The sequence below is a fragment of the Microcebus murinus genome, chromosome 3 (genome assembly GCF_040939455.1).
Source record: "Microcebus murinus isolate Inina chromosome 3, M.murinus_Inina_mat1.0, whole genome shotgun sequence".
NCBI classification, from domain to species: domain Eukaryota; kingdom Metazoa; phylum Chordata; class Mammalia; order Primates; family Cheirogaleidae; genus Microcebus; species Microcebus murinus.
Genome location: NC_134106.1, coordinates 4,692,106 through 4,980,463, shown reverse-complemented (window position 1 = coordinate 4,980,463; position 288,358 = coordinate 4,692,106). Strand labels below are relative to the sequence as shown.

At 47.1% G+C, this 288,358-nt stretch overlaps 3 protein-coding genes, 1 long non-coding RNA gene and 1 other non-coding gene across 8 annotated transcripts; 3 read left to right on the top strand and 2 right to left on the bottom strand.

Moving 5' to 3' along the window:
- The first annotated feature begins 65,377 nt into the window (after positions 1 to 65,377).
- Positions 65,378 to 65,519, top strand: LOC142870351 (small nucleolar RNA SNORA67). Its single transcript, XR_012918762.1, has one exon. It is a non-coding gene; the product is annotated as a small nucleolar RNA SNORA67 (small nucleolar RNA).
- A 38,830-nt stretch (positions 65,520 to 104,349) lies between these two features.
- Positions 104,350 to 214,439, bottom strand: RNF144A (ring finger protein 144A). 4 transcript variants are annotated; one of them, XM_076000528.1, is made up of 10 exons: positions 214,297 to 214,419; positions 212,104 to 212,168; positions 191,956 to 192,154; positions 143,724 to 143,869; positions 132,088 to 132,192; positions 131,876 to 131,936; positions 125,846 to 126,053; positions 122,053 to 122,200; positions 116,486 to 116,575; positions 104,350 to 108,476 (listed from the first exon to the last, which is right to left on the bottom strand). In XM_076000528.1, exons 4-10 carry the CDS (start codon positions 143,856 to 143,858, stop codon positions 108,345 to 108,347), a joined length of 879 nt encoding a protein of 292 aa, XP_075856643.1. In that variant the 5' UTR covers positions 143,859 to 143,869; positions 191,956 to 192,154; positions 212,104 to 212,168; positions 214,297 to 214,419; the 3' UTR covers positions 104,350 to 108,344. The 4 variants fall into 4 exon arrangements, with proteins under 4 accessions (XP_075856643.1, XP_075856642.1, XP_020144261.1 ...); XM_076000527.1 differs by lacking the exon at positions 212,104 to 212,168 and having other exon boundaries at positions 214,297 to 214,439; XM_020288672.2 differs by lacking the exons at positions 212,104 to 212,168; positions 214,297 to 214,419 and adding an exon at positions 199,819 to 201,457.
- An 11,216-nt stretch (positions 214,440 to 225,655) lies between these two features.
- RSAD2 (radical S-adenosyl methionine domain containing 2) lies at positions 225,656 to 243,737 on the bottom strand. Its single transcript, XM_012763351.3, has 6 exons — positions 243,274 to 243,737; positions 240,388 to 240,549; positions 236,850 to 237,079; positions 233,724 to 233,873; positions 230,020 to 230,052; positions 225,656 to 228,294 (listed from the first exon to the last, which is right to left on the bottom strand). Exons 1-6 carry the CDS (start codon positions 243,647 to 243,649, stop codon positions 228,130 to 228,132), a joined length of 1,116 nt encoding a protein of 371 aa, XP_012618805.2. The 5' UTR covers positions 243,650 to 243,737; the 3' UTR covers positions 225,656 to 228,129.
- On the top strand, positions 235,095 to 240,661 carry LOC105870633 (uncharacterized). Its single transcript, XR_001153696.2, has 3 exons — positions 235,095 to 235,200; positions 235,731 to 235,949; positions 240,293 to 240,661. It is a non-coding gene; the product is annotated as an uncharacterized LOC105870633 (long non-coding RNA).
- Positions 243,738 to 251,104: 7,367 nt separating the features above from the next.
- Positions 251,105 to 268,588, top strand: CMPK2 (cytidine/uridine monophosphate kinase 2). The gene is made up of 5 exons (XM_012763350.3): positions 251,105 to 251,881; positions 253,268 to 253,382; positions 256,090 to 256,291; positions 262,855 to 263,088; positions 264,544 to 268,588. Exons 1-5 carry the CDS (start codon positions 251,186 to 251,188, stop codon positions 264,683 to 264,685), a joined length of 1,389 nt encoding a protein of 462 aa, XP_012618804.2. The 5' UTR covers positions 251,105 to 251,185; the 3' UTR covers positions 264,686 to 268,588.
- The last annotated feature ends 19,770 nt before the right edge of the window (positions 268,589 to 288,358 follow it).

Here is a 288,358-nt window from a genome sequence, read left to right as displayed (position 1 = left end):
TGCCCAGGAAACTATGGCTTAAGTGCCACCTAAATGCAAGAGGAATCCAGAAAGGGCAGGAGGAGAAACCAACCAGTGTAGGCTATGGCCTCAGGACTAAGAGTAGGATCAAGAACTATGGCCTCTACCTGGGTTTCTGTACTCTATAATATGATTTTTAAAAATTTGACTTTATGCTCTTTTCTCATGTTCTACTTTTGTGTATTGAACATGTTGGAACCAAGGAGAAGGTAAGATGATAAAATTAAAACAGAGGCTTCCAGGTGCTGGGACAGCCACAGGGAGACAGGAATAAGGGTCTTGTCCAACAACCCCACAGCCTGGTAATGAAAATTAATATACATCAAAATGTCACTACCATCATAATTTTAAAGGAAATGGAAGTAGTTGTTCCTGCAGATTTGGGTTTGTTTGTTTTTACCCAAACCACAAAAGGCATTTTAAAGTCCTTGTTCTCTGCATCCATGATGTGGCCTACAATCCTAGGCCCTGTTGTTTGTTTGCTTTTCCAACTTGTGCTGAAAAGTATCTAAGAAAACCTTCAGTATCTAAGAAAACTCAGTATCTAAGAAAACCTTCCATCTCTGAAAGGGCTCCAGGGAGAAGGAAAAAGAAACTAATTCCAACTGAGGTCCAACCACACTACAGCTATGGTGTTTCATCTTTTGTTTTAGGATTTGTTCCTTTAAGATTTTAGGGGAAAATATTCAGAATTCCTCGGGTGCATGTACAAAAATGTACATGATTTGTAAATGAGTATGAAATGCCCAACACCTTATGCATAAGAATATTCCAAGTAAGTAAGTTCATTTTGTATTCTGATCCTAAGTTTAGACAGATTCTTCAGACTATAAGAAAAAAAATTTTCCAATAAGAGAACTTATTATAATCCAAATGAATGCAACTAAGGCAACTTAGCAAATTTATTTCTATATCTAACAGCCCCACTCCTTTAAATTGAAGGGCATAGTGAATAACATAAATCACGCAGAAAGATACAAATTAACAAGAGTAAGGTTTTATATTCCATAATACCCAAAACTGTACAGTGCTTAGTTATGCCTATATGATGTTGCCCTTAAGATGTGTATAGCACACAACCTACATAATTAAAGTGGGAGAGAAGGCATTGCCATATTCTGCCTCAATATTGAGCAAGAATTAAAAAAAATTTTTTTTTTACATTCCCCAAATAGATGCTGAAAGGCACTGTAGTATAGTAAAAGGAAAACAAGCTCTGCAAGTAGCCAGATCTGATTCAAATCCTGGCAATAAACTCTTGGATACATTCGCTCATCTCTCTGGGTATTTGTCTTAATCTATAAAATGGGGACAATAAAACCAACCCCATAGAAACATGGTGATAATTAAATAACTTATAATGTGTGTTACTCATCTATTAACAAATGTGCAATATAGTATCCATTCGAATGATATTGTTAATAACCTGTGTTTAGCTCATCATGACAATTCTTCTTTCACTTTATTTGAATTCTTTGAAATTGTGTTGTGAATGAAGTGGCTTCCATTTCAACTTCTATCTGGTATACTCTCTCTGTTGTGCTAGGGCTAGAAAGTAAAAAAAATTCATTTCCGAGCCTCCCTTGCAGCTAGGATATGAGTTGCAAATCAATTTCTGCCAATCAGATGCTCTCATGAAAGAATTGGAAGTTGGAGGTGGTGGGCAGTCAACTCCAGCTGTTGCTACTGGTAACCACTGCCATGGAAACCTGAAGATTCTCCATGGGATGGTTTTGGTATCCATTTACTAGCTCACAGGTGTTGAGAGTGTGATGGTAAAGAGGGTGTTGCCATTGTGATCCCTGCATTGTATCTATGTGTTTTAACTCACTAGTCCCAGAAGTCACTGGCCTTAGAAAATGATGACAAGACTTATAGATGACTCAGTTATTACAACAACTGAGGATGAGGTGTTTGCTAAAAAAGGAATGACATGCTTTGAATTAGGTATCAATATATGGTGCTGTATTTCCCATTGTCAGAATAAATGTATCTGGAATTTCAGAGGTTGAAGTAGGAGTTGTATTTTCACCAATTCAACTAATGATTTGTTCAGTTATAAAACATTTGCTGCTATTCTCATGACATTGGGCTCTGCCGGCTACAGTCCTTATTGCCCAATATGTGAGGTTCCCACAAAGGTTGCACCATTGAACTGGACCAGGAGGGGACATGGGCCCAGCAGGCCAAAAGGGAGGGTCACTGGACTGGCCCAGGTAATTGTTCCTGATTCCTGAGGGGAAACAGCATTGCTGCTGCAGGATTCCATCAGGGAGGGATAGCCTTGAAATCCAAGAGAGTCTCTGAGAGTCCCCCACGAACCCCAAATACAGCCATAAAAGCTAATGGAGAATTCCAGCAGCCCATTACGGGCAGGATGTCAGTGCTCAGCTTGGGAGGAAGGTGATGGACCTCCACTCACCAAGCATAACACCCTGGACAACTGGGGAACAGAATAGGTGGTGAAGGAAGTTTAAACACCAACTATGGCTCTACAAGTAGCTGCAGGAACAAAGACTTCAGCAGCCACCAGTGAGTTCTGTTCTTTGTTGTATATACTTATAATTGTTAAACAATTTCCTTTTCCTTCATCGATTCCCCTGCTGTTTTGTTATAAGTCATGTTATGCTGGTAAAATTGATTTAAGCTGCAGGTTATAAGCTCTCAAGGCAGTATCAGAACCACCCCATGTCACAGGGCAAGGCAGTAATTGATGGGACCGTGGGCCTTCCCTTTTGGGGAGAGGTAAGAACATTTTACCTTGAGCAAGGGATGGTTGCATTACGGTAGGTGGGACATGCTCTCGGTGATATCAGTATTGCGTGGCCACTTATAGATTAGCGCAGCGAGAAGCATCAGACTTGAAGTGGTCAGCGTGGTTAAGGTGAGGAAGAACACCATACTGAACGGCTACTCGGCATTCTTCCCAATGGCCAGCTCCCGTGCCATCCTGCATTTCACAAATCAGAAAGATAAAAACCGCGTTTGCAAGACTGCCTTGCAGCTAGAGCTCTGGGCATCAATTAGGCTGCATACATAAAATGCATGTGGGCAAGGCGCAGTTGCCGGACGCCTTGCCACAGCTGCTTTGCTGGTGCCCGTAGCAAGAGACGTCACAGAGAGCTGCGGGTCGCAGCAGCAGCAAAGTTTCCTTGGAGCCCAGGCGCCCAGCCGCCTCCTGCTCCCCATAGTCCTGACTGCGCTGGTGGCATGTTCTGGGAGTTATTCTTAGCCTGGAACTTGTTTCTTTAGATCCTCCCACCATTTCGACAGAGCCCAGTGCCTGCTGTCAACTCCTTTCTGTTTAAAAAAGCTCCGGTGGTCCCTTCCCCACAGCCAAGCCCTGAGTATTACCGGTGGCCCGTCAGCCAGAGGAGGGGGCGGGGGCGTCGGCGCGGAGGAGTGCCCGTCTTATCCCTGACGGCTATTAACATTCTTGGTACATGGGGATAACTCACACAGGCTGACTTTTAATTGGTTTTGTGACTGTTTTAAGATTATCCACACACAATGCACCCTATGGCCTGCACCTGGCCTGGGCCGTTCCCGCCACTCCATGTGAGCACCCCCCTCTCACTTGCAGACTCCAGACGTTTAATGCTCGTCTGTTACTAACAGGAGCCGATCCCGGAATCATCTGCTCACATGTAGGTCCTGTGTACCCTTGATTTTCACGCAACCTGAACAAAATGCATTATCTGGTTCTCCAATTCCCAGTAAATAAGCCACAGCAACTTAGAAGGGCGGACAGGGAAGAGATAGCAGTCTAGTGCCTTGGCCCAGAGTAAGAGTTAATATCCAAGTTGGAAGGAAAGATACACTGGAGCTTAGGTCGTTTGCATTATAAGCTCACTTCTAGTTCCAAATAGCTGGATATACTAGAGCAAATTAGATCCATTTATTCCATAAAAATATATTGAGTGCCTGTTTAAACAGACTACTATACCAGACCACAAATGACTACCCTGACCATGCCCCAAAAAACTATTGCTCAAACTCTTGAACCTATGTTTTTCTTTAAGACAATTGTAACTATCTGACATATTTAATTGTTGTTGCATTATGTGTACCTCCCACTAGAATATTAACCTCTTGTGGTTAGAGAAGGCTTTTTTGTTTTTGTTGTTTTTTTTTTCGGTATATCTTATACCTAGGCAGTAAGCAGCACATTATATATGCACAATATTTTTTGAATGAATTTACCTAAGGGTGAATAAGACACAGTTCATTTTCTCAAAGAACTGACCATCTAGAAAAGGAATTTTTTTTTTTTTTTTTTTGAGACAGAGTCTCACTTTGTTGCCCAGGCTAGAGTGAGTGCCGTGGCGTCAGCCTGGCTCACAGCAACCTCAATCTCCTGGGCTCGAGTGATCCTTCTGCCTCAGCCTCCCAGGTAGCTGGGACTACAGGCATGCGCCACCATGCCCGGCTAATTTTTTATATATATATCAGTTGGCCAATTAATTTCTTTCTATTTATAGTAGAGACGGGGTCTTGCTCTTGCTCAGGCTGGTTTTGAACTCCTGATCTTGAGCAATCCGCCCGCCTCGGCCTCCCAAGAGCTAGGATTACAGGCGTGAGCCACAGCACCCGGCCATAGAAAAGGAAATTTGACAGGTATGATAATGATCTCTAAGTCAGTATGGGCCAAGAGCTATCTGCATGACACAAAGATAAGGGAGTGAGAGATCAGGTTAACTAGGTATGGGATTATCTGCTTACCAGGAATGAAGTTGCTGTGAGTAAAACAAGAGAGAAGCATTTCTCTCTCACATGGCAATCTGAACTTGGAGCTGTCCTAAGGTGTCCCACAAGGTGATCTGAAAACTCAGATTGCTGCACCATCTACCCGTGCATTCATTTGACTTTGGAAGCATAGAATTACGTGGGCTAGAGAAGTGAGGGGAAGAAAGCAAAGGGAGGGAAAACAAAATTATCAGAGTCCCAGCCCCAGAGATGCTGAAGGAGGGTGGCCCGGACACTGTCTTATTTGTTTACAGAGATCCTCACTGGAGTCTCATGTGCAAGCAAGATTAGAAACCATCGCCCCCCGGGGTGTCCTTGTTCCCGTATTCAGATAGGCGGCAGGGGAACCTAGTGGGCAGCAGTGTGCCCCGCACACATTCTTGGTGCTTGCACCCCACTTGCTAGAAGCAGGGGTGTGGTCTCCCTCTGGAAGATGGGGCAATCCACAGAGCCCTGAATGTGCAGCACTGGCTTTAACAAGGGGTGGGGGTCTGTCCTCCATCATCAGATAAAGGAGACCATGTGACAGAGGGCTTGGGCTATTTGTTCAAGCTGCATTGCTCCCTAGCACTCTACCTACCTCTGCATCAAACTAAAGAACTAGTGGCCAAGGTGCTCAGTGCCTTCCACTGGCTTTAGGTGCGCCTGACCAGTGTCAGAGCCCAGCTGACACGCTGGAGTGAGAGCCCGGGCAGGAGGATAATTTGCTGGGATTGTAGAAAAATAATATTTGCACCAACAATGACTAAGGCTGAGACAATTCAGCCTAATTCAGACCATGGCTCTGTGCAAAAACTTGGCAGAAAATACAAAGTAAAGATCAAGCGAGAACCTCATTACCTATGGGTAGGATTCTAGAAGTTATCACATGTTAACATTCTTGTTCCACTTTTGTAAGAAGGGACTCACCATAGAACGAACAAACAAACAAACAAACAAACAAAATCGCTTTGTTTTAGAACCAATTCTCCTGCCTAACCAGTATACACAAGGAACTTGAACAATTCCAGGTGTGAGCTTATTTACCACTAATAGAAGAATATTTATTCTGGAGCTATAAAAAGCAACACCTGTATTGTTATCCTTTGACAAAAGGAGAGGAAAGGCAGCCAGAGGAGAACTAGCACTCGATATCTCTCATTCCCTGGACTCTAACACTTTTTTGTTTGATTGGCAGGGAATTTGAGAAAAGTGCCTGATAGTTGTTTTAATATTAAAATTGTTTTGACATATCTTGGAGAGCATTAGTGAAAGAAGGGATCCTCTTTGACATGCAAATATTTAAATGCAAACCCTACACCTTTCCAATACACAACAAGCAAAAGTTGCCCAGAGGTGAAGCGTACAACAAAAGTCTTAGAAATCCTTTGGTCTTTGTTTTCCTTTTCATGAGTGTTTCTCTCCCAAAAAAGCCTTAATAAGCAAAGGAAAGCTATAAATCTAGCTGCATAATGCATTAACGATGAGCTTCCCCTTCAAACATGACCAGTGTTTGCACAAAAAACATCATTTACCCATCGACAGCTGTCCTGACTACAGATTGAATCTCAGAAAGATCACAAAGAAGTCTAAAAATTTTGTTTTCAGATTTTATTGTTTTTTAATAAACTGTATTGGATGCTCGTTTTAGCAAAACAAACACGTCCAAATGCTCTGAAAGGAACCTTGGCCCAAAGGTGATTTGGGTTCAAGCATCATTCTTTTCTAATTGTAGGGAACAAGAAGGGATAAATGGCAAGTTGTAATAAGTTAAGGAGCCCTGGGGAAGCCAGGACGAGAACAGAGAACACACGACAGGCTTTGGATGACAAACAAGTCTACCTAGGATCTACTATTGCTGTTCCTGGGTCCTCAAAATAGCTACAGATTTTTTTTCCAATTTCCTCAGACTGTCAATGTTTTGGCTCAGTCTTGACTAGTCCAGTAAGTCCACTTAATTTGATAATAAAAGGTCTTATCAATGATTAAAACTGGTTTTTTTTTGTGGTTTTCTTGGCCTCAGGTATATACATAGGCTATGAGCTGAAATAACATCTCCACCAGCCAGCACATGTGTTTACACCCTTACATCTAGAGCAAACCCTCATCTCAGCATCACTTCTAAATCTGCATTGTTAGTCAATGTTCTCCAGAGAAACAGAACCAATAGGAGATAGATAGATAGATAGATAGATAGATAGATAGATAGATAGATAGACAGATAGATAGATAGATATAGATAGATACAAAAGAAGACTTATGAACTTTGGCTCACGTGATTATAGAGGTGGAGAATTCCACTGCATCTCACCCTCTGCAAACTGGAGACCCATAAAGATGGTGGTGAAATTCAGTCCACTCCAAAGTACCAAGAAACAGAAGCTCCAATGCCCAAGTGTGGGAGAAAACACATGTACCAGCTCAAGGAGACAGAGAGGAGAATTCACCTTGCTCTACTTTTTTTTACTTTTTGGGGGGCCATCAATGGATCAGGGGATGCCACCCACACTGGTGAGGGCTGACCTTCTTTTTCAGAGGGTCTACTGAATCAAAAGCTCGTCTCTTCCAGAAATGCCCTTACAGACACAGCCAGGGGTAGTGTTTGCCATCTATCTGCACATCTCCCAGCCCAGTCACATGGACACACAAAACAGACCTTGCACGTATTTATGAATCTTGTTTCTTTGAACTTGGGGGCAGCACGAATCTGGCTGGCTTTAATCTTCTAAGTGTCTAGGACCTCAGCCCAGTCTCAGAATGTCAGCCCCACCCTTCGGGAGTTGAGTTTTCCTGATTATTAAGGAACATGCGTTCATTTTCCTGACATGGCTAGGAGACGACTGTTGTTTAGTGCTGCGTCTGACATCACGATATTGTGGCTACTAAGTGAAGATATAATGCTTTGTCGTAAGTATGAATCTGACTTTCTTTACAACATAACATCATTTTGAAAACTTTCACATGTCCATAGTTCCCACCTTGTCCATCTGGGCACCAGGTATGACCTTGTGTGTAAGAAGTAACGGAAACAGGAAGAAGAGGGAAGACAGGACCTAGGATCCCTGCAAGACTGTTTATTTTAAACTTAAAGAGGTTTCTCAGGACAGAAGGCAGGGTGGCATTCCAGGACAAAAGAATATGCCTGCCATTTCTTTATGAGTCTCTACTTGAAATTTCACATTCTGCAAATAGGCACAGAATGAAGAGGGTTTTGTGGCACACAGAGCATCAGCTCACCCAATTGACAGCATCCTCACTATATATTCACTTTCAGAAAGATGATGAAGAAGCCTAAAGAGCCTACCTCTGCCCCTGGAAGCTATCAGAACTTTAGCTAGTTATTTATTAGCCTTTGGAATTCTTGGTTTCCTCAGAAGAGACATGGGGATAAGTAACCAGTTTATTTGGCAGCATTGGATGACACAACACAGTGAAGCCTGCAGCCTGATCAGGGTAGAATCTCAACGTACCTTGGCCCTGCTCACTCCGCTCCCCACGATTGAGTTTTGGGAATGCAGGGAGGGCTTCCTATAGGAGGTGATATGACAGATTATTGACTCAGCTTCTTAGTTGTTTTCTTGTTTGAATTAACTTGGGAACACAACTTAATGGTGAAAGAAATAATATTTAATTAAACAGACACTCACTGAGACCCACTAGTTAAAATTTACCAGCTCAATAAGAGATCTATCATGCAGCATGGTGACCATAGTGAATAACAATGAGTTGTATACTTGGAAATTGCTCAGAGAGTAGATGCTAAGTGTTCTCTTCACAAATAAATGACATATATGTGAGGCAGTGCACTCATTAATTAGCTTGATTTAGCCATTCCACGATGTATGCATATTTCAAAGCGTCATGTTGTACACCATAAGTATACATAATTTTTGTCAATTAAAAATAAATAACAATAATACAAAATGTTAAATTACCAGCTAAAGAACAGGATGAGAAATTACGATATTATATTCCCTCCTCAAGAAACCTACAGTAGAGGAGATAAGTTCCTGGTAAAATATAAGGTTAAAAAAATTAATAATAAGCATTGAGAAATGATGCCAGTGAGAATAGAGCCCGAGTGAAAAATAGATACATTTGAAAAATATCAGGGTAAAGAGGATATGGATTTTGAACTGGGTCTTAATATCCTGGAACATAAACATTTAGAGTAACTTCGGTGTTCAAAGGGCTTACGGCTTCACACGTAACTCAGTAGTGAAACTTTCAGTTCCATTTTGCCTCCCAAGAAGCTGCTGCAGTTGTTCCAATCAAGATATTAAACGAGGGGAAAAGACAGGATGATTCTTAGATTATTGTCAAAGTTAAGTTCTACAAAGTCCTGGCCATTCCTCTGCTGTGGGTCCCGCTCCCCAGCCCAGATTTCACGCAGGTGGAAAGAGCGAAAGGGCCCAATTTCTTGCTGAGCTACTTCTTCCAAGCCAGACGGATTGGCATGGAGAAGAATGAGGACAAAGAAGGAAATAACTAACAGACACAATACATCTGAAGACTGGCCAAAGCCATCCACTCATTCATTTAGCAAATGCTTGCAGAGCTCCTGTACTCCAGACACGGATCTGCCTGCTGAGGATATAGCAATGAAACAGACCAAAATCTGCACTTTCGTAGAGCTGATATTCCTGTGCAGGGGGGGCAGAAAAGAAAAAAGCAAACAGGTGAACTATGTCATGTATGTCTTCCTGATATTTGCCACAGAGGAAAATAAGCAGGGTGAGCATGAGCACAGTGAGAGAGGGGAGAGGCGGCGTCAGTCACCCTGGCTGGGAATCTTCGTGAAAAGGTGGCATTTGCAGAAAGACCTGAACCCGGTTGGGGCCACAAGCCCAGCACAGCCCCTGCTGCTGGCGAATGCGCTGCTGAGTGGGGGAGACCAGGATGAGAAAGGAGACCAAGCCAGAGTTACTAAAATAATCCAGATGAGTGACAAGGTGGTGACTCCAAGATCTTTGGCCAGAAGAACAAGAACAATGGAATTGTCATTGCTCATAAATTGAAGACTCCACAAAGAAAAGGCTAGGGAAGAAAATCAGAAGTTTGGTTTTGAACACTGTGTTTGTTTTCTAGGACTGTCATAACAAAATGCCATAACAAACCGGGTGACTTAAAACTTCTAAATTTTATTGTCCCTTGGCTCTGGAAGCTAAAAGTCTGAAATCACAGTGTCAGCCAGGCTGTGCTCTCTTTGAAGTCTCTAGAAGAAAATCCTCCCTTGCTTCTTCCAACAGCTGGTGGTTGCCAGCAATGCTTGGCATTCCTTAGCTTGTGGATACACCAATCTCTGCCTCCATCCCCACCTGGCACTCTCCCTGCGTCTGCATCTCTTCCCCTCTCCTAAGGTCACCAGTCATAGCGGGGCGGGGCCCACCCTAATCCAGCATGACCTCATTTGAACTTGATTACATCTGCAAAGATTACATTTTATAAGATATTCACAGGATTGGTACATGTTGTTTTGGGGGAACATAATTCAACCCACAGCAGACACAATGTTAAGTAGGCAACTGAACATACAAATGTGGAGATTAGGGAGAAATCTCAGTAGGAGACTTTAATTTGGAGGTCATCGCTACATAGGTGAGAATTGCAGCCATGGGACTGTGCAAGAGCACAAAGGCAGAGAGGGTGGTCAGGGAGAAGAGCAGTCCAAGGGCAGGGCCTGAGCACTCTAGCATTTGGAAATTGAAAGAAGAGGAGGATCCATAGGAAATGTAGTTTCCATCAGTCAGAGCAATGAAAGCCAGGAGAGATAGTGTTAGGGGAGCTCAGTGAAGAAAGTGCCTCTGGAGGAAGGAGTAGCAGAACAATTAATAAGGCATTCGGGAAAGAGCAAGAAATAAGAAGGTAGAAAACCAAGAACTAGGAGTCATGTCCTGGCAAGCCAGTGCTTAGCAAATTCAGTGTTTAGTAAACTCTGGGTAGTAAATGAACTAGGCGTGAGCAAAGGAGTCGCTCTGAGGGACAGAGTCTATTCCTCGTCCCAGCAACAGACACGGGCCAGGTGTCTGGACATCACACAGCAGCTCCAGCCCGGCTTGCACCTGCAACCTCCTCCTCCGCTCTCCGGCCTCCCTCTTCACTCACAAGGACCCTTGAGATCCCCTTAGGCCCACTCATGCAAAGACCAGTCACACTCACCCCTTTCCACCAACCAAAGGGGAAACGAGAAGATCCCGTCCACATATAGCAGGCGTTGCTCCCAGAGGACAGGGTACAATGCGGGAAGTAGCCCGGTCACCAGTCCTCAGCATGTGGATTAGAGCACGGCACACACTCCCCTAGGAGAATAAACTCAAAGGCATCAGAAAGCAAGAGCAGCTGAGTTGGAGAAGGCAGACGGCTGAAGAGGCACTGAGCATCTCACTTGAGATGCCTGGAGTTCCGCAGTGAATAGTGACAAAAGAACTGGGCTTCTGTGATTCGGGGCATTCGCGCCAGCAGCAGTTGAGAAGCAAAATCAAAACCACCTTTTAAACCAGAATGCTGCTAGCTAGCCACAGAGCAAATCACAAACAGAATTGGGATTTTGCCGTTATTCCAATGTTTGCTTTTTTAAGGGTAGAACCAGAAACCGTGAAATACTAAATCAGGATAATGATGCTCTAGTAACTTAAACAGAAATATTCTCATGCTACAAAAAATAATCTTTTTTTTTCAGTACTTGTCAAAGTAAAGTTGCATTACATATTTTTTTCTTTAAAAAGATAGCATGTTAAAACACTGTGCTTGTGGGAACCACCCATTTGTGGTAAAGTGTGTGAAAATAGGCAGGTATGGTTCTTCCCGGCAATTATAGCAGCATTCTAACGCCTGTGATAATGACCACTATAGCAAATATTTGCCAAGGAGCTGATGATAAACCTTCGTTTTCAATAACTGAGGAATGAGCCTAGAGTTTTCTAGAGTTTTCTCTGCCTCATTTCGGTGCAAAGCGGGTCACAGCTTTTTAGACGTCACTTGCAAGTGTGCCTCCCCGAGGGGCGGGCGCTGGAGCAAGGACGCCTGCTGCTCTGCCTGAATCCTTGCAGTCTGTAGTTCAGAGGTGGCTACGGGGGAAGCGCGCGTTGCACGTGGCCTGCACGCAGAGGCGGGAGCCGTCTCCTGAGCACAGGGCGAGCCTTGATTCACAGCCGCTTCTCAGCTGCCACCTGGCAGCCACGGACTTTTCTGAAAGCTGCCTTTGGATAAAAAATTGAACTCTGCCCCATTTCTGCTCCAGTCCCAAGCCATCCATGCCCAGGGAGAAGATAACTGTCTCCCCAGCTATACTCCCGGCTGCTCAGGGCTGAGTTCAGGGTTACTTCTTAACTTCTCTTCCGGTGTGCCTTAGAAAACGCTAGGGTCCTCCGGCATGCATCCGTGAGACTCCATCCAGCCCCTCCTCCTACCCCTCCGGGGACCCAGTGTGCTGGTGACACAACCCATCAAGCTGTGGAGCGTGTTGTGTTGTCCCATTGTGTTGCCTTCTGCAAGGCGGGCAAATTCGACGTCCTATTTTGCCCCAAACTGTGTTATTCTTCAAAATGAGCTCACTATCTGAAAGACATCTTTCTCTTGCTAATAACAAGGAACACCTCTGGTGGCATAACACTACTACCTCATTCGAAAGAAAATGACCCATCGGTGTAAAGACAGAGAGGGAAACAGCAAATGAAACGGGTACAGAACCCTATACTGACACTCACTGTTTTGAGGTTCTCTCCCTGACAAAAACCGTCCACATGGCTGGCCATGAATTGCTCATCAAGTGAGCGATTTCGGTTAGAACGACCCCCCTCCAGCCCTAGAGTCTTGGGTTCAGTGGCTGATGGTCCGTGGGTCTCAGCCCCAGCCAGGTGTCTAAATGTGCCACCTGTGCCTCTCTCGTCCCCTCGAGTTTCACCACGTGAACCCCAGCAACCCTCTGAGTCTGAGCACGCAGGACAAAACCACACAGCACAAGAACACACTGAATACTAAAAAATAAGTCCAAAATGTTATAAAGACAACACAAATACCCCCATAATATGCTGAAATTAAAAAAAAAAAAAGACAACACACATAAAGGAAAAAAGGCTCAAAAAAAAAAATCAATACACTCCAGGTTTTTTCCCAGAAGTAACTAAGGTATCCAAGCTGACCTCAGAGTCCCTTCTGGAAAATGCTGAGGTTCGCAACCTTGACCTTGAGATTTCAGCCTCCGTATCCTGCAAGTTGAGTAGGACAGTCCCTCCTCTTCTTTCCATATCACCCTCTGCTTCACGCTCTCAGTGGTTTTTTTGAAACCAGCATCGAATGCTCCTATAGACTTTCAACCCTCAACAGAGAACTTAAACTTTTTTCGTTTATAACCACCAGCCCTAGGCACCTCGTTAGAACCAAGAACTTCCCTTTTTACCCTTCACAGGCAAAACTCATAGAAATGTCAGACGGAAACAAGAATGGGTGTCTTCAACCAACGAACAAATGCGTTTCGGCAGACGCCCCTGCCTAACAGCTCGGGGCGAGCCGAGCCGCGTGGCCGGGGCGGTGGCCGGGGCGGTGGCCGGTGGTAAACTCTCCCCTGCAGAGAGCCGCGGGAAGGAAGGGCCGGCAGCGGGCTCGGAGTCACCTTAGCCTGTACACTGTCACCCTCTCTCTGCAATAAGTCGAATCCTGCCTCTGCCGTGTTTCCGTTTCAGGCACAGCAAACATGTGTAAATACTTTATTAAATTTTTTTTTTTAAAAGCCCAACACATGAAGTGAAAGCTGTTCCTCTCTGATTGATTTTTCAAAAGCTCCCCAGACTGCTTCTGCTACAGATGTTTGCAAAATGATTGGATGCAAAGTGGGCTTAATTCATAAAAGCAATAAAACGTTGCTTATTGACTGAACAGATGAACTAGCTGAGGGAAGATAATTTGGAGTGTTCTTATTGGAAATGCTTTGAAGAAATGTAATGATAGTGGAGAGACAGAGCCTTATTAGCTGTGGTAAATATATTTTCCCCCGGAATGCTTAGGAGATTTTGAAATAACTGGAAAACAACCCGCAGATTTCCTGTTATATTGATATTTTTTTTTTGGACTGAACGTATGGTGTCACTTTTGGCTTCAGAAATCCATGTCATCTTTGATATGTAAAATTTAGAATCCATACATCAGTTTCTTGGGTAATGGAGAAAAGTCTGGGGCTGGAAGTTAGGACAGTGGGTTCTAGCTTTGGTCCTGCTTACCTGGTAGGGTAGGGTGATCATCGGTCCCCTTCTACAAATACCTGCTAGAGGGACAAAGATGGGCACAGTCTCTCTTCCCTCCCTAGAGAAGCACAGAGGCTACTACAGCAAGGACCTCCAGAGAGCCCCCGCCACCCCAAGAAGCTATGTTGGGAACAGCTAAGGAGGAAAAACGTGAGCCCCCAACCCTGTTTCAGAAAATCAACTCTGGCTTAACCAATCATACCCCAGAGTAAGACTCCACCTTCTGAAAGAATGTATCGCTTTAAAAAAAAAACTTCTGAGAAACAGTAGTTTTATGAGTAGTACCTGTTCTACCTATCAGGCAAAAATACACCTTGGAAAGAAGCTGGTGGTCCGTATGCAACTGCTTATATTACCATTTGAATCACAAAGAAGTAGATGTTGTTTCCTCTGTTGCCACCCCCTGCTTCCCAGTTGACTGGTCTTCTTGGATTAAATCAACTTCATTCGATTATTTTTAACTCTTTGTTTTTATATCAGTTAATGACATGAACACGTGCAGTGAATTTTACTCAGCAAAGACATGTATGTAATCAGTATTGGTAAAATGCCTGGTGAGACAAGCCGGGCCTGCCAGCCCGAGGCGAGTTCTGATGACAATGGCGTGAGGCCGTAGTTGGAGGCCCTGGGGCCTGGGACACCTAGTGTGTCCTCCCAGTGACACACTTCCTCCTGGATTCCAGAGACCCGGTCCAGAAATCCTGCATCTGTTCTGTCTTTGGTGTAAGATATGGGGCACAGAGTAGCACGTGCCCTGTGGGCATCTTTAAAGAACACATCACCTGCTGGTGGCTACACGCCCTCTGCCCACCGTGCTCGTTCTTCCTCTCCAGCTGCTCATTCGCTGTCCTTGTCTCTGACCCCTCATGCCCAGGAGTCATCATGCCAGGGGGATTTGGCCAAGATCCAATCCAAAACCCCCAAGTGCTGTGTCCTAGAGTTGTGTTTTTCTTAGTTTTGATGGTTACTGTATAGCTTTGGCATCAAACGGAAGTAATGCAAATATTTAAACAAATTGTTAATCACTTTAAATGCCAGTGACATGAGCACTTACATAGTCATCATGGATAATATCCTGTATTTTATTGCACATTTTTTATATTAGCTCCGAGTTCCTAGTACTTGACACATGTTAGGTATTTAAAACATATCTGCAATGAATAACATATTGTATGTACATAACCGAGCCTTTTATTCCAAGCTCCAATATGATGGGCTCACAGGAAAACCACTTGTAGTCATTTCTGTGGATTTCCTCCCATCTCCCCTACCAGGGATGGACCACAGTCCCCAGCTTCTGACGATGGCTGACCTCAGGTGGTTGTTTTCTTGTCCACCCAGGTGCTGCTGAGATGGCCGTTGTCCCTGTCTGTGTGGTCCACCAGGTCAGCAGCTCCCTGGGAATCTTTTGGAAGCCTCAGATCTCTGTAGATCTGGTCCCACCTCTTTATACTTTTATATCCTGAGAACCATTCCTTCCTGGGCTCTCACAGCTGCTTTAGAAATGTCACCAGGAAACAGCATTGGAGCCAACTCTAAGAGGCTGAGGCATCACTCTTTGCTCCAACCGGGGAAATCATTATCTATCTATCTATCTATCTATCTATCTATCTATCTATCTATCCATCTACCTCTCATCTGTCTACCCATCCTCTGTCTAGTCCAGGGAAACACTTCCCTCCTCTTCTGCTCCAAGTCTATTGGCCTATTTCTGCACACTCAACCTTCCTCAGTGACCTTAAGTAAAGCCAAGAGATCTTGCAGGTTATTTCTGTTTTCTTCCATGCAGCGCAAAACCCCACTACTTCCAAATGGAGGATCATAAAGTGCAAAATAAATGGAGAGAAATATTCTCCATATGCATCTATATTTCCATTTAACAAACAAATGAACTAACAGTCAAACTAATTTAGAAATACAGCTTGGTCCCATGTAGCTAGCTTCAGTTTGGAGCTGAACTTCAAACCCACACGTTGCTTGCCTATTTGGGTTTCTTATTTCGTCTCATTTTGCCACAACTGTGGTCAATGTTGCACAATGTGTATGAAGCACAGTTTTGGAATTCAAATTCCAGTGGGGCCATTCATGAGTAGCATGACTTTGGGTAAGTCACACAGATCCTCCGTGACTCTGTTTCCTGTAAATGGGGATAAGATTGCCTACCTAAAAGAGACTCAGATAACACTAAAAGCTCTGACTGCAGAGTTCCTACCATATATTAAGCTCTGTGCATAAGCATTAGCTATTGTCATTACATCACATCTTCTAAATAAAACAAAACATTTCCTACCTTGTAAGGTGTTTTTACATGAACTTAGTTGGAAAGTGCCAGGTCTGAACTAGAAATGAAAGAGCAGGTGTGGACCAAGTATATTCAAGGTCTTGGGCATTGCAAGGAGCATGAAAGGGCACAGTCTTTCTGTGCCACCTTCAGAATACGCCCCACATGAATGCTACTCTACATGCAAGTCTACTGTCTACTAAGCCAAGGGCAGATGTGGGTTGTGCGGCAGGACGTCACTTGATAAATAAAGGAGAGAATGGTATTGGCATCCGGTCTGTGGATATGCCACATAGATGTGAGTGCCATCAGAAGAGAAAAAAGGTTAATAAAAAATCAGACCACATATCAAGGTGCATGGATAAAAGAATGAAAACAATTATATTTTTTTAAAAAATAGGAAAAAAATAAGATTTCTTTTTTTTTTTGAATAACCATATTAAATTTTCTGAGGTGCTGATCACCCAATAACTTACATTAAAAAGGAATGACTCTTGACATATAAAGTACAGGCCCACATGGCAAGGCACAGGATGACAGCCCTCCAGGAGGTAAAGTGACCCTACACACTTGGTTTTTGCCAAAGATTTTACAGTGAACTTTTTATTAGGATGTCAGGGCAGGTTACTACACAGAAAGGAGTCTCGGGGCAGCTTATCCCATCACATGCAGGCCTCTATCTGTTTGCTTGGTCTGTGAGGAAAATGTATACCCTATAAGAAAAATAACTACTTCCCGTATATGGCGTTTCATCTTAATAGATCCAAGTTATCTGTGATGCTGAGTGCACGATAAGTCCAACAATCAAAATGGAAAATGGAAATTGCATCGGGTTGAGTTCGGATAGTTTATTCCTAGCTCTTTCTCTCCCACCAACCAGCTAGGCAGTGTTGACAAAGCAGTGAGTAACTTAAAGCCTAAGTTTTCTCATCTGTGAATTGAAAGGGTTGGACTACACTAAGTTGCTTCCCGATGTCTTCTCTTAGGGATAATTCAGCAATCTGCTCGATACTGGTTCACCCTGGCTTCATGGCTCCTCCAGACCGTCCACATCCGCGAGCCGTGCGTGAAAGAGCCGGTATTTAGGTGTAAAGGAGAGGCAGGGAGTGTGGTGATTCATATCCAAAGAGAGCCCTTTATTTGCCTCCAGACTCCTTTGAAGTTGAACAAAGATAGGAGGGGAGGCACAGCTCTGAAACTGGGCATTAGTCACAGCCCAGGGTGTAAATGACAGCTCTCTCAAGTCTCTGCACCAATTTTAAATAAGTAAAATGAAGAAAGTTGAGTGTATTTAAGTCTCTTTTGAAAGTGTGGTGCTGCATTTCATATTGTACAGAAGTTTCCCTCAGGTCAAGCACCCTTCTGTTAGATTTTACATGGTTATGCTTGTTAAACTGTGAATATTCATCTGATTAATATTTCTAGAATGAAGAGTTAAAAAAATCTACTCAAACATAATAGCCTAAGAACATTATGCGACGGACATATTATTGGCCCTGAATGGTCTACCAACAGGGCTCCTCTATTATCCGCTCTCTTGGAAGAGGCAGGAAAAAGAAAGAGAAAATCAGAGGATCAGAGGTCAGCTTTTCAAATCACGGTTAGCAGCGTTTTCAACACTGCAGCTAGCAGAACAAAGCAGAAAGAATAATACACCTTCTTTGAACAAAAGTGTATGGAAAGTGAACTTAAGAATGAGTATCCTTGACTCTGGAAAAGTACGCGTTTTTTTAACATGTGCAATGAGACGACTTACCTCAATTGTAACTACTGGGGGTATAATGCTAGGTAACCTTTCTAAGTGCTGTTAGAACAGCAGATATGGAGAAAAGGGAGGGTGGAGAGGCATGTATAGGCACTAGAAGGAGAGATGGGGAGAGAGAGTACATTTGTCAAAAGTACAAAAGAAGCGTTTATCATTTGCTGCAGCAAAAATTTCCTTTTTCTAGAAATACCTTTTAAAACTTAATGCTTAGATATGTACGTATAAATATCACACATATATATAAGTATGCATATATGTATCATATAGGGGTGTAAATATTTGTGTGTATATACATTGTCATATATGTATTAATATATACTGTATATGGAATACAAAGATTTCCTTCAAATATCATTATATGATACATGTGCACACACATGTATAATAGATACTTGAGTGTGTGTGTGTGTATTTCACATAATCAATTATCCTAACAGGATAGAAAACTTAAATTGTAATTGTGAGATTGCTAGACTTTCCATAACGTGGACTAACTTGAAGGTTCAAAGTTCTAGCATGGCCTAGTCTTAGATGAGGTGCCCATAGTCACAAATTTTACCTCCAGGACCTTACCAGGCTGTTAGGGTATAAATTACCTGAGGGGAGAAAAATCCTCTCATGATCCTAACAGGGAGAGAGGGGAATAAATATTTTGAAAGACACACAGAGCCTTCTTTTCTCTTGACAAAGGGCTGCATTCAAGAGAAACTGTTTTATCAGAGCTTACCCGCTGTGGGTTTTATCACAACCTAACTGACCTGTGCAAGGTGCAGCTCAGAAGCACAAGCTCACGAAAGGCCTGAGACCTAATCACAGGATTATAAAATAGTCCCCTCCCTTCATCCCTTAGCACCTCCTGGGAAATAACAGCGGATCAAAGCTCAGAGGCTTGAAAGGCTAGACCCTATTTAAGAAGGAGTCTCTACAGAAACCCACACCCCAGGGAAGGCAGAAACAAAGACACTAGAGGCAAGTTTAGCCTCTGACACCTATAGCCACCACGAATAACAGACACGGGCTAATTCCTAGCCAGATAAACGTGAAGCCTCACAACTAAATCGTATCCACCGCAGTGCCTTTTACTCAATACATCACACTGAACTTTCAACAAAAAAGTCAAAAAGCAAAATCAAAAAACAGCCAGAAAATGTAAAAGGCATACTAAAAGGCAAAAAAAACACAGTTGGAAGCAACAAAGCAAGCATCAGAATCAGACTCAGCTACGGCAGAGTTTTAGAATCACCAGACTGAGGATTTAAAATAGCAGCGATGAATACACAACGGACGCTCGCTCATGGGGCAAAGGGGCAGCCGCAAGAGCAGGCGGGTTGTGGCGGCAGATAGACGGGAACTCTGAGAAAGGACCAGGGCAAATGCTGGAAATGGAAAACGCTGCGACAGAGATGAAGAACGTCCTCGACAGGCTCATCAAGAGGCTGGACACAACTGAGGGAAGAATCGGAAAGCCAGAAAATATGTCAACGGAAACTTCCCAACCCTAAAAGCAAAGAGAAAAAGATTGGCCAAAAGAAAAGTCTGGTACACAGTGAAGTAATCAGTACTATGCGAGTTTAAAGTAACAACGAAAAAGGCAATGAATGGTGAGCTGTCTTTGATTTGGGAATCACACCGAGGTCTTCATCGTAAACGCTTCCAAGGTAAAAAGCCAGTACTGATTTCAGGGGGCTTTTCCGTTTTCAGCATATACATAGGTTTCTTTCTACACAAGTTTTCCCTTGGCTATTAAGATCAGCTCTAATGTCTCTAACAAAGAATAACACAGCAATGAAATTCAAGGGCCCTTTTATAAAAAAATAACATACTGATCCTTAGATTTCTAGGTGCAAAGAGAAACCTAACACTCATCGCACTCCTCTTTTCCTTTTGTGCCAACGTGAGTTTTTGGTGTTTAATGCTTATTTTCTGAGCTGTCATTTTTTTGGATGTTGACATGGAAAGTTCAAAAAAAATTGTTTATTTTTCCTAGTATTCCTAGTATTTCCTAGGACAAACACAAGTTAAGATTCAGGATGATTCATTAATTAAAGTTCTAGATATCCTTCCATGTTAAGCAGAAGGAACACAAGGCTAAATTAAAATTCCAGTGTTACAGCATATCTGAAACCCACGTTTATGAAAGGACTGTGAAAGTCTGATAGAATTTTAAAATGCATTTTTTTTCTTTTCAACTTTGTGCTTCAGATGAAGCCTCTGTACACATCCTGTTGGAGTGAAGGATATCTGGTTTCTTAGCTGCAATACAATTTCACAGAACGTGGAAATGAGAGGCAGAAAAGAACTATTAAATCATCGCGTCCGCTCCCTGCAGGCACAGCATTGCTCCCTGCAGTACATTTTCCGTTGCTTTGTCGATTTTGAAATGACTCAAGCAAGGAGGTTTCCATCACTTCCCTCGGGAGACTTTTCAATGGTTTAATAGCCCTCACTGTTCAGATTGCTTTAATTTTCCTTTGCTCAATTTTCTTTTGCTTAATTTCATTCTGTCTTTCCCAGTTACACTCCCTTGGATGTGCTCCCCCACACACCCTGCTACTTAGAGGGAGTTATCATCTGGTAGTCATCTAAGGCATGAATTTAGGTCTTTTTTTATTTTTAATCTCCACTCCGAAATCCAATACTGAGCATCTCCCTTAATTGTTCTAATTGACTTCCTTTGGAGACAATTCGATTTGTAGTCAGTTAACACCAGCTCACAATTTAAGCAAAATATAACAAAATTATTAGCACTCTGTTTATCCCAGAACTTTATACCATGTGTTTAATATATTCTTGGATCAAAAGCAACCTCTTCTGTAATCATTCTTAACACTTCCTTAGTTCCAGAAATGTGCTAAACATTGTGCAAAGGAGAATTACACACTGCTTTTCCATAAGCTTAAACCCGAAATCCAGTCTGTCCCACTATGGCAGAAGAGAAATAAACCACTTCCAGACAACAAATTGGCCTGATTGGAGGGAGACCAACTTGTTAACTATGCATACGATTGCATGTTTTTCTAAGAGATTTATAAAATTATAATGAAATAGATTATGATTCTTTTTGAGACAGGGTCTTGCTCTGTCCCCCAAGCTGGAGTGCAGTGGCGTCATTGTGGCTCATTGCAGCCTAAACTCCTGGGCTCAAGGGAGCCTCCTGCCTCATCCTCCAGAGTAGCTGAGACTACAGGTGTGCACCACAATGCCCAGCTAAGTTTCCTATTTTTGTAGAGACAGGGTCTCACTCTGTTGACCAGGCTAGTTATGATTTATTTTAAATGAAGTACATGTTGGCAACTGTTACAAATTTTAAAAGCTTATCTTGTCATATTAGAAACTTCGCAGTGATACTTATATTTGTAATACAGGAATTAGAGTCCTGAGTTTTCTGGGAAGGAGAGTGAGACCAGAGGCATCCACCAGGGAGCATTTAGCCTGAAGCAATTGAATTCTGATGGCCCCTCGATCTCTCAGCACCCCTCTTCCCATTAGTGTCCAGAGTTGCTGGAAATACTCTCAGTTGTGTGTGCGTGTGAGGATGGAATTTGCAACAAAAGGGTATTTCTATGTGAGCATATCTTGTCAATTGCCTAAAAACAGCTCAGAAAAAGATTAGGACCTAAATCTCTGATGTTCTAGAAATTTGTTGTTGCTTATATTTTCTTTCTAAATAAATGTTCCATTTCTTACACAGTCTCATATTTATAACTTTGTGGATTTTGTTGTCGAGCAAGGTCACTCAGATTGCCTGAGCTTTAGGTCACTTCAGTGTAGAACCCACCTTTGTTGAGCTGATCAAAATGAGGGACTCTCCAAACCACAGCATCAGCCAAGGTGAGGTTCCCAGCCACGGACCAGAGATGAAGGGAAGTGGCTGGTGTGCTACATGCCTCCCTCCCTCAATTCATCAAACACAGAAGCCCAAAAATGTATTATGGAATTCTAGTAGCAAAATCAATGCATCCAGGATTGGAGAGTCACTCATTTTATTCACTAAATTGTTACAACTTCTGATAAGTTCTGCAATTTTAACTCAAAAAAAAAAAATCAAAATACAAGTGACCTTCTTTATCCAATATGTCCTGAGCTACAAACCCACTTTTTTGTCTTTCTTAACACATTACCCACCATTCAGTGATAAAATTAGTTTTCTGTGGAACAAATTCTGGGAAATATTCCACCATTTCATCCCCTACAAATCTAACATATTGCTCTTACACAGTAGAATTTAAAGCATGTATTTAATTTATTTGCTCATTATATCATACGAAGAGGCTGAAAAATTGCATAGAAATCTGCAAGAAACTTAATGAAGAAGAGCCTCTATTCCTTAGTTACTAAACATGCTGACAAGCAGAGGAGATAGAGCTGCAGTCTGTTTTGCTCCTGGGTGATCCATGGGGTTCACAGGCTCTACCTGGCCTCACCTCTACATCCTCGAATGTATTTTGCCACCTGAAGTGGATGTGGCCAATCATCCTATACCCCTACCTGGGTGATAAATCATGCAGAATTACTGTCTGCCCCAAGCCTTACCAGAGGTTTCTTGAAATGCCATCTGGGCTAATGTTACTGAACCAGCTGTATTTCTTAAATTTTTAATTAGCAACAGGTTTTTTTGTACATGGACAGAATGCAACCCCTGGGCTACTTCATGTGCCAGTGAACCTCACATGCTATGGGAAGGTTGGATCCAAATATATTCTCTTCACATTCTCCCTCCATAAATGCTCTCGGTTGGAGTCAAGAAAGAAGCATTATTCTGAAGCACAGTGAAGCTTCCACAGTGAAAGATAAGACTAGCTTATCTATAAAATCCCAATATCCACATGATTTCTTCCACAAAATCAGATATTCAGGAAGATGAATATAGTCTTGCTGAGTTTATGTCTATTTCTTTCAATTTTTAAAGGAGGGGGGAATTGAAATTTACAACTATAATTGTTAATTACCCTCTTCTTGCAGTTCCTTTCATTTTTCTACACATTTTTTGAAGTTTTGTTATTAGATAAATTAACCATCATGACTATTATGTCCTCTTGATGGATTCACACCCTTATTGCTATTAAAAGATCCTATTTATCCCTGGTAATGTTTATTTCCTCCGGAATATAATTTGAATAATAACATAAGTCACTCCAGTTTTCTTTTATAACTGCTTTGGTGTTTTAATCTATTTGCATTTTCATATTTCAAGTGCATTGAAGGACTGAAAGCACTATAGTATATACTTGCATCTTGTTTGTTAATTAAATCTGACAATCCCCTGTTTTTTAATTGGGTTGTTTGGACCATTTACACTTAATGGGATTTTTTAAGTCTGTTGTTTCACTATTTGTTTTCTGTTTATTTCATACGTTCTTTGTTCCCATCATCTTCTGCATTGTTTTGGATTAATTGAAATTTTTAATGGATTCCTTCAATCTACTTTATTAGTTATAGTTTTTAGTTTAGTCATTTATTGGTTTCTTTAAGGCTTATCATATACATCTTTTACAAATCCCAGTCTATCTGTAAGTAATTTATGCCAATTCAAGCACAGTGTACAAACCATACAATAGCACACATCTGTTTCTCCTTCTAACCTCTGTTTGTCCTGCTGTATGTTTCCTTCATATATGACACATTACTTTTTTTTTTTTTTTAATTTTTTAATTATTTTTTTTTATTTTGGCATATTATGGGGGTACAGATTTTAAGGTTTCAATAAATGCCCATTTCCCCCCCTCCCCCCAAAAGTCTGAGTCTCCATCATGACCATCCCCCAGATGGTGCACATCTCACTCACTATGTATGTATATACCCGCCCCCCTCCCCCCTCCCACCTGCCCAATACCCTATTACTGTAGCACCTATGTGTCCACTTAGGTGCTACTCAGTTAATACCAGTTTGCTGGAGAATATATCTGGTGCTTGTTTTTCCATTCTTGGGATACTTCACTTAGTAGTATGGGTTCCAGCTCTAACCAGGAAAATATAAGGTGTGCTATATCACCATTGTTTCTTAGAGCTGAATAGTACTCCCTGGTATACATATACCACATTTTATTAATCCATTCTTGGATTGATGGGCACTTGGGCTGTTTCCACAGCCTTGCAATTATGAATTGTGCTGCTATAAACATTCGAGTGCAGGTGTCTTTTTTGTAGAGTGTCACTGGATCATTTGGGTAGATGCCCAGCAATGGGATTGCTGGATCAAATGGTAGATTCACTTGTATCGCTTTAAGGTATCTCCATATTGCTTTCCACAGAGGTTGAACTAGTTTGCAGTCCCACCAGCAGTGTAGGAGTGTTCCTCTCTCTCCGCAACCACGCCAGCATTTATTGTTTGGAGATTTTTTGATAAAGGCCATTCTCACTGGGGTTAAGTGATATCTCATTGTGGTTTTGATTTGCATTTCCCTGATGATTAGAGATGTTGAGCATTTCTTCATATGTTTGTTGGCCATTCTTCTGTCTTCTTTAGAAAAATTTCTGTTCAAGTCCTTTGCCCACTTTTTAATGGGGTTATTTGATTTTTTCTTCCTAATTTTCGTGAGTTCTAAGTATATTCTAGTTATCAGTCCCTTATCGGATGCATAGGATGCAAAAATTTTCTCCCATTCTGTAGGTTGTCTGTTTACTTTCGTGACTATTTCTTTGGCTGTGCAGAAGCTTTGTAGTTTGATCATGTCCCATTTATTTATTTTTGTTGCTGCTGTGATTGCCTTTGGGGACTTCTTCATAAACTCTTTGCCCAGGCTGATGTCTAGGAGAGTGTTTCCAACTTTTTCCTCTAGAGTTCTAATAGTTTCATATCTTAGGTTTAAGTCTGTTATCCAGCGTGAGTTGGTTTTTGTGAGAGGTGAAAGGTGTGGGTCCTGTTTTAGCCTTCTACAGGTGGCTATCCAGTTTTCCCAGCACCATTTATTGAAGAGGGATTCTTTTCCCCAGCATATGTTTTTGTCTGCTTTGTCAAAGATGAGATGGCTATATGAGGATGGTTTTATATCAGGATTCTCACATCTGTTCCACTGGTCAATATTCCTGTTTTTGTGCCAATACCATATTGTTTTAATTACTACAGCTTTGTAGTATAGTTTAATATCTGGCATATTAATGCCTCCCATTTTGTTTTTGTTGCCTAGAATTGCTCTTGATATTCGGGGTCTTCTTTGGTTCCATACGAAGCGTAAAATTATTTTTTCTATATCTGTGAAGAATGCTGATGGGATTTTAATAGGTATTGCATTGAATCTGTAGATCAGTTTGGGTAGTATAGACATTTTGACGATATTGAGTCTGCCGATCCACGAGCATGGTATGGATTTCCATCTGTTTACATCCTCTGCTATTTCCTTCCTCAGTGTTTCATAGTTCTCCCTGTAGAGGTCTTTTACCTCTTTGGTTAAATATATTCCTAGGTACTTTAATTTCTTTGTTGCTATTGTGAAGGGAATTGAGTCTTTGATTTGGTTCTCAATTAGATTGTTGTTGGCGTATATGAATGCCTCTGATTTCTGTGTATTAATTTTGTATCCTGAGACTTTACTAAATTCATTGATCAGTTCCAGGAGTTTCTTGGTTGAATCCTTGGGGTTTTCTAGATACAATATCATAACATCAGCAAACAGTGAAAGTTTGATCTCTTCTGCCCCTATTTGGATACCTTTGATTCCATTTTCCTGTCTGATTGCTGTAGCCAAGACTTCCAGCACTATGTTGAATAGAAGTGGAGATAGTGGGCAGCCTTGTCTGGTTCCAGTTCTAAGTGGGAATGATTTCAGTCTTTCCCCATTCAGTATGATGTTGGCTACGGGTCTGTCATATATGGCTTGTATCATTTTTAGGTATGTCCCTTCTATGCCTATTTTCTTAAGTGTTCGTATCATGAAAGGGTGTTGAATTTTGTCAAAAGCTTTTTCTGCATCTATTGAAAGAATCATGTGGTCTTTGTTTTTGCTTCTGTTGATGTGGTGAATTGCATTTATAGATTTACGTATGTTGAACCATCCCTGCATCCCTGGGATGAAGCCCACTTGGTCGTGGTGGATTATTTTTTTGATAAGTGTCTGGATTCGGTTAGCTAAGATTTTGTTGAAAATTTTTGCATCTATAGTCATTAGGGATATTGGTCTGTTTTTATTTAAACATTCAGGAATATTTAGATATATATATAAGTAATAAAGAGCCTCAGATTTTTATCTATGCAGTTATCATTCTCAGTGTTCCTCATTTCTTTGGGAAGATTCATATTTCCTCCAGTGTCATTTCTCTTCTGCCTGGTGAGGAAAGCAATGCAGGTCTTCTGGTGACAGATTCTGTCAAATTTTTTATTTCTAAAAAAATTCTTACTTCACCTTCACTTTTGAAAGCTATTTTTATTGCATGCATAATTCTAGATTGACAGATTATTTTCTTCGATACGCAAATGGTGCTTGGCGCTCTTCTGTGGGGGTTCAATATCAAGCCACTTTAAACATGGTTAACAGTACTCTGAGCATGCAAGTGAGAAGCACACGGGTGGCTCCCGGTACTTCACCAAATCTCCGTGTGTGCCGGAGGAACTGGACTGCGAGGATTTGGTCCTAACTCAACTCGTAATCCAGCACTTATTCTTACTCAGACAAAGATGGAAAAGTGATGTTTCCATCGAGCTCATAGACAGGGCAAAATGACACCAACCTTCAGAAAAACACTTTCCTTTGCCGTCTGCACACAGTAACCTCTCATGGGTCGGCCCCTCAAGTGTGCTTGCAGAGAGATCAGGAAAGTCACCCTGGAAGCTTGGTCTCCAGATGTTTTTCAACTACAGACTTTGTAAAATAGCCAGAAAATTGTAAAATCAAATCCAAGGATGGAGGCCAAACTTGTCTGGCATCCATAGATGTGCGGAAAAAAAAAAAATCCCTGCCACGAGCAGAATGGGTGTGAAATCCCTATTTAATAAAAATAACCGGGATGCAGTGCCAGCTTTCCTCTTCATTGTAATAAAACTGAAATGTTGATGGATAGAGGGAGGGAGTCAACGTTTTGATTTTGCACATGTTTTTAACATCCGTGACAGGTTTGGACCTACAGACATAGCCCTCTAGTTTTATTACAGGACTTACCAAAAAACGGAAAGCTAACGACAGTACAAGGTATATAGGGTCTGTGCCTATTTACAGGTGCCCACGCAGTACCGGAAAGACCGTCTCTTCACTGTCGTCCCCATTTTGGTAGATGACACCGTTTCTCACCACTGTCCAGCTTCCATTCTTACTGGAGAATTGTATTTCCCCACGATACAGAGCGCAGGTGTGGCCACGCGGCTTTTTTTAGCTAACAAAGTGTGAGAAATGAGCGGATCACTGTCAGAAGTGTGAGAGCCAATGTGCTCTTTTGCATGTTTTCTTCTGCCACCACTGCCAACAGTGTGACAGGCGGCGGGGGCTGACCAGACAGCCTGACAATACAGCCGAGTCCTCGGCTGACCTGAGAGGAACACCAACGTGAGAAGGAAACAGATAAGCCTTTGGTGTGTTGCGCCCTGGAATTCTCTCTGTCGTTGTTGCCCCGGCATTCCCCCGCCTGTCCTGACCGCCGTCCTTTATTGCCGACCTTTGGCCCCACCAGCCTGGAAGACTGCAACAGCCGTCTACTGTCTGCCCCACCTCTCCTCTTCCTTTGTCAAAGTCACCGTGCACACTGCTGCCGGAGTCGACCTCACGGAATACAAGCTGCGTGCGTCTTATCTAAATGCCCCTGTGAAATACGGGGTAAAGCCAAACCCACAGCGTAGGAAACGTCCACCCCGGTCTGCTGCCCGACCACCAGATTGCCTTCCCCTTGTCTCCCAGCGCCGTCGACTCTCACTGGAGCTCCGTGCAGGACATGCATCTCCGCCCTTTCAGGTTCTCTCGATTTGCTCGTGAAGTGTCCTCTGCCTGGAGAACAGATCTCGCCCGTCCCCCTGTAAGCCTCACCCCTTCTCAAAATTCAGCTCTGAAATCTTTGATTCTATGAAGCCCTTCCTTGTATCAACCCTGTGACCCCCGAGGGCACTATCAAACCATCCTATGTATAAGTCTGGTGTTGCATTCGGTGTTGGGTTTTGCAGTTGTCTGTGTGCTTGTCCACCTCCTTATGGAGACAATGTGAGTTCTTGCAAGGCATTTTTCCCAGTTAGGACAGTGTAACCCAAAGGTTAAGTACCTTGCTTCAGATTGAGCAGTTAGCAAATGCTAGCACTACATCGCAAACCTGGGTCGATTAGTATATGTACTTCCTTATAATACATGGTGCCTCCTTTCAACCGAAGTCAGAAGACCTGTGTCCCAGTCCTTGCTGTGCAGGCTGTGACACAGCAGCGGCTCAGAGGCTCAGAGTCGTGTTGGACGTGGTTGAGGCATACAGGGCTGAGCACTGTGCCTCTTTCTCAATGTCTCTTCACTTACTACCGGATGCTTCTGCAAACATAATCCTGGTCATCTACAGCGTCAGGAGGAAATGGGACAGAGGTTTGGGACATTCAGCCCATCTCTGTAGTTGCGAATCAGTAAGGTTTTTGTCAATTTATGGTCTAATTTTGTCATGAATTAAGTATTGATTGGGAGTGTCATCAGGGTATGCAAACCCTATTGGATGTCGTAGAGTGAACATTGCTCCTTTTTCTGAAGATCTCTAAACAATATTCTAGTTCCCTAGTAGGTCACTAACCAGTTTTGGGCCCAAGGTCAGACATTACGTCCCTGGATGAAAAACAACCTTCACCTAAATGTTCCCTCTGGTCTCTTGTGGCAGTGACGTTCCATAAGCATCACGACGTGGCTCATCCTACAATTAGCAGTAAACACATCTTGAGGACGTCGGGATCAAATACAGGGAGCTGTTCATGAAGATTTTAACCTAGAGTTCGTACACAAAGGCTTGAAGGTACTGTTGATGAAATGCCCTTTTTCTCTCCTGCAACTCCCCCTCTGCCTTCCAGCTTGGTAATTCCAAAGCCGTGCAGCCAGCCTCTTCTTGTTTACTGCCGACGGCCCCCTTCGTGGGTCCCCGCGGAGTGGCTGTGGGAAATTAAACGCTTCCACGCTGGGTACAATCCTTCCAAGAAAGTTCTTGCCTGAGATGAATTTTCTCCAAAGGTTGTAGTTAGTAATTTGCTTCCTGTTAATAATTCCACACGCATTGATCTCACAGCAGCTGGTGATTATTTGGCACGAAACCCGCTGGGTTTATTTTAAATTTAGAAAAAAATGTTGCTCCGGTACCTGCTTCCTGCTTGGGCATTTCTTTGGGAGACCAGAATATTCTGAACAACTTGATGAAAATGGCCAGTGTTCTTCACAACAACAAAGCCTCAAACTTTTCATCCAGCTGCCATCCAGGGACAAGAAAAAAAAAATTTTTTTTTCTATTCAATTGAGTTCCTTGAGGCGATTTCAAAAATAAAGACATTTATAGCTTCGTCCCAGTGCACTGAGGCAGAAACTGCTAAAACAAAGCATTTGCCTCTCTTTTTTGTCCTTCATAGCATCTCTCCCCCCCACCAAAATGAGTTTTGTCCCCAAGTGCCTACTGTGCACCTTGGGAGCATACTGAATGCTAGAATAGCAGCTCCATTCAACTCGGATTGTTCACTTGGCATCAGCAGCAGCTGGAACAATGCTGAGTATACAGTGGGTGCTCAAATATTATTTGTTGTGATTTATCAAGCAGACCAAACCTCACTTTCTACTGAGTCAATATTATAATTTCTTGTCAAGTATCAAAGGTAGATTAAGATTTCTCTGGATATAAAATAATGGCTGTCTGTCTAAATAAACTATCACCAGGCACTCTATGGGGGACATTTGGGGTTTGTCAGAGTCTGCAGGTTTCCTGTCTGGTCATCTTGCCTTCAGGAAAAGTCAACAGGTCATTCCATAACAGTTCATCTGTTCTGACCTCAGAATTCATAGATCTAAGCTAAGGTTGCATATTTCAGCTTTTTATGGTTTCCCCCAACTGATGTCAAAATATCACTAACCAGGTAATTTTCAACAAGTTGAGCCTATTCAATATGATCTTTATAAGAAAATGCAGCTTACCATAGGGGTAACAGTTCAACAGACTGAGTCGCTAGTCATTTGTTCTGCCTCCCAACAAAAACTTCATTGCTCTATGAGACTCAGTGGTGCCAGGTTAGAAACCACAACTCTGGGACCAGAATTCCAAGTAAAACTCTGAAATGATAAACACAAACTTCTGTGCCCTGGGAAACCTTCAGAGGGAATGGCCTGGATTTCTGGGGAATCTTTAGAACAGAAAAATTGAATCAGGTTTTCAATGGGCTTTATTCTAGAACCTCTCTAGACAGACTTCAGTCAGCAGGACTATGTTCCTGCAGCTATTAAGTTGCAACTGCTCACTGATTGATCTGTTCATTCAAGTGGTATTTCCCATGGACTCTTCTGGTGAACATGGAACAAGGACAATGACAGTAAGTAGAATGAGAGACATACCCACTCCCACCCCCAATCTGAGTCCCTTTTCCTATTATATTCTAGATACTCACATGAAATACATGTAAACCTTCTTTTGTGGTAAACTCATCATGAGATGATGTCTAATGAGCCATGCCCTTGTAGAATCCCCTTCCCTTGAGTGTAGACATGACCCATGACTTGCCTCCTACCAATGGAAATGGCAAAGGGGATGCGACATCTCACTGTTGATTAGGTCATGTTACATGACAGAGGTGGAGGATCTCACCCCTTGACTACATTACATTATATAAGACTATGTCTCTGTTCTTGTGCCAGTACTATGCTGTTTTAGTTATTGTAGCCTTATAGTACAGCTTTAGAGGGAAGGGCATGCCTCTAACCCTCACTAGAGAGAGGCAAAGACATAAAATGTAACCAAAATGTTTGTATCCTCATAATACCCTGAAGTAAACAAAAATTACTATGTCTCCCCAGACTGGAGGGAGATTGTCGTGTAGACTGGAAGAAGCAAACAGCTGTGATGTGAATCACCCATGGAAAGGGCTAAGTGGCTGGGAACTGCAGTGCCCTCTAAGATCAGAGGGTGGCCAGTGAGAAGCCGAGGGCCTCTGTCATACAACCTTGAGGTAACAAACTCTGCCAACAACCTGAATGAGCATGGAAATGGATTCCCCCTTTATAAGCCTCCAGATAAGCACACAGCCCAGCTAATACTCGATCACAGCTTGTGAGACCCTGAGCAGAAACCCAAGCCATGCCTGACCCACTGGCCCACGGGAACTGAGACAGTGCATTCTAAGACTCTGTGCTGGTACCAATTTGTTATATAGCAATAGGGAAGTAATACATCTGGATTCTAAGATTCCACCTTATGAGATGTAAAATCAATGTTGTAATAACCTCGATGGAAAATGAGGAATCCTGCCTTGAAAGTATACTGAAAAAGAGAATTTCACAATTGACAAAATACATGTTTATGTACCAGATGTTTTGCTAATCATGCAGGATGAACTGATAAGGGAAAGTGAAGCTTTCTGACCTCAGTGAACTCACAGTATAGAGGAGGAGAACATCAACCCCAGCAAGACAATTCACAGACTTCCACTGCCGGCCAAGACAGAGTGAGCTCGCCACAGCCTCTCTCCCAGGGATTACAACTGAAAACTCTGGACAGAGTAAGAAATAAGACAAATAACTTTTGAGGACTCTGAAAACTGAGCAACATCAGGTGGATTAGGAATTAAAATTAAAACTTGAATAACAGCTTATAGCCAGAATGAGTTTCATAGATTTTTTTTTTTTACTCCTTTCTTTTCCCAAGGGTGAACAAAATCGCAGAACTGTGCAGCACTCACTGACTGAATAAACAAAGGAAAAAAGTCGATAAAATCAGAAGCTCATTCTCTAAAAAGTTCAATAAAATTTATAAAGCACTATGCAGACTGCCCATGAAAAACAAGAGAAGACTCAAGCTGCCTAATTTAAGAATGAAAGTGAGACTGTTACTAGAGACTTCAAAGGATAGTAAGGGAATTTTACAAGCAACTCTATGCCCATGAACTCAACAATTTAGACAAAATGGAACAATTCCTTGAAAGTCACAAATTAACAAACCTCACTGAAAAAGTAAGTAATATGATTTTTCCCTTTATCAGATAAATTAAATCTGTATTTTATAAAACCTTCCAGCAAAGAAAACTACAGGCCCAGAGGGTTTCACTAGAAAATTCTAACAATTATGTAAAAACGAAGTTCTACCAATTCTATACAATTTCTTCCAAAAGTAAATCAGGAACTGCTTCCCAACTTTTTTCATGAGACCAATGTTACCTTAACAATCAGACAAATTTCCAGACAAAGAAAGTACAAGTTACCAACTTATATCTTTCACAAGTGTAGATATAAAAATCTTAACTAAATATTAGCAAATTGAAGCCAGAAACATATAAAAATACATAATATAATTTCTCAGGGTACAAAATTTCACACCACTGTCTTCTGCTTATGTAGTTTCTAAGTAGAAGTCAGATGTAATTCTTTTCTTGAACAGTTTTATGTTTTATTTTATTTATTTTTTAACTTTTAAAAAAATTCCAGAACATTATGGGATTAGAAATGTTTTGGTTACAGGCATTGGTTTTTTACTGCTTGAGTCAAAGTTCTAAGTGTGCCCATCACCCAGATGGTGTACATTGTATGTGTTAGGTATGATTTCATCCATCCCCTCCCCCTCTCACCTGCATGATTTCCACCGAATTTTCCTTCCACTTGTGCACATGAGTGCTAACCACTTAGTTCTAATGTAACAGTGAGTACACTTGGTGTTTTTTTTTTTTTTCAATCTTTGATTTTCTGTAGTTTCAAAATGATATGCCTAGGTGTACTGTTTCTGGCATTTATCCTGCAGGGTGTTCTTTGAGCTTCATAGATCTGTTGTTTGGTGTCTGGTATTAATTTGGAGAAATGCTCCATCATTATTGTTTCTAAAATTTCTTATCCTCCTTTCTTTCTTCTCCTTCTGGTATTCCAATTACATATATGTTACTGCTTTTGTAGTTGTCTTACAGTTTTTGATATTCTGTTCTGAGTTTCTTTTTCAGTCTTTTTTGTCTTTGCTTTTTAGTTTTGTAGGTTTCTCCTGAAATAGCCTTCAATATTCAAAGAGATTCTATCCTCAGCCATGTCCAGTCCTTCCAAGGCTGTCTTTCTTTCTTTCTTTCTTTCTTTCTTTCTTTCTTTCTTTCTTTCTTTCTTTCTTTCTTTCTTTCTTTCTTCTTTCTTTCTTTCTTTCTTTCTTTCTTTCTTTCTTTCTTTCTTTCTTTCTTTCTTATTTCATAATATTATGGGAGTACAAATGTTTCAGTTGCATAAATTGCTTTTGTACAATTTAAGTCAAAGTTTTAAGTGTGCCCATCCCCCAGATAGTGTGCATTGTACCCGTTAGGTGTGAATTTACCTATCCCCTCCTCCCCCTCCCACCTGCTTGATTTCTGATGAATGGTATTTTCATACGAGCACGTAAGAGTTGATCGATTAGTTCCAATTTAATGGTGAGTACATGTGGTGTTTGCTTTTTCATCTTGTGATGCTTCACTTAGAATAATGGTCTCCAGTTCCATCTAGGATAATACAAGAGATATTAGTTCACCATTTTGTGGCTAAGCAATACTTCATGGTACACACATGCCACATTTTATTAATCCACTCATATATTGATGGGCACTTGGGTTATTCCCACATCTTTGCAATTGTGAATTGTGCTGCCATAAACATTCTAGTGCAGATGTCTTTTTTTTTTATATAGAATGCCTTTTTTTTTCCTTTGGGTAAATATCAAGTAGTGGGATTGCTGGATCAAATGATAACTTTGCTTTCAGTTCTTTGAGTTATCTCCATACTATTTTACATAGAGGTTGTACTAGTTCACAGTCCTACCAACAGTATATGAGTGTTCCTCTATCCACATTCACACCAGCATCTGTTGTTTTGGGACTTTGGACACTCCATAGGGACCCACCAAGGGTGCCATTGGCAATAAATGAGAAGACACTGGCTACAAAGCTTTGGAATTACCAAACTGAAACACAGAGAGAGAAGTTGTAGGAAAGACAAACGGCATTTCATCAATAACACCTTCAAGCCTCTGTATAAAAACTCTAGACCTTTGATACATTGGTCTAGATCTCTGTTCTTGTGCCAGTACCAGAGCAATCAGACAACAGAAGGAAATCAAGCTTATCCAGATGGGGGCAGAAGAGGTCAAACTATTGCTCTTTGCTAACGATACGATCTTATACCTAGAAAAACCCAAAGACTCTGCCAACAGACTATGGGAATGGATAAATAAATTCAGCAAAGTCTAAGGTTACAAAATCAATGTACACAAATAATAGCATTCATATTTGCCAACAAAGTCAAGCTAATAACCAAATGAAAGACTCAATACCTTTCACAATAGCAATAAAGAAAATAAAATACCCAGGAATATATTTGCCTAAGGAGATGAAAGACTTCTACTGGGAGAACTATGAAATACTGAGGAAGGAAATAGCAAAGGACTTAAACAGATGGAAAAATATACCATGTTCATGGATTGGCAGAATCAACATTTTTAAATGTTCATACTACTCAAAGTGATCTACAGAGTCAATGCAATCCCTATTAAAATATCAACATCATTTTTTGCAGATGTAGGACAAATAATTCTATGCTTCATATGGAACCAGAGAAGACCTTGTATAGCCAAAGCAATCTTAAGTGAAAAGAACAAATTGGGAGACATCAATTTACCAGACTTCAAGCTATACTGCAAGGCTATAGTACCCATTCATTATTTCTGTTACAGAATTTTTGATACTGTAGTATTTCTTTTCATTTCTTTCTTAGAATTTCTATCTCTCTGTCTACATTGCACATCTGTTCTGGCATGTTGCCTACTTTAACCATTAGGGACTTTAGCATATTAATCATAGTTACTTTAAATTAATGGTATGATAATTCCAACATCCCTGTCATATCTGAATCAGGTTTTGATGCTTGCTGCTTCTGTTCAAACTAAGTTTTTGCCTTTTAATGTGCCCCGAAATTTTTCTTGCTAGCCAGACCAATGTGCTGGGCAAAAGGAGCTGCTGTAAACAAGTCTTGAGTAATGTAGTGGTAAGATACGGAGGAAAAGGAAGGATTCTATAGTCCCGTTTAGGTCTCAGTCTTTAAATTTCACAAATACTTCTTGGTCCCCCTTCTTTAGGTGGGACATGGTGGCTAGAGATGACAGGAGTTGGGTATTTCCCTTCGCCTGGGTCAGTTAGTCTCTGACAAAGCCCCAGCGGGTTGGGCTGTGGCTAAGTAACTCCTGCTGAGGGCAGGCCTTCTTAGAAAGAACTGGATGCTCTGGCATCTTTCCAAATGAGTCCTTTTTTCCCTGCCCCTGCCAGAGCACAAAGGGCATTTTTCTCTGATATTCACTGTAGAGACCTGGTAGAGCTTTTGCAGATAAAACTCACGAAAGTGTGAGGGTTTCCCTGTGTCTGGGTCTCTTGGAGTTTTAACTCCGAGACTTGTCCACACTGAGCCTCCCACAGTTCATCAATTATAATTCAGAACTGGTTCTTACGGAGGTTTCTGCCCTGGTAAGTTGCAGGGCTCTATATTTGCCCATTGGTCTCTAATATGGGGGCAACAGTTTGCACTGTGGCCTCACTTCTTTTACAGATCTAAGAAGAATGTTTGACTTCTCAGTTTATTTAGATTTTTACTTGTTGGGATGAAGATAAGCAATTGATTGGGAGGAAATGTTTATGTTTGAAATATCTGACAAAGACTTTTCCCACAATATATAAACAGCTTATAAAATTCAACAATAAAAAAAAACAAACATGGCAATTTAAAGAATGACTGAAAAAAAATTAACAGATATTTTACTAAAGATTTTTGGAAGGCAAATAAGCACACCAACAGCTGCTCAACATTGGTAGACATTAGAGAAATGCATATTAAAACCACAATGTGATACCACTGTACAACTTTTAGAATGGCTAAAAAGTTAATAATAATAAATTACAATATTAAGTACTGGTCAGGATGTGCTGCAACAGGAACTCTCATGCATTGCTTGGGGCAAGGCAAAATAGTTAACCACTTGGGAAAACAGTTTGTCAGTTTCTTATAAGTTTAAATATACACTTACTCTATGACCAAATAATCTAACTGACAGATATTTACTCAAAATAAATGAAAAATTGAGTTCCCATGAGGGTCCATGTGCAAAAGTTTATAGAAGCTTTATTAATAATCACCCAAAATGGAAATAATCCAAATGACCTTAATGGCGAGAAGATAAATACAACATGGTACATCAACACTACTCAGCAATAAAAGGAGCAAACTACTGGCACATGCAATAATAAGGGTAAATTTCAAAGGCATTAAGATAAGTGGAAGAAACCACACTCAAAATAGCATGTTCTATGTTTTTCTACATTTAAGTGACATTCTGGAAAAGGCAAAAGTTTAGCGTTGAGGAACAGATCAGTGGCTCTCGGGGTTGAAGAGCAGTGGAAAGGTAGAATCTGTGCTTATGTGACAGAACCTCTCCCTAACTTGATCTTGCTGGTGCTTACATAGTTCTACGCATTTGCCAAAACTCATAGAGCTGTACATCAAAAAGTGAATTCAGGCCGGGCGCGGTGGCTCACGCCTGTAATCCTAGCACTCTGGGAGGCCGAGGCGGGCGGATTGCTCAAGGTCAGGAGTTCGAAACCAGCCTGAGCAAGAGCGAGACCCCGTCTCTACTATAAATAGAAAGAAATTAATTGGCCAACTGATATATATAGAAAAAATTAGCCAGGCATGGTGGTGCATGCCTGTAGTCCCAGCTACTCGGGAGGCTGAGGCAGGAGGATCACTTGAGCCCAGGAGTTTGAGGTTGCTGTGAGCTAGGCTGACGTCACGGCACTCACTCTAGCCTGGACAATAAAGCGAGACTCTGTCTCAAAAAAAAAAAAAGTGAATTCAACTATATTAAATTAAAAATCAAAGCTAAAAATAAGGTAAGAAATCATAAATAAATATGTAATTATATCTGTTATATAAGTATTACAAAAGAGAATATATAATAAGAATGGTCAGAGAGGATAAATAATGACTGTTGAATGGAAATGAGATTTAAAGGAACAGTAGCAATTTGTGGGGGAGGAGTGAGGGATGCAGGATGTTCCAGACGCAGAAAGAGCATGTGTGCAAAGGTCCTGTGGTGGAAAGAAGTGGGGCATGTTTTGGTGACTGAAATAAGGCCAATGTGGCTGAAGTGAAGACCTTTGTGCACTTTGTACACTATGCTAAGGAGTTGGGTTGGTCTTTGTTTAAGGATCGATGTGAAACCAGTGAGTGATTCTCGGCAGGACGAAAATGACCTCCTCTCAGAGTGGACTCCAGGAGGCAAACCATAATTAGCAGGCTACCACCATAGTTAAGGTGAAAGACGATCAGATTCTCACCTCTTATGCAGTGGTGATAAATGAAACTGAAAAGATTTCTAGAACATTCATAGGCAAAGCTGATACCATTTGTGATGGATTGGATATGGCAGATAAACAAGCAGCAAGTGTCAAAGGTCAGTCTTAGTCAGGAGTTGGTCAACTTTTGCGTCAAGGTCCATACAGTCAACATTTTAGTCTTCACAGGCCACACGTGGACTTCGCTGCATATTCTCTGTAAACATGGTATCCTGGTTTCCTGTCTTTTATAGCAACCATTTCAACAAGGTTCAGACCACTCTTCGTTCCTGGACCATGTGAAGACAGGCCACAGGCTGGGTTTGACTCCGGATGGAGCGTGCTCCGGCTTTCATAGGACAGGAGACACCAGCACCTTTCCCTGGAGCGGTTGACACAGCTTGAAGTAAGCACATCATGAGATCAAATTTGGAAAGGCTGAGCCCGAGTTGCTTTGAAATACCAGATGGAGATGCCGGGCTGTCGCGTGGAGATGCGGAGCCGAGTCTCAGAGGAGACAGAGAAGTGTAACGCAGGATTCAGCATTTCCCGCGGCTGGGGGTAATAAAGCTGGAGACATAGGTGACAGTGGCAAAAAATTAAAGACTGAGAAGATGAAGGGGGTTGGACTGAGTCTTAAGAAACCACATGATTATGTGGAATCAAGATGCACAGACACAGGGGCAGGGAGGCTGAAGGGGGGTCCCTCAGGTTGTATGACAAAACCAAGGAATTCCATTGACTCACTAATTTCGTCTTCATAATTGCAACCAAAATGGCAGTTTAAACCTTGCAAAGGTTCTATACAAAGAGTCTTCCAAATTCTTAATGGTTGTGGGTTGTTTTATAGTCTAGGAAGATGATGCTGTGCATTTTTATTAAGCAGTGTGGGAGATACTAATCCTTTAACCTGTTCGACATCCATAAGATAATTTGATGATTTAGAAGAATAGCGGAGTCTTGCTTGAGTTTACATTTTGGTTAAAATAATCATCTTATTTTTTGAAATCAAGCTACTTCTCTTCAAATTCAGCTGGAAGGTGTGAAAGGTCAAATATTACCTATCTGCGTGATATTCTCATGGAAAGCGTATTAGTCACTCCTGGCTTCAAATTGTATGTGTGCTTTTCCATTATATTTACAAATATTTATTGTCTCTTACTGCCTTGCCTGCCATTGCCATATAGCTTGTAAACCCTTGTGCACAAAATACCTTCTTCCTTTTCAATGATGCGCCATCATGTCATTTTTTAAACAATACTTTATTAGACAAGTAGGGATTCAAGTTTACATTAAAATTCAACTACATGGTTTTTGCATGTGATTTTCAAGATGACAGCCAACTGTCCCAGTACTGTTTGCACATGGTTCAGTCTGCCTGTGTAAGGCAATTTCAAACATATGACAACCTACTTCTCTGAAAGGCAGTCTGATACATCAGTATCAGACACAAGTCAATTTCATAAATATTCCTAAAGTATTCAGGACAGAAATGTAGAGCTTTAGCATCAATTTTACACAGCACTTTTGAGAGGAGTAAAACCTCAAAGCAACAGAGACAGTAAAAAAAAAAATAATGCAAATAAGAGAAGAGAGCATGGGGGAGTACAACACAGGTAAATGGTCTAATTTATGCATAATTGGAGTTCAAAAAGAAGAAGAGAAAAAGAATGGGACAAAAAATATTTGAACAGATAATGACTTCTTTTCCAAACCCATTGAAAGGTATATACTCACACAATCAATAAGCTCAACAAAGTCAAATCAGCGAAAATGTAAAGAAAATCATAGCTAATAAAATTAAGCATATATTGTCAAACTGTCAAAAACCAAAAGCAAAGAGAAATTCTTAGAACAGCTAGAAAAAAAAAATGATCCACTACATTCAAGGAATCAGCAATAAGACTTAACAGCTGGAAACCAAAAGAGTATAGAATTTCATCTTAAAGGTGCAGAAAATATTGACAAAAAAATTCTCAAACTATTATGCTGCACCCTACAAAAATATGCCTCAAGGAAACAAGTGGCAAAATAAAAATCAGAAATAAAGTCATTTTCAGAGAAACAGACCCTGAGAGAATCTGTGGTCTGCAGAATGATACCACAAGAATCGCTCAAGGAAATTCTTTCCAATGAAGAAAGGGAATTGCCAAGTGCAGCGCGGAATTACATGAAGGGGCATAAGCAACTGGAAAGAGAAGTGTAGGGCCAAACGTTTCATGTGTCTCTTTGCAGTTTTGCCGTGTTCATTTTTCCTAAAAAAATCATGGTTTTGGACTTCATATGAGTAAAATTATATTGCATGTGTTCCTCAGCAACTTGATTTTTAAACTTTTGGTCCTAAGATTTACTAATTCTTTGAATGTAGCTGCAACTCATTTCCACTATTTCCTAATAGCCAGCTTCATGACTCTACCAAACTGTATTTATCTGTTCTTCCATGAGACATGCGGGTTGTTTTTAATGTGTTGCCATGCTCTTGTACATTTCGCAAGGGGCACCAGTGTGTCTCTTGTGTAGAGGTGCACATCTAGGTGTACAACTGATGAATCATAGTTTGGTTTCATCTTCCACTAGGATGGATAATGCTGTTTATTTCCCAAAATGCTTTTATCAATTTAGGCTGTCACAACCAATATGCAAGTGATTCAGTTATTTCACATTCTTGTCAACACTTGCTGTTATTCGCCTTTACAATTACAGCCAATCTTGTGAGCCCAATGTCATTGCATGTTTATTTCCGTTACCCTGATTACTAATAAAATTGAGAATTTAAAAATATATTTATTGGACAATTGAATTTCTTTTTCTGTGAAGTATGAATTCAAGGTTCGTATCATCTTTTTATTAGGTTTGTTCACTTTTTCTGGTGAGTATTTAGCAACTTTTATATATTGTGCACATTGATACCTTTTCAATTGTATGTTTGGACAACAATTTCCTCCAATTAATTACACTCATTGTCTTTCTTTGAGGTCTATGTGTTAATTTTAAAGAAATTTTGTTTTGCATCTTTTTGTGCCCTTAAGGGGACTTTTAATGTTTCGTTAAAAATTATGCCTTAATTATAACTTAATGTGAGAAAGATATTATCCTATATTTTCTTTAAAATTTTAGAGTTATTCCCTCCTCCCCTTATCTATTAATATCTGCAATGCCAGTGCTGCCATAAGTCAGGTTTCTATTATCACGTGCTGATTATAGGTTCTCCGTCCTGATTCATTGATCGATTGGTCTATCATTGAAGCAATGCCCTACTCCTCTGTCCTCTCAATTACTATAGCATCACAGGTCTCAATATCTCATAAGAAAGCCACCCTTCACCCCACTGTCCTAATCATTGCTATGTTGTTCTTCAATGTCTCAGCTTTTGGGCCACTTGCTAGTTCATACAAATATAAGAATTTTTATATTCTTATATTTTGCATATTTTGTAATTTTATTTTTATGTTCATTTTGAGTGGATTTTGCCTCTTTCTCATGTACTGCTGTCTGCCTTCCAGTCTAATGTCTCTGGCATGAGCGTGGGTATCACTGCGTTCTGGGGTTAGTGTCTGCCTTCTCTGTAAACCTTTCTGCAGAGCTTTGCTTCAGCTGTGTTTCTTGTAAACAGCACACATCTCTCTATAGGAAAACAATTTCAACCGAGTCTGATGATCTTTGTCTTTTAACTACATATTTTAGTTCATGTAAGACTATGTCATCATTTACATACGTATACATGCAAATACATGTATGTTCTTATTCCTACCCCTGCTTTTGTGGTTTAGATTTCTGAAACCTGGAGCAGAGAACTCAAAACTCAGCTGCACCAAGTGGGATTTCTAATCTACAAGGCTGCGAAATAATACATTTTTATTCTTTCAAGACCCAATATTGTGGTGACCTTTTACTGCGGCAATAGAAAACGAAGGTAACATGTTAAACATAATATCAAAACCTCACTACTTCATGCATAGCCCACAGGTCAGCAGCAGGGGCAACACTTTGGAGTTTATTAGAAATGCAGATTGGACCCAACCATCAGACCAACTGAGTTAGAATTTCATTGTCATAAAATCAAAATATTACCAGGTGATTCATAAATTTTCAGAAGCCATGTTATGCAATGTTTAGTGTCTGATAAGGTCAATGTTTGCAGCTTTGCGGTATGAGTATATTGTTTCTTGTTTCTGCTCACTCTTGCCTTGTGCATTTTATGATATTTTACTGTGACTTCCTATTTATTGAAACTGTGTCTTTGGCATTTCTGTACGTGCCTGTGTTTATAGAGTTTGAGCAGATCTGGGTGGGTCCTGAGAACCTATATTTCTATCTAACAAGGCGAATTCCTTCTGTCTCGAATTACATTTGCTTTTACCAGGCGCTGGTAATTCTCAGGGAAGATTTCTTTGCATCTTCATCTTAGAACCAATTCGGAGACAGGTGACTTTCCAGTAGATCAGTGGGAAGTGAGTGTATCCTGGTTGACTCTTACACTAAACATATCATTGAAATCGCAGGCTTAGGTGGGCGGATGCATTGGCCCTCCAACATAGATGGGCTTTGGGTTGGACTGTTTCACCTTCTCAGTGTGGCCATGAACACTGAATGTCATGTTTACCCCTTTAACAAAAGCCCTTAAGGTGATCGCTTGTTTTATTGCTCTGTTTGCCTCTCTTAGCTTCTATTGCTCAATGTATTTAGCCTCTGAGTGTTCCTTCTTTTCTTAAGCAATCACTGATGCAATTAAAAAGGTGATTTTTGTACATTTCTAGGAAGGTATTTCTGGAAAAGGGAAAATGATGGCATTTTGTTCTCATCACTGAGGTTAATCAGGGGCTGTGGTTCCATGTGCTGCAGTAGCAAGCCGTGGACAAGGGCTAGGGAGGGGCAAAGCACTGGCTCTTCCACAGTCCTGTGCCAGACGCTAGGCTCATGTGACACCTTGTGTTGTATTTCCAAACTTGTCAAGTTAAGGCTATGCCTATGGTGCGTGCACCTTTTGTTTGGAAATTAGGTGGTACCTGGCTTCTATGCGGTTTTGAAAATTAAACTATTGCTAACCCAAATGAGCTATTCCAGTACGGATATTGACGTCACTCACTGAAATAAACCAGGCTTGATAAGATGGCATTTTGATTTTGAAGTTTGAAATGGTTTCCCATGAGATACTCAAGTGGGGATGTCAACTAGGCTGTTGGTCTGGGCTCAGAATAGGAATCGGGACTAGAAACATAAATGCGCAACAATTTGGGGCAACAATAGGAAAAACAAATATTTCACATTGTCAGCTAGAGAGAGCTGTTCTCCGTTAGAAGAAGAGAGTCAATGTTAGATGAAATTCACAAAAAAACATCTTCTTGGATGAGATGGGCCATAGGACCCAGGGAGATGTATGGAAACTCTCTGCACATGGAAAATGCACGTGTGCTCAGGAGTTGCGTGGTTGTGGCAGGAGCGCTCTGACAGCCGGCACACCTGAGAGAGGTGGGCAGGAGACAAAGGTGTTTGTTTATCTCATTATCTCTTTGCAAAAAAAACACAAAAAACAAAAACACCTCTAGATTCATTTTATTTTTCAAGTGGCATGATGTTGTGTGAGGTTATTTAATCTTCCTTTAAACAAACAAACAAACCAAGAGGAACAGAAGGCAAACACCAAAAACAGAAGCTGGAGAAGCCCGTCACGGTGATCTCACTGCGCGGTGGTTCTCTCGGCTACAGGTGCTGCCTTTTGGCACCTGCTGAGCTTCAGCGCCCGCGGGAAGAACTCACGGGATGACATTCCCCTACGAGTGGCAGCGTCTGGACTTAGTAGGGGACGTTTGTTTGCCCAGACCCAGAACTTATCATGTGGGTTCAGTCCTGCCTGCCATGATCCTGTGACCCCAGAATTCTCCCCGTGCCCCCAACAAGTGCTGGGGTTCCCTCTCAGTCCCTGAGGCCCTGCTGGGGACTAGCGTTGGGCCCTGACTTCTGCCAGCTCTTTTTGCTTTCTATGCCCCGGCCGCACACTTCCTTCTGCTCCAAACAGACCGGGCATGTTCTTCAATATCGTTGCTGTGTATCTTACCTCTTGCACCCTACCTTTCAGACTAGGTCAGGCTGGATGTGGACACTGGCATGGACCAAACCAAAGCTGCCACCGCCGCAGCCCCCCACGCCACCTTGGGTCAATGCTATTTAGCAGCCTGGATCTTAGGACCTGCCGTGGACCCAGGACCCAGCGGCCAGGTCTGATCCCGTCCCAGTGTCCCTCCCTGGCACCCGGCTCATGCCGCTGCCATACCTGTGTCCCTGCTGCAAGCCCAGGTGGTTTGTAGCTGTTTATAGAACTGCGTTCCATAAAACCTGGAGGTATCTAGGAGAGTCACTCATTTTATTCAACAAATATTTGATGGCCTGAGTACTACAAGTGCTATAGGTTTTGCAATAACGTGCAAAAATAAATAAAGTCCCTGTCCTGCCCTCGTGGGCTAAGATTCCATTAGGGTTGGCGTGGGAGAAAGTAGACAATAAGCAATCACAACGATGGCATCTGTTGGATGGTGTTCAAGGTTAGGAAGAGCAAATAGCAAGGTTAGGGCAGAGGAGTTTCCAGGAGGGCTGGGGAGGGTGGCACTCTAGAAAGTGTCCAAGGACAGGCCTCTGTATTGCAGTGTTGTTTAAGTGGAGAGCTGGGGGAATGAGGATGGCAGGTGGCAGAGTGTCCCTACAGGAGGACGCACGGGGAGAGGCCCTGGGGTAGGCACAGCTGCAGGCTACATTGAAGGAACAGAGAGGACACCAGGAACTCGGGAAAGAGAGGTGTGAAGAGCCAGCAGGAGCCCTGGCCAGCACAGCAGCAGGGAGTCAGGGCAGGGTCATGCAGGGGGAGGTGGAAACCGCCACAAGGCTATGAGCAGAGGGACAGCATGGCTGCATCTCCCTATGAAGGGATCACTCTGCATTCCAGGTCAAAATTAGACCACGTTGGGAGGAGAAGCCCAGGCTAATTAATGTGCAGGCAGCTGTAGCAATCCAGGTAAGAGGCGAGAGTGGTTTGGGTCAGAGACAGCCCGAGGAAATGGTGAGGGTAGCGGATTCTGGATTTATTCTGAAGATAGGTCTGGTAGGATTCTCCCACGAGCTGTGAGAGAAGGAAATCCAATCCAATCACTCCCGGCTGTTTGGCAAGGAGGGGCCATCAGTCATGCATTGTGCTGCAGACGGAAGCTCTGTGTAGGAACAGTGACTGAGCAGCTAGTTTGGGGCGTGCAATGCACGGAAGCCTATTAATATCCAACAAAAGCTATCAAGTCAACGTGTAGAGTCGAGTTCAGTGTGGGCATCCCCATAGATATCTGGGAGCCTAGATGTTATTTACAGCAATGAGACTGGGGAAAACTCCAAAGGAGCAGTGTGTCTAGGGAAAAAGGAAGGCTAAGGGAGAGACCAGGCTACACTGACATTGAGAACTGCTCCCAGAAGGGCTGCTTCAGGGGAGGATGAAGAGCCCGAGGCTCTGGCTCCCAACCCTGTTTTAACCAAATTAACTCTACTCTGCAGAAAGCCTCACAGTGTAATGGTTCTACACACCTTGGGTTCAATTGCATCTTCTATCACTGACAAACTTCATGGTCTTGCACAAGACCATAATCTCTTTAAGACCTTTAAGGTCTCTTTAAGAGACCATTTAATCTCTTAAGTCCTCAATTTTTCCATCTATAAATTGGGGATGAGAATACTATCCCAAGCTTGTATATTTGTCATGAGAATTAAATAAAATATCTTAGCATAGGGCCAGGCACAACGTGTTTACTATCAAAATTTTGAATGTTAACATACATTTTACACCTTGGGGTTATAAATAAAATCCCATCAGAAAAAGAGGTTGACTGATGAATATAACTTTACTCATTAAAAAGACTGGTAGACCTCTATAACCACAAGTTTGTAAGCATTAAGTATATGTGATTATACATTAACATTTGAAGGTTAAAGAGAGTATCTTAATATTAATTATGGCAAAAGAACACAAAAAATGTTAGAGACCATAAATGTCTCAATTGAAGAATGTTCTTATTTGCTAAAAATGGGGGAAATGTAAATTGTTTGTAAATGTACGCAGCACAAGACCCTCCCTCTGGCAGTACTCGCAGCTGAGTTTCTTTTGTATAAACTCGAATAAGCATGTGAAGGAATCCAGTTAGACTGTGTTGATTCTAACTACTGAAAGCTTCTCTACAGTAGTGTCTGCAAGCTAGTTACTTCTTTGCTAGTCCTTTGTTGAACAAGCAATTTTCCAGTTCAAACCCAAACTTGGGCAGATGTAGATACATCCTAAACCGCAGGATGGGGGAGCAGAGTGGCAACCTCTTGAGACGGCTTGCAGAAGAGGAAATTCACCACGGAGAGGAAGCACGTCCTGTTCCAGGCAGCAGGTGGGGTTGAGAAAGAACTTAGGTCTCAGCTTCTCACACTTAAACAGCACGGCGTGGCCCCCACGGGCCGGGCCTGCCTCCTGCCTGGGATTCTGTTTGTGAGAATTGGATCTTCTATTAACAGCAGAAGCAACGTGGTATGAGATCCTGTGCAGCCCTCCAGGGCTTTAACTGTGGATTGGCACGTGCACAGGGAGTGGCCAAACACCGAACAAAACTTCAATTCAGAACCCTCGCTGCCGAGAGCATATCCATCATGAGACACACACTCCAGGCGACTTGGAAGGGTCACCCCACACATACTGGCAAGTCGAATTCCCACCAAGTTGCTGCTTTTGAAAATGAGTACCCCTCTGTCAAGCACATGCCTTTGCAGGGAACATTGGATCACTTTAAGTTTCTCTAATTATGTGTGACGGGTAAGAGTTGGGATCAAGAAAAGAATTGATTCTTGACCCTTTTATTTTCTTTCCAATGATACCTTCTTAACATACATATGTAAGAAAAATTGTGCCTTTTTTGGGTTAGGACATCACATATTTCTGTCAACCCTATCTATGAGTTGCTCCTTTTTTTTTTTTACCTATTTGGCCCCAGATCAGATAGTCAGAAATTAGACATCAAACCCAGAATTATCTGAATCCAAAACGTTGGCTCTTACTACGCATAAAACCTACTCCTGAAATGGATCTTGCAATCTTTCTCATTAGGTTTCATCTGTCAAACTTCCCTATTCTCATAGGCAATACCAAAGAGTCTTAACATTCTTCCGATAATGCAACGTAATGGGCTTATTTTGAAGATAGAGCCGGTTGCAAAATGTCTAGATAGCTGAACTAAAATTCAGAAAGAAACTTATGTTTGGGCAAGCCTCTAGTTTCAAGTTCACAGTGAATAGATTTTTGCCATTTCAGATGGAAAAACACAGATCTGCCAATTTTAACTTGAAGAAGTGAATGTTCACCTGTAGCAGGACACTGTCAATTATACGAATATCATTAAAAACTTCGAAGCGAAGCTAACAAAAGTAGCACATTTTTTCAAAACTGCAGAAGTTTGATTTAGTCAGTGAGAATTTCTTCTTCACACAGATTTTTGTCATCTCTCTCAGCGGCCGGGGCACCTTAATGACAAATTAGCAAGGTGCGACTGTCTTGAAGCTAGGAGACATTTCGGCACATTGACATTCAGCACTGTGACCTGCTTCTTGCTAGACTGCTAATTAATATTTGCACTGCCTACAGAATTAGCTTGTTCTTCAGACTATTTCACATTCGAAGACTGCCTCCAAGTGAAGCAGGTTGTTATTAAAAAGCCAACTTTAACTTTGTATTATTAATATTTATAAGAGGAGCCACTACAAAGTATTTTTGCTAGACCATGCAGGCATCTTGCATGCTTCATATTATATCACCTGCACTCCCATTGGGCAAGATAAATAATATGGCTGCATTTTGTGGTTTAGGAGACTAAGCCTCCGCAGTTTAAATAATTTGCCCAAGATTGCGTAGTTGGTTGAATACAGCTGCAACTGTATTCAAATCTTCTGTCCGAATCCAAAGGTACTCTTAAATGGACTGGACTGTCATCACTGAGCTAAAGAAGGCCCGTTGTTAAGGAGAGTAGAAATCGATTCAGAATTTGAAGTTAGGCATCGACGCTATGAACTGAGTGTGTGTGACTCCATCTCAAATTTGTCCCTGGAAGCCTAAATCCCGAATGTGCCGGGACCCGGATGCAGGCCTCCGAGAGGTAATCAGGTCACAAGAGCGGAGCGCTGTGGATGGGATTAGCACCTTCATGAGCAGAAACAAGAGGGAGCTTTCTTGCCTCTTCTCTCTCTGCCTTCTGAGGACACCAAGGGGAGACAGCCGTCTGCAAACCAAGAAGACGAATGCCTTTCCCAGACCCCAGGTCTCCCGGTTTGCCTTGATCTTGGACTTCCAGCCCCCTGAGCGGTGAGAAATAGACTTCTGATATTTAAGCCACCCAGGCCGTAGTGTTCTGTTATAGCTGCCCAAACTAAGGCAATCACCTCAGCAGATGTCCTGCATATTACTCTAGCTTTCCCACTCCAAATTAGAAAAAATGTTCTTCGAAACCAAATGGTTTCAGTGGAAGTTATGTTAATATATCAGGGCTCCCCTGGTTTCCCACCAGCATGCAAACATGATCATAAATAGCTGACAGAACAACCCAGGATTCATTCTGACTGGTTGGTGCTCAGGGCTGAACTGCTGCTGAGTATTTTGAACAGTGTTGGGAAAGAATATCAAGGGCATCTTCACAGGTTTCTTCGTGAAGGCAACTTAGTTTTCTTAATATCAAGACGATGTAGTTGAAGATGTATTGAATATATATTCTCACCTGTATCTTGGTTGAAAGAGTTACAAAAGTAAAATAGAATGGATGCATACATTTTTATCAACCCTAGGAAGTCCATCTCATAGCTACCATAATGTTAGAAAATTTTCAGAACATAAGTTAGTCCACTCTAAAATATTCTGACTATAAAAATAAAATAAAATTTCTTATGCTGTCTTAAAACTTCAGTTCACCCATGGAGTGTCCAAGATCTTCTCCCAGCTGAGGGCTCTCTGCCCTTCGCTTGTCTAGTTTTTGTCATAGGATGCACCAGGCAGAGGACGGTTTTGTCTAGCTGAAGATGGGAGGTCAGAGGGCACAAGGTAAGAGTGCCTCCTACCTGTGGGTGTGTACACAAAGCCAGGAGGAAAAGAGCAAGCGTCATAAACTCCAAATTTCATAAAGTCAAAGACCACATCTGTTTTATCCACTAAAACATATTGAGAACCTAACACAGTGCCTGGCACAGAGAGGAGCTCAATAGACTTGTGTTTAATGGATGTTAACGAAGAACCAAAGTGAAACTCAAGATAAGGGCTGCAAAACCTTATGGTCAATTAAAGTAGCATAAGAGAGCCGCTAGCAGGAGTAACAACGGCAACGAGCTGAAAAGCAGTAAGCAAGGCGCCTCGGGGGTGCGTGAGCCGCAGGTGATGGTGGCAGCAGCCATCCGAGCACGAGACACTTCGTTTCTTCCCAGCGGGGATAAGCCGTGGCATCCTCTTCCAAAAGGAGAGTACTACCCAAGATGAGAGAGAGAAAGACAGAGAGAGAGAAATATATCTCTATAGCTATAGACGTTCTTTTCTGCCCTATGTGAAAAGCACACAGTTCACATAGACATATGTCTCTGGAGTTAAAACACAATAGTACAGTATTCCTGTGATTTGGCAATATTTGAGCCTCATACATGTTCATTATCTTTGAAATAGTTATTGGAAATTTCTCAACTCAAAATATCAGTGTCCTGACCTGACCCCAGTGGATTTTGCACCTGGACAGAGTCCAGTGTGGACACCCTTGGTCAGAGGATGGCCCTGGCAGCTCTCGTCCCAGGCTGCTTCTAGTGAACGGATCAGGCATGTTTGGAGCATCTCCTGGGTCTCCCGGGTGCTCTACATCCACCCAGCAGCGAGGGAAGACAGGGCGCGGAGAACATCGCGGCAAGTTCTCAGGGCCACCCCTCCCTCCCACATTCTGCTCGCCAAAACAAGGCCCGTGGTCCTGCCGTGCTTCAGGAGGGCTGGGCAACGTGAGCATCCAGCCCCGGCTGCCACGGTGCCCACACTTACCCGTCAGTTTCCGTCGCAATAGGCCAAAACTTAGAAAATGGCTAACAATAGAAAACGTTTGGATAAATTTCCTATTGGGCAAGTAAAATGGAGATTTCCTTAAGTTATTAAATGGAAATAAAATATTAATAACATGCATACATATCTATGAAACAACTATGTTGAGAAAGTAGAACACGGATTGAATGGGTGCTGTAATGGGTTGTTTGAAGCATGATTCTGCAAGGTGGGCAAGGACTCGAATGGGACCTGAAGACGTCCCTCGGGGGTTGACCTCAGGACTTGGAGGGAAACAGGGACCAGACACTGGAACCCCTCCAGCTCTCAAGGGTTTCTCTCAGGAAGAGTCACTGGCTTTGTACTTTGTCTTTTAAGTCTCAGAATTCTCTTCTGTGTTTCTTTACTAAGCACAATTTTACTTCTAGGTCAATTTATGATTTAGGTCAATACTTGAACAGATGGCAGCTGGCATTTCCAAACTGTAGCTTGGAAATGAATTGAGAGAAAGACTCAAAAGGTCCTAAACTGAGAAACCTTAAATTTATACAGAAATCACTTTAAAAACAGAGGTCGATCAAATAACTGTTGATTTCTGGTTCTAAGGAAAAGATGTTCAAATTCAAGTGGGCATGTTACTCATTTTTAGTTTAACTGCCATTACTCTCAGTATACAACTAATGCATGCTTAATTGGGGAAAAGGAAAACACAGAGAAGAAAACAAAATGAAAGGAAAAGAATGGAAAACGGAAACATTGTGCTTAATCCCTTCAGAAATAATGAGGAATACCGACATCAACTTGCTTTGACTTATGTTAACGTAATTGGGGGAGTGTTTTATTTCCTTATTGCATTTTTTTGAGTCCGTCTTTTAAAATTTCTGGTGAATTCTCAATATACCTGGTACATTATACAATAAAATCACACTGTGCATATTATCTGTAATATTTTGTTACATTTTCATGTTAGTAGGAAAATCTTCATTATTATTTCAGTGGCTGGGCCATTCCATTACGTGGGCTCAGTACCATTATTTGCTGCACAGCTGCAAATGACTAAGATTACAGTATTATTATTTAAAAAAAACCACTTTGATGAACATCTTTGGACATCCATATTTTGGCACTTGATTAATAATTCCCTTACAATAAATCCTTAGAAGCAGGCCAAAACAATGAACATTTTTAAAGCTTTTGATGTGTTCTGCAGAGGTAACAGCAATTTTCTTTCTTGCAAGCTGTGCACGAGTGTGCCAACCCTTGCAACCTCTTCGACACTGTATATTTTCATTCTGTTTAATCCTGATCCTTCTCTATGGTAAAAGAAAATGGTAACATTGTTGCCTGACTAATAAGCCCACTCATTTCAAGCTGTTTGATATATACAAAATACAGCACAAAACTTTAATATATTTGGATTTTATGCTAGACTTTTTTCTTAGACTATTTTCTGAGGTTTTTTTCCTTACCATGTTTCTTCCCACTTTCCGTCACTCTCTCCCCTCCAAATGCCCAATATCTACTCCAAAGAGAACCCAAAGAACACAGCTCACAAACTGCGAGTTTCCTGGCTACCTCCTGCCTCAGAAGCACAGGGCAGATTGTGCTGGGAAACTCACAGCTCTAGCAATTGCTGAGAGAAGATACCCAGCTTTCTTGGCACTTGGGGCTCCCTGAACTGAACGCACTGGCAGATGCAGCGACTGCAGCCACCAGCTCCCTGGGGGGCCTTCTATTAGGGATGATTGTCTATTTTTATTTTCTGTTAGTGATAGCCCATTCAAAATTTACTGTTGGTGGTCTTGAAAAACTTCACTTATTTTCCACAGGGCAAAGCACTGGGGGCTGCAGGAGAGACATGTCCCCCCCACTTTGACGGGACAGAGCTTCTCCTTGGCAGGGTGTTCCTATATAAGGACATTTGGAAAGACCAGGGGACACCTCAGCAGCCTGTGGTTGCTAGAAGCTTCTATCAGTGAGTCTCTCGAGATGAGGTGGGAACCTGTAACTTCAGCCTCAGCCTCTCCACGAGCAGCAAACTGGGTGGGTGACGAAGCCGTGAGCTGCGGGACGTGCAGTGTCCCCAGTGTCACCTTCCATCCCCAATGTGCCACCCGAACCTGCTCTGTTCACACCCAGGTGCTCTGTCAACAGGTATGAACCGGCGAGACAATAAAACCCTGAGCTGCCTCAACCAGGGAGGTAGTTAAGGTCCACAGACGGGAGGATGTGGAGCTCCTGTCATTTCAGAACTGAATCTAGAAGTGATTCTTCAAACAGCAATGCAAAGAAATCAAAACCCACTGGAGTTAAAGAGCTCTTGAAATATTTATAATACGGGGAGCACAGAATGTGTATAATGGTACAGGTGGAGGCCGTCGGTGGAAGACACAGGGACATAAACCGAGCTAGGGTTCCCCCAAACAGAGAGAGAAGAAACAAGCCCCCCTGCACGCCATCTGCCCCCACCTTGGGCACTGGCTGAGCTGAGTTAAGCAGAGGGAGGAAAATAAATCCTTACAGCAGAGCCCTTGATAAGAATGAGGTGTTTACGGTGATGTTTTAGCAACTGAAATTAAAAATCAAAGACTTTCTGAAAATTATTAAAAGAACATAATAAATTCGCCTTCTAGCACATATTGACGTGAGACCAGGAGACATGGCACCTACGGACACTGACCGGCAGGGTCAGGGTAAGAGAATAAGAGAAATCTAGAAGAAATTACCTTAGAGATGATTATCTAGTCTCGCCTGGCTGTGGGAATTAATTTTAGAATCCTACGCTATAGACAGAACTTGTAGTTGTGCATGAAAAGGCTTAATAAAATGTGTAGATTTTCTTCCCCTCATCCCAGTGGGTAGGCTTGGTCCTTCTTAACTACTTTTTTTTTTTTTTTTTGCCATCTTTAGAGAGCTTTCGGTGAAAGAAGCCCTTGGATATTGTTCAAAATGGATAATTGATCTGCAAGAAACTGAATGTTGGAGCAGTATAGTCAAAATCCTGGCAGGAAGAGGAGGCCTGCAGATTACACAAGCAGACCCCAAGGGGGGCGCCGCCTAGACGAGGTTGGGGGCCGTGAGAGTTGCCTGTCGGGCCACGTGCCCGGTGCCACGCCCAACTGTGTGCTCACTTTGCTGCCTTGCGTGGCTGTTCCGTCCCAGGACGACGCACCTTCTCAGACAACAGGAAGCCCGAGGGTCACTCCGAAGTAAGTCCACCCTCTGGCTGCGCCCTGCCAAGCAGGTGGGCCCGTCAAACAGAGCACACTTGTCTGAAATCAGAAGTGGAGACGGGAAGCTCTTCTACCCCGACATTAGCACTGACCCCATTCTCTCGAAACCATCTCCAGTTTGAGTGCAGGAAACCAAGAGAAGGGAAACATGGAGACGGGGGAGAAGGACCTAAAAAAGAACATAAGACAGAATAAAGGTGCCCCCAAAGCATAAAGTGTCACCACCAGCTCTTTCTAGACTGCTTTTAACATCTATACCCTGTGACGGTCACTTTAAACTACGGTTGTTTGGCCCAGGGAAAGGCTGGGCCTTGGCCTGCCGCCTGGGGTCTCCTGCCAGGAGAGCTGTGGGTCCCGTTTGCAGGGCACGCAGGCCCGAGCAGTCACCTGGGCAGGTCAGGGTGGGGTCTCTGCAGGGATTCTCTTGCCCCTTCCTGAGGGGCACCCAGCGAAGTTCATACGTCTTGGCCTGTCCTGGGAGTGCAGATGAGACACGGTGATCGCGGAACTGGACTCTGGAGTTGAAGAAGGTATTCCCTGATCCCAGCCCAACACTTGAGCAAATGACTTGAAGTCGATCGCCAACACCAGGTTCTCCTACATGGCGCTTTCCATTTCCGACGGAGGGGACTGGCCTTAGCTGCGTTGAAGAGCAGGCTAGCAGCAGCGTAGTTTAATGGGAAACGGCCTCGGGAAAACCTAGACGCTGAGCCCTGGACCTCATCTGCCACCAAGCTACCCGCATCCCCAAGGAGGCTGCGCCCACTCTGGGCTCGTCTGAGCACGAGGCTGTTGAACTACTTTGGGAACGGGATTGGGAACGAGCAGCCCAGTGATGTGGCTTCCCCCTCCCATCCCATTCGCAGGCATCGATAATGAGATGGACGTTCCTTCCTGCTTCAGTGGGACGGGGCTCCAGGATCCCTCACGATACAGCCCCCCAGACAGTGCCCACCCCCGGCCGCAGGGCCTCATGGGATAGGACATCCTTACACCTCTGCCACCCGGGGTCCTTCTAGCCATGAGGTGGTGTCTGTCTGAAAGCAGTGTTGAGTATCAATCTACCTCGTCTATTATTAATAAATACTTAGTAAACTTGCATTAGGCGTTTACTATATAAAGGATACATATTCATTCTCTTCTTTAATCCTTATAACAGCCCCATCAAATAGATTGTGTTATAAATTCTATTTCACAGATTTGGACATTGAGGCTTGGAAAGACCGGATGGCTAACTTAAGGTCACACAGTTGGCTAGCTCCAGATCAAGTATTTAAGCCCAGCGTTTGGGAATGTAGCGTGTGAGCTATTCGCACGATGTGGCCTCCATCTTCTAGGGAAAATGTCCCTCTGAGGTCTCCCCAGCACCTAGTGTCCATTAGTTAACAAATATTCTGATTTCTCTTCCCCCTGATAAAAATAACCCTTCTATCTGGGTGTGTCACAGATGTCATAGCATGGCAGTCCCCAACTTCGGGGCCAAGGACTGGTACCAGTCCGTGGCCTGTTAGGAGCCAGGCCACACAGCTCACCAGGAGCTGCTGGTGAGCAAGCGAAGCTTCATCTGTGTTTACAGCCGCTCCCTGTCGCTCACATCACTGCCTGAGCTCCGCCTCCTGTCGGACCAGCGGCGGCATTAGATCCTGCATTATGGTGAGGTGTGTCATTATTTCATTATGTATTGCAATGTAATAATAATAGAAATAAAGTGCACAATAATTGTAATGCACTTCAATCATCCTAAAAGCATCCCTCCCCCCTGCCCCCCAGTCCATGGAAAATTTGTCTTCCATGAAACCAGTTCCCGGAACCAAAAAGGTTGGGGACCCCTGTCATAGCACATCCTTAGGAAGCCTGGCTCTGCTAAACAGCAACTGCAGGTCCCCACCCAGCCTCTGCACTGGCCTGTCGGGCTGATAGATGCCGCTTGAGAATATGACGGATCTCACTTTATGCCCATCTGGTCCCCAGCCCCAGTATCTCCCAGTTTTTCTTGATTTCTTTTGTTTTCTCTCTTTACGACGTGTACACAATGAACTTGAATTCTACCGCCACGTGCTCAGCTGCACGTCAGCATTGCAAAGCCCTCTTTACTGACGTGGGCAGTTTTCATGTGTGTCTCAGGGCACGTCAATTCTGACTTCTTATGTGTATTTCATGACGTTTGAACATGAAATGGACAACCACATCAGCAAAGAAGAAAGCACATTTTAGAGTGCAGGTATGGTTTTGAATGCCATAACCATTACCACCCTTGCAAGGGGGCTTGGCCTGGCCGCGCCGAATGCCCCAGCCATGAAAGTGTGTGAGTTGGATGCCCTTAACGATTCAGGCTTGTGCACGGAGACCTGGGAGGCGTCATGTTGTGCTTTTACTTCCATCTCTACCAGACTGAGCTGTGAAGGCACGGTGGGTCCTAGCAAAAGATGGCTCTGCTTCTTTGCTCCACTGATAACGAGCCGAGTGTCCCTGGGCAAATCACGTAACGCTGTGGGTTCCAGGGCACTAAGTGTCCTCAGGAGATCTGACCCTGGAGCTCCAGAAGAAACTAGCACATGCACAGCAAAAGCCCCTGTCCCCTCTGAGGTTTGCGGTCTAGGGGACAAGGAGGGGACTGGGGTGCTGCTCCTGTGTGGCCCTCCTAGGCCAAGACATGGGGACAGAACTGCAGCTGCCCATCGCGGTGACAGCATTAGCCATTACCAGTTGGGACCAGCCCCTCGGTCTCCCTTCCAAAGTCTCGGGGATGCTCAGAGCCCTCCCAAGGCTCAGCGTTCAAAGACACGCTGATAAATTTACAGCCCTTTTATGAGGTTTCACATTCATTTTGGAATTTCTTTTACCAAGTTTGTGTCTCATGTTGGGCCTTTTCTCCTCTGGGTAAAAATATCTCCGGGCTGGCCCAGGCCCTGAAAGCAGTGGGGTTTTTTCTGCGGCAACAGTGACACCTGCTGTCGAGGACAAAGCCGGTGATTTCTCAAAGGGAATGCTCTGTGTGGCCAAGATTGCTTTCACACTTCCCACATCTGGGAGGATAAGTGGATTCATTTTGCAGGGAGTAAGCACTGCTGCGCTGAACAAGCAAAATCAAACGAGAGGCCGGGGTTAGGAAGAAAGAAAAAAAAAAAAAACTAAGGAAAGAAAATGTTCTCTGGGTTGAAAAACAAAGAAATCAAAGACCCCTCTGGCAAGGCAAAAAGCAGCCTGGCGTGGGTCTGCTTTGCCAGAAAAGGCAAAACAAGAGGTGACCCTTTCTACCCAAAAGCCTGAGACGCCCAAGCTGTCAGCGGGCGCCTCCTCTGTTTCCGTCTCTGCAGCCGAGGCTGGGCTTCCTCAGGGCAGACGCTGCCCACAAAGCGGCCAGGGCCTGCAGAAGGGCCTTTCCCAAGCAGAGGACTGCTGAGGCCCCTCCTCAGCACGGGAGGGGACGAGGCCGGTTCTCACCCTTCCGTCTTCCCGTGCAGATGAGCCCTGGCTGCTCCCGGCCCCCAGAGCTCACCTTCCACGGCCAGTGTGTTCAAAGACACGGCCCCTGGACTTCTTCAAAACCCTAGAGATTAAAACACAAAACCTTTGGCATTCATTTGCCTTTTCTTTTTTTTGAGACAGAGTCTCACTCTGTTGTCCAGGCTAGAGTGCCGTGGCGTCAGCCTAGCTCATAGCAACCTCAAACTCCTGGGCTCAAGCAATCCTCCTGCCTCAGCCTCCCGAGTAGCTGGGACTACAGGCATGCGCCACCATGCCCGGCTAATTTTTTCTGTATGTTTTTAGTTGGTCAATTAATTTCTTTCTAATTTTTAGCAGAGACAGGGTCTCGCTCTTGCTCAGGCTGGTTTCGAACTCCTGACCTTGAACGATCGGCCCGCCTCGGCCTCCCAGAGTGCTAGGATTACAGGTGTGAGCCACCACACCCGGCCCCATTTGCCTTTTATCTTAGGAAATAATTCTATTATTGCTACTTTAATTTGCCTTAACTTTTAATTAATTCAGAATTTCAAGTCTCTATAATTTATCAAATTCTTACCTTATAGGTAAAAAATAAGACAAACTTTAAAATGGCCTATTTTTCAGCTATTTAGATACTTTCAAAATATTATTTTTATGTCCAAAAATATTTTCTTATCTATATGGGTACAAAGCTCAGCTTTTATTTTGACCCCCATAATGGACCCATCAAATAAATGCCACTAACACCCAAAAGGGGAGAGTCGTAGTTTGGTGCAGGAATGGCAGCCTTGAAGTTAGTGGGCACAGCTGTCACCTTCTGTATGTAGCAAATCAAGAAAGCAGAGTCTAACTCAAGAGTTTTCAGACTTTTAAAGAAATCTGTTGAATCCTTTTTGCATAGACAAAAAAAAAATTGTGCAGGGAAGGCTAATTTTAAAATTGGAATAGATAAGTTCCCACCTGCCCCCAAAGCAGCCTTGCAAAGACTCCTTGGCAGCCCAGAGCCCCCGCGGGGCAGTGTGTCCAGCACAGGGTGGGCTGCCCCCACGTCCAGCTCCAGGGGCTGCGGTCCACGGCGCCCGCCCTGCCCTGCAAGCTCCAGCACTGCTCGTCTGTGTCTCACCTGCAGCAGGAGGGTCACTGGGGTGCCACAGCGCTTTGTGGGCACCGAGATTCCAGGGTGACCGCTCACCTGAAAAGTGTTAATTCGTGCAAAAGGCTGGACCAGCACCGCGCTGTTCTAAAGGAAAAAATAATTTTACTTCCTTAGGCCTCCCCTTTCACAACTATAAAGTAAGAGATTTGGAGTAGGCGACCATTAATGCAAACGTGTTACCGTAGCGGGACATATAAACACCGTCACTTCCTCCGCGCTTGGCATCAGCTCTCTACACCCATCTCCAGCTCCATTTTCTGGCTGGAGAAACGGGTTCAGGGAGATTTTGGAAGTCAGCTGGAGGCGTGGACAGGGGTGGTTCTCACCCCACATTCCTGAGACTCCCGGGGCTCATTCCATCTCCCCTGACCTCCCACCCTCAGCCGTGGTGGCCTTGAGCTCTGCCATCCTGAGCTTCTCTGAAATATTGTCCTAGTGTTCTTAAGAGGGAGGGCTGTAGCTTTGCACGGTAATCTGCGATTTCCAGCGCATGGCGTGCACAGCGTGCCCGCTCGGGCTAGCAGATGAGAAACACGAGCGCCCCTGACCAACAGCAGCTGCGCCCGAGCGGGCTGCGCCGGGCAGAGGCTGTGCGAGGTGTTTGCAGTATCTGCTCCGGGCCCGTCTCGGCCCCTCCCCGCCGGCCCAGGGGCTCAGGCTCAGGTGCTTGCCGGGACCTCCCAGGAACAGGCCTGCCTTCCCCCTCACACCTGGACTGCATGTTACAGGGGGACCTCATTTTCTTTCCCCGTTCCCCATTCTCCTCCCTCTTTTGTTTTAATTTCACCGATTTCCCTCTTATCAATTAATACATTTTCTTGGTTATTGGCATCTGGGTTGAAGGCCACAACACAAACACTGAAAGACCAAATCCAGATTATCATTATTTTTTAAAAAAAAAAAGAGCAAAATATTCTCATTTCAGATGGAAGAGCAGATGGGGCTGTTGGCACTTGGGAGGATTTAAATTGACCCTCTGCACCAAGCCGGGGGAAGACAGACTGTCACTGCTGACGGCAAGCGCTAAGGAGACATGCTTCCCCTGAGAAGATGCAGCCTCCCACTTCAGATTCTTTTCTCCCTGCAGTGGATGATGAGAAGCCGTAGGATTTATCTGGACTCTGTCAGAACCTGACAATGCAGCTGTGGGACCCAAGGCAGCCCTGGGGACAGACTCTGCCCCCCACAGTCCAGCTGTGTCTGGACCTGTCTGCCTCTGAGCAGCCTCTGCTTTGCCACTCAAAGACGGGAACAAAGCCACCAGCCCCGATCATCCGTCACGAGATACAAGATAAATGCATGGGAAAGTGCCCTGCTCAGTGCCTTGCACCATAATAGGTGTCCAATACCTATTTGACCTTTTTTCCCTTTTTTTATTCACATGCGGCCAGAGATGTCAACATTTTGGAAGCTCTCTCTTCACAACTTTCTTTTTTCACAGCTGGTAAAGATAAGGACCAGGTGGGTAGCTCTGACCTTCCCTTGGGTGACATTTATAAAATAAGCTCTGTCTATTCATAGGACAAGTGTGATCCGCATTTGAGACAGGAGCGCCTTATTTTAAACAGGTTTTGAGCTTGTCTGCAAATCTTTAAAATATGGGAATCTTGGACAACCTTTAGTCACAAATCTTGAAGCTGTCCTGCTGCTCAGTTATCGGAGCACGTCCAGATCTCCCTGTCTACCCGTTTGCAGCTATTCTAAGCACTGGCTTCTTTTGATCGGTGTGAATTGTTCATCTTAATAATTAAAAAAAAATGCATCAAACAAATCAAATGTTTTGTGCTTGTTGCTAAAAAGATGGCATTCCCACAGGAGTCTCTGAATCAGTTAAACGATGACTTTAATGTAAAATACTTCAAAATCCAGGAAAGGAAATCCACTGGGTGATTTATAAATGAAAACGTAGGTTGTCAGAAAGATTGTGAAAGAAGAGATGGGAAGTAGAGAAAAGATGCAATGAGGAAGAGCAATGACAACAGAAGACAGAGAAATCTGGTGAACGTGGCCTTTTGAGCTTTTTGCCAGGCCCTTGTACTTCCGTGTTTAACCCTTCCCAGACCCCCCATTGCCCGGAAAGTGGACTCCGCAGTGCAGCGTGGAGGGCCTTTTCTGACTCGTTTTGTCCTGAGCTTTATCAACTAATTCTTGATAGTCTCCAAACCCCTCCTCCACCGCCAGCCCCCTCACCACTGAGACGTGGCATCGGCTTAGGGTCTGTTGTTTATCGGAGAAAAATAATTAAATATCATTGTATTTAAAAAGTCGATTGTTTGTGAAGGCCACAGAACCACAGGAAAATCTCAGAAATCGGAGCCTCCACTTACTTCTAGAAGCAGGAGTAAGAAGAGAGGCTGGAAAGGGAAGAACTACTGAGATGCCCAGAGAGTGCAGCCACCTGCAGCAACACCCCCCACCTAGCTGGGGTGCTGGCTGGGGGTTACCTGGTGGAGAAATTGAACTAGAGTCTTTAGGTGTAGAGGTGGCCGGAAACAAGGAAGGAGAAGGTCAAGTGTGAGGCTGGAGGCAGAGCCAATGAATGAAAGTCACCAGAGTAAAGAGGAAGTCCTCCCAGCCCCTCCTCTCCTTGGGTCCCGGCGCAGCCCAGACAGGAGAGGAGAGGACTCATCTTGAGAACGGAAGAGCCCAACAGGCAAGATGTGGAGGATTGGGATTATATCCATCCCCAGAACCAGTTACTCTAAGTGAAACTTCCCAATTTATATGCACACAAATACCTCCCAATCAGCTTTTTAGTACTTACATTTTTAAGCAGAAAACCAAGAAGCATTAGGCACTTGAGGAAGGCCCCCACCATGAAAGACACATCAAAACACAAGAGCAGGGGGGGAAATGTTGAGGCAATACAAAGAGCACACACAAAAAAATTCTTTGAAAAATATATTTAATTAATATCCTCAAAGAGATATTATATCCATGAAACAAGAACATCATGTTATTAAAAATGACCAGTAATAGAACAACAGGGGTATTAGTAATTTAACCTATAACAGATAAAAGTTAAAACACAATTAAAGGGCTGGAAGCTAACCTTGAGAAAATCTCCTGGAAATTGGAACAACAACAAAAAAATATAGGCGATGGGAAATAGGAGAAGGTAAGGAAACAAGAGGATTAGTCTGGAAAATCAACGGTCTCAAAAGCAAGAGCTCCAGAAAGCACAAAATGAGCAAATGGAGGAGAAGATTTATTAAAGAAATAATCTAAGAAGTTGTTTCAGAGCCAAAAGACTTAGATTACCTATTGAGTAACTGCGGTGGGCTGAATAGTAGCCCTAAATGATATCTATGTTCTAATCCCTGGAACCTGTGAATGTTATATGGATATATTTTTGAAGATTTTTGAAGATGTGATTAAGTTAAGGATTTTGAGATGAGGAGATGACCCTGAATTATCTAGGGGGACCCTAAATGCCATCACTTGCATATTTGTAGAAGGGACGCAGAGGAGGATTGACACACACGGAGAAGAAGGCAATGTGACCATGGAGATTGGAGCGGTGCAGCCACAAGCCAAGGAATGCCGGAAGCCACTGGAAACCGGAAGAGGCAAGGAGGAAGTCTCCCCTGGAGCCTGTTGGGTCAGCCCCACCAACACCCTGACTTCTGCACAGCAATACTGATTTCAGGCTATTGGCTCCAGAACTGTGAGACTATACATTTATTTTGTTTTAAACCACCCAGTTTGTGGGAAATTTTCTCGTCACACAAAACTAACACAGTGAACTACTCGATAAACAAAAGGGAAAAACAAAACTATCCACAGCAAGAAACTTCATGGCAAGACTGAAGTCTTGCAGAAATATATGCTGGTTGAACACCTCTGATATGAAAATCTGAAATCTGAAGTGCTCTCTCGAGCATTTCCTTTGAGCATCATGTTGGTGCTCATAGGTTCTAAATTTCGGAGCATCTCAGATTTCAGATTTTCAGGTTAGGGCTGCACAGCCTGTATATGCATATATAGGCATTTTCTTGCATTTGTCTTTGTTAGTTATTCTCCACACTACTAAACGTAGCTCAAAAATGACAATTAGAGACAAAGAAACCAAAGGTTAGAGAAATTAATTCCTATACCCATGGGAGTAAATACAGAAGCCCACGTACCATGGCTGCTCTGACACGATGCATTTTATCCTGTCAATCTGGGTTTCCCCAATCCCCGCTCCACTGAGCCAGGGCAGACCTGCGCTCTGGGTCCCTGTTAGCACGTTCTGTCTGCACTGGCTGTCACCCTCCTCGCTTGACAGATTAGGACCAAGGACTTCACAGATCCTGACTGCATCAGCATGGCCTGAGGGTGTTTCGCAGGCAACAGACTCAGCCCCTGCCTCCCATCTGCCCAGGCTGGTCCTAGGCTTGCAGGCCAGCAAGAGGCCAAAGGCACCCAGGTCTTCGCTTGAACTCGGGTGAGGCTGACTCCTGCCCAGTTGTTCTTCCAGGCGAAGGAGAAGCAGGTGCCTCCATCTACCCTGTCAAGGATATGAAGTAGGGACACAAGGTGTGTCACATTCAGTCCTTTGCCCTCAAGACATAAATTAAATATCCATTAGGAAATAGTAAAAAAAAATGTTTTAGAGCCTAAACTATTGGATCCCAGAAGGGGGAAAAATAACTTTTAGCCGATCCATCAGAAAATCTTCATGGAGACAATAGGATTTTATCTTGGAATAATGAATCAGCAATTTCGGTGGTATTCCCGCATTCCCACGGTGAAATGCTCAGTCCTTTCCTGCCACCCCTCCCCAGTGGCCATCCTGACTTCCTGCTGTGACCCCTACAGTGAGCCTACCAGTATTCACCCTGAAACCTGTCGTGCAGGTACACATGGCTCTCTTTCCCTCTCTGGGCTCTGAACCTCTTCAGGGGTTGGGATTTGTCTAAATTCAAGACTAAAGAGCGCTCGTCATTTATTAGCACCTGCTAAACATACTCGCCGAGTGCACGGAAAACCGAGGGCCGGGACGTGAATCTCCGGCTCGGCTCCTCTCTGGAGCTCTGTGCTGTGTAACTGAGCCGCTGGCAACTCAGAGGGAAATAGAGCCTGTTTTCACAGAGTTGTCGCAGCGCTGTTCGTAGGGGACTGCTGTATGCCGGGCTGACCGGGGACTTGGGCGGGAGGGACACAGACCCCGAGTCCTCCAGGCCCGGCGCTGCCAGGCCAGTCCGGGGAGACACTGAGCAGTAATGGCCCGAGTGACAGCTGCCTGCAATCTGGTACTGCAAAGGGCGTTTCTGAAATTGAAATCCAAAGTAAATGGAAACGAAGGTGTTTTCCCCTTACTTCAAGACCAACTCCTTCTCCTGGGACTCCTCACGCCCTCGGAGGCTGGGAACGCGAATGCCCAACTCAACCTTGATACACATGCATATCACAGGGGAGCCGGGCTGCTCCCAGATGGGAAGGCAGGACTTCAGAAGCGAGAGCCCAGCCCCTGGGGGCTCATATCACAGGGAAGAGTTGAGGTGTGTGCATGCTTGTTTGCCTGTGGAAGCCTTTTTCCTGATGCCGGGGAAGAGAAGCGCTTATTTTTCCACTTCCATTTACACCAGCTGCCGCCAAGCAGCAGTACAGCCCCCCAGGCACCGCGCCCTGGCCATAGATCACCCGGCCGGCCCCAGCTGCAGATGGACGCGGCAGCTGGTCCAGAGCGGTGCTGCAAGACCCCCAACATGCATGTGGACACACACACAAGCGTGCGAGAGCACACATGCACAAACACACACATGCACGCACATGCACGCACACACGCAGGCTTGAGACGTCGGGAAGCAGCTCTCCGACTCCCCGGCCTCTCTCCCCAGATTCAGGAAGCAGGAAGCGGCCAGCCAGAAACGCAAAACAGAAAAGACCCAACTGCTGCTCTCTGTTTTTTCCTTAAAGCCGACACACAACTAGCTATTCCTTAGCTATTACACAAGTACACGTGTCTGCCACCTACAGCTCTGTGGAAAACAAGACTGTATCAGCCAACTGTGCTGATACCTGGCATCTTAGACACACAGGGCAGTGTCGGGTGCAAATGTCACCAGGAACATCCAACCTTACAGGTTCCCGTCACTGAGGTCTAGGAGCAGCAGAGCCGGAAGACAGCAGCGTGCAGGGTGCAGGACTCTGAGCTGGGCGCCTGGCATAGGTTTCTGTGCCGGATCCGCAAGTGCCGTCTGAGAGCCGGAGGGGAGGAGGGTGAGCCTCCCGCCCCAGTGCTGTCAGGAGACGCGGCCCATCGGGTGCGGGGCTGTTCTGAGATGGCCGTGACCTCTGGACGCTCCCTCCGAGCCTCGCAGGGGAACCGTTTCGTCACTGGCGTTCCCGCCTCGCTCACTGAGGCTCACACGGGTGTGTCTGTGGTCTCGGTGATGGCCTACGTAGAGCTCGAAAACTCACAGCAGATCCGGGAGCGAACTCCAGCCTCTCAGTTTGCATTTGAGAAGGTAAAGGAATTGAGGGTCCGAAGAGCTCACCCGAGCTCACGCAATAGCCCGAGGGAGAGCAAGACGTGGAACTCACTGTCCCTATACACACCCCATCTCTTTCTGTGACTTGTTCTCGTGCAGGTAACCCGACAACTCCTCCCAAAAGAAAATTAAAGACGTGTCCAAAATGCAGCATGAGTTCTCAAGCTCCCTAACAATGGGCTGGAACTGGTGATTGGAAAGATGCACCACAGGTAGCTACGAATTAGGCGGAACAGAGACATGTTGAGCAGGGTGAATATGCAGACTCCAGTTGTTTTAAGTGTAAAGGAATTTTACAGAACCTGAGGTTTTAAAGTTATTTCATGTTTACCTGGATTTCGGGGAGTGCAAATGGAGAGTTAGAAGGAAGTGAGGCTGACCGGCATGTCGCAGGGGAGAAGACACGTGGTCACCAACGCAGGAGCCCGAGTCCCAGCAGGTGAGGGAGACCCCGCCCACACACCTGGGCGCAGCTCCAGGGGCTCTGCGGAGACCCCATGCTCCTCAGCCAGTTCATTCCGCTGATCTTCTTCTAAGGGAACTGGACTTCATTTAGTTCCTTACAGGGACCTTTCTGTCATTTCACATAGGAAGGAGGCTTGTATGGAGTTTGGTGGCTGGATTTCCCCGGCATCAGAGACGGAAGAGGAGGTCCCTTTGCCCAAAGCAGAACAGTGCACAAGGCTGATGATATCCAGGATGGGAAAATAACCAACCCATGTTTTCTTATCCATAAAATACATTTATGATCACATCAGCTACACAGAAATGTGGACTTCTATACAAATGCAGAAGTGTATCACATTGGGCCCATTTCCAAACAGAATGGGCCTAACACAGGTCTCCAGGCCAAGGAACAGAGACATGCACCCCCCATCCAGGCAGAAAGAGCAGAGCTGTCAGAGCTGTGGCTGCAGTCACTGCGGAAGCAGCTGTCACCTGAGGCTGGGTGCTGGGTGCATGATGGGGCTGAGACGGATAGTGATTTCCACTTAGTCCATTTTGCTATAAATGGATTTCCCTACATTCACTCTGGATTGGGGATGACCCATTTACCTGTTTCGCTCACTTGGTAGTCTCTGACTTTCGTAGGTGGAGGTCAGCTCTCTCACTCTGCACCCCGTGTGCAGCACAATTCCTGCACACAGTGAGCCCTGGTCAATGGTCACCGAATAAATGGATGAATATTTAAAACTGCTCATGCTGTGTCCTCCCCATCCTTCAAGTTCAAGGAATTTTTTTATTGCTAGATGTTAAAGATCTAAAAATAAAACTCTATGGGGATGAAATATTTTTGTTATGTGGATGTCTTTTATAATGCCGAAGTTGGGGCTGTTGGTGTGCCCATCACCTAAACAGTGTTCAATGTACGAGATAGGGGGATTGCACCCCCTTAATATTTTGAAATTAAAAAAATTAAAAATAGAACTGAACTCTGATCCCAGAGTTAACGGAATATGTAATAAGAAAAGTTTGCCGCAAATCTTGAAATGATTTTAAATTTAATATGACATTATACATTTTACCAAATCAAAGTTGATTCCCTCCCCAAGGGGTCTATTAGTGCCTTTTTCAGGAACATAGCAACTTGGACTGCAATCTGGCATGGCTAAGGTATTCAAGGGACAGGGGATACTTATTTATTTTGACTCTTTTTGGCTGCCTACATGTATACCTATTTCTTCTAGACAGATGTGTCCTTTTATTCATGTGCTGAAATTGTTATTAAAGAGGACATAAATTATAACCATATCCAATATATACATTTGAAAAATGTCCAATAAAAGGCCATGATGTTGTGCAAAAAAAAAAATCTATGGCAAAAATCAAGCTCTTCAAAAATAAATAAGTTGTCTGCTTCGGAATGCAGCAAAATTGGTTTCTTTAATGTGACACACCTGTTGTTTCCCCTAAGCACCGGCGCTCTGGGTCTTAACCGTGGCTGCACATTGATATCATCCAGAGCTGGAGAGCAGACACTGCTGTCTACGTCCCAGCCCCAACGTTTCTGGCTTTTTCTCCGGGCATGGCCTTGGCAATGGGGTGCTTAGAAGCTCCCGGGCTCTAGTGGAGTCCCCGGCAAGAACCACTGAACAAGAGGGCTGCGCAGTGCTTGTTAGAAGATGGGCTGTCCTTTCATCCATTTGCTCCCGGACCCACTGGGAGCAACAAGGTGCACTCTCTGCTCCTGGGCACACTGCGGAGGAAAGAAGGTGGGTGCTAACGTCATGCAGATAGCAATCGGATTTTTCATTAAGTTCCCAAAAGTATTTTTCACCCTGTCAGAGGAGGGCTGACATCCCAGCCATCAGGTGTCCTTCAGGATACTCAGCACGTAGTAGGAGCTCACTACGCTTTTGTAACCTTAAAATGAAACAAGATCAAAGAATCGCGACTTCTGGAAATGTTGCCGGAGACTTTCTGTGAAACGTCTGGCGTTAACTTCCAACACGGCGAAGCCCGCAGCTGTGGCGTCTCTAGGACAAGGTGCTACAGCCCAGCAGCGCGTGGCGGTTGGTAGGGGCTGCCGAGTGGCTGCAGGGCTCCTCCCGCCCGTGTCTGGCTCAAGCAGAGTCAGGGGTTGCTGCTCCTGAGAACCAGGTGGCTGTCAACGTCCGCTGTTTGTCTCAGCGTCCCAGGGCAGGGCGTTCACCCACGGGCATGAGGCAGATCAGAGCAGCAGTGAGCGCTCACCGGGCCGCCGTCAGTGTGTGCGTGCTTCTGCGCGTCCCAGTGGGACGCCCCACAGTGCTGGAAGTAGCGCATCCACAACAACCCCCCATCCCCCGCCAACCAGCAGCGATGGTGTCCTTGTGCAGGTGGAACTGGGGAAAGACAGGGCGAGCCAAGGGGGTCCCCCAGCTGCACGCTCTGCCGCCTCCGTGCTTTGAGGCTTCTTTCGGGGGCACCCACACTTTGTTTACAAACTCATTTATTCTCCCACTAGCTCCAGACGCCAGCTCTGTGTGCAGAGAGGAACACCTGTTTTTCAAAGCAAATGACTTTGTGATCATTAACCAATATCTAATAAAGCAAAACCTTTTAAACAGGCTGCTGAGAACAGATGTTTCCAGGACTTAATGAAAAGGGATTATGCACCATCATACCACAGGAGCTGACCCTGCCCGGTCACGTTATGAGATAGCCACGTGCCCTCGCTAGGTGTTTGGATAAGCGGGGTGAGAAGGGACGCTGGTGGCCCTGAGTGGAATCAGGTGCATGCACAGGTAAACATCGACTCACAAATACATGCCTGCTGCTGCGTGCACACACACACACACACACACACACACACACACACACACACACAGCGCTGGGCTGTCCGTGGGCAACATTGGAATAAACCTAACCACCGTGACGGACCTCCCAAAGAGAACTAACCCACTGCTGTCTTCTGAAAGCCTGGATCAATTTAGGGCACTGACACCAAGTGACACAGAGAAAAAGAACACAAACAGTGAGGCCAGTCACCTGTAGGTTCCACTTCTTATGAGCTGCATGAACCCAGGGGAAAGGTTTAGCGTGAGATTCCATTTCCTTACCTGTAATGTCTAAATGGGTAGCTTTAATGATTAAATAGGCCTAAAAACATAATTTGTAGGTAGCTGTGTTGTCAAATTACTATTTTTTAAAGCAGGCAAGCCCTGTGACAATGTTTTAAACACCAGGAATTGCGTCCCTCTCTGTGGCTGTCCCTTCGTGGGATCCCATGGCATATTACTGTGGACCCCTTTCGTGACAGCACTCATGCTCTTGATCAGTTGTGCAGAGACATCCTCCCCTAGTCTCCAGTGCTCCTGCCCTGGACAAAGGTGCTCACACTCTGGGCCATGGCCCAGCCTCTTTGCACACAGTGGCGTGGACAGCCGGGGAGCCCCAGCTGGACCCGGCTCTCCGGCAGTTTGCTGCCCCAGCCACACAGACAGACGGCAGCCCCTTCGGTGGGTCTCAGCACCTCCCCCACTCTGGGCTGGGTGGCCGCCTGGCCTCTGTCCAGACTGCTCATGAGGCACAATCATTCCAGCAACCTCCCAACCCAGCCCTATGCTGAGCTGTTGATAAACCAGGTTCAGCAATACACACCTGGGCCCAGGCAATTTCCCCAGGCTGCTTCTCCCACCTGCCGCTTCCTACTTTCAGCTCCCTTCGGCCCACTTGCCTTCCCAGCCCACTGGATCCTAGTCCTTCCAACTGCTGACAGCTTGAAACAATCCTCCTGCCCATCTAAGCTGGCTGCTTAGAAATATGCTGCTTTAGCCGCTTCCTTTGACTCGACTTACCATAGCAGGCTAGCAGGTGTCACCGTCATTGGACCCTTACTACAGAGAAGGAAGGAGCCTCTGCCCGGGCCCAGATGCCCAGGTGAGCTAGTGCAGGGAGCTCCTATCTGGGAGACAGCTACATAACTTGCTGTTAGATCTTTTTCAATATTACAGGGCTGTGTTCTGTCCCTGTGCGTTCATGAGTATTTGCACTAAGTTGAGGCAGCCCAACTCTCTCCCTTAATTGCTCCTCCAAAATTCTCCCATTCTAGTTGGTATTTGTCAGCACCATGAATATCATCTTCTACGCTAATGTGCTAATGCTCAATCCTGTGTCTTGTCTCCCATGACAGAACATCTAAGGGAAGGTGGTAATACTTCCAAAGCACCCAAAATATGCCAGGCACGTGGTCAGGTCCTTCACAGCCTGGTGCTCTGCATTGTTAATAAGAACATTGGTGGCGAGCTTACTGTGCACCTTCGGTTTCAAGCATTCTTACGCGCATGATCTCATTTAACACGCACAAACACCAGAACGGAAAGTGGGAAAGGGCATGGCTGGGTCACAGCACCCTAGCCAGCATTGGTCAACCAGGACTGAAGGCCCATGGCTTGTTGATGACGTCACTCCTGGCCCCTAGTTGGCTGCAGAAATGCACAGATGTGAGACCACATTTGTCCTGCAATTTGGAAGGCCCAGGGGACTCCTTAGATGCATTTTTCCCTGGGAAATAACAGGCTTGTCAGTGACTTCAGAAGTCCCAGAACTAATGAAAACCATACGCAATTCCTCCTTGCAAGAGAAGTCTCACTGTAGCGTGGAGTCCCACTCTCCAGGAAACCTGGCAGAAGCCATCTGCTTGGTGTCACTTATGAGATCATAAATCTTAAAACCTAACCTAGATTATTGTATCTATGAGTACATATTTTTGGCATAGGCACTGCCATGGCCCGTTTGCAGGGCAAGGGATGAGCACATAACATAAAAGAAAGACACAGACATACACAAAGACAGTACAAGACTCGAGTGCTCAATGCACTGGTCAGTTTATTTTCATACTTCAAAAAATCAAAGTTACTTCCTTATACATGACCATCCAGGCATTGCAGCAATGGCCATAAATTCCAGAACCTGTAGCCCACGGACACAGATGTTCCCCGACTCAAGGTATACAGGTGGTTGCTCTAGGTGTCAGGCATAGATCACAGACCGAGATTAGCAAAGCTGGGCGAGGCAGCCATAATTCCTCTAGGCTAGCCCCCGGCAGCTGTGCCTGTCTTAGGTCGTTCCTCCCTGAGGAATCTTACCCATCATTGACTCACCAGCCATCTTATGGGGCTAAGCAGCAATCCTAGGAACAATGCGTTTATGGTGTGGCCTCCAGACCCCCACTGCCGTGGGGCTGGGGAGCTCTTGCTTACTTGCAGAAACTCAGGCCTTTGTTATGCCTCCAGGCATCAACCTTGTTTATCGCAGGGACCCAGTCTGGAACACATTACTCTCAAACGCTCTGGGCAGAGCATGTACATTACTCACTAAAATTAATTCTTAAACCAGGAAAGTATAATGTCAGTCCCCAACAGGCGCAATACTGGATTTGAGATGCAATATTCTACAGAGCAGAGTGGCACTGACATGGTGGGCTCTGGGTCCGCTCCTTCTCCAGGGACAGTATAGACTCCGTGTGGCCCCAGAATGCCCAGGCACTCGTGACTTTCTCTCTGCAGAAATGGCACCTGATCTGAGACTGGAGGTGGAAACTGAGGCACTGACACGTCTCTCATTCTCTCTCTCTTTCTCTCTCCCTCTCTCTCTCTCTCTCTCTCTCTCTCTCTCTCTCACACACACACACACACACACACACACATTCTCAAAGCTGAATATTCACATAATCAGGGACAAAGAAAGAAAGAAACCAGAATTTCACAATCTTTGAAGCTCTCGCTGGAACCTGCCTAAACGACCTACTGAACCTGACAAAATAAAAGCAGCCAACGTCTAATGCCTTAACGTCTTTACAGAGCTTTCACAAACATCACATCATTTGAATCCATGGCAACTCTATGAGGGAGCTTTGGGAGGAGTGATGTTCTCTCTGGCAGGTGAGAAAGCAAGCTCAGAGAGGCTGAGAGAGCTACCCCATGCTTGTAGCAGGACTAGAACCACAGCCTGGCCTTCCAGCTCTCAGCCCCAGGTTCTTTTATACCTGAGTGCTCACAGATCATAGCCAGGCACTATCCATGTTGTAGTCAGGGTATTAATAGGAATAGCAGCAGAAGCAGCAGCTGTATTACAAGACAAATTAATAAAAGTAGAAGCAAAAGTAGAATTGCTCGAGAACTAGCAATAACAGAAGCAGAAATAAAAATAGTAATGATAATAGCAGAATAACTAGCAGCAGTCTGAGGGGAAGTAGCAATTAAAATGGCAGGAGTATCCGCCTGAGCAGTGTGCATAGAAGTGTTTGCACGCACAACTTCCAAAGAAAGAGAAACCTTTAGAAAAGTGTGCTTTGCATCACATCTTCAGGATTCTATCTAACCACTGTTTGCTAACAAAGTATAATTATAAACATAATGACAACAGCATTTTGAAACAGCATAATTTATTAGCATCTACTATGGACCTGGTGTTTTACAAGCTTTATTCGTAAACTTCATCATGATTCTACAACATAAGAATCACTATCCAATCTCTTAGACAAGGACATGGAAACTCAGCTAAATAAAGTAACTCACTGGGGGCCAAACTCCTAACAGGTGGCAGGGCCTGACCACACCTAAGTTTTATGCTTGAATCAACATCTAAAAACCAAAAGTAAAGACAGCATATGGATAAATAGAAACACACCAGTGGTGGAATGTTCATTTATCTTGCTCATTCCATAAGAAATAAAAGTAGGCAAAAATATGTTGCAATATAACAGACTTAAGTAACATAATTAATAAGGTGCATATAATTAACATATGTCTAATTCCATGCCATGGAAACAGAAAATATGCAAGCATTTACGGGTGTTCACAAAACAGTCCTTAAAAACTGACCTTTTATTAGGCCACAAGAAAAACCTCACTAAATACCTAAGAAATAAAAATGCTACGTGTAGTACTTTGAAAAATATTAAACATTAAAAAGCAAAATTAGAAAATAAAACCAATTTTAAAAGCTGTTTAAATAAAATTTAAGAATATTTCATTTAATAACACTACAGTCAATTTAAATCAGTCTTAATACTGAAATATAAAATATGCAGACATAATGACAAGGAAAATGTGAAATACCACAATCTATGGAACATGACTACAAAAGCATTCAGAGGAAAGTTCTCCACCATATTATATTAATTAGCATTTATAGAATGCAAATTTGTTGTTTAATGACTTGACTCAAGAAATTAGAAAAAATAAAAATTAAATTAAGGAAAGCAGAATAAAAGAATTAATAAATACAAAGGCAGGAATTATTTACCGAGAAACAGTAAGTAGCAGAACTAATTAATAAATCCAAGAGCCAGTTTTTGAACATTAAATAATGGAAATAGCAATAAAAATGATGAGCTATTATCTAATAATGAAGAAGGAAGTGACTACAGACATAAGGGGAAAGTAAAAGAAAGATAAAGACCTACTTTGCTTAACTTTATGCAGATGAGCCTAAAGATCTACAAGAGAAAAGATTGTACCTTACCCAAACCCACACCATGAAAGAGAAAATCCCCTGAACAGACCAGTTGACATGGAACAGATGAGTCCTCAGAGAACTCATCCCATCCTGGAAAAGAGCAACAAGCCCAGCCATTTTAACAGATTTCTAAAAAATCTTTCATAAACAGATTACTTGAATAATAATAAACGTTTCAGAACAGAAGAAGAACTAGGAGGAGGGGGGGTGCAGGAGACAGAGGGAGAAGGGAGAGGGGAGAAAAGCTTCCAAATCATTTTGTAAAGCAAAACATAAAATGCAAATCCAACAAAGAGGCAATAAGAAAAAGAAATCTGTGGGTCGACTGCACTTTAAAATAATCATATTACTTTTCTTAATATATATTAGCAAACATAATCCAGACACCCATTCAAAATGGGCAGGCGGAGTTTATTCTAGAAATTCAAGGGTTCTTCAGTACTAGAAAACCTACCATTTGCATGGATAGAAAGGTAACAATTACATAAACTTTCCTGTAAAAGCAGGAAGACTGTTTGATAAAATTAAAAATCTATTTATCTAAAATCGTTAATGCAATGGAGATGGACAAGAGTGTATTTTATTTCCTACTTACAAACTTTTAATTTTAGACCTTTTGGAGACTGAGAAAAGTTATCTTCCAGAGCAAAATCCCACCCAATTTGCTGGTCATTGCGGGGTAACATTGACAGTCAGGCCTGGTCTGGAGCTGGGCCACACGGATGCCTCTCTACTGAGCGTGGCATGTGGCCTGCTGCTTAGACCTGAAGCCTGTCACATGTATGTTAACCTCATTGTGTCTCCCAAATGCATCAGTAGTGAAAGTTTTGAAATAAATAATAGAAAAATGATTATAATTATTATAAGTATGAAAGAAAAGGTAACTCAATGAGATTGTGAGAAAAATCAGCAAAATTTTGCATGCAGATAGGACAAATCTGTTGGAATTGAGAATTATTTTGAAGGACAAAGAATGAATAATCCATATATTAAAAAATGGGTATGCAATGGATAACCATCAGGAAGAGTTGAAGAGAAGTTATTAGCACCAACGCTGGGAAGGTTTCCAGAGTTTAAAGGCCACAGATGATCTCGTGGGCTGGGTGTCCTTTCAAATCAGTGGACAGGTTTAGGTGCAAAGTGGGAAGGAAGTCACCCACTTTGGTACCTAGTAAGAAGTTCACAGCAATACTCATCAGGGAAATAGATTCTCAAGGTAAATTCAAGTGTTCTGTTTGGAAAACAAAGCCCAGGTGAGTAACTATCATTAATATGTTCTTATTAATAAAGCTTTAAAATGAAAGCACCCTTCTGTTTGGTGGAAATACATCTAGAAAATACAACCTTAATACATAAATGGGCTTAAACTTTGCCAAGTTGAGGGGGCTCTATAAGAAAACTTAGGAACATACGCCTTGTTCATTTCCTAATCTCTCCCTCCCCGATTCCCGCCTGGAGCCCCACGTAATACAGGATACAAAAGGGTTCTGCAATTATGAGAAGGATTAAATGACCCACTATTAACAGCTGTATCAACAGAGATCTCTATAGTTGGAGAGTTTTCACACCCACCAACTCTGTCTCATCTGCAAGACATCCCTGTGAGGCAGTTTAGGAAGGTGACAGTTCTGCTTTAAAGATAAGACACTGGCCTAAGGCATGACATGAGTCACCCAAGAGCAGTGTAACTGGTTAATGGCAGAGACCGGGGCTCTTCTAACTCCTGCCTTGCAAATTCTAGTTGACAACAAGCCAAACCAGAGGCTGGGCTGAGCCGCTCAGTGCAAGTCAGAATGGTCTGGAATCAGTCTTCTCACCAGGCAAAGAAATCTTTTACTTGTGATAAGAGTTTTCTTTGCAGCTCAAACATCTCACCTTTAAGACTGGCGAGCAAATATTCCTGACACATTTTACTGAATAGAATCTGGCATTCGGTAAGTGCGAAATAGTCAGTTTCTTTGCAGAAGTTTAAAGGACATCTCCTTGTTATTCATACATGGATTAGTAACCAGGTTAGATCCCGAGACACTATACTAATCACAAAAATTGCTACGCCCAACTTTATACACTTTTCCCCCCAATTAATGGGATCCTTCAAGAGTCGCAGTCCTATCCATGTTTTCTGGGTGTGGGGCACGTTCAGCCAGGTGGAGTAACTTGCCAAAAGACTCATGGGCATTACGTGGCAGAGACAATGGGAGCACAATGCCCAGCTCGAAGAGCCCTTCCAAGGATTAAGTGTTATAAATTATTGGAAACATTATCGAAGAGAGACAGCGATGCTTGTTTTATTTTTCTCTCATTCTTCCCACCTTGGAAGATATGGCACAGAAGTTTTAAAAATGTTTCCGGTGAGACCCTCAAGGACCAGTGTGGTTGAGTGACGTGCCGGGTTGCACACACTGACTGGCAGAACAGGGGACAGACCTCCCTGGCTGCGGGGTGGGTGGGGAGCGTGTGCCTTTGGGGGCTCTTCCTTCTCTGCTACAAAGAAAGGAGTCTATGCGGAGAAATTATTTTCCCAGTCAAAGTAAATCTCCTATCCTTAAGAACAAGCACAGAGCATCACCGAAGGACTCCCAAGGTGAAGGCTGGTGTTGATGTTGTCCTGAGCCTCTTGGCTCAGGGAGGTCCCCCGGGAACGCGGGAAGGAAGTGGCCAAAGTACCCAAAGTGCGTGGTGGGCAAGCCTGGCCATCAGCACCCTCCGGCCTGGGTCCCTGGCGGCTGCAGAGCTCTGGGTGCTAAGGGTGTGCTAAGGTGCAAACGGGCCCTGGGGCTGCTCTCAACCACACCTGTCTTTCGGAACCTGTACACCTGCTTTCTCCTTTGCTGCCCTGGTCAATTCCAGGGCGGGGGAGAAAAAGATATCCTGAAAGGAAGAGGGCCTCTGGTGAGCATAGAGTGGAAAGGGCCAGGACACATAAAAACAAAAGCAAAAAACCACCACTTAGGTGGAAAAAAAAAAAAAAGACCAGAACAAACAAACAAAAAACAGTAACAAAAGACAGCAAGGCACATGCCCCCCCAGAAACTGGTTAAAGGAAGTGCTCGGGTGCCACCTGCTGGCCATGTGATAGTCCTGCATGCTGGCTGACTGCACCTGTCGCAGAACTCAGGCTCCTCCAATCCAGCTGCCCGAAATCCTTTCCGAAGCATATGTCTTAACCGTCACTTCCCAACTTAAAACCAGCCAATGGTTCCCGTTTTATATAGGAGCAAATTTATATTCCTTAGCGTGTTACACAAGGACACCAAAACCTGGCCCTCATCTATGCTTCCGGCATGCTTTTTTGTTAAAGCCCCTGGCTGCTTTTGTTAAAACACCACACCTGCTTCTAGGTTCAATTCAAGGGCACCTCTCTCCTCCTCCCTGGAAGAAAGCTCTTCCGCCCGGCTTGTCCTACCACTGTGCCCCTTTCCCTGGCCTCTGTGCCTGGTTCATGCCCCTCTCCGGCATCTTCGGCGCTCCAGCTTATGAGATCTTAGCGGGAAGCATCTGGTTTATCCCACAGGACAAGGAGCACGATGACCATGTCGAAGGCTTCCAACGCTATGTCTACTGGATTCATTTCATCTACTCAGTCTTGCAAAGTAAATGCTGACCTTTCACCACGATCCACTTAGGCTCACCTTAAGCTAGAAATTCAAAGGTTTTCATGCATCGGCTATCGTTTACAGTAAAACAAGAGGATGAAGAGGCTGGGATCTATCTGCCCCTCACTAAGACAGCCAGCAATTCCTCTTCAGGCCTCTGGGGTGAGAGGTGGAAAAACAGGTCTCCATTTTGACCTTAAATGTACTCAATAAGGAATTTTTTTTTTCCGGAAAATTCTAACAATGGTCCATGGAGAGGCATCCCAAGTTTTATCTAGACCCAAGAAAACATGAGCATTAAGGCAAAGTCACACTTCCTTGGAAAGAGACTCTGAATTGCCCCCTGGGGCCCCCACCTGTTGTCCACATTCCCGGAGGTGGACGGAAGGTTGTGGGCAGTTTATAAGAGGCTGCCCCGCCCCCCCTGCGAGGAGGCACCTGCAGGAGCCCGCTGGCCTTGGGCAGAGGCTGGGAAAGCCCGCTGCACTGTGTCCTCACAGGGACGCCTGGGATCTGTCCTGCTCACTCACCCACCCTCGCCTGCCGCCTGGTGTGCGGTGAGAGCATGAATGAATGAATGAATACCGAGAAGGGCTGCAGTGACGTCCCAAGATTCTCACACTATGTAGGATCCATTTCAGAATGGCAGAGTCTGAGATATATATAAAATGCTCCTTGGAGCTCAACTAGCCCTATTCTCTTTTTAAAATGTTCACTAAGAGTGTAGCTCCTAAGTGTTCTCACCAAGAAAGGAAGGGAGGAAGCAACTACGTGAAGCAACTACTATCATCTAACTACGCGAGATGATGGGTATGTAAATTAGCTTGCTTGTGCTGATGATTTCACAATGCATATGAATGTCGAAACATCAAGTCGTGTGCCTTAAATACATACGATGTTTACCGGTCAATTATACCTCAATAAAGCTGGGAAAAAATAAAATAAAAGCAATCTATATTTAATTGTTGCAAATATGGAAATTACAGAAAGTAGGGGAGAGAAAAAACTTCATATCCTAACGCAGTCCAGCAATTCCTGTTCTCATTCTATTGCATAGATCTCTACTATTTTTCTATGAAAAATATTACATAATTATTTTTAAATAAAAATAAGAGGCATACATATTTTCTTTAATGTTTTCCCTAGATTAGTACAGTGACTCACTTTACTTACAAATAATTTCAAAATACAATTAAAATTGCCCATATTTTCACCATCTAAACAAAACTACCTTTAATATTGAAATATTAATATATTTCAATGTATAATTTGTTCTTACTGTAGTTTAGTAAAAAATATAAAAAATGTAGAAATATGTTTTGTTCTTACTATAGTTTAGTAAAAAATAAAGCTACATAACATAAAAACATAAATTTAAAAACGTGTAAGCCAGGATTACAAAATTGGCGTTAGGAGTGGACACTGTGAGTGGCATGCTCATTCTTTTTTTTTTTTTTTTTTTTTTTTTTTTCTGAGACAGAGTCTCGCTTTGTTGCCCAGGCTAGAGTGAGTGCCGTGGCATCAGCCTAGCTCACAGCAACCTCAAACTCCTGGGCTCAAGCAATCCTCCTGCCTCAGCCTCCTGAGTAGCTGGGACTACAGGCACAAGCCACCATGCCCAGCTAATTTTATATATATATATATTAGTTGGCCAATTAATTTCTTTCTATTTTTATAGTAGAGACAGGGTCTCTCTCAGGCTGGTTTTGAACTCCTGACCTTGAGCAATCCGCCTGCCTCAGCCTCCCAGAGTGCTAGGATTACAGGCGTGAGCCACCACGCCCGGCCGACATTCTTGATGCTTAGACGGTGCTGTGAGAATAGATCTGGGAACTGCCGAGAGATAATTTTGTCTTGATAACCCCTATCCACAGCCGTTTTAAATCTTCTAAAAGCTGTGAGGTGTCCCATCAGTAGGTTGTGGGGACAAAAATATTTAGAATATTTATTAATGTGCCCATTGCTTCCTCTAACAGGATTGCACTTCCGAGTAAGGTGACTGCGAATTACGAGGGAAAATCTTTCCACCTGGAAGCAAGCTCTCCAGAAGAGGGTCCCCCCGCACACTCGGACCAGTGCCCAGCCCTGTGGGCAGCAACTCAGGGGAGAGGATGGGAAAGTGGCAGCAGAACGGGGACGCTGTGCGGAAGAGACCCTCGTCCTCCCAAAGGCAGGGCGGGGATGGGGACAGCACCTGCAGGTTCGGACTGTCCTGAGCAGGCACCTGGCGGGCGGACAAGCTTTAGCAAGCCCACGTCGTGGCCATCAGCACTGTGGGATCACACAGCCAGGGCGGAGGAAGACAACCGAGAAGAAGGCTGGCGAAAAGGTCCAGGGAGAGCCCCGGGGAAGGTGAGCCAGTGCGGCCGGCCCCAGGCAGGCAGGTGCCTCCTAGCAGCAGGTCATCCCTGAGCCAGGGCCCGGCCACTTGTCCCCTCATGCCACCAGCCAGTGTGAAATCATGCCGTCCCTTCCCTGGGGATCACAGCTGGGAGCACTCCCCCTCTTGCCTGAGTGTCCTTACTCTTTCCCTGGAGCTTCCAGCATCTCCCAGCCCTGCCCAGGGAAAGCCCGCCTTCCTTCTCCCCTGCCCTTTGACGGCCCAGGCCTGGCAGTGGGGTCCGTCACTGTCAGACCCGCACCCAGCCGGGGCTGTCCCTAGAGCACAGGCGGCCGCCCCTCCCCCATGTGGGACAGAGAGGCGCAGGCTCTGCGGCCCCAACGTCGGGTTAAAGGTCAGCCGTGTCATTTATGTTAGGATCACAGGCTGCTTAACCCTCCGGAGCCTTGAACACCTCATTTATAAATGGGAATAATGGGTAATAGCTATGTCATGGGACGGTTGGCAAAATTAAATAAAAGCAGGCTCCAGGTGCCCAGCCCAGGTTCTGAGACAGGTGCTCACTTCCCTCCTACCCTCCTTCACCTGGGACCCGAGAGAGAACAGCCCACAGGTGTGGCTGCCCAGCCTGAGGGCGTGGGGCTTCCCCACCAGGTCCCAGCACAGCTCAGGCTCCCGCTCAGGGGGGTGGCCGAGTTCCCTCCCGTCCCTGTCGCCCACCCTTGCAGCAGTGCCCTGTGGACCCACAGGGGTGGGGGGCAGGGCTCCTGCCTCTTCCCAGTGTGCCTGCTAAGGCGGCCCCACCATCCCGTGCTAGGTCAGGGGAGGGGTCATCGAGGCTGGTGCACGCTCTTCACGCTACTATTAAAACCAAGAGCACGCTTTCATTCTGCCAATTGTGATTTCCCAATACTTTGAGTTACACAAGTCCCAAGATGGATATCACTGAAACTCCCGCTGCTGAGTTTGTCCACTTTTTAAATTGGGTTAGTTCCCTCTGATTATTGATGATATAATTTGGATATAAATCCTTTGTTGGAGACTGTCTGGTGAATGTTTTTTCCAACTCTATGGCTTCCCTTTTCATTACCTAATGGGATTCCTCCTGAGTCTTAGTTTTCATTGTGACAAATCCAATGTATCAATCTGGTTCACTTACAGTTAAGGTTTTTGTGTCTTCTTAAAAGAAATTCTGCTTAGTCCAAGGTCACAAAGATCTTCTCTTATGCTTTCCTCCAGCAGTATTTAAGGTAAATGTGCACTCTATCTCAGATTAATTCTGCACAGGTTGTGAGCCAGGTATCGAGCTTCGGGTTTCTCCATTTACTGACCCCGTTACAGATCCATTTGCTAAGGAGACTTTTCACCACCAACTTGCCTGATCAGTTTCCTTGAAAGACACTTTGTCATATTTATGTGTGTTTATTTGGGGCTCTCCAGTCTCTTCTTTTGTTCCATTTGTTCAGGGACCGGAAAAACTTTATCTGCCAAGGGCCAGCAATATCTGTTTTAGGTCTAGCAGGCCACGTGATTCTCAGTCACAAATACTCATGCCCATGTGGTGGGGAAACAGTCATAGAAAACAGACAAGAGAAATGGGACACCTGCACTCGAATGTTTATAGCAGCACAGTTCACAATCGCAAAGGTGTGGAAACAACCCAAGTGCCCATCAATACATGAGTGGATTAATAAAATGTGGTGTATGTATACCATGGAGTACTACTCAGCTTTAAGAAACAATGGTGATATAGCACCTCTTGTATTTTCCTGGATAGAGCTGGAACCCATACTACTAAGTGAAGTATCTCAAGAATGGCAAAACAAGCACCACATGTACTCACCAGCAAATTGGTATTAACGGATCAACATCTCAGTGGACTTATAGGAGTAACATTTATCGGGTGTCGGGTGGGTGGGAGGGGAGGTGGAAGAGAATGGGCAATATGCGTAACCTTAACATTTGCACCCCCATAATATGCTGAAATAAATAAAAGAAAATAATAAAAAAAAAGAAAACAGACACGCGAATAGCGTGGCTATGGTCCTTTAATACCCTCTTAATGGACACTGAAATTTGACTTTCACAAAATGTTTGTGTCCCACAAAATATTATTATTCTTTGCATCTGATCAATTTTTTTAAAAAATGTAAACATCATTCTTCTTTCTGTGCTGCCCAGGTAGCGTGACTCCAGGTAACAGGTACATCTGGCCCCAAGCTGCAGGTGCCTGTCCTTGTCCCAAACCACAGTGTCTTGGTTGCTACAGTTGTGAAAGTCATCTCTAAATCAGTAGGGTGTGTCCTTCAACTTTGTTTTTATTTAGCTATTCTAGATTGTTTGCATCTCCACACAAATTTTAAAATCAACCTTTCAATGTCTACAAAAACCGTCTGATGAGACTCTGGGTGTGAACGGAATCTACAGAGCAATTTTGAGAGGCATGACATCATTACAGTTCTTCAATTCATGTACATTGCATATCTCTTATTTAAGTTTTCTTCAACTTCTCTCAGCAATGTGTTGAGATTTTCAAGGTCAGAATCTTACACATATTTTGTTAAATATATTCTTAAGTACTCTGCCTTTTGATGCTATTAAAATGGACTTTTTCAAATTAATTTTTCAAATGTCTATACAATATATACAATACTACTTATTGTATAGTATTATAGAAATCAATAACTTTTTACATATTGACTTGTTCCCTAAACATAGCTAACTTCATTGAGTTCTGACGGCAGTGTGATGTCGATCTCTTAGAGTTTTATATGTAAGTAATCATATCATCTACAAACGAAGCCAGTTTTTCTTCTTCTCATCCATATCTTTATGCCTTTCATTTCTCTCTTTCTTGACTATAGCACTAAGGAGATGGACATACAGTACAATAAGAGACAGAAATGAACAGAGTGTATAACCTTGCCTTCTTCCCAGTGGTCTGGGAAAAGCATTCAGTGCCTCATTTTCAGTTGTAGTTTTCACAGATGTCCCTTAACAAATTGCAGTACTGTTCTTCCATTCATATTTTGCTAAGAGTTCTTACACAAATAGAAGTCAACTTTTGTCAAAGGTTTTTTTCAGTATCTACTGAGAGGATTACAGGGTTGTGCTTTTCTTTCTGCCATTATGGTAAATTATACTTCTTATATAATTTTGGATTTGAATTGCTAAATATAAAAAAAAATTTGCATCTGTATACAATATTAGTTTACTATAGTTAGTCACAGTTTGGTATCAGGGTTATGCTTGTGTTAGAAAATAAGGTTGGTAGTAGTCACTCTATCCAGTTTCTGAATTGGTGTGTAAGATTTTTAAAAAATTTCTTCTTTAAATATGTGATAGAATTTACTAATGAAACCATCTGGGCCTAAAGTTTTTGCTGTGTTTTGTTTGTTGTGGAAGATTTTTTATTATGAATTCAGTTTCTTTAGGAGACATAGGGTCTTTGGATTTTCTATTCTTTGTCACATATGGTTAGTTGTATTAATATTTTTCAAGGAATTTCCCTATTTCATCTAGGTTATCACATTTATTGTCATGAATGTGTTCATAATTCTGCTTTCTTCTTAATGAATGTCTGGATATTTGCAGTGACATCACCTGTCACTCCTGATATTGGTGAAGCCATATTTTTTGATATTTCAAATATGAAAAGATTCCTCCACTTTGTAGGGAATATATTGAAATGCTCTCCAACGTTCCTTGTTCCCCTTTAGCGTATGCCCATCGAGTAAAGTAAAAGTTCCTCCTTTAGAGGAGTAAGTTCCCCGAGCCACATCTGTTCAGGGACGGTGGCACTTCCTTCTTGACTTTCTGCAGCTTCTAAGAGTTCTGACAGTTCCCACTATGATATGTCAGTAGTAGCTCATATCTTCCTTTTATGTAAAACCACAAGTTCCTTACTAACTATATTTTCAGAGCTGGCATGTTTATAAAGCCTTAATTAGAAAGAAAAAGGCAGGTAGACTGAAAGAAAGGAGGGAAGGATGAAAGGAAAGAAGGAAGGAGAAAGACAACACTCCTTTGAAGGCAATCTTACTAGTTCACATTGCCATATCTTTAGAGACAAATTTGCCGGGCCTTTCCACCTTATAAGCAATGCTAACAGACATAGTAGTTTCAGAGCAATGCTCATTCAAAGGTGGCTTTGATGGTGATGAGTATGGATTCTTGAGAAAACACCTAAATCTTTTTGCCTCATGCCCCATACGATCAGAATCACACATATGGACAGTGCCACTGGGATGTGTAGCACTGTTGGCCCAAGTAAGTTTGCTTTCTCTAAGTTTAGGTGAATATGAAAAAAAGTAGACCTACTTCCATGAACGCAAGTGTCTTTGTCAGCTAGTAAAGGCCTAGGTAGCCCTACAGGTTGACCACCAGGTTGTGGCAGTGGGTCACAGCCTGGTCACCTGTGTTGGACATAGTGGAATCATCTTGACTGTCATCATCTGAATCTGTTCTTGGGAAAGAAGCCAGCCGGGCAGACAGTCTGACATCATGGTGGCTCCCAGGGACCACAGCTAACTTATCCTGGGCTGGTTCCCTAAAACACAGAGCAGGGGGAGGAGTCCCGGGACCAGGATCATCACTATTCTGGAAATACTGGTTGAAGACAGGAAAAGCAGAGTTTTGTTATAAACCATAAGAGGAGGGTGAACAGAGGTCTGGCCATGGAAGCAAAAGTTAGGAACAGAGCTGCTAAGTAACACTCTAGTGCCACCATGGGGACCAGGGGAGGCTACGGTGGATTTCTTCCAGCGTCCAGGGGAGGGAGAGCAGGGAAGTAGGCAAATACAGAGATACGTTCCATATTGTCCATCTACCCAGGTCTGGCAGGGAGGTTGGTTCGATCACTGCGTCAGCTCTCAAATCTTAAGACTCTGGGGTAAACCAAACCCAGCTACCACATCCTAACAATGCCATCCTGTGCAACTTTTCTTACAGTTTCTGACTCAGTTTCCCCTCTCTCTCTTTTAAGAGGACGCCACCTGCTCGAGGTTGAAGAACTGGAAGGATGAGAAATATTCAGGAGAAACTGCCGAGCACAGTAGAGGCCACCTAGCAGGCCTCGGCAGAGAGCTGCTGCCGGCGTGCACGGCATGTCCGTGCCAGCGCTTGCTGGCACGTCGAGCCAGCAGCTGGGAGTGCCCGCCGGCCCGTCACAGCGGAGCGCTTTTATTCCTTTCACGGGAAAGCCATCGGAAAGCAGGGCTGCGGGAGCGAGAAAATTCCAAGTATGTGTCATCGCCTCGCTGCCCGTGCAGCTGTTTCCGCAGGCACACAATGGCGTTGTGTTGTTAAGGAAACTCGCTGTCGAGCGGCACCACAAATAAAGCATTTAGTTTTATTGAGTTATATTACAATAATTATGGAAAATAATGGGCCCCGAATGCTGATTATTCAGTAGGGAGGGACAATCCCCTCACTGTCCTGTGGCCAGTGGCCCAAGGGGCCAGGGAGATGGCACCTGCATGCCAGAGGCTGCCCTCTGCACGCCGGCTACCCGCGCCTGGGGACGCTGCCTTGCGGCTGTGGGGAGGAACGGGCTTCTGGGCTGCTCTGGGAGTCAGGAAAACCGATTCCAAGACGTGCGTGAGAGCAGGTCAGGATCTCCTGTGGAATGAGGTTTAGACCTGAGTTCTCCGAGGACAGACACTGCTCGTGAGCCTGCTCCTGTACGCTTAGCATCAGAGTCCTGCCAGCGACACCCAAGGTATGCTAGAACCAGTGGCATGGTCTCTGGAACAAAAGTGTTCTTTGAGGCAGAACTTCAGAGAAAGACTTAAATGTCGTGCTGAGGAATCACGATTCCACACTCTGGCACAAGAACTCCATGCCGTTTGCCATGTGGTCACTTAAGCACCCTTGTGTCTGGGCAGAAGATCCCTGCACTGGAGTTCTGGTCTACCTCTGCACCCCCTTTTTCCTAAGGGACAGCTGGGGGGGTCTCATAAGCACCAGGTTGTTTCCCAATTGATGTATAAATTGATGTCTGTCGATTAACTGTCCCTGCCTGAGATCACCTCCCTTCCTCTGTCTGTCCAGTACCTGCCTCATCTTTCAATGCCCAATGTAAACATCAGCTCCTCTGGGACAATTCCATCCCTCCACCAGCACTGTACTTACCAGACGAGGGTTATTCTATTATAACCTATTGTTCACCGGATGGGGGAACCATTCAACATTAATTTGCATATGTTATTATCATGTCAGTATCCCATTGTCTTGTATGCATTTGCTCAAAAACCTGTCTCTATATTGTTGACTATCTTCCCCAAGAGAAACTATGAAAAATCTACACATATCTCTCCAGCACAGGGCCTGGCACACAATAAGTGCTGAACTGAATTAAACAATTGCTGAACAGGAAAGAGTTAATTTTTGCAAGGTTCCACTGGGGAGGAAGGTGCTGCCTCAGTGACAGGTGGTATTATATGAACAATGCTCCTGTCATAAGCTACAATTGGCACTGGCTACAAGGACCCCTGCATGTTGGGCTTCCTCACAGCATGTCCTAAAGGACATCCATGGCCAAGCAAACGTTGCTACTTTGCAATAACTCCCTCCAGGTCTGCCTGAAGGTGGGGGGTGCTACACACCCCTGGGGTGGGTGAACAGCTTCCCTGCAGCCCTGTATACAGGTTTGGGAGCACCCCCTGGAGCACTGGTGCACGGTTCCGAAGCTGAGTTATGAAGTAACTAGGAAGTATTCTGTTGATGATTGCCCATCTTTAAATCTTCTCTAATTATATTCAGGAGGACTTAGTACAACTATGCTAATGGGGCTGCAAAAGGTTTAGTTTCATTCCCACAGCCTGGCTGAAATAGCATCCTATTGATCAGCAATATGTACCAGGGGCCTTTGGAATATCTTCGGTCTCCTCTGAACCATTCATTCTCCTTCCAGGAAACTCCTAAGAAATTAATCAGGCTAGCAAGTAATGTATTGTTGCTGCAGAATCATTTATAATACAAAAATGAGAAAAGCAAACATATTTACAAAGAAGTTCTAGTGACATAAGAAGCACAGTATCATTTTAATACAAAACGGTAAGCAATTATATTAAGAAGGGATTTCATACACAGACACACATACTTAATATTAAAAAAAATTCAACACAGGCCATCTGCCCTTCAGCAAAGCCTGGGGAAAGGGCGTGGATTTTTAAGCATGCACTCCAGGGAAACTTTTCCATGTCCCTACGGAAACATAGACAGGGAGGCTCACTGCAGCGTCATTTTTGTAATCAAGTAAAATTGGAAACAGCTTAAATGTCCATCAAAATAGCCTGACACAATAATTGTAGTTATTCACAACATGTGCAATATTAAGCAGAGATTTGTCAAACGTTTTTTGACCACAAAGCACAGTGAGGAATGCATCTTACACTGTGAACTAGTGGTGGCAGATTGCATGTCCCAAAGAGGCCTCAAGAATATGTCCACGTGTCCCCTCCCCTTAGGGCCTGAGCAATCTTTGCAACTGGCTTGACTAATAGCATACAATAGAAGTGATGCCACAGGACTCCAAGGTTGGGTGTCTTAGTCTGTTTTCTGTTGCTGTGACAGAATATGAGATTGGGTAATTAGTGAAGAATAGAGGTTTGTGTTGCTAATGGTTCTGGAGGCTGGGAAGTCCCAGTCCCAGGCTGAGGTCCTGGGCTGAGGAGCTAGTGGAGTGTTCTGCACTGACTATAGTGTGACCTGTGGGGGCCGATTTCTACCTCTGCCTCTCAGTGTTCTCATCTGGAGAATAAGAGTCATAAAATAACAGTATCTGCCTCATAAGTTGTTGTAAGGATTAAATAAGATCATGCATGGAAAGGGCTTCACATGGAGCCTGGCATGGTGTAAGTGCTTAACCAGCATCAGTTTATTATAATCATTATTATTCTCTGAAACAACACTCATTATTTAGCACATTCCATGTGCCAGGCATAGGGTCACTCTGCTTGAACAGGGTAGGAATGTCAGACTGCATGTGGCACACAGATATCCCCAATGGTGACCCTGAGATTAATTTTGAAAATCACCATTCCTTATTCCTCATTCCTTAGGAGATTCTACTGTCCTCTTATCTCAAACACACACACACACACACACACACACACACACACACACACACACACACCTATGATAAACATGAATATGAACCAGACACTTGGTGTTATGACCTCATGTTGGTCTTCATGCAAATATGAACCTAACATATGAGCATCCCTGCCCTCCATAGCTCACGATGAATTCTAAGGAGTGACAGACATGTTTGCAATCTGGTGTGACAAAGGACAACAGGGAGTACAAACAAGATGAAGTGATTTTTCCCACAGCCAAACATGGGCTGAGGAAGAAGATACTGAAAAAGTCTTCTCCGAGGGGCGGCCACACGGGCTGGGTCTTGAAGGAAGAGCGGACTCTCCCAGGAATGGAGACAGGCAGGGTCCTTGGCAGAGGGGACAGCCAGGTAAAGGCCCAAGTGCTGGCAGAGCTCTTCGGGGAGCTCCACGCTGTCCAGTGCGGCTGGAGCAGGTGGAGTGGAGTGTGGGCAGGTGAGGCTGCGGAGGTGGGCAAGGGTTCAAAGGGTGTCATAAGCAGTGATGGAACGGGACGCAGTCCAAGTGACATGACGACAGGACACAGTTCAAGTGACAGGACGACAGTGACAAATTCCAGGCCGGACACTGATCCTTTCTGGGCCACCACCCTGCCTTCAGCTCAGCTCCTTCCAGGTAAGCACTTGGCTTCCAACCAAGAAAATGCCCTTCGGGTGCTTCTGTTCCGGTTCTCTAGAATGTCTTCAAAATCCTGATCACTCAGCCTCTGTCCCAGCGTGGTCCCATGCATTCGTCCACTCACTCCACAAATATCTACAGAGTATCCGCTTTGTGCCCAACACCACCAAGCACTAAGACCCAGCGATGAAGGAGACACAGTCGCTGTCTCAAAGCAGACACTGCAGGTGGGGGGAGCGGGTGACAGGTAGATAAAGGGATGGGCTATTTAATACCTCATAGCAAGGTAAGTGGGGAAATAAAACATGCCGTGGAAATGGGGTGAGGTGGGGGGATAACGTGGCAGGTGACTTGAGGAAGGCTTCTCAGAGAAGGGCCTCCGCTTCCCAAGGCTTCTGCAGAGTTTCAAAGTCTATAGGCTGCTCTTCATGCAGCCGGGACTCCCGTTTGCTTAACACTTCTTTACTTCTTTCTCTCATTCCTCTTTCCTTTGTCTGTGAGCAGAAAGGAGAAACCAGGCCATACTCTTTGCTTTGAAGTCTCCTCTGCTACATATCCAAGATCGCGGCTTGCTTACACGTTCTGCTTTCTGCACAGCTGGAGGGTATAACTCAGCTACGCTGCCGGCCACTTTACAACAGGGGTCTCGTGAGCCCTCAGTAGCCGCCCCTTTAACTTCCACATCTCCACCAACAGTCTGTTCAGGGCAACCTGGGCTCTGTCTAGCACACGCCGCAGCGTTCTAGTACCATCAGCAAGAACTGCCAGCAATACAGAACCAGAGAGGACCGGCTTACTGGGGGCAAGTCCAAAACCCACCGGGCAGGGGCTTAACATGAGGTCACTCTGGACCAGAAGGGCCCTCCTACGATAGCCGGTGTCTTTAAAAAGTGAAGAACATTTGGACACACACACCCGGAGGAGAACGCTGTGTGAAGACAGAGACACGCCGAGAGAACGTCATATTCACACTGACGTCGCAGGTGGAATTTCTACCTGGGGTAAACCTTAGCTGCGTCTCCTTTTAAGGCCTTCCAGGGAGTGGACTCAGCCCCAGGTGGAATATGAAAGATGTTCCCTTTATTTAAAGCAAACTGATGGTCCATGTTAGCAACATCTACAAAATGCCTTCGTGGCAACATCCAGGTCACTGTGTCATTGACTGACGGGGACGCTCACCTTGCCCCGCTGACAGGTAGCACTGACCATCACCAGAAGGGGGTCCAACCAGCACCCCAGACCTCAAGAAGTACAGGACAGGGGATTTGGAGATATAGCTTATATTTACTACATGCCAGGCCTCGTGATGGCCACTTCATCCACGATGGCATTCACCTGTGATCGTCACAGCAGCATCGTCACATTGGGGTTGTGAAGAAAGTGGACATGAATAATGGAGGCAAGTGTAGATAACGTGTGCAGATTCGCACAGCTGGGAAGCAGCGAGGCTACGAGGAGACCTTGCACCGTCTGGCTCCAACATACACATTCTCACGCCAGACCTCGTCCACAGAAGGGAAGCCCGGCCGGCCCACGTGCGATCCCCGCTTGTCAGGGGTGTGAGGAGCTCGCGGGTGCTCCTGCGCCAGGGAAACCCGAGACGCTGCACAGCACGTCTCTGCCTAACAGAGAATCTGAAGTCGGCTCTACGCTAGTTCCCTAGGGCTGCTGTAAACCCTCACAGCAAAGTGCTGACTGTAAACAACTTAAATTTACTGGACCTCAGTCCTGGAGGCTGGAAGTTCGTGATGAAGGTGCTTAGCATGGCAGCGCTCCTGAGACTAAGCGGAATCCTGGAATCCTTCCTCCCTTCTCCCGACCTTCTGTTGGTTGCCAGCAATCCTTGGTGCTCCTCGGTTTGTGACAGTGTGACTTCAGCTGCTACCTTTATCATCATGAGGCACTCTCCTGCATGCATCTGCTCTGGGTGTGTGTGTATCTAATTTTTCTTCTCTTTCTAAAGGCATCAGGGACTAGAACAGGGCCCTTCCTAATCTAAGGTGACCTCATCTTAACTCAATCACACCTGCAAAGCCCCGATTTCCAAATAAGGTCACCTTCACAGGTTCTGGGAATTAGGACTTGAACTTGTCTTTGTGAGGACACAATTTACCCTACCATGGCTCATACCAACGTAGGAAGCTGATTTCTGCAAAACATCACATTTTCCCCCTTGACCTCAAGCTGTCCTTTATACAAAAAGCTCCATTTTACTGTCTCTGCGGAATGTGGACTTCAGAACTCCATTTTTCTAGAAGTTTCATAGAGTCCCCAGATCCAGTCTGGTTAATGCTGGGATAGCCTTGATACGTGGGAAGCACCGTGAACCCTCCCATCCATATGCCACGCTTTGACTGAGACACAATTGTGTCATTATTTTCACACTTCCATGCGCAGGAAAAAGACAACTCCAAACCTTGAAAAGTTCAAGCAAAAGAAGTGTTCACAACATGTTGATAGCTAAGCTGTTTCCTGTCATTAGAAACACAGTTGGGAACTATTTCAGGGAGTTAATCTCTGTGGTGTTAAGAAACCTTCATGAAACTAGCTAGAACTTGCACCTTCACTGTTGCACAGATTGAGTGAATTTTCCAGAAGCTTCCTCTCTGCACAGGCCCGGGCCTGAGCTCTCATCCACCTGCTCGCAAACCCCTGTGCATGTCCCTCCAAAATTTGGTAGGAATAAAAAGTCAGTGATGGGTGTTTATTTACATGTGGCTGGAGATTGTGATAAGAGCATTCTATTTTCAGCTACTAAAATAAGAACAAGATGAGGAGAGAGAAGGAAAGGAAAAATAAATGAGAGAGACAGGTGTATAGAATGAGAGGCAGGTGGGAAGTGAGAGAGGGAGAAAAGTGAAAAACCGGAAATACCAAGAAAATAAGAAGGAAGGGAGACAGAGAGAACATGAAAGAAATGAAGGTAGCAGGGGGGAAAATAGACATCATTGGAAGGATGTTAAGAGAAAAACAAATCCTATTCCAACCAAATAGCCTCTGGTGCCCAAGCTTGTTCTCAAAATAGGATTAGTCTATGGTTACAAGTATGATGGGGACCTGTCATCTATGCAGACGGACAGCCTGTCCCAGCCAGGCCCCTGGGGGCCAGGGCACAGTCCCCTGGCTTGTGCAGAAGGCAGCTCCGGCAATCGGGAGGTGGCCCCGGGCACCGTTACTCCCAGATGTGCTGAGTCAGCACCCATCACAGCCGCCACTCAACGCCCAGGTGCATCCTGACGACAAGCCCACGTGAAACCTGGGGCTTTGGCGGCTGACTGAGCTATTGGCTTCCTGGCTGTGCTACTACCGATGTAGAGCAAGCGGATTAATCTCTCAATTCCCACGTTCCTCAGCTGTGACATGGGGAGTGGAAAGCCAGCTGGCAGAGCGCTGTGAACTCGGGGCATTGTAACAGCATGTGGAAAGGCACCTGACTCAGTGGCGGATACCCAGGAAGTGCCAGCCCACCTCCACTTTGGCACGTGTGGTGGTGACCGCAGCATCAGTGCCAATGACACTCGGGTCCCACACTCTCCACGCCCATCTCCATGGTATGGGTGAGGCTGCTGGGATGACATCCCTCCAAAACGGTCCCCTCCAGGAACTTCAAGGTTAAGCTCTCTCCCTCTCAATCAAACTGCAGCCTCTCGTTGTTCCCCTTCTAGTCCTCACTCACAGCCCCTGCCGTGCTGCTCTGCTCAGCGAACCCCAACCCCTTAGGCTGCTGTCTCAGCGCCCCTTCTCCTGCCTGACGCGGGGCTCCCGGGCCGGGCCAACACTTGCAAATGCTCCTCCTCCCCTCTGACGGCCTCGCACCTACAGTGGGAAGACAGCCGAGACGGACATGTCCATGCTCAAGACCGCCTCCCACTGTCTCTCCCTCTCGGCCCGCCGTGTCTGCTTGTTTCTGTCAGTCGCGCCACCCTCAACTCGCTCCCGATTTTCCTTTCTTCCTTGGTCCCTGGCAGTCAGCCGTCAGATTCCATGGCTGTTCCCGCTTTGCCACTGCCCAGATGAGGTACTCTCTGTCTCAGTTTCCTCATCCTTAAGACGGGGTGTAAAACTAGCTCCCCCTCGGGGACGACACACGGACTAGACATGGTGGAGAGTGCGCACCTACTGATTTATCTCTAAGACCCCCCAACTCTGTTAAAGGCGGAATCACGAAACAATACTTACAAGGCACAGTAGGGAAGACTTTATTCAGGACTTTATTGTGATCTAGGGACCACTGCAGTGGGATTTTGCAACAGCAAATAGTGACGGGCCCAGCTGCAAATACAGCACAGGCAGGTGGGGAGTGACAGCCCAGGACAGGGTGGGGCAGGGGATAGGAAACCACTAAGAGGAGACACGGGGTGGGGGAGGGGATTCCTGCTGAAGACAGGCCACGGCGACCAGATGTTACCTGGGGACGGTGGACAATGAGGAACCTGATCATATGTTGAACATATCAAATTAGATATCAAGGGTGGGGGGTTCTTGACAAGCTGACTTAGCAGGGTTCTTTGATAAAACCAGATTTTACAAGGAAGTACATGGACGGGCCTAGAAGGTGGTTTCGGACAGGCCTAGAAGGTGGTTTCGGAGTCTGACTAAAGTTGAGCCAAGCAAAGAATTTTGTCAGTTCTCCCTCTTGTTGCAGGAAAGAAGACACATTTTCGTTTCTTTTGAACAATACAAGTGCATTTTCTCATTTGGTTGCCTTTTGCTCCTTAGGGACCAGCGGAATCATCTGCTGGGACTTGGTAGTTGAAGACAATTGCAGGATGGTGCTAGAGTTTTCGTGAAGAACAACAACAAAGGTTAATAGTCAGAAACCTCAGTCTCTGAGTCCAGAGGACAGCCAGGCAAAAAGATTTCTAAATGCTGGGCTCAAAGCATCTCCAGAGGGAGTGAGGACAGGCAGTGGCAGGCTTATAGATCGTCTCGGTTTGCAGTCTGAATGTCACAAGGGTTGTTTATATGTAAGCTGTTGTGGAATTCCTCTGATGTCTCTATCAATTATCCAAGTTCAGCGTTCAGGACTTCGGGAAAAGGGCAATTCTAATTTTAGTGATTTTACGTCCGAAGTGTGGGAGAAAATTTAAAGTATTAGTTGGGAGAGTTGTATACAAATTTTGGAGGAGACTTGAAGAATGGAAGATCCAGTCTAGTATACAAGCAAAATAACCAAACCTAGTAAACAATGAGCATGGCTAGAATTTAATAATACATGCACTATAGTTTCCTTCCAAAGTACAATTTTCCATGCCAGTATTTTTTTTCCCAAGAGGCTTTATTGACTCCATAAAGTCAATCTTAGTTTCTTATAGTTGTCTGGTCATACTTTAAAATATGACATTCTGATTAAAGCCTTAGAAATATAACCAATATTTCCACATGTGTCCTGTTACAAAGAGAACAGATTCTTATTGAACATATGTAAATAACTATATTTCCATAAAAACAAAAATGCTCACCAGTAGTTTCCTAATTCCAAAGCAATCAGGTAGGGAGAAAAAAAGTAATTGTTTCTTCTTTGTTCACAAAGGTATTTACCAAATTGCTATCAGCTATAGGTAGCTTAAGATAAAAGAGAAAAAGTTTTCTTTAATGAGGAAAACAAAACATTAAAGAACCAGAAATCATGTAATTAATTCTTACTCTTCTTGATCTTGGGATAGCGTTTTCATAAATCCATCAGTTACTTCTTTAGAGTTCTGGGAAACCTTACCCAGTCCACTAGTATGATCTTAAAATTTTCAGCAGAAGTCTATATTTTAAAGTACTTTTCATAGTTTTTCATGAATTATTTGAAGAAGAAGTAATTTTGGACTATAACTCATTGCAAATGCTTTCAGAGAAGAATCAAAATAAAGCAATAACTACCCACAAATGACAAGAGACTTAACATAGTCATGGGTAAAGATCTGATGAGGGTTCATTATGGTAATGATTCAATTGACAAGGAAATTTGGTTATTTCTGCGGCATATATTTTACATAATTTTAACAGAGAAGACCAAATTCTAGTTTTGTACCAGTATACTATTAATATCAAAGCTAATTATAATACAATTTTATAAATCAATCTATCCAATATCAGCCAGCCTTAACCATACAGGATAACATTTCTAAGATTCCTTTTCCACAAATGTTTGGCCAAGGAAAGAGGCTTTGTCAACCCAGTCCCACTTTCCACAGACCTGTCCTCTACCTCTTACAATTCCACATGGTCAAAGCGGAAGCAGTCATTTTTATGATAGATCCAGGCCCCCTGAGTTCAATTGATGGGGCCAGAGGAAGGCACTTGATCAATTTGTTTCAGGAATCAGAGTTCTCCTTCAGGAATTTGGATTTGGAACTAAGAGACTATGGTGTCAACCTAAATTCTCTTTGAACAAAGGAAATATAAACTTAAGAACATCTTTCATAAAAAAAAAAAAATGGTGCATGGGAAACCTACAGAGTCAGCCTGTAGTAAAGAAAAAAGAGGTTAAGGCAATAAGCTGGAGAGAACTTTCTGGGTTCACTAGAAAGCCCACGTCTTTTTCCATTCAACAGGAGAGCCACCTGCATGCCTGCCTGTATCATGTCATAAATCCATCTCTCTTTTTTTTGTGCACTTATGAGAGCTCCATTTAATACCTGCAGGCCAGAATGTCTGAACTAATACACCATGAGAAGTGATCATCGTGTACAGGTTAAGTGGGCTGCCTCTGGGGTCACAGCATGTGGAATCTCTTCTGTTCTTCCACTTACAGGTGTGTGACTTCAGGCCAATGACTTCCCATTTCTAAGCCACTTGTTCTCAGTTACAAAGTGAAAAGGAGAGTACCAAACTCATACTGCTGTTTGGGAGATTCAATAAGAAAATGTGCCTAAAACACTAAGCACCTCACTGAGGACAGGTTCAACACTCAAGAAAGGCTAGCTTTTACCGTATCAGTGTAACTCCCAGGCAGAAATCCTGACACACGAAAAGCCCTTTGAACACAATCGCTATGTTCATCATTGCTACAAGTTGTTATTCCTGATTCCATTCTCTCCTCACATTGATGCCGAATTACACTTGCTAAGACATAGCTGTCATCAAATCACTTAAATGCCCTGGAAATACGGCAGAAGCCCGTTTCAAATGCTGCCTTCTCTCTGGAACTCTTCTTGACTTTTATCCGCAAAAGCTTTCACTCCTTTTTCCAGTGTATATCCCAGGAGACAGTCAAGCATGGTGGCTGACAGTATGACACATACACCAAAGTTCAAGACCTGCTTAGTGGCTGCATGAGGGGAAACAAGATCATTAATCTCTGTATGTCTCAGTTTCCTCATATGTAAGTTGGGGCGAAATGGTGCCTACCTAGTTAGATTGTGGTAAGGATTGCATAAGTCTATACTGGAAAAGTGCTCAGAGCAGTGCCTAGCACACAGCAAACACCCACAAACAAAAGCCGGCATTATCATTATCACTACTACAGGAGGCTTATTTATCACAGAGCTATCACAGAATATGCTCCTAGGAAGTAGAAACCATGTTTCATTTATCTACGATGCCCAGAAAAGTCCTACCACTACCCTGAATTCTCAGGGCTGGTTGATTTACTCTGGCACCATTGGCTTGAGGTGGTTCTGCCTGTCCTGCTATCTCCACATCTGACCTCAGGGCCACTTAGAGCTTCTAGAGTCCCTGTGAATATCCCTTTCACCTTCAATTACTATTTATACAAAGGAGATATCTGTTTATTGTCAAGGCCAAGCTCAAATACCACCTTTTACCCTTCCTTATTTATCAGACAACTGCAGTCTCCTCTCCCCCATCCTCTTGAGCTTCTATCAGTTCTACCAGAATCTTCCTTATATGTGTGTGTGCTCACTGCCCATTTTCCTCAAGCCTCAGAGCTTCCTCTTGCCTTTGTTTCAGTGAGGTTCTAGAAGTAATCACACAGAAACTCCTTAAATTTGCTTTAGCAGTGCCTACTAGTTTACCTGCTCCCCCTTGGGCTAGCCTCCCCCTAGAGGCCCAGCAGAAGAAGGTCCCTCTTCCCAGAACCCCCTTCATTCCAGGATCTCCCCTGCTAGTTCCTGGTGACTTATCATCAGCATATAAACACTCTTAAATCCCTTCCACTTTAATTTTTTTAAGTGTGTTTTTTTCTTTCTCTCTCTCTCTCTGGTACTATTCTGTTTCTTTCTCCACTTCTTCATTCAAATATTTTCAAAGCATTGTCTACAACCCCTGCCTCCCATTTTCTGGTTTCCTTCTTTCTCTTCTGCAAAGGTTTAAATGTGTTCCCCAGAAGTTCATGTGATGAAATCTTAATCCCTAATGCAATAGAGTAAGAAGGTGTGGCCTAATAGGAGGTGATTGAATCATTAAGGCAAAGCCCTTATGAATGGATTAATGCTGGTTAGTTATCATGAGACTAGGTTGCTAGAAAGTGAGTCCAGTCCCCCCTGCCTTTTCCCGTCGTCTCATCCTCCTATATCCACTACCCCCAGGACACTGTGGAATTTTGATTGGAGCCACAAACCAGGGAGCTGCTTATGTTCTCCCTGTAAGCTTCACATCGCCACACCTAAGCAACTTCCAAGGTCTACACTGCAAACCTCTCTTAAATATGTCCTCTTTCCTCCAAACCAACTGCCAGTGCTTTGGTTAGGACCTTCTTACTCTCTTACCTAGATTACCTCCAAACCCAGTTTTATGCTTTCTAACGTAGCGGTAGTGTCCACACCAGGTGTGATCCTCCTGGACTGGGAAGCTGCCAACATGCCTCTCACCTGCTGAGAGCCAGCCCCTGGATAAATGTCAAACTTTTTTCCTGTTCAGTACTCAAATTACAAATATTTCCAAATAAATCTGTCTTGTTTTGTCTTTTTATTATATGAATATATATTTTTTGTTCCCATAAAAGAAGAGTTTCTAGAGAAAGGAAATCATCTGTGTGCATACAGGGGCTCACCAGAAACCATCCCATCCAAAACGCGACCACCCCGACGTGCAGTGGAATCAGAAGTTCCATATTCTAGCTGGTTACAGATTAATGAAGCTACTGACAGCACTGTAGCATAATCAGCTCCCTGGCCAGGGGAGAGACTCTGCTTGCAAGTTAGCAGGGACACAGAAAAGCTGGTTTTATGTCTCTTCTCCCTCTCCTCTGACCCGCCTCACTCAATACTATCCACTCTGGTGTCAGTGGTGAGCACACTCTGTCTCTCCCTCCTTTCCTGAGTTCTCTATCCTCAGTTCATTTTAACTTGGGGCTATAATATCCTTTCTATCATTGATGCAACATCTTTGGTGACCTTTGATGATACTGAAGGCCCTCTTTCTATTCCTGTTTTGTTTTTTTTTTTTAAAAGAGTACCTGCAGCATTTTTCAGAACACACCTGTAATTGATGGTGTGGCCTCCCTCTACCCACAACCTTCACAACAAGACTTTGCAACAACTCCCGTAGAGAGGAAGAGTATATTTCCCCTCATAACTCAGGACCACTCTTGAGATTTACTTTGGCAAAAACAAAAACAAGAACACCACCTCTACCACCAAAAAGCAGACCATAGTTAAAATGTAAGTTTCAAGCCCAGACCTTAAGAGACCATGCATGTTTCTTCTGCTCTTTCTTGAACTTCTGCCCAGGTTGCTCTGTGGACAATCCCTGCCAAACCTGCTGGAAGTGAGAGAATGCAAGAAGCAAGGGCCAAGTCAGTCCACACTTTCCAGCCAAGGCTCAAGACACGGAGACAGCTTAGCCTCGATCTGCAGAACCAGGTATCCGGCCAGCACAGAGCCGTCACGGGTGCCTGAGTTGTATCTGCTGAGACTGGGACTGCCCAGGTCACCACTTGACTCATGGACAATAGCAAGTGCTCACTGTTTTAAGCCAGTGAATTTTGGGGTGGTGAGTTACTCATCAATACCAAACTCACACACTATCTCTTACCTCTTTTCTCTATATCCGAGTAAAATGGGAAAAAATGCTCATCACACATGTATTATTTATAATAACTATAATGTTTTATCAGTAATACCTATCAGGTAATGCAACCAGTAGACCCTCAACCAAGTGTTGCTCCTTCACTCATATCAGCCTCTGAGATTCTGGAAGTATTTCTCAGTCTTACGTTGCACCATTTGAAAAGCAATGATATCCTTACCAAAGTAAAGGTAAGATATTATTCTAGGCCTCAGCATTTGGCCCAAATCATGAGCTCCAAAGAGTGGGTGTGCCAACAGTCGGCAAACTCTGATAGCAGGAGACTGATCTGAACGGTGTTCTTCACCTGGCTGGGTGGTGACGGAGGGCCACCGTGGCCCATGGACACCTGTGCAGGTTGACACGGGACATCAACACATCTTCAGGGAAGTTTTGGCTGAGCTTATTTTCCTCATCATGGAAGAAAAAGCCATCATAACTCTCGCCATGGGACTTGGCTTTCCCATCTCCCCTCAGAATATGATTAATTGCTCTCAAAATAATAAAAGTCTTCCAGGAACAATAGAAGGCAGCTCCTACCAAACAAACAGTCATAAATATTCAGCTGAAGCCTGGTGGGAATGTTATACTCCCTTCAGGGCTCTCTGTGCTGACATTGGAAGTCAGAAACCAACTCAGAGACATAAAACTGTGCAGAAAAATATTTACATAAACCAGCTTGGGGTGAGCTGTCAGAGGGCCATGTCCTTCTCCTGCCTGGACATTGGGGATTGATTCGAACCTGGTGGTGAAGATCAGGTCTGAAGACACAGCAGCCTCTTTATGTCTGTGAACAGCTCACAGAGATGCCAGGAGTGAGCAGAGTAGAATTACTCAGGCCACTAGCATAGTAGAGCCCAGGGCATCAAAATATGGCTTTATTTCCCTTTTGATTCCATAGGTTCCATCTACCCTTTCAGAAATCATTTGGTGCCACCTACCAGACACCAGGAGAGACAGAGTTGTAGACTCGGGTCCCATCTGCTCTCAAAGAAAACGCATTCCATAAAGGAAGGCAGGCGCACGTATAGATAACTGCAGTTCAGCACAGCGGGTAACTCGGCGATCTGGCCAGACACCACAGGGGCCTGGGGAGAAGGGGAGAGGGCGGGGTAGGGTGGATGGATGGGCTGGACGGGAAAGGCTTGTTATGTAAGACAGGACATCTGAGCTGGGTCTCTGGGAGGAGGTTAAGAGCTCTTCCAGGTTAGAAGCGCGCCAGGGAAATTCCATGCATCGCTGGTGTGGTCAGAGGAACGCGGACGCCAACGGTGCGGTCGGGGCACGTGAGCTGGAAACACCAGAGCTGAACCAGGAAGGCGATTGGGGGCTCCAGAAAAATGCAGTGACCGTTCCCAGCATCGCACTTTCGGTTTATTCTGGCTGGAGTTTTGCAAGAGGGAACGACTATAAAGGGCAGTGGAATGTTAGTCCGTCTGAATCCTCTGGGGTTTGAGGGGAACAAAAGAAACCCCAGCCCTGCAGGTCAGCGTGTGCTTGAAGGCAATGGCTGATGGCCACGCAGACCCACACGCCCACTGGGAACGGCGCCCTGCACTGTCCCGTACATTCCAGCTCCGGACGTCTTTCTGGGCCAACGGAAGGCACGCCTAACCCTACTGGAAACCTTAGGGTTAGAAAAAAAATAGAGTCATGTCTCATTTAGACTTTCAGACGTTTCCCAGCAAGCTCCGAGACAAGAGACAAGGAGCAGAGAATTGTGAGAGAGAGAAGTGACAGGAGAGGACGAGAGAGAAGGAAGAGCCACCGGGGGAACTAAGTTTAACGGTAGACTCACCTTAGAAGATTCTTGTTTTGAATCTCATCCTCATGGGCTGGAACTTCTGGAAGATGGATAATGTTTCAAGACACTGATGTGACTGACGGGCAGTGATAATGTACACTGTGCCTCTTTCCTGTGACTGCAATGCAAGACGCTAAGCGTAGCAACAGCCACGCAAGTTCTGTGACAGCTTCAGATGCCCGCAGCAATAGAACTTTGTTTTTCTACCTCCAGCACCTCTTTCACTCAGAAGCAGAAAGTTAAAGTACAAGTCGTCCATGCTAAACCATCAATTCAGGACGTTCCCCCCGCCCCCCAGTAGGCTCAAAGAGTCCCCCCTCACCCCTCATCTCTCCGATTCTGCACGAGTCTCTCCGAGTTCAAGCTCTGCGTAGGTCAGTGTCGCATCTGGGCGGAACTCACGGAGACTTCCAAGTGACTACTCGTCTCCGTCACCGGCACCTGGACATTCTGGCATTGCCTGAGGCATCTGCCCCAATCCGGTCCCCAGGGCTGTGTCTGCACTTGTCACTCTGCATCTTCATCAAAAGACTCTTTCAGGATTCAAAAACTGACACTTGGCTCTTTTGTTTCTTGCTGCAAGTTCACCACAACAGAAAACTGCAGTACAGATGCCCTCGCTGCCCCGACTCGGGAAGAAGTGGACTGGGGTGGGGAGGAGAAGCTGGGAAAGAGAGCATCCTGGGAGACAGAATGGTGGGAGCGGGGACAGGGAGCAGGACCACACGCCCCAGCTGCATTCACGACAGACTGAAGAGGACCCGAACCAAGGACGGAGAACTAGGGTCTGACTCGCTAGTGAATTCATGCCCTAGGAATGACAAACTGTCCAAAGTCATGTCTAGCTCCAAGGTGCAACCACATGAGGCAACTTGGTATTCTGGCATTTTCTACTGGGAAAGCAGGGCGGAGTGTGCTTTCTCCCGTTACCATTTCATCACGCATTCTGCCCCGGCATTTCCCCAAATCCATCCCATTCGGGACAGTTTTCCCTTCTGAGCCGGTGTCAGCCCGGCCTCTGGGCTTCACCGCAGCATGCATTTTTTTGCAGGTGCACTTGCTTGTATTTTGCAAAACAGAAGCTCGCTTTGTTGTAAGTTTCCTTCTTTCTGTCCCTTTTCATTGTCTCCATCTCCAAATTGGTGCTGATAACGACTCCCAGTTTAGTATCATCTGCAAGTTTCATTAACATACTGATTGCCTCTTTGTCATTAATAAAAACATCAAATCATTATTTAACGTTCATTGTGCACCAACAATGTATTAGGCATTGTGCAGAGGCGAGAAATAGATGCGTTCTAACTGCAACCTCATTTTCTGGTTCTTCTCCTTAAATAGCTGAATGCAGTTGAGTTTTTGTTCTTTCCATTCTTTGTGGATCCCATGGGAGTCCCTGTTCAGGACCCCGTGTGCCGGGTGGAGTCAGCAAACAACAGAGCTCCTCCCTCCTGAGAGTGTTAACTGTGACCTAAGCGGCCACTGCTCATCTACTGCTATCACTGATCAAGAATCTCTGTCCTGCCAATTTCACCTCATCCCTGTATTTCAACCACATAAACGATCTTTTATTTGCTCATTCAAGCAACAAACATTAATTGAGCACCAACTATGCTCAGCCACCGGGCACAGTTTTTCTGAAAACGCCACACCTTCAAACCCATGTTTCTCATCTCACCCCCCTCCCCTGGAAGGCCAGCCCCTCCCCCCACAGCCCACCTGTGGAGCTATTCAGATTCGCACACTGGGGTTCACTCTGGAGGCTTCCCAGACCTGCCTTCCCTCCTAACGCTACGCTATGGTACCCGCTCCTCCTCTGCTATGTTGTAGGGCTGCCACATCCTCCCTCCCATGGGGGGATTGTCTACACCGTGAACCCCCCAGACCCTGAGCCCCTAGGCCAGGGTAGGAAGCTTTGCTTCTCTCTCACTCTCGCCGTGGATTTCTGCCTAGCAGATTACGACGGAAAGCCAATGGCATCCAAGACAGCCGCGCTTTGGCCACTGCCGCTGCGTCCGTACCTGGCCTCGAGGGGTACAGCCAATCTCTCCCAGGACGGACTGCGCGGACTTTGCCGACATTTACCCATGCGGTTTCCAATTTCATCCTGGTGCTTATGTTCGTTCTCTACCCGATTGTGGAGAACGTCAGTTTCCAAGGCGATCCTTTCCCATAGAGTGCTTTGCTGCCGTGGAAACTCATTTCGGAAGGTTCTGGGGCCTTGCTAAGCCCCGCGTGTCTCCCTGGGCTGCGGGGCTGGGGTGTGGCGCCGGGGTCTGTTGATAGAGGACAAGACTCGCAAGGATGCTCAGCCTTCCTTCCTTACCCACAAAGTGGCGGACTGTGACAACAGTAATAACACTTTCCATCTTCCCAGGGCTATTGGGAGAATCAGTTTCTCCTCCAAACAGAACGTAGACTCGGGAGGTCCAATGTTTGTCCGGCAGTGGGCACCATGCCCAGCCCGAGGCCGTCTACACCTGGGGAAGGCCCCGGCCCAGCGGGAGACGCGGGTGTCTCCTCTGCAGTCTCCGAAGGCACCGAGATGGCACGCGGGTGCCTGGGAGGACTCCCTCCCTGCCAGCATTTCCCCGGCCATTGCCCTCACTTACTCAGCTGGATGGAAACAGGCAGGTCTGGGGTGGTTTGTCTCAAGTGGGATGTGAAGTTGAGACACCGGGCTCACACCCTCCCAGGAGCGGAAAGCGAGCCCACGCACCGCTGAGGACGTCTCCGCATGTCAGCGGGTGAACCCGGAGAGAAAGGCCAGGAAGTCTGGGAAGACCCGTGTGTCCAGCTCTGCAGCCCTGACGCCCACTGCTGTGTCACCTTGGCCACTGGGCCTCTCCGAGCAATGCCAGGGCAAGACCAGCGGGTTGGGAGCGGTGAGCATAGCGGATGGGAAGTGCAGAGAAAAGCGCCCGGCTCAGAGGAGGCTCCAGGTCCCCATGAGGGACTTCCTCCAGCTTAAAGTGAGGCTTCCGCTTCTCGACTGTCTACGCACCTCCCGTGCAAGTGTAGTGGCTGTTTTTCTTTTCAGCCAGACGACTCCGAGGACGGACCACGCTTCCCAACCACACAGCCACACACTCACACGCACGCTTCACACGCGTGCTCACACAACACACGCGTGCTCACACACGTGCTTCACACAGACCCTTCACCAGGCTCTCACACATACAGCAGAAATTTGATTCCTTCACTTGACAAGCATCCGGCAAGTCACTACTGAGTGTCCCACGATGGTAGGAGTCGGCGACGAAGATGCGAAAATGTGCCATTTACAGTGTTAATTTCCTAAATCCCTGGGCAAAACTCACAGGCGGTCCAACTGTCAGATGCTTTTGACGTTTACTCCCTTCTGCATTCCTGGCCTTTCATAAGAGTTGTGATAAGCCGAGACACGCCGGGGAACGAGAAAAAGAAAAGGTCACGCCGCACAGGATCTTTCTTGTGCAGTGAAAAACACATCGCATATATACATTCTGAATGGTTTTCTAGGTCAGTGATAAAAAACAATAAACAAAAAATATGTTGTTTTTTTTTTTTTTTTAAAAAACCACCCAGATAATTACCCAGGAGGACAAGAGGATGAATGCCTTTCGTTACTGGAAATTTAGAGGTTTCCACGTGGAGAATTTCACTCCACCTGTCTCTGTGTTAACCACGGGGACTGGCACGGTCGCTCCCGGCATCCCTGCGCAGCTTGAGCCGAGACGCAGGAGGGAAAGTGACCAGACCTGCCATTTCCGGGTCCCAGATGAAGACGGGAGGGAAGAGGGTCCTTCCGTGTCTGGGGTTGGAGCCCTAAGTACTCTCGGTGGGACTGTCATCCACATCTGCAGAGGGACTGTACGAATGACCTGACAACACTGCCGAAACACACCCTGCGTTTTACTAGCCCTTTATTTCCTCTTTATCCTTAGAGAAACCCCGGGAAGTGCTTTTCATCCTCGTTCTCGCCCCGGTGGCGTGGCCGCAGCCCTTCCTGGCCACGCGGCTGTCAAGCCCTTCACCCTGCAGCTCTGCTTCCCGAGCGGTGCTGGCTCGACCTAGAACGGACGCACCCCCGGGTGGCCTCGGGCAGGGAGGACGGGTGGCGGACAGCAGGCAGAGTCACTGGCAGCGCGTGCTGTTTGTAAATGGCCGAGTCACTCCCCGGTGTAGACAGAGCCAGCTGAGTACTGGACACTGTCCCGGGGCACAGCCACAGCGGTGGTTGTGTCCGTCCCTGAGCGACACCTGCAGACAGTGAGGCCCACGCTCAGGACGACCCTCCACGCCAGCACCCGCTGTGGGTGTCAGCTCTGTCCCCGCCCTCTGAGCCTCACGTCAGTCCCCCAAGAGTCTTTCATCTTGGTAAGTGCTGACACAGACATATAGATATATTTTTTTAAATTTTTGTTAACAAATATAAGTGCCTATACGGCAACACATATGTCCATTTATTCTGCTGAAAACAAATTGTTTTTCAGCACAGTGTTTGCTGGGGAAATTTCAGGTCAGCTCCGATTTGATGTCAGCGCAGGCCATCAGGTTTGATGTCCAAGCCCGAGCAGGGAAGAGCGTTCTGGACTGCACTCTGGACAACACCGCCGGGCAGCCGGCCCACCGCGGGCTCTGCCTCCCGTGACTGGCCTTACCTGGGCCGGACTGCGCACTCACGGGCCACGCGCCCTCTCTCGGGCTGACCTGTCCTCCACAAACATGTCGAGATCCCGATCCCCAGAACCTGAGGACGTGACCCTATCTGTGAAGAGGGTGTTTGCAGATGATCAAGTAACATGAGGTCATGAGGGTGGGCTCTACTCCCACATGGCTTTGTCCTTATAGAAAGGAGACGCGTCAACAGACACGGAAGACACACGTGACCCACGATAAAGGCAGAGACCGGGGTGATATGTCGGCAATCCAGGAATGCCAAGAACAGCCAGCCACCATGGGGGTGGGGGTGGGGGAGGGGTGTGTGGGGGTAGCGGGGAGACGGGAGTCTTCCTCACACTCTGAGAAGAACCCAGCCCTGCGGATGCCTGGGTCTTGGACATCCAGCCTTCAGATCTGCGAGACAGTATCTATTGTCGGCATTGCCCCGTTCGTGGTCCTCCATCACGGCAGCCCTGGGGCTCGGGCACTCTCCCCCATCGCCTTGACAACGAAGGTCAGACCCCGAGTTTGCACACTGTGCCCCCAGGTCACATGTGGGGAGCTCTCTGTCCCCAACATGCCAGTCACACCAAGCCACCGGCCCTTGTTGGGCTGGACCATCCCTTTGGACACTCTTCCAATGCCCGCTCGTCTGCGGGACCCAGCTCACAGGGCATGTCTGGACAGCTTTCCCTGCGCCCCAAGTCCCGACTGAATGCGGGTCTGCGGCGCCCCCCATGCCTGCTGTGCGGGCATCTGCCACTGCCCTTGCCACGCTTCTTATGGTCACTGATGACGGGTCCGTCTCGCCTGTTGGACTAGAGCTCCCGGGAGCAGCTAGGGTGGGTCTTCAGTGCCCACAGTGAGCTGCCAGGGCACAAGCTCCACCTCCTTCCGTCTGTACCTTAAGTCACAAAGGACGTTTCTTTAAAACTGAAACCCGGGACAAGTAACTAACTGCCTACTCCCTAGCCTTCAGTCTCACGTTAGTGAAGGAGGAACACACTCCGGTGTGAAGCTCAGACAAGGCAAATGACAATCAAGGTGAAGCACTCTCATCTTTAGGTTACTATTAATTCTCCTGTTAGATAAGAAGTGTCCATATTGATTGTCCTTTTTTCCCCCCAGCAGAAAAAGGAGGCTCACTGATTTTTATGCGGCGTGGCTGCTTTGGCGCCACGGGACCCAGCCAGAGAATGGCTGCCTGGGGTGACTTTCCCAGTGGCTCAGACTATTCAGACAGGAAATCTCAGAAAACGACAGCTCTCTTCCCAGTGACAGAACATCCCTCCCCTGCCCGGCCCTGTCCACCCTCCACCTCCAATCCCCACGTTTTCGATCTTCCGGCCGGCAGTCGACTCGGTGTCTACGAAATATGGAGCCAAGCGGGATCCACAGAAGTCGCCTGTATTCCGGCCAAAATGTATTCGAAAAGAAATCCCTTCTGAAGGGGGGACAAACCACGTGAGACGCGATACACTTAAAATATGTATTGAAATTACAAATCAAACTTTTCCATTGGGTTCCAAAGTACAAAACACAACATTAAAAAGCATCCAAACAGCTCTTTTATACATCACAGTGTTAGTGGCACAAAATGTACTGACGTTTCAAAAACACAAACAAATTTGTTGCTTTTGTTTCACCACCACTTGTCAAATACATAATGCATACATGTGCATGACTCATTCATGCATATTTCTATACAAGATTAAAATACACCCATAGTAAAGTGAGCAACGGACGAAAGGAAGGTCAGGCACGTGGCACGTAGCTACCCCTAACTGAAGGCTCCCGGATTGTGGAAGACAGGATTGCACAGATCAGAGGGAGGGTGGAGAGCACGCGCGGCACACACCACAACTGCACGCCCTCCTAGCTGTGATGCACTAGGGTTATATCTAACGCAGGCCGCTTCGTTCCATGGGGAGTTTTGGCAATACCAGTCATGATCTACTTACTTTCATAAGGGGTAGGGTTAATTTTAAGGAATAAACAAGCTTTGGTATTTTTTTAAAAAGAGACCTTCAGGAAGCTTTATACATGCAAAATGTTTTTGATGATATCATTGTGCATACACACACACATACACACACACACACACACAGAGGTGTATTTATTAATAAACGAGAATCTGAGAAATATACAAAAAGCTCACCCTGGTTTCTTCCCATTCCCTAATTTTTTCGTTGACTACCAAGGGAAAATATTCTCTTCTAATTTTTTAAATATCTTCTAACTTTTGTAATGTAAGTGAAAGCAATAAAATCATCTAGAAGTAATTTTGCATCTCTGATAGTCTCTCCCCCACAGGCCCTGTGTGCTGGTCAGGAATTGGCCAGGGTCCCAGCGGGCTACATGGAATAATACGCTGGAGAAAGACAGTTTGTTCCTCCTTCCGCAGGTACTCCTGGGAGCTGAGGAGGAAGGACTGGTTTGGATAGCAATTAATTCATGCGATCAAGGGTTTTGCTTATGCTCAGATCCTAAGCAGTCTCTGCTACGTGAACGTCTCTGGCGATTCCGTGTCTACGCGGCCTTGGCCTGGCGCGGGGAGGAGAAGCTCACTGGCTACAAGGCTGCACGGGCCAGCCTGGGAGGTCAGGAACGTCCTCGGGAGGTCAGTTACCAAAGGGCCGCAGGTAACAGCTCCACCGTGGCCACCCCACCCACCCTGGACAGCAGTCCAGCAGCCGTGGCCTTCCCCACCCCCGTCCCCAGGACTTAAGGACCTCTCAATGAGCAGGTGCCACGTGCTTCCGGGGCCTCAGAGTGAAAGCCACCTGCAAAAGTGAACGTCACTTTCCAATTAAGACAAATCATGCCAGGAAGGGGAAACGAGTCCATCGCTAACTGCAGAACTCCCCCAGTTTTACTGGGGAGTGATGGCAAGACCCAGGTTCGAATCTACAGCCCTCCCCACCCCCCCCCGCCCCCCGTGTTCTATTTACATTCTACATCAGGCAAGGTGAATATCACACCACCACAGAAATGGGCATGGCATTCCTTACGGAGAGAGGAGGAGTCTGATAGAATGGAATGCAAGTGTGTGGGCCTCGGTGTGGTCCTGCTGGTGTGTCTATAGGAAATGGACAGTTTTTATTTCATTACTGGATCAAACGGAGGTGTGCTTGATACAAACACTCAGAGCAGAGAGGTGCTCACTGGACTGGCCCTGGCTGGCCCCAGAGCCCCCATGGTCTCCACCTGGGCCAAACCACGTGCTTGTGAGATGAACTGCGGGTGAGGGCAGAGGAGGGCTGGGGCCACAGAAGCTCGTGACGGGGTTGGAGACTCTCTTGCAAGGTAGAAGGACAGCCCGTCCCTCCAGGAATAAGGGGATCTGAGCTCCAGCCTCCAAAGGCTCTGGCTCCCACCCCAAAACAGGGGTGCCACCGTACGGACTCGTGCAAAGGGCAAGAGTCAGCACAGGCAGGAAGGACTGGGATGCAGGGAGGCCAGCCCTGGAAGCAGGACATGGACCTGCCGTCTGCGCTGGGCGTTTTAAAGGGCACTGGCTAGACAGCCGTACCCACAGATCACAGGCTTAACCCTCAAGCCCAGGCCACTGACTCATGGAGCTGTCACCCCTCTCCAGAAAAGCCATTCTACCCCCAGACGCCACTGCAGCACCTCAGAACTGCAGACACTCGCAGCCGGGCTCCAGCCAGAATGACCGTCTCGGGCAGGTTCTTATATAGCCACTGAACTCATCGACTGCAGTTACGGGGAGAATTTTTTGAACATAGTTTTGACACAGCCTGGTTCTCTAAATGGCTTCAGCGTCATAAAGAAAATCAATGCTAGAGGTGAAGAGTGAGGTGACGCTGTTGCTTCCAACCTGGTCCTATTTATGTTAAGAAATAAAGAAGAAATTTCTACACAGGGAAGGTAAGCTAGGACCTGAGCCCGACACACGAATGTGAGTCAAACACACGCAAAATAACCACATTTTAAAGACGTGCTTGTGATGAGCAAGTGACTGAGATAAAATAATTTTGTTTTTGTTTTGCTGCCTCGTAGAACACTTAAGTAAGTTTTTTAAAAATTCTACTGTAATAAATCTACAATATTTGCCTTTCTGCTATTTTTTCTGAAGTTCTAAGTTCAATGCAGTGTATTCTTTAGAAGCACCGGTGGCTCTGAAAGTCAATTCTCTTTAAAGAATCCACTTTCACTTCCTCCACTTTCCAAAGTCAACGGATGGAGAAATGCATCTTCCTACTGACGTGCCCCTTTGGCTGCTGGTGCAACAGTCCCACACAGCCCTGCAGAAGACCGAGTGGTAAATCCCCACATCCGAATAACTAAGTGAAATAAACGAAAAGGTTTTTCCCAGCAAGGGCAAAATGGTTAGCAACAGGACTTGGAACTGTGCAAGATATATGGTTATTCAAAAGGACTGAGGCATTTACAAAATGTAAAAACCCAGGAAGCTCCTCCCCAGCCCCTGGGAGCCCTCCAGCCTCAGCCAGGAGGCTCTGACTCAGAGGATCAATAGCACTGCTTTCTTCTGTCTGCTTGAAGACCGGGGCAAGAGCCAGACTACAGTCATTCCAAGTAGAGCTATATTCCGAGTAAAACAGTCGGTCTGAAGACGATAAAAGGTATTTGCTGCCGCCTGGGTGAGAAGAGATGAGCCCTGCGAGCAGAGTTGAATCACCAAAGAGAGAAAAAAACAAAAAGCAAATCTAATGGAGATGTCCCTTTAAATATGTCAATATTTTCCAGGAAATGCAATGATATAGGAACCACATTTATAACAGTACATAGCTTACAGCGTTCAAAAAGTTATTAAAGCAAGTTTCCAGAAAAACACAAAGAGTGCATAAGGCTTTCTAAATCTCCTGAAAAGTCGTTTAACTGTTAACTTCTTAAAATGCACGTTTCAAGAAAGGCATAGGATGGTTTATATGCACCTTGTTGATTTTCACTACTCGGTTGGAAAAAAAAAATGCCTTCTAAAAAGGATTTTACTAAATGCCATTAGTAATAAAAAACAGTCGTCATAAACAGAGTGCTTCGCTCAAGTTGGTGTAAGCGGATTCTGTCTGAAGAGGGTTGCAGTCCTCAAAAGACTTCTCTCAACAGCATGGCACCGTCTGGAGGCCAAGGACGAGACGGACGGCGTTTCCTACGAGAAAGTGTCTTAAGCCACCAGCAGCCGTTCCTGGGCTTCGGAGAGAAGACTGCCTGGTGTGCTTCTGACAGCTCCTCCCTGTCGTCTGCAGAGACTGATCTGTGGGGACGTGCCCTGCCCACACCTGCCCCGCCTTCCCTGCGCCTAGGGACCACCCTGGGGCCTCGGCAAAGGGGACGCCAGTCCCTGAAATCACGGCATCCAGCCTGACACTGTGAAGCTCAATGGGGCACATAAGGCAAGAAAGATGTTTAGTGGGGGGCGGGGGGGGGGGGCGGGGGACGGCCACACTTCCCCGAGGCAGGGGTCTTGTCCCAGCATCGTGCCTTCCTCTAGGTGGGTAGCGGGTCGTCGTCACCTTTGCTACACTTGCACTTGCAGCAGAGCACAAAGGGAGTTGCCAGGAGCAGGAAAGGCGAGGCCACCAAGAGCAAGAGCCCAAATCCAGCAAAAATGCCCACGACCTGGAGGAAGGAAACAAATGAGTAGAGGTAAGGAGGTCTGGTCTGGAGGTTCCATAGCTTAAGTCTGGTTTACCTACCCACCTGTCATCCACCTATCCATCCACCTATCTAACCATCATCCACTCACCCATCCATCCACCCACCCATCTACCATCCATCCACCTACTCATCTACCTATCCATCCATCCACTCAACCACCCATCCACCTATCTAACCATCATCCACTCACCCATCCATCCACCCACCCATCCACCATCCATCCACCCATTCACCTATCTAACCATCATCCACCCATCCATCCACCCATTTATCCATCCATGCATCCACTTACCCATTCATCCATCCATCCACCCACCCATTCACCTATCTAACCATCATCCACCCATCCATTCACCCACTTATCAATCCATCCATCCACTCACTCATTCATCATCCATCCATCTACCCATTTATCCATCCATCCATCCACTCACCCATTCATCCATCCATCCATCCATCCATCCACTCATCCATTCATCCATCCATCCATCCATCCACCCACCCATCCATCCATCCATCCATCCACTCACCCATTCATCCATCCATCCATCCACCCACCCATCCATCCATCCACTCACCAATTCATCCATCTATCCATCCATCCATCCATCCATCCATCCATCCATCCATCCATCCATCCATCCACTCACCCATCCATCCATCCATCCATCCATCCACCCATTCATCCATCCATCCACCCACTCACCCATTCATCCATCCATCCACCCACCCATCCATCCAGCCAGCCATCCACTCACCCATTCATCCATTCATCCATCCATCCATCCACCCACCCATCCATCCATGCATCCACTCACCAATTCATCCATCTATCTATCCATCCATCCATCCATCCATCCATCCATCCACTCACCCATTCATCCATCCATCCATCCATCCACCCATTCATCCATCCATCCACCCACTCACCCATTCATCCATTCATCCACCCATCCATCTATCCATTCACTCAACCATTCATCCATCCATCCACCCACCCATCCATCCAGCCAGCCATCCACTCACCCATTCATCCATCCATCCACCCACTCACCCATCCATCACATCCACTTACCTACCCATTCTTCCATCCATCCATCTAACCACCATCCATCCACCCATCTACCCACCCACCCATCCACCCATCACCCACCCATCCATATTTTCTTCCCTTTGTTTTTCCCCTCTCCCTTCCTCCCCTCCCCTCCCTTCCTTCCCTTTCCCCTCTCTTCCCCTCCCCATTTCCACTTAAGCACCAAAACATCGATGCATCTATATAGCCAATTAACTAACAGTTTCCTCTAAGCAACCACCCGGAGCCGGACACTGGACATTGCAAATATAGAGGTGTATATCTGGTGGGAAAAGACGAAGATCTAATCATCTGATAACAACACATTTTACAGAAACTGCCATCAGGTTCCATGTACAAAGGGACGACACCTACACTTGCGGGGGGGTGGGAGGCAGACGGCTGAGAGTGTAATGACGGGGCAGTGGTTAGTGTACAGGAAAGCCTGGCATCCGGCTCTGCAGACGAGGGGACGAGAAAGACACAGGCCCGGGACAGCAGAGAATGGCTTCACTCTCGTCCCGCCTGGAGTTTAACGCCCAGCAATGACTGTTACGTATTTTTATTTTTGTTTTAAAAACACGTTTATCCCCAGGTATGAGTAAATGCCAGAAGAAATAAGCCTCAAATGTAGACGTGCTGGCACCTGAATCAGGCAGTGTGGCCGGTCAAAGGAGCTCGGAGTTTGCTTTTTGACCGGCCTCTTGCCTCAGCCGCGCCTCCCCAGCACTGGGAACCGAAATCTGAGGATGGAGTTAGGCCGCCACCTGGTGTGCACAGGGAAGAGTGCACGCATGCGCTCAGCACCTGGCTCTGATTCTAAGTCTGAGCTTCTTCCCTGGGTCTGTTTTTCTCAGCTGTAAAATAAACAACTGGGGTAGAAGATCTCTAAGGGCAATTATCAGCTCTAAAATATGAGGCTATACTGAAGCGTCCCAGATGTGTGAAAGAAAGCATATCTTGACTCAGATTTCTCCTGAAGACCAACGCAAACATACACCACGTGCGTGCACACATGTGCATTTATAGATAAGATTGCATATAATAAATTACGACACGTTGCATCTGTAATTTAGGCTGTGCTGCTGCTGAGAATCCACGTTTGTGGCCCAGTTGGCCAAGTTCATTTGTCTGAACAACCTCTCCACGGTGGGATGACCACGTGTCAACCCAGATCACGTTTTGTTAAAATCCGGTGCACGCTGGTATTTCAGAACACACGAAACACACAGGCAGCCCATCCTTACCCGGCGGGCGCTCAAGCGGTGCCAACCACCGGGAACACAACTATCAGTCTCGGAGGGGCCAGAGAGCCTCTGAGGTCAAAACCATGCCGGGACCCACGGCCAACCGCTCGAGCGCTTGCCCGGTGAGACAGGACCTGAGCCAATCTCTGGCGAATCGGTGACAGGCAGATGTGGATGTTGCCAGAGGAGGGCAGCCAGCAGTAAGGAAGGAGACGGGAAGCAAACACCACACAACAGAAATAATCACTATTCGGTGAGCGTGCTGGGGACCTGTGTCAGGCCTTGGTTCCATAATGCAGGGGACAGAGAGGCGGGTAAACAGAGAAACCCCCTACAACACAGCATCCTACAACACAACCTAGGGGTTGCTGGCAAACCCCTACAATCAGGGGGTTGGTGAGCCCTCCACCTGAGCGCCCTTTACCTGAGACAGACCCGGGCGGAGGTCGCTTCCCTTCTCCACTCGGAAGAGAAGGAAGCGCTGGTGTGGGCAAGATTTTCCCTTGTCAGAGGCCGCCTCCCGAGGAAGGAGGTTTACTCTAGCGGAAGACAAATACCCCTTTTAACTCCTCTGCGTGGCGGCCGGTGTCTGGGGCAGTGCTGGAAGAACCCTTTGCAGGGCTGGTGTTTACAGCAGACGTGCAGGAGGACAGCCGGAGAGGGAGCGGCTGACGCTCACGCCACCGACTCGCACAAGGGGGACCTCGGAGTCAGCAACACACGGGACATGCATGCGCACTGTGTTCCAGGCTTCACGGCCACCCAGCTGTTTCACCTTCCTGTTTGTTTCAGCAGAAGACCTTGCTACTCGGAATAGAAAATATGTCCCTTGGGGCGAAATAAATTGTACAAAACCTTTACCCAGCAAAGACGTGAATTTTCATCCACAGCAGGCTATCTTGTTAGAAAGGCCCACCTGTCAGCATGCTAGAACGCATGCTGTAAGTGTGTGTAAGTCTTTTACTCCATAAAGACAATGACAGCAGCTGCAGTCATCTCAGGCAGGCAAGCTCAAATCCCCCCAAATCCCGGAGAACAATTTTACTGACCCTCACGGTAATGCAGGTAGAGCTGGAGACTAGGAACCCTGAAAACCAACCAATCACACCGTGAGACCACAGCCCCCAAAATTGGGCATCGTGGGGCACTGGATTGAGGGCATATTTTTGAGTGCCACTGAGGTCTGAGCAGAGCACGGCCCTGCTCGGTAGAGAGGTGTGTCCCTAGGGAGATCGTGAAGCCCAGCTCAGGCGAGGAGCTCTAAGCCACCCACCATCTGCGCCAGGAGGCAGGGCACCCGCCCTGCTCATGGCATGCTACAGCCGTTTGGTGGGTCACGATTAGGGATTAGGACTTTAATAAGCAGAACAGGACAGAAAGTACACAAGCACAGGTGTTGCATGGGTGACAAGGTACGGTGCGTGTCTACCTGTGGCCTGTCATAGTCAAATACAATCCAAAAGCCACTGCTCACCCAGCGTGTGGCCTGGGCTGAATGCAGTACCTGGAGGAGGTGGAGCTGGAGCAGAGCCTGGCAAAGGCATGGCCGCATCCCGGCTGAGAGGGTGGGGAGCAGAAGAGAAGGGAGAGTAGCAGGAGTGAAGAGGGAGAGTAGCAGGCGGCCGTGTAGGGCTCACCTAGGGGCCACAGGGCTGGCCAGGTCTGCTTGGTAGAGGGCTGGAGCTGAGGTCAGATGAGCAGGGAGGCCGATGTGGAGGACCAGCCGTTCCAGGCAAGATGCCGCCAGGTATGTCCTGCCTGAGCATCTTACTCTGCTGCTCTAAAACTTTCTGTGGCTCCCTGGTGCCACACAGTCTTATATCTGCAGCATGACACTTGTCCCTGCCCGATCTCATCACTACTCAGCCCCTGACTTCCCACCTGCTGCATCCCCAGGTCCTCCCCAGCCGGCCCTCCCCCTCCACGGTCACATTCTGCTCTCACATGGTCCCCTCCTCTTGCAAAGTGCTTTCCACAACCTTCTCCATTAGTAACTTTTACAGTCTTCCTTGCAGCTCATTTTTTTGCTTCTAATATCTCAGGCCACCTTGCAATCTTATGAGTCCCCACGGCCTGCACACGAACGTGCTCGGTCAGAATGAGCTGCGCTGCCGAGTTTCAGTCAAAGCCCTGCCGTTGGGAGCCCGAGGGCAGGACGGCAGCAGCCGGGGGAAGGACGGCAGCAGGGGAGACGCGAGAAGCCCCAAACCAGGCAGGACACAGAGGAGGAGCTCTCTTCAAATGGACGCATTCCCAAAAGGCAGAAAAAGATGAGCCCAAATGACACCAGGAACCCTAAGGAGGGTGGGTGTCCACTCAAACCACTGCACACCTATCACATGTCCGTTGCTCTTTGTCACACCGTGTCCCTGCTCTGCCGCCCCAAACACGATTGCTCCAGGTCCGACTCCACTTTTGTGAACTTGATCTCTTTTGCCTCCCCTGGGGAGGGGGTGCCCAACTGTTCCTTCTCTCTTTGAATGGGGACACACCAGCTCCATGTCACCCACCTCCACTGTCCTCCAGCCAGGAGCAGAACCAGAAAATGCAGCGGCTCTCACAGGCCCCCAGGAGAACACGGCCCTGCCACGTGGACAGGGACACAGAGACCCTGTGCTCCCGCCCCAGCCCGTGAGGACCGTCGGCCTCTTGGGGACGCCTGCACGCCAACGGCACAAGAGGCCAAGCAGGCCGATGTTCACTATTTCACACGCTACCGCTTCCCAAGTGTCTTTCTCTCTGGGCACAGGACCTGGAGGAAAGAGATGAGCAAAGCGGCTCCCACTCTCCAGCCCACCCGTGTGCTCCCCAAGAGAGGTGACACAGACCAGCAGGAGACATGGTCAGGGCGGGGCCCCGCAAGACGGGACGGAGGCTCCTTCTTGGACAATGATCACAAGAGACTTCGTGGAGTATGTTACACCAGGATTGGGCACGGAGGGGACAGAATTTGGATGTGCAGAGCTGGACAGGGACAGGAAACGCAGAGAAGGAGCCATGGAGGCCAGGGCAGTGGGCAGCGCACAGAGGCAGGGCGAGCACGGGCACTGAGCCCAGACGGGGAGGTCCAGAGTGAGCCCCAAGGAGAAGGGAAGACGTGCCGCCAAGACCGGGTCAGGCCGCCCAGGTTCCCAACGTGATCAAGGCTGCTGTGACTGCCGGCTCCAGCCGCAGCCCCGGCCAGAGCCAGGGTCGCCGACGAGCCGCACGGCCAGGCAGCAGCCCGCGGAGAACTTCCGCCCAGCAAACGCCACCCTGGGCGGGCGGGAGCCGCCTCTGCTGAGACTTTCCTACGGCGGATCCCGGAGCGAAGTCCACGCGAGCATGTTAAGCCAGTGTATCCGGGGAGCTGACTGCCCAACTCCAACCCAGGCCGGGCTCCTCGGGGAAGTCACTGTCTCTCACCTGGAACTCAATTTCTCTATGAGTAAAACGCCAGAGCTGGAGAATGTGACTGCCGAGTTCCTGCCTTGCTCTGACTTTCGGTTTCCGCCAAGGTGCGCCCAGCAGCTTCGGCTCGCACAGCGGCTGTGACCGCAGGGTGTCGGGGAGTCACATGCGGCCACCCCGAGAGGCGGCCAAGGGGACAAGCAGCGCAGGAGGGACGCGGCCCCCTCACGGCACCCGTGCTGTGTGAGGACGGGCGTGGGTGTGGTCATGGGTTGACTCTTGTCCTCCCAAATGCTATGCTGAGGTTCTAACCCGCCAGGACCCCAGAACGGGACTTCACCTGGACACAAGGCCTTTGCAGAGGTAATCAAGGTAAAAGGAGGTTTCAGGGCTGGCTTTCACCCAACATGACGAGTGTCCTTCTAGAAAGGGGGAATCTGGACATGGAACACGCAGAGGGAAAACCACGCCAAGACACAAAGGGGAGGGACAGGCATGAAGGAGGACGAAAGTGACGCACCCACAGCCACGGGACACCCGGCAAGCCCCAGAAGCAGGAGGAGGAAGGAAGGATCCCCCCGGGCTCCGGAGACGGCACGGCCCCGCGACGCCTGGATTCCCAGCCTCCGACGTCCAGGATGAGTTTCGGTTGTCCGAGCTCCGGCCCGTAGCGCTTTGCCCCGGCAGCCTGGGCAGGCTTGCAGGGGTGTGGACCGGGGTAGGGACCGAGCTGTGCGCTCACACGAGGAGCGAGAGGTCGCCCCAGCTCCAGCCAACGCTCAGCCCGGGGCGTCCGCTCTGAACACGGCTTTCCTGAGACGCGATTCTCGCTCCGCGCGACTCTCCCGTCTGAAGTGCGCAGATTCAAGCTTTGCAGCGTGTTCGCCGAGTTATGCAACCTTCACCCGCCGATTCTGCCACCTGCTTTTGTAAGGAGTTCGCTGGAGCACAGCCACCGAAATCCACGGACATAACTGTCGACGGCCACTTCCGTGCCACCAGGAGTCCACAGTGGCAGCAGAGACCTCACAGCCCGCGAGGCCAGGGGTGTCTGCCCTCCCGCCCTTCACTGAGCGCCTGTGGGCCGCTGCGGATGGGCTTTGCCACGCCAGCTGTGTTTAAGGAGCTGCAGGTGCAGGGAAGCGAGCTGTGGAGGAGCCGCAGGGGCAGGGGAAGCTTGTCCCAGTCCCGGGCGGCTGCCGGGAGACGGGGCTCTCTCTAAGACGGGGCTCGCAGACCCACCTCGAGCCCCGTGAGAAACGCCTGAGGGGGTCGTGGGCTGAAGCCCTTCCAGCCTCCTCCGCGAGCAACCAGGGAGCCTTGGCAGGAGAGACCCTCTTCCTGCCAGTCCCCTCAGCGGCTTCCCACGTCACCCCAGCGAGATCCAAACGTCCTTCCGTGGCCTGCAAAGCCCCACGGGATCTGTCCCTGACATCGTCTCTGGCCACCCCCGCACTCCTGGTTCTACTCTGTCCCCAGGACCTTTGTCCAGGGTTCAGCCCCGCCCTGTGCCCGTCCCTCTGCTGGGCCCCACTGAGTCGCACGGCCAGCGCCACGTCACTGGGTGGTCGGCCACCGGCACCTCCTCCGAGGAGCCTTCCCAGCCTCTCAAGCTCGCAGACCCCGCCCCTCCACAGCCCTCTGCAGCGGATTTGCACTCTGCTGTCCCTGCAGAGAGCACGGCTCCACGAGAGAAGGGCGTGCCCACCTCATGCACCCCTGAGTCTCCAGCCCCTAGAACAGCACCCGGCACACAATAGGTGGCAAATCTGTGTTGAAAGTACAGACACACAGGAACTCACATGAGGCGAAGGCTGCACAGACGTCACTGCACGGGTTGGGGCGGGAGGCTTCCCTTCCCTCTTCCGCTGCCCTGTGACCACCTGGCTCACCCAGGGCCGCGAGAGAACGCTCCTCGTTAGGGCTGAGCCAGGAGCAGCTCAGCACAGTCGGGGGATGCCCACCAAGGTCACGAGCGATGGGTGCGTAATTTAACGTCTGAGGTCGCAGAGTTGTCATGTGCTGAATACAACGCATATTTACTCTGACTCCGGGCAGGGCTGCCGTCGGCACAAGCTCAGATCAGGAAAAGCCAGCGGGAACCACCTCTACCAGCTGTTTGCCTTTCTGGATAGACAGCAGCTCTCCGACCAGTGGGCACATCTTCTGGAAATCTCTCTCCTGCTCCCTGTCTCCCTCTCTTCTCTCTACCCCTCCCCTGCCCTCCCAGAGACCAAAGTTCCAGGTGAGTCCCCTCCTACCTGTGTCCGATGCCAGATCACGGACGCCCGGGAGTGGCCCAGCTTGTTCCGGCAGGGTCCCTTGTCATAGTGTATCAGGAGGAAATCATCCTGCAAGGTGCAGAGAAAGGGCAGGTGAATGAGGGGTTCCTACTCGGTTCAGTGACTATGCCGGCCTTTGCCGTGTTTCTTCCTCTGTGCTCACAGCACGTGGAGACACGTGGGAGGTGACAGCAGAGGGACAGCGTGCAACTGTGCACACACGCCCAGCTGCTGCCACCAGGCGGGCCCAGCTCCTCCCCTGGGGCCTCCCCACCCCCACAGCGCAGCCTCGGGCGCTAGAGGGAGCCCTGGACCGGATTTCAGCCCAGCCCGAGGAAGGGCCTCCGAGGCACAGTGTCTTGAGTGTGGACAGGACAGATCTAGGCTGATGCAAGCAAGAGGGCCAGATGGCTGCTGCCAGGGGCTCCTCCGGGGCTGGCTGTGTGGGCTCCACTGGGGTCCTGGGATCGCACGTCCCACCAGCAGGACTGGCTCTCTCCTGGGATGAGGTGCTTCCCTTTACCTCTGACCTGACCTGACCTCCTCCAGCAGCGCCAGGCTCTCACCTGGAGAGCACTTCCTCTCCACGCAGACCACTGTGACTCTCCTCGTCACTCAAGAGCAACGGGGGGACCATCGTCTACCTACCATTCCTCCGACTGCAGAGTGAGCCACCCCTCCTCTCTGGGCACCTGGGGACATTTCACGCACGCGCCCCACCTGGACCTCCCACCCCCCTCACAGGACAGTCCGCATGGGGTTCCCGGAGCCGGGACCCTCACGGACTCTGTCCCTTGCACTGTGCTCCCCAGCCCAGCGCCTGGAACCGGAAGCTCAGTGAACACCCCCTGGGGTGAGGCCCCCCTCCTGGCTCCTCCACGAACAGGGGCCGCTTCCTACCCTGCGGCAATAAAGGGGGCAGGCAGGTCAATGGGACCAAGGAGGGCGATGGCTCTTGCTCCACGTCACTGAGGCTGCAAACAGATTGCCTCCTTTTGGGAAAACAGTACGCAGGACTCTTGTGTCCCAGAGAACAGGAGGTCACTCTTCCAAAAACCAAAGAGAGCCGGGCCAGAGTCGCTGTCTTCTGGCCCTTCAAGTCAACTGGGCTGGCGCAGTCTGGGTGGCTGCAGCCGCCAGCCTGCCTCTCGCGCCCGAGCGCCCCCGGCCGGAGCGTGCTGGGTTTAGGGGTCCCACCTCCCATGCCTGGACGCACAGTGGTGCACCATTAAATCTCGGCTTTTGCAGCGGTGGCAAAGGCCTGGGCTGGGGCTGGCAGTCCCAGCAGCCGCTGCCGGGCCACCTCCGTGCCTGTAGGCCTCAGCCTGAAAGGAAGGGGGAGCAGTGGGCGCAGACCCACTCCCGGCCACCTCCGTCTTCCGTGAAGCAATTCCTGACCACTTCCGTCCACTGACAGCTCTCTCCTCCCCGAGCCCTCGCTGTCCTCTCCTTCCACACACGCAGACGAGCTCATTGTCCATGCGCGTGCCTCGCTTTCCCAGACTGCCTACTACAATGTCTTATAGACCGCCTACTACAAAGTCTTATAGACCGCCTACTACAAAGTCTTATAGACCGCCTACTACAATGTCTTATAGACCGCCTACTACAATGTCTTATAAAAACAAGCTTTTTAATTATTAATGGTTTTCTGAAACATAGCCAAACCGAGTGGCACTACCCGGTTGGGACGTCTTTACTCATCTCCGCTAGCAGACGTGGACACACCTGGCTGGACGTCAGGGCCACCTGGGCGGCTTATGGACAACGAAGATTCCTGGGCTTCACCCACAGATACTGACCCGCAGGACTAGCTTGGAGCCCGGTCCCCAAACTCCCCCACTGGTTCTGCCCCAACCTGTCCTGCGACCAGAACTTGGGAAGCCCAGGTGCGCTCGGCTGGGCACACGGGCCTTCCTCAGGGCCAGGACTTATCTTTCCAGCGTCTCTGGTCGGGCTCAGGCCACGTATGGCTTCGAGTCCTTCTGCATCACACCCAGTTCTTTAGTAGCCACCTGGGCAGCACACGTTGGGCTCTTTGCCTGGTGAACGAACTCGCTCAGCGTTCACGTCCTCAGCTGCTCCCCCCCCAGCCCCCAGCCCCAGAGACTTGCTGCCACCCCCTCGGGGCGGCAGGGACTTTGCACCCACCCCTGCAGCCTCTTCACAGCAGTGTGTCCCTATCTTGCCTTACGGGGTTTCTCGCCAAGGAGATGACACGCTCCTCGAGGAGGCCAAGGACTTCGCCCCCCACCCCCATCTCAACGGCCCCGGCATCCACCTAGGGTGGAGCCGTTGACACTCGGGGCAGGTTTTGAGAACAAGACAAACATTTATTTAAAATGCCCCTTTCCTATCCCTTGACAAATGCACTCTCACACAGTTTTACGATATAGAATGATTTGATTGTGATTTTAAGTTCTTGATGAAGCCCTTGGTCGGAACGATCCCAGGAGGTGCCAGGAACCATCTTTCTGTTGGGAGTGTTTCCCTATGGTTGTCCAGAGAAATTTCATGAAAGTCTTTGCTGGGAACAGAACAGCAGAGCATGCTCCGGAGAGCTACACTCAGCCTGAGGTTCCAAGATAGAAACAGTTCCAGCCCTTTCAGGTTCAACGTTTCCCGTCCAACTCTAGAGATGAGGGTTCTAGAGTTTGCAAAGGGAGACTGGAGCCTGTTCCCGGCCTCACCAGTGTGAGGCTTTGGGGAAAGGGGGTTAACCTCTCTACTTTCCTCTAGAGAAAAGGAAACAGTAAATTTCAGGTCACGGAAATACTGCCTACATCACACAAACCCGGTACGCAGACCAGAATTACCCCACTGTTTGCCATGCACTCCCCCAATAAACATAAACAGAGAAGAGAGAGAAACTGCCCACGTCCCTTTCTGCAGCAAGCAGTGAACCTGGGGCCGCATGCACAGCTGAGACCCAGCGAGGGTTCTCGGGGAGCTGGGGCTGGCCAGGGGCAGAGGAGGGGAGTCTAAGGAAGGGACGAGGAGGAGGAAGGTCTGAAATGATGCCTGGCTCCTCAGGCCCACGTGCAAGAAGGCATGCCTGGGGGGAACTCAGTGAAATGCCCTCCTCTCTCCTCCCCCAAGCAAGCGCTCCTAGCTGGCTTCAAGCCATGCTCTTGTTTTAAATCACTGTTAATGTCCTTGACAAACTGCCCCAGTAGTAGGCTCCCTTCCCTTCAGAACCTCCTTTCTATGGCAGTGGGGCCATTTTCCAGCAGCTCATCATCTACAAAGGAAAACAGGAAGCTGTGGCCACCAGGACCAGGACTCTGAGGAGCAGAAATGCAGCCTGGCTCCTCTGCCACTAGGTAGGAGGCAGGAACCCGGCCACCGGGCAGGGGCAGAGGGGCAGAGAGAGTCTTCCTTCGGGGACTAGAGCAGAGGACAAAGACGGCTGCCCTCCCGCTCCCTAGAACTGCAGCCAGGCGGGCTGGGGACCGGCCTCCGTGCCCGTCCATATCTAACACTGCCCTACACAATCCTCCGCAGTAAAAGCGGAGTTCCACTTCCTCCTTTATGCAAGTTACAAAGAGTGGAAAATTGCAGGCAGATAGTAGATGCTACATCATAATCAATAACCAGTTTTCAAAAAACTGGAATACAATAAAATGCAAAATAAAATAAGAAATAAGACTCTGAAGGCCCTTCCTTGGTAAGGCTTCAGATGTCTTCCTAACTATCCCCTCCCCACGGCTTGAGGGCAGTGAACAGCCTTGCAGTTCGGACTTGAGCTAAAAACCGATCAATCTTATCAAACTGTTCCACTAGATTTGCCTGGGAAGCGAACACAAAGCCTCAGGATAGAATGACGGTCATATTTCCCCCAGACTTGTCCAGCTACATCAGGTTCTACTGTAAATTTAGTAATTTACAGTTAAATAAAGGAACAACAGGCTTTTCAAAGGAACAACCCGGAAAGAAGCAATCTACCTAATTTTTTAAAGTGGCCTTTATATTATAGACCTGTTACTTTATTTAATATTCCATCTCAACTAGACACTCACTCTCTTCTTCAGGACCTCACACCCGTCCTTCATTCCACTTTGTGAACCACGTCTATCTCCTCCTTCCTGGCAGAGCTGAGACCTCTCGGCCAGCATGTGCTAAGTTGGAGAGCCCTGACACAGCCCCTCGGGGCGGTGCTCAGCCAGAAACACCGATATCAGACAGCCACGATAAGAAAGAACAGTCCGGGGACAGATGAACTCCAACAACCTAAACATGCACTTGCTCTGAACCCGTTCCTTTGAATTAGACCTGAACGGCTTAACACGATTATTGTGCAAACTAGATTGTGTCCGCCCCCAATGTACGGAACAGACATAAATCCATCCCTTCGTGACACATGGCTTGTTTCCCTTGGACTGCCGCTAACCACAATGGCTTTAATAGATAATTAGATCTCCCATCCAGTTATAGTTTTAAAAATGTATGTACAAAAGAACTCTTCTAAAACTAATGCCGTAACGCCATCATTTGGCGAGATGCCAGTGGCCCTAACGTGGGTGGGGAGAAACGAGAAGCTGCAAAGAAGCACCATTCGCATGGGGCGGACTCTCCAGGCTGTAAGGCCGTGGGGCGACTTTGGGATGGTGACAGGGGAGGCCGGGCGCGGACGGCAGGGAGCCGGCCGCCGTGAGCACGCGAGGTACCGTGTGTCTGGGAGACACGGCAGACCAGCCTCCGCCGCACGGAGCAGGCTTGGGAGAAGGCTGCCATGGGAGGCCACAGACTTCCCTTCTGCACGTCTGCCTTCCCGACAGATGAAGTAAGTGTGTGTCAGTGAATGTACGAGTGCCCCATGCCAGCGGCCCCCAGCCCCTGAGTCTACCCACCTTTGCTGCCCCACTCACGGTCCCTGCTGCAGGATGAATGCCGGTGCACCCACAAAACTCATATGCTGAGGCCTTAACCCCCAAGATGATGGTGCTAGAAGCTGGGGTCCTTGGGAGGATGACCTGGGTTTGGATGGGGTCATGAGGGTGGCACCCCCATGATGGATTAGTGTCCTTCTAGGAAGAGAGAAAGAGACCACAGCCTGTTCTCTCTGCCAAGAGAGGATGCAGCGAGAAGGCGGCCGTCTGAAAACCAGGAGGGAGCCCTCACCAGGAACCCAATCTGCTGGCAGCCTGATTTTGGACTTCCAGCCCCCAGAACCACGAGAAATAAATGTGCATTGTTTAAGCTACCCAGTCTATGGTATTCTGTTAACAGCAGCCTGAACGGACTAAGACAGTCCCCCCTCAGACAAAACCTAGCATCCTAACACAGATTTAAAACCCAGGTTGAATCCTGATCCTGCACTGAGCGCTCACGCCCCTAAAATACACGAGCTACTGCCTTCTGACATCATTGCACTCAGTGAGTTAATACTTCCATAAATACAGAAAAAAAAAATTTAATGGTATTACTTCTCTGCTTCACAGGAATAACCCCTGAGCTTGTTAGGAAATGACTGGCCCATTTTTCCCATTCCGAATCTAAACCTCAAAAGCTAAAGGCAGCCACCTGAAGCTGAAGGCCGTACTCACGTCCAGAGACTCCAGGCAGTACCAGCAGAAGGCATGCTTGCAGTTCTTGCACATCATCTGCGCACAGCCTTCGTCTCGCTCGATGTAGACCTTGCACTTGGGGCAGCGCTTGATGGGCGCGTCGTCCTCGTCCATTTTGAAAGCAGAGCTGTGGGAGAAACGTAGTGAGGGCGCTGGGCACAGGGGTCCCGAGAGAGGCCCAGCAGCACCGGCTGCGCCTGAAGCATTGGCTCAACTATGGAGAATGAGGCCCCTCGTTCTTAAATGCAAAGAACCAAAGAGACGGAAACTCCAGGAAAAAATAAATAAATAACCGAAACACTGGGGAGGAGAGCAACCTCGGCACATTTCTAAATTTAGATAAGTATAGACTAAAGAAAATATGGCAAAAGGCTTATCCCTAAGGGAGGTATCTGAGTAATGGTGTAATGGTCAAACAGTATGTCCTTGTTCATATATATGTCTGTTTTCTGAAAGTTGATAATAAATTTTATGCACTTTGCTATTATCAGAAAAAAAATGTTATGAACACGTACAAATAAACACACATTTATTGGCTTAGATAGATCACGATCCTGGCTTGTCTTATAAAATGGTTTTCCTAAGAAGTCTGGTTAGGTGTGCAGTGGTTAGGATGAAGGGCTTTAAGCCAAGGTCAAGTGCAGGATCTTCCACAAATCAGCTGGGGAACAACTCCCTGAGCTCCCGTTTTCTCATCAGCGTGAGCACAAGACAAGATTCTGTACGGAAAAAAGTACAGTGTAGAGTCCAGCTTGTGTGAAGTGCCTGACAAAAGTAGCAATAATTCAATGCAGCTAATGAAAAGATAACAGAGATATTTAGGTATGATTACAAAAGGATGTCCATCCGATGCGATTAATTTTAAAAAGACTACTTAAAAATATTTGTGAAAGCATCTGAAAGAAAAAATGATAAACTGTTAAGAGAAGTTAGCACTGATTATGTATGTGGGTGCGTTTGCTATATTGTCTGAACTTGCTGTGTCAACCCAACTTCACCAGGAGTAAAATGACTTCCTTTTGGGGTGAGCAGATTTTTTGGAATTTAATACATTTATGAGTATATATTCACTGAAGTTGAGCAAATTCTGGCATTTTGCATGCATTCTGGCTGAAGGACTTCCCATAAGCATCATAGTAAATATAAAAATAAAATGTAGTTTCGCTTTAGTATGAGCTTTCTGACAATAGAAGCGAGCCTTCCTCCAGTGGAGGTGCATGCTCTGGGTCAGTGTGACTCTGTGTTGTCCACAAGCAGAAGGCAACAGGATAAGCCCTAGTGAGGGAAGCAGTAACCCCTGGAGTTAGGAGCACAGAGTTCTGTGGCAGAGAGACAAATCCTGGCTGTGCTACTTGTGTGTTATCTGCCTTAGTCTCTCATATGCAGAACAGACCGAGGGGGCTGCCGGCACTGATCACTGTGGGGTGTTGTCAGGATTAAAGAGTTTGCACATGTCAAGTGCATACACACAGGAGCCTGCACGGCAAGTATCATGCACCCAACGAACAGCAGTTGTTATTAATACCATTACCCAAAGATGACAAAACCATCTCTGGCTCAAATTCATCTCCAATTTAAAAGCAAGCTAAAGACCAAGCTGGCCACCCAGAATGTGATTTAGAATAAACTGAGGTTACTAACAATGAGCAAATGAGATAGCCTGTGTGCAGATACCTCGAGAGGGACCCAGCACAGAGTCAGCTCTGAGCAAACCTTAACCTGGTTTCTTCTGAGACCCATTCTGATTCTGCAAAGGAGCCAGAAGTCATGAGGCACAGAATCCGGTGGTCAAGTTGGTTATCAGGTTGGAGAACGTTGTTTTGTTTTGAAAGCCAGGTAGGTGTGAGCTTAGAGTTACGAAACCAATTTTCTCACGTGACTCACAAGCTAATTTTGAAAGAAATGCCACGAACGGTGGTGTACAGAGTGTCTCCTGGGGAGACTTTTCAAAATGGAAACAGTTAAAATATGCAAGTTCTGGTGCACTGCATCCTGCATAAAAATGTGCATGGTACAGACGATGGCTTTCAAACATCTCTTGGTATCTGAATTACATTTAAAATTATTATGAATGACAACTCACACTATAAACTCAAATTTATTAAGGCAGACAGGAGTCTCCGACAGCCTAATCGCAGTCGACATGCCCGGATGCCTGTGAGGGGCAGGCAGGGAATGCTAATGAGCCAAGCTGGTCGGGTGGATAAAAACACGGCTAAGGGGAAGATTTAACCTTTTTAAAAAAAAACCTCTACTACATGAAACATAGCTAGTGTCTTCTCAGTTACAAATGCCAGCTGACAGTTCCAGGGAGACAAGAGGGGGTGGGGAGGCCGGTGGGGTTTGCGCCCCATGCCCTGTCCACGGAGGGGTCCCGGCTCAGCCCCAGCTCGGGGTCAGTGCGTGGGGAGGCGGGCTCGGAGAGGCTGCGCACTCAGACTTCCCAGAGAAGCCAGAAATTCCTATTTTTAAACTTCCACGAAATGAGATTTGTGAACTTTGATTGAAATCGCCCTTGCGGCATGATTTAAACGAGACCAGAATGTCACGGATAAAGAAAAACCAAGTCACCAGGCCCCAAACACTCACCACCCTGCATCCTAAGTTTTGAGGTGCGGAAGACTCTAAGTACAAGGAGGGGATTCATGCCAGGGGCTGTGCCTGCTGAGGGGAGACACAGCCCAGACATGTGCAGGCCCCCTGTTGATGAACTTCCCCTGGCTGGGCTTGTAATCAATGCACAAGCTCAGTGGGGACAGAGGGGGGAGGCACCAACCTTGCCCTTGGAACCCAAGTGTGACAAACGGGATGTGAGCCCGTCCCCAAGGGAGGCAAGGAGGAGGAGAGAGGAGGTTCCAGGCACAGGGACAACTGTGCACAGGGAGGAGACAGGGACCCTGAGGGGCTCTGGGGCTGGAACAGGGCATGGGACCGGGGGAGTTGCAACGGGAAGAGAGGAAAACGGGGCCGCTCGTGACAACACCCTTGGGTGGGGGTGGGCGCCCCGGCAGCTACTCTATCAGGAACTTGCCCTTCACAGGAATAGGGCAACTGCTTATTGGAGCCATGTGACCTGCAGATTTTTTTGTAGGATACAGAGACCTGGATATTACGGATCTCATATGGTTCAACCTACTAAACCGTCAGGCACACAGTCCAGTGCCGCAGGGTCCGCCTGGGCAGGCAGCCCGGCCATCTGGCCGCGGGGGCAGGAGGCGGAAAGTCAGGAGGAGTGTTTTCCCATGTCCCTCCCGACGGCCTTGACATTTCAGAGAGACGTGGCCACCTTGGCCTCAGGCAGCAGCAAACCTGTTTTGGGGGATCCTTCTGGTAATTACAAACTGCGCCCCCTACTCGTGTGCCTGTCCCTGCACCCCCACTCTGGACCATCTTCAACACGGGTGGAGTTTTAGAAAAACTTCAGGAATCGCAGGACTGAAAACCCTTAACAGTCATCGGCTGTGGGTGCACTCGTCGTTCCAGGCAGGCAGTGTCGAGTTCGGTTCTCACGCAACTTTCTACTTCCAGGACCTTGCACAGCGCCTGGTGCAGAGTCAGTTTTCAAAAACAAACAAACAAACACACAAACAAACAAACAAACAAACAAACAACCACAGGCCTCAAAGAGACTCAGGAGGGGGAGTGTGTCGGGGCTGACCCAGCTGCAGCGACAGCCGCCCGGCGGCACGCTCAGGAAGGAAGCACCCCTGCCCCTCCCAGCCCGCAGCCCAGGCCTCTGGCGGCGGCTTGTGCGCTTGTGCGCGGAGGGTACCTGGTCTCCCCGGGGAGGAAGGTGACAGGCATGGTCTCTGGGCAGCCCTGGCCAGGGTGCCAGCTGGCCTTGCAGGTGGAGCAGAATTCCATGTGGCAGGCTTTGCACTGCACTGGCTGGGGGGTCTGCTGCCCCACGTCCTGGAGCTGACACACGGCCTGGCAGGTGGACGCCGGGCACCAGGTCCGACAGGGGTCGAAGAGCACCTCTGGCACAGGGAGACAAAATGGGCAAGTCAAACTTAGGGGGCCAGAGGGTCTCGGGGGTTCCAGAGGTGGGTCACGGGGTAGGGTGAGTGGCTGTTCCCCCACTCTACTCCACTCCAGCCCCTCCTGGCATCTCACCCCACACACGGGGCACAGCAGACCTCCAGACAGCCCAGGTGTCCCTCAGGGGTGCAGCTCCTGCCCCTAGAGCACCCTCGGCTCCCCCTGCTCGCCCCTGAGGCCCGGCTCGCAGCTCAGGGGCCTCCATTTTCAAGAAAGCATGGCCTGGCCACCTGTCTGTAGTTTCTCTGAGCCGGGACAGGCCACCACGAACCATGTGTCCTCCTCTGCCTCCCCCAGGGGACAGGTGCCTGCAGTGAGGCCCCTGCCTGCGTCCGGTCTCCGCACACCTGGCCCTGTGCTCGGCACACAGGCAGCTCTCAGAAAGGAGGGAAGGAAGGCGCTGGAATTGTTCTTCTAAGCAAAGGGTTCATCGGCCGAAGCTTGTCTCCTCTCCTCAGGTTAACACGCTAGCTGCCATGTAAGCGGCATTCAGCCTACGCTAGCTTTGGGCCCGGGGCCACCTGGAGCAAAACCCTGCAGTTGGTTCATGAAAATCTTACTTGTTGATGTTCTGACTGTTACACATTAATATCGACAATTTACATGGCTTTCGTTGCATGTAACTCACGCGCAGAAAACAACAGAAAAGAACAAATCAGAAAGGATCGCTTTGTTTTAATAAAACACCATGGCCCCAGGGAAATCGTTCTTCCCTAGTGTGGCAGGCAGTGTGTTAAACCTGAGCCGGGACCTAATTACTACAGGAAACTAACCCTTCGAGGGCCAGGTTTCCTCTGATTGGAGCGCGAGATACCAAGAAGCCCAGGTTAAAGGGATTAGGACGGTTATTTTTAAAAACAGGATGCCGTGACATACATGCCTATTGCTTTATGTCCTCGTCCAGAAAGTGCATTTATTCAAATAGCGGGTACTGAGCCGCCCTTTGCTGTGAACCTGGTCATGGATTTCATTTTCGGTTTCGTCCTGCATGAGGCTGACTCCCCAACGAGGGGACAGTGGGGAGGAGCCACACAGATCGCTAAGGCTGTGCCAGGAAGCCCCTGCAGTTGACAAAGTTGGGCTGCTACCAAAGGCCTTCGAGCAGGGAGCAGGCCACCGGCCCCTGAGCTTTGCAGCAGGGCTCTTCCTGGGAAGTCATCAGGACAAATGAACTTTCCCGGGGAAACTTGGAAGGCTCCGAAATGCCCTTGCGAACTTTCTGGCCGTGCGGCCGGCAGGCTCAGCTCGCCGGCATCACAAATGGGTGCCTGTGAACTGGGGCTGTAGGACGCGCTGGGGCTGTCCCTGGGCCACATGCGTGTATGCCAGTGCGTGTTTTACCACGGCCAAATAAACAAGGATAGCCGAGTCAGGCCTCTAGGAAAAGGCATGTGTCAGGTATAACCTTGAAAATCATCTAACCAAGGGTAGGCAAACTTTTTCTGTAAAGGGCCAGATAGTAATTATCTAAGTCTTCGAGGGCCACGCAGTTTCTGGGTTTTAGTCTCAACCACTCAGCTGTGACGCCGTAGTGCAAAAGCTGGCACAGTGATCTGAAATGAGCGTCTAGTACAACGAAAATCACAGCAGCAGACCCAGGCTGGGCTGGATGAGGCCCCCTGGCTGTGCTTGGCCGACTCCTGATCTCATCTAACTAATCCCTGCCTTTTTCTTAAAAGGTGCATTAATCAACAGTGCAAAGCTACCAAATTATCAGTTCTGGCAGAAGATTAAGAAAAACAAGATAAGAGAAAGGACTCTGCAGCGCAGGACATGTGTCCCTCTTTAGTTGATCTTCTCTGTCATGTTAACATAAAATCTCCAGCATGCCTAACACTGAATGAATAAAGTAGTTCTTGTCTTATTCATTGACAGTTTCAGCCTTTGCTTTTCTAAGCTCCCAGCTGTCAGATCTGACGAGGAGGCTTTTTGGGAAAACACAGTTGTGGTCTGTGGGGCACACGTGTGGGGACAGATGCCTGCATGTTGCCTGAGCTGTGGGGACACAGCAAAGCGGGGAGGGGGTGCCCGTGCCACTCAGGTGGCCTGAGTCCCCTCCCACACCCTGCCTGACTCACGCCCTGTGAATGCAGCCACACGGCTGGGCCTGCTACCTGTGCATGCTCTAGGGTGAGCCTGGCTTTGCCCCAGACGAGGTAAGAGGTGCTACACCTGCACAGCACCTGACGCAGGCCCTGCAGGGTGACGCAGGTTCTGCAGGGTGACGCAGGCCCTGCAGGGTGACGCAGGCCCTGCAGGGTGACGCAGGCCCTGCAGGGTGATGCAGGTTCTGCAGGGTGGCACAGGCCCTGCAGGGTGACGCAGGCCCTGCAGGGTGACGCAGGCCCTGCAGGGTGACGCAGGTTCTGCAGGGTGACGCAGGCCCTGCAGGGTGATGCAGGCCCTGCAGGGTGATGCAGGTTCTGCAGGGTGGCACAGGACCTGCAGGGCGACACAGGTTCTGCAGGTAGACGCAGGCCCTGTAGGGTGACACAGGCCCTGCAGGGTGACGCAGGCCCTGCAGGGTGACCCAGGCCCTGCAGGTAGACGCAGGTCAGCCCACCTGTGAACACGGCCCTGAGGCTCGGGCACAGACTTCTACCAATATTCCACGTCACCCTCTCTACGGCTGAACTCCCAGCTGCGTGCAAGATGAAACCCAACTGAAGAGAACATCCACTGAGAGCAACGCTAGGAAGTTTTTCTTTTCAAAATCCATATCTATCTCTCTATCACATATATGGCTAATAATATACATTATACGTTATATCCTATATGGTTCGCTACATCTACAACATTGTATATGTGTGTGTATGTATGTGTGTGCTACACATATTTTCAAACAAAGCAAAGAATACACTTCCTGGCACACCGGGAGAAACTAATCGCAACACCAATCTCCTGAAGATTTAAATTAATAATACATTAATGAAGGAGGTCCCTAATAGGCCTCTACTAAAAAAATCCAAGACTCTTTTAAAAAGGTGGTTTTCTTTTTTGAAAAACAGACGCCTACTTTCCGACACACCAGGCAAACGACACCCTGCACGCTCGCTCTTGCGGCACTGCTGGGCCTGGCGGGTGCCCTGGTACCGAGACCGGGGTGGTGGCTTTTGTCTCGTTGTGAGACGGCCTCAGTTTCGGGAGTCCTTGGCTCTGGGTAGGCCCGATTATTGGTGGGTAAAACCAGCATATTCTTCCATCTCTCTGAGCTGTACTTTCTCTTAAAATGCAAAACCAGACAACACAAGACCAGACCCCACTGCAGTCTTCGTGCTGCTGGGCACTCTGCTGGGGCAGAAGACAGGACAGATCCCACGTGCCCGTCTCTGGGATGGCGGGGCTTCGGGTCAGACCCGCACGGACGTGAACGCGTGCATTGGGCACGGACAGTGCAGCGGGGCATGCGGGAGAGTGATCCATGCTGCCTCTCTCCAAACCTCGTCCCCGCCCCAGGCCCTCGAGGGACCGGGCAGAGTAGGTGGCCTGAAAGGAAAACAGCTCCTCAGCCCCCTTCCCTGGCTTCCTGCTTGCCAAAGCCCCAGCCGGAGAAGGGGAGAGGTTCACACTAAAATCAAGGCTGTTATATTGCAGGAGACAGTCTAAGACGAAGTGGAGACAGTGTATGCAACTTAAACTAACCACTGGACTCCTGGGTAACTAAATGTTTTCAGAAAATCACTGAACTGTCTGAGTTCTCTTCCAGGGCATCCTCCACTGGCTGGATTTTTTAGAGCCACAGAGCAAGTCAAGATGTGCTTTTTGATCCTGTCTCCAAGCTCATGCAAGGCGCTGGCTATAATCCACAGCTCTATTTTAGCTCTGACGTTCCAGCATTTCATCTAGACAGGTCTTAGTTGTATTAAGTCTGAATTCTTTTTTGTAAAAAAAAAAAAAAAAAAAATTAACATGTAAAATGTTTTAAACTGATACGTTTAAGAGGTATTTTTTTAAACCTAAGTAGGCTTCATGTTTATGCAAAAGGGGGAAAAAAACTTTTTTGACTAAGCCAAAGTACAAAAGAAATAACAGTTAAAGTTATTAGTCAAAAAAAAAATTTACCCAGCTGCATTTTTAAATTAAATTCAATGTCATACAGAGTTCATATTCTTATAATCCAAAAAACTGCCAGTTTTTGTCAAGATTCTCTCTGGAAAATATTTTCAAAAGAGCCTCAAAGTCGCAGCAACTCAAATCAATCAATTTTATAGCTCCACATGCTGTCTTTTGCACCAAATAGCATTATATTACAGCCATAAACTGCCCCAAAGCAAATGATATATGCCATTTAAATAAAGGAGCTCTTGAAAACAAACTTCAATGCCATCAAAAACAAATCCTATTTCATGTTTTTTCTTAAGTTGGCTTCTATTATATTTTTCTTAGAGATGGGGTCCCACTGTGTTGCCCAGGCTGGACTCCACCTCCTGGGCTCAAGCAATACTCCTGCCTCAGCCTCCTGAGAAACTGGGACTACAGGGACCCGCCACCATGCCTGGCTATGGTTAATATTTCTTTAAAATATTAAAAACAAACCGCCCCCACACTGTGCCAACCCGGGAGTCTCTGGATACTTTCCTCTGGTCTAGTCTGCCTCCCGGCCCCATCCTGACAGGTTCTCACGTGAGCACGCCCTCCAAGGTTGCCGCCCAGGGGTGAATGGGTGAATCCGCAACCCCATCCCACCCCCAACCAACCCCTGATCCCGGCAGGGACCTGAGCACCAGTCCAAGAAGGGGCAGAGCAGGTGTCAGCGACCACGGACTAAGCTGAGAACCTGGGAGCTGGCACGCAGCGTCCCCACAGTGATGTCCTGAGAGAGGAGCAGCATCACCTGCACACACCTGTCCCTGGGCTCTTCTGCAGATGCACCTGCGGCCCAGAGCATATATGGAAACACAGCCTAACAGAGTTCACAGGCTCTGTACAACATCCCTGTGTGATCCTGGAGTGCTTCAGAGAGCAAAGATAGAGACCTCCCTTGGACAGCCAACATGTTTTGCAGTAGGGTCCCCACCATGATGGTAACACTGCTCTGCCCACCCTCACCACACCGTTCTCCCCGGGGACCCCCGAGCGTCTGCATCAGGCCTGGCTCCCTCAAGGAAGGCCGTGCAAGGCTCAGCAGGAGGGGGTCACAGCTAAGGGTCTGGATGTTTGGTCCCCAACCACCCCTGGGAGTTAGAATCAGGGAAACTCAGCCTCTCTGGGTATCGGTTTAACAGATAATGAGAAACCAGCCTCCCAGGATTGCTGTGGTCCTTCCTGGAACGAGAGGCCTGATTATTCATTCAGCGCCTACTATCTAGGCCTGCACCACTCGGGGAGTCGGTGCAGACTGAACACCGGCACTCACTGCAATTGCTACTCGGACTTCCTCCCACACCTTTTTACCCTTCACATCCAGGGCCGGTCTAAGAGCTTAGCCTTCAAACTGCCAGCCCTTAAGCCGGCTGAAGAATGATGCTGCAAGAGTCATCATCTTTAACCCACCCCCAGAGGCCTCGGTCCTCTACACCAGTGCATTTCATGAATTCTTCCTGCCACCAAACAGATCACCAGCCAAGGTCTTCCAAACTGTGAGCTGTTCAGAGAATTCAGAGTGTCAGCTGAATTCCAGAAGTTCAATTCATATCAACGTTTCCACTCCTACTGCAGCCTTTCCGCTCCTATCAAGTGACAGACAATCTTATCCACCAAAAGAACCCCCCCTCACGTTATCCACCTTCTGTTACAGGAATCACAGGACCAGGTCACCTACCTCTTTCAAACTGTAGCTTTTTATATCTTTGCATAATTTCGGCCGCAACCATGCACTCGATCTAAGGGGAAAAAAAAGCAAACAAGAGTCAGCTGGAGGCATTACAGAGAATATAATGCAACATAAGCCTAAACAGAACCCACATCACCCTGAGAAGCTAAGCAGGGCGCACTAGCATCCATCAGACAGACCCGAGTGCTCATGGCACGTGCCTCGTTCTCCTGCAGGTGGCCCTGCTTAGGGCAGGCAGCGTCAGGGCAGCTAATTGCAGTCTCTAATCCTTCTTTGATCAAGAGCTCAACGTATTGTTTCAGGCACTGAAAGAAAAAGAGAGACAGGTCTGTACGTAACTTTATGTCCTTAATGCCAAAGAAATAGGGATGCATTAAAAAAAATGGCCAAGCACATTGCTCCATCACAGTTTGATATTTTCACTGTGCAGCCCATAGCAACACCCAAATTCGAGGTTTAGAGCTTTTATTTATTCAACAGATATTTAGGGGGTACCTATTCTGCGCCAGGGACTGTATGCCAGTTGGCAAAGTTAAGGCTGCAGGCTAGATCCCTGCACACACCCTCAGCAACACCCAAAGCCAACAACCGTAACAGCAAGAAGAAAGGCAGCAAGGGAGGCTGGGAAGTAATATTTCTCGCATGCATACGAGATGTCAGGCACCGTACTAAACTCTTTATCTTCCATTGTCTCATTTAATCCTTGGGACGTTTCTAAAAGAAAGGTTCGACTGTTCCATCTTTCAGATGTGAAAACTGAGGTACCAAAGAAGGAACTTGCTAGCTCACCCAGATAGTAAGGGCGGAGCCTAGATTCGAACCCAAGCTTGCTCGGCTGAAATGCCCATGCTCTCTCTGCCGGCTGAGAAGCCATGTACACTTGGCACTCCTCCTCGTTAGTGACTTACCAGGCAACTACTGACTGCCAGCCTTGCCTACTTGGGAGTACTGCTCGAGATCTGAAGTGAGTCAAAAAGATCGAGCGGAGGATGCAAAGTACAGTTAACGTACAAGGTTCTCTGTCCTTTCTCCGTACTGATGTACTCTTGCTTTACAGAGTCTGCTAGTCTTGGAAATCTAGTGTTTCCCTGAAAAGCACATTAAAAATAGCAACGGGAACACAAGATACGGTTTTCCCCACGTAGGCTCATTACCAAAAGAGACTCGAGTCAAACTTTGAAGCGCTTATGCAAGAACTCAAAGAACATGGGAAAATGAGGCCCTGAAAACAATGTAAACATCTCAACAGCAACTCCAAATCAACTTTAAATCATAGTCCTACATCCAAAGTTCATCACAGCAACACTATGATAATAATACTAAAATATTATAATGGGAATTCATCAAGAAAAGCCCATAAGCTTTTGTGAAGCTGCTACCTCATCAAAAATAACGTATTATTATAAGAATGTATGGTTATTATTAATGAGTGGGCCTAACCTGAAATCCAACTGCAATTCCTACAACATCTACGTTTAGAACAAGTCTATTTCTCTCTGTCTGACTACCACCCTCATTGCCCTGATCTTCGATTTTGGGTGGTTTAATCTACCGTGCAATATAGTAGTAAGACTTTTATGCAAGGAAAAGAGTCTAGAAGAATACATGAAAAAGAATGCGTGTTTGATATATAAAGACTGATTTAATCTAAATGGGTAATTCTCCCCATTCTAGCAAACCAGAATATTTCATTTATTAAACACTAGATAGCAATTTTTTTTTTTTTTTAGAAAATAGAAATCAAGGCCATCCTCAGAAAGAGTCATTTCCCAGAGCTTTTCTTCAAAAGCTGTAACTTCACGTACATAACTGCACTGCTGGTGGCTCTCGGCAGAGGGCCGGGGTGTCAGCCTGGGTTCCTGCCAGGGCCCTGACAACGGCAGTGGCCCTGAACTTAGATCACGCACAAAACGCCTAACTTTTGCCAATTCCAGGGTTCTGGAGCGAGTCCCCAGGGCAGTGAGCATGGAGGAGCCCAGTCTTGGAGTTCTGTTTGAGGCACAGAATAGCAGTTTTCAGAGATAAATGCATTAAAATCAAGGCAAAGGCCTTCCCCAGATCCAGCACGAGGAGGGGCGAAGCCATAGAGAGGAAGATGGTGAGGAAGAGAGAGGAGTCAGGTGCTGGCCAGGGTAGCTTCAGCTGACCTGCTGCCAGGCAATGCCCCTGTGTGTGGCTCAGTGGCGTGGCTCAGTGCTGCAACTGTGGCCTGTTTTCAGCTGGCCCGGGAGTGGAAGGTCCTGCTCATGGCCAGGTGCAAGCTGGTGAGGGAGAAAAACCCCGGCTTTGGAGCCAGGTGGACTCAAGCAACCCTCACCCCTCTAGTCAGAGGCCATGAACCAGTTGCTTGAAAAGTTTGAACCACGGCTCCCTAGATGAGAAAGTAGGGATGTCCTTCTTGCTAGGCTTTTGTGATGGAAAGGAATAAAGCACAGAAAAGCACCTGCCACAGTGCTTGATGCACCAGCTAAGGAAACGGTGGCTGTTGTTCTCTCCCATCTATCTATTTTTTTCACACGAAGATCCTGTTGGCTACCGATGAGCCTAAGAGCAGGAGAAAATGCCCATAAACTGCACTCAAAGGTGCTTATCGGGAACCCACGCAGGCGGGTCCAAACTAAAGCAGTGCACCCTACAAGCAGTGTGCAAGGAGTGAGGACCCTGGAAGTAGACGGATGGTGGATGGACGGACGTCTATCTGTGTGATGTTTCTTACGATTAATTATACGCATTAAAAAAAAACCCAAAACCTTAGCAACAAAATCATTATTTTACTTTCTATAATCAAGTTTGTCTAGATTGAGTCTCTGGAGGACACTCAAATGCCGTAAACTGGTGGTCCCCGACCCTTGGGCCGTGGGCTGGTACCAGCCTGTGACCTGTCAGGATTGGGCCGCAGAGCTCTGGTGCAGCCCCAGCCCCCGTCCGTGGAAAAATTGTCTTCCATGAAACTGGCCTTAACCAATGCAATGCTGAAAACTTTCACGATATTGTGCAGAACAGTATATGATGATAGAACATTATTCTTCCTAAGTGGCAACATACAACGGGTGTGAAACATACCTCCTGGGGAAGTCTCTAAGCACCATTTTCCAAGAGCTTGCACATGGCAACAAGTAGTGAGTCATGTCTGGCTGAAGGCTACCCCCGAGTGAACATTCTATGCCATCAGAATGCATCTATCTGTGCAATTTGCAAAACGATTATGTTCTGGGAACATCAATTTGTCCACTCTATAAAGAGAGATGAGGATCCGAGGGCCTGACCTTGCATCCATCAAAAACAAGCCCAGCCTCCTTCCAAATATAAACTGGGCCATGCATGACTCATAAGCTAGGCTCTTCAATCTAACACCAGCAAAAAGATGTCTTGAAATGAGCTAAAAAAAAAAAAACAGGTAAAAAAACCCATAAAAATATAAGGTCTAAAAGCAGATTGTGATACATTTTTCTACTATCATATTAAGTGCAGATATCAGTAATCAAATGCCTTCTAAGTACCAGACACTACGTTAATCACTTTACCTACATCAGCCCAATAAACATGCACAAGAATAGTATGAAGTTTTATAGATGAGAAATCCAAGGCTCGGGGAAGTTCAGACCCAGCCCAAAGTCATCATGTTCAAGTAGAGGCACCAGGTCATTCCCATGGGTGCCTGGTTTCAATGTTGGTGAGGGTTTTTTTTTTTTTTTTTTCTCATTTGTTTATTTTTTTAATTTTTTGCTTACTTTCTCCTCAATTAAGAAATCTTGTGAATGAACAGGTTTGGAGAACTAATGTACAACACGAGGACTGAAGTTAATACATCCGCATGGTATCAGGGAATGCTGTCAAATAAGTAGATCTGAGCTGGAGCCTGCCACCAAAACAAAGTAACTATGTGAGATGATGGCTGTATTAATCTATACTTCACCATAGCAACCATTTTACTGTCTATAGGCATTCCTAACATCATGTTGTGAACCTCAACTATATGAGATAAAATTTATCTCAAAAAACTCATTCATAAGCAATTATGTATTAAGTATTTTCTGCTACCTCATAAAGTTTTTTGTAGAACAAAGAATTGTCCACACTTTAAACCGGAGAAGTCTGAGTCACCCCAAGTCACCCCAGAGCCAATCTCCTCTACCTGTTCAAGACACTGCAAATGCAAAGATGATCCCAGACATCAGACCCTCCCGCATAGCCGGTGCGGGGAAAGGATGGTCTGCACATCGCTATGACAACGCCCCGAGTTCAGCGCTTGAATGGGGCCACTCTGTGGAGGGACTGAGGCTCTATCTCGCCACCACGGGGCAGGGCGGAGGGTCCCACCGGGGTGCGGTCAGGGAGGGCTGCCCGGAGGCAAAAAGCCAGCCAGAGGGACAAAGACATTCCAGGAAAACAGGCAGCAGCCGTCCAACAGGAAGAGGGGGGCACGAGCCGCAGAATGTTCCAGGCATTTCATTTTCCACTTTGGCTTCCAACCCTTTGAAACCTGATGAGGAGACGGCACTGCTGATTTGCTAACCCGCCGCCAGTGCGTCAGAACTTTCTCGCCAAGGAGAAGCAGGCCGCAGAGACGTATCTGCCTGGCCCCAAACTACAGCAAATTGAATGTTCTCTATTTTTTTATGCGACGATCCTGTTGGCTACCGACGACCCTAAGAGCAGCAGAAACTGCCCACAAACTGCACTCAAAGGTGCTTATCGGGGACCCACGACTTGCCAACCCACGCAGGCGGGTCCAAACTAAAGCAGTGCACCCCACGAGCAGTGTGCAAGGAGTGAGGGCCCTGGAAGTGGACGGATGGACGGGCATGTAGATGGGCAGAACATCCACAGAATCACCGGACACCTGGTGGCGACTCCCCTACCCCCCAGCAGAAGATCTGGGCCCTGAGACCGGCGTGCAGTCCGCACTGCTGCTGCAGGGCAGGGGCACTGGCGACCCCGGTCCTCTGCACAGGCTGACGGCTGAGCCATTCTCTGCAGCACCGTCGTCAGGAGGCCAGAGGCAGGACCCAGCACAACCTCACGAGGACAGCGTCACAGGAGTCCCCCAGCAACTCCCACTGGTGGCCTTGGGAACCCAGAGCAAAGCTCTCTGCAAGCTCCCCAGTGTGTGTCCCGGCAAAGATCACTTCCCTCCAGGAGGTAGGGAGGGACTTGACTCGCAAGCCAGGAAGCCAACATTGTGAGGGTTGCTTCAAGTTCTTGAAACAAAACAAAATCCAGACTTCACGTGTAAAATAAAATGCTCTTGTCGACCAGTATGCTCTGCTCCTTGCAAACCATTAGGTCCCCCGTCTCCTAGACAAACGAGCCTCAACAAACATCAGTGCCTCTTAACCCCAGCAGTACCCCACCCACCAACCTTACTCCGCCTGCGCAAAATTCCCATCACTAAAAATCCTTCCACTGATTGGTCCGACATGGAGCGGCCACAAGCACTCATCCAGGCAGGTGCCACAGGCTGCCCGCGGGAGTCCACCGCCCACTTGGAGGACCTGCGCCCCTCACCCCAACTGCGGCTGGGCGGGAGGCGACCACGCTGCACCTCTGCGGCCCTCCCGGTGCCTCACCTGGCGGCTCTGACTGCAGAGGCTCAGCAAGGATGGGGCCTGGGAGGTTTGGTGTCAGATGTTCTTTCACGAGCCTGAGGTGGCAGGTTGTCAGCTGTGAGCCTGTCACTTATCTGAGAGTTCTAGGTCGGCTCAGCCAGCACAGCAAGCACCCAGCACCTGCTATTTGGGGGACAGCGTGCCAGAGGAGCCCTCAAGCCACGGCCGCCGGGACTCCCAGGAGCACACGCGGTGCAGGGCTGAGGGAGGCGAGGGCTGGACAGGGAGGCTGTTTACCCAGATCTTTACTGGGTTAACAGGGAGAGAACTGTCCGTTCCAATGACAAAGAGCTGTCAGGAGAGAGGGGCGCAGGCTGGACAAGCAGTGCTGTGCCCACAGACGGGCGTCCGCCCTGGGTGGCCTGCAGGAAGCACGTGGTAAGAAATGCAGCAGTGCCGAGGGAGGTGGCTGGGCCAGCCTAGCAGTGGGCTTTCGTTCCCGGGCTGCGGACAGCCGCTGGGGGTGGGGGTGGGGCGTCTGTATCATCGTACAGCCGTGTTCTAGGAACCCGCTCTGGGCAGTGTAAGGACGGGCCTGAGACGGCAGGGAGGCCAGCTCCACGGCTCAGACGAAGGCCTCTCAATCAGGTCACCGTGTCGCCGGGCTTTTGGGCACAGCTTGCAGCCTACGCCGCGGTCTATAAAAGCCACCATCAAAAAAGCGTGGACATTCCCCAGGAGGCGCCCAAGGTCAGAAGGCAGGAGGCCGCTCTGGGCTCTCCCGACGGCCTGTGCGGAGGATGGGGCCGTGGCCACAGACAGCGACGGGATTCGACTATTCCATCCCTCTGACAAATGTTGAATATTTACTCACCCTGTGCCAAGGATGGGAAGTAGAGGGGCAGGCAGGTCCTGCCCGGCGCGTGCACTGTGTTGATTAGCAGTGCAGGCAGGGGAAGCCCTGGCTGGGCCATTGGGGGGGGTGGAAGAGTGTCTCTGTGCGAGACTGTGGGACGGCTGTGCCTGGGACCAAGGCGGCGGGGAAGGGGACACAGGTGCATGGGGTGACAGTCCCGGTGTGTGACGGGGCGAGCAGGTGTGTGACCGCTCAGAATGCCAGCGGGTTAAATGGTAGTAAAGGGACACTTGGTTAATTCAGCCTCATTCGGGAAGATCTGAGTTTTCCGTACAACGGGAGAGGATTCCGTCGAATGGTGAAACCAAGAGTTCTGCTGCTTGCTGAGGCTGTTCTACAGTTAACTCATTATTTTTTTTTTATGAGTAGAAGCGAGTATGCTCTAATACAATGATAAAAAGCATCGCATAGTAAATCCTAGGGGAAAGGAATTTTTCATCTCTACCATCACTTTACGGGAACCCCATCTTGTACGTGGTCTGTCGTTGACCAGAACGCTGTGATGCGGCGCGTGACTGGGTGTCACCATTACGCTTTAGAAACCAGCGAAACCTTAGCCAGGCCCTCCCGATCTGGTCCTATCACTGCATGACACCCTTTTCCTCTGCTGGCCGCCACGGTGGGGGCTCTGCCTGGTCATCCTTTCTCCAGGGGCCTGTTCAAACGGTCTCCAAAACCTTCTGGGACCGCACCACGTGGAACTCACTGTGCTCTCTGTGCTGCACACACTTCACCTACGCTGCAAATGCAGCACTTCCCACTCCAGGGCATTCCAACACTCACCTGTGCCTCCCTGGGATCAAGGGAGCAGGGAGGGCAAACGATCGGAACCACAGGGCACTTGGCCCAAGCCAGGTGTTCAATAAGGGTTGAGAAATTAAATGAATAAATGTCCACTATGTATACAAACAAGCACACACTGTGCACGGTACGCACAGAGCAAAGCTAACAGGGACACAAAGTGCGTGGCAAAGCCATCCCTGAAATCAGCTTATTTCCAGGTGAGGACAGGTAACTTGTTTCCCAGTAAGTTAAATACCCAGAAGTTTGGAGTTTACACGGCCCTCCCACAGCACACCGGGTGGACGGCCTCACCAATGCACAGGAAGAAAAGGAAATGGTATTTGTGTCACTTACCACCAGGCATGTGGCTGTCCAATACTTTATACACATTATCACATTTAATTTGCTCATGCGGTTGATCACATTTTAGAGACGAGGAAACCAAGGCTCAGGGAAGTTACGCCACTTGCTGCAAATCACAGCGAGCAGGTAGCAGAGGCAGAACAGAGACCCGAGCCCAAATCCCAAAGCCTTGTTCCATCACACAACTCAGTCAAGCAGCTGGCCCAACTCTTTATTTAAAATGCTAAGGGTTGCTTTCACGACAGTCACGCATTCTGGGTGGAAAAGATTTTGCCTACCAAAAGTTACATTGTTAAGTAATAATTTTCCATGTGTATCAAAACCCTGTCATCTGGGTTCTAATAGCAAAACTCTTACCGATGAATAGCTATTATCAGAATAGATGTAATTCTAGCTCAAAGTACACAAACATATGTGTGTGTGTGTGTTTATACATATATTATATGTTGGGTTTATTTAATCTTATGGCTAAATATAGTTGTCACTAGACTTTGTTTAAGGACTAAATAGAAAAGTAGACACTTCCACCTGCCCAGATAACTGGGGGCCCGTGACTTGAGGTAGAACCACAGCACCCCACTTTCTGAGCCTCATGTGTACCCATCTTTGGGCTGAGAGTAGTATTATCTCTAATTTTACTAATAGAAGGCATCAGACTAGGCACAACTCTGTCAGAAATAAGAAAACATACATATTCTAAGTAAAACTATAAAATGCCACAAGTATAGGTGAGCCCAAAATGGCTCTAATGTGTCCCATTTTAGCTTAAGACATCACCTACATATTAGATTTTGGTCCATAAAGAATCTCCCAGGCCACCCTACACAGGGGTTGAATCCCTGCTTGACAAAACGATCGTAGAATTGGCTCCCGTGGTAGGGCCGGGCTGCCTCATTTTGACTAAAATGTCAAAAATCCTTTCTCTCCCTCCAGTTTTTCAGCACAGAAACTGTTGGTTATACTTAGATTTCACACTTTTGCACACAAACACTCAGCTTCACTTTGGGCCACTTAAAGTTCCGTCTCGCACTCAGCCAAAATGGAACCGTTTGTGCTAACTGGTAGCCCCTGTGGCCTCCCAGTGGCCAACGCCCCACACAGCCCCTGGAACCGGTGTTCAGACCCCCAGTGAATGCACAGGCTGTCTGCGACCTCCTCAGGACCCAAGACGACCTCTGAACTTAAGCTAACGCCACCAGGCACCCTGCAAGAAGAAAGGAAGGGCCACGGGAACATGCTCAGGGCAGCGCCAATGTGCGTAACTGGCAAGCAAACACTCTTCATGCTCAGGCTAGTTTGGGAAACGCAGGTTAAATGCACAATTGTTGTGCGATCCTCAGGGCTTCCCCCATGCTCTTGGCCACCCGGCATGTCCTGGCGGCAGGGACATGCAGTGACAGGGACAGACATGCAGTGTCTAGCAAACGCACCGAACTACAAAAATCATTTCTGAGCCGCACCTTTTAAGACAAACGCCCCTCAGAACACACATATGGGGAAAGCTGCCCAAAACCCTTTTTCTATTCCTGCCACCTGACACCCAGACTCAGAAGCCAAGTGGGAAGGAGCGAGGCCCGCTGCCTGCCTGCACGTGACAGGCACTTTACACATGTCCCTCCATCTGATCTTCGAGGCGGCTGTTTCTGGCTCCGTCACGCAGGTGTGGTGAACGAGGCCGCTCAGGTCTGAAGCAGAGCTGGCATCCGGGCACAGGGACACCCGACTCCAACTGCCACGCTTCCTCTCAGGCCCCTTCGTCCTTGAGACAGGTTCACGTCAGCACTTCCCAGCGATTCTGCAGTAACGCTTGTTTTTTCAGGAGTGCCTCCCCCAGTCGTGCACTGCTGTCTACCTGCCCGGTGTCTGTCCCCCAGGCAAAGGGAGGCTGTGGCTCCTCCGGCCACAGGGCCTGGGCTCCTCCCACAGCCTGGGGTGACCTGGAGCCTACACAGAGGAGAAGGCGGGTGACAGAAGGGACCACGGCAGCTGGACGCCTCCCCCCTCCTGCCCCTGCCAGCACACAGGTGGTTGCTTCTCTTCACGCTACCCTGAGCCGCAGACAGAAGCTGAACCACTTTGAACATTTTCATTTTTAATAAATAGCGGTGGAAAAAAAAATCACAACTGTCTCACCGTCCCTTGGTGCTCCCGGCACCCCCGTTTGAGAAAACAGGGCTAGCAGCCTCTTCCTTTCTCAGCCACGGACTTAAATTAAGCTTTTGGTGCAAATTAAAGCAGCTCATTTGTTTTTGCTGCAATTCTCTAGGCATAGCAAACAAAAACAACAAAAACGGAGGCCTTGGTGAAAAGGCCAGGAAGAAGGGAGTATTTCCGGAGTTGTTCAAGGGGAGGACACAAACCAGGAGCCCTGGCCGCAGGCAGGTGACTGGGGACACGGCAAACACGCCCCGCCCGGGGCACTTTCAGCAGAGGGCTCTAGCCACCCACCCCCACAGGCAAGAGGGGCGACTTGCACGGAGCTAGTGAGAAGCCGGGCCGTCTAGCCCACCTGGAAAACGGCAAGGAGCCCCCCTGGCTGCGTTAATTGCAAGGAGGTCCTTCCCCAGCTCAGAAAAACGTCAAAAGCAATTTCCCTCCCTCCAGGTTGAAGCTATTTTCCTGGGCCTTTAACGAGGCATTTTTCTTGGATGTCAACCACAGCACTGGGATCGACTCACTTCGCCTCGATCCCGGGGCCTGTCTTGACTAGCTCTTCTGAGTCCTGCACTAAACGAGGTGCTCGGGGGACAGAGATCGAGCCAGAAACTCTTCTGCCATTAGGAGAGCCCGAGCACCATGAATCAGAAGTCTGAAGACGCAGGCGAGAACGCGTGTAGGGCTCCGTCTCCCTGTCTATAAAGTGGAGAAGAAAATGTTCGCTGTGCTACCAGCCCAAGGAGACCAGGTGGCAGGAAAGAAACGAAGGCCGAAAACACAGACGGGAAGGAGTAAGGTGCCGGGTGCAGAGGGAAGAAAGACAGTGGCAGGTTTCAATCAGACGTCTGGCCAGTCCTCGGGCAGGCCATCTGCATGGCCCGCGTGCAAGTGCAACAGCAGTTAGGTGCAGAAGCAACTTTTTGCTTTTTGTAGTTGGAAGAAAGGTTTTGTTTTGTTTTGTTTTTTCCCTTTTCCGTATTTTTTTAATGATAAATGTGGTATTTTATTTTTTAGCCTTATTAAGGTATAATTGACAAAAATTGACTATATGTAAGGCGTACAATGTGATGTTTTGACGTGTGTATGTGCTGTGAAATGAGCTAACTATCTGTCCAATGAGCTAACTACCATAATCGAGCTAACTGTCACCTCACATAGTTACCATTGTGTGTGTGTGTGTGTGTGTGTGTGTACATGCACATGCGTGTGGTGAGAACACTTCAGATCTATCCTTATAGAAAATTTTCAGTATACAACGTGGTATTCCTAACTCTAGTCTCCATGCTGTATGTTAGGTTTCTAGAACTCACTCGGCCTGCATAACTGAAACTCTGTACCCTTTCATCTACATCTCCCCATTCTCCACAACCCTTGGCAACTACCAACCTCCTTTCTGCTTCTGTGAGTTCACTCTTTTTTTTTTTCCATTCCTTGAATCGGAAGAAAAAGCAAGTAAAATTCAATGAGATTAACTGAAAGTAAACCTTAAGCACGCCTTTTTCCTTTTCTGATGGATAAAATTTGGGGCTTGAGTTCGACTCAAATCCCAAACTTCTTGAGTTAGAAGATCCTATAGTTATTAAGCCCCAAAAGAATGTTTGCTGGTATACCTTTAAAAAATTTAAATGTGATTTTTAAGATGTCTACATTCTAGTTTAGCACTAAAGCAGTGAAAGATGACACTAATAACTGAATGTTCTAGCTACACACAGTCACCAGGTTGGCACCGCTATAATTCCAGGCATGTGATTATTATATTAAATTTAAAATGAGGTGTGGAAAAGCTTTTGCTGTCTAGCAGGGGGAACATGTGCTGTGATAAGTGTTCTTAAATTGTGTTACTAGCCTGTAAAATTCTGTCTGGGGGACTGGCTTTGCCCACAAGTAACTGTAATGGAAATCTTCTGCCTTGGGAGACTGCCCGGCCGGCAGAAAAATTATTCCAAGAACTGTGCAAAGGCCTCAAGAAGGGGACTCCATGAGGTTTGCTTGGTGTCTCTGAAAATGAAAGCAACAACCTGCTCCTACAATTATTCGAAGCATGCATTTTTATCCAGAAAGGACCAACCAGAGTACAGAAGATGCACTGGCACTGGGCTATGGTCGTCATCTGCTCCACAGGATACTCCCCAAGACACAGCTTGCAGGACACCAGTGGGTCGAGGGCCAGGTCCCAGGTGGGCCGGTACCTTGCTGTGGTCATCGCAGAGCAGTCTGGAATGAGAGAAGCACAGGCGGTCAGACCTCCTGCCTGGGCCTCCATGGGGCGCAAGGCAGGGGTCTCCTCTCTGGGCTGCAGAGGGGGCCCATGGTGGTGGCCGGCTGACTGCTGATGGGCCAGAGGCTTCACACAGACTCATTGGGGTCCTCTGAGAAGTCTGGACCAGGGCTCCCCGGACCGGGTCTGTGTGTAGTCCGTTGGCCATTCTGATGGTGCCTTGCACGCCCACCCTCAGAATGGCAAAGTGCTTACCCACTCCCCAGCCTTCCTCCCCTCCCCGCACCAACCCACGTGCATTTAGCGAGACACCTGCCAACTACCCACCCAGCCCAGGACGGCAACACTTAGCAACCGTGGGACAGAGGCTTTTGTTACAGTAGTGACTGCTTGGATTTAACGGTTCTCCAGTGTTGGAGACACTCGGTGAATGAACATGAGGACAAGCCTGGGCAGAAAGAGGGGTCAGAGCAGAAGGGCCTGGTGGCAGATAGGACGCTTGAGTTTAGAGGGGATGTCGCACACCACAGAGGTGGAAAGGAGGCAGATATCTGAACAGGGGAAGAAACAGCCTAGCATCCTTCCCAAGAAGACGGTGTGGGGGCCAGAGGGGTGGGCAGAGCCAGCCCCGTGCTTTGCCGTCAGTCGGAACCACATTCCCAAACTCCCTCTGCCCATAACCAGCTCGGTGACTGAACCACGACCAGCCTCCATTTGCTCATCTATATGATGGGTACACAATCCATCCCACGTGGTGTTGGAAGGATTAAGGGAGACCACATAAAGGGCCTGCCACGCACAGCAGGTGCTCAGCGAAAACGCGATCCTCCCTTCCCCGTGGTGTCTCCTGTGGCCACGGTTTACCCGACTATGAGAAGGAGTCTGACCCTGCCACATGCTCTGCAGGTAGCTGTTGGGTCTCACTGTCACCTGTGCAGGTGACCCCTAAGGTCAAGGGGTTGTCAAGGCTTTTATTGCACATTTACGTCCCTTTCTCAAGTTTTGCACTCACAGCTCGCTGTGTGTCCCTGAGCAATGTTTAGTTGGGACAAGCCACTTGCCGAATTCTCTGCGGGGCACCCCGGGAGGAACCTGGCACCTCCTGGAAACCTGGCAAGCAGACGAGACGCACGGCCAGGATCGTGAGAGGCAGACACGTGGCCGGCGGCAGTGGGGAGCCTGACCCCAGGGCCCAGGCACGTGAGGGGCGATGGAGGTGGCCCGGAACCTGCGCTGGAAATCAGGGCAGGTGACCCACACCCAGGGCAGGCATGGGGCAGCAGGACAGGCAGGCCTCTTCCCAGGACAGTTAACACCTCTCAGTCACTTGGTCTGGAATAACTGCGTTTTCCATTATTAAAAAAGGAGTCTGACACAAAGTAAGATGACTTTTGGACTGGCTGCAGCTTTCAAGATAATTTAAGCAAGCACCACGATTCGACCTAAAGCCACTGGGTCCAGACGGTTAGATGATTCGAGGTGTCACCCCGCTCTGGGAGTGCAGGGCTGCTCACCTCCCTGAGGTCATTTTCACGGGTAACATTGAATTTATTTATTTATTGTTATTTTACATGTCCACAACGGATCCTGAGTTTATGGGCCACGGATTATTTATATTTCTCTGCGTCATTCTTCTGTTTTAATCCTTAATCATTTTTTTTATCCAAATAGCATCTCTTAAAGTTCACTGTGAAAGTGACAATTATGCTTGATTGAAAAGGGGAGCTAGCCCTAAAAGGGACCACAAAACTTGACTGGAAGCATTGAGGCTTGGACTTGGATGGGGAGCTTCAGAAATCACTCAAGGCTGGAAATGTCTCAAGGGGGCCGTGGCTGCTAACTGGCTTCTCTGGCCTGGAGATCTGGGGATAGGTCTTCACTGAAGATACTGCAAAAGCACAGGGCTGAGCTTCTTCAGGGCGTTGTAGCAGCAGTTTTAGTGTAGGGCTCACACTTTGGAATCAGGCATGGCTGGGTTCAAATTCTTTTTTCTGCCACTTGGTTATGTGATTTTGGAGGAATTATTTAAATTTTATGAACTTTAGTTTTGTGTTTTTTTCCCCTCTGGAAAACCTATATACCGTCAGCCCCGTGTAGAATTGTGAAGAGTGAGAGGCAATATGTTTAAAGTCCCTAGAAGACACTACAAGCTTGGTAAGCGGAAGTCATTATTATATGTCAGGTTAACGAGCTTGGACATTAACCTACACAGACTAAAGGGAGAAGAAAATGTGTTCAGCAGAGAAACAGTATGATAAAATTAGTATTTTAGGACATTCAATCCAATGGCTAACGTCTTTGGAAGAAGCAAACACTAGCACCTCCTAAAGCCTCCTGCTCTATCATCAGCTATGCAATATGGCCCAAGACCGGACACCACCCAGAACACATTACAGAATGGCAGGATGCTACGGCTTAACCAGCTGGTGCCACAGAAGGTTCCTAAACCCTCCACACCACTCCCACCCTGCCATACATCCTGGGCAGGGCAGCATCCTGCAAAGCTTCCTGCCCCCTAAACCACTTATGGACTCTATCCCACCCCAGACCACTGCCCTAAGCCTTCCTGCTTGTTCCCAAGACCATTCTCTCGTCTCAGCTTCCCAGCTGGGCTCCTTTCCCTGTTTACAGCCTAATGCGGCCCTCGGCACAGCCTAGAGCAGGGGTCCTCAAACTTTTTAAACAGGGGGCCAGTTCACTGTCCCTCAGACCGTTTCAGGGCTGGACTATAGTTTGAAAAAAACTATGAACAAATTCCTACGCACACTGCACATGTCTTATTATGAAGTAAAAAAACAAACCGGCAAAAACACCCGCACGTGGCCTGCGGGCCATAGTTTGAGGATGCCTGGTCTGGAGGGCCGGACCTGCCTGGCTTCCTTTCTTCCTGGACCACGATTTCTCTTTGCCCCAGTGGCTTCCCCCTGCCCTGGGCACAGGTCAGCCTGGGGCCGCACCCCCACTTCCCCTCAGCCCCGTGAGCGGGACTTAAGCGGGTCGAATTCCCATTCCCAGGCACCACACCGGCATCCCTTCCCCTCCAGGGCACGTGGTCTCTGAAGCTGTGCTCACAATCACGGTTCAAAGTGACAATAACAGGACATATTAAAAAAAAAAAAAAAAAGGACTATATTGTCTAAATCCACCACGGACATGCCCTACACACAGGATGGCCGAGTGTGATTTTTCCTAACATTGAGCAGCTGCAAACTTGCCATCGGAATTTGCTAAGAGAGTCACAATGCACAATAAGGGAAAAAACAGTCTTTGTTTTCCTGAAGCGAATGTCAAGTCACATGAAACAGCAAACTGTTTTAAGAACATCTGGTCAATTACAAGTATTATTCAATTTAAGCAATTCAAAATGTTTGTGCGCCAAGTTACTTACTAAGCAAGACGGAGGTTGCGCTAAAGGTTGGGCGCTGTGCTGGGGGGGGTGGTGTGGGTAAGGATGGGAAAGGCTGGAAGAGACAGCAGTCCATGGGGAAGACAGTCGGCACGTGAACAGAAGGTCAGATGAACCAGCCCATCCCAGGCTCTAGGGCTACGGCCCCTGTGGGTCCCTCTTCTCCCTACCCGTACTCCTTCAGAGCACACCCAGGCAGGGGACGGCAGCTGCCAGCCAGCCACCTCCCACCTCTTACTCTCCGACTTCCCGCAACAAGGCCCTGCTCTCCTGTGGTTGGCTGGGTCACACTGTGTTTCTTCCCTGTCCCAAGCCCCTTCCCCTCCCCGATGGCTTCTCCAAATCCTACCACCCCTCCCTGCCCAGCACCAGTCCCTGTGCTCTGCGGAGTCGCTTCTGCAGAAGCCAACCACAGGAGAGCAGGGCCTTGTAGGCATGTAGCAACCTCAAATGCACATTATACTCTATGAAAGAAACCAATCTGAAAAGGCTACATACTGTGCGATACCAACTATATATGATGTTTTGGAAAAGGCAAAACTATAGAGATAGTGAAGACAAATGACAGCGGTTTCTAGGAACTGGAGAGAGGAGAGGTGAACAGGCAGAGCACAGAAGATATTTAGGGCAGTGAAACTACTCAGTGTGATACTATAATGGTGGATACAAGTCATTACACAGCTGTCACAACCACAGAATGTGCAACACCAAGAGTGAGCCCTAACATAAAGTTTTGTCATCTTCCCCAAATTTGTGGGTTGTAGCCCTAACCCTCAATGTGACCACATCTGGGTCTTTGGGAGGGAATTAAGGTTATACGAAGTCATAAGAATGGGGCCCTGATCCAACAGGACTGTGGCCTTTTAAGAGGACGAGTGAGAAAGAGATCTCATGATCTTGGCCACATGAGGACACAGCCAGAAAGCAGCTGTCTGCAAGCCAGGAAGAGAACTCACCATGCTTACACCCTGGTCTTGGACTTCCAGCCTCCAGAATTACGAGAAAATAAATTGCTGTTGTTTAAGCCACCCGGTCTGTGCTATTTTGTTAAGGGAGCCCCAATGGACTGATACATGAGTGAGAATGTCCTATCAACGCATATTCATCAGTTGCAACAAACGCACCACCGTGGTGTGGGATGTGAATTGTGTGCATGTGGGAAAGGGGGTGGACAGGAACTCTGCACTTCCCATTTAATTTAGCTGTGAACCTGAAACTGCTCTGAAAAATAAAGCCTATTTTTTCAAGGAAAGGGAAACTACTGTAAGATTTCAATAGAGGACATTCTGGAAAAGGCAACATCACAGTCAGTGAACAGATCAGTGGTTCCCAGGGTGCGGGGTGGGGCGAAGAGTAGAGGAGGCTTGAACAGACTGCAGTGCCTGTTCAAGGGCAATGAAACTATTCTGTATGATGCTGTAATCACAGATACATGACACTATGCATTTATCAAAGCTCATAAAACAAAGCTTTACAGCATAAACAGCGAACCTTAATGGATGCAAATTAAAAAGAAAAAATCACAGAGGAGGCCGGGCCATTGCAGGATGTAACCAGACTGTGACAACAGGAAGGGGTAGGAGAAAAGGTGCTGTCCACAGTGAGTTTGGAAATGAGTAGAACCTTCAAGAATAAAGGCAATGGAATACAGCTGGAGACAGGAGTGTGAACTCGGGTTCGGCTTAATGAAGCTACAGACATCTACATAGAGAAATGTTTATTAATTTGTGTGCTCGCATGTGCATATTTCCTTGTTCCCTCAGCTCAGAGGGCACAGACGCAATGATACCCTAGTTTGCAACAAGCACATCTAGTGCCCGGATCCTGGTTTCTAACACAATGTTCCAATTAAAGAAATGAGGGTTCACCAGACAAAGGGCTGCTGGTTCCAGGACTGGAGCAGGATATTCAAGAGGAGCTTGGAACGCCTCGTAGAGCCACACAGCAAGGAAGTGCTCACAACTGACAAACAACCACACTGGCGGGCATGCCTAAGCAATCTGGGAGCCAACCGAAAGAGCTCCTGATGGCTAAGGCCGAAACAATCTGAACAAGAAAGCAGTATGAATTATGACACAGAATATAAAGTAAACACTGATAAAAACAAATGAGGGGAGAAAGATACATCTCCCATGAGGGAAAATTCCACATTCCACAATTCTGTAGATACCCACCCTCAAGCAGGTGCAGCCCCAGTCCCCACTCTTGGGGCTGGGCTGCACGCAGTGACTTCCTTCCAAAGAGGACAGGTGAGCCGGGGGCAAAGGGAGGAGCTCTACAGTGGAGACACCTGACAAGTGCTACCTCAGCTAGGTGGTCACAGCCAACCTCAGGAGTGACCGATCACGCTGACGCCCTTGCCAGGATGTGAGGAGAGTGACACTTCACCTCCGCCATCTTCCTCCCTAAAGCCGTAACCCCAGTCTACCTATGACAACAACATCAAATAAACCCCAGTTCGGGAATATTCTACAAAACACCTGCCCAAACTCCCCAAAACTGTCTTTCAAAACAACGGAAGTCTGAGAAACTGTCACAGTCTAAAAGAACCTAAGGAGACAAGATCTCCCAATGTAATGTGGGGTCCTGGAACAGAAAAAGGACCCTGGGCACAAACTAAGAAAAGTGGAATAAAGTGTGCACTTCAGTTAGTAAGAATGCAACAAGCGTTAGTCTGTTAACTGTGACAGACACACCACACTAAGGCAATACACGTTAACAGAGGAAACAGGCTAAGGGGTGTACAGAAACCCTCCGTACCATCCGCATCGTTTTCCAAATCCGGATCTGTCCATCTAAATCTAAATCTGAAAATCTAAACTGCCTTAAAATGAAAAGTTTATTTAAAAAATAAACCGTTGTTTTCATTTAAATCCAAATAAGCCCATTGAAATGCAGATTAAACTGGAAAGAGTAATATCTTAAGCCGGTGTTTTTCTCGAAAAAGTATTATTAAGGGCGACACTAAAAATATGAGAAACACTAGATTAAATATAGTTGAACAGATCTGTTTATTTTTAGCCATTTTAAACTTCCTCTGGCTTTTGATATGCTAATTAATACTGCTGCCATCCCAGGAGGGTACACAGTAGGGCTCCACTAGACCATGAAGCTCTTTCTCTAGGACTACCGCACACCATTAAGGTTCGGCAAGAGAAAAGAGAAAAGGACAGCAAGCCACTCTTGGCCCGCTCACTGTAACGGGCTGCCCTAAATTCAGACTGTGCAGGGGAACGGGGAATGGCAGACGCAGCTGGCAAAGGAGGACCGGGGACGAGGACGGGCACCCACCGGCCTGGGCTGCCGTCGTGGGCAGGGCCAGAGGGCGACGGTCGCCGCAGAAACAGCCACAGGCATGGAATGAAGAGGGCTGTGGTGCTTTCACCTTCAACGTCACCTGCCCGGCCGAGCACGGGGCCGAGGGGGCAGCACCCTACCTGGGCACCGAACGCAGAGCGGCTGAGGGGTCCACCTCACCCCAGCCGCTGCCGTCAGAGCAGGCCAGCGCCTCCCACCGCCTGCGCCCCCGTCAACTGCGGGGCGTCTCGGGCCGGCCTAGCGCCAGAGGCTCCCACAGGCCCCCTGGCTCCCGGCACTGCACGCGGTGTGACCTCAGAGGGACACACACACATACACACACCCCACATACAAACCACACACAGCCACACAGACCACACACACCCCATACCCCTCATCCCACACACACACCACACACCCCATTCACACCACATACACACAACACACCACACACACACCACACACAATGCACACACACCCCATACTACATGCAACAGAAATACACACACTCCAACATCCCACACCACACACACATGCCAAACATGCCACATACACACCACATAACCCACACAGACACCCATTTATACCACAAACCACACACAACACATACCACACACACACCACACACACACACATACCACACACTAGAAATATACACACCACACACACACCCCATCCCCACACACCCAATACAAACACACACACACAACACACATACATGCAAAAACCCCACATACCACACACATATATATACCACACACCCCATACACATCAGAAACATACACACCACACACACCCTCAAATCCTCCAACACACACCACAAACACACACACTATAACACTCCAAATTCCCCACACATCACATACACATAGGCCACACACACGCAACACATATCCCCCAAACTCCCACACATACTGCATACCACACACACCACATACAGACCCCACACACAACCACACACACCACATACAGACCCCACACACAACCACACACACCACATACAGACCCCACACACAACCACACACAGCACATACAGACCCCACACACAACCACACACACCACATACGGACCCCACACACAACCACACACACCACATACAGACCCCACACACAACCACACACACCACATACGGACCCCACACACAACCTCACACACCACATACAGACCCCACACACAACCACACACACCACATACGGACCCCACACACAACCACACACACCACATACACATACCGTTAAACACTACATACCCACACACATACCACAGGCACACATACTACACACATACACCACATACATACTACACACACCATATATACATACCACACACATCACACACATACCACATGCGCACACCCCACTCACATACACAACACATCATACACAGAACACACCAGAAACATATACATGACACACACATACACCACACACACGACACGCACACAACACACATACCATGCACACATGCCACATGCACACATCCCACTCACATACACGACACACACACACACATCATACCCATCACACCACACACACACAACACACATCAAAAACATATACACTACACATGCCCACAACATACATCGCACACACACTACACACACCACATGTCACACACACACACACACCACACACCACATGTCACATACACACCGCACACGCCACACGTGACCAAAATCCTGCTGACATGTCCTTAGAGAAGCCCCCGACACCCCGCACTGCCCAGCGCCCGGCCTCAGTGGGCCCTCAGGCAGCGTCTGGGCGTGGCCGCCCTTGGAGGCAGCCGGGCTGGAGACAGCGGCCACTCCCGGCGGGACTCCTCTTTCCTCTCCGAGACCCAAACCCTTGAAGCAGCCTCCCCGGAGCTCTGGTGTCCTCACGGCGGCAGCACTGCGGCCTGCTCCGCTGGGGCCAGACGCAGCCGCGCTCCGACCCGCGCGGGAACGAGCCGCAGAGGAAGACACGAGGGCCCGCTCTTTCAGCTCCGACTTATTTGCCCGGACAAGCACTGCACTTGGGCTGCCAGAGAACAGCGCTCCAAAAATCAAGCATCAACTCATCACACCTGAAAGCTGGAGGGGACTCTGGATCATTCCTTCTTCCTTTGGCGATAATACCCTCACTCTGAGTGGCTAAGACGTCACAGCAACCCCACCCCTCACCCAACACCACTTCCTTCTATCTGATGATGAACTACCCTTTTTCTTTCTTTCTTATGTAAGAGACATGGTCTCGCTCTGTCACCCGGGCTGGAGTGCAGTGGTAAGATTACAGCTCACTGCTGCGGCCTCCAACTCCTGGGCTCAGGTGATCCTCCTGCCTAGGCCTCCTGAGTAGCTGGGACTACAGGCAGGCACCACCACGGCTGGCTATTTTTTATTTTTTTATAGAGACAGGGTTTTGGTATGTTGTCCAGGCCGGTCTCGAACTCCCGGCTTCAAGTGATCCTCCCACCTTGGCTGCTCAAAGTGCTAGGATTACAGGTGTGAACCACTGCGCCTGGCCCTCTTAATGCATTATTGCAAAACCTTGCTAGGGACATAGTCAGTCATTATCTCTTGCTTTTCCCCTCAGATGGGGACACAAAGAGAAATAAGCAAAATATACAGACATCTATGACAAGCTTTGAAAAGCAGTGAGGCTCCGGGTTCTCTGCTCTGAATTGATCTTAATCATATTTCGTTAAACAAAGAACCATCTGTAGGGGGTGGGGGTCTGGTTTATATGGTCAGCTGCAGTTTCTTCTGTTGCTTTCGGTCAGTACTTGTTGATGGCAAGGGTGGTTCAGGAACAGGCCTTTGGCCAGCTCAGTATGGGGGACAGACCAGGCACAATGGCTGTTTCCTTCAGGGCCCCAAACGGAAACTTCGTTGCTAGGTAACAAGCCTGGGAAACTTCTGGGTTTGGAGTTTGTCAATCCCTTGAGTTCACAGAACAAGATGTAATGGAGGAGGGAGGAAGTCGGGTGGGAATAAGCCTCTATGAAGATCCTGGGTTTTATTCCCAGCTTTGGAAATGACTGACCATGTGGCCCTGGGGCTGTCACTGTACGTTTATGGACCAGTGACTTCGTCTACAACCCGAGGATGCTGCTGGGACAGCTGTCTTCCAGCAGTCCTGTAAGCCATGACCTTCTCTAAGCCTGTGAAAGCTTCACTCCTCTTGCCCACCTGGAAACATGTGACTCCATCCTCAGCGAGCGGCCTGTTCCACACAGGTAGGAGAACGGATCTCAAAGTGAGACGGTGATAAAGAGAAAACATGCTTTCAAATTGCAGAAGCCCGTAAACACAGATCAATTTCAGAGCACATGCCACACCCGTGGCTGTGAGTTGCGTTCTGCCCATTAAATCATCCAAGCCTTTCGCATCCTCCCTTTCTAAGAACTCACCTGCAACTCCACCTCCAGAAGCCCCTCCCCACTCTTACTCCTATATCTGCAAGCCACTTTCTCCTTATCAGTTATTAAGAAAACCAGCATCAGGTTTCTAGGAAGTTGTAAACATTGCTCTAGACATGGGATTACAAAAGCCAACAGGGACAGAGTAGCCACCCACAGGGCACTGTCTAAGAATAATCAAAGCCCTGTTAAAACACCTGCCTTTGAAGGTCTCCTCATTGTAAAGGGAAAGGGAGGAGATAAAAGGTGAAAAATGACAAGGAGTCTGCTCAAAGAAACTCTGGGGTGTCAACTGGGGCCACCCTTTCTTTGGGTGGCATTAGGCTGCGGCTTTGACTTGACACACCCACCAGAAATTCAAGTGAAACTTCCTGTTGCACCAAGTTCTAAATCTCTATGTGAAGTTTATTTTGATTCTGTCTTTGCTTTCTAATAACTAGCCAGGGAACAGATGAGACAAGAAAGAAATGGCAAACACTGCAAAGAGAGGAACAAGCTGATATAACAAACTCTGCGTGAGTGGTAACAGCTGAGTGACTCCTCCAACCAACGAGGGGGGCAGAAATATCCGGTAGAATCTCTGGAGTCAAAAGCCAGCAGCATGAGCTCAGGGACTCGCTGAGGGATTTGAAATCACAAAGAGGGGACCATGACCCCCGCCTTAGGTTCTAGTGGACCCTGGCACATCAGAACCAAGTCAGATCCCAGGGGTTGGGAACATTCAGGATCCCTATGGCCTAGAAAACGCATATGCATTTGCACCCCCCTATTTTCCCAGTGTATACCAATGTTGCTAAGATGAATAAGGCATGAATTAAACTGAGTTACTGAACTTGCACATGCTACAACCAAAGACAGAGACCTCCTTCCGATCCTCCCTGAAACACACGTCTGGGTGCACCTGGTTCTAGGTCCTCATCTCCTTAGTGGAAATGTTAACAGTGAATGAAACAGACAGATATTTCTGCCTTCAAGGAACTTACACCCTAGTAGGGGGTCAAGATAAAAGGATAGGTCAGTATCAGCTAGCAATGTGGGTTTGGAGGGAAAACCAGGCATGGAGGGAGGGCTGGGCAGAGGGTGTGCAGGCAGCACCCGCCACGGAGCCCCCACCTGCTTCCAGTGGGCAGGGATCCCAGCCACCCAGGCAAGAGACTGGGGCAATGACAAACAGGAGGGAAACCAGCTCGGAGGCCCCTGGCCTAACTAAGCCAGCAGAAGGACGGAGCTGCCTGAAACCCACAGGGAGAAGCAGGTCTGCAGTGGCACTGGAGTGTCACCACATTTACCTGCGTGGCTCTGGCAACATCAATGCACCCCTCTGAGCCTCTGCTTCTCTATAAGGCAGACAGACACAGCGGGGCCCAACGGAGGGGGATTCCTGAACAAGGCAGGAAACTCCGGCCAGAAATCCTCCAGGAGACTGGGTGAGAGGTCAGGACCAAGGCACAGGACCTAAGCCACCTGCATCCTGAAAAGTTCACTTAAATTTGCATAACAATATGCAGCCCCCTAGAATCCTCTGCTATGGGAAATAAGGAAGGAAAACAGCTAGCCATTTGGGCCTCATCCCTCTGTGCTTCCTGAGGCTCCATGCTGACTGCAAACCCTGCTACCGGCCTACTCAGACAGCTGCAAATGCTGTTGGACAATTCTGCATTTCTTTTTCCCTTCTTAGCACCCAAACTCACAGAGATCCACAGGCCCCTGGGGATTATTCCAGAAAGACAAAAGCCTGGGGCCAGGGATATGTGCCCGGCACACACACTTAGCTTCCAGGAGACTTCTCTGCAGAAAAGAAAACAGGAGCCTTCCAATTTCCCTTCCCTTCTGCCACTCGGAGCACGCCAAGTGGCTCACGCTGGGACCCACGTGGTAATCCAGGCCCTGCAGTCTCGGGTCCACAGAGCAGGAAGCCGCGACACCTGGCATCCAGCAGCACAAGCAGGGAGAGGCGAGCAAATCCCCCGGACAGAGAGCACCCGGGTTTTCGCCAACCTGGAAACCGTGCCACCTCTACGACAAAGACCTTTCCCCGGCTATCTGCAAACTCTCATTCCTAACTTCGGGCACAGCCAGAGGGACGCTGAATGGCTAAGGAATCCTAACCCGCGGTGCTGTGGTTTGGCAGAAGCTTCCACGTCTCTATTTCGTGGGGCCTCAACTATTTTCCAATGTGATAAAGGTCTGAGAATGATTAAAAGATCACACTCCTTAGAAAACAAGCCTACAAAAATCTCCGTGTCACTGAGGCAGCGCGTCCACTGTGACGATAGTGTCCCTGGTCTCCCACTGTTTCGGTCACCTAACCCCTACACAGCCTGCACGCCCATCACCCTCTCCCCTGCACCTGCTCATTTTATGACAGCTCTTCCCTGACACAGCAGATGTGCATTCTTTATTTGTGGTTTTCTTCCCCTTCAAAGATGTAAGCTCCACTGGGGAGCCAGTGTTATCATCCAACTGCTTAAAAAGCGTATTCGAAGGGAAAATTTGCTATATTTTATTCTTTCCTTTACTGCCTAGGTAACTAAGTAGGAAAAAAACCCAAAAACATACGAGCCTCAGTTGGGCAGTTCCTCTTCTCCAACAACCATGGAGCCACATTCTCCCTGCCACTGATAAAATACTAGGGTCCCCCCCACAGCTGTCTACTGATGAAACAGTGACGACTAGCATCTTGTGACATGCTTACGATCGGCTGCAATGTTTTCTGACATCTGTGTTCCACTTTACATTGTGTCATTCAACAGACAAGACTACAGAGACCTGAAGTCAACTCAACTATCTTCATTTAACACACTAAGAACCGAAGTTTAAGAAAGATACACAATTTTTCCAAAGTCTCAAGGTCATAAGTGGCAAGTCCATGATTTGAACCCAAGTCTCTTGATTTCCAAAGCCTACATTCTGTCCATGCACCCACTGCTCCGGGGGCTTCTACAGAGCTTGGAAAGGCTCATTCACGAACAACAGCTGCGAGGCCCACACACAAAGGTGGAACTGCTACTCTGTTCACCTTTAGAAATACAAAAGCAGTCACCCTCTGAGAAAAACTGTCATGGATTTCTTTTAACTTTTCACACCTGCAAGGAATATCTTTTTCATCACAGAGTTCCCCAGCTATTAAATAAGGCCTTTGGATTAACTCAGATGGCAAAGAGAGACCTTCGGTTAGCTAGAATGCAGAAATAAATCCAGTGCTCAACTTCCCAGATCATAACCACACGGAACGGTCCTCTGCTGTCCCTCCTGGTCAGTGGCAGAGACGGCCTGTCCTAACAGCTGGGGAATGTGTTTATCCCCTTGGAGTTTCCAAACCTCTCTGTGAGCAAGGCAGAGCCGTCAGCCCATCCCTGGCCAGGACCACAGCTGTGTTCCCAAGAGACGTCCCCGCCCAGTACCCCTCCGCCCCACACGTCCCAGCCCCCACCAGCCCCTGGCCCGCCATTCTAGAACTCCTATTCCAATATGCACTGGGGAAATTCCCAAGGCTGCTCCTGTCTCTCCGCTTGCTGACGCTGGGCGAGGAGACCCCCAAGTGCAGATGAACTTCCGAGCCGGGAGTGGGAGCCACAGCCGTGTGGCAGAGAGACATGTCACGAGAGTAGTGTGGACCCCTGCACGTGCCCCCTTTTCCTGAGAGCCAACACCGCACCCACTGCGCCCTCCGCCGTGTGGCTGGACAGCACCCCTGAAGCTCTGCCGGACCCACAGCCAAGCACACGACTCACTCAGAATCAGCTCTGACATGGCGTACCGGTCCGGTCCCCGCGGGTGGGGAAACAGCGTGCATTAAAGGGGACGCGCACAGAGAGGAGGGACACCCCGACACGGCCAGGGCCGGGGCTCCGGCTGCAGAACCAGCTCACGCTTCCCCCGAGCGCTGAGGTTTGTTGAGAGCCCAGCCTCGGGGGAACTGAGCGTCACCAAATCGCCTGATGCAACCTCTCCAGAGGGGAAATAAGAGACGTGAACTCCAAATTATCCCCAAGAAAACCCCGAGGACGACCTGGGAGCAGGCCTCGGGACGGGAAACGTTCCCGCCGGGAGTGCCCGCGCTGCACAGGTCTGCACGGCCGACTTATTTCCAGCCTCACGTGCAAACCTGGGACTTCGCTCCCAAGTCGAATGTCCCTGTGGCGGAGGCGCCAGTCACGGCGATCGGACGGACGGGGGCCGCCTCTAAGTCTGCTCCAGGGAAGGACCTCGCGGTTGACATAATGGGCCTGAGGAGACCATGTGCTCCTGAGGACTCACAGCTCCTTGTCGCCTGAGAATCATCAGTGTAGAATGAATGCAACAACAACAGCAACGACATCCCAGCAATATTTTGCTGGTGCAGAGACTACAGCAGGCCGCTGACACACACGGCCAGTTAGGAGCTTCCTGACATTCCAGAAACAGGCAGCTGCATGTCGCCCAGGGCTACGCAGGCCAAGTCTCCTGCCCTCCTGGTCTGCTCACCCTGCGTGGAGGTGGGGGGGGGGCGGTGATGCAGCATCTGTGGTTCCCCAGGTGACCACCCACCTGTCCGCAGCACTCTTCCTCAGGGCTCTGCTGGCTGGGAGCTCGGAAGGAACCCCCAGTGACGCGTGTTAAACGCACGCTCCCCCCCACTCCCTCCTGACCCTTCTCATCCCACTCTACGCGTTGGTTTTCTCCCTAAACAATACACCTAGCACTGTCTTATCGTGCCACTTGCTTCTCTTGTTGATTTCCCATTTCCCTTTCCAGAACAGACACTCCACTCCACGAGGGCAGTGATTTGTGTTGGCTTCGGTCACTACGGCGTCCCAAGAAGTCACAGCGGCGCTAGCACAGAGGAGGTGCTCCGTGAAAACCCGGTCCGTAAAATCCACTTGACAACCTAAAGCTCACCACGTGGGGAAAAGTCCAGCAACAGCGTTAAAAGGCTGTCCCCCTTGATGGCACTAGAAGCTTCCTAGACACAGGGAGAGCATTTCATGGCCATATAATAGCAAGTATTTGGAATTAAGTACTACGCATCTAAAGTAAATATTTAACGAGTGATTGTCTGAACACTGAATATGAATGTTCATTGGGCCCAATAAATTTATATTAAAATGTTTGAATAACCCTGGCCAGTCACCTGCGCCTTGGTGTGGTGACCTTAGTGGACTGTGTCACCTTCCCCCGCCTGGGATCGAGGAGCCCCCGGGCCTGTCTTTCACCAGCCCTGTGATCCTGGCCCGTCTCCCAGGCCCTCTGCACCCGGGTTTACTTGTGTGGACAGTGACAGGCCTCATGCTCCGCCTATAAAATCAACTGAACGCTTTAAAAAGTGTAATGACTTAGCTGCAGCCTTAGAGCAACTAATAAACAGGGCTAAAGGGGATATGCAATGAAACTGCACTTTCGAGAGGCAACATGCAGTATTTATCAAGGAACTTAAAGATGTTGAAAGCCTTTGATCAAGAAGCCCCGTTTCTGGGAATTCGTCCATAGAACAAAAAATCGGGGGAATGAAAATGTTCATTACGCCATGTAATATTTTAAAAGGAATAGCATACTAGTAAAAGAAAAATGGAAAAGTGTGTGCCACAGAATGACATTTTGCAGTATTAAACAATGGCTTCATGATACGACTTACGATATAAAAACCATATGCTCATTATGATAGTAGCCTCCACAGGAAAAGAAAGGCAGGGTACACACTCCCACAAAATCATTTGCAATTAGAATGAGGAGAAACTCCTGCAACATTCCTTTATATATATATATTTTTTTTTTCCCAAAAATGTCTGCAAGCCAAGGAAAGTGAAAATAAATAACAAATTTAAAAAACTGTAAAATTTATACCAAAGATTTAGTCTCCTTAACAAACATAAAGCTTTAGAAATCAAGAAATAAGAGAGCAAGACCTTAAAAGAAAATGATGAAGGAACAAGATACAGTTTACAGGGAAAGAAAAACAAACGGCCCACAAATCGACACGCTCAGAAGAAAAATGCAAGCTCACTGTATCAAGATGCCATTCCTCAACTATCAAGTTAGCAAAAACTCAATCCCCTGGCAAGACACTCTGCTGGTGAGGTGGTAGGTCAACAGTCACTCAAACACTTTATTGGTTGGAGTTCACGTTCATGATACGTAACACATGAACCGTGGAATCTGTCAGTATTTGCCAAAAGTTAACTACACTTACCCACTGACCTGGTAACCCCACCCAAGTCATATGTCCCAGGTCACTGTGGTCTTGTTATATCAAAAGATGAAAATGACACAGGTAGGGGCCACACTTGGGGATAATATGATACCGCAGAAAGAAGGAATAAGCCTTCTATGCATTCGAATGGGCAAAATGAGTTAAGTAAAAAGAGCAAAGTATAGAAGAATATGTTACATGCTAAACTTTGTGCACATTTGCACTTACTTGTATTTACATAAATCACATGGGATGAATATCCAGGATCTAATTAAAACAGTTACCTAATAAGGTTGTCGGGGGCTGGACAGGGACAAAAGAACAGGTAGAAATGTCCACAGGATCCTCAATATAAACCTTTAAATAAGTCTGGCTGTGAACCACATGGGAAATTCAAAATCACAAAGATTTTAATAAAATAAAAATAAATGCCATTATAAGAATTTAGAATAAGTAGATGGTGTCTAATTTCTCTTCCTGTCTTAACAAAGGAATCGTGCCTACTCATTCTATAACATCTTCTTGCCTACTTGAAGTTAGGAGATGGATGTATTTTGGTATTGTATAAATTTACCAAAAAAGTTCCAAGTGATATTTTAATACAAGTTTTCTTCTCTGAGTTAACTCAGAGTTCCAAAAATACATCAGTGTATATCTGTTCTCCTACATGTCTCTTCCTAATTTAAAATCTGAAATTATTTTATTGTGAAAAGGTGCAATATCCTTGACTCATCTGCCCGTCAGAGCTAAGCAGTTAGACAAGCGCCGGTCAGCTCACGGTAGCGGGGAAGTCTTACTCGTTGGAAAAGTCTTTTTACTGCCACAGTGCCAGACTTTGGGGGAGGGTTTTATCTTTCCCGTAAGGGGAAAAAAAAGGCAGCACTAAGTCAAATAAGAATTATGAACTAATAATAGCCAACGGGTATTAAGAACTTACTAGGTGTTCAAGCTCCTTAGCCACTTAATCTTACAATAGCTTGACCAGATGGAGTTGTGACCCTCCATCTGGTCAAGGAATGAGGTATGAGGAAACTGAGGCACAGAGAAGCTAAGTAGCTTGTTGAAGGTCAAGGGGAGTGGATCTTGGTAGTCTGAGTCCAATCCCTTTCTCAGAACTACAATAATACTACATCTAATCATTTTCCGAAATAAAACTAGAATGCACTTGGCACCAGTTGTCATAAGGCAGCCATAATCTTAACAATATGCAGAATCACGCTACAATGGCCACTTGTCTTTCAAAATCCTACACCCTTCAATACTCCTGGTGAGCAGGTGGCAGCTTGCAAATGCCACCATCCCATTTTACAGACTGTGAACTGAGCTGGAGCTGGTGACTGACTCATGTAAGAAAGAGCAATCAGGGAGCATTAACCATAGCCTAAAAACTACAGACCCCAGAATTCTCAATTTCCACATCCGTCCTTCTACTGGTGAATAAAGTGCTACCCGGAAGGCCAGTAACAGTTCCCATCAGAGATTGGCAACTTTTATCTGTAAAATGTGAGACAGTAAATATTTTAGGCTTGGTTGGGGGGCGGTCTCTGCAGCAGCTACCACTCTGACGTTAGAGCCCCGAGCAGCCGGGGACAATGCGCAGGGCAGTGGGCGCAGCTGTGCATCAAAGGAACCCTATTCTGCACGCGGGCAGCAGGCCAGATCTGGCCACAGACCACCTGCTGGCCACGGTTCATTCTCCGGTGGTGGTGAGAATCTGTCTCACATTCTAATCTTTTGCCTTCTCTAAACATTGCTTAATATCACAACAAAGTTATTTTTCCTAAAATTCCACCTCCACTCCAAATACTAAAATCTGATGGGAGGACATTCGTACCCACACATCCCACTTGCAGCAGTTGTACGCTGCAGGGCTGGCCTGGCCCTCCGCAGGGACTGTCACCCTGTAACTGTCGGGTGAAGGAAAGGACCTTGCATTAAGGCCATTAATTAATGCACAGGCATTTAATCCGCGTGCCTGACGCCATCGTACATGGGAGAAACTGAGGGTGTGCAACAGAACTGTCCCGGCTGGTCTGCGGTTGAACAGTTAACAGCAATGCTGGGATGAGAACTAAGTCTCTTCCCCTAAGGAGCCTTAGACACCGTGTGAGCCTAACATTAGAGACAATGTCCCGTCCTGCAAAGTGTGCTATCTTCTGGGATCAGAGGCCATTTGCTTTGAGCCCCAGCTCCCCCCAACTGTGTGACTGTGGGAAATCAACTAAATCTAAAGATAGCACAGTTACTAAGGTATCATCTTAAGCTGCATTAGCTGCATAATGCCTCATTTAATCCTCTCGACAAACTGTGAAGTAGGAATTTTTATCCCCATTTTATAGATTAAAAGACTGAGACTCTGAAGTTCTATAATTTGTCCAACGTCACAAAATCAGCAAATGTCAGGGCCTAGTTTCAAACAGAGGCAATCTGGCTCCAGAATCCGACTCTTTAAATCATACACTTTACCACCTCTTGGGCTCCACTGGGATGCTGTCTATTGTTACGGTAATTAGTATACCTGCACTGTTAGGGGCCTGCAACCTTTCTAGCCAAGAACTGACCTCATCAACTCTTTCTTGCTGATCTTCTGCTCTGCCAGATGGGAGCATCTGCAAGATGCTTTCCTCTGGGGGCCTGGGTCTGGATGCAGCCCAGGAACAGAACCCCAGTCCCCAGCCTCGTTGGGAAGTACAGCGTCCCCTCCCAGGCTGGGAGACAACCCTGAGACACAGCTGTCCGCCTTGCTAACTATGGGCCTAAGAAACCCGTGCAGCAATCAGCAAATCTCTAAGGTAAGATGGCTCCTGGGCTGGAGAGGCCAGGCAGGGAGGGGCCGGGAAAGGAAAAGGATTACCAGGGGGAATCTTCCAATCCCACATTCCCACTCCCAGAAATGGCAATTAGGCCACAGAACAAACCCCCTGGGGCTGTTTTCGCCGGCCCTACCCATCTAAAAAATTCTTCTAAAAAGGAAAAATAAACTGTAAACATAGGAAGCCATGTGAAGTTTAAGAGGGTAAGTGGGGGTGAACTAAAGTTATATAATCTCCCTTTTGCAGGTAGCTGGGAGGAAAGTTATCTCCCAAAGTTTGACAGATGAACAAAGAAGTACAGCAGCATCTCAGACTGTCACTCAATCTTGCTCTAGAACTGCCAGCAATGAGTGAGCAGCCTGTGCTGACAGTCCAGGCCTGGAGTGAGGAGGAAAGGAGGAGGAGACAGACAGTTAAAATTAGCATCCACTCTGCTGTGCACTGTTGCTTAGGCTTCAGGGGAAATGGGTAGGTTTGGGTGGCTTCAGCTTGATTTGCAGTTGCTTGTTGTGGGGCAGATCATTGCCCTGGGGGAGAAAGCAGTTCTCCCCCACACCCCCGGGGGCCTGGGCAGAAAGAAATGAGGCTCCTGTTCCAAAGCTCTCTGTGCACGGAGCAAAATCTGCAATCTCTCCTTTTTGCACACCAGTAAGAAAAGAGCAGAAAGAAAAGCGCATTCAGTTCAAAAGAATCAAAACAGGAATCTAGAAATACGCATTGCGCACTTCCTTATCCTAACTAAGGTAGGGAAACATCCAGGCCCTGCTGCTGAAAGGTAGAGATAATTGGAAACTGGGAGTGGATAATTGGAAACTGGGAGTTGAATCCATGCCAAAAACAAAGTGAAAGAGCTCGTAAGAGCCTGGGGAGTGCCTCTGTCCAGCCCCTCAGTTGATAATGTCACTCAGAGACACAGCACAATTGGCAGGAACAAGACAGAAGACAGGATTCCACCGTCCCAGGCCAGCCGTGCTGCCGCTCCACCACCCGGAGGTGCCGGGGCTGCCTGTGTCTAGAATAACAGACTGCAGGGTTACATACAGCAAGCGGTCCCCACGGCGGCAGTCTGCAAGAGAGCAGGGTTAAGGAAAAAGTCTCATTATCCTGCAACTGTATCATGGTCTCTGCCAGACTCCACCTCAGGAGAGATTTGTTCTCCGGTCCTAACCAGCCCATCACCCGGGCTGCTTCGCATTTTAGGTTTGCAGCATTCATTATCTCTCCGGCAGGTCCGAGGAAAGAGCTGGGAACACCCCGTAGACTGGGCAGCCCGACCACGGTCCCCGCTGCTGCACATCCCCGACACCCCGGCCAGGCTCACAGTGCGAGGAAATCAGGCGACCAGGCTCACGCACGAAACCAGACCACTGGAGGAACGGTAAAGAAGGTCACGGCCTTGCGAACAGAAGGAGGCTCAGGAGAACAGGGCAAACGGCACACGCCTCCCCGGAGGCCCCCTGCAACTTCCCGGCCAGAGGCTGACGCACAGGCAGCTGGAGCCTCTGCAACTAAGACAAGGCCAAAGAACAATGGAAACCCAGTGGACGCAAACAATGAAGTAAAACGGAATGGTAATCAGGTACTTCTGTTTTTCCATCCTGGCCGGATGCCCTACAACATGTATGCTATACTCTGTAAAAGAAAAACAGGTAAGGGAAATGTGGCAAAAAAAAAAAAAAAAAAGAAAAGAAAAGAAAAGAAAGAAAGAAAGAAAGAAATGTTCAGAAAGGCATGGTAGAGCCAACAGTGGTTTTAGTGCACAAAATTCATGTTTTCAAAGTGGTTTTTGGTTTTTTTTTTTATTCAACAAATGATTTTGTGCATAAATTTTGGGCAGGTAATTCTTTGGGGATAATACATTTGGCTCAAAACTTCGAACAGGGATGAGGGATGCAGGAGGAAGGATGGCAACAGCAGCCAATGCAGGGGGGGAAACGCTCATGCAGAAGGCCCAGGTCACTGCCCCACGGAGCAGAGGCTAAGAGCGTGGCTAGTGGCACAGACTGCCCTCTGTAGCCTCTGCTCTCTGGGGGGGACTTGGGCAAGTTCCTAACCTCTCACTTTCCTCATCTATAAAATGAAGAAAACGGTACAGGCTGAGCATCACTTATCCAAATGCTCAGAACCAGAGTGTTTCGGATTTTGGAATATTCGCATGTACGTGATGAGCTACCCTGGGGACTGGACCCAAGTCTAAGCACTAAGTTCATTTGTGTTCCATATACACCCTGCACACATAGCCTGAAAATAATTTTACACAACATTTTTAATATTTTTGTGCATGAAGCAAAGTTTGACTGCAACCTGTCACATGAAGTCAAGTGTGCAATTTTCCACTGTGGCATCATGTTGGCACTCAGACAGTTTTGAATCTTGGAGCATTTCGGATAAGGGATGCCCAACTTGTATCAGTGTCCCAGGGCTGCGGTAACAAAGTGCCACACTCTGAGTGGCTTAAGCAACAGAAACCAACTGTCGGGAAGAGGGAAGTGCAGGATCAAGGACCAAGGTGTGGGCAGGGCTGGCTCCTTCTGAGGCTGTGGGAAGGGTCTGCTCCGGGCTGTCTCCCAGCGTGGAGGTGGCTGTCTTCCCGTGTCCCTTCCCTCTGTCTGCATCTGCTTCCAAATTTCCCCTTCTTATACGCCAATCATGCTGGGTTAGGGGCCCACCCCAGTGATTTCATTACCTGTGTAGGGACCTGCAAAAGCCCTACATCCTGCAGTACTGGGAGTGAGGACTCCAACATATGAATTTGGGGGGACAGAAGTCAGCCCATGACAACACTGACCTCACAGTGTCATCGTGAGGGCCAAGTCAGTCAGCAGACATGGCACACTGCAAACAGAGCAGTGGTAAGGAATGGCCATCATCATCATCACGACTGGGACTCATCCCTGGGTGTCACTGAGGTCGCAGTGGCAGTCCTGGACCGCCAGGCAGCAGCCCTGAGTGCACCCCGAGTCTGATGCGGCTCTCTCAGGTATGACTGTGCTACAGCCCCGCCATCCCTGAGCCCCAGACCTCATCTGACCAACAGGAACCCCCCAAGCTCCTCCAGCCTCCTGCCGCCACCGCTGAGAATAAACACCACGGCCCGAGAGCTCAGCGCCCGCGCAAATACCGCGGCTAGGGTCACCCATGCCGATGTTTGAGCAAGAGGATTGACGGAGACACTACTAGCAACTGTTTCACCAAGTCCAGAGTGTCTACTTCGTCCTGAAGAAGAGCTGATTTGTTTTTCCAGACACTGTGGCTAAATTAATTTGCACAAAACAAATTTACAGCTAATTCCGGGTGCTACTTTATGTGGCCGGAGAAAATGAATGTGTTGTCAAATGTGTTTGCCTCTTGTGAGAACAGATTGATCCTGTGGAGGGGACACTTGTCTTCAAGACCGGGTGTCTGTCTGGCAGGCACAGGGCCCCTCCTTACTGCCACCGCCAGGGAATACATCTCAATGGCTGCAGTCCTTTGCCACGTTCCCGGAATACATCACTGGTTTGTCCCAGCCGAGGAGGTCACTGGCCAAGCTGGGTATGCCCACCAGGCGCTCGTTCCGGCCTTGCCTGCTCTGCCTCCTCCCCCAACCCAAATAATGCAAGAAAGCGCCGTGCCCACGTGTCCAACCTGTGAGTCATCCCGGAGGACATTCTCATTCTGTATTTCCCAAAACGAGTAAGGAAAGCCAGAAGGTTCTAGAACATATCTCTTCCAGCCTCCTCATGGGAGGCCCCGAGAGGAGAAGTCACTTGAGGAAGGACAGATAAGGACAAACGTCTTACATGACACCGTCCAGGGAGTAGCAGTGGCCGTGCCAGAGGGGCACACGTTCAAAAGCAGCTGAGAACAACCCCACAGAATTGAGACTCCTCAAAAAGGACGCCATTCCCCAGCCCACGGATACCAACAGCTCCTTAAAACGCTGCCGGGAGGTCCACCGGGAAACGAACTCCAAAATCAAATCCCTTAGTGCTTTGGGTTTGAAAGGACAATCACGAACGCTGGTTCTCCCAGTAAGCGTTTAGGATTCCCCTCATTGTGCACGCAAGAAAACAGAAGTTACAGGATATGTCTTCCTTTGGCCTCCCCCAAGGCGGCCCCGAGATGACGGTTCCTGTGCAGGTGACTTAGTGGGAAGTGAATTTCCCGAGCAAGGGAACCTTACAGACAGGGAAAGTGAGGCAGCCAATAAAAGGTTCACCTCCCCAGTTACCACCATGGTTAAGGGACACTTAATCCCCTGGGGGGACTCGGGAGGTCTCCGTCACCCCAGCGAGGGGCTAGGCGGTTCTCCACCAGCTCCGGGACCCAAGAGTGGGGCTCTCCAGCCAGGCGGTGCTGTCTCCACGTCCCTCCCGCCTCGGGGCCAGGCCCCGGCGCTCCTCAAAGAGAGTCACACACGCTCAGGGCCCCCGGCCAGGCCAGCAGGCACCGGAGGGGCAGGTGGGCTCAGGTGAGGTACTCAGAGTCACCGCAGGAAGCCCTGACGGACCCGGGCGGCCCCCTTGCGCCCATCCTCCCCGCCCCGTGCTGCTAGTGCCCGACCTCGCGTGGGGAGGTGTCCTGTAGAAGATGACGAGCGAGGGGTGTCTTCCCACAGGTGAGGAATCACATGTTTCACATGACGCTTTCAAAGCTTGATTTGTAGTAATGTGTCAGAAAATCAGACTCTGATTGGAGGAAGCAGGAGCTAAATGCACTGCAATGGGTGAGAATGTGTCACGACGCACGTTTTTACTGACACGTGTGCACTGGTGCGTGTGCTTTGGCACGTGTGCATTGGTGCGTTTGCATTGGCATGTGTGCACTAGCACGTGTGCATTGGCATGTGTGCACTGGCACGTGTGCATTGGTGTGTGTGCATTGGCATGTGTGCACTGGCACGTGTGCATTGGTGTGTGTGCATTGGCATGTGTGCACTGGCATGTGTGCATTGGTGCATTTGCATTGGCATGTGTGCACTGGCACGTGTGCATTGGCATGTGTGCACTGGCACGTGTGCATTGGTGTGTGTGCATTGGCATGTGTGCACTGGCATGTGTGCATTGGTGTGTGTGCATTGGCATGTGTGCACTGGCACGTGTGCATTGGTGTGTGTGCATTGGCATGTGTGCACTGGCACGTGTGCGCTGGTGCATTTGCATTGGCATGTGTGCACTGGCACGTGTGCATTGGTGCATTTGCATTGGCATGTGTGCACTGGCACGTGTGCACTGGTGTGTGTGCACTGGCACATGTGCATTGGTGCGTGTACATTGGCATGTGTGCACTGGCATGTGTGCACTGGTGCATTTGCATTGGCATGTGTGCACTGGCGCGTGTGCACTGGTGCATGTGCATTGGCATGTGTGCACTGGCACGTGTGCATTGGTGCATTTGCATTGGCATGTGTGCACTGGCACGTGTGCACTGGTGCGTGTGCACTGGCACATGTGCATTGGTGCGTGTACATTGGCATGTGTGCACTGGCACGTGTGCACTGGTGCATTTGCATTGGCATGTGTGCACTGGCACGTGTGCACTGGCACGTGTGCACTGGTGCTTGTGCATTGGCGCGTGTGCATTGGCATGTGTGCACTGGCAAGATCCTCGACACAAGGTGAAACGACGGGAAAATGAAGAAGCAGAGAACCGCTGGGGAGAACGTGGCAGGTGGGGGCGATCGCACGCGGGAGGGAACAGGAGATGGGGACGTCTCCAGTGTGCCCTGTGCGGTGGCTGTGTGTCCTCCTGACACCATACACAGAAGCACTAAAGCCGAGATGGGGGGTCCAGCGGGAAGAGGGGTCTGTGCAGGGGGAACAGGGTGTCCCCAGGACACGAGGGCTTCCAGGGGGACGTGCCCAGGACACACAACCAGAGACCCGGCACCAGGGCACGGGCAGTGTCCTCGTGGGGAGTCACACAGCCGAGGTGAGTGGGGAGTTTGCGCCAGTGCCCCAACCGCTGACTTCCTTCCTACACACCTGTCCCCAAAGCCCCTGCTCAATGGAACAAAGCCGAGATTCTCCAGACCTCCTGCAAATAGCCCCTAAATCACTCACCCTCTCACACCCATATTTACTGTACTTCAAAATGGAAGGGAGGTGGCCGTCACCGAAAAGGAATGGAGCCACTATTACCCTCCACATGAAAACAGTCTTTTTATAGCGGGCTGCTTTGGACGTTTTTGGCGACGTGGGATTTCTCAAGAGGCGATTTATCCTTCTCCCAAAACAAACCTCAAAGCACGGCCTTCTCAGGTTCTGGGAAGACCAAAGCGGGCTATGCCGGCTGAGGCTGGTTAGTCCTTGTGTTGTTGTTGTTGTTGTTGTTGTTCCGGTATCCTAGCTAGAAGGTAAAGAAAACACCCGCCATTTGGAGAGTCACTCCAATTTAAAAATATTCCAGAGTTTCTCTGGCCAATACTGTCATGATTATACTCGCACAGTCGATTTAAATCACCATTTTCCCCTACTATTAAATATGTGGTTTAAGAAGCCAGGCAAATGCGGTGCCGGGAACAGTCAGGGACACACAACTGTTGCTGAGTGAGCAACTTCTCCAACCCGGAAAGTGCCACTTTGGTGGTCCTTGCAGGGTGGGGGAGGGGTTCCTTTTTTTCTTTTCTTTTCTTTTCTTTCTTTTTTAGTGATACAAAATGTTCAACTCTTTCAAAACTAAAATGCACATCCTGCTAAAATCTGGAAGCCCAATAAATGAAAACCCCAATAAATATATACAGGCCAACGGTCAGTCTGTTCATCAAATACAGACAACACAGCACTCTGATAGGTGAAACAGAGATTTCCTCTTAATATCGCAATTAATTATCAAAAGCAATTTTTAAAAAAATGTTGTGCTGTGTCACTATTTGCCTGGGAAAGGATAGGGAAAAACAGCTTCATCTATGGGATCCTGAAGATGTAATCCTATAACCGTTTCCCAAACTCTGTGCCACTGGCCCATCAACTCCACACTTGCAATTGACTCGCACACTCACCTACAGCTACTTGTGCTTAAGTCTCACATGGTGCCCCAGACTCCCGAAAGGTTCTCCCTCGATAAAGCAGTGGTCCCCCAAATCCCGGGAAGGCCCTGAATATACAGACATCTCCACACTCGGGTCATTGAGAGAAAACTGTCCTCCCTGGTGGGAGGGTCTGGTGTTGTCACCACACCCAGCTGAGCACGTCCACCTGCCTTCCTACCTGTGGCAGGGGGCCAGCCAGCGGGGCGGGGGGGGGGGGGGCGCTCCAGCCTTGCAGAGGCGCCACTGCCACCTGTGACCACCTCCACCTCGGACACACCCTCCTGCGTGGACCAAGGACGTGTCCAATCTCCCCAGGGCAGCCGTGCCCTATCCCGGCCCTGTGTCTGCAGAGTTATTAGTATTTCACATTTCTTGTAATATCTTCACAACAGGCCTGCCAGCTACAGCGAGGCAAGCATTTGACACTTGTTGAGTACAGCCGCCTACAGATAATTCCACACGCAGCCCCTGCACACCCACAGCGGGACTCCTTTGTGTGCAGAAGTCCTACTTCCATGCCTGATCTTCTTGCTGCCTTGTTGAGCTCCAAACAAGACACTCTACTCTGAGAATGGAAATTCGGACTGGGAGCCACTGTGTCCTCGTCATCACTTTTGTGTTTTTCCCTTTCCATCTCTACCGCCCTCGAGGTGGTCTTTCTTGAGCCTTGCTCATCTCTTTTGGGCTGCGTCATCTATTCCTCTGCAGCTCTGCCCATAAGCTGGAGAAGTGTGCCAGGAGGTGAGTGCAGAAAATAACAACCAGACCAAGCAACACCCACCCTGCAGCTGGAGTGACGGTTGTCACATGCAAATCCCCGGGTACAGAGTGTCCTACGCCCTCCTCTCCTCCGAGGCCTCTTGGGGGCAGGGACCATGCTAAGTGAATTTTAATGACCCCAGTCCCTCATCCAATGACAGCACATAAAGGCCACATGAGTCAGAGATCCCGGGCTTTACTCCTAGGTATGCCATTCACTAGCTAGAAGGCATTTTTGCATCAGTTAAAGAAAGGAAGGAAGGAAGGGAGGGAGGGGAATGAAAGAGGGAAAGACAGAGAGAGAGAGAGAGAGAGAGAAAGGGAGGGAGAGAGGGAAGAGGAGAGGGAAGGAGGGAGGGAGGGAGGAGGGGAAAAGGAAGTTAAACCACTGGGTTTGTCTGGTCCTCTTCACTTGCAGTGCTCTTTCATTCTGTCATTTTCAGTCATGGAGCTCCGGCAGCAACTAAGCACACGCCGCACATCCAATCATACAGGCTCATGCCTTCTCACACACTTGAGCACAATGGTCTACAGGTAATTCCAAACTCAGAATGAACCAAGACAAAGATTAACCGAGGAAAACAAGTCAAGGAAGAATTTAATGAGTGACAAGGAACGTCTACGAGCGCAGAGACAGAGTTCTGAGACGGAGCCTCCTCGATCCCTCCAGGAACGGGATGAGCCAACACAGGGCATGCCTCTGACCAGACTGTGCTGCATGTTAACTCTGACGCCCCAGCAGCACGCCTGGAAATTCATTTACCTCTAAAATGCACACAAGTATTTCAACCCACAGTGAGGGCCAGTGAGGGTGAAAATGTTGCCTCTCCACAGCCAGGCTTGCATTCTCAGGGATTCAGTGTTTCTGTTACCTGCGGTCTCAGGACATCAGCTACGATCCTTTCTGTTCAGACCTCAGTCTCTCTTTGTGGGAGAAAGCACGGATCGGAAAAGAGGTTCTCAAATATCTTAAACATGGACAGCTGAATTCCACGGATCAGATCTCATCACTCAGCTTTATTCTGGCAAATGCACAATGTCTCCCTTGTCCCCTGCTAATCGGTGCTGAGGACAGTCACCCGATTGAGCCACAGGTCAAAGACAGCCACAAGTTCAATGGTGGCATCGCAATATCAACATGGCATCAAGCCTGGAGACCAGCCAGGCTGGTCCAGGCACTAACCGGAGACCCTCTGGGTGCAAGGGCCCCCCGTGATGGGAAAGATATCATTACCCTGCCTCTGGAAGCGAGCACTGAAGTCAATAAAACGAGACAAGTGCACGAATATCCAAGCAAAATAGAAGGGGAAAGAACTAATGTTTTGTTGATGTCTGGTAAGTAGTGGAAGTTTTACTTCTTTAAGTTAATTTGGTCGCCCACAGTCTGATGAGCTATGTGACCTCACACATTACAAAACTGATCCTCCGTCAAATGGCTAAATAGATCACAGGAAATTTCATGAGTATTTAGTAAATGATAGAGAGATTTCCAAGTGCGGGTCAGACTCCATAGCTAACGGCATTTCCACAGCGGCACGCACGGCGCGGAAGTTCCAAGAACCGACAGCGCATTTCCAGCTGGTCTCGTCAGGAAGGCGTCACGGAAGAGGTGCTCTCTGTGCTGGGCTTTAAGAGACGGGAAAGGCGTTGCTATGAGATGGGAAAGAAACTCGAGACAGGAGGATGAGAGAGAGAGAGAGAGAGAGAGAGAGACAGAGACGGATATTCACAAGTCACATGCTGGAAACGAAAGCAAGACCTCGCGGAAGTCACGGACGGTCGGATCTCCCCATCAGAGATTTCTCTCTTACTGTCATGTGACTCCTGAAATAAAACACAGATGGCGTCCTTATCACGCACGCCTCATCTCTTCAATCACACTGAAATCGCCGAAGTCTGGGTCTGCACCAAATACCTTTGGATCCCAAGAGTTCCACTCACAGCGCCCTGCGCATGGTAGGAACTCAGGACAGGTCTGTGGGGTAAGTAGTTCGCATCCTAAGACAGAAAATGTTCTTCCACAGAAATTCGATCTGAAAAGTATCTGAAAATACATCCACCCCTGAATAAACAGCTCGATTTTTCCTGGTCATAGCGGTGCTACACGTGGTGATTATCATCATAGCATCTGAGTCCACTAGAGACAGAAAACATACTTGGAGCCACAGAACTTCCTGCGATGCAATAAGACACAGTTAGAAACCCACTGGCTCACTTAACATCAGGGCTAAAAAAAAACAAAAAAGGAAAGCATTGTTCATTTTCTAATTGCAAAAGTCTCACATGATGGTAACAAGGGATTATATGCAAAGGTATAAAGAAAACAAACCATAAATTCATGAAACAAGAAAGATATCCACAGATCTTTCAGACCTATATTTCAGACAGCAAAGTGGTTTTTTTTTTAATGCTTCCTCTACCAAACATTCACACACACATGCAGGCACGATGAAAACACACACAGTTTAAATTGGCATTATACTGACCAATGACTTCACATAATCACTGTGCTGCCAATTTCACAATTACGTGCAGGCCGGCACTTTGCTCAGAGCTCCCTTCCTGCTGAAGAAAGTAAACAAACGCGCGTGAGTGAGAGTGTGAGTGCAGCAGAGAGCCTGAAACCACCCGGCTCCCCTGTCTACGCAAAGGGAGTGAGGACCCCCGCACCCTCCCCCTGGGGACCCCACACACTTTCGACAGACATTTCAGGTGTGGAAAGGCCTCCAGATTAGCCGGCGTGACCTCTCCTTTTCCGAGATGAGGAAGCTGAGGGCCAGTGCAGGACAGCAAGAGCCTTCTGTAGGCAGAGAGCGAGCCAACGGCTCTTCCAACCTCAACAACGTCTTCCCTGCGTTCCAGCACTTCCAAGTCGTGGTCCCCAGCTCCCTGAATCCCAGGCACTGTTAAATTTCTTTGGTTGTGTGTTGGGCCATCATTTTCCATAATGCACCTGTGGGGGCTCTTCGTTGACTTTGATAGAAGAGCCCAGAGGGACTCACCTCCACTCAAGTTCTCCAACCAAACAGGAAGGGAGGGGCCCTTCGTGGCCTGCCTCCCAGCGTCAGGAGCAAACTCCAGCTAGGCTGATTCTTGCAAAATGGGAAAGGCCGATTCTAAGAGCTGACCTGGAAACCTCAGAGGGGCTGGCTCTGTCGCATGGATTCCGTGCCAAAGGCACAAATGTCCGCGCTGTACATCTGCCCTAGCCTACGCCAAGGGAAAAAAAAGGCTTTAGGGTTTCACTGTACGAAAGAGCAAAATGACACATAGTTTGCTTCTGCCCTCCCATGTTTCCCTTTAGGCCTCCAACACCCTCCCCTGCCACGGAAATGCCCCCCAAGACACTGCAGGCAAGCTGTACATCTCCATTGAAAATCTAATTCTCAGAATCACAGGATGTGAGTACTGGGAAGGTCCCGGGAAACTGGGAGCCACAAAGAGAAAGCGGCAAGCAGTGAAAACGTGTGATCTCCCTAGCAGAGAAGGCAGGTGCAGCACCTTGAGATCAAGACACCTGTTTTGTGCTAGGCAAGTGCTGCGGAATCCACGAGACCTGGGGATGCCACCTGCCGTCCCAGTGCTAGGGTTTGAATGTCTGTCCTCCCTGAAACTCACGTCAAAACTTAATCCCCAATGAAAAGGTCTTGAGAGGTGGGGCTTTGAAGAGGTGATTGGGTGATGAGGTCCCTGCCCTCAGGAATAGATTAATCCATTCACAGATTAATGGATTCATAGGCTAATGGGTTATCATGAGAATGAGTCTGTTGCAAAAGCCAGTGTGGTTCTTTCTCAGTGTGCTCTCCTGCCACGTTATGAAGCAGCAGAGGCCTCGCCAGAAGCTGACCAGATGCAGATGCCTGATCTTGGACTTCCCAGCCTCTAGAACTATAAGAAACAAATGTCTTTCCTTTGTAAATTACCTGGTCCCAGGTATTCTGTTATAGCGATATAAAATGAATACATCCAGCAAAAGCTCTGTCTGGATATGCACGTGCAAACTTACACTATGATCCCCGCTTTCTTAATTAACTATCAAACAATTGTGCTGATGTACCATGTTCGCCTCACATTTCCTTCCACCTCTCAATTCCTCTACTTCCTGTCTACAGTTCCTAATTCCTGGCATGCTCCCTACAATATCCTGTTGGGAGGGCAAGTTGTGAAAGTTACAAGGCTTCATGAGACCCCGACATCAGACCCCCTGGAGCTGCAGACTGGCTGGCAAGCTTCTGGTATGTCAGATCACCAGCCACACACGGAGCAATGGCTCCACCACAGGGCTTCAGAGGTCCTGTCCTCTCAGCGATGAGTGCATTTGGGATGAGTCAGTGGGAGCATCACATGTTCTCTGCCCCAAGCGTGGTGAAAGAGCCATCAGGAGAGCAGACACAGTGGGGCAGTAACTGTGAGCCTCAGGCTGCACTAGCACCATGAGCTGGAGCACGACTTAGGGAGCCACTGGACAAAAGGCTAAGTTTTAGAACAGTAGCCAGGCCCTTCGGAGGGGCCTGCTCTTGACCGGCACCAGTCCGTGGCCTGTTAGGAACTAGGCCACACAGCAGGAGATGAGCAGCAGGCCAGCCTGTGAAGCTTCACCTGCATTTACAGCCACTCCTGGTCGCTCACATCACCGTATATGTTCTGCCCCCTGTCAGATCAGCAGCCCATTAGATTCTCACAGGAGCATGACCCCTACTGCAAACTGCGCACTCGAGAGATCTAGGTTGTGCTCCTTGTGAGAACCTAATGTCTGATGGCCTGAGGTGGAGCTGAGGAGGTGACTGCACAATAAATGTAATGTGCTAGCGCCGGGGAGCGGCTGCAAATACAGATCGTCGTCATTAGCAGAGAGGGCTGACTGCACAATAAATGTGATGCACTTGAATCATCCTACAACCATCCCCTTCCACCCCACACCCTGGTGCGTGGAAAAATTGTCTCCCGTGAAACCAGTCCCTGGTGCCAAAAAGGTTGGGGGTCGCTGCTGTGGGGAATCTAACAGTTGCTTCTTCCCAAGTAGGAGCTTAAGGTGTAGACGCCGGGTTATACTGGCCTAGAGAGAACAGGCACAGATGGACACGAATCACCCAGGGAGGGACGGCATGCCCTGCTGCCACCAGAGTGGAGCGAAGAAGAATGCGAGAGCAGGTGGGCTTCCTCGCCCAGCAAACCTGCATTTTACATCTGGATCAGCCGTCCGACAGTCACGCAGCGCTGAGCTTCACCTCTCTGCATCTCCGTTTCTCTTAAAAAAATAAGATGGCGATGCCGCCTACCTGACAAGGTGCCGTGAGAAGCAAATCAGGCAGTGTTTGGACAATGCCACCCACTCTGGCCAGAGGGGAGCCTCAACAAGCCACAGCACTCTACGTGACGCGGCTCCTTATCGAGAGCCGACACTAAAGGGAATGGCCCGTGCGTCTGCACAGACCGCCACGGGGGGCCCAGGCAGGCGAGGACCAGAGAGGCACCACAGTGGCCGCGAAGAGATTCAGAGTAGAAGGGGAGGGTGCTGCATCCTTCTTCTCAGCTCAGTCATGCACGGCATTTGATTTGGAGGAAGAAAAAGTTCTGCTGCCAAAATAAAAGCGGTTTGTAAACACCTGGTCCACGTTGGTTGGCGAGATTTCCACAGGGTCTGAAATTCTGTGGTCTCTCCCTCCTGCTGTAGGTCTGGTATCCTGCAAGTACAGTAGGGCCACCTGCCCTGACGGCCACAGTGATGCATGGGAGGGAGAAGAGGCACACCTGTGACTCTAAACTCTGTGTCCCCGTGGGGTGCCAGCAGGTCACAGGTGAGCTGCACCTGAGTGAAGGAGCCAGGCCGAGCCCTCCTCAGCCTCCTCCCGTGTGATCCACAGAAGCAACTGTCTGATTGGGAAGAAGTGTCCAGCCAGGGACCCACTAGGAATCAATTATGGTCACGTGGACTTTCCTAGAAGAGTGGACAGAGACTGGCTTTGAACAGGAAGCCACATCAAAGTTCCACGACCTCACCACCAGGATTCGGGAAAGAGGCTGCCACGTATGCCCAGGATGAGAGTCACAGCCCAACACTGGTGACTCCCCAGCGGCAGCCTCAGCTCCACCAGGAAGGTCAGAAGGAGGCCAGAAAGGTTATTTTTCTCAAGGTATATGCCAAGAGGTCTATGGATCACTGAGACATTTGGGTCTGAACTTTCTCTCTAATAAGCTGCTCTACCAAAAACACAGTGTTCTTTTTTCCTCCCAAACTGGGTGATAACCTACCGGGAGGAAAGAAAGGCGTGCTGCCCTTGTTTGCTTATTCATTCTGTCTGTGGCATGTCAGCGAGCTGAGGGAGCCGGGCTGTGTCCCCTTCACCAGCCCAGAGCAAGACAGGCTGCTGAGGACAGGCGGAGCAGTGGTCAACTCCCAACTTCCAAGGAGAGATGGTGCGCCCGGCACCCCACGGTGGCCGCACGTGCCAGCCTGTCTGCAGACTGCTGCGTGCTTCCATGTGTCCCCTTCCAGTGCAATGTGACAGGAGCCCTCCAGCGACGCACACGCTTCCCTGGAGCTGCCTCCCCCCCACTCCGCCATTGCCTAACTGGGCACATCCAAGATTAGGCGGCTTCAGCTGCAGCCCCCAGAAGGAAAGCGAAGAACCTGGCATCGTGCTGCTCAAACGCAGACACGTGGAGACCGGGTGGTGGAGGGGGAGCCAGGGATGGCCCACCGCCCCTGCAAGGCGATGTACAGTTCTAAGATTGGAAAGGGGTGGGAGGGAATGGGGACACTTCTTTTCCTTAAAATAAAAGCACTTGCAAAGAGGTGGCTCTCAGAATATGCCTCCAGGTGTCCTCTAGGAACTCAGAACTGAGACAGGACCAGAAGGCTCGCCAAGTCCAAGTATTTAGAGAGAGCACAGTGGCGTTCAGTCCCACGGACACTCGTTGCGGGGCACTGCAGGGATATGAACCACGCAGGGCACCGGCTCCTGCCAATACCACGGCGCGCTCTGGGCAGCGACTGCTCCGAGCCCAGGATGGCCACTGCCAGGGTGGACCCCGGGGAGAGCAGCTGCCCTCTGAGAAGTCACAGCACCAAACACCCACCTGCACACGGTGACATCCTTCCGAACAGCCCCACTTTGCACACACGTATAAGGGAATTCAGAAGAGAATATTGACAACGCAGATCCTTCACTCAGCAAAGCCTACTGAGCGCTTTCTAACCTCTGCACACTCCTGAGGCCGGGAAGACACGTGGCCTTCTGCACTGAGCTCAGGGCGCAGTCACAGCTGGTAAATAATCCCTACGTACAGGGCGGAGCCATGTGGGTTTCAACACTGGCGGGAATGCGGGACAGAGAAGGGCTTCCTCAACTTGAATGGCTCTCCGGCAGAGCTTCCCGCAGACCTGTGACCAGGGGAGGGAGTGACCAATGAGAAATGATGCCGCGTGAACCCAGGGGATGTCCAGGCTACCCAGTCATTCCCGGCATCCCAGTCGGGCTGTGCTGGGGTCCGGAGAGTGCACGGGCTACAGCCGGGCCTGGAGCTGCCTTGTGAGCTCAGAAAAAACGTCCAAGCTTTGCCCTTGAGTCCCTGGGAGCCACCCATGGAGTTTTCAACAGAGCTTATCTTAGTTATGATTGTCCTTTTGAGAATGATTCTCTGCAGCCACAAGGGCAGAGAAACCAGTCAGAACGTGGCTGTGGGCGGGTAATAATTTGCAAGCGCCCTGCACACTTTCCGCAGCACGTATGTACTGAGGGGCTGTCATGTAGCGCGCAGGAGAGTGGACTGTAAACCACCGAGCCTTTCTGCAGCAGGGCAGCGTCCCCGGACGCCACTAGATTAAAACAGAGCGTCCTCGAGGACAGACCTGAGGTTAACAGGGAAACAGCAAGAACCCTGGGCTGAGTCGCAAGAGACCTAGATTGGGGACTCAGGCGCAAATTAAATTCAGGAGATCCTGGGCCACTCCCAGTCCCCCGCACTGAGGCCTCTCAGCCTCACGCCCGCAGCTCCAGTTAACAGCCACCCTCCCTCTCGGGGCTGTCGTGAAGGTCAGTGAGATGACCTACAGAAACAGAACGCAGAGACATTCATGGTACGCAGATGCATGCCCAGACGGGGAGGCTGAAGGCGTCTTTTGCATGAGCACCCCTGACCCTCTGGTTTGGCCACTCACAGCTATTTCAGGTACGTGCCATGTGCTGGCTACCGGGGAAGGCGACTAGCTAGCCTCAAGGAGTTTTTGGGAAAATAAGCGGCTATTACTGCCCATCCTATTCCAAAAAAAAAAAAAAAACAGAAACAAGAAAAGAATTTGCCAGTTGGCGGCCAGAACTCCTTGGTGCCTGACACAATCCCCTATGAATCAGACAACTCCCTTAACATGTAATCTGGGCTATTTTGGAACCCCCAATAAGCTTTAAAAAGGTTAGGAGGGATCACCTTATATTTAAAGGTCCCAGGGGGCCCGAAGCCATGCTATAATATTTTTATAGCTCCTTTCAGAGTCGGGAGCCGTACGGATTTTGTGCTCACTCTGAATTTAACTGGTACTTAAGTGTGCTGATTATAGCTGCAAACACACTTCTCGTTCCAGCGTGCGGTTGGAGAGGTGGACGGGGAAGGAGCTTTGGAAATTTACAGCACAGAAATAGCATGCGGTCCGTCCGCATGCTTGAAAAGAATCAATGCCGCTGCGACCGGCGGCGAGGAGGCCAGCAAGAGGCCTGCAGCAAACAAAAGACAGCAAGTCAGACGGGGCTTTCAGTCGCCGTAAGCCTATTACCGGACGCGGGGCAGGGTTTTCCAGCCTGGGAGCCGGGCAGGGACGCCAGCAGCAGACACAGGGCTGGGCCCAGCAGAGCGGGCAAGCCCGGCTGCACATCGGGGGCCTCCCAGGCAAACCCTCTGGACGTGGTGCCGATTTTAAAGGAAATAATTGAAAGTCAAAGTGTATCAGTCATTTTCTAGTTTGATTTTCATGGAGTAGCCACCCTACCTGGCTGTGGAAATGAGCTACAGCAGTGCAGGAGGGCCGGGAACAGGCTGTGGAGACGAGAACTCTGGTGCAGCCACTGGGCAGTCCCTGACCCCATGGGTCCCAGCTCCTCCTCTGCCGAAAGGAAGGCTTTCGGTGTAAAAGGAGCTCCTTCGGGTTCCGTGGGCTCCTGGGCCTCACCTTGGGGGCCACCGAGGGAGAGCCTTAGCCGGTGTGGGCCACAGGTGCCCTATGGCTCCAATCTGCGCCTGGACTGAATTTTATTTTTATGACATTCCATAAGCTTCCATAGACTTCTTTATGTTTAAGTTTCCATAAGGTTTCCTTTGCAAAAAGGGTGACTACACCATCACTCCCAAAATAATTTTCTGGAAACCCCTGTACTGCAGGATCACCATGAGCTCCTTTAAGCTGAACTTCCCAAAATTCTATATTTAGACACATAAGTGTCGCCTAAAAGTAGAACATTCAGAGGAAGAGGGGCTTATCTTACCCCAACAGGGTTGTGGTGCTACATGCACCTAATAAACACAGACGATAATGAGATCCAGATGGGTCCCAAACTGTGAAGTCACTGAGAAATGCATGGGACAAAGATGCTTCTATTTCGTAAAGTACACTATTTACCCTTTGGGGGCAGGTGGTGCGTGGGTGGCTTACTTAGTAAATGTTGATAACATGTTTACCATAGAACATAAGTATGAAATAAAATCACTGAATAAAATTAAGACAGTTTGGTAATGGAAAGATTCTCCACGTTTGAAAATTCTGAAAGACTTATCAATAACTCATGGGCTATAGAAGAAAATAGGGAACTTCAAAACTATGTAGAACTATTCTGGTTCCAAGTAAGATGGAGCAGGTTCACTCTGCCCTGTCTCTCCCACTGAACTGCGGCTGCAAAGCCCAGACAGAACGTGTGGGGCAGCTATTTGAGGACGCTGAAAAGTAAATAGGAGCAGTAAGTTAAAAATATGTAGAAGTAAACATTAATGAGAATATTATTTAACATAGCCTATGAGATGCTATTTAAGGTGTCCTGGGAGGGAAATTCACAATCTTAAATGCTTATATTTTTAAAAAAGGTCTAACATTTTTGAGTGGTTTCTAGCTGCAGAAGTTAGAAGAGCAACTGCAGACTAAATGTAAAGAGAGTAAAAAGGAAAGACCCATTTACGGATAGAAACAAAAATAAATAAAGTTATAATAGAGAGGGTCAAGAAAGTCAAAAGTATTTTTCTTTGAAAGCAATAATAAAACATTCACTCTCTAGAGGAAGAAAAAGGAGATATGGCCTAAATTGTATTTGTAAAAAATAGAAGAGATTTAAAACTCTATGAATAACTTTATGCTAATTAACTTGAAAAGTAGGGAACTATGAATATATGCCTAGAAAAATATAACTTAAGAAAACTGAGTCAAGAAGAAATGGGAGTATAAATAATTTTATAAGCCTTTTAAAAAATTAAATAGAAATCTTCCTACAATGAAATCACCAGATCTCATTTTCAGTTAAGTATTACCAAAATTTCAAGAGCAGATAATACAAATCATACACGAAGTCTTCTGGAGAAATAAACAAAAGAAAGAAAAAACAACAAAAATCCTCACTCTTAAATCAGAGGAAAACAATGAAAGGAAAAGTATAGGCCCAACTCTCTCATGAGTAAAGAAGCAAAAATTTAAATCAAAATATGAGCAAATAGAATCCAGATGTGTATCAGACATGCATTTAAACAAGCTAGGTTTATCCAAGGAGCATAAGAGAGCTTAATATTGGAACATGCTATAAGTGTAAGGGAACAGAAAAGCAGTGGAAATGAAATGGTCCCCCTAATAGATGCAGGACAAGTCTTTGATAAAATTCAACATACATTTATGATTAAAAACATAAAACGCAACCCTGCAAATTAGAAACACAAGGTAATCCCCTTAACCTAATAAAGGACATTTAGAAAGATGCAACAGCAAACATCATTCCTAATTAAATTAGAACATTCCCCATAAAAATCAAGCACAAGAAAAGAATTATCTTCCATCGCTTCAAGTCAACATTGTACCATAAGCTCTAATGCAAAAAGGAAAACAAGAAAAAGAATAAGTACAGGAATTGAAAAGTCATATACAATACTTTCATTATTCACAAATGACTTTTAATATGTATGAGTATCTACAGATGAAATATTAGGCATATCAAAGCTTTAGTGGAGTCACTGGATGAAAGATCAATGTACGAAAGCCAATTACATTCGTACACTCCAGCAAAGATACCGTTTCCAAAGACATCAAAACAAAACTAGGAACAAATTCTACAAAAGGTGAGTAGGACATATCTAGAGAAAAGTATAACACTTTAACAGAAAGGAATTTAAGATGACATATGTGTACAGATAGAGTGGTACAACGTCCATGGCCAAGAAGACTCACGATCATAGAAAATGTCGATTCTTTCTGCGCTGACCTACAGATCTAAGGCAACCCAAGCAAATTCTCAACTGCTGCTGTTACTGCTGCTGCTACTGTTAGTTCATCAACTAATTCTAAAACTTCTATAGCTGGGCAAAGACTCAAACATCACTGAACAAGAAGGAAAAGGCGGGGGCACCACGTGTCAAGACTTACTAGAGAGCCGCAGTGGTGAAGGGGATGGTGCCCAGACACAGACATGGGTAAAGTAACCAATGGATAAATAAAGGACACAGAAAAACCCGGAAGGTATGGGAACACAACCCATAGGAGAGTGTGTTTTTCAGATCAACGGGGGGGGGGGGGGGGGGGGGGGGGGGGGGACGGGGACCACTATTCAATAAATGGCAACAGGTGTTATTTTTCCTTATGGATAAAAGTCATGTCACATTCACACATCATATAGAAAAACTAATTCTAAATAATTTTAAAACTATTAAAAGAAAATATAGGAGAACCACCTATGACCTCAGAATACAGAAGGATGTCTTACATAAAAGGGCTCTTCACTCTACATGGGCAAGATCAACTATATTCAATATGTTAAAAGCAAGAACTTCTACTCATCAAAAAGACACCTTGTAGAAAATGAAAATTATGGCACAAACTGGGAGGTAATATTTTTAACACATGAAACAGATAACAATATTCTTCAGAATATATTTAAAAAGTGCTTAAAACCAATGAGAACCGTTGGATCACAACAGAAAACTACACTGAACTTCGGAACAGTCATTTTACAACAGACAAAACTGATGGTGATTAAACAAGTAAAAAGCAGCTCAACAATACTGGTACATTAAATTCACTCTACTATTAATCTGGCAAAAATTAAGAAGCCTGACAATGCCAAGTGTTGGGTTAAGAACAGCATGAATTTTAAAGGAAGCTTTTATTCACCGCTGATGACAACGTGAGTTGATCTAATCCCACTTTTGAAATCACTGTAACATTTTATTGTACGTTTGATCATTAATTAGCTTTTCTTCAGGCCCAGATGCTCTTCCTAAGTACACAATCAAGAAAAAAATTGCACTTATGTACCAGGTACTTAGGTACCAAGAATAGCAACAGCAGAATTTTTCGTAACAGTAAAGACTGAAAATAACCCAAACGTCCAATGAGAGCAGAATGCACGAAGAGCTCGATGTGAACATTATCAAATATTATATAATAGTGAATAGAATAAATACGGCTACATGGAACAATGCGGTTGAATCTCAGAAAGGGAACACTGGGCGAACAAGTCTACTTATAGCACATCAGTGTTAATGAGGAAAAGGATAAAAAGGATAATGTTAATGAGGAAAAGGAAAAGTTTAGCAATACAGACTGCCCAAACAAGCACAGGAAGATCAGTGGGTGGTTCAGGGGAAGGTGGGACATCACCGCAGCGATAAGGAGGAGCACTTTGCAGCAGCACGCATGATACTGCTGTCGGGAAGACAGGTTCATGGATACTCACTAATCACGCTCCATAAATTACATACATGAAGTTTCCCAGGTAGCGAATCCTACTGGATGCGCTTCCCTAATTGCACTGCTCAGAATAGCACTGTGGCTTAATTGTGTTTAGATTAAAAAGTGAGTACTTTTTATGTGCCCTAAATTTTTCTGCATGAGTAAAAATAAAAATAAAAAAAAATGATGATGATGATAATAATAATAGTGGTTTTCTCTGGGGAGGAAGAAAAGGAGGAGAATTTAAATTTTTTTCGTTAATGCCCTCTCTGTAGTTTTATTTTAATGATTTTACTGTGCGCATGTACTTATTTTAAAAATAAGGTATCCGTAATTACTTAATTAAGCAATTAATTGGTAAACTTTTGGAACAGGAATACAAAAGTTAAGATTCAGAGCAAAGACAGATCCTGAACAGATTCAGAAAAATCCCATGTTGATTCATCATCAACGGATTTAAAGAAAACCTGGCTGGTCTGGCTGAGTTCAGGCCTCTGGGATGGAACTTCCGGGACAAATTCCACATCCTCCTCCCCCTGCCTCCTCCTGGGCCAGCAGCACAGCCCTATGCTCAAGAGCCCGGACCCACCTCCAAGGCCAGCTCCCTAAGTCTACAGATGTCACGATCCTTTTAATACAGACGACCACCCTTCCATTCCTGCCCCGAGGAAGAACCTTCCTCAGACCAGGTACTTGGAATTCGCTCTGTTCTACTTTTGTAGTTCCCTGATGTCCCAAATAAATAAATAAAAGTACTGTGAAATGCCTTCCCCAGACTAACCTCCTCTTTCTTCAGATTCTGACATGTGATTCTGTTGCCCCATCCTGGAACCGTTTCTTTACAAAACCTCCTGTTTCTAGTTAATCCTCACATTCAGTTCACTTACACGGTGAAGACAAGTTTAACACAACAGGCTCTTCAAGACTGTGACTTTTCAAAACCTCAAACTGCATTTGACTTTCTTTCTGGGAGGTGTGGGTGACGATATCACACTCACTGGGGTTTGACTTCAGCCTGCACCAGCGTTCCACTTGAACCGGGAGAAAAGAACAGAATTCCAAAGCACTGCGTGGTCACCTTGCCTGGCCCACACTTCCAGGAATGGGGACTCCACTCCAGAGCCCACCGGTGCCCATCCTCTGCCCACACTCAACTCTTTCCCTAATGTTAGCATCCTCTTAACAGTGATGTTCCTAAACTGTGCAAAATTATTCATCTGACTTGAGTATGTGTGGCCTCCCCTCGCTTGGGCAGTTACTGCTTGGGTTTAAGAACTTTTTTTGAGCCACACAAAGCACTAGCTGATAGCCCTTAAGGGGACTCCTGCAAAAGGCCGGCATCCAGGAAAGACCCCACTCTCCTTCTACCACACCCATGATCACCTGATCCTGTAGGCAGGGTCTTCTTGCAGTCCTAAATCACTTCCATTCTGAACCCAGATGTTTTCCAAGCTTTCCTAACCCTCCCTGCTTTCCTGGTGCTGAGAGTGGCCTCCTAAGAGTCCTTCCAAAGCTTCTGCTCTGCAGAAGGATGATGTGAGATTTGGGAGCTGGGCATCACGGGCTCATCCCCCTCCGCCGATGACAAGTGCACTGAGCAAGCCTCCCCCAGTCTTGGCTTTCTCAACTGCACAAGGTGGCACACTGTGACTCACAGGGGCACTGTGGGAACTGATAAAGAAACAGCGTAAGCGGAAGTCCATTTAGGAACGTCAAAGTGATACAGGAGCGACAGCCGTTAGCAGCAACTGTGAGTTATCTCGGGTTTCCCTAGACCTCTGGAACAGGGCCCAAACTTGCATGGCTCCAAGAGCCTGAGAACAGAACCACCCTCCCCTAAGGCTGCCCCTTCTCCCTGCTGTGTTGGAAGACATCCCTTACCCAGATCCAGAACGCCCAAAGTGCCATAGCCCTCTGTCATAATCGGAATATTCCCCCCTCAGAGAATGAAACGTGTATGCCCACCTGAACACGCAGCCCTCCTTGCAGCTGTGAGCAGTGCAGCTCCCTGGCAGCGTGTCTGCATCTTCTGGGGCTGCAGGGCCTAGCAGGGCTGCACCAGGCCTCCACCTCAGGGCCTGGGATGGGGCTGCAGGTGATCATTTCATCTGCTTCTAGTCCTCAGCTCATAACTAGTGTTTGAGTGCTGATATCTTCATGTTGCTTACACCTCATGAAAAGCTTCCCCAGCCTCCAAGACAAGTGATTCTCACTAAGAACATGCCATTCCACTGCACAAGGAAGAAATCCGGGCTCCCAGAGTAAGTGGTTTCCCCTGATCACCTGGGCAGGAAGGGGCAGCAACGCTCTTGCACCATCTATGGCTCCCAATGTCCACCTTGTCCCACTTACCCCATAGAGCCTCTTGTCCCCTCTGGGTGGCATGAAGCTGACACTTTCTTCTTTTTTTTTTTTTTTTTTGTGCCCTGAATACATCCTAAAATCATTTTTAAAAACTACACAGGCTCTTTACACATTCCTCAGTTGCCATCAAAACATTTTCTAAGAACTTCAAATAGCTGAAAAAGATGTAACTTCTAACATACTGCTCTCTAAAAAACAAGTCAGCAACCGTCGAAAAAGATTTAGTTTCTGGCATATCTCTTAATTTTTAAAGTATGTAGGAAATTTTTTTTCCTCTGGCAGAAATTTTATAACATTCCTTTAACTCTCCGAAACTATATTACCATTCAGATTCTCCTAACCTACTTTTGATTCTTTGTCTATATTTTATCGTTAGAAGTATTTTATTGATTTTTAAAATTAAGGAAAGTATTAATTTATTAATTTTTGAAAAAGCTTGTCACCCTAAGATTCTGTGTATTAAATCTAATTGTAATTATTATATTATACAACTGATAAGAACAGCATAAATATGTTAAATTTATGTATACTTATTAGGTCTAAAAATAAAACTTTATTAAATATAGAATGATGTGGAGTTTTTTTCTACTGAAGTTTGTGTGTTCACAGATAAATACTGCTTATATTTATAATAATACCCAATTTTGTTCCCATTTTTTCATTTTTATAGCTGTAATAACTTGAGTGCCTTGTTCACACATATACATAGATAGGTTCAGACAATGTATTGTAAAAATGAAACTCAAGTCTTTGAACTTTTTTACATATGCCAAAAATCACAGGGTAAAAAAATAAAAACTAACTTCAGTGATCAGCTGACAGCTCAATCAGCACATTTTCCCACACGAGAAAACCTCTGGGAACCAGATCTGCACAAGGATATAAAACCAGGACATTAGTCACTCAGGACCTCATTTCTGGGAAATACATCAAAAGGCTGTGCAAAGACTTTATAAATAACTTAATTGTACTCATTACTTTTTCTCTTAAAAAGGCACCTTGTTGAAGCCAATGTACTTAGCAAAAGCTTGAAAAAAAACTTTATACATGATTTTATTATAACAAATGCTTTAATTGCATGTTTGTCAATATTATTTGCATCTTTAGCTCATTCCAATATCCAAAGAGATAAAGGAAGGTTCTCACCGTCAAACCAATCAGCCAGTCAGACCTACATTCTATCAGAAAAGGTGTCGGCGTAATTTTAAATGTAAATAAATATTTTTGTATTTATTATATATATGTTCGCATATACATTTATCTGTGTCATGTTTATTTATAGTTTATATATTTAGAGACAGGGAAACACTTTTAAAACATTGAGAAATAGACTATGGAACACAACTCATAAAATAGGTTATTAAACTCAGCAAGGTGAGGAGTAAAGTGAGAGTGAGGTATTGAATTATGTTATTATCCATTTTATGACAGATTGTAAGGGCAAGACACTAATGGTTTTCTCATTAATATCTGATAAAGCACTGTTAAGTGGAGCTGAAATTAGAAGCTATTTATGATGCTAGAAGCATGGGAGGAGGGAGGCACGATAATTCTTTGGTAAATGTGTACCACATGTGCCTCTGAAGCTCTATCGTTACGCTTTTGGGAGCCACCAAAACTCTATTTTTAAAATCAGGAAAAAAAAAATCGCATTAATGTTTGCTAAGCCCCACGAGCCACTTTTCCTACTGCATCTTCTCGCCACCTGCAGTCTTGTCCCTCGAAGCCCCGCAGCGCCCACCCAGGATGCCCGTCCAGAACCCTTTGTTCCGAGTCCTTTCTCTCCCCACCCCACGTGTTGTCAGGGCTGTCCCCTGTCCCCAGGGCGGCTCACCCTACCTCCTCAGCCCCCACGGCCCCCCAGTCCCGTGTGTGGGGCCCCGTCTCGCCCCTGTCCTCTCCCCGCAGCAGGCTCACCGTGCCTTGGTTGTGGGAGTTCTTCTAGTCCTCAGCATCCATCGCTCACTGCCTTGGTTTTACTCTGGCCTGTGCTCAAGTTTCCAGAACCAGAGTCCACATCCTCAGCTTGTTAACGTCACTCAAAGAAAACCGTGTTTTTACAGACGGAAGCCTGTGTCTCCCCATCTACCCTCAGGGCCCGAGGCATGCCACCTTGCATATAATGGATGCTGATTCATGTCTGCTCCGCCTTTCTGGAGAAACCCATACATCAGAGGGAACAGGTACCGGCTGCTCCTTTACCTGGAGTCATCCCTCCCCCTGCAATCCGGCCCCTGTCCACCCCAGGCAGGCTTTGGAGAAGGCAGACCCAGCAGCAGACTGCCGCAGCCTACGGCACAGCCCACGTATGGAAATGGACCACAGCACTCCAAAAACAAAAAACAAAAAACTATAACTGACTGAGCTAAACACGGAAAATGTGGTCGCTGTGATCGATTTTAACAGAGCCACCAGCCGCCACATCTCAGAACAGCTTCTCTAACGGTTTCCATTTCTAAAAATACTGTCTCAATTCTCCACGTCAGCAACTCTGAACCCACGAGGAACTAGAGCAGGGTACTCACATTTTCGTTTCTAGTTTGTGTTTCAAGATGACCTTTGCCCTGAAGGCCCGCGAGCCAAAGGTTTCTTTCTTTTCAAAAAAAAGCCAATGATATTCTCTCCACTTGGGAAACAAAACAAAAGAAAACAAAACAGAACAAAAACCTGTGTTTCAGATTTAGCTACTTCAATCACAGAAGGGTGAACTAAGGGTGGTGGTCATAGTCCACGAAAACCATCTCGCTCTATAAATCCTAAACATTTAAAAATATTACTCTAAAATCCTAAACATTTAAAAATGTCTTTGCTTGTCCTGGAATGTCATTTTCTGATATTTTGCCCTCTTTTGTCCTCTTTGCCATGAATGTTTTGTGAATATGACGCCGCTCCACAGTTCTGGAATTTGTCTGAGGCAGATTCCCAGACAGAGTGTCCCGGGAGGGGCTGGGGGCCACGCAGGGAAGGATGTAAAATCCCACTTGGCCTTGACGTGCGTTTCCGCCAGCGCTTTAATGCTTTCCCGCACACTCGAGGGGCTCTACGTATCTCAACCAATAAGTGCACCGCAAGGAAAGCTGCAATACTCCTAAAATCTCTAAGTTAAAGTTAATCAGAATGCACGTATTTTCCAAGGAATCAAAAAGGGAGTGGGAGGGCAGCTTCAATCAATGTCAACTTCCACATGGCCATGACTAGGCCACGGGGACCCAGCCAGGACAAGTACCTGTGACCCGTGAGCAGCACAGTCCCCGTGTCACCAACAGGACATCGGGTAACGCTGCATGTGGAGCCGGTGGCCAGCAAGCTTTCTCCAGCTGGCCCTTCTACAGTCAGACCATGACAATGCAAGGCCGGGTCACAGAGGAGCCAGGGCTTGCGGAGGAGGAGGGCTGGAACTCAGGGGTCCCCCAAACGCCCCGAATTCCCAGTTCCTCGCACCACCCCAGACCACCCGGGACTGCTCCAGCCCTTTTTCCAGCACTCCGGCCCCACCGTGCAAACGACCCCTTCCTGCATCTCCTGTCCCGCATCGCCCCTCATTCCCTCTCCTCACTTTCCCGTGTCACCCCCTGTGCAAGTGAGCGCGATCATCCTTCTCCTGCACACACGCCAATGGTGGCCGCTCCCGCCCTCCGGCCCTCTCTGCTTGGCCAAGCAATCAAAGGTCATTCAGTTCTTGACAGGCCGCCCCGTGCACCAACCCCCCAGCTCGGCTGTCTGGGAAGCGGGTGGGAAGCAGGCGGCCGCCCTTCCCAGAGTGACGCTTTCAGTGCGTGGCCACAGCTGCCGGTGGGCTCCCGCTGCCCGCAGGCGGCCACTCTGCACCCCCTCCAAGAGGCCTCTCTGCTGCCTCCTTGTCTCTGCGAATCCCCCGCAATCTCCTCAGCTGCTGACTGTGCCCCATTTCACAGAGGAAAGACAAACAATCGGAAGAGAGCTGCAGAGCCCCCCCCTCCAAGCGCCACTCCCCATCTGTCATCGGGCCCACACCCCCGGGAACTATCTGTGCGCCTCCTAAAGCCAGGACGGACCTCCCTGTCCACAGTCCCCTCTCTCTCCTACTCGAGAAATGCCTTCAGCAACCATCTGTCCTGCAGCACCAATGAACAGTCCTCCGTCCACACTGGGTCACTCCCATCTACCTATGAACTTGCTGCTAAAGCATCCCCACGACACACGGTCCTCCTGCCCCTCTTCGCCCCACCAGACACCACCCCGTATCCTGCTCCTTCCTGCAGCAAAGCTTCTCAGAACAGCTGTGGACAGTCTGTCTCCAACCCCTCCCCTGCACCTTCCCAAGCTGTGTGTGCCACCACAGCCAGAAGACCAGGGCCTGCCCGGGACCCAGGCCTGGAGCCCTGGGCCAGCCCTGCACTCCCTCCTTTCTGACATGATCCCACGCCTGGCTCCCCTTGCCCCTCTGGTGGCTCCCTCTCACTAGCCTGTCCTCTTCTCCTGTCCCCCATGACGCTGGAGGGCCCAGGTCCAACCCCTAAAACTCCTCCTCTCTCACGGGGATCTCATCTGAGCCTATTCCGTCAATGCCAGCCACAGACCACAGGCTCCCGTGACCCCTCCAGGGCAGACGGCCCTCAGAAACCACCAGCCTGGGCTCAACTGCCCACTCGGCGTCTCCATCAGGGCGTCTCATAATCTTAAATTCCACATGTTCAAACCGAACTTCTAATCTCTCTTCGGGCCCAAACCTTCCCCAGCTGCAGCCGCCCCCACCTCAGTTGCTGACAACACCATCTAGTGACTCAAACGAAAGTCCCTGGCATCAGTACACACAGACTGCTCCCTGTTCTCACAGTGCACGTGCACTCTGCCAGGACATCTGCAGGGCTCCCTCTTCTAACTACACCCAGAACGCGGCCACCACTCCACTGCCACCAGCAGAGCATGGCACCATGGTCTCCCATCTGGGTTACGAGGACGGGCTTCTCTCTGAGATGTCCCCTGGACTCTACCCTCATCCTCCACTCTACAGCATGTTCCCCATGCAGGGGCTGGAGGGACCCTATTAAAATGGAATGCAGACCCTGTCTCTCCTCCGCTTAAACCCTGCACTGATTTCTCATCATGAGCCCAGAATCCCCCACCAGCCTGCAGTGCCAGCCACAGCCAGGCCCTGTCACCTCCGCCGGCCCACCCCAGCTCACCCCTCCCGCTGCCTCCCTGCCAGCCACCACGGCTGTAGGCTTCCTCCAAAGTGCCATGCTCTGGCCGAGGGCCCCGTGCCACCTGTCCCTTCCCACTACGATGCTCCTGCATGGATGCTAAATGGCTAGTTCCTGCAACACCTTCAGGTCCACGTACAAATGTCACCTTTCCAATGAGACCTCCCAGGACACTCCACTGGAGCCCGAAACCTGTCCTACCCACTAAACTCAGCCCACCTGTTCTTTTCTCCACAACACTGGTGCCTTTCAGGTAGCAGGTAATAATTGCTTCTTCGCACTGTCAACCGTGTGCTGCCCGTCCCTCCGTGCCTGTCTGCACCCCACCATCCACACGCGCCCCCACTAGCACAGCATCCTGGGAGAGTGGGCAGTGGCACGGCTGCGTCCCCTGTGTGTCCTGCGCTAGAGCAAGTCCCAGCACGACACAGGGGCTCGGTCCCTATGTTCTCCATGAACTAAGAAATCAGGGAGCATCTAGGTGTATCACTCTGACCTTCTAAAACTTGATACTCGAGAGACTGTGATAAGCAGTAAATAAGGAATCGTGCAAATCTCTGTAAAGCACAAACTACTGCAATAGTTTAGCAGAATGTGCTGAGGACCATCTTTAAAATTCATTCAGGGGAAACCACTAGGCAACTGCCTACAAGGCGTGGCTTAAGAGGTGTAGGAAAATCCATTGAGGCAGGCCGGACAGTGGTCTGAGAGTCCACTAAGAAGAGACACATTAAGGTTTGCAAGCCTTCATTTTCCAAATTCAAAGTTACCTCTGAGCAGTCAGAGGGCAGGAGAAGAACTACGTTCCGGCCAAGTCTGGCATCCGTCCCGTGGCGCTTACGTGCGCCTAGCTGGCTCCTCCCTCATGTCCCGCGGCGAAGGAAGGAGGGGGAGAAGGTCGCTGGCACCAGGGCTTCCTGCAGAGCTGGGGCACCTGGAGGCATGTCAGGTGAGCAGGGTGCCGGCTACCTGGGGAGGAGAGAAGGGCAGGGCGCTGAGAGGGCAGAGTGGAGGGAGCAGGGCACGAAGCCCGGCTCTCCAGCCTCACCCCAGCACCGGCCTTGGGCCTGGAGGGAAGACCATTGGCAGAATTACTAGAAATCTCACCCGATCAAACACCTGCAAAGCATAACAGTTCAGGGGAGAAGGGACTGAGGTTTACTAAGCAAAATATTCACCAAGAACTTAACAGATAAATGCATCAACACAAGACAATTCTGGGATGACAAACTGTCCCTGGATCTCCTATTCTGTCCCCTCCTGTCCCAATCACTGCCACTCGGCTTTGCCCAGTGGGACTCCCACAGGGAGAGGTCTACAGAAACGCCTGGTCCCCGGGGCAACCAGGAAAATAAGAACTCAAAAATGTATAATAAACAAAAATGGAAATAAAATGGTATAATGAAGCTATCTATTAGGCAAAACGGAAGAACAGAGAGACACAAAAGACACAAGACCCATAGAATACAAATAGTAAAGTGGCAGAGATAAAATCAGCTTTATAAGCGATCACATTAAACGGTTCAGACACTCCAAAGGGCAGAAATTGGAAGAATGAATGACAGCTAGATGCTGTTACAAGAGACGCACTTTAGAAAAGCAACAAAAAGAATAAAATATTTAGAAATAAATTTAACAAAAGATATACTACATTTGTACATTGAAGACTACCAAATCATCATTGAAAGAAATTAAAGAAGATCCAAAATAAATAGAAAGACATCTGTATTTACAGATTGGAAAACGATATTGTTAAGATAGCAATACTTTCCAAATTGATTAATAGATTAATTGAGTAAAAGATTCTATGCCATCTCTATTAAAATCTCAGCTGCCTTTCTTACAAAAATTAACAATCTCATCCTACAATTCACAAAAAAATCCAAAAGACCCCGAATAGCCAAAAGAACCTGGAAAAGAAAAATAAAGTTGGAAGACCTAGATTTCTTAATGTTAAAATGTACTATAAACTACACTAATCAAGATAGTGTAATGCTGGCATAAGGAAGAAAATACAGATTAATGGATCAAAATAGACAGTCCAAAAATAAACCAAAAATACATTCGTGTTTAACTGATTTTTGACAATAGTATCATGACATTTCAGTGAGTAAATGGTGGTTTTTTTCAACAAATGGTGCTATAAAACTGAATCTAGACACAGACCTTAAACCCTGCACAAGAATTAATTCCAAAGGAATCGCAGATTTAAATGTAAGGGCTACACTTATAAAACTCTTATAACTTATTAAAAAAAACATGAGAGTAAATCCTTGTGATCTTAGAATGAGGCAATGGTTTCTTAAATGTGGCAACAAAATCACAAACAATAAAATTAAAAAAAATAAACAAACTGGAATCCATCAAAATGAAAATACTTTATGTCAGAAACCACCATCCAGAAGTAAAAAAAAGTCCAGGCCTGGTGGCTCATGCCTGTCATCCTAGGACTCTGGGAGGCCAGGGAGGGAGCATCATTTGAGCTCAGGAGTTAGAGATCAGCCTGAGAGAGACCCCATATCTACTAAAAAAATAGAAAGAAATTAGCTGGACAACTAAAAAAAAAAAAAAAAAAAAAAAAAAATATATATATATATATATATATATATATATATATATATAAAATTAGCCAGGCATGGTGGCGCATGCCTGTAGTCCCAGCTACTCGGGAGGCTGAGGCAGGAGGATCGCTTGAGCCCGGGAGTTTGAGGTTGCTGTGAGCTGGGCTGACACCACGGCACTCTAGCCCGGGCAAGAGAGTGAGACTCTGTCTCAAAAAAAAAAAAAAAAAGAAGAAGTAAAAAGACAACCCACATAACTGGAGGATATATTTGCAAATCATATATCTGATGAGGACCTTGTATTCAGAATATATAAAGAATACTTGATAATGAAAAGACAACCCAAATAAAAAAAACAGGCAAAGGGTTTGAACAGATATTTCTACAAAGAAGATATACAAAGGGCCAATGAGCACATGAAAAGATGCCTTCCATGTTTACTCAATTGATACAAATCGAAACCACAATGAAATACCACTTCACACCCACTAGGACGGCTAGCATCAAAAGACAGGTAATACAATCACAGGCAAGAATGTGAAGCAGTGTGAACCCTTACACACTGCTGGTGGGAATGCCAAGTGGCCCAGCGGCCTTAGGAAATGGCTTGGCAGTTCTTCCGAGTGTTGAACATAGAGTTGCCACATGACCCACCAATTCCACACCTTGGTACATACCCCAAAGAAATGAAAACCCATCTCCACGCAAAAACCTACACGTGAGAGTTCACAGCGTTATTCATAATATCCTAAAGTAGAAACAACCCCTATTTCCATCAGCTGGAAAATGTGCAACACACACTGTGGGATGGCCACACAATGGAGGTGGCCCTAAGAAGGCCCGTGGTACCAATCATGCTACCAGGTGGGTGAGTCCTGGACACAGTGCACTGAGTGAAGGGAGCCAGACACTGAAGGTCACAGATCATGCAAAACCGCATGCAAGGTCCAGAATAGGCAACTCTACAGCGGCAGAGAGTAAATCACTGTTTGCAGAGACTCGGAGTATGTAAGCAGTGGGTGCTCATGGGTGCAGAGACTTAGTGCTGAAAATGGTCAGGAATGGAAGAGTGGTGATGGCTGCAGAACTCACCAATATGCTAACAACCACTGAACGGCACACTTAAAACTGGCGATTTTTATGCTGTGTGAATTATATTTCAATGAAACTATTATTTAAAAAGGAAGAAAGAAATTTATCAATTGGAAAAAAAAATTTAAAAGACTAAGGCAAGATTATACCAGGATTTCCCAAATATTCTCTTTTCTCAAGTATAGATTTTGCTCATCAGGACCACAACATCAATATCTTAACTCTATTTATTTTCAGGCATTTCTGGCCAGGGAGGCAAAGAACAAAATCTACTGCACCTTTCTCTTTCCCCCTCTGCCTCTGCTGGGCCATCCCAGGCTCTTCAAGGCAGAGCATCAGAGAGCAGCAGACACGAGACAAACCCTGGTGGACAGACCCACATTTCTCTTAAGGATATGTTCTCCTTAATGCTCCTTTACTGAAATAGCAAGCCTTGCCCATGTGCAGCCTGAATATGGGAATTTTCTTGCAACACCAGTGACCGGGCTGCTCAGGGCTGTAGTCTTCATTGCTAACGTCTCCCCTAGCGGAGAGCTGTAACCGGACCTCCAAACGTCACCTGCCCTGACAGAGAGTGGGCCTCTTGCCTACAGAAAGCTGGTCCTCCTTGGTCCTGAGCAGCATCAAGATACACATTGCAGGAAATGGCATCCGCTCTGTTGCAAATCTATCTTCTGCCTTTGCTTGACAATAAATTCCAATCCTTCAAACAGAAGATAATAAGTCTCCTTTACTGCACGTTGCTGCCATTTTCCCCAGGTAAGAAGAGCCCATAAATAGAATTAAAATCTCCCGCAGGAAGAAAAGCTCTCTGCTCAGCTGGAGCACTGGCAGTAGGCACCTTTTCGAGCTGCATTATAAAAAGCTTTATAAAGGAGAGCCTGGCTGCTGAGCTCTCTGCCCAGGAGGTGTGCTGGGATATCCCTGTGTGGTTTGCAGGCTGTTGGCAGGTTGCAAAGCCCCTGTCCCCACCCAGACAGCAGCCCACTGGTACACAGCTACCTTGCACCTGCTCTGCCTCAGCACCAGCAAACGGGCACAGATGAAGCGCTGCAGCATTTCGGCTGGTTGTGTGTCCTCCCTCCAGCCACGCTGCACGCTTGCCCAGGCACTCCAGCTGCAATGCCACACAGGCTTCACGTGCTCAGTCCCAATGAACCTTGGTATTTTTAGTGCCTGCTTTTGCAGAACACCAGCAATGCATGTTTGCACAGGACACCTGTAGTAAATATTCATCCATTCCTCAAACTTTTCCTGCACCCCCACCACCCACCCTGACACCAGGACGGAGTGATAGACAGATGAAGAAGACACAGTCCCTGCTCTGCAGGACGTCACACTGTGTAGGGACCTTTAGGCCACACAGGGCCCTCACAGTAACTGAAGCAAACAGGACACACTCAGGCACAGGATGAGGGTTCCTGTTTCCTAAGAGTCTGCTCCTCTGGCAGCTTCAATACGTTTTAATTAATTCACTCTTTTATAGGATCATCTGAAAAAAATGACTCAACGTAAAGTTTGGAATAACTGAGAAAGCCAACCTGAACCAAAAATATATGTTAAAAAAATTATTTTACTTATTACTTGTACCAAGTGTATGTACATCAATATGGAAAAGGGTCGTGTTAGTGAGTTACATATAAGATCACTTCTTGTTAAGCTGGATGGAGTCACTAGGAGAAAAAAAAATAGACTTAGGGACAACCACTCGAAACTTTTAGAACTTTGTCATCTCAGCATATGTGTGTGTGTGTGTATATGTGTGGGTGTGCACGTATGCATACGTGTATGTGTAGTTACACATATATGTGCACACACATATGCATTACCAGTGTGCCGTCAGTTAGTGATAAGAGCTATAATAAAATAAAACCAGGGGAGGAAGGGGGTGCTGTTTTCCTGGCGTGGTCTTTCAGGCCTCTCTGAAGAGGCGCTATGTTGAGTGAGACCCGAATGCAGTGAGGAAGCAGGACCCGAGAGGACACGCAGAAGGAACACGCTCCACGAGGGGTGGTGGTGACTTGTCCTAAGGAAATCGGGGTGACAGTGGTGAGAAGCTAAAACCCAAGAGATTCTAAAGGTTGATCCAAAAGCCCAGGAAGGAAGGAAGGAGGAAGAGAGGGGAAAAAGTCAAAGATGCTTCCAGGTCCTTGTCCTGAGCGATCGTGTGAACAGAGCTGTCCGTGCCGGGGAGGTCTGCATGTGTGCAGAGCTATGCAGGGGACAGGCACCGGCTCGGGGTGGTCCGGGGACACCAGTGAGGAGCCGCCAGGATGGATGTGCAGCTGCCGTCAGGAGACCGAAAGAGCTCACCTGGGCACGGCTGTCCAAGGGAAGGAGAACAGACGAGGCCTGAGGATGGGCCGTGGGCCCTCTGGTACCTGGACACAGAGATTCAGACAGGGCAGGAGGAGCCCCGGGGGCGGGAGAGGGATACCCCAGGACACAGTGGTTTCCCCAAGCCAAGGGGACACGGCAGAACTGCTGGGCTGTGCCTGCCGGAGCCGCAAGGCAGAGGGTGTCACTCCAGCCACACCCAGCGGCTCGGGCCCAGGTGCGGATTGTAGGAAACTGGATGTAGCCAAAGGTGGATTTTTGCCAGGTGACTGTGAAACCAGAACAACATTCCAGAAAGAAGAGGAGTGAGGACACGGGACAGCAATGAACACAGCGAGGGAAGCAGGGTGGAGGTCCCAGTGGGGCGGAAGAGTTTTTAAAGGTCAGGTGCAAATGGAGGTCAGCTGCGATGACATAGGGTCACAGAAGGGGACACCACGTGATGTCCAGATTTCAGAATTACTGGGTATTACCACAGGAGTGGGGGGTTAATGGAAGATGGAGGAGGAGATCAGGGAACACAGAGAAGGATCCCAGTTGGGGAACGGCCTGACACGATGAAGTCGTAACAGGAGGCAGGACAGTGCATTAGCTGCCACAATGGCTGATGACAGTGGTGGCGGCTGGGGCGGGGGATGGGGTGCTTCTGGAGAAGACTCGGACAAAAAGGAAGCGGGATGGTGACAGGAGGAGCGACAGTCTAGGAGTGGCGATGAGAAGCAAGGATAGCACCCACCCCACCTTGACAAAGGTTTGTTTTAACTTGAGCAATGCCTGTGTGCCTCGCTGAGCGTGGCTGTGATAAGCACGGCACTGGCAAAAGCACGCACAAGGCCACCGCACAAAAGCTGCACGTTGCACAAGAGGAAGCGGTTTAAAATCTTTGCCCCAGTTAGATAGCTGGTTGGTGCAGCCCGAGCAAGTCCAGCTGCAAAGCACCTGTTCTCACCCTCGACTCCACAGGTGTCTTCCCTGTGGATATCTCAAAATGCTTCTAGGTAGTGTCTTAAAACAACTGGAGAAAGATGAGTCATTCACGAGACAGTGTTGGGACAAATGGCCACACAGGTGGGAAAAAACTAGGCTGGTCTCCTAACAATGCCTAAAAGTAAAACTATACCTTTACTAAAAAAAAAAAAAAATATATATACACACACACATACACACACACACACACACACACACGACTGAATTGTTTATAAATTGCTTATAACCCAAAAAGGAGGGCCTTTCAAAGCCGACTTCAAAAATACAGAAGTCATAAAGATATAACTATATAAAATTTATTCCTATTTGCAAAAAAATACCATAAGCAAAAAAAAAAAAAAAAACAAATGACAAAATCGGAAATAGTTTCGCTCATTACATGCAATGAAGAATTAATACCTCCAATTTACAAAGGAAAATTTGTAAGTCAGTAGAAAACACAGCAATAAAAAAGCAGGCAAAAAATGGAAACAGGTAGTTCACAGAAAGAGAAATACTAGTCACTGGCTGATAAACATTTGAAAAGATGCTGAATCCCACTCTTAATTAAAGACATGAAGTAAAAAGATACCATATCCTACCTATCAGATCAGCAAGGTTTAAAAACCTCGATACTGGTAAATAAAAACCCAATACTCTTGGATGCGGTGAAAGAAGAAATTTCATTTTTTCGTAGTACAACTGGTGGATGCCATTTTGGAAAAATGCCCGCACATAACCCTTGGAAACAGATCAAAAAATATAAAACACACATAACTCTGACCCACATAGGCTGCCCTCGGTACATACTCTAGAGATACATTGGCAAAATTATTTCATGTGTATATTAAAAAAAAAAAAAAAAACCTCACAAGCATTCTTTGCAAGTGCAAACAGTGGAAAGTGACATAAATGTCCACTGATAGAGGACAAGTTGAATAAATACTATTGCATCATCCATGCAAGTGAAGAATAAACTGAAACTGCATATGCTGGTATGAAAAGATGTATGAGATACATCAGCAAATAAAAAGGCACAGTACAAAACAATTTATATAACACGACTGCATTTGTCAACGTAAATTTAAGTCACACACAATTTTTCTAGAAGGATGCAAAAAAAAAAAAAGCTGTTGATAATCATTTTGGACTAGAGGGAATTTTATTCTTCGTTTCATTCCTTTTTGAACACTTTTTTACTCTGCATTCCTAACTTTAAATGTTTAGAGGCTAGAGATTTTCTATACGGTATACTTTACCCATGAGATGCTACCCATTGAGAGAAAATAATTATTTTTCTTTTGTCTCACAAAAGGATCATGTATACTAAGTAGAACACATTGCGAACTCCGAATTAAAATTCCAAGAAAAGGCCTAGGTTCTTCGCTTTGTAGCCCCCTGAAAGCAGATCCTGGGTGGAGGCTGCTCTGAAAACCACAAAGAAGTCGGAGTTAATGGAGGCTCTTCCTTCTCCTCCCTGTCTCTCTCCCTCCTTCCCGTAAAGAACAGACCTTCTAGACGCTGGGCCCACTGGCTATCACTGCAAAGCGCTGCTCAGGAAGAGGGACCCTCCCACTCACCTACAGTGCCTCAAGCACGCGCACACAAAAGGGGGCCAGAGGAAGCCCTCTGCTTCTCCCCACTCTGTGCATTTCCAAGCCTAGGGCTGTTTTTTACCTGCTGCCGAACTTGCAGGGGAGTATCTCAAAACGCAGTATATAGCTCTGTGCAGTTACGCTTACGCAGCGACTGCACGGGGAGGTTTTCACGTGTGCGGCTTGCTTGGCATGAATAGAGGTCTTGTCCAGCGTCCATAAAGCAGCCCTCTGTCTACACGCGTCGTATGCTAATGGTCTGTGCGCTGGAACACAGGGGTCCCAGTGGGGCTGCCCTGCGCTCACTCACTTCACATCTGTCTTCCCTGGGGGGGGGGGGGGAATAAAATGCACTCTGCAGCAGTGCAGACATTTGTCAAATTATACCTATCGAACAAGCTCACTGGCTCCCTGGCTATCAGTTAATTAAATGAGTTGTTTGGTTTTTTTTTTTAATTCTCTCGTTGTGATCTCTTGTTAGCATTCAGCTAATTCGGCCATCATTCCTGATTCTAAGAAATCTCTCATAAAAATGAAGCTGATTCTTAGGCTTAAAGTTGCTCACAAAGAACCACTTGATCTACCCAACCAGATACCAAATCAGGACAAAATAAGAAGCTTGTTATGGCACAGGCATTGCCACAGGAAAAAAAAAAATAGTTTATTTAGAACGGTGAGATGAAACACACACCCTCTTTAAAGAAATTAGAAAGCAAATCCTTTAACTATGTAACTTTGGCTAACAAGGGGAAGAAAGAAAAATCCAAATAGCAGTATGCAATATTCTCCACTTTAAAAATTTGTGTCAATGTGAATGGTCTAAATACACCAATTAAAAAACAAAAGATATTCAGAGTGAATAAAAAAGCAAAAACTCAGCTATATGTTGTGTTTCTGCAAGAAATCCACTTTAAATATGAAGATTCAGGTTAAAAGTAAAGGATAGAAAAAGATATACCACACTAACACTAATCAAAAGAAAGCTAGAGAAGCTATGTCAATTTCAGACAAAGCAGAGCTCAAAGCAAAAAACTCATCAGGCACAAAGAGGGACATTATAAAACGATAACAGAGTCAGTCGATCCTCCAAGTAGACAGATCAACCCTAAACATGCAGCACCCTACAAAAGAGCAGCAAAAATATATGAGGCAAAACTGATGGAACCTCAAGGAGAATGGACAAATCCACTACTAACAGCTGGAGCCTTTCACAGACCCTCCCAGAATGGACAAACCCAGCAGGCAGAAAATCAGTAAGAACACAGTTTAAATGAACAGCACTAACGGTCAACCTGATCTGAATATTCCATCCAACAGTAGCAGAATACAGAAGTCCTTTAGCTCAAATGGAACATTCTAGACCCCAAAACACAATGTAAATGTAAAACAAACAAACAAAAAAACAGAAGTCATACCAAGCAAACCCTCACAACACAATGCAATTAAACTAGAAAGCAGTGACAGAAAAATAGCTCGAAAAATCCCTAAAAATCTGGAGACTAAACAGCATACTTCCAGAAAAACTATGAGTCACTGGCATTTCACTATAAATTTAAAACAAAACGATACTCAAAACAGAAAATCAGAGCAAGGAGGAAATATGGCATTATTTCATTTAGGCTGTTCTAGGTTTATCAAAAAAAAAAAAAAAAAAAAACGAGAGAAAATCATTAGGTGGTCCTAATACTTCCCCTGTTTGTGGACCAGAAGGACAGTTTTCAATTCAGGAGTTTTGCAAGGTGGACTTGCATGCCCCAGCAGCACCTGCACTCCAGTCCCCACAGCCCTTAGGGCTCCCGGGGCTCACACCTCACCACCGAGGAGCTCCAGGAGTTACCTGTGGATCTGTCTCTTGGATACACCTTCAACATTTTCCTTTAAATTTTCATAGCCATGATTTATTTACTCCTCCATGGAGCCCCACAAAGCAACCCTAGTACTAGCCTCACTGTATAGATGAATAAAAGGGGAATGTGTCCTGAGAGGTGGAAGGTCTTGGCACAAGCCCAGCGGGGTCTGAAGTTTCGAGCAGGACGTCCTGCCTCACTGGCTCCAGCACGGACCACACCTGCCACACCATGAGATGGCCCCACCGTCATAGTTCTGGCACTAACTGTCACCAGCCAAACCTGCATGGGCATGGAGTGAGGTACCCCGGGACGGGCCACCCTTTAGGACAGTGGGCTGAGGTCTCCGCGGCTCCATATGGTGCGTTAATAACAAGAGGGCTTCTTCCTTGCCCAGTACTCATTTATATTCAAGCCCACCGCAGCAAAACGTCCACTTGACACACCGCGTCAATCCATTTGTTGAAATATATCTCTAAATATATAGAGTTGTATATGAAATAATAAAAATGTATGTGTGCTGGGGGTGGCAGAATTTATAATTAATTTAAGAAAAACTAAAATAATCTTATTTCACTAAAAAATGAAATACAACCATAATAAAAAAAAAATCAAAAATAGCAAGAAAAAAAGGTCCCAATCCTTCTGAGATATGAATCTTTTCCTCAGTATATTTTCCATGTCTGTACCTCATATTGTACAATTTTGCCTCAAAATTCTTTCCACTTAATAATATATGAAACATTTTCCCATGTCCACAATCTGCAAAAAATCTTATCTCATTAGAGCACGGTATTTACTTAACCATATTTAGATGTTTCACATTTGGGGCTGTCATTTAAAAAAACAAAAACGCGAAGAGGTGCATTTATGCACAAAGCATTTATTTTGTTTCCACATTTAGTATCATTTCCTTGAGCCAGATTCCCCAAAGTACAAATGTCTAAAGTAATAACTCCACTGCAAATAAAAAATAAAGCATTTATCCTTAAGCCATCCCTTCACCCAGTTTAGGTCCAGAAATTCATTCCTTGTGCTGAGTCAACATGATTTATATTTCCTTCCTTCCTGCAGCAAGAGTCCACGTTATCACATTAGAAAATGCTTCTTTTAGCTACTCTTAGGGGGGAAAAAATGTTTAAACCGTAATCTCATGCTTAACAAGAAAAACTATCTTATCTCTGAAGGTATTTATTATCACGTAATGGTAGTTATATTTTAACTAGACTGGTTTCTACATAAACAGTATGGTGTGGGTGACATACATAAGTCAACACAAGGGAAGAGTCAAATATAATTTAAACTGAAGTCTTACTAACTACCATTAGGTGAGCTTCACAATGATTATTTTTATTAGCAGCCCAGCTGAGGGTTTTTGCCATCTGGGGTCAGTTTATAGACATGCGTGGTTTAGGAAACCACCGCATGGTGGAGTTTCAGTAGAAAGGAAATATAAAACTTCAGGCAGGATCATAAAGAAAAAAAAAAGGTACTGGGTTCAGTGGAAAGCTGAGCACACCCGGCCCTGCGCGGGAAATTCACAATGAGTAAGACACACTCCTTAGCTCCGGGAGCCGGGCTGGGTGTGTTCACGCCCCGGCAGTGCCACAGGTAAATGCCAGACTCTGAGCCCCATCTCACTGTCCAGAGGAGCTGGGAAGAAGGGGGAGGGGGTGGTGCTTCATTCAGGGACTCGTGACCCTCATCTAACTTCAAGCCAAACTTTAAAAGGCACCTCATCTCAGGTTAAATACGACGCCTATCAAACTACGCATTAAGTTTCAGTTGACTCGATAACAGTTAAATTTTGTTGACCTCATATGACATATGTGTTAACAACAGTCCTGTTTTTTTTTTTTGTTTTTAAAAAAGAAACAACAAAAAACTTTGGAGCGAATCCCTGTTTCCAGGCTTTAAAAACATTCCACTTGGCAAAGCTCTCAGGCCATCGGCACCGTGTCTGCTGTGTCCAGGGAGTAAGAGGATGCTGACTTCATTCCACGACATCTCCAAAATGCCAGAGCTTCTCAGGGGACCCCAGGAGTCCTGGAGGGGCCACGCAGAGCCCCCTGGAAGCAGGAGGAAGAGGAGGGGACAGTTCTGACCCTCAGAGAAGGCAGGGCGCCACATCGGGGAATGCTGAGGCCAGGCTGGGGTGCAGGAAAAAGCAGGTATTGGGAGGCAGGGAGAGTTCATGGGGAAGCTCAGGACCACAGAGTGTCAGGTGACAGCAGGCAATGCAGCTGGCAAAAGCCACAGGTTTCAAAGATGCAGAAGAAAATTGGGGACAACTCTGAAAGCCAGGACACAAATAAGAAATGCATAGTTGTCAGCAAAGAGGTGAGTAGCATGCAGGAGGTGAGAGCATGCAGGAGGTGAGAGCATGCAGGAGCTGAGCAGCATGCAGGTGAGGTGAGCATGTGGAGGTGAGAGCATGGGGGATGTGAGAGCATGCAGGAGCTGAGCAGCATGCAGGTGAGGTGAGCATGTGGAGGTGAGAGCATGGGGGATGTGAGAGCATGCAGGAGCTGAGCAGCATGCAGGTGAGGTGAGTATGTGGGAGGTGAGAGAATGCAGAAGCTGAGCAGCATGCAGGTGAGGTGAGCATGAGGGAGGTAAGAGCATGGGGAGGTGAGAGCATGCAGGAGCTGAGCAGCATGCAGGTGAGGTGAGTATGCAGGAGGTGAGAGCATGGGGAAGTGAGAGCATGCAGGAGCTGGGCAGCATGCAGGTGAGGTGAGCATGCGGGAGGTGAGAGCATGCAGGAGCTGAGCAGCATGCAGGTGAGGTGAGCATGTGGAGGTGAGAGCATGGGGGATGTGAGAGCATACAGGAGCTGAGCAGCATGCAGGTGAGGTGAGCATGTGGAGGCGAGAGCATGGGAAGGTGAGCATGCAGGAGCTGAGCAGGGTCCAGGAGCCTGCGCAGCATGGGGCAGTCAGTGGAGGAGAGTGGTAGCTGGATGCGGGAGCTGGGAGGGGGGCTGCAGCACAGTTGGTTCCAGATGTGCTGGTGAGGTCCAGGGTGCAGATGGAGAATTTTCAGAGAAGAGACGGGTATGAGAGGTTTCTCTCAGCCAGTCCTCACTGGGCATCCAACACACGTGCAGGATTCAGTGGGAGCCATTTGTCTTGACCCAAGGCCAGAGAACACCAATGGCAAAAGCACTGGCCGCTGTGAGAGAGACAGGTGGAACCAGAGGAAAAATCAGGGGACCTGTGGCGAATAACCTGATGGAAGATGCTGAACGCCAAGGTAGATTCCAACAGTCAAGGAATTTTTTTGTTTAAGGAAAAATGTTAAGTTCATCTGACCCAAACCCTCTATTTTACATATTTTTAAAAAAGTGCAAAAATTTTTGAATCTGAATTCATACTGAATGGAGTTGAGTCAGTGAATAGTTGAGTCTGAACGTCACTGGCTGCAGAGAGCAGGGGTGCTCCATGTGGGGAGGAGTTTGGAGCCTCCACACCTAGACTCAAGACATTAAAAAAGAAGCATCTAGCGGGAGGGAAACAGCACAGACCAGGCCTGGGATGCAGGTGCAGGGCGCGGTCAGTGCTGAGACCCCGGATGCCAGGGCAGGTGAGGGCAGAGCGGGTCAAAAGGCCGCTCACCTGGGGAGAAAGAAACACACTTCTCCAAGTCCCTCCAGATCAGCACCACACAGGTGCAGGGCAGTGCAATGTGAGCTGCATGTGTAATTCTGAATTATCTCATAACCATGTTAACAAAAAAAGCATGGGAAATTAATTTTAATAATATATTTTATTTAACCCAATATAGTCAAGATATAGACCTCAACATGTAATGCATATAAAAACTGTTCCTGGATGCTGTGCATTCTGTTTTTCACACTGGAAACCCACTGATGGAGCAGCTCACTTGGGAGTGGCCACGGGTCAAGGGCTCCAGGGCCCCACAGGACCAGAGGCTGCAGAGGGGACAGCCCAGCCCCAAGCCCGCACCTCCCCTCCACCTGCCTGTGTTCGGTCTGCTCCAGCCGCACGGGGAAGAAGTCCTGCCCGCCCAGGGAAAACAGCCTTATCTATCCGCCGGGCCGGCAGGACACAGCTCAAGGCCTCGGTCAGCCGCCTGGGCTGGTCACACCCCCGGGGAATAGCTGGCCCCACTGCACGTGGGGACAGAGAGAAACAAGGTCACTGTCAAGGACGCAGAGCTTCGGGCAAGATGGGAAGCAGAGTCCCAGGAGCGATTAAAGTATCAGCAGATAAGAAACGCTCCCCTCCCTCAGCCAGTCTGCAGGCAGGAATCCGCTGTTTTCTGGAGGAACTGAAGACTCGTCCCTGAGTCCCATTCACGTTTGTCCACGGCACAGACCTGGCTCACGGCGGGGCCTCCACAGACGCTGACTCGGCCTACGGAAAACCCTGCGCCTTAAATGCCGAGCTGTTTCTCAGGCAGGAGAAGTGAAGGATAGGAACATCATAGGGTGAAAAGGCCTTCCTGTGAGTTCGGACTGGCTGCTTTTACTACGGTGGAACTGGGATTGATAAAATCCTCAAAGGTTAAGAGATGACTCCCCGTCCTGCTGACCGCAGAATGCGGTACCCTACTTTCATCTCCTACCTTGTTCCCCGAAGCCTCCTCCGCCCATCCCTGCCCCCACCCGTCCTCAGCTCACCGAACCGCCCTGCATGTGTCTGTGAAGCCCCAGGACCAAGCAGATTTTGCCAGATGAGTGGATAAATGCACAAAAGTAAATACGTAATACTAATAACACATAAATGAACAGTAGGAGATTTATGAATATGATAATGAACGAATGTGCTTGTTTCTGGGCTTGAGTGCCTTTGAAGGGAGAAGATGTAGATTCGGTCCAACAAATATTGACTGAGCACCTGCTCGGCGAAGGCCTGTGCCAGGTGCTAGGGGCGCACAGGGGTGACTGGGGCAGGACCGCCACCTCCTGTCCCCAGCGCTCCCCGCGCTGTGCCCCTGTACGGAAGGCACAGGCGTGCTTAGCATGACACCAGCCACCTTTAGGCCACATGTGCACTGATCTGGACCACGCACATACGGGTTCCTGGAGGGAAAGACAGTTTATCAAAGCTTAGCACAGCCAAGCACTGCACAAGGCAGTTTGTTTTTACGAGTTTTATCTCGTCTGCCCCTCAGAGACCTCCTCCCTGCCTGGCCGCCTCTCACTCTCCCACCTTCTCTTACTCCTGGAGCTGCCATGAAGCCCAGGGCCCACCACTGGGACCTTTGGAAAAGCTTGTTTCTTCCTGCTAAAAGGGACCAAATGCCACTGACGCCGCCCCCACCCCACTGCCTGAAACACAAGACGTAAGTCTGCAGCCGTAGCCGTGGCCAGCCACCGTGACCAGGGACAATCAGCGTGGGCACACAGGGTAACAGGCCACAGCATGGCGGAGCAGGAAGAGGAGGCCCTGGGCCCTCGGCGACATCCCAGGGCGGCTGCACCAGTGCCGGCGACCACCTACCCTCAGCGCCTTGTGATCCAGGAATCAGAAACCTGTTTAGGGCCTTGTTAATAGGCATTCTGTGGCTGGCCAAGCATATGCATATATAATGGGCTGGATGGTGTCCCCTACAAGGTACGTTGAACCCCTAAGCCCCAGTACCTGTGACTGTGGCCCTTACAGATGCAATCAAGTGAAGATGAGATGAACAGGGGGGGGGGGGTCTTAATCCAATATGGCCAGTGTCCTTACGAGAAGAGAAGTGGCCCAGCCGCAGAGACACGGAGGCACGACGCCCACGGGAAGACAGAGCCAGACTGGGGAGAGATGCTTCTACCTGGGTTCCAGACCTTGTTCCTGCCCGTTACCTACGGTTTGCTCACATCGGACTCTGGTTTCCTGCCTGCTTTTGTCCTCGGATAAACGAGACATCTTACTCTCATATGTGGCCACTTTTGCCCGAACGCACGATGCCAAGAGGGAGGTAGCGAGACGGCCGGGAGCAGAGGGAGAACATACAGGGAAACACAGGCAGCTCCTCAGGGTCGCAAAACGGAAGAGACAGAGATATCTTTTTGCTTTTCTTTTTCCCACTACATCTGGCCCCACCTTCCGCACTGCCAGCCTCCCTCCACCAGCCCAGGGCCAGCGCTTCGCCGAGACGTAAAGGAGCACGAAGGAACCGTGATGTCTGAGCAGAGAGCCGGCCCCAGCGCATGCATACCAGGGACTATGTTGGTCTGACTCCTGCCAAGGATCAGGAGGAAATGCATGCTCTTCCGCTAACAAATTTCAGATCCTGAGGCACCAAACTCTGAAAGTCTGGAAGCTCCTTCTGTCCCCTTGCCCTAGACTACTGCGCTCCAGCACACGTGCTATCAAGAGGTGCCCTGGGGCAATGTGGCAATCGGGCTGTCAGAAAAATGAATCCATGCGACCAGTTGCTTCTTGGTGTTCTTCATCACATAACAAGAGCCAGGCCCCGGGGTCTCTGCAAGGTACAAACCTCCCAAGGCAAAGCGCCCTGTGAGTGCACACCTGGCGCCACAGGCCGAAGGAGAGCACACGAGTACGGCCCCCGCAGAGGCAGAGAGCACCTTCATCCCTGTGAATCCTCCCTCGCACACGTCCCAGCACGCTCAGCGGGGGCACGTCCCCAACGCCCACACGGGAAGAGCCGTAAGAGTGTCTGGCCCTTGTGCCTTTACCTGGAAACACTCTTCCCAGGAAGTCTGGCCATTTCTTTGGCAAAAGCCTCCCAGTCTTTCATTAGAAAGAGCCCCTCTCGTAAGGGCGAAGGAGCCCCCCCGCTCCCTCTGCTGCTCCTGGGGGTTCACCCGCCAGCCCGGTTTCCCCGGCAGCCTCTGAGCAGACGCTGCTCAGCGGGAGTCTCTGCCCCTTCTGCACCAGCTCCCAGGGCCCTCTTCTCCACGCGCCCACCTCTGCAAAGACTGCCCACGCTCACCCCGCTGCCACTGCCTTTTGCTCGCCAGGCCTCCCCGGACGCGGTTCTCCCCGCCCCTGCTCACCCATCTCCCCGCTGCTGGACCGCAGACATCACGGGGCAAAGCCTGCGCCTCCTGCGGCCCGTGCATCACAAGTGCCTCAGCCCACCTGCCCCCCAGCAGCGAGCCCACAGAGGCTGGAACTCGCTTACCTGCTGTCTACACGGCCGGGATTCTCAGGGGCTCCCTCTCCCCGGCCGGGCTGCGTTCTACCGGCCTCACTCCGGAACCCAGGCTAACGTTCCCACCTGACTTCTCACAGCCCCCCGGTGCACTGCTCTGTGGCCTGCCCTTCCGCAGAGAACCTGCGTCTCGGCCTCGCTCAGATCATGCTGGGATGCAGAATTCACAGCTCCTCGCTCGTGGTCTGCTCCCAGTTTCCCTCTCGAACCGGGTTTCTCTGCCTGGTATTCAATCACTTAACAAAAATTCATTCAGAGAGAGCATGATATGCACTGAGGGAATGCAAAAATGTGTGAGTTCCTACCCTTGGAAAGCTTATAATTTAATAGAGGAAATAAGACGGTCACGTAAATCACTAAAATTAGGTTACAGAGATTTAAATGCAATTACGGGTTCTGAAAAAAAAAATAGTTGGTATGGAAGCACCTGGCAGAGAAAACACTTCTGCCCGAGAAGAGAAGAAAGAGAAGGCATGAGGCTGGCTGTGACAGACTGGCCTGGGCCCTGGGTCTTTAACTCTGTCACCTGTTTGCTCCGCGTGGCTCCATCTTCTCATCTGTGAAGTACCAGTATCGGATGAGCAGATCTCTGCTGTCACCCACATCAGCTCAAGGAAATCCCACAGCTCAAAGAAAAAGGCAACACTTGCGCTGAGCCTTCAGGGATCGTTGGGAATGTGGCACACGGAGAGGCTGGGAGAGCCCAAGTCGGTGGCGGTTTTGCGATCGGCCCTGGAAAGACAGGCTGGAGCCAGGTGAGGAGGAACCCGGAAGGCTCAAGCGGGGGGCTGGCAGGTTACTCCAGCAGTGGGAGGTGCAGCAGGTGTCTGAGCCAGAACGCGCTAGAGACACCAGCGGAACCAACGCAGCAGCCCAAGCAAGTTAAAGAGTACTCGCATTGATGCCAGCTCAGCACACACCTATTTAAGAGAATGTTTGAACCTGAGGAAAAAGAGCCCCCCTAACACAGAGATCTGTGCATTTCTGTGAAGGGGAACCCTTCCCGCCACCCACAAGCAGAACGGGGAGTGGGGGGCAGGAAGTGGTGCAGAAACCTAAGGGTCTGTCCTGGAACGCAGGGAGCCTGCAGACCACGTGGTGGAGGAGGGCGGGTGGAGAGGGAGGACTCCTGCAGCCCAGCAGGGCACTGGCCAGGAACACTTCCTGGATTCCAAGGCACTCTATGGAAGGACGGGGTCCCAGCTGTCCGCACGGCTAGCAGGAGTTCAGGGGACGTCTGAGAGACATTCCAGTTTGATGCGTTCTGTGCAACTCCTCTCCCTCCAGAGGACCTTAATATGTCACCCACCCAACACCACATGTGCCCTGGTCCAAAGGACTGCTTGACAAGTGGCTCTTTGGAAGCCTAAAACATCCCTAGGAACACAATGCTGTAAAGCTGTGCACACTCCTAGCACAGACACAACCCTGTCTGGTCAACACCCCCAATGCAAGACCGTCAACATCCACTTTCAGCACCTGCAAGCCCTCCCTCTTGGTCCAACGGGTCTCTGCCTGCAGAGCTGTTCGGGTAGAAGTCACCAAAGCCTGCGCTGTGGCCACATCCTGCACTTGAGCTGACTTCTAGTCCACAGGCTTCAAGCAGCTGCCAGTCACTGAAGACAGAATAATGTAGCTGAAGTGTGAAAACAATGGTTGCTACAGGTGGTTCCCTGATCTTTCCCTAAACTCACTCTCCTCCACCAACAAATGAAACAATGAAAATGAAAACGCACTGACGGAAGCTTCCAGAAGATACTAGTAATGAAAGCAACTATGTCACACCCAGGAATCTTGGTTTGAATAGCTCTCAGAGACCATGCCCTGCCCCCAACACCCTAGTGCAAAGCTGCCCAGGGGAACTCAGTGCCACTGTGCTGGCTCAAGATCCCTGTCTACCCCAGAACCCCGTGTGTGGCCTTGACCCTCTAATTTGTCTGGCTAACTCTGACTCACTCTTCAAGGGCCAGCCCAGCATCATCTGCCCCAGCAAACTCTTTAGCCCCCGTCCCTGGGCTGAATGAGGTGCCCTCTCATGGACTCACTGTTAAAACGATCTGTTAATGTCTTAGCATCCTGTCCCCTGCCCCCAAGACTGCAGCCTCATCAAGGTCATGGAATCCATCAGTCTCTGCAGGCCTCTGGCTTCAAAGCCAGGCTTCAACGTTTACCATGCGTGGACCTAGACATCACTGCTCTCTGCTTCACGCTCCTTCTCTGTCACCTGGGGATGGTCACACATACCTGTACTATGGGGCTGTGTGAGAACTGCATCCATTATCCATGCACAGCCCTGAAGATCAGGCAAATGCTTAATGAATATTAACTACTATCTCCTCTATCTCCAGGGCCAAACACGAAGGAGTCAATAAAACACTGGCTGACACACATCCTAGTGCCAGCTTTCTGTAAAACACTGCATCCAGCTCGAGAGCCTGCTCCTTGGAGAAAGCCCTTGTTCCAGTCCTACAGAACAGCCGGGAGTCACATTCCAATCCAGGTTTTAGAATATTCAGGGAATAAAGGAAGATGGAGACTCTTATCAGCAGTGAACCACCCTCATTTCTCAACATGCCATCTCTGAGAAAAGCCACTCTCTTCTCAAATTAAGATATATATATATATATTTTTTTTTTTCCTTACGAATGGTTGCATTTGGTGAATAGTACTGCAATACTGACTCTCCCAGAAAATACCACTTAAAGAGTATATTTTTATTTCTGGATCTTGGAAAACATTTAGGCCCCACCTCAATTTTATCCTGAAGGAACTGAGGCCGTCCTAGGAGGTTAAAAGATTAGCCCAAGGTCAAATAGCTGGGTCAGGAAGTTGTGCAAGCTCTGTCCTGCAGCCCTGCTACCCAGCAGGTATGTTTAGCAGTGGCTTCAATTTAATTATTTCTCCATCTAATTAAGAAAAGGTATTCATGTGTATCAGCAGCGCAGAAGCGAAGGAGAAAGGAGCCTGGTCCTGGGAGTGATACCCTCAAATGACATCTCTAGACTTGAAGGAAAGAAAGGCACCTTCAACTTCAGTCTTGGGTCTGGAAGGTACAAACTCCCCAGGGTGATGTGGGGAGCCCATCTTCCTAAGAACCAGCCTCTTCCATTCCCAGCCTCCTGGGTGGCCCCGAGCTCCCACACCCCAGGAAGCGGGTGGGGGGCTCCTTGCTCTTTGCCCTGGAGGGGCGTGAGGGCTCCAGACCACCCAGCTACGGGGGCACCACCGCAGCTCCAGCCTCTATTCCAGGTGCAGGGTGGGAGAAGGGACACACACAGGGGTGGGAGAGCCCTCTGCGTGGCCTGGGTTAGCTGCCCCTCCTGTCCCAGCTACGAGGTCCTCAGGGTCACAGGGAGGGGAGACGCGGCTGATCCGTGCTGACCCACCTGGTTCTGCGATTCTCAGGCTGCACGGGCAGGCTTCCTTCCCGTCTCCACCGCAGAGGGAAAGGCTCCCGGGAGGGAGGAGAAATTTGAACAAAAGAGGGCAGTGGTGCCCAAGGATGAACCACTGTGGAAAAAACAGCCTCCTCGGCGCCAGGCAACGTGGCCGGGAGCCTCTGCGCTCTGCCCAGGACGGGCTGAGCTGCACGTTCGCCCCCGACCTCTGCAGCTTCCGCTGAGCGGCGTGTGAGGTCCTTGCAAAGTCCCAACCCACAGACCGGAGAGAAGTGCCCTACTGAGTAACAGTCTGGATGCAGGGACTACGGCCTGGCCAAGCGAGGGCACTGGAACCTGCTTCTAAATATGTGTATCTGACGGTGCTCTTCCAGTTTTCAAACCCCTCACTGCATCGCCTGTGGGGGCCGGAATCAGGCGTCTGAGTCTGCCCTTCCTTAGCTCCCCTTCCAGAGGTACAGACATGGAACCGGGGCCTCCGTAGACACAAACTGCAACACTCAAATTGCGTGGGGTCTGGACATTTTTCATCCCATTAAAACTGGGTCAGTTGCACCCATGTTCTCATGAGGTCCTCTGTCCACGTACAACTCTCCGCCCAGTGGCACGGGTGGAAGCCCACACCCCACGCCACGCCTTCCCCTTCCTCGACACCGGGGCGACCGCTCTGGAGCAGGACTCCGATCACTCATGCTCCTCCTCCAGAACCATCGGTGGCTCCCAACGAGGGTCAAGCCCAAAGTCTACATCTGGCGTTCAAAGCTTTCAGGATTTATCCCCATGACCTCTCCAGTCAAACTTCCTTTGCACTCTTTAAAAATTAATAAAAACAAAAATATAAAGGGCCCCAGAAAAGTGCAAAATACCGGGTCCCTGATCTCAGCACTGGAGAGGAGAATACAAACAAGTCCCTGGTCTCCCTCGCAGCCCCTGGGGCGAATTCCACAGGGAAGTCCAGGCACACACCTGTCCCTCCCCTCGCCCATGCTGGGGCAGCTCCTGCAGGACAGGGACCTTCCCCCGACCTTGGACCCGCCCCACCTGGAGGCTTTCACTCAGACACCGGCTCCATCACAAAGCCACCCTGGCCCCCTCCCCTCCCTCCTGGGGCACCCCCACCTTGGCATCTCCCCCACCCCCCTCCCCACCTGGCCTTTCCTTTAGAAACACAGCTTATGCGCCGGCTACACTCTCGCCCCAGCGCCGGGCACCAGGACAAGTCCTCATCCATCTCCCAGGCCCCACGCCCGGAAAGTGCTTCCTTCCCAATTGCAAGATGTCCAGTCACCCTCGGGCCAGCCTAGGGCAGGACCCTCTCCCCCACCGCCAGGCAGCAGGGACCCGCTGGGGATGGTTCCCTGGGCTCTGACTCTTCCTGTTACTCAGCCTTTGACCTCGGACAAGGCAAAGACAGGATATTTGTTCAACGGATGTTCTCTCATAATTCACTACAAAAAGGCAGAGGCAGAAAACGAACTTTGGAAAGGACCATCCCAACACGCGCCCTTTGAGGATCCCTGGGGTAAAAGAAGTCACCCCTTCTCCCCAAGACCAGGACGTCTGCAGGCTTGCACGGACGACGGAATAGCTGGGAGCCAAGGCTGGTGCCGGGGAGCTGGGGAGCGACTGCGGGGCGCGGGAGGGGTGCGACCGCAGGAACTTCCCCGCGCGCGCGGCGAGGCCCCCGGCGCAGGGGCGGCCTCCCTCCCGGCGGGGCGGGCATGTGCGAGGCGGAGGCCGCGGTGCCCCCGACCCCGGCCAGCCCTGACCTCCCCGCCCGGGCGCCCGCGTTCTTCCCAAGATCTCGTCGCCGCCCGAGCCCCAGCCCCGGCCCGCGGGCGGGTCCCCGGACACAGGCCCCGCGGCGCGCCAAGTCGCCCGCCGGACTGGCCGGGAGCGCCCGCGGGGCTGGAGGCGGGCGCCGGGGGACGCAAGGTACGAAGGTGGCCGGGGCGCCGGGCACGCGGGCGCCGTCCCGAGCGGGCCGCCGCGGGCAGGAGCGGGGTGCCCGGTGCGGCCGGCGGGTCCCCGCCCCAGACGCAGCCGGCCGCGCCCCACGCGCCGGGCAGGGCAGGGCCGGGCCGCGGACCCGAGGCCGGCTGCGCGGAGCCCCCTCCCGCCCTCCCGGCGCCGCGGCGGGCCCAGCGATGCCAGCACAAAGGGGACGCGCGCGTCGCCTACCTGGTCCCGCGCGGCCGGGGCTCCTGCTCGGCCGCGGCGCGCGGCTCCGACGGCTCCGCCCGGTGCCGGCCGCGGGGTGCCCGCCGCCCGCCGCCCGCGTCTGCGCCCGGCCCGCGCGGCAGCCGCCCCTGCGCCCTCCGCCCTCCGCCCGGCGCGCGGCCCGGGGAGCGCGCTCAGGCTCCGGCGCGGGAGGCTCGGGGCCCCGCCCGCGCACAGCGCCCCCTGCCGCCCGCCGGCCCTGCCGGGACCCGAGACCGCGGGGACGCGGGATGGGAGGGAGGTTCCGCTTTCGGCTACCTGGGGAAGCCAGCCCCTGACTCCAACACCGCGGGAACAGATGTCAGCATGCGGGCAAGCAAATGGGTGCCCCCCGCAACCTTCCAAACCGGGGAAGGAATATGGAGGTGGGCGCTGGGGCCTCGGGGTCAAGTCCCACTCTGCTACTTGGACCGAACAGGAACCAGCCCTTTGGCTTCTTGGGACCTCGCTTTGATGTTCTGTCCCATGAAGGCTGAGAGCCATCCCACGCCAACCCTAGCAAGAAATGCATTTTCATCCTACAACCTGGTGTGTTTGACGGCTGCAGAAGAGAGGGCAGGCTGGGGAGTATACCTGGAATCCAGGCAGGGCAATTCCTTTCTTTTTCATAAGGCTTTTAGCTTGTTAGATTTTAAGATCTATCTTTGAAAGTAGAATTCTTATATCTTCTTGCTGCAGTAGCTACAAGTTATAAAAGTGTTAAGCTACATGTCTGCCAGACATGCATATATGAACAAAAGCTATGAGCGTGTAGGAAATACCTTCTTCAATGTATAGACCCTCTTTTCTCCAGAATTAGGGGCATCTTCCTTCCATGATTTCATGCCCTCCACGCTGCCTGGTCTGAATTCCAGCTCATCCACCTACTAGCCAGGTGACCTTAACACCTCTGTGCTTGGATTTCCTTATCCAGAAAAAGCAAGTGGCAATAATAGCATGTATGTCAGTCACAGAGCTCTAAGGACGGATTGAATACGTCAAATAACATAACCAGAAAACTGTGACTCCATGGTCCTAAACTACGATTTGTCTCCTTTCTCCAAAGAATTAAACCCGAAGATTGTTGACTAACTGGAAGCTTGGAGTAATTTGCATGCCTTCACTACTCACACATCTAAAAAAAAAAAAAAAAAATCTGTCTCATCTGCATTGAGACGTTATTCTGGTAAATATTTTCCCTCTTCAAAGATATGAACAAGCACTTGCCTTCTGATGCCTCAGTTTCAGTCGGATGCTTTGTAGAAATGTCACTACTCAAGAAAAATGCACAATGGGAAGGAGCGAGCGCAACAGCAGCACGTGTCGCCGCAGCCTCTCATAGAGGCGCAGACAGTCCTGCGCGGAGCCCTGCGCTTCATGGAAGACACAGTCACACCCCGTGTCCTGTGGGGTTGGGGCGACCAGTCAGCGCTACTTGTGAATGAATGACGACGTGAGTGCACAGGGACGGAAATCACGTCCTGTGCTCCGTGACAAGGTGGCCCCTGCCACACGCAAGGGCATAGCAATAGAGTTAGGGGCCCCACGGGGCAACTGGGGCCGGAACAAGAGGGCTGAGGTGCCAAACCAGCCCTGGCCTAGCTGAGACTTGTGAGTGCTCACGAGGTGACGTGTGTGACTTCACTCCCACGCTCTGGGCGTCTTTGTCGATGTGACTGCTTTGGTGAGGGTGGGAGACAGGGCGGCAGCGCCGAAAGCAGAGTTTGCAGCAGATGCAGCTTTCTGTGTGAAGACGTCCCCATCCACCACGGCGTTCCCCTCCCCAGAGCTCTGACCTCTGAACTCGCACGCTGTTTGTTCAGTTCGTGTCTGTGCTGATTACCGGCATCTGCCACACTTCACGTGTGGGGTATCCACTCTCTGATGCAGAGATCTTAAGATTCTACAGAACAGCCAGCTAGTCATTTTTCCATGCATTCCCTCCCAGGGCCTTGAGCATGATCAGCGCTCCGTAAATCATGAGTGAAACCGCCGCTCTAAGCCGTGCCTGTGAGCGAATGTCCTGGTTCTCTCCCACCACACGCTGCCGGGGTCTCTTGAGGTCACCTCCACCCGTCATGGTCAGTTTCCAGCTCAGGTCATGACGGACCCATCGTCCCCAGAGAGCTGTCCTGTGAAGCCCCTTGTTAGAGATACCCGTTGCTGCTAAGTGTTTGTGCCTAGGGCAGAGCGACTCACCTCTGCAGCGCCGTTGTGATTCCCTGCTGCCGGCACAGCCGTGCCGCTGGGAAGAAGGCTGGAGAATGGGCACCTTGGTGCACGGGGCCAGGGCTGGACAAGTAGAAGAAACCTTTCCCCAGTTGCTCTTCAAAACCGAGGGAAGACCAAGCCTCACACTCACTGCTTACGTTTTTAAAAAAAAGAATCAACAATCAAAAAGAATCAACAACAATCAACAATAAACAAAGATCAAAAGAATCAACAAGTTTGTGTAAATTTGTAATCCCATGTTCTATAAATAAAGAAAATTTACATTTCTTTAATTTTTAAAAGCAACTTACATTCAATTTCTTATTTATAGAGAGCAGCAAGAAAGTCAAGTCAGTTCTCATTCTGCCTCTGTCTCTTCAGGGACACACAGGAATCTGGGGGGTATCCTGGCTCAGGGAAGGTGGCATGTAGCCTCTCATCCTCAGCCCACCTGTGGCTGCTGGACATGATGGCATCTGTCATCCTCCCCGCCAGGTGCACGGCTCCCCAGGTGCGCCATGGGGTGTCCCCAGGGCAACGCCAAGGAAAAGAGGAGAGCCCCTACCACTCTCGGGGTCTTCCTGGGAAAGCTTCCCTTATCCATGCTCCAACCTCCTTCCCGTCAAAGACCTCCCCTCTTTCTTTCCAACCTTGACACCTCGAATAATCTCTCCAGTGGGTGTAGCTTCCGCACCATAAGACAGGATGTGGAGACGTCTTCAAGTAGCTTCAAGCAAAAACTTCAATAAAGAAAGTGAAAGTGATGAAAGAAATTCATCCTTCCGGTTATTTTAGGGCAGCACTGTTATGGACTAGTTGTGCCCCCCCCCCAAATAAATATGTTAAAGTCTTAACCACTGGTACCCCAGAACGTGAGCTTATTTGGAAACAGGGTGAGTCCAGATGTGGTTAGTTAAGACGAGGTCATACTAGAGTGGGTCCTAATCCAGTATGACTGGTGTCCTAAGGAAAAGGGGAAATCTGGACACAGACACACACACACAGAGAACACCAGGTGAACTTGAAGTCAAAGATTGGGGTGATGCTTCTGCAAGCCAAGAAATAGCAAAGATTGGAAACAAATCTCGAGAAGCTGGGGGAGAGGCCCGGAACAGAGTCTCCCTCATAGCCCTAAGAAGGAATCAATCCTGCCAACACCTGGATTTCAGACTTTGAATCTCCTGTGATGGTTAATTTCATGTATGAACTTGACTGAGTCAAGGGATGCCCAGATAGCTGTCAAAACATTATTTCTATGTGTATCTCTCAGAGTGTTTCTGGAAAAGATTAGCATGTGAATCAGTAGACAGTGCAAAGAAGACCTGCCCCCCAACCATGCCAACCAGTGTGGGTGGCATCTTCCACTCCACTGAGAGCCCAGGTAGAACAGAAAGGTACAGGGAGGGTGAATTTTCTCTCTCTGACTGAGCCTGAGCCGGGTCACCTATCTTCTCCTGCCCTCAGACGTCAGAGCTCCTTTGGACTTCAGGACTGACACCATCATGTGCTCCCCATCCTCACCCCTGCCCCCAAGTTCTCAGGCCTTTGGCCCTGCATTGAATCACACCACTGGTTTTTCTGGGACTCCAGCTTGCAGAGGGAAGATCATGGGACTTCTTGGCCTCCATAATCATTTGAGCTGATTCCCATAATAAATCATCTATCTATATCTCTACCTATTGGTTCCAAGTCTCTGGAGAACCCTGACTCATGTACCTCCGGAACTGCTAGAGCATAATCTCCTGTTGTTCAAGCCACCCAATGGGGGGTGCTCTGTTTCAGGCCTGGCCAACTAATACGAGCACCTGGAAGGTGGCCCATGTGTGACTACACTTTAGGCAACAAGTGTCATAATAAAAATAAAGGTGCTATGCAAAGGTGGTAAAATAAATGATAACAGATGAAAAGTTTAACATATTAATAAAAAAGGAAAGATTTTTTTTTCTGGTATTCTCCCCAAAAGTAGAGATATTGTCTGTCTTGTTTGTTATCATACCCAACACTGGCAGGACAAGTTTCTAAGCACTTAATAAATACTTATGAAATGAAATAAATGAATGTTGTCTTCCACGGCTCACTACTAACTAGTTCTTCTACATGACACAAATGCAAATGCCATAGAGTCTAAACAGACACTTAGTACTGAGAAGGACCAGAGAATTCTAGTTTCGTCTCATCGTTTAATTTCATGTATGGAAACACTGAGGTTTAAAGAGGCTGGCCCAGTTCTAAGATGGCCACTAGCTTGTGGCATAAATGGTGCTACTACGCAAGGTTTTTGGCTGATTCAAAAAGGTCTTTTCACTTTTTTTATATACTGCTTTTTTGCAGTAATCAATACAGTATGGCCCTTGTGGCTTGGCAAAAAAAAAAAATTTAAGTCTTTCTCAGTTCTCAGGGAATGATTAAATTACACTCATCAGTAGGCAGACTTCACTGTGGGCAGATGTTTAATGTTCAGTAGATATCCACATGTGTTTTCCGATCTTCCAGCCCTCTTGCGACCAGACCAGGGCATGTGACTCACTTTGTTCCATGGACTATGGGCCAGAGTCTCACTCCTGGGCTGAGGCAATGAGAAGCCCTTCATGACCCTGTAACTTGCCCATCCAATGTCACAGTGAGATCCTGGGACCACAAATCAAAGTCAGCCTGGATCTGTGGGTTGCGTGTTAGAAGGACAATTCTCAGGAGAACAGACACTTGCATGTATTTAGTTGTTGGAATCTTAGACTTAGTTTGCTACTGCAGCATGGTCTAAGCTAACGTACACATCCATTGTAGACTGGCTTTGAGTAATAGTAATTCATATGTACTTGTGTCTCTAAGGAGAGCCAAAATGCAGTTCTAGGTCAGCCAGGTAAGTCACACAGTCCTAGACGTGAGAGCACATTTGAAGCAGGAAGCCAAGAGCCAGGACGAGATGGTATTCAGGTATCAGCTGGGCAGAAAGGGAGCACAGGCAGGAATCCAGGTCTGTGTCCCTGACAACTCAGGTGCCCAGAACTCACTCCTAGTGCAGCTGCCCCAGATGGCACAACGCCAAGGGCTCGTGCAGCCCCAGACCTCTGCTGCCAATGCATCCCGGCCCCTCTGCGTCCTCACTGCTGTCCGGGCACCGTGCCTAAGACCGTCTCCTGACACCAGCCTCCATGTCAGGGTCTGCTCCCAGGGAACCTCACCTGGGACAGTGAGGTGGGGGAAGTGAGCTCCAGCAAGACTGCAGAAGGGGAAACCAGAAAACACTTTCCTGACAATAGATCACCCAGCCTGGCAGCACCAGCAGGTTTGTCGATTAGAGGTAAAGTGGCGGGTGGGCCTGGGCCTGGATCTGCAGGGGCTTGGGCTCCACCTAAGGACGGAAAGTTCCGGGGCTGGTGAGAATGAGACTAGAAATAGGGGCTACAGTGTGTTTCTGGACTGAAACATACTTAGAAGTGACTTTAGAGATCCTTTTGTTTTATTGCTGTTTGTTTCTAAGTATTTAACTTTTATTCTGCTGTGACCTGAACTGTTGCTAGCCTTGGATCATTCAGTCTCCTTAACATTCAACCTCCTTCTACAGGCGGTACGTAAAAGCTTCTCTCTCTCTTTATCCACACACACACCACCATCAACACCACCACCAACAATGACAACAATAAACACACACACACACTTTCTCTCTCTACTTCTTGACAGCCTGGAACATTTCCTGTAGTATTTCAAACCTCAGTGCAGCACCGATTGCTCTAGGTTAGCTCACCTTTTGGCTGAGCTGTGTTCCCAACACGGTTGTTGCTCTTTTATTATATTATATTATTATATTATATTAGTATATCTGGCATTAGACACCACCGAATGCAGTACGAGAATGAAAGAACGCGACTTCCTCCGTGCCCCTCCCGTTTGTGTGCGTGTGCACCGAGATCCGTATCAGCCTGGCTTCCCCCGCCGCTGCTTGCCTGCCGTGTCTCTGGGCGGTTGCTTGATTGACTGCGCTGTATTTCTGAGAACTTATTCTTATCACAGGATGGCAGGGCAACGCCACATCCCATTTCCCCTAAAGACAACGCACATTCACAATATCTAATCGTCGAGAGAAGAGCAGCCTTCACGGATTAAAACAAACCAATAATAACAACACACAAAACCTGGAGAGGTGGACCCTGGGTCTCGGGCAGTTAGGCAGGAGGAGGGAACAGCTTTCTCCCCCTGAGCTGGGCTCAGCCTGGTGCCAAAGTCAGTCCGGGTGTCACCAGTCTGGCTGTGTGTGTAGTCCCCTTAGCTACACTCCTTCAGCTTCCGTTTCCTCGGCCATACAATGAGGGTAATTACACTTCTCTTTTAAAGCTTTCATGACGGTTTTTTAAAAAAATCTATGGAAAGCACTTAACACGGTACTAGCCACATGCTTAAGGGCTCAACAACTGTCAGCTGCTGAAATGCACTCACTGCCCTTGAGGACGCAATAGTCTCACGTAAGAGAAGAACCGCCTGCTCACTGGGAGGCAGCAAAGGCTCGTCCCCTCCGAGGCCAAGATCACTGTGGTGCCACCCCATAGTGTGGTGGCGCCATCCCCAAGGAGAACGCAAACGTTGGTCAATATGGCAGAGCGGATCATGAAGTCCAAAGGCCTCAGCCCCTCCTGGAGCTGTACCTCTGCCAACCCGAGTGAGGGTGTTTTCTGGTGTACCTGGGGTCCCACCCCAGGTTGCTTTGCATCCTGTCGCTGCACATGTTTCTGTGTCCCTCAGCTCTGAGGCCACTGAGGCGGGAACAGCTCCATGGCGCCGTTCCTCATGAAACGGAGCTAACCGTTGTTAGGAAGATGCGTTCTGTCGAATTTGCCAGGTCTGAGCACTGGGAGATGCTCCCCTCAATATCCCCATTAACACCGAGAGCTGCAGACCAGAGCCAGCCATGTTTTCTGTGTGTGCCCGAGCAGTGTATGTCGCACCCAATGGGAGATTTTCATTCCTCACCCCCTCCCACACGCCCCTTTCTGAGTCCCCAATTATATACTCTGTCCCCGTTATATACTCTGTGTGACCACACACACCCATTGCTTGCTCCCACTTACGAGGGAGAACGTGGCGTTTGGTTTTCCATCCCTGACTTCACTCAGGAGAATGGCCTCCATTTCCCTCCAAGTTGCTGCAAAAGGCATCATTCCATTCATTTTTATGGCTGAGTAGTACTCCATAGTGTGTGTGTATGTGTGTGTGTGTGTGTGTATATATATATATATATATATATATATATATATATACACACCACACTTTCTTTATTCATTCATCAGTTGATGGGCACTTAGGTTGATTCCATATCTTTGCAGCTGTGAATTGTCCTGTGATAAACATACAAGGGCAGGTGTCTTTTTGATATAATGTCTTCTTTTCCTTTGGGTGGATGCCCAGTGGTGGGATTGCTGGATCAAATGGTAGGGCTGCTTTTAGTTCTTGGAGGAATCTCCATACTGATCTCCACAGAGGTTGTACTAGTTTACAGTCCCACCAACAGTGCATAACTGTTCCTTTGTCACTGCCTTCAATGACAACATCTATTGTTTTTTGATTTTTTTAATAGCAACCATTCTGACTGAAGTAGAGTAGAATCTCATTATGGTTTTAATCTTCATTTCCCTGATGATTAGTGATATTGAGCATTTTCCTATATGATTGTTAGTCATTTGTATACTCTCTTTTGAAAAATGTCTATTGAGGTCACTTGTACCCTTTTTAGTGGTTATTTTTCTTCTTCTTGCTGATTTGTTTGCATTCCTCATAAATTCTGGATATTAGTCCTTTGTCGCATGTTATTTTTGTATTTTCACACTTACTGTAATACCTGATACATCATGGGTACACAGTAAACGAGTAAATTAGTGAATGGATGGTCATCTTAAACCTCACATTCTCTAAGATGTTTGTCCCCAAAGCCCAAATGTTCTCTGTTGTTGCTCAGGACAATTTTTTACTTCAAGCTGTGGCTTGTGGTTTTGTATATTGCATTCTAAGTTATCTCAGGTTCTGGGGAATGTCTTTCGCACAATGTTAACTGTTGTCAGTTTCCAGATAGAGCCTTAGGCTTTTTGTGTAAGTAGCTCAAGCCCTTGCACTGGTCTTTGCATTATGCTCTTGTTTTGCTGATGAGGAAACTGGGTCTCTGTGAACCTAAGTAACCTGCCTTTAATCACACACACCGATTCCTTCATCTCAAGCCATCCAAGCCTTCTTCTACTGCTGCTTTACCTGTTATTTAACCCTTCCTTAGTCAAGCCGTTAAGCTACAAGAGTCTTGCTAGATAGCACGAGTTTACGGTAGGCAACTAGGTAGGAAATAGTGAAGTTTGCCTCTGTCCCCTTCTCTTCCCTCACCTGGCCTGTACCTGGGGAAAGGCAGGGCTGACACATGCCCATGACAAATTGATAAGTACAAGATTAATGTTTGATATTTTCTAAAACTCTTTGTATTTCATAGGAATTCCGGGGCTAAGCCACAAGCTCAATTGTAGTGAAGACATCCCAGGCTCTGTCTCAGCGGAGGAGAGCTATATTTAAAGCACTGGATGCTTCCAGGAATCAGCAAGTCCTACGGCTCACAGCATTGCATCCTCAATACAACTGACCTCCTCACATGGCACCATGTAAAGGTGGGCCGTGTCTATTAAGCATATCACACCTTCCATGTTTAATGGCGGGTCATGATTTGGATTGAAATGTTCCCCACCCCCAAAATCTGATGTTGACACCCTAACCGCCAATGTGACAGTGTCTGGAGACAGGGACTTTAGGAGGTGATTAAGGTCCAGCAAAGTCATAAGGGTAAAGTCCATATTTAATGTGACTGTGGCCTTATAAGAACAAAAAGTGAGAGAGAAAGATCTTGCTCTCTCTCTCTCTCTCTCTCTCTCTCTACACCGCAGGAGGACACAGGGACAAGACAGCAGTCTGCAAGCCAGGAAGAAAGCCCTCCCCAGGAGCTGAGTCGAGACTGGCACCTTGATTTTGGACTTCCCGGCCTGCAGAGAAACAAATTTCTGTTGTGTAAGCCTTCCAGTGTGTGGTGTTCTGGTCAGTTTGACTTAAGCAGCATGTGAATGCCTACTATCTGTTAGGCTTCCTGGAAAAAGTGGCATGTGAGTTACGATTTAAAGAACAATGAGGTACTCTTCATAAAAACAAGAGAGCACCAATTTTATACATACCCGAGGTTTTCTGACACCTCAATAAGCACCTCCTTGTGTGGAGGAGTTTTCTGGAAGTTGTTTATCACCCAAACTCCAAGAGAGAGCTGAGAGAGGTCAGATAGGTTGCTGAGGAGGTTTTGGGAACAAGTTGAAGTGGCCCTGAATGAAAAAATAAATAGCTTTCGGGCAGTTTCTCAGATCCTCCAAAAATGAGCTTGCACAGAGAAGCTTTGTTTTAATTAATATGCATACATATTTTTTAAAGATAAAATGAATTCCCAGAACATGGAATACTTATATTCGTAAAGAACTATGTAAACAACTCACAGACCAAATCCAATAGTTTTTTTTTTCCTCAAATTAACTATGGTCTTTTTGAATGCTATTGAATGTCTTCTCATCTATTAGTGTGAAATGTTAAGAACTGGCTGTTCTCATTACAGTGTAAAATGCTAATTGGCTTTAAAAAACTTCAGAAGATATTATATAAAAAATAAAGCTATTGCTTATGAACTCAATTCTATTAAATGATACGCATGACTGGAAAGACATGAGCTAAATTAGCAGTTACTTCTAGGGAATACAATTATGGGTAATTGTTATTTTATTCATTTTGTTTTACTGTTTTTCAAATATCCTCCAAATGTGTATTTTTTAATGAATCATGCAACAATAAATATTGTTAAAATCTTTCTGGTCTTTCAAGCCTGTTTTGATGTTATCTGAATTGGACTTGCTATACTTATCCTGAGGGTACTGTAGGGTTTTCTGTGTAATTAAACCTGACCTGGTCGGACACGAACCAGTGGGGGTCTGACGTGGAGCTGTGCATTCCATGTGGCTGTCGGGGCCGAGACACAGCGACCAAGGTCTCAGGCTGCCCCCGGAGGTTCCTCCACTGTCTCCAAGGCCCTGAATTTGCGGAAGGGAGCCAGGGTCAGCCTGTGTCTGAGGTGGGAGGGTCAGTGGGACCGTGCTCCTCTTGAAGAAATGAGTGTTTACACCAGAGCTCACATGTGGGAGCAGGTTTGGGAGAAACTGCTGCGTGTCTCAGGAGGACCGAATCTGAGTCAGGTTGGTTTAAGGTGGACACCGGGGCCGGGGAAGTAGAGGAAGGACAGGCTGGAAAGGAGAAATGCAAGCTGCTCCTAGGCTGGGGGTAGCAGCTTGCAGAGCCAGCCCGCTTCTTTTTCGGAGTCAGGGACCGAATGGGTGCTGGCCCGGGTCTGCCCTTCCTAGGAGCACTCTGCCCCGCTGTGCTGGGTCCGTCCTTAGGTCCGGGGTCCTGCCTTGACCCCACTCTGCTGCCTGCCTGGTTTCCCTAACGCCGCTGAGTCTCGTGAAGTCCTCAGAGCAGGTCTTCAGCGGGGAACTCGTCACCCCTTTTGTGGGCACAGCTTGCCAACAGAGATAGATGCACACCGTGGGGTTCACCTGACCACCTTCAGGGCTGGTGCATGGGCATGAGGCTGCCCTATCTCTCCACATCCAGGAGGACCAGTCTGGTGAGTGAGTCCTGCGAGGACAACACCAGAGCAGGGACATGGCTGGCTCGCAGGGACCAGGTCTGGAACCACTACGGTGGTTCCCCTAGCCCTCATTTCTCCCAGGCCTTGGGTGGCTGACCAGGCCACACTCAGGGCTCACGGCAAGGGCTGAGGTGCTGTCATTGCTGCCCATCCATAGGAGTTTGTTTCTTCTGAAATAATTTATTTGGGGATGCCGAGTACCCATGATGTTGGCTTTCACTTTAGAATAGAAAGAGCATCTTCCCTAATGGCTCATCCCCACCCAGTGCTGTGGCTGAGGGCCTCGTCTGAAGTGTGCTGACTCATTATCGATAACTTTGTTGATTTTTAAAGTGTACTTGCCTTAGCAATCATAGTTTGTAAAAGCACACAATGACTTTAAACCCACACCAAGGAGAGACTTCATTACATTGAACCACTGAAAGAAAAGGCGATATAAAAAATACTTTAATATATTAAAATAGGTTACAATACATTTGACCAGTACTCAAGTGTAACATATATGGAAAAAATCTATATATTTCTCTAAAGACGAAAATATCATCGACACACTCAAAACAAAGCCTTAAAATCTTACAGCATGATCGGTCTCTGTCTAATCAGCCTGTTAAATGGAGTCCTTTCAACAAGAGAGTAATTATGGAATGAATTATTGCCGAATAGAGGCGCATTGCTACTTGGTTCGATTGTCCTGGTGTATGTCTACCCAACAACTAGGCTCTAAACTCCTGATAGAGATAAAACACAAGCTCCTATTTCAGAGGATTCAGCCAAACTTCAAAACTGGAAAGAAAACAGGTAACTGCCATATTGTTTATCAATGAATAATAGAGATGATTAGTACTTCCTAAACCAATAGGTTATTACTCATATCTGATCATTCCAGGCTTCTTAAGACAAAATTCCATTCATGTTATTATAATGTAAACTTAAGCAATAATTAAGTCCACTCCCAAATACTTGCCTTTAACGCATAAATAAGATGACTCAGTTAAATTATTCTTTGTTAGTTTTCTGCCATTAGAGAAAAATTCACTCCAACTCAAAAGATTTGAACTTCACTTTCAGATGTGGTTTCAAATCACACTGACTAAGCATCTGCTGTGTATCAGACAAGGTATTTGTGCTTTCACACGTGTGGTCTTTCTTTGCCAAAGTTATTCTCTTGCTAAATAGTGTGAGGGTCAGCAAAGTGCACTCATGTTACGTAAAAAATTTGTTTTTGTTTATGCTAATTATTTGAAGCTATCATAGTTTATATACTATCAAAACCCACAGGGGAAAGAAAACTTTCTAATTTGTTCTCTTTTCTCAAAAAAGTAAATGCGTAAAATGGAAAATACAGGGCAAGCTATAGCATGCTGGATGGAACACACACATATTTAAGTTGAATTACAGTGACCTAAAAATTTAAGTAGGAATTTTTTTGTTCAAGAAACAAAAAACAAACCTTTCAAAAATCACCAAGTCTTGAAAACAGATCATTAAGCAAAATTTCTGGATGGTGCTTCACGAAATCAGGCAACATGGAAATGCCACCCAGTGAGCAGAAGTGGAATTGCAGCTGAATTAAAATTACTAAAGACTTGTTCTTTGCTTGGGCCAAAAAAAAAAACTTTTCCATGAATTTGCTCTTTTGAAACAATAATAGGAAATTGTTATTTTCCAGGCAATGAGATACTGTTTGGGTTATGTAAACACGCTTCATGCAACATTTCCACAAGGAGAGGATTTTGTTCCCTCACCCAGTGTAAGTGATATTGTCCCTCGTGCTCTTTCTTTCAGCTAGAAAAGGAAGACCCTGCTTTTTCTCATATTGACCTAGATTGCACCTTATTTCAATTGATTCAGAGTTAATTGAGAAATCTTATATTATGCCATGGCTTCATTTCCATAAAGTCCAGGCACACTCTCTACTCGTCACTGCATTCTTTCCTGCACGGGGCGTCTGGCATGTTTGCGGGGGAGCTCGCGCTAGCCCTCACCTAGAGATATGGGACGACCACCCGCTCAACCAAACTCATACTTTTTTGCTTGACGGCCTCATGTGGCCTGAATACTGTGTTGGCAAAGGACTGCAAGCAGTGGCTCCACGTCAACTGCATTGCGCAATGTGGTGTCTGTCTTGGTTTTGCCAAGAATCACCAAAGAGAAAGGGGCAGGGCATTCACCCAGTAGTCTTTGTGTGCTGGGGCAGTGCCACGCTGGCTTTACTCATATTATCTCCTTCTAGGGGCTCACTGGAAACTGGCAAGATACTCATTTATTGTTCTTGGAAACATCTGTTGACTATTTCTATGCGCCTGGGTAAAACGTCCAACATTGCAATGGTATAAAGTCCCAAAAGGAAAAGGCATGACAACAAGCAGAAATAATTTGGGGAGATACTTTGTAATGCTCCCAGATGTAAAAACTGGTATCTTGAGATTGAGCAGAAAATATCGACTCAGTCAAATGAACAAAACTAGATATAAATAGCTTGAAAACTGAAATATAAGAGTCACAGTAAGCATCGCTTAGAAAATCAAATCTGAATTAAATATTGCCCCCAAAGACATCACCGGAGCTTATTTCTTACAAACATACCTTTGAACTCGATTTTAGGTCCTGTATGTAGGTGATTTATCTAAGCTTTTTATATAAATAAAACTCAAAAACAGAAGTCCTTTCTCAATAACAGTAAGATAATTGAGTAAACTTAATGATTTGCATTATCTATGGATTTAAGTTATCCAAGTTATCTACATGTTCGGTGACCACAGACAATCAGATGTCATGTGCAGCAGAAATCAGATTTTCAGCCGTTGAGGAATACCAACACAGCAGTCTTGCCAAAAAGGGCAGCCACGCTAGGAGTTTTCTTATCCCTGCTGGTGAGTTTAAGTCTTGTTCCGCTTTCAGCTTTACCAGTCCAGCTTCAGATCTGCCTTGCTCCATACATACTTTCCTCCTCGCTTCAGAAACATCTTTTCATCAAATCCACTGAATTTTATAGCCTCTTCTACTCCAACATCCAGGATGGACTTGGAAGGATCCTTCCGTCCATTTTGGCAGTTCAGAAAGCGCATCTAGGAAATGCATAAGAGACACGGGGATATTTCCACGTAATTTAGCCTGTAAAGCTTAATTTAGGGTTTTAATTCAAGATAACGTTTGATATTCCAATCATGTAAACAAGTGTTTCCTTTTAGATCTGTGGCCAGATACTGAACTAATTGGATCCCTTCTCTCTACTCAACCAACTCGAGTTCTAGCGGAAGAGGCTGATGTAGATGTATTAGATCAATTAAGCACACAATAAACCGAATTATATACACCCTACATGAGGCACATGTTTCTCCAATGGAAGGGATAATCAGGAAACGCTTCCCTCAAATGCTGACATCTGAATTATGTTTTGACAATTTTAATCAGAAGGAACAGCATTATAAAAGCACAGAATCATGAAATAGTACTATGTGTTTCGGAAACTGCAAGTAGATGATATTTCTGGAATAAAAATCCTGTGCATGAACATATAAGCATAAATATTAATAAAAGCTTCTTTTAAGAAAGGGCAAGAGAATGATACAGAAGCTGTGGAGGCAGACAGGTACCAGATTGAGGGGAGTCTTATTTATCTGTGAAGGGTCTCCATTTTTATCTTATTCTATCCACTTCTGTTTGTTTTATCCTATCCTATTTTACCTTGTAGGAAGAAATGAGGTCTTCACACATCTTATGACCTACACTAAGAGTTTTGTGGGAGCTCAAGTGAGACTTATTGAAGCAAAATGTTATTAAATTTGCAAAAGTAAATTTTGGCTCGGCTATGTTTGTTCCGGCTATGTGAAGACCAGACAGTTTGTTGAGGAACGCTGTTCAAAATCCCCCGCCAATCATCAGAATTTGCATCCCCGAAATAAATTGTTTGAATTTTCCTTTCTACCTTGGACTCATAAACTTAACATTTCTGTTATCCTCTTTCCTCTTACGCTCTATAAAGAAAGCTCACATTAATAAGAAATCGCTGTAAAGCATCATTGATTAACTCGAAAATAACAAAAGGCCAAAAGTCACAGTAAGCATTTCTCAAAAAAACCAAACTCAATTTAAATATTGGACCCAAAGTTGTGGTTGGAGCTCAATTCTTAAGAAAACACATCTTTGAATGAGATTGTTTATCCTCTGCTAGAAATATTGGCAAAGGTTATAAATGTAGGGGGGAAAAAAGACAGAGGAAAGGGAAAAGTGATTTGCTTTTCAATTTGGAGCAGGGTGGCTTTTCCTTTTCCTCTGGAAGACAGTGTGGGCAGGAATAATACTGGTGGTGTTTGGGGAGGAACCGGGCTCTGGTTGCCAAGGCCAGCAGGGTCTATCAGTCAGAGGATGAGCTGGCTGCCTCTGGGTTATCCCAGAGAATGTGAACTGTGGGTGACCTTCCTCCCAAGTAACCCGGGTGCCTTGCTTTGGGAAAACCTCCAGCCCACGACTGCACAACAGGTGACACTGCGGTGTGAGATAATGGGTTCAGAGTGACATCCATGGATGTAAAGCCACATGGGAGACACAGTGCACAGTGGTTACTACAAACACAGGGACTTGGGTTCACGATTATGCCTGCGGCGTGCACAGCCCCACACTTGACACGGTAAGGAAGGTTCTGTCCTATTAATGGCAATCACTGACAATAGAACTATGAAATGCTAGTTAAGGATAAACACGTGCTAGATAGTTATGCTCATGTAACTCAACTCTGGCATTACTGCTTCATTAATTTTTAAGCGGTAATTGTATAACTCAGAAATACTCACGTATTCATCCAGAATAAGGTAGGAGTCTTTCATCTGCAAAGGAGAAAACAAATGCAAACTTAGTGTCAAGGGTGGTGTTCAGCATGTGAGCTCAACTGTCTCTCTTACAGTGTTCGTGCAATTGTGATTTATTATTCTGCAGCCAACGTTTCTCATCTCACTTGAGTGTCTTTGTTGTGTCCCTTACAAGGTTTGTGTGCATACAGTTAGTTCCCAACAGATTCTAGCAAGCCTGGACGCTCTGTCCATTGCAGAAAGGGTCAAACCTTCACCCCGAAGCTTTTCTGACTGTGGAATCCCAGGCCATTTCTCCGTTCCTTCATGCTGTGGGAGAGCTCTTTTCTTCATTACTCAGAATCCCCAGGGACTGTGGGCGCCATGTATCTAACTTCCCCTTTTCAATGGATAAAGCAGAGTTTTCCTTGATGCTGGTAGCTGGGAGGTTAAGGGGTGGCATTGCTGAGGATTTTCGTATTACTCTATGTATAGACAGCTATGCCTCCTGTGGGTACACCTGTGCTTCCTGTGGGTAGGTATACCTCCTAGTGCCCGCCCACATAGGTAGGGTCAGTAAACAGTTTTCTGTAAAGGGCCAGAGAGCAAATAGTCTCTGCTTTGCAGGCCACACAGTCTACGTCACAAGCGATCAACTCTGTGCTGTAGCCCAAAAGCCACCCTCGCCAATGGGTGTGGCTGAGTTCCACTGAAACTGTGTTTACGACCCCGAAAATGGAATTTTTACATCATTGTCACTGGTCACAGTATTATTTTTGTTTTGACGTTCTCTGCCATCAATTCTTAGCTCGCATCCTGTACTAAAACAGGTGACAGGCCAGATCTGTCCCTTGGGTCGCAGCCTGCCCACTCCTGTGCAGGGCCAGGCGCCTTCCTGCTCTTGGAAGTCTGCAGGGGAAGTGGGGGGAAGGGCCCAGAGCCGCCTATGTCTACGGGACCTGCCTCAGACCTACTGAGTCAGGGTCTGCCCTCTTATCAGACCCCAGGCGATTCGTGTGCACACGAAGTTTGGAACACACTGGCTGGAAGGTTCCTGGGCTTTGGGGTCACCCAAATCCTGGATTTGCTGCTGATACAAGTCAGATCAATGAACACCTTAAGACTCGGCCTTTGTACGAGGGTTAATGGTCCCTTGTACAAAAATGGGACCCAACAATACTGCAGCAACATTTATTACAACTACCTTGTTTTCTTTGATCTCATATTAACTACACAATTAAGATGGAGTTTTTAAAAAATGACATAAAATAGTGCATAGAGAGGAGCGGTTTTCCTCCTCTACTCCCTCTCTCTCTTCTTTTCGGAAGCCACCTTGTCCCTTAGTCCGGGATTTTTTTTATTCATGCTCCCTTCGACGTCACCTTTCAAACTCTAACCATTTACCAAGACCCTCAGAAGTCTAAAGCAGAAGGAATGAATTTCTGTTCTTGGAATTCCTAACATCATGCAAGCATATGGGGGAGAGATTTTTCTGCATGTGTATTTTTGGGTGGCAGATGGGAGAAGCTGTTTTTAAAATGTTTTCTTTTTTTTTTTTTTTTTTTTGAGACAGAGTCTCGCTTTGTTGTCCAGGCTAGAGTGAGTGCCGTGGCGTCAGCCTAGCTCACAGCAACCTCAAACTCCTGGGCTCAAGCGATCCTCCAGCCTCAGCCTCCCCAGTAGCTGGGACTACAGGCATGCGCCACCATGCCCGGCTAATTTTTTTATATATATATCAGTTGGCCAATTAATTTCTTTCTATTTATAGTAGAGACGGGGTCTCGCTCAGGCTGGTTTTGAACTCCTGACCTTGAGCAATCCGCCCGCCTCAGCCTCCCAAGAGCTAGGATTACAGGCGTGAGCCACAGCGCCCGGCCTAAAATGTTTTCTTAAATAATAAAACTGATACTTACTTTACAAGCTTTTTTAAGTCCAAAAAAGTTCTGAAGGTAAATAAAAACTACCGATATTACTGTAGCACCTGTGTGTCCACTTAGGTGCTACTCAGTTAATACCAGTTTGCTGGAGAATATATCTGGTGCTTGTTTTTCCATTCTTGGGATACTTCACTTAGTAGTATGGGTTCCAGCTCTAACCAGGAAAATATAAGATGTGCAATAGGGTATTGGGGAGGTGGGAGGGGGGAGGGGGGCGGGTATATACATACATAATGAGTGAGATGTGCACCATCTGGGGGATGGTCATGATGGAGACTCAGACTTTTGGGGGGAGGGGGGAAATGGGCATTTATTGAAACCTTAAAATCTGTACCCCCATAATATGCCAAAATAAAAAAAAAAAAAGGGAAAAAAAAAAAAAAACTACCGATAATTCTACTACTCCAAGATAACCACAGTGGTATGCGTAGATGCATCTTTCTGTCCATTAGGATTAAACTTCAGTTTAATTTTGCACTCTGTTTTTCGTATGTAACTGGTATCATCTCTACCTAATATTTTATTATGAGAATTTATCCTTGTCCCTTCATTAATAGTCTTTGAAATATGCTTTATAGATGGGATAATGTTTCATTCTGTGAACAGAAAGCTTTACCTGTTCTCTATATGCTGAATGTTAGGCTAGCTTTAATTTTTGCCATTATTCTTAACATTGCAGTAACATGCCTCTGCATGAATACTTCTCTGCATCTCTGAATATTTCCTCTATTTTAAGTGTAATTTCTGAATTAAAATATGTGACTGTTTTAGAGATTATTACCATAAGTTACCGATTTGTTTTCCAGGACAGCTGCAGTAATTAGTCCTCCAACTAACAATATGAAACTGCCTAGCTTACTGCATCTTCATGCTCTGTATTTTAATTTGTATTTATTTGTGTTTTTTCTTGTGTGTGTTTGTTAATAGATTCTTATTGATTTAAAGAACTTTTTGTATATAATATTTTTTACGTAGTTCAGTATATCATGTTAGCATATTCTACTTTAGTTTTTATAATGTGTGACATATATTTTTAATTTTTATGTATTCAGATATACCATTCATAATTTAAATTTTTTTCATGTCTTTCATTAATAAGGAGGTTCCTCTACTATGGCAGGAAGAACAAAGAATTATTTTTCTTCAGCTTATGAGAACATATCAATCAATCAACACATCGATCAATCAACACATCAATCAATCTGCCTTTAGTAATACCCGGAAGCTTCATAGTGTAGACACGCTTTGGCCATCCCCGCTTAATCTATGTATGAAATTGGCACTAATAGCATGTACCCAGTTTAGTGATATTAGAAAACTAAAGAATTGATGAAATGTTTCTTCTACATCCTACCCAACATTTAAAATTATCCAAAAAGATTATTAGAATAAATAATGTGATGATGTGGATATCAATGTAGCAGCATTCACTAGTTTCTTCTATGCGTAGGACTATGTCATATATGTATGGCATATGTAAAGCCGATACATATATGCATCATATATGGAGATGACCTGTGATTCTAGATACAGTCCTATCATCCACAAAGGCAGCATTCTAGGCATTTGTGGACAGGGAAACGCAGCTCATCAAAGACCCCACAGCCGGGAGGTGGGCCTCGTCCCCGCTGCCCTGGGACAGCCCTCCTCCCATTTCTTCACGCGGAACCTCTCATGCAACAGCGAGCCGCGCCCTTGGCTGAGAAACCCCCCCCTGCAAGAAATCAATCTAAACGCGTGACAGTAAACAAAACCACTTTTGCTCTATACAACCTTCTGGTTAGATTCAGGCACCAAACAGGACACTTCCTTGTGGCGTTCTAAGAATCCTTCAAATTCTTCATCGCTGATGACAAATCTTCCGGCTTCTCTCAAGGCGTCTTCTCCGGTGTTCTCGCCCTCGATTAGGAGGCACTGGAACACCTGGAAGGCAGGGGTGGGGTTTGCTCGGTAAACAGTTTCCTTCATTTCTTCCACCAAACCTGACTTCGCCCCGATCCAAGCCTCATCCCTGCTAAGCAAAGAAGACACTCAGAACTAAGGAACATTCTAGAAAGACACGACTTTGGAGAAATAAGCCAGCCCTGAAATTTAGAAATATGGTGTTAGAAGCACAACCATTCTTTAAAACACAAACTTTCAAAACCTGGTCTTGTAATCTAATATTTTCAGACTATAAAATGATGAATGTTTATTAAAGGAAATATGAACCATAAAAAAAAGCATCAAAAAATAAACATGTCATTTGTAATCTCCAAACCAAGGAAAATACATTTTAACTATTTTGTTGTTTCTGCTGATTTTCAATAAATCCTCACTAAAGCCTCTAGAGTATATTTGTTTTTCACTTTAATATATGTTTTTCGAAGCCATTAATATTCAACATTCTTTTAAGTAAATAAATCTGTGTGAGTGTGTGTAATGCATTATTCCATCATAAGTAATGCCATTGTTTGAAGAGGAGAACTCAGTCCCAGGAAAGGCAAGCAAGGAAGTGACTTGTCCAAGGTGACAAAGGGTGACACGGCCAGAACAGAGCCCAGATCTCGAGGGTTTTCATGGAAAGGGTTAATCTACACAGAGTTTAATTAATGTCCTCTTCTGAGCTGCTCTGATGCCATTGCAGCCAGATTAGCATGAACTTTAACATGCCTTTGATCTCGCCTTCTCTGCTCACTGTTTATTTCTCCCTCCTGCCCTCCCCAGTCCTGGACACCTGTCTCCTGGCCCTGGTCTTGGCCGTCTTTGCTGTTTGCTGTCCTGGTGCCTTCCTCAACGGACGGCCAGCATCTTGGGCAGGGCTGGCACTCATCCCTGCACCCATGACTTGCAGGTCCAAGCTCAGGGTGGGGTGGGTGTTGGGAGGAGCACCCTCCAGCTAGGTTTGGGCCCTGAGGGACTCCATATCAGAGGGGTGGGGACATTCAATTCCAGAATCAACCAGCTAGAGTGGAGGGGGGGAGAAAACCAGGCCACAGGAGCTGGAAGTGGGGTGGACGGGGACGGAAGGCGGAGCAGTTGCTGCTGGAGCAAGCCTGCAGGCAGCCCCAGCCCCACTGACCGGCCCACCGCCCATTCAGCGCTGCCCTTCCCAGCCTATGGATGGGGCGGGGGCGTGCCTGCAGCCCACAGCGCCCGGGCAGGGGCAGCCTTGGGTACCGGGTTCTGGGCCACGTGAACAGTTGGACTAAGAGCAGGCACCTGGTCTGGGGCCATCAATTTACAGCGGGTGACAGACGTCAGTGCTCCGGTGAGGAAACGGTTCCCCAGAGAGGCAGAGCTATCTCTGTACCACCACATGGGCTGGGATGTTGAAATGGCAAATTTGGAGGAATCAGGCAAATAGGAAAGCTGAGAAAGAGTCACAGGATAGGGGAGAAGAGCCCTGAGATAGGAAACAAGAGCGACGAGGGGAAAAAAAAGAAATATATATATATATATATATATATATATATATATATATATATATATATATCTGGAAAAAGGATGTCACAAGAGAAGAACGAGGACGACAGTAACAGCAAGAAAGGAGGCTCAGAGGTGAGACAGCAGAGTGTCCAGGGGCAGATCAGCATCTTCGAGCTGAGCTCTCTGTCCCCCCTGGAGCACAGCCCCTGCTCTTCCACCACCCTACTTTCTTGAGCTTTTTCCAGCTCCTTCCAGGCCAGGGAGTGGGGCTGGTATTTCAGCTTACCCAAAGTTCAAGATTAATCTGTCTGTTTAAACATTTTAAAAGTAAGTAGCATTTCCAGCTTCCCTTAATCCGTTTCCACATATTAGGACAACCTCAGGAAGATAACGCAACACCCTTCCCCATCTACTTGGAAGCTGACAGGAGAATGGGGGAAGCACCCAAGGCAGCCTTGAAAGAAAAGCTTCTCTGTGCGGCAGGTGCTCTAGCCTGGACATGACCTTCTGCCTGGGGCCTTCCCACCTGTGGGAATTCCTTCCGTCTTTCAGAGTACAGCCACATGCCACCTCTTACATGAAGCCTTCCAGGTAAGCTTGGCCCGTTTTGCCTTTCCATGTTCTGCTAGCACCTGTAGCTTTATATTCCACGAGTTTTCCTGCATCTCTTTTCTTTGCTAGAGCCGAATTCAGCACTTTGTCTTTAGTTGCATCTACCCTGGAGTCCAGACGCAGATGCAGATAGCCACGCCATCACCTGGGCAGCGTGCTAGCAACACATACTTTCAAGAGCCCACCTGCTAAGCCCGCCTTGGCCACACGTCCTGCTTCAGGACCCTGGGCAGGGGATGAGGTCCAAGAAGCTGCTTTTTAGACAGCCACCCCGAGTTGATTCTGACAAACAGCCAAGTGTAGAAAACTTGAATTCATAGTAATTTATCTGCAAGTATCTGTCCGTTGTGGCTGTGTACAGATTGAGTAGGCTTGTGTGTGTCTGAGAACCTTGAACTTTTAGCAGCTGATAGTAAGACTAGCCCTAAAGCATGAATCTGGGAGTAAAGGTGCTATTTTGTTACAACTTGGGGATGACTTTTCCCCTAATGTCTTCTGATAATTCAATGGAAACTCAGTAGCATCAGAACCGATAGAGCACCTATGTCCACCCCTAAATAAGCTGAACGTTTTAAGAAGAAATTTAGGCTTTCTATGGACAAATTCTTCAGAACACCCCCAAGCACGTGGCATATCTTTTGACCTTTATCCTGACAACATCCTGTAGGAGAGCATCGGTTCCGGTTTTCAGAAAGGAAATCGGGGCATGGAAAGTATAATTGCAGCTATAACAGAGCTAAGCGACCAGGGCCTGGTCTGGGGCTGGCGCCGTGGGTTTCCAGCTTCCCTGTATCAGCATTGTTTTCTGGTTTCACTGAAGAAGGGCTCTCCTGAATGTTTTATTAGTTAAAATCAGCAAAAGTGACCCTATGTACTTACTTTCCAGCGGACGGGGCTTAGCGCTGCGATCTGTTCGTTCATGTCCTCGTCCACGTTGAATCGGTTAATGACAGAATTTATCTTGAAAGCCACTCTGTAATCCCTACACCAGGTTCTCAGTTTTTGCAGATTTTCCACGTGGTTCTTCTTTCCTTGGCCACGGCCAATAAGGACATTGACTTGCTCGTCAAAGCTGTCACAGGAGATGGCGAGAATGTCCAAGTATTCACCTGAGGGAAAATGACCATCTTTAAACATTTCTGTCCCAGGACCCTTCATGCCACTCATGTCTCTTTACAATAAACTATATCTTTCTTGCATCTATGTTTTAATTTTTAAAAATACACTTTCCCTCATACTCACAAAACTCACTGAGGTTCGCATTATACTTTGTTCCTGTGTCAAATAATCTTGGAAAAGGTATGCACATAATATAACGATGGAGATACTCATATTTGATTGTGATAAAGCTTTGCATTTGTGTGAGCGCTTAATATATTTAAGTGGGATTTTCCCCATGTATTCCTGCACCAAAATCATATAATCACTGAGGCAGGTAGGCATATTTTGGAGGCCTCTAGAGTTATCCATGAACAAGTAATAGATTCACTTCTCCTTTTTCCCACCACACAGATAAAATTGCTCTCTAGACGATCCCCAATATTTTTGCCACATTCATTAGCTTCTTCCTGACATCGCTTGTATGTTCGATTCATGATCTGAACATTATGACATAGACCTTGAGCTATGTCAGGTGCGACCGTATTAGAGGCTAAGGAGACCAAGATAAAGGGAAGCCCATGCCAGAGCCAGAAGAGCTGGACAGGCCCCTCCCTGGAACACAGCAGGGGAAGAGCTGTGATAGCAGGTCAAAGCGTTGAGAATTGCCTTTGCTTTGGTCTCTCCTTTGCTGCCTCCTGTAACACAAGTTCCTTCTCTGCCTTTCTTATTCCTCCTCTGCTTCCCTCTGTGTGGCTGAGTTACTTTCTGCAGTTGAGCCTGAGTTTTCCTAGTTGTTGTGACTTTTTAGATTTGACTCCTTTTCCTTAAAATTAGTTTCAAATTATAGAAGCTAGGGGGTTCCAAAAACTCTTTAAGCAACTGTTCTCAAAATAGTGGCTTTTAACTCCTATTTTGGGGGCTACTTTTATTTTACCCATATGGAACTTAGGCCCCTAAGTACTCGGCAGAAACCAGACCCAGAATAAGGCAATTGCATTTTATTTGACACAACTCAGAAAGCCCTAAAAATTGATCTCAAATTAAATGCTTAATGGCATATCATATTAGGAAGAGGAAACTAACTAAAACATGGTCTCTAACCACCCTCTCAAAAAAATTGTTAAAAACTTAAAATATAGGGAACTGCCAGCTATGGTGAAGACTCACTTAGCGGATCGCCAAGTCAGCTGAGAATCTATAAGCCCATGGCTATATTCTGCCACCTCTCCTACTTTTGCCGTATGTCTGTAACATCCCCTCCTATTTTTCTCAGCTTTTCTCTTCAAAGCTCTTGCGAAGAAAGATTTAAAGCAGCAGATCTGCTTGTTCAGACCTTGCATCTTTCCAGGAGATCCTGGAACCGTGATGCAATCTTTGGCCAGCCCTGCATATGTGCTGCTACAGCACGCTGTATGTCCCTGATGGGTGATGTGTGTGAGTAAGCCTGGAGCAACCGGGCAGGTTGAATCCACTTGTCAAGGCTTCTCAGGATCGTTTAGCAAGAATCACAATGCACCTGGTTGCATTGCTGGGGGTTCTGAGTTTTGGTTGCTATGGCTGGTGACATAGCAGCATGTATGTGCCTAAGTGACCAGCTCTGCATAAAAGTCTGGGACCCTAAGATTCAAGCAAGCCTTCCTGTACAAAGACATTCCAAATGTGTCAATGTAATGCACTGCCGGGGAGAAAGTACAACTTGTGTGGACTCAGAAGCCAGTGTGAGACCTCACTGGACTCTGGTCCTCCCCCTGCTGTGTTTGCCCTGTTACCTTTGCTCTCATAGCCCCTAGCCGTGAGTATAGCTGACTATTGAATGCTGGGCGTCCTTCTAGCAAAACACCAAACTTGGAGAGGCGGTAGGGGCTCTGAAACAGGTGTCTTCCTCAACTCAAGCACACAGACCCATTCCTGTCTTGTTAAACCGCAGGTGGAAAATCTGCAGCTTTGGTATGGACCTGATAGTGGTGTATATACACACACATTCTGTTTGTGCCCCAAAACATCTAAAAACATTTCAAATTATTTGCAAATATTTGTAATGGGAGATTTAACATAGGATATAGATTTCCGATGTATCTTTAATAATTTGAGGATCTGGGAGGCAAACTCCCATATTGCACAAACATCAATCAAAGGTCACAGCTGGCTGTCCACTTGTCTACTAGGAACAGGGCAGGCTGCTTCCCATTCTCCTGTCTTCACGCTTTCCTACTGTCTCTCCACCATGGACGTGACGTGGGTTTTTTAATCCAAATCCAAAGTGGCTAATTTACACCAGCCTCCCCACAGGAGCACGTGAGCGTTTGCCCCTGGGGTGCAGAGATGCTCTTGTCTCTCCTCTGCACGCCACTTGGACACCCACGGACGGCCTATCCTGGAGGCCATCTGGGACCACACCCAGAACACGCCTCCCACGAGTCTCTGGGCACACTCCTTCCTCAACTCCCTTTCTTGTCTCTCTGAGTCTGGTTCTCAAAACTCACTGTGACTCTCTAACCCCCTGTTTCGTTAGGTGACCCCTTGTTTTCACACACTGCCCTGCAGTCTTCCTGCTTCTCCTCAGACTGAAACTTTGAATCTTCTCTTCCTGCTTAACCTTCGTTGGGGGGACTCTCCTACCCACGAGCACACGCCCACGCCACCATCTCACGTGGGGAATCCCTGTCCACACCCGCTGCAGACCGCAGATGCAGCTTCCCTGGGAATGGTTTTGAGGCTGAAACAGCTGGTATGAAGCAGGAATAGAGAACTGTACTGTAAGGGGTAGGTTATAACTGTAGCCTAAAATCACGGTACCTAGGAATAAGCTAACATTTTCAAGTGCTCACTGAATTCCAGGTGCTGGTCTAAGGACATTACATATAGGTGATTTGCCTGTAAGGAATCTCAGCTACCTTAGGATGCAGCGGTTCTTACTCCTGGCTACACAGTGGAATACCTTGGAGCTCCCACAGTAGCCAATGGATCTAGTCCAGTCCCAACAGAGATATTTTATTACAAAGCTGCAAAATGTGTTAATTGTTCCTGCTAATAGCTAAACGAAGGCCGCAGGTCGTACACCTGCTCGACTGACATGTGTGGGATAGTCATGCACCGGTATTCTGTCATCTACCTTTCCGAACTTGTTCACTTAGAGCCCCACAGAACTGAAACTGCCATGGCCCCGTGCACAGCTTGAAAAGTGATTAGAAAAAGTAAGACTTGTTTTTCCTCCCCTCCAGTTCCCCAGCAGGTCTGGCGTCAAGCCCAGGACGGAAGGAAATAAATATAGGAACCACAGCAGCACTGACTACGGCGCCCTGCCAGGGAAGCGCACCGTAATTCCGGAACCATCTCTCTCGGATCAGGCTCCCGTTGCTCACGATGCTCACGCTGGGCAGCCGGAGCTCCTGTTTGCAGAACTGCACCAGCTGGCCCACGTATTCTCCCCGGTCCTGAATGAACGGCTCTCCACCTGAAAAATTGATCTTCTCCATACCTGGCGGAGGGGAAACAGGGATTTTTCCACTTGAGGAATATCCATTATTATTTTAATGGCAAAAGTAATATTTATTCAATGTCAAAAAAAATGAAATAAAAATTTTACATTATTTTTTCTTCCTTTAACCCTGGTCCCACCCAGTGGGAATGACCAGGTTTTTAACCAGGAAAAAAAGTCACTTGAATTGGTGTGTGTGTGTGTGTGTGTGTGTGTGTGTGTGTGTGTGTTGTGTGTCCTATTTTAAAATAGATGTACATGAATGTAGGGAATTAGTTGTGCAGATGAACAGAATAGCTTAGAACCAAAGGGTACAATGAGGCAACACAGAGATTTGCACAGCAGAAAACCCCTTAGAGGCAGAGTTAAGATCTTAGACCGAGAGCAACTGATTCACAGTGGTGTTAACAGACACGAGTGATCATATCACAGCCCAGATCAGCCCTGATGCTCACTATGGCTAATTCTGTTCAATCTTCTCTATTTAAAAGCCAGAGAAGTAAATAATATATTTTAGAAGCATCTTTAGCCAAAAGAGTAACTTTCAATTTTAAATATAATGTAAAGTAATGAACATTTAAATTTAAGTTTTAATGCAAATTTAAATTTTTAATCACCAACAAAATAGGTTTTCCTCCATTTTCCAAAAATCTCTCTTATATGAAACAAAACCCATACTATAGTGTAAGCATTTTAATTAACTTTGGTTTTATTTACTTAAACTGAGAGGCTATTATATAAAAGTATTAATTATAACTATTTATAATAGTTATAATTGAGGACAAAAACATACAAATATTCATTTATTTGTGAAAATTTTGAGGCTGGTTTATCAGTTATTGTTATCTACATTTTAAAAATTATGAAACTGATGTTCATAAAAATTAAATGTCCTGAACAATCTACTAAATGCCAGAGCAAGAACTCAAACCCTGGCCTTCTAAATGAAGACTCTAAGTTCTTTCCTCCTCACCAGGCTTCTGCTCATTTGCCTGTTCATACATGCATTCATTTATCCAAAAACATTCATTAAGCCCCTATTACATTCTAGATATTTTGCCAGGAATAGTTATACACAGAAAGGTAAAATTTGCCCTTGGAACTCAAACTCTTTGAGGACCTAGATATTAAAAACAAAACAAAAAAATGAAACACACTGGAATAATTTAAGTGCTGCAATACACATTTGCAGCAGTTAGCACGAGATCACAAGTGAAGGGCAGAGGGTGGGTTGATCCTACCCAATGAGGACCAAGGATAAGGAGTTTTGAAAGTTCACCTGCAGAGATCTGGGGACAGACATTCTAGGAGGAGACAGTGATGTGACCACAGGCTTGACGATGCAGGTGTGCGGGGAGAATGAGTGTGACAGGATGGGTCTGTAGCATGGGCTGGAGGAGGCTGAAGGCAACACTGAGCTCTCCCAGGGCCTTGGCAACAACGATGCTCACTAGCTTGGTCTTGTGAGTCATGCAAGAGGGTTAGGAGTGGAGTTAAAGTGTCAAAACTACATTTTAATCAGATCATGTGCTTTCAGATGGGAGAGCAGAGACATGAGATGAGTGGCAGTAATCCCGGTGAGAAATGACAAGCACTCGAGCTAAACCACACTGAGAATGGAGAGTTGGGGTCTTCACTTGCAAGATCAGTGGTGGGTGACTAAGCTAACATAATGCAGAGCAAAGAAGTCAGATCCAGTCAGGTCCACACTGCAAGATTTCATTATATAAAGCAGAGGATGCCGCAGAACTAATCTGTGTGTTAGATCAGCTAGCGATTGCCCTTGGCGGCCTGGGTGATGGCTGGAAGGCAGGTGCCTCTGGGTGGTGGTGATGCTCTCTCTCTGCACCTACAAGCCTACATGGGTGTGGTCCCTGCGAGATTCATCGAGCTGTGCACTCAGCACGTGTGCAGTCTTGTGCATGGAATCTATACTTTAGCGTAAAAGTTAAACAAGGAGACAAGTTTGCAAAACTGCCGAAATTACTAGCTGAGGGGGTGCTCTAGCAAAGACAGGAAGACAAGGATGGAAGCAAGAACAGATTTGGAATGGAAGACGTTGCATTCTAATTTCACGTGCTGAGTTCTCCAAGATGTGTGCGAGTTATTAATGTGATGATGTTCAGTAGGCAGGTCTTGAGAGTAAAGTCATTGCTCTGGGAACCGTCCCCTGTGTGCTCCTTACTTGTGTCAAATAATAAAATCCCCTTGCTATAACCTACCTGGATGTGCCTTTTGGCTTTATACCTTCCATTTGGGAGGTAACAAAAGCACATGCATAATCCAAAATAAAAGACTCAACTATTGCTATTCTTATGCCAAAGTTTTTTTTTTTTTTTGTTTCCTTTTCAACTTTCTTCAGTTACTGTGTCTGGAAAAACCAAATTAATTAATGCTTTGGACAGAGAAAGTGGCATAATCTTCCCAAACTGCCTCTTTACGAACACTGGGTGGCACAGGGACCCACACCTTGCACAGACTCTGCTCACTCAGAAGTCTGCTCCACCAACCCGGCTGCAGGCAGCTCCATGGTTTAGGAATTCCTCCTGGACACCTGCCCCCAGATTCACCCTTCCAGGGTGCCATACTCGCTTTGCGATGGGCAATGGCGATGGAGAGTTCTGGAGAAGCCCTCCAGCCTGTGCATGTCCCCAGCCCCCTGTCGCCTCACCCCACTGTCCTGCAGTTGCGAATCCTGATTTCTGCCCGGGACGGGGGACTCACCAGCCTCCTTCAGCAAAAGCAGTCCTCTCTTGGCCTCCTGCAGGGGCAGCACGAAGGACGTTTTGGCCGTGTGGAAACAGAAGCCGCATTTGTAGTTGCACTGGCGCGTGAAATGGTAGTTGACGCTGGTGGGGGTGGTGGGCAGAAGGATGTCCTCTTTCTCTTCCTCTCTGGTCTCATCTGGCTCTTTCCTGGGCTGCTGCTGCTGCTGCTGCTGCTGCTGCTGCTGCCGCCGGCTCCTCTGGGTGCCTGGCAACCAGAGTACTGTCTTCAGCCAGCAGAGCAGAGGGACCAGGCTCCTCCACAGAGAGCCCAGAGGCTGCCCGAACGTGCTCAGCATCTTTCCAGCGAAAGTGGTGGGCACCAGGGTCCACATGATGCCCAGGACTGCCCTGCACCCCGGGAGACACGCTTTATATGGGGATGGAAACTGGCAGCTCTGAGCAACCTGTCACAAGGGGGGGAAGGACACACCTTTTATGACAAACACTCAGCTGAGTTAGAGTTTCAATTTTCTCTTCTGGAAAACGAAAGTTGGAACACAGCCAAGAAAGCTGAGGGTTCAGAAGGAACCGCCGGCTGTCTCTGCCCCAGGGGTGGCCTCGGTCCACTTGTCTGGTCATAGACTCTCGACTTGAGGTGGTTACAGACGAAGACACAAGTATCCATCTAGAAATCCATAGTACGACACCCTCTTTATTACTCTCTCCTGGAATAACACCAAATAGCCTCTACCTTGTCACCTTTCACACGGGGTGGGGGGGCCTCGGGGAACATTTGTGGTTAAAGTCAAATAAGGAGCAGAGCTGCTGGCCCACGCACGGGGCTGCAAAACCATCAGCCTCAGGGACCCCTTTCAGATGGCAGTAAAAGGCACAGGGGCACAGTGGAATTTGTGTCCTAACCCCTTTCAGTTATTCAGCTTGTGCCCCATACAGTGCATTTATACGGTGTCAAAGGTAGACGTTTAGATTTTCCTGCCTTTCTGTATTGCTTTTGATCCGATATTTCCACCCAGGAAAATAGGCTGTTTTTCCAAGTTACTTCCTAATTGTTGAGAATCGCTGCACTTCATTGTTTATTTATCTTTACAGTTTTCTTAGAAAGTGCTGTTGACTTTTGTACTGAAGTCTTCTTCCTTCTTCCTGCCCTCTTTACTCACACCTGAGCTTCAAGCCTGTGATCTTAGAGCGTCATGAGACCTGTGGAAAGTTGCCATGGTCCTATTGTTTAGGCTTCTGGAGCCACAAAACCAAGCTGTGTGACTTTGGCTAAGTTACTTTACTCCTCTGGTCCTCCATTGCTCATCAGCAAGGGTCTCCTACAGATTTTTGTGTAGACTGAAAATGCTAATATATGTGAATCACTCAGAAAAATGCCTGGTAAACTTTAAGTGTTCAGTAAGGCTTAGCTATTTTTATTCTAATCATGTCATATTCTGAATGGAAACGGAAATAACTTTCATTTTACTTAAAAGGAAACTGAAAGCAAATTCTTTAAAATGACAAGTGCATATTTGATTACCAGCTATGTGACGATGGGTAAATATGACCCAAGTCCTTAAGGTCCACTTTTCAAGTCTCATACCATGGTCCGGCTCGATTGGAAAATATTATTTGCTAGATCATGTGAGTATGAGGAAATGAAAACCAAGTCAGTTTACATTTCAAGTCAAATATCACAGATAGCACAGGGTGACAACACAGGCTTATTGAAGCAAACATTTTAAGGATTGAATTCTAGTTCAGCCAATATTGTATAATTTCCAGTAAAAGTCTTTACCTGCTTGCTTGATCTTGCTAGTACATCTGGGAAATATGGACAGTGATGTCTAAACTACACAAGGAATTTAAAATTGTGGCAAAATATATACTAAGCCATGAGAGTAGTGCTTGGCATAATAGATTAGAAATATCTAGCACATATACAGTATTGTGTGCCGGGCACTGTGTTATACTTTGCAGGTACTCATTTCACAGCTGAGGATACTTATGTCACGCAAGGAGTAAAGATTGGAATTGGGATTGAAACACTTGCAATACTGCTCAATAATTGATCATTGTCATGTTATTTTATTATTGCTTCTTAAGTCTATGTTATCCAGGCCAGTTTATTTCATCTATTCATTCATTCTTTATTTAGTCATGCTTTCTTTTTTTCCCTTTCTTTTCTTCTTTCCTTCCCTCAATAAGGGTTTGTTGATAACCTCCTGTGTATCAGATAAAAATGTTCATAACTATGAATAAAATATAAAGACATAATTCAAAGTCCCTGTTGTCAAGGGGCTCACAAAAGCCATCAGTCACTTTGGTACTCTGAACATATGCTTATTCTCTCATAACTTCTCTTCCCCTGCCCATCTAAGAACAGAGCTCAGAAGTAGTAGACTTGCTTTGGAACTTATTGAGTTATATAAAACAGATGGCTTATTGCCATAGGTACAGATTTTATAGCTGTAAATGCAAACTAAGGGCCTCCGCAGACAACTAAAACCTATGGCTTTGACCTTTTGACAAATTGGCTTGCCTGCTCTTCATAGCACTGAAATAAATTGGTTTTAATTGGCAGTTCCCTGATGCTAATGATGCTAAGCACCTTTTTTAAATGTCTGTTAGCCATTTGGGTTTTCTCTTTTGTGATGTGCTTGTTCAAATCCTTTGACCATTTTTGTATTGGGTTTTCTGTATAATTGATTTGTGGGAATTCACTGCATAGTCACTTTGTTGGTTGTATGTGTTCTAATGGTGTCCCATTCCGAATGGAACAGAAATGACTTTCATTTCCCTTAAAATAGGCAAGTGTATGCTTAGCGATTACCAGTGGTGCAATGACAGATGTGACTCAAGCCCTTGAAATCTTCAAGTGCCTGCATGCGTATGCACTTTGCTGGTTATATGTATTGCAAACATCTTCCTTAACTATTTGGCTTTTCTTTTTACTAATTTATGGCTCCAGAGTTGTGATTGTGTGTGTGCATGTGTGTTTATATAAATGAAATATAATATCAATATCAAAGTGCTTCAAAATAAGAGTACTGTTCCTTGAAATTTTTATTTATTTTTCACTTAGGATGTGTGCGTATGCATGTGTGTTTCGGGCTGCATTTTAGAAGTTTCAAGCCCACCCTCATGCTTGCCGATTCATTAAAAGGACTCATCTGGCTGGGGAGCAGGTCACACTCGCAGCTGGGGTTTGTTTCGGCGAAAGGAGGCAGAGCCCAAGCGGCAGGAAAAGGATGTCGGCCTCGCAGAGTCTGAGCGGGCAGGCACGGACACTCGGGGCCTTCACCGTCTGGATTGCACAGGATGCCCTTTCTCCCAGCAGCGAACTGCAGGGACAAGTTTGAAATCCATGGCCAGGAAGGCCAGCTCGGGCCTCAGGCCCTGGGTTCCAGGGAAGGCAGGACACGGAGGCACATCCTGCTACGAGTCCAGCCACGGGAACCAACTCTCAAGACAGCCTCAAACTCCTGGGCTCAAGTGATCCTCCTGCCTCAGCCTCCCAAGTAGCTGGGACTACAGGCACCACCAAGCCCACTAATTTTTCTATTTTTAGTAGAGATGGGGTCTTGCTCTTGTTCGGGCTGGTCTTGAACTCCTGGCCTCAAGTGAGCCTTCCGCCTCAGCTGCCCAGAGTGCTAGGATTACAGGCCTGAGCCACTGCAACTGGCCTCATCATCATTTATTTTCTAACACTCAAATTTACTAATGTAGAATTGTATGTAAACTCTCTTTTTGGTATCCTTTTCAATCTGTGCTTCTATCCTCTCATGTATTCCTATTCTGATTTATATTTTATCTCTTTTTTTCCACTTGAATAAACTACCTAGAAGCATATCTATTTAACAGGTTTAAAAAACTAAGCATTTAGTGCATAAGGACTCATTTAAAATAAAAAAGATAAATACAAAATTAAAACTAAGCACTTTTACAAAATAAAAGTTTTTTAAAATATTTATTAATTATTATATTTATATTTGTTAATTCTTTCTGTTTCTTTTTTTCCTTTGAGCAGAATGGCTAGAATAGTTTCATTTTTCCTTGTTTAAACCTGTGACTGTGGAAGACCATGGCTTTTCTTGTGACTACAGCTGTGCTATTCATTCATTCAAAGAAAACCCCTTGAAGTACCTTCCCAGCTCCCAGCTGTTCTCCTTTCCAGCCACAAGGGTGGGTGGGTACAGGCAAGTTTATTCCATCTAAACAGCCGTCTGAGACCATCAGAATCTCTGTGTTAGGAATTTGCAGGGGCTCACAAAGATGACAGAGATTTTTCTTTTATGAATGAACATAATTGTATCTTCAATATCTTCAGCACTTATTGAACATTGAGCCCAGATACTATCATATCATTAGTTTTACATCTCCTAGTAGTACAGAGGTAGGTGAAAATGGACACGGAAACTTAAGAAAATATGTGAATATATGATGATAGACAGCAAACCATGTGCCAAGGTATCTTTCCTGAGTTGGAGGCTCCGGGGGAATTAGGAATAAGCTAGGCTTTCTGCTCACCCTCAAGGGCGCAGGGGAGGGAAGCAGACTGGCAAGTGACTGCAGTGTGTAAGGTCCTATGATACAAAGAACCTTGATGGAGCACCGAGAGAGGCCAGTGACCCAGATTTTGGGGGGGTGGGAATTATAGGCTATATTGTGTCCCTGGAATTCATATAGTAAAGCCTTAACACCCAGTTCCTTACCATCTGACTGTATTTGGAAATAGGGCCTTTTTTTGTTTCTGTTTCTTTTTCTTCTTTTTTTTTTTTGGACAGAGTCTCACTCTGTTGCCCAGGCTAGAGTGAATGCCGTGGCATCAGCCTAGCTCACAGCAACCTCAATCTCCTGGGCTCAAGCGATCCTCCTGCCTCAGCCTCCCGAGTAGCTGGGACTACAGGCATGCGCCACCATGCCCAGCTAATTTTTTCTATATATTCTTAGTTGCCCAGTTAATTTCTTTCCATTTTTTTAGTAGAGATGGGGGTCTCACTCTTGCTCAGGCTGGTCTCGAACTCCTGAGCTCAAACGATCCTCCTGGCTTGGCCTCCCAGAGTGCTAGCATTGCAGGTGTGGGCCGCCGCGCCCAGCCTGAGACGATTAAGGTAAAATGAGACCGTGATGGTGAACCCTAATCTAATCTGCCTGCTGTCCTTCTTGGAAGAGGAAATCTGGGCTGTCAAGGAGACACCAGGGTTGCGTGCGCAGAGAGAGGACCGGGCAAGGACACACTGAAACCGTGGCCATCTGCAAACTAGAAAGGCAAGCCTCAGAGGAAGCCACACCTGCCAGGGCCTCAGTCTCTCCGACTTCTGGCCTCCTGAACTGCGAGAAATTAATTTTCTATTGTTGAATCTGTCCAGCATGTGGCATTTTGTTACGGCAGCCCTAACGGATGACAAACACATCCCGAGAGGCGGATGGTGTGTGGGAAAGTCAAGAAGGCCTCACGGGAAGACGTGGTACTGTCTCACTGAAGAAAAAGGGTCACAGCCGGACTCCTACTTTCATATATTATATACGCATGAAAACAACTGCATGCACTGGCTGTCCGAAAGTCAAACTGCTCATAGAGGATGAAAACGAGCCCATTCTCAAAGACCTGAAAACATCTTAAACTCCTAACTATTCTTAGCCTATTATATTATACTTCAGCCACATGTCTATAATATTTCATGTATGTTAAAATGATTTTTTTCAGAATTAAACGTAATTCCAAACTTAAGTCCAATTCGATTAAGACACAAAAATTGTAATTGCTTTCGGCTCACCTAATGGTTTCCATCTTTGTCTCAAGTCAAGATTTTTGAGAGATTTTCCCCATGGAATATTATTATGTATTTTTGGTTTTGGTTTTTTGTTCGCTTATTTATCAATCTGAAAAAGACTCAGTTAAAGGATAAAAACAGACTAAAATATCCATATGACTGAGTAAAAACACTGTTCCAGGAAAGCAGCAATACTGCTGATGCAGGACTTGCGTTTGGCAGAGCATGTGATCACGCTACCTGTGACATACCTCATTTTACTTTAATGCAGGAAACTTTAATTTGGTGTATGAAAGGCAATTTAAAGGTGCCAATCTGTGCAACATTTCCCAAGTTGAGAGTCAGTAAATGTGTGTGTGTGGGGTAATTCCAAAAAGAGGGAAAAACTTGTGCACAGGCCGGTGAAGTGCACAGGTGAATGCACAGGTGAGTGAAGGCACAGGTGAGTGAAGGCACAGGTGAGTGAGTGCACAGGTGAGTGAAGGCACAGGTGAGTGAAGTGCACAGGTGAGTGAAGGCACAGGTGACTGAAGTGCACAGGTGAGTGAGTGCACAGGTGAGTGAAGGCACAGGTGAGTGAAGTGCACAGGTGAGTGAAGTGCACAGGTGAGTGAAGTGCACAGCTGAGTGAAGGCACAGGTGACTGAAGTGCACAGGTGAGTGAAGGCACAGGTGAGTGAAGTGCACAGGTGAGTGAAGGCACAGGTGAGTGAAGGCACAGGTGACTGAAGTGCACAGGTGAGTGAAGTGCACAGGTGAGTGAAGTGCACAGCTGAGTGAAGGCACAGGTGAGTGAAGGCACAGGTGAGTGAAGTGCACAGGTGAGTGAAGGCACAGGTGAGTGAAGTGCACAGGTGAGTGAAGGCACAGGTGAGTGAAGTGCACAGGTGAGTGAAGGCACAGGTGAGTGAAGTGCACAGGTGAGTGAAGGCACAGGTGAGTGAAGTGCACAGGTGAGTGAAGGCACAGGTGAGTGAAGGCACAGGTGAGTGAAGTGCACAGGTGAGTGAAGGCACAGGTGAGTGAAGGCACAGGTGAGTGAAGTGCACAGGTGAGTGAAGTGCACAGGTGAGTGAAGGCACAGGTGAGTGAAGGCACAGGTGAGTGAAGTGCACAGGTGAGTGAAGTGCACAGGTGAGTGAAGGCACAGGTGAGTGAAGGCACAGGTGAGTGAAGTGCACAGGTGAGTGAAGTGCACAGGTGAGTGAAGGCACAGGTGAGTGAAGGCACATGTGAGTGAAGGCACAGGTGACTGAAGTGCACAGGTGAGTGAAGGCACAGGTGAGTGAAGGCACAGGTGAGTGAAGTGCACAGGTGAGTGAAGGCACAGGTGAGTGAAGTGTACAGGTGAGTGAAGGCACAGGTGAGTGAAGGCACAGGCGAGTGAAGGCACAGGTGAGTGAAGTGCACAGGTGAGTGAAGGCACAGGTGAGTGAAGTGCACAGGTGAGTGAAGGCACAGGTGAGTGAAGGCACAGGTGAGTGAAGGCACAGGTGGATGAACAGCACCTCCCTGTTCAGGCAGGAAAAGCGGCTGTGTGGGACTGGAGCGTGGAGGGGGGCTACCCAAGTCGGGAATTGAGGTCAGGCGAGCGGCTCCTCAGTCATCCCGAGGTAAGCAGTCTGCAAAGCCGTGGGCAATGCCAGAGAGATGGTCACACCCAGAAGAGACCTCTCTGTCCCTCTTTTCCTAGTGTGCGCGTGGAACCCCGCCCCCCAATACGCTGGGCATAAACGACAGAGGAGGAATTCAAACCGGGGTCAGGGGGCCACCTGCCACCCTCAGAACACGGCCGCCGAGCTCCGTGGGGCCTAGGGAGGGCGCGGGTCTTCATTCGGTGCCCCTGGGGGCTCGAGGCCCGCTAAGGCGGATGCCACAGGCAGGGGCTGCCACAGCCCTGGGAGCGGCGCCTGGGGACAGCTTACGCCAGCGGCGACCCGCGCCTGGCCCCGGGGCCCAGCGTTTCCTCCCCGAGCGCCGGCTGTTTACCGCGCGGCCCTCGCGGTGCGGAGAGGCCCCTGCCCGCCAGGGCGTCCGCTTTCGTTTCCCGGCTGCGCCTGGCTTTCGTTTCCCCGGGGCGCCTCCCTGCCGCAGCCCCGCGCCGGGTTTCGTTTCCGAGGCGCGGCCGAGGGCGGGGTCGCAGCGGCGCCCATGGCCTTTGCCAACCGGCGCGCCCCGCTCCTGCTCGGGCGACTCTCGGGGCCGCTGGCAGCGCGGCGCGGGGTCTGCGCTCCGGCCATGGCTCCGCCGCGCCGCTTCGCCCTGGAGCTCCCCGACTGCACTCTGGCCCACTTCGCCCTGGGCGCGGACCACCCCGGCCACACGGACGCGCCGGACGCGCGCCCCGATCCCCGCCTGGCGGTGCTGCTGGGGCCCCCGGGGCGCAGCTACTCCCTGTGCGTGGCGCTGGGCCCGGACGCCGGCTGCAGGGCCCGCGTCCGCGGAGCGCGGCTGCACCAGCGCCTGCTGCACCAGCTGCGCCGCGGCCCCTTCCAGCGGTGCCAGCTGCGCAGGCTGCTCTGCTACTGCCCGGGCGGCCAGGCCGGCGGCGCGCAGCACGGCTTCCTGCTGCGCGACCCCAGCGATGGTCCCGACACCCGGTGCGCCCTGCTCGGCCTGCTGGGCACTTGCCAGGAGGCCCCGCGCCCGCTCCTGGGCGAGTTCGAGGCCGACCCGCAAGGCCAGCTCTGGCAGCGCCTCTGGGCGGTGCAGGACGGCAAGCGGCTGCAGGTGGGCTGCGCGCGCGTCCTGCCCGCCCCGGAGCCCCCGCTGCACCCGGTGGTGCCCGACCTGCCCAGCACCGTGGTCTTCCCGGACCGGGAAGCCGCCCGGGCCGTTTTGGAGGAGGTAAGAGTTCTGTCCCTTCCCAGCTCTCAGTGTGGCATCCACACAAGCAGCTGGCCTCTAACGACCTTTCCTGCCTGGGGGGTTTGTTTATGCGCATTCACGAATTAGTCCGGGAAGGTGTTCTACCTGGCAGGCTCTGTACTAGACATTGTTCATCTTTTGCAAGGACCTTCCACCCTGGTGTGGAGCGCATCCTAGCACCGAGAAGCGCGGCCTGCTGCGCTGTGAATGCAAGCTGGAAGTACACAGAAGGGGTCAAGAGGCCACTGGGGTGGCGGAAGACCATGTCCTCTAGGAAGTAATTAAGGATCTTGGGGTGTAGAGGAAAGTGTGGGAGTTTGGGGGGTTTAAGAAACTTAGACTTTGAGTAGCGCCTCCCTACTTACCAGCGGTGGACCTTGTGCAAGTTACTCAACTACTCTACATCTCACTCTTTTCTTTTTCGCCTGTAAAATTGCAGCGTTGCTCAGATGAAATGACTCACAGCAGGTGCTCAAGAAAGGAGACTGAAAATTCTTTCTGACCACAAGCCAAGCTAGCCAGATGTGGCCTCCCGAGGATGCCCTGTGGGTCTCAGAAATATTATATTTTACCAGATTACGGGACAGGATTGTAGGGCACTTAAGAGTGCAGGATCAGCCACTCGGGATTGAATTCAAACTCTGACATTTATTAAGTGTGTCACTTTCAGCTCATTTCTTCGACATTCTTTGCCTCTGCTCCTTTAATCCATAAGATAGAAATAATAGGAGTATTAACTTCACAGAGTTGATCATGGCGACTGGCCAACTTAATATACAAAGCACTTAGAAGATCGCCTTGCTCAGAGTAAGCACATGAATAAATAACAAATAAAGTGTCTGGGCCTCCTTGTGGAGACGCCCTGAGCAGGCAGTGAGCTCATGCACAGCTAGGAGCTTTGAATTCCCAGCAGGACATTCCTCTGCTGGCCTTGCGATTGCAGTGCTGGGCACTTTTCTCAGCCCCCTGCGTGGTTAGGGGAGGAAGAGATGCTCATGCAGACTGCTCTCTTTAGAGCCCGCCGTGTACCTGGTTCCCCGCACTTATGACAGACTGTCTTGAGTGGGCCTGCAGTTCAAAGTTGCTGTTTACACAGCACTGCAATTATGGGCCTTGCCTGGCCTTCCCCCTGTAGGGGAAGCGGCTGACTGAGGGCTGCTGGCTGAGTGATGCAGCTATTCTGTATAAAATAGAGCAGGCCAGCCTGTCCCAGCTTCAAAGTGCTCTGAATTCTACGAGGCCGGCATGGTGCTCCATGTAACTTAGTCCTTATTAGCATTTGGAGATCCTGTACTCAGCTGTTTAGATGTGGCTTCTGCAGAAGCCCCATCACTTCATTGCTGATGGACAGACGTTGTCTTGCAGTGTACACCCTTCATTCCTGAAGCCCGGGAGGTGCTTGACCTGGTTGACCAGTGTCCGAAGCAGGTCCAGAGAGGAAAGTTCCCAGTCATTGCCATCGAGGGACTGGATGCTACTGGTAAGAGAATAGCACTTTTTTTGGGGGGGGAGGGGAGCAGGGTTTTTAAAGATAGCTTGGGAATTTAAAGTGCTTGGGAATTGGTTCTGACTGGTGGGGAATAAACTCATAGGGTTGGGAAACAGAGACTGTCTTCCTTCTTGCTCGTTTTTGTTTTAAATTTTTTATTTTATTTTAGCGTATTATGAGGGTACGAGTGTTAAGGTTCTATATATTGCCCATGCCCCCCTCCCCCGTCGAGTAAGAGCTTCAAGCATGTCCATCCCCCAGACGTTGCACATCTTACTCGTTGTGGTTGTATATACCCATCCCCGCTTCCCCCCTCCTATATGTCTACTTAGGTGTTGATCCATTAATACCAATTTGCTGGTGAGTACATGTGGTGTTTGTTTTTCCATTCTTGAGATACTTCACTTAGTAGAATGGGTTCCAGCTGTATCCAGGAATATGCAAGAGGTGCTATATCACCATTGTTTCTTAAAGCTGAGTAGTACTCCATGGTATACATATACCACATTTTATTAATCCACTCATGAATTGATGGGCACTTAGGTTGTTTCCACAGCTTTGCAATTGTGAATTGTGCTGCTATAAACATTCGAGCACAGGTGTCTTTTTCATAAAGTGACTTTTGATCTTTTGGGTAGATGCCCAGTAGTGGAATTGCTGGATCAAATGATAGATCTACTTGTATCGCTTTAAAGTATCTCCATATTGCTTTCCAAAGAGGTTGAACTAGTTTGCAGTCCCACCAGCAGTGTAGGAGTGTTCCCCTCTCTCCGTATTTTTTGGTTATAGGCAATGACCTCAACCAGTCACAAAAATAGAAATAGTTCTTGCAAAGCCAGACTTTAAACGGAGTCTGTTGTGCGCCTCTGCTATGCGGCAGGCACTGTGCCAGGCAGGCCGTGGGGTGCAAAGGTGAGTAGGACCTTCAGCGTCACGCCGTGAGGTGCGGGAGAGCCAAGCCCTGTGCTCTGGGGAACACAGGAAGGGCGCTGAATCAGGCCACTGAGGGGGACGTGGGAGGTGGATGCGTGGTGAGGGGCGATACCTGGATTATGTTTTAAGTACAGGTAGGAGTTGGCCAGGTGACCAAAGCAGGTAGGGTCCTCCAGTCAGAAGAAATAGCACAGGCAAAGCGTAGACTCCTGAATCGGAGAGGTGTGCACATAAACTGTTTTGGAGCAAAATGTGGAAGAACTAGGAAAGGGAGGGAAAAAGTCTTTTGCACTGTCAAATAGATGTCAAAATACAGTGGCGTGCCCACACTTAGAGCAAAACGCAAAGGGGGAGAGGAGCTGCTCCGTGGGCGCAGGAGACACCCAGGAGAGGGCTGATCTTGGGGGACACTAACGTCCATGTGGGTCAGCACGAGGAGTTTCTCTTTCCCGTGTCAGCTTGAGGGTGCAGATTTTTATTTTTGATAACGTAAAAGGCACTTTCCACATAGGGGCCCTTTGTGTGCACAGCTAGGTTGACTGCGGCCCAGGTGACGGCTCGTGCCAACTGCCCTGGCCCATCTGAGTGATAGGCCGTGCCTTGGCCTTAGGGAGACCGGCCGTCTCGCTGGCGTGTGCCAGCTGGGCGCAGCCCAATCCTAGTTTTTTCGACCACAGAGGGAATTCTAACACCATCAGTCCTTCAGCCAGCGTGTTTTGTTGATCATTGATTTTGTACTGGAGCTGATTGAGATTGGATGGGATTACAAACAAAATATATGAAGATTTAGCCTTAGCGCAGGCAGCCACACATGCACACAATTTGCAAGGAGAGATTGCATGGAGTAGCAAAACGAACATGAGCTGGTGCCTTGGTGACTCTGTCTGCCGTTTGCGTGCCTCCTGTGCCCAGCCAGGCCTGTCGGCAGGGCGAGTTTGGGTATGTTTGTCAACTTCTCCAGTGTCAGTTTCTTCCTCCATAAGATGATTAAATATTGGCTACTTTGCGGGGGTCATTGGGAGAATTAGAAGCAGGGTATGTGTGGCGTGCATGGCCCATAGTAGACACTGAGAAATGGTGGCTACTGTTAGGGTCCCTCTCGACAACCCAAGGAAAAAGAAATAAACAGTTGATAATAAAGTGTTAAGTGTGCGCCAGAGAAAAAATTAAGTCTAAGCGCCAGGAGCTCAGAGAAGCCATTGGACCACTACTGAGAGTAGATCATATTTTTGTTGCCCATCCTGTGCTCCAGGCAGCCGCTAAGAACTAGGAGATGGGTCCCCAGAAGTCGCCAAGTACGTCACCTGAGGTTGTGCAGAGGGAGCCAGAATGCGAGGCAGGAGTGGACCCTACCTTTAAAAAGGACCTGGCAGCCCAAAGGCAGATACAGAATCTCTAACGGCCATGCCCAGAGGAGCGAGGACAGGGGGCAGTGATAGAACCAGGGTGAGAGGCCCGGCGAGAGGGTTAGTAGTAGTTTGGGCCAGAAATAAAAATAGCACATTAAAGGTGCTCTGGTATATGGATCTCTGATGCCAGAATTTGTCATTAACCTGGGTTTTCCTCCAAGTATTCTAGTACCAAACAGAGGAATCCCAAGCTCCTATGGGTCTGCAACTTTTTATAATGAATTATATTATTTAATCAACTCCTTTGATTTTCAGGTTGAAAGAATTTCCTCTGTTCTTTCTAGGTTAATATTAACATTCGGGGGTCCTATGGTGGCTGTGGCTAAGATGGGCTATGTTTTGTGTATGACCTGCAGGTAAAACCACAGTGACTCAGTCGATTTCAGATTTACTCAATGCTGTCCTCTTAAAGTCACCACCCTCTTGCATTGGCCAGTGGAGGAAAATCTTCGATGATGAACCAACTATCATTAGAAGAGCCTTTTACTCTTTGGGCAATTATATTGTGGCTTCTGAAATAGCTAAAGAATCTACCAAATCTCCTGTGATTATCGACAGGTATGTATAAAAATGCCTTAAATTAGGCATTTTCTCTTTAACATATATAAGTGTATGTGTGTACATGTATTTGCAAGTACACAACCGTGTTTGTCAGACTGTATTATGATATAATATGTATATCATATATATCTATGTACATATATAATATATATGTATCATACATATATATGTATATCATGACTGTAATATGAATAATGTCTGTGATTTTTTAATTACCTACAGCCGTACCTGACATTTGCGAAAAGTGTTACATACTTTATACTCATATCTAGAACAATAACTTTGGTAGGTGGATGTTAAATGTTATTCCCACTTTGCTGCTGAGAAACGCAGATCTTAGAAAGGTTAAGAAACTCACCGCAGTGCCTGAGCTAGATTTAGTATATGAGGATGTTAAGGAAAGTGTCTGTTTCACAGATCTGTGTTTCCAGTGGTTCATTTGCTCATTGTCTTATTCAACAAATACTCATTGGGCACCTACTGTGTGCCAAGGACTGTTCTCAATTCAGGGGATTCAGCGGTAAATGAGAGAGACAATTGCCTGCTTTCGTAGAGCAAATATAGCATTGCAGGAAAGATAATAACCAAGCGAACAGACACATGAGATAGTATCAGAACACGATCAATGCTAAGAAGAGGGCGAAGTGAAGGACTAGAAAATAGCTAGAACCCCACTAGGTACAGCACAGGGAGGCCTGTCTGAGAGGGGACTGCTAGTCTAAGCACTGATCAAAGAGCCGGAGTAGAAATCCCAGAGGAATAGAGAGCACTGTGAGAGAGGGAGCCACAAGAGCAATGCTGAGACAGAAACAAGGTGACACAGTTGACAACTGGGAAAGGGCCTCCCAGTGTGCAGGAAGCATGGTACAAGAGGGGTGCTTTCTGCTGAACAGGGAGAGAACGGCAGGGGCGGATGGCCAGGGTTTATAGGGTCTCGGGAAGAGCGGATTTTATTGTGAGTACACTGGGGGCCATTTATTGTGAGTACACTGGGGGAAGGTTTCAGATAAGGGAGGGATGTAAACTGATTTATATTTTTAAATCCCACATGTAAGAAATATTAATAGCTTCAACAGTGCTATCAGAATGGAGAAATTCTTTAGCAAGCAGGCCATACCGAGCACACATCACCAGGACTCGGGGATGGGGAAATCACAGCCACTGTGAGATCCCATTTTGCTCCCATCAGATTGGTGAAAACCATCATAATTAACAGTTTCCTCCTACCCAGGGTTGGGAATGATATGGATGGATAGAAACTCTCATAGGATGCTAATGGGAGATGGATATTGGCACAATCACTTGGAGAACAATTTGAGAAGAGATAGCAAAGTGAAAGGTTGTTTCCACCTGTCCCGGCCCGCGGGACCTTTTGTTACTCGCGGGGGCGAGGGGGACCGTGCCTGAAAGAGATGGGCGAGAGAAAGAAACGAGACCAAGCAAATGGTTGTCAAGGTCTGCTTTACTTAGATTCTTAGTAGGTTTTATAAGCATACAGAAACAAGGAAGTAGAAACAAAAAAATAGAGTGGGGCGATGATGAGGCTTGGGTCTGGGTTAATTAGCCCCAATCAGCGTCTTATCGGTATCCTATTTTTGACTGGTTACTCATCTCCAACCTGGCAGGTGGTCGGGAACAATTGCAGGTAGCATGCCCTGGAGCAAGCACGTCAGGGAATGCATTCTTCTCGGAGCTATAGCTGGAATTTTCCAGGGTGAAGTCTGTGAGTAGGACGAGTCATAGGGGAGTTGAGGGTCTTTGAGGGTCCTTGCCTCTGACATCCACCTACTAAAGAAACCTCATAAAAGTTTATTTCAGCTTCGTTCATACTGCTGCAAAATTTCGAAAACTCAAAGCACATCAGCAGGAGAAAGGGCAAATAAATACTAGCACATCTACGAGGTGAAGTACCAAACAGTGATATAAACAAGTGCAATGTGTCAGCGTGTGCAAATTACAAAAGCATAGAACCACATGTACTCACCAGCAAACTGGTATTAACGGAGCAGCACCTAAGTGGACACATAGGAACTACAGTAATAGGGTATTGGGCAGGTGGTTGGGGGTGGGTATATACATACATAATGAGTGAGATGTGCACCGTCTAGGGGATGGGCATGCTGGAGACTCAGACTTGTGGGGGGAGGGGGGAAATGGGCGTTTATTGAAACCTTAAAATCTGTACCCCCATCATATGCCGAAATAAAAAAAAATTACATATAAAAAAATTACAAAAGCATAATGTTGAATGAAAAATAGTCACATTGCAGAAAGACGTTCTGTAGAATACAGGGACAGCGATGCATGCTACAGAGAACAGAGAGATGCAAAGATGTTGAACACCGAATGTGAGAGAGCTATCCTTTGGGAAGTAGAGAGAAATGCAGCTGCTACGGAGTCCAGAAGGGCTTCAGCATCAATTGGTTAATTAACATTACTCCACTGTTCTTTTTATTCTCTCTGTTGTTTTACTTACTTTTGGAAAGGCAAGCCGTTGCATTGGAATGTGTGTCATTTAGAAAAGAGCACTAATCATGTATGTAAATTCGTTTACTTTTGGAAAGGCAAGCCGTTGCATTGGAGTGTGTGTCATTTAGAACAGAACGCTAATCATGTATGTAAATCTCAAGGAATTCCAAGAAGTGAACACATCAAATCACCTGTACCCAGATCAAGAATGAGAACCTTCCAGGGCCTCTGCACCACCCCCGACCCCAGGCACTGCCCATTCTGCTCCCAGTGGTGGTCACTGTCCCGACTGTTGCTGCCATCTCTTAGTTTTGCCTGTTCTTGAACTGCCTGTAAGTGCAGCTGTACATAAGTATGGAGTGCTGTTTGCATCTGATTCTTTCACACCACATGTGTTTTTAAGGTCCGTCCGTGTTGCCATGATCTTTATTTCACACACCTTTACTGCACATATGTATGCAACTCTACTGCATAGATTCCCAGGAGTGGAATTGCAGGGATGTGGGCTTTGTGGATGTTCAGCTTTTGTAGGTATTGCAAAAGTTTTCTAAAGAAGTTTAAAGAATTGCAGGTCTCCTTCCCTCCCCACAGCACTGTTTGGGAACTCTTTGTGACTCAGAGCCTGGTCAGCAGTTCACATGGCCAAGCTTTAATATTTAACTCTTCTAGCATTTCCACTTGTTCCTGGTGGGTAAACTGGTCAGTTAAAAATCCAGTTTGCAATATCCGAACCCAGAACTTCTACTCTTTTCTTGAAATAACATTTTTCTCTGTACCCGGTTGTTTGTCTGAAATACTCCGCCAGGAAATATCATCTCCAATGCATGTAGAGAATGAAGTGTATAGTGTGGGGGAGATCAGAGAATGAAAACAGGAAAAATCAGTTAGAAAGTTGCGGCTGCAGTCTGAGGTCTAATGGCCAGCAGGTGGTTTTAACTTGGGGAAGGTAGTGGGGATGGCAAGATAATTATTTCAACCTTGTCACGTTATAAGAAATCCTAGAAAGAGCTGAGAAGGATAAGATGTTTTGTTTCTCTGTGGGATGCCTTTGCCTGGCTGATGTTTTGCCCTGTCGTCAGTATGCCCAGTGTTATCCTATTTGATATCTTTTTTGATACAGTCCCCTTTATTTCAAGGGGAAAGACTAAACGGGGTGCGATTGGCTGAGGCACGTTATTTCCTAGGTTGCCCACAAATCCTGAAGCAGCATGAGCCTCTGGGTGGAGGCAGGAACTTAGGCTCTCTGTTTTCTAATCTGCGAAATGGGGATATTCATGATCTCTTCCCTGCCTACTCCCGAGACTGGTGATGAACATCCAATGATTGGATGCATGTGGAAGTGCTCTGAAAACAGCAAATCGCTATTAAAATATAAAGCATCAGTGTATAAGCTGTGTAAAATGTGTTGGCAGATTGCATTTGATTTAAACTGATGTGGTTTCCTTGACGGCAGAATTGGAGAATGCTAAACACTGCAAAGAGTCTGAAATTGATGGCCAAAGGGTATGATTATTTAAAATGAGCCGCAGTGTTGTCATCCAGAGCACTCTATAAAAACAGGTCCCTAATTCTTCCCTTGATTTCTCTTCTTTGTGTCCGTGAATTGTCTGCAATTTAGTTCTTTAAAGAGATACTGTATCACTTTGTCAGATGAAAAGAAAAGAGCAGTTCTTTGTTGTCTTGGTGGGTTTAAAGATTTTAATGAAATCCATTTTAGACAACACCATCAGCTAGCTGAAAAATACATGAGACGAAGTAATTTTTGATAGTGACTATGCTTAAGGTTGGTGACTTAATAGCCCTTATTATCTTTAAAAATCTATTCTTGCTAATGGTTTTTCTACAATAAAGAAGACTTTTAAAATTAAGATTATATCAGCCTCTGTGTCTGTAGCTGGCTATTTCATTCAGTGAATATTGAGCATGTGCAGAACACAGTGCAAATTGTAGCTTGAAAGAAAAAGGAAGAGAAAACCTGGGCCCACGTTTATTGAGCTTCGGGGACAAAATGCACCTGGCAGAGAAGGTAGAAGGCGAGTTTGTGAGTAATGAGAGTCAGGTGAGTAAAGCACAGGAAGGTGTCCCGGCAGAATTCGTAAGAGCCGGCAGCTACAGCAGCTGGACCTGATGTTCCCAGAGCGCGCTGTTGGAGGCAGACCAGGGCTTTGAAGCCTGGGTGGTACAAGGCTGACTAACTCCCAGGTGAATTTCTTACCTTTGTCCTTTTCAGTACTGTCTGTATCAGTTATAACCTGTGTCCAATACGAATTAGATATTGGCTAATAATAACAGTGTGATAAGTATTTTTTTAAGCGCTTGCCTATATTTGCAACAACTATGGAAGGAAAACAAAGGTTGCATGATTTCCATTTTGCAGATGAGTAAGTGAATTTTGCCTCTTTCCACAAAGCAATTGGGGTCCGAAGGCCAAACAATGCACAGCTGGGACAGCACAGTGAATTTACTACGCAGACAGCACTGTGTCCTTCCCACTGGGGAAAGTAATTCCAGTCTAAAACGATCAAGAATTTTAGGACTTCAAAGAATTGAAGGTGGTAAATCGGAAAATATAGATGAGGAGGGGGCCATGGGTACCTCCTTAGGTTGGGATGTTTATAATTATATCATAAATATTTGTGCTAGGTGATAGCCCTTTGATATTGGGTCTGAAATTTTGGGTTTAGTCACCTCAAATTGAAATATGACGAGAGCAGGGCAAATGTAGAATAAACTATGTCAAAAAGTGAAGTAGCTTTCATTCATTCATTCACCCGCCCATTCATTCACATTTCCAAAGGACATTTATTGCATACGTATTATGTGCCAGACACACCGGACTAAAAGAAGATGTTCCACTCAAGGAATTAATTATTTAAACGGAGGAGACAAAAGCTGCCATACTTGTAAAAATTAGCGCTAATTTACAAGAGGAGTTCTTCAACAGAGTCACACATAAAGGGACTCCAGAGCACAGGGGAGGACACAGTGAATTCTGCTTGGGGGCTCCCCAGGACCTGGGGTCTGAAGGGAGAGGAGAATTTTGCTGGCTGAGAAGGTCACTCTCTCCGGAGGGAGAGGTACGAAGACAGGCCCAGTATAGACTGGGAAGCGGGTTCTTACTAGGAGACCGACAGGTTCTGCAGGTCATAGAAGCCATTGGGCATTTTAAATAAAGGGCTGCTTTGATTTTTACTTATGGTTATGATTTCGTTTCCCCTCCCCAAAGCATTTTTGAATATAATAGCCTGCAGACAGAGTGAGTGAGGCGCCCGGGGAGGGTTTATCCGTCTCCCTGCCTAATCAGAGCTGGAGAGCCGGGAGGGACAAGGGGACGTCCAGCCCACGGTGCCCAGTTTGAAAACAGTGTAGGAACTGAAGTGGGCTTGCCAGGGTTTTATGGGGCCCAGGCCCAGCCTCAAATACAAATGGACTTCCAGAAAGATCTACCACCCCTGCAGAGAGGAAGGGGTCTTGCAAGGCCAGCAGAAGCTCATAACCGATGGCAGCTTTAACTGGACTCGTGTAACTGAGTGAAGAGCCCCCTGCATGAGTACTGCTGTCGATTTTAATTTTTTTCAATAGTTTATAATTTTTTTTTTCATTTTGTAAAATGTTATTTATTTATTTTTTTTTGAGACAGAGTCTTGCTTTGTTGCCCAGGCTAGAGTGAATGCCATGGCGTCAGCCTAGCTCACAGCAACCTCAAACTCCTGGGCTCAAGTAATCCTCCTGCCTCAGCCTCCCGAGTAGCTGGAACTACAGGCATGAGCCACCATGCCTGGCTAATTTTTTCTATATATATTAGTTGGCCAATTAATTTCTTTCTATTTATAGTAGACACAGGGTCTCGCTCTTGCTCAGGGTGGTTTCGAACTCCTGACCTTGAGCAATCCGCCCGCCTCGGCCTCCCAGAGTGCTAGGATTACAGGCGTGAGCCACCGCACCTGGCCTTGTAAAATGTCATTTTATTCCATGCACACAGTAGTAGGAAAACTCCCACAGAGCCAGCCCTGGAACGGCGTTGTCCACAGCTGAGTTTCAGATGCTGCCGTGACTTCACCTGGGGACCCCCCTGCTCCTCTTCTTCGCAGGTACTGGCACAGCACGGCCACCTACGCCATAGCCACCGAGGTGAGCGGCGGGGTGCCGCACCTGCCGCCGGCCGGCCACCCTGTGTACCAGTGGCCCGGGGACCTGCTCAGGCCTGACCTCGTCCTGCTGCTCACCGTGGGCCCCGAGGAGAGAGCGCGGAGGCTGCGGGGCCGGGGCGTGGAGAAGACCAGAGAGGAGGCAGAACTGGAGGCCAACAGCGTATTTCGTCAAAAGTAGGTGTCCCCCGAGTGGCGTGAGTGGCAGAGCAGGTGGCCCTGCAGGGAGGGCATCCCTGACCTTGAGTTAGGAGTGTGAGGAAGTGATGTTGTTTCCAGTTTTCAAATGCAGGAGGCGATATCCTCCTCTAAGTTATTTCAGCTCCGTATGATGGGCCTGTCACGACAGAGCTACAGCATTGTTGTTAAAGTGACGGCTGTCCCACTGGGGGGTCACACCTGGCTGTGCCAGGAATAGCATGCACCTGGGTAAGACAATAAGGATCCCCGCACCTCGGTTTCTCCAGTCACAATCTGATGGGCACAGCCTACTGGGTAACGAGCACAGTAACTTGCACCTGCTCGGCGATTCCCGTGTGCCAGGCATCATTTTACTTAGGATGTTGTGTAACCTTACAACACCCTTGCAAGAAAAACATCAGCCATATTTTACAGTTTACAAAACTCAGGCCCAGGAGATTAAGTAATTCTTCTAAATGTACGTAGCTGTTAAGTAGTAAAACTGGGACTCAGGTCACGGTCTTTCGGAGTTTGGAGACATCGTGTTTGTTTGAATTAGAAAGTTTTGAGCAGGACAGCGGAAGAGGGTCTCATCGGTCTTCCTGCTTCGTGGCTAAGTATGAGTCCGTTCTACAGCACTGGTTTAAAGACTAAACCAGGAATGTTTTATGTGACTAAGCAATGCTGGCGTTGCTGCTGTAGCACAGTAATGTTATAATATAAATGATAATAGTAATTGCTGTGTGAAAAGATACTGTATTAAACAATTTATTTGTATTAATTCATTTAAACATCATTGCAAACTTGCACGATATTATTCCGTTTCTCATTTTATGGAGGAGAAAACTGAGGCAAAGAGAGGATAAGAACTTGACAGGTTCACTTAGCTACAGAGCGGGAAGGCAGAGTTACCTGCACAAACCCTGCAGCTCCTGGCCTGTTCTAACCACGGTGCTCTGGCTCTCTGTGAGGGAACAGCCCTGGGCGCCCCGTGTATACAGCAGGGCTAGTGACCTGGAAAGGAGAGATGGAGATTCTGGTGAGACATTAGAGCGCTCGGCAGTGTACACAGCGACTCCAGCTTCTGTGAAAATCATTGAGGGCACAGACTGGGGAGAAAGTCGCCACTGAACAGATTACTCAAACTCTTTGAGCCTCCGCTGCTGTCCCTGCAGAATAGGAGTGACAACAGTTCCCATTCTGAGGTTACTCTGAGTATTAAATGAGAAAAATCCAGCAGATCAGAGGTATCCAACAAATGCTATATATTCGATGTTATTATTAATTTATCATTTATTAAACGAAATGCACGGACATCTGCGGGCAGAGCTCGTTGCGATGGGATAAATGGATGGGAGCTTGCTTCAGGCAGTTTGCGTCATGGTGACAAAGTCACCTTAGCAGGAAGAGCTGCATTAACACCTGGACTCTTTTCATTCTGCCTGTCCCCAGGGTGGAAGTGTCCTACAGGAGGATGGAGAATCCGGGCTGCCATGTGGTTGACGCCAGCCCCTCCAGGGAAGAGGTCCTGAGGAAGGTTTTGAGCCTAATCCAAAATAATTGTAAACATGTGCCGGGTGCCCCGTCTTGCTAGATTAGATGTTTGAGACATCTACGCCCGCTATTTGTGATGCAGTTTTCCCGGATTTCTGTTGCACGAGCATAGTGTGTGGCAGGACATTGGAAACAAGGCGGTTTAATTTTACTCCAGCCCCTGTGCTCTCTTCCGGCTGGCGGGCCCACCGTGCTTGAGATGGCGGCCGCGTTCCAACGAGAGCTGGCGACCGCTTCCTGCCCCGTATACCCAACATTTTCTTGGAACATACTCGCCATACTCCATCACTACCAACTCTCGGCAAGGCTTGCCTCATCCAGAAGGCGTCAGCTACGCAGAAGCAGCCGGGGAGATCTGCCAATCAGCGGGGAGCCCCGCGGCCTCTCCTGGTCCCCGACTGGGGCACGGACGCTGCCGTGACGGACGTGCCCAGAGTCGACTGCTTCCAAATCGGGTTGCGCTTCATCACGACGGTCTCACGTAGCCCCCAGTCCTAGAGCCAGGTGTCCCCACAGAGCCTGTCTCTGTGCCCTGGCTGTCCAAGGACACTCCTGCGGGGCCACCTGTGGGCAAGGGACAGTGACGAAGAAGGCATCGATCTCGTGTCTGAGACCCAGAGCCTCCTAGCCAGTCCTCTGGGTTTGTGCTGCCGAGTCAGATTTCGAGACACTCGAGCCAACACGCTCTAACTACAAACACACCAAACTCTCTGCGCTATATTCTGCTTATTCATCTTTCTTTTCTTTCCTCTGGCCACAAAGAGCATTTTGCACTGAGCTGTACACATCTCCCTCGGCCCATCCAGCAGCTTATTTATATTGATCTTTGCGTCATGTGTTCCCTCAGTGTGGAGTCACGAATTAAAATCGGAGCCAAGAAGCTGAATGCAATACTTGTTGTGTATTTTCGTGACACAGATTTATCTTGCTCGATAAGCACAGTGGATCCTGGAATGGGACTCCTTAGTAAATTATCTTTCACGCGACTGTCTTACGATTACAGAAAAGAAATCAGCTTTGAGATCTGTGTGGATAGAAAAGCCTGGCTGAGAAAAAGGGAAATCTAATAGCTTTGGCCTTAGGGAGCTGGTTGAGCCAGGTGATTACCTAAAATCCCTTCCAGTTCTAAGATGGATGCATCTGTATATTATTTTTATCCTGCTTACCATTTCTTAAGAAGACATTACCCTAAAATAATTGAATTTAAGGCCTTATCATGTTTACCATATAGAATCTTAAATTAGAATAAAGTTTGTTATTAGCATCATAGTATTCTAAAAGAACTATAGGTAATTCTTACATAATGTGTCTATGTATACAAACATGTAATGGGTTTCAGTTGAAAATATTTTTAAAGCTGACCGATAGCATTAAGATTCTTTGCAATGTGGGATCTGATTATATTGTTGGTTTTATTTACTTTAAACACTTTGAAAGGCTTATCCTGGCAGCCTAGAAAAACAAGCATTTAATGCTCTTCTTTATGCCCCTTGCACGTGAATAAACTTGCTGTGGTTTTCTAATCCACTGTTCTGCTGAGTGCATATCGATTCATCTGGAAAGGGTCCTTCCGGGTTCTCTTTTCAGCATTGTGTTATCTGGGGGGAAAGTTTTAGTCAAGGAAGTCCATAGGTGTGAGCTGGCAGGCTAAGTGGCATTTGTGGTCAATGTGCTTACAGCAAAAGGGGTGGGCGATCATTTTGTTTTAAACATTGTTTCCTCATGACCATATATTAACGGGATTTTTATGATACATTCTTTGCACACCTGAGCTTTTCATGCGGGGAAAGGTGTATGGTTTGTGAGTATGAGATGAGGCAGTGTTTTATAATAGAAATAATTCTTTATACAACTGGGCTCTTTACACACGGATGGATATATGGTCTGTGAGCATCATTACCAAGTGAGACAGCACCTCCTGCCCCCAAACTGATGGCAAGTGGCATCACTCGCTTGGCTCTGCTCGTTACAAGATTGGTCTGCTTCTGTTCCTGTGATAGACCATTAGTTGCCTAAACACGAATCCTCCCTTTCTTCAGCAGTAGTCGAATGTTTAGCTCGGCACACGGTGTTGAGAGTTCAGACTGGGTTTCCGAGGTTCTGGCTAAGCTCTTGCCAACAGTATGTGAGCAGAAGGGACATTTGAAACATCAAAGGGATATTGTCCCTCTGTCCTTTAACCTCTCATACTGGCTGTGTCTGGAAGTGACAGTGACCCAACTAAGGACCAGGGGATGATGATGACACCAGAGAGAGGGAGAAAAACCAGATGAATAGAGACCAGTACCGGGATGTGGAACACCCCCATTGCAGCCCTGGGGGACCCCTACCTCGGCCTATACATGTGATGAGCATGTTTCCATCTGGTTTAAGCCATTCTTGTTTTGGGTTTCTGATCAATATAATGAGCCTATATTCTTTTATCTTTTGCACTAAGAACCCAGGACACTTCCACTAACATAGGGGACTAAAACTGTTTACAAAGAACCCATGAGATATCGAGTACTATGTTTAATGAAGAAAAATAATGAGGCTCATCAATCATATGCAACTCTTGACTGATTGGATGCTTAGAATTTACCAGGCTGGGTCTTGTGGACTTTTCTTTCTATCTGCCAGACTGGGGTGCCCCAAGAGAAGGAACCCATGACACTTACCTGTGTAAAAACCATTAGAAGCCATCGTACCAAGCACAATGTCAGGTATAAAATTAATGGTCAGTTTATGTTTCTTGTTTAATCCTTAAAGTTATAGCCAAGACATAAGTTATACTAGAGAATTAGAATATCAAATGGACTATTAATTATGAGATATGTACAATAAGATTAACTAGTTTAAAATCTTTTTGCAGTCATATACTACTTTTCATCTCCCTCAGCCAACACGGAGTTCTAATGTCCTAGCTCAGTGGTTCCCCACTCTGGCTGTGCATTAGAATCATCTGTGCAAGGCTGACAACTCTGATGCCATGCAGATCCATTAAATCGGAGTGTTTGGTGTGTGTGTGTGTGTGTGTGTGTGTCTGAGTGTGTGTTTTCCATTTGATTCTGAAAACGATTGGGGTTGGACATTGATTGGCATACAGTTTCAAAAATTCATAAGCAAACTTAAAGGCTCATGGCTAGCTGATAATTGACTGTTTATTAAAGCATGAATTTGAATTGCAGTCTGTGAGCCAGGCCTGGGAAACAGTTAACCATGGAGAAGGTAGCCAAACTGAGCACAGGATCACAACTCAGTGTAGCTCCTTGACCTTCTGCTGTTCAGTGAGCATCTCAGGGTGTCTGTTATATGGGAAAGAGGTATTTGCAAATCTGGGAATTCAAGAAAAGGTCAGGATTTAGTCCACATGAATTTCATGTACCTAAAGAGAGACACAGTGCAGTGTATGAGATTAGAGCTGCCATCTAAGAAAAAAAATTGTAGTTTGAGTCCAATAAAGTTAATTGCTAAAAACAAAAAAATTCAACTCTTTTTAGAGCATTATAACATAATCCAGAGTCTCGATGACATAATATTCACAATATCCAAGGTATAATCCAAACTTACCCAGCATACAATGAACCAAGAAAATGTAAAACATTATCAAGTGAAAAAAACATCTATCAGTGGAGACCAATCCCAAGATGATCCAGATGTTGGAGTTAGCAGCTAAGAATTTTAAAGCAGCTATTGTAATTATGCTCAAGGATGTAAAGGAAACATGCCTGCCATAAATGAAAAGATAGGAAAACTCAGAGAGAAATAGAAACTCTAAAAAACGTATCCAATGGAAATTATAGAACTAAAATTTTCTATATCTGAAATTGAAAACCATCACTGGATAGGTTTAGCGGCAGAATACAGAGTTGACACAGGGAAGAATCCAGGTATTCAAAGATAGATTAATAGAAATTATCTGACCTAACTAATCTCTGAAATATAAACAAAGCATTGGAGATTTGTGATATAATATCAAAAAATATAACAAGTATGTATTTAGTGTTTGAGTATGAAAGGAGAGGGGGAATAGAATATATTAAAAATGTGAAGAAACAACATTTGTCCTATATGGAGAAATGTTTAACCAAAATATTTCCCCAATATGACAAAACATATAATTTTACAAATTCAAAAAATATCAGTGAACCCCCATCATTATAAATACAAAGAAAACCATGTGTTGGCACAAACTTATACTGGATAGTACCCCCTTGAAATTCATGTCCTTCCTGGAACCTCAGAATGTGACCCTATATGGAAATAGGGTCTTTGAAGATGCAATCAAGTTAAAATGAGGTCATATTGTATTATAATGAGCCTTAACCCAATTATATAGTATCTTAAAAATTTTTAGACTCTTGGATCTTTTGGGAATGTATATCAAGGAAATCATCAGTGGTGCACATAAAAATATTTTAATATTTTTGCATAATATCTTCAAATAATTGGAATATGTTTATATATATATGCATAATATGTATTTATGTATGATATGTGCCGGTTAAATACCCTGAAATCCTTTTGATAGAATGCTAAGCAGAATGCTAACCACCTAAGAAGGTATAAATTATCAAAAGTACCTTTTTTTCTCAGTGACAATTAGAGAGTTTTATTTGCCTTCTACACCTTAAAAATTTTTCATATTTTCTACAATAGCATGAAAAAATAGAAATGGCATTTTTAGCAGCTTTATTTTGGTAGAAATGGCATGCAGAAGAGTTCATGCATTTAAAATGTACACTTTGATTTATTTTGACATATGTATAATTTCATGAAACCATTATATATACAATCAAGGTAGTGAACTGTGCGTCACCTGTAGAGACGTCATTGAGTCTCTTTGCAATTCCACTTTTCTGCCCTCCCTGGCCTCTCCATGTTTTCCAAGCAAACACATGTCTGACTTCATAAGAAATTAGTTTATATTTTCTAGAATTTTATATAAATGGAATCTTAAAGTATGGGCACTTTTTTTTTATTAGACTTCCTTCAATTAGCACATGGTTATTTGAGATTCATCCCTGTCGGTTTGTGAACCGATAATTCATTTTCCTCCCACTTTTTTTTTATTTTGCTGAGCAGTATTTCATCTTCTGGACATGTATAGCATCATTAACCTGTCAGTGGACGTATAGGTTGGTCCCAGGTTTTAGTTTTTGCAAATGAATTTACCTTGGACATTTTGTGAAACACTTTTTGTTGTTTTTCATGCCTGTGTGTAAATCCGTATTTCCACCTAATATTTTTTTTCTTCATCTGAACAACATCCTTTAACATGAGTGAGTCTTCCGTAGTGAGTCTGACAGTGATGAATTCTTTCAGCTCTTGCATGTATAAAAAAGTGTATATTTTACCTTACTTTTGGAGAGATGTTTTCACTTGGTATTAAATTCTAGGTCACAGAGGTTGTTTTTGTTTATTTGTTTATTTCTTTTAGTACATCAAGGAGGTCACCCTGATGTCTTCTCACTTGCTTTATTTCTGATGGAAAATCTGTTGTCGTCCTTCATGTTGGTCCTCTGTCCTCTGTATGCAGCTAGTGTCATGTCTCTGGCTGCCTTTTCTCTTTATCATTCTTTTGAATGGTTTGATTATGACATGCTTTGGTGTAGATTTATTCATGTGCTTGCAGTCTGTTGATGTTGTTGGGTTGGTGGGTTTTTAGCTTTCGTTAAATTTTGAAAACAATCATTTTATCGTTCAAATAGGTTTTCTATCACCCTTTCTCTCTTTTCTCCCTTAAGGACTCCAATCCCATATTTATTAGATTGCTTGAAGTTGTCCCACGACTCACTGATGATCTTTTTTAATTTTTTAAATTCCTCTTTGCCCTGTGTTTCCTTTTGGGTAGTTTCTCTTGCTATGTCTTCAAGTGCACTAATATTTTTCAGTGCTCAACTGCAGTGGGTAAGCCCCATGGATTATGGAGTTTTCCAGCCTGGCTAGTGAGAACAAGAACTATGCCTGACTCAGCATGTGCGGGGTTCTGTTCTCTATTAGCCTTTGGGGATGGTTCCTCGCCTGGCCTTGGGTAGCACTGCTCACCGTCACGGTTGAGCGCTGAAGGAAAGCCCTCGGTGGAGCTCTGACGTTCTCACTCTGTGCATCTCTTTCAGCTCCAACTGCCTTGGTCTCCTGGGCCTCTCAGCTCTGTCTGCCCAGCACAGAGAGTCCGCTGGATTCTGCTGGGCTCTTCTTCAGCCTTCAAATGCCCAGAAGCCATTGACCCGAGGCAATCGTAGGGCTCACCTTATTTTCATCCAGTCACAGGGACATTTTCATTTGTTGCTGCTGTTTTGTAATTTTGTCTGACTGTTGGGTTGCTTTAGGTGGGGGGGGGATACATTTTGCCTTTATTACCCCATCTTGGGCAGAAGCAGTTCTCAACATGCAAAAAAAAAATTACATAAGGAGAAACCACCTTTTGGAAGACAACAAATACCTTATGTGAGGCAAATGTTTTGCACGGAGAGGCGGGCAGTAAGAGATGATCAGAGAAGCTCCAGCTCAGGCATCTACAGGGCAGGTGTTAAGTTCGGCCTCTGCTGTGACGCTCAGCACGTTCCCTTCCCTGGGCCTTTAATTCATAAGTGATAAGTAAGGATCAAAACATAGCTTCTAAAGGACTTTTAAATATATATTAATATAGTTGAGATTCAAAAATTAGTAATTTTCTATTTTTATCTTTACATAGAGACATCTGCAGCTTGTGCATCAGTTCAAAGCGTGACTGAAAGCTGCAGTGCCCTGCATCAGCCAGGGTGCATGTAAGTCCAACTGAGGCCAGTCCCTTGTGGAAATGCCAGACCATAGAACTTACCAGTCTCCAAGTGGAGTAAGTGCTCCTACTGAGATACACTTAAATTTCAGCCAATGGGGAGTTAAGCTAAAACCATTTTTTTTTCCAGCAAAGTATTATAACTTTTTCTCAATTTAAGAGTGTACAAAAAGAGTAGTCATTTCATGGAATTCATTCAGTATACAGCTGCAGTCTATAAATAGGAGGAAATATTGTCCTTTTATACTGCCTATAAATTATCTTGTTTTTCTCACGTGCAGCCCAGGTTAGCAGAAGAAAACAAGTTTAGTCCTGTGTGGTTTACCACTTAAAATACTGTGAGTTTTTAACAGTCCCGTTAGGTAAGGCACACTCCTTTTAAGAGAAAATGCTCAGTGTCAAGAGATTTCTGTCTTTCTCCAAGGCGGCAACTGTGTGCCTGGGGCTGAGAACGGTATTTGGGCAACCATGGGGGTGCAGGGAGTGGGGGGCCATGGTCACGTTATTCTCTCTCCACCCGGGCGTGCATTTCTCTGCTGACACAAGGGGTTGACATTTGGGTCTGGTAGCCCTGCGTGATGAACTTGGCCTGAGCTTGGGGCTCCATGGTGTTTGGAGCTCTTGCCTCTGTCTCCCCTCCAGCCCTGCTGCATGGCCTGCTCCCAGGCTGTGCTCCGTGTCCCCTCTGCCCTTGGGTACTTCCTCCCTGCCCTCCACACTCCCCGCCCTGAGCTGATGCTCTCCGTTCCAGAGCAGAGCCTGGAGCGAGGACATTGAGGAGGGGGAGGCATGCCTCTGACCATCTCACACTTTATTTTTCCCCAGGAAATGAACAGAACCTTCTATTTGCCCTGCGAGTTTTTCATTTCAGAGGTTCACAGTGATATTCTTTGGTTGTGGCTCTTTCTCCCTGCGCAACCGGTGAGTCTTTCAGTCTGGAAACTCATGTCCTTGAGTTCTGGGGGATTTTCTCGATTTGTTTCCCTGATAAATTCCACTTTTTAATTTTTTCCCCTTCTCTTTTTTCTGTATATTTTATTATTTAAATGTTGGACATCCTGGACTGGCTTTCTAATTTCCTTAACTTTCTCTCACACATCACTTTTTTATATTTTTAATTTTGTAAGATTTTTTTTCAATTTTCTGTTTAAAAGCTTTTGTTGAGGTTTTCATTTCTGCTGTCAAGTTTGGAAATTCCAAAAGTCCTTCCTTCTTTCTTTTTTTTTCTTTCCTCCCTCCTTCCGTCTCTTTCTCTTTCCCTTCCTTCCTTCTTTCTTTTATCTTTCTCACTATTTAAGGTTCTTCTATAGTATCTCTTATTTTCTTCTTGGATGCACTATCCTTACTTACCTTTCTGAGACTATGAATCATTGCTTTGTTTACAGTTCTTCCTGCAAAGTCTCAGTTTCCTCTTAGGTGGGTTTTTGGTTCTTTATCCGTCGTATTTGCATCTTCTGGGTTCCATGCTTGTCTCCGGTTCTGGTAATCCTTGGAGACCGCTCGTGATGAGTGGGGAGACTGGATACTTTGTGCAAACCTTTTCATCTGATGCAGTGAACCTCCTCTTGGGGGTTGCTGCAGTTGACACCCAAACGACCCCTTGTCTGTCTTCCAATTACCTGCTCACTTTGTAAGGTGCACATCTATCACACCCCTCCTTTGTGGAATGTCTTTTTCTCCCAGGGCCAAGCAGGGCTGTCCATGGAGTGGCCAGCGGGTGGAATTCAGCTGTTACGGTGTTATTTGATTTTACTTTTCCAAAAAATTTTCAGATTCTTAGACAACTGAATGTGTATATGGTTGGGGTCACAATCTTTCCAATTGTGCCACTCTCTCACCCCTCTCTATTCCTGTGCAGCTGCAAGGATGATTAAAAAGAAGAGGAAGAAGCAGCCCCCAGCATGGAGGGCAGACGTACCCACAGATGGTCATTATTTTGATCCTTCCTGTGACTGGTGTAGGTGTGTAAGAAAAACCAGGATATGATTCACTTTGCTTGGGGTTTCCACGGAGGTTTCAGAAAGACTAACTTAGAAACACCTCACAGAGAATAGGTCTAATGCATGTTAGACCTTTCTTTCTTAGGAACGTTCTGAGTGTTGTGTTACTTGTCCTATTTAGTCAAGTGTTTTTACCCAGTAATTTTTATAAGGGAACTGATTTTAAGATTCTTGTGGGCATAAATTAGATACAAAACATCTCATTTGGACCTGTGTGTTTCATTCGGAGACCATGTGTTGATCTAAATCTACTTTGCAGCCTTTCAGTGTTAATCTTGAATTTATTTAAGCAAGTGAAATACATAAGACATTTGTGTGGAAAACTTGTAACGAATTGCATTTGGCTCAATCCCTGGTTACGATTTTGTTATGCTAGCTCTTTCTTTTCCGTTTGATGAATACTCAAACCAATCCCATTTAGAGCAAATACATTGCATTTCCACTAGAGGGAGGAGAAGTGCTGATTTTAAACCTTTATGAGGGAGCTGTTTCTTTGCTGAGATAATCACTTCTCTCATTACCCATAAACTGTGCCTGGAAAAACAACAGTAGTTCCTTTCATTTTTATTTAAATGTCTGCTCTAATGGGAAAACAAAGGACAAAACATGGAACGTTTCTAGGTCAAAGTAGCAAATCTTTAAAAGTGGCTAATTTCTTGCTTCAAGAATTCTAAATACAACCCTGGGGTCAGAAAAATATTCAAAGAAAGACCTTAGTGATCATAGAACTCAATCTCTTGCTTTAATAGTCGTGAAAAATGAGGCCCATAGAGGGCCCTGCCCTGCCCAGGGTCATATAATTTGTTCGCAGCAGATGCATGCAAGAACAGGGGTTCTGCGGCTCTTTTTCCAGTGCTCTTTATAATGCAATATATTGTGTCAGCATATCTGATGCAGTAAATTATATATATATATATGTATATATATATATATGCGCACACACATATTTATGTGTGTGTATATGTATATACATGCATATATTCTCTTCCTGGTGAAGTTTATAATTTCAGATTTGGGAGTGAGAAGTATTCTGTGGCTTTTCTACATCCTTGTTTATTTGGTCTTAAAATCTCTGCAGCCTTCTCCCCTCATTATGTAACTCTGGATGCTAACGCACTGCTTATGTTGGGTGCAGCTAATGGGTTCTGCAAGGTCCAAGCTCTTGTAATGACTGAGCAATCAGGAAAATACCACGATTTAGAAAACACATCATAAACTTTTCTGTGGAGTCTCCAAAATTTTTATTAACCTGTGTGACATTAATGGTTGTGCTTACTCTGCCATAATTGAGGGCGTGTTGTATTTCTCTAACATAATAAAGCATTCAGGGGACCTATCAAATTTCACTTTTGGCTGAAGCTGCTCTATAAGCTCTTCCAAATCTAACGTATTCTTGTTCGTCTTTGAGGTAGGAAAGATTATTTTCTGAGTTTTAATTGAAAAAAAAAACAAAACCTCCAAACACCCAAAATTCTCTATTGTGAATTTGGAGTTAAAAGATTCATCAACAAATGTTGAAAACATAAATGCATATTTCTTTCAACATTTTCTGTAGCAAGAACTTTCATTGAGGAGTTTCCCTTATGCCTCCAAGTACCCTGATTAGTAGTATGGAACTATTTTTCCCTGAAGAGAGCTGGCATTAAAGGTTCAAGTTAGGAAATTCAGTGAAATGTATAAGGTTTCACATTTATAAGGTGAAATGTGAACAGAACTGTGGTCATTCCTTTAATTAAAAAGTTATTAATTCTTACTGTTTTATGTGCATAACTCCAAAGCAACGAGTGAAGGAACTCTTGGCCGCAAGGCTGAGGGGATGCATAGCCTTAGATACTTGGTCTCCATCTCTGGACTTTAGTTATTCTATTTGCAAAACAGGAAGATCAGACTCGAACAGGACCAAGAGCCCCTCCATTTCTGGTGGGCCATGACTTCAATTGCAAAACAACTGGAATTCACTTAGAGTCCTAACTCCCTAATTTTTAACAGGATCATAACACAGGGATGTTGTTTTTGTGCCATTTTGTTACTGTTTTAATGGCTTGGGAAAGCATGGTATTGGTATAAAATGCATTCTACGATGCACTGATTGATGTCCACAAAATCTTTAAGTAAATCAGTCTTTTATAGGAAGAACCCCTTTTAAATTCCCTAAGGAAATCAAAGTGACTTATAATGTGACTAATGAGTGACCGTTTCTCTCAGCCCAGCCCCCTTGTCGCCCATGGGAACTCCCTGCAATAATCTCTTCCCAGGTATTTTTGCTATCAGGACACTCTACTGCCCCCTACAGTCTACACTTTGTGCAGCAACCAATACCATCCCTACAAAACTTGATTGACATCAACTCACCCACCTATTCATCACACTTGGAGCTTCATTCAGGTCTCTATTACTCCTAAGAGAGGCCTTCCCCATGATTCAGCCTCAAATGGAGGCTTTTATTATTCTCCCCGTGGCTCTAGTTCATTACTGTCCATCTGTATCTATGTCTGTGTCCATGCCTGTATCTACACCGTGTCCATCACTGTAACTACGTCTGTATCTCCATTCATATCATGTCTACATCCATATGCACGTCTGTTCCTAGATCTGCTTCCATACCTGTGACTGTACACCTATAATGTGTGTGTGTGTGTGTGTGTGTGTGTGTGTGTGTGCTCTTGCACTATGTGTACACTCCAGGAAGGCAGAGACTTTGTTTTGCTCATTGTTATAATCTCAGTGTCTAGACCAATGCCTGACGTATAACAGGAACCCAGTAGATATTTGTCAAATGAACATGCACATTTTCTGTAGGGTCTGTCAGACCTGAACTGGGATTCAGATTTTGACTCTTGTTAGCTTCGTGATTGTGAACGGGTTGTTTAAATTCAATGAGACTTCACGTTCTCGTTTCTAAATCAAAAACGTCATTGTTTTCCTCGAGGGTCTGTTGTGAGGATGAAATTAGATACTACAATGAAAAGGAGCTTTCTCAGTCCTGGCCAGAAAAGGCTCCAAGTTAAGGTCAATTCCCTTCTTCCTCTTTCTGTCATGTTGAGCACACCCAGATTTTCGTGCATGTTCTGGCATCAAAGGGAAGCACACCTATTAATATTCACTTCTGGTTATTTTGAAAGTTGGAAAACTGAGACTTCCCAGCTGTGGAAGTTCACATAAGATCAGATAAACATAAACACCAGTTTCCATGGGAGGGATTGTCACAGAGCAGAGCAGACTTGCTCAAGACTTTAAGCTTGGTGTTGGAAATGCATTTTTCCCCAAAGTCAAGAACAATGGTGGTTTATCATTTAGTTGTATTGTTTGAGAGTTAAGGACTACGTGCGCTTTTGCCATCTAGGTAGCATGAGATTAAGCATTTACCTAATTATCCAACCCAACTTTAAGAAGTTTTTATTTATTTTTTATTTTTTAAGGAGTTTCCTTTTGTAGTTGAAAACCAAATGCTTTTGCAATGGAGAATGCACCTCCCTTGGCAAGAGTAACCACTCTAGTCAAGAAAAAGATTGGCAGTAAGCAAGTGCTTAGAGTTTCATGCACATCATTGTATGCATCCTTCACTTTAAGCCTGTGAATCAGCTCCTAGGACTGCATCTTTGGGGCGTTATAGAACCAGCCCAAGGTCGCGTGGTTAATTAACATGTGTCCTGGAATTCATTGCCTGCTTGTCTGATTCCAGAGCCACTGATGGCTCCCAAGCCCTGGGCTGTGGTGTCCCCAAGTGATGACAGAGTCATTCTCAAGTGACTGTTCTATCTAAAACAAAACAAAAATAAAAACTGAAAACAGAAACCCATGTGTGTAAATTTTATTTGTGGAGTTATTTGTTGTTTAAAATCATGTAAGTTTGTCCTATGTAGCAATAGCACAAGGCATTATATCACTTTTTCCTTTATATCACATAAAGCAGGGAAAATCCTATGACTTTGCTGAAAGTCCCCAGTTAATAAGTGGAGACTGGAATTCTGCCTTCTGATGGGAGATCCTTGTTCTTTCCACCATTCTCCCTGGCCTTTCTGGAAGAAACATTTCTGGTCTAACAGTTGCAGACTTATATCTGCATTGACAGAGTCTCTTCTCCCCGCCAGTCATTCGAGCAGCGGCTGGGAACACACAGCACTTAGACAAACACAGACGAGATTTCTGCCCGCACGCAGCTTTCCTTCTGGGGGCCAGACAGCTAATAAACAGGTGCCTACGGGGGATACCGGGTGGTGTGAGTGCTGCGGGCGGAAGTCACACCTGCGAGGAGACAGGTGCACGGTGGAGGGAAAGGGTGGAGGTTTTCAGTTGCGTGGTGTGGAGAGGTGGCTTTACTAAAGAGCTATTTGAGCCCCTGAGGGAGGTGAGAGAGAGAGCCAGGTGATTCACGGGGTTCCAGCAGCAGGAGTGGCACAAATTATTTGTCGTGTAAAAAAAAAAAAATTTAAAGAGCCATTCGGTCTTCTAAACTTGGGAGCTGTGTGCTGCACATTGAGCTGTGTTTGCTGCGAACAGAGAAGCCCAGTGATATGAGCAGCGGTTGCACAGCCTGGCAGGAAAGCCCTCGCCTGACCTCAGGAGGTGGCCGAGCTGGGGTGCTCCCTGATGGCGCCCGCACCCCGCCTTCTCCCTGGGACCTGCGCTGAGCATGCTGTTGGCTTCAAGTGGTCTCTTTATCGAAAGACTGCAATCTTCCTGGCAGATACCACGCATTTTTATCATGTTTCCCAGAAGCGCTCAGATTCTCAGGGTCCATATATGTGAATTATCTATAGTGCAGTTAAATGTCACGAAGTTGCACAAGCCTTTTTAATTAATAGGATTCATAAGTGCTCACTGGAAGTCAGTTCTATGGAATCCATTTTTTTCCCTGCTTGACATTTATGTAGCCTCTTTAACATTTAAAATATATTATCTCATTTTATTGTCACAACAGCCTGTGAAGTGGTTGAGTGGGAGAGATATTATCCCTTTTCTTTCCCTCCCTCCCTCCCTCCCTCCCTCCCTCCCTCCCTCCCTCCCTCCCTCCCTTCCTTCCTTCCTTCCTTCCTTCCTTCCTTCCTTCCTTCTAAAATAGAAATATAAATGGTATTTGATATGATGGAACATGCTGGAATTCCAGTGATCGGGCTCTAAAAATAACAAGATATACTTTCCATCCATCAAAATCAACTAGTATTTATAGAAACAGCATGTTTGCTTGCTGAGAAGAGTGTATGAGACAGCAACCCTTGCCATGAGAATGTAAAAAGATGCAAATCCTAATGAAGATCCACTTGGGAAAATGTTTCAGGAATTTTTAAAATGTGTTTACCTTTTGACACCAAAATTGTAATTGTAAGAAATCTCCCCAAAGACACAGTTAGAACTGCAATAAAAGTTAATAAACCAAAAATATTTATTCCAGCATTGTTTATGAGAGCAAAATTTTTAATAAAGTTAATTGCTCAACAATAGGGAAATGTTTAAGCAAGCGATGATGCAAGGACTGGATGGAATATGGTGTGGTCTCTGGGAACAGGATATTCGACTCTCTGGAGGAGAGGTTGGCTATACCCAGGCAGTGGTGAGAGATAACTCGACCTCCTGGCCTATTACTCTTTGCAAAAACAATCCCCAAATCCCAGAGGTGGGGGCTGGGTGGGAGATGCCTACGGACAAGAAAAGGGAGTGTCGCCAGGGCCTGGGGGCAGCACAGCTTCCTCTGGGCGGTCTGGTCGGATCCCTTAAGGAGATGTCAAGGCTAGGTCAGGCGTGACAGTTCGGGGTAGGGACGGGTTGGTGGCATTTGCTGTGACTGTGGCTGCTTTGAGGGGTCCTGTTTTCTCCCAACAGTGAGGGATCTGGAGGCCAGGTTTCCAGGCCCAGGTGGGTCATTAACTAGCTAAACAAACAACGCATAACAGAAACCGACAGAATAAACAATGGCCCCTCCCTCCGTTTTTTGGGCTCCTGGAGTCCAATACCCCTTTTAGCATCATAAATCCAAGTCTCTGCTGCCCCTGGGTGTCCTCCTCTGCAATGACCCTTGAGTTTGTCTCTCACTCCCTCCCTTTGCCACCTCCCCTGTGTTTGTTCGAACTGCACATTGGTCTCCCAGCTGCAGACCCTGACCCACCAGGCTGCCCACCACTCTCCCAGCATCCAAGCAATCCTTCCAAAACAGCCCCTGCCCAGCAGCCCCTACCGGGAGGTTCTTTTGTTTACTGCCCTCCTTGACTTGTGCTTGCCCGGAGCCAAGTGTAAGCTCAGGGCCTCCCAGTGGGTGCGTGTCCCCCAGTCTTCCCCTGGCCTCGGCCTGCCCCTCCCGCTGGGCCACCTGGCCTTGCCTCTCTCCCACCCTCTGTCCTGCTCAAGGTGAGCTTCCGAAACACACTCTTCTGCAGTCCCCCGGGCCCTTCCTGCCTGCTTTCCTCTCAATTTTCAGGGGACTGTATCTGCCATGATTTAACCTTCTGTTGGCTTTGGTTTCAGATCTATTGATTCTTTTAAAAATGTTTTGCTGGTTTTTTGGAGTAATAAATACATAGGCTAAAAATTAAAAGAGAGCATAAAATGTATCCACTGAAAGTGAGTCTCCCACCCACCCCAGACCTCGGCCCCCCTCCCAGGGCTGATGTGCACCGTTTCTTGTGTGCCCTTCCAGAAAAGTTCCACGCACAATACAAGCATACACATTCCATCTTTATGCCTTTGTCAAAGCCCATGGTGGCTTACAAAACATATTTTTCTATACCTGGTTTAACACTTAAAAATATAGCTTCGAAAATATATACCTTAGAATTTTTTTTTCACATGAGAACACAGCTATTTCATTTGCTTTTACATCTGTATAGTGTTTCACTGGATAGAAAAATCATAATTTGTTTAGTGGATTCTCGGCTGGTGTTTCCAATTATTAGCTGTAATCATCAATGTTGCAAAAGAGCATCCACCTGCGTGCGTGAGTGTGTGTGTGTGCTTACATGTATCTGTGCATCCCTGTAAACGTGTCTGTAGAATAAATACATAACAAAGTAACTGCTGAGTCAAAGAATACATTCATTGTATTCATTTTTAATTTGTTCAAAACCATTCACTTTGTCATCCAAAAAAGTTGTATCAATTTAGTCACACCAACAGTGTACAATTTTTTTCCATTTTATTTTTTGTGAGTTGTATAAGCAAACCCTCTTATTGCATTGTTTTAATTTGCATTTCTAAAATATGAATGAGTGTGGATATCAATTTATGTTTCTAAGTCTTTTGAATGTCTGTCTCTTAAATACTTTGCCAACTATCCTATGGGTCATTGTCCTTCTAGGATACTGATTTATGATATTTATTCATATATTTACATACCGGGCCTGTGCCATATGTATTGTATACAGGCTTTTCCAAGTTTGGCTTTATGTTATTTCCTTTCTGAAGAACTGTTAACTTTTTAAAGTATTGAAATGTATTAATTTTTTCCTTAATGGCTTCTGATTTTCATGCTTTGCTTAGAAAGTTTCCTCAGCTCCAAGATAAACTTTCTTTATATCCTACTTTTCTTCTAGTTTGTCATTTCATTTTTTATTTCTATTTTCTAATCCACCTGAAATTATTTTAGTGTTAGAACACGTGTTGATTTTCCTCTTCGCCTGTCTCGAGTGAGTTATTTTGATGGGCAGAGCTGCATTTTGCAATTGAAATCCACTGCAGATGTAGTAAACGATGGGTCGTGTCCACGGCACTCGATACTTATACCTGCTGCAGTGACGCACATTTGCCTTAATAAATATCAAGCAGTCCCCTAACAGGTACGCACTGCTAACATAGTAACAACTTTTATCCACCGAGTAGTTACCACGCTCTCAGCAAACTCTCTAGAAAACTTTGCCCATTTCAAATCCCACAACCCTGCAAGGCATGCACTGTTGTCTCTATTTTATACCTAAGAGAAAGGATGGTGTTGGGATGACACATCTTGCAAGCGGCAGGCCTGGGGCCTGAGCGTGAGTCTGGGTCTGCAGAACCCCGAGGCTTTCCAGTCTCGTTCCTGCCAGCAAAGGGGAGGCGTGTCGGATGGTGCGTGGATACACGGAGCACCCTCTTTCCGGTCCACTAACTGGAATGTATAGTCCTAAAGCTTCAGCCTTTACACGAAATATTTTGTCGCATTGGATTTAAACCTCTTCCCCGTCCACTGAGCCCGATGAGGTAAGACTCATAAATGCTGGGTGTTGGCTTCTGTCCCTGTGCAGGAGAGACGGGCACTTTGCAGTGATAATTTCCCCCTAATTGGCTGTAACTAATGCACTGCCGTTCTGGAATGTGTCGCTTACCGAAATGTGCCTTAGCAAATGGACCATGTTCTCCATCTAGGTGTCAATTCACACACGCCAAGCCCAGCGCGTGAGAGGCACTGGGATTAAGAAGAAAGGGGACCAGACGGGGCTGCCTGAGTGGGCAGTGACTGACCTGGCGACACGGTGGGCTGGCCACCTTCCCCTAAATCCCTTTTGGATGAGGGAGGATTGGAATTGGGGACTGGGGGACCCGCGGAGAGGCAAGCCCGTGCTGGAAGTCAGCGTGCCTCTCCTGGGCTTGCCTTTCCTGTGCATAGGTCTGTTTTCTCATATGCAAAAAACGGGGAGGCTAGGTTAGACTCACAGTGTCACACTCTGCTCTACGGAGGTCCCTTGGGCCATTGTACAGAAGGGGGAGGGACGAGCCCGCAGGGATCCAGTCCTCTGCTCCCACCGCCCCACGGGGCCCACAGCTGGCTGCTCTCCCTGCTTTGCACGTTTGGGCTGCAGGGATAACACAGTGACACTGGGCGTGGCGCTCTCCAGGGTGCTGCCAGCTCTGACATCCTGAGGTCCTGGTCCCCACGGCCCAGGGCCCTGCACTGGCTCTGATGGAGGCTGAGCACCACAGATCTCACGAATGCCGGGCCTCCTGCTTTCCTGTCCTCGACAGCCGTGGGCAAAGCAGGGTGCAGGGGAGGTGTGGGTGGGAAGAGAAGCCGGTGGCAGCAGCCTAGGTTAGTCTTGGCACCCACAGGAGCAAGTCCACAGACACTCGTGGGGCAGCCAGCCCAGCCCCCATGAAAGGGACGGATGCAGCAGAGGGTGACGCGGGCACCTGCGTCCCTGTGCGGAGCTTCCAGGCCTGGCAGAGGCTGAGGACATGTGCGGCCCCCGCCTGCCCCAGCTGGCCCGCCGACTGGGCAGCTTTCCTGGGCCAGGGAGGCGTCCAACTGCAGGAAGGGCAGGCAGGAGCCTGCGGGGAGGATAAAAGACAGAACGAGGAGTTGAGATGACATATGAAACCTTCAGATGGAGAGGGCTCTTTGCTTTCTTTTTGTTAAAAAAATAATCAATGAACTTGTCTCTCTGTCTCTCTCTCTGCCTCTCTGTCTCTCCCTCATCCATATTCTCCTGAGCTGTGATTTTTAAGTACTCCAAGGGCCTGAGGTTTCCACATCAGTGTAGTACAATCGCACGCGTAGTGTCGGTGTCAGGGTGAATTCTCGGTGCCTTGGAGCCAGCCTGAAATTTATGAGCTTCAGAGAGCCAGGCTTTGCAGAAGCAGCACACTTGGAAGAGAGAAAGTGAGAGGGGGAAAAAAAAATGAATTCTGAAAGATCTGCAAGGAATCTCATTTCTGCCTTTTACAAACTGGTGGGAAGTTAGCAAATTACTTAACCTGTCTATTAATAGCTGTCATTTCCCACTCCATAAAAAGAGGATTCCGATTAGCTTCAGATTTCTAAAGCTAATACTAATATCTACCTTCCAAATTTGCTCTGAGAATTGTTAGAAAATTGCTTGTCTTATCTAACATATCTAAAATATTTGTTCGGTCGATGGCAGCTACTATTTTACCCAGGTTAACACATACTCTAATGGCTTTCTACGAGTGTGGTGCCGTTGTTATCATTATTTAATATCGCATTCCATTCCCTCTGGGCAGACAGGACCCGCCACCGCACGTATTGTGTCGTGTCCGCATGTAATTTTCCTGGACTTGTGAAAAGGTCAAAGAATACAATTTCGGAGAAAAAGTTAAAAGACCTATTTGGGTCTCAAAGGGCAGTTTTTCTACCTTTAAATTCTTATCTTTCCTCACTGCCTTTGCCACCAAACTTCCAGCCTTTCCAGGAAAGCTTTGCCAATCCCGGGGAAGCCCCAGGGACGTGAGGGCGCCAGAGTGAGAGCCCCCAGCCCCGGCATTTACTCCTCTCACCCCGCTCCCTGCTGGGCGTTTCCATCTCTGAAAAGTCAGCCTTCTGGGCTTGATGTTTCCGAAGCCCGCTCAGCTCCTAAGTACGTTCTGTGGTTCTCTTCTGTGTGCAGCCCGAGACTGCGGTTTCTACACTAAAATTAAGAGAGATTGCAAGCTTGGGCGAAGAGAATCGAGAGAGCGGTTTGATGTTTGGACTGATGTGCGATCGGGCCCCTTCTCAGGTTGATTGAGTCCATTTCCCAGCCTGTTGCAACATCTCACCTGCCGGCTTGTGTTTTCCGTGTCGCAAATGCCGTACTTCTCATTTCCTGAGTGATCTTTGTAGGCGTGGCGGGGCCCGGGCCACGTGCATGGACGTGTGCTGTGCGGTGCTGGCGGGCTGGCTCCGGGAGGGACGCTGGGGCTCGCTCGGGGACCTCACCTTTACCTAACTAGGGAAACAAATGGTTTAAGACTGAGAAAGGTGTTTGTGCTACATTTTCCATGTCAGCTATCATATTTTTAGTATCCAAAGTTTAATTTTGTTCTCAGAATCTCCTCCCCTGTCAAGGCTGGACGACGTCCCTGTGTGGCCACAGCACGCTGTGTCTGTCCCGTGCCTGGTGGCTCCCCTCTGTTAGCCGTTGTGGGCAACGCTGCTGTGAACACCGGGGCACCTCCCCCCTTTCAGCACCCTGTTCTTCATTTTTGGACACAACGTCTGCACTTTCTTCTCTTGTATATCAGGGGATATTAATTGCAGCTACTAATGACAGTTTTTTTATATTTTAAAAAAGTTTTCTTCTTTTCTTCATTCTCTCATTTTTTAAGGTTCCTTTTCCCACCCTTTTTTCCTTCTCTCTCTCTCTCTCTCCTTCTTTTCCTCTGCGTGGATTGAAAGGTGGCTGTCAAAGAGATGAGTCTAAGTCCTAACCCCGAAAACCTTATTTGGAAAAGTGGTCTGTGCAGATACGAAGTTAGGGATCTCCAGAGGAGATCTCCCTGGTTATCAAGCAGCGTCCTAAATCCAACGGCGATGCTCACACGGTACGGGGAGGGAAGAGGAGAAGGCCACGCGGAGACAGAGGCGGAGGTTGGAATAGGGCAGCCGCAAGCCCAGGAATGCCTGGACCCCAGAGGCTGGAGGAGTCCAGGAAGAATTCTGCCCTAGACCCTCAGGTGGAGCATGTCCCCGCCAGGGCCCCCATTCGGGGCTGGGGCCTCCAAAACAGCGAGGGAATTCGTTTCAAGTCTCAAGTCACTAAGTTAGTGGTAATTTGCTAGGTAGGCCTGGGACGCTAATGTTCCTTCCTCCCTGCCTGGCTTGTTTCCTCGCATTTTAGAGGCTTTCCTCTAATGCTCAGGGCTCCTTGTGCGTCCAGTCATGTATAACTGCCCAGTAAAATAGGCAGCTGGGCAGCTCTCAGGGTGTCTGTGTTCTGTGTGTGTGCATGTGCACGTGTGTGTGCTTGTGCGTGTGCACGTGTGCGTGCATGTCTGTGTGTGCATGCTTGTGTGGAAGGAGTAGGGGCTGCTGTGTGCTGTTGTGTCGACAGGGCAGGACCCTAGCTGATCCATTCGCAGACACATCCTCCATCTGGTCCTGACCTCTGAGTCAGGGGAGGGGGTGATGGGCCTCTCGTTCTGTGGGCGACTTCCGTGGGGTTCCCCGAGTTTGTGTACAGCACACTCTGCTCAGGGTGGCTGGTGTCCCGGATCCAGGGCCGTTGTGTTCAACATCTCTAGAGTGACCCCGGGTCCTGCAGGAGGGCGGGGCAGGGCAGCTCCCCCTGTAGCTGGGGTTGGAGGGAGGAAGTAGGAGTCTCATCGCCTCTTCTCGAAATTTCCAACCAACCCGCCTATATCCAGTCTCCGCCTCTCTGTGCTCACTGCTGAGTGCTGCAAGTCCCCGGGCCTCTCAGGGTGTGGTCGCGTCCTGGGGTCTCAGGTTTTCCGGGTTTGCTGAGTCAGGCGATGCTTCCTGGCATCTAGACTTTTTTGAGTTCTCTCCCTGACGTTGTCTTCTCTACTGTGTCCCCTCTGGGCTCCTATGTCTGTGCCTTTGAGTTTTATCTCTCTACTGTCATTTTTATGGGATTTCAGGAGGGGAAGGATGTTCAATCTACTTGTTTACCCAAAAGCACCAGGATCATTCTGTCAAAGCCGAGCTGAGTCTCTCGGCCTGAAGGAAGGGACGAAGCTAAGCGAATGCTGCCCGCGGTCTGGGAAAGGCAGCCGTGCGGGAGGGAGACGGCAAAACTGGCAGGTATTTAGCATCGTGTCTGCTTCACGGCATCTCCGAATTTTCACTCCACGTAAAGAGAAACAGGGACTGGGAAAACAATACCGTGCACAAGCAGTTGACTCGCACTTGAAGAAAAAACCGATAGGTTCTACGTAAAAATATGCCTTTAAAAAGAATTCTGAGTGGTGCACGCTTACAGAGGAAAGGGGTCGGAGCTGCTCACGCTGGCTCACCCGGCCAAGGAACCTCCTCTCCCCAGCTCAGACTTGATGCCTGGAGCATTTAGACCTGGAGCTAACCTGGTAGGAAGATCCAGGCATGGACACTAAGAGCTCTCTCTGTGAGTAATAAAGTATTGCGACTCACTTATTGGTGACCCCTAATCGGATAGAGTTTTCACAGCAGAACTGGGAAACATTTGTGCATCTGGATGACAAGCTTGGGGCGGGGGTGGGGGCGTGGGGGTGTGGGGAGGGGGATGGGCGAGGCAGGGCCTGACCCCACTGCACTCAGTTACTTCCTAGAAGGTGGACTGTGCTCTGTGATTCAGGGTTCAGGAAAGATGGGTGCCTTATGCCCAAGTGGGACTGTTATCTGCAAGGTCCTCTCGATCCCAAGGCCCCCAAGCCCATCCAGAATGGGCCTGCGTGGGCCCTGCCCAGCAGAAACAGTGAGGTCTGGCGGGAGGGCCAGAGGCCGTGGGACCAGCAGAACCAGGCTCCAGGTCAGCAGCTGGGGCATGGTGGGCCAGTCGTTTTATTCCCTTGTGTCTGTCAAGTTGGGATAATAATACCTATCTCCCAGAAAGGAATAAATGAAATAAGGAAAGTGTCAGCACCAAGTAGGCAAAAATATACTTTTATTTATTTTATTGTATTGTATTTTATTTCAGCGTATTATGGGGGTACAATACTTAGGTTACGTGTGTTGCCTATCCTTCCCTTCCCTCACCCCCTCCGCCCCCCTCAGTCAGAGCTTCAAGTGTGTCCATCCCCCAGATGGTGCACATCTCACTCACTGTGTTTGTATATACCTATCCCCTCCTGCCCCCTCCCACCTGCCCGACCCGATAAATATTATCCCTATATGTCCACTTAAGTGTTGATCAGTTAATACACTTTTATTTTATTTTTTTGCTGGTTATAATTCTAAATGATATTACAGTGAAGTACCGTCTGATATGTATGAATCAAGTCTCAGGAAATACAAGATCTATTTAATGCGATTAGATATCTGCTCCGAGAATGCTCGGAATTTTATATATTTGAGATCAGTAAATTCAAGTGAGTACACATTATGGAATGTTTGCTTTTTCCCCAAACTTGCCCACACAGAGATAAGCAATCATTTAAGAATATTGTGGGATTCTGAGTCCAGAAGATACATTTCTCACCCCCACCAGACCCCGGAACCCCCAGAGAGGCGCTGGTATCTGCTCACCAAGGAGGTTTTGGAGCATATTTGCCTGTGGGAGCAGCTCCCACCGGGCTGGTTTTCTCCTTGGATTCCCAGATGTCTGCATCGGCTTTGCAGGCAGCCGGGAATCGGCCCCTTGGTGGTCAGGGAGTCCGTGTTGTGTCCTCTGTCCTCTTCTGTGGCAGCCGGGCTCCCTGGGGCAGGAGGAGGGAGAGGCAAAGGGTCCTCCCGTGTGTCCAGGAGCGTGGCCCAGAGTGGCTGCTTCCTCCTAGCACCAGCTGCCTCCAGCACCCCTCCTGCACCCCGCCCCACTGGGGCATCTCATGCATGAGATCTCCAGAGGTGGTTGGGCAGAAATGCCAGCAGAGGAGTGAGGGGCTGGGGCGGTGGTCTGTGACCTATGGAAAACAGGTTGTGGTCAGCGTCCTTCCCATCCTCTGCTTCACCGGTAGACTTGGGGCAAATCCCCCTTACATGCACAGGCAGGGCCACCTGTGCAGGACAGCAGTGACCAAAGGACTCGCTGGGCCTGACCACGAAGCGGGGAGAAGGGAAACCTCACAGGCTCTGCCTAGAGAGTGAGCCAGCCCAAGTACTGGGTGCCGAGGCTCATTCGTTCGTTTGTTTCATCCGTTTCCTTTCTTTAACCGATGTTTTCCAAGCACTCATTGTGACAGGACCTAGACATAGGTGAGTTAAAATAAATAGCACACTGCCCCTGAGCCCAGAAACTTAGACTCAACTGAGGAAAGCAGAAAAACAAATAAAGACTCAGAGATGAATGTAACTGCGGAGTTTTGTGCTACTTTGCCAAATGCGTGAAGGAACCATAACCTCGTCTGGGAGGACTGGGGAGACTTCATGGGAGGGGGGGAAACTGAGTCTGGGGCTGCACTGAAGGCTGCAGAGCAAGGAGGGCTGGGCCATCTGGGGAACTTCACATCCTGCAGCTCCCACCTTGGCCGAGGGCGCATCCTGCCTGGAGAGGAGAGGAGATGATGCAGGGGAGTCTGAATCTAGACCCCTTTGTAAACCTTGCAGGGGAGCCGGCTCCCTGCTCCCCAGGAAGGGCTGCAGCCAGAGGCCAGTGGCGCAGATGTGCACGTTCCCCCGAGC

Coding starts and splice junctions, on each gene's coding strand:
- RNF144A (XM_076000527.1), bottom strand. CDS start 143,858: ATGACCACAGCAAGGTACCGGCCCACCTGGGACCTGGCCCTCGACCCA. Junction 126,054..131,875: donor AAAGCTACAGTTTGAAAGAG/GTAGGTGACCTG, acceptor TCCCTGTGCCAG/AGGTGCTCTTCGACCCCTGT. Junction 108,477..116,485: donor TGATCTGGCATCGGACACAG/GTAGGAGGGGAC, acceptor TCCTTCCTCCAG/GTCGTGGGCATTTTTGCTGG.
- RSAD2 (XM_012763351.3), bottom strand. CDS start 243,649: ATGTGGACCCTGGTGCCCACCACTTTCGCTGGAAAGATGCTGAGCACG. Junction 237,080..240,387: donor GAGATGGTTCCGGAATTACG/GTGCGCTTCCCT, acceptor ATTTTCCCTCAG/GTGAATACTTGGACATTCTC. Junction 230,053..233,723: donor TGCCTGAATCTAACCAGAAG/GTTGTATAGAGC, acceptor TCTCCTTTGCAG/ATGAAAGACTCCTACCTTAT.
- CMPK2 (XM_012763350.3), top strand. CDS start 251,186: ATGGCCTTTGCCAACCGGCGCGCCCCGCTCCTGCTCGGGCGACTCTCG. Junction 251,882..253,267: donor CCCGGGCCGTTTTGGAGGAG/GTAAGAGTTCTG, acceptor GTTGTCTTGCAG/TGTACACCCTTCATTCCTGA. Junction 263,089..264,543: donor AACAGCGTATTTCGTCAAAA/GTAGGTGTCCCC, acceptor GCCTGTCCCCAG/GGTGGAAGTGTCCTACAGGA.